This window comes from Carassius auratus, linkage group LG45M, assembly GCF_003368295.1.
Source record: "Carassius auratus strain Wakin linkage group LG45M, ASM336829v1, whole genome shotgun sequence".
NCBI lineage: Eukaryota > Metazoa > Chordata > Actinopteri > Cypriniformes > Cyprinidae > Carassius > Carassius auratus.
The window spans coordinates 416,318-656,317 of NC_039299.1; the positions used below are offsets into that span (position 1 = coordinate 416,318).

General features: G+C 35.0%; 15 protein-coding genes and 1 long non-coding RNA gene across 22 annotated transcripts; 10 read left to right on the forward strand and 6 right to left on the reverse strand.

Moving 5' to 3' along the window:
• Window positions 1-1,304: 1,304 nt before the first annotated feature.
• Window positions 1,305-8,609, forward strand: LOC113068523 (uncharacterized). 3 transcript variants are annotated; one of them, XR_003279567.1, is made up of 2 exons: window positions 1,305-1,651; window positions 2,589-2,806. XR_003279567.1 is itself a non-coding variant. In XM_026241255.1 (2 exons), the coding sequence occupies exons 1-2, from the start codon at window positions 1,400-1,402 to the stop codon at window positions 8,602-8,604; spliced, it is 660 nt and encodes a 219-aa protein (XP_026097040.1). In that variant the 5' UTR covers window positions 1,305-1,399; the 3' UTR covers window positions 8,605-8,609. The 3 variants fall into 3 exon arrangements, 2 of the variants coding, with proteins under 2 accessions (XP_026097040.1, XP_026097041.1); XM_026241255.1 differs by lacking the exon at window positions 2,589-2,806 and adding an exon at window positions 8,197-8,609; XM_026241256.1 differs by having other exon boundaries at window positions 2,554-2,806.
• A 21,874-nt stretch (window positions 8,610-30,483) lies between these two features.
• On the reverse strand, window positions 30,484-44,692 carry LOC113068524 (dual specificity protein phosphatase 10-like). Its single transcript, XM_026241257.1, has 5 exons — window positions 44,541-44,692; window positions 43,241-43,472; window positions 41,269-42,058; window positions 33,652-34,020; window positions 30,484-32,425 (listed from the first exon to the last, which is right to left on the reverse strand). Exons 3-5 carry the CDS (start codon window positions 41,990-41,992, stop codon window positions 32,160-32,162), a joined length of 1,359 nt encoding a protein of 452 aa, XP_026097042.1. The 5' UTR covers window positions 41,993-42,058; window positions 43,241-43,472; window positions 44,541-44,692; the 3' UTR covers window positions 30,484-32,159.
• A 3,091-nt stretch (window positions 44,693-47,783) lies between these two features.
• LOC113068525 (transport and Golgi organization protein 1 homolog) lies at window positions 47,784-77,044 on the forward strand. Its single transcript, XM_026241258.1, has 27 exons — window positions 47,784-47,991; window positions 54,868-55,001; window positions 55,542-55,628; window positions 55,717-58,135; window positions 59,054-59,344; window positions 59,412-59,548; window positions 60,874-60,993; window positions 61,081-61,102; window positions 65,245-65,333; window positions 65,404-65,481; window positions 65,572-65,682; window positions 65,775-65,846; window positions 67,537-67,641; window positions 67,709-67,831; window positions 67,933-68,008; window positions 68,924-68,979; window positions 69,053-69,143; window positions 69,233-69,371; window positions 70,661-70,823; window positions 70,898-70,933; window positions 71,023-71,090; window positions 71,168-71,256; window positions 72,970-73,083; window positions 73,198-73,266; window positions 74,112-74,161; window positions 75,381-75,588; window positions 75,958-77,044. The coding sequence occupies exons 1-27, from the start codon at window positions 47,868-47,870 to the stop codon at window positions 76,194-76,196; spliced, it is 5,310 nt and encodes a 1,769-aa protein (XP_026097043.1). The 5' UTR covers window positions 47,784-47,867; the 3' UTR covers window positions 76,197-77,044.
• Window positions 77,045-79,745: 2,701 nt separating this feature from the next.
• On the reverse strand, window positions 79,746-83,903 carry LOC113068526 (axin interactor, dorsalization-associated protein-like). Of its 2 annotated transcripts, none has more exons than XM_026241260.1 (10): window positions 83,614-83,903; window positions 82,935-83,001; window positions 82,714-82,767; window positions 82,533-82,587; window positions 82,230-82,293; window positions 81,945-82,015; window positions 80,938-81,060; window positions 80,734-80,856; window positions 80,201-80,318; window positions 79,746-80,112 (listed from the first exon to the last, which is right to left on the reverse strand). In XM_026241260.1, the coding sequence occupies exons 1-10, from the start codon at window positions 83,718-83,720 to the stop codon at window positions 80,016-80,018; spliced, it is 879 nt and encodes a 292-aa protein (XP_026097045.1). In that variant the 5' UTR covers window positions 83,721-83,903; the 3' UTR covers window positions 79,746-80,015. The 2 variants fall into 2 exon arrangements, with proteins under 2 accessions (XP_026097045.1, XP_026097044.1); XM_026241259.1 differs by having other exon boundaries at window positions 81,912-82,015; window positions 83,614-83,901.
• A 1,011-nt stretch (window positions 83,904-84,914) lies between these two features.
• LOC113068528 (BRO1 domain-containing protein BROX) lies at window positions 84,915-94,046 on the forward strand. The gene is made up of 13 exons (XM_026241261.1): window positions 84,915-85,044; window positions 86,356-86,462; window positions 87,594-87,700; window positions 87,809-87,905; window positions 89,021-89,116; window positions 89,876-89,948; window positions 90,118-90,223; window positions 90,298-90,387; window positions 91,228-91,313; window positions 91,459-91,540; window positions 92,571-92,721; window positions 92,799-92,958; window positions 93,871-94,046. The coding sequence occupies exons 2-13, from the start codon at window positions 86,362-86,364 to the stop codon at window positions 93,955-93,957; spliced, it is 1,236 nt and encodes a 411-aa protein (XP_026097046.1). The 5' UTR covers window positions 84,915-85,044; window positions 86,356-86,361; the 3' UTR covers window positions 93,958-94,046.
• Window positions 94,047-96,407: 2,361 nt separating this feature from the next.
• LOC113068529 (uncharacterized) lies at window positions 96,408-99,042 on the forward strand. Of its 2 annotated transcripts, none has more exons than XM_026241262.1 (2): window positions 96,408-96,621; window positions 98,345-99,042. In XM_026241262.1, the coding sequence occupies exons 1-2, from the start codon at window positions 96,480-96,482 to the stop codon at window positions 98,875-98,877; spliced, it is 675 nt and encodes a 224-aa protein (XP_026097047.1). In that variant the 5' UTR covers window positions 96,408-96,479; the 3' UTR covers window positions 98,878-99,042. The 2 variants fall into 2 exon arrangements, with proteins under 2 accessions (XP_026097047.1, XP_026097048.1); XM_026241263.1 differs by having other exon boundaries at window positions 96,429-96,621; window positions 98,405-99,036.
• A 4,732-nt stretch (window positions 99,043-103,774) lies between these two features.
• On the forward strand, window positions 103,775-147,246 carry LOC113068530 (protein dispatched homolog 1-like). Of its 2 annotated transcripts, none has more exons than XM_026241265.1 (8): window positions 103,775-104,003; window positions 129,275-129,694; window positions 140,708-140,737; window positions 141,473-141,596; window positions 141,891-142,018; window positions 142,549-142,646; window positions 143,064-143,161; window positions 143,264-147,246. In XM_026241265.1, exons 2-8 carry the CDS (start codon window positions 129,303-129,305, stop codon window positions 146,834-146,836), a joined length of 4,443 nt encoding a protein of 1,480 aa, XP_026097050.1. In that variant the 5' UTR covers window positions 103,775-104,003; window positions 129,275-129,302; the 3' UTR covers window positions 146,837-147,246. The 2 variants fall into 2 exon arrangements, with proteins under 2 accessions (XP_026097050.1, XP_026097049.1); XM_026241264.1 differs by lacking the exon at window positions 103,775-104,003 and adding an exon at window positions 126,490-126,913.
• An 863-nt stretch (window positions 147,247-148,109) lies between these two features.
• Window positions 148,110-151,717, reverse strand: tlr5a (toll-like receptor 5a). Its single transcript, XM_026241266.1, has 2 exons — window positions 151,447-151,717; window positions 148,110-150,945 (listed from the first exon to the last, which is right to left on the reverse strand). The coding sequence occupies exons 1-2, from the start codon at window positions 151,455-151,457 to the stop codon at window positions 148,284-148,286; spliced, it is 2,673 nt and encodes an 890-aa protein (XP_026097051.1). The 5' UTR covers window positions 151,458-151,717; the 3' UTR covers window positions 148,110-148,283.
• A 1,082-nt stretch (window positions 151,718-152,799) lies between these two features.
• Window positions 152,800-155,828, reverse strand: tlr5b (toll-like receptor 5b). Its single transcript, XM_026241267.1, has 2 exons — window positions 155,687-155,828; window positions 152,800-155,475 (listed from the first exon to the last, which is right to left on the reverse strand). Exon 2 carries the CDS (start codon window positions 155,463-155,465, stop codon window positions 152,829-152,831), a length of 2,637 nt encoding a protein of 878 aa, XP_026097052.1. The 5' UTR covers window positions 155,466-155,475; window positions 155,687-155,828; the 3' UTR covers window positions 152,800-152,828.
• Window positions 155,829-156,173: 345 nt separating this feature from the next.
• On the reverse strand, window positions 156,174-158,415 carry LOC113068533 (thrombomodulin-like). Its single transcript, XM_026241268.1, has one exon. It carries the CDS (start codon window positions 158,256-158,258, stop codon window positions 156,717-156,719), a length of 1,542 nt encoding a protein of 513 aa, XP_026097053.1. The 5' UTR covers window positions 158,259-158,415; the 3' UTR covers window positions 156,174-156,716.
• Window positions 158,416-158,468: 53 nt separating this feature from the next.
• Window positions 158,469-166,450, forward strand: LOC113068534 (uncharacterized). The gene is made up of 4 exons (XR_003279568.1): window positions 158,469-158,530; window positions 161,951-162,061; window positions 163,177-163,316; window positions 164,207-166,450. It is a non-coding gene; the product is annotated as an uncharacterized LOC113068534 (long non-coding RNA).
• Window positions 166,451-181,588: 15,138 nt separating this feature from the next.
• Window positions 181,589-185,132, forward strand: LOC113068535 (alpha-1,6-mannosyl-glycoprotein 2-beta-N-acetylglucosaminyltransferase-like). Its single transcript, XM_026241269.1, has one exon. The coding sequence runs from the start codon at window positions 181,927-181,929 to the stop codon at window positions 183,169-183,171; it is 1,245 nt and encodes a 414-aa protein (XP_026097054.1). The 5' UTR covers window positions 181,589-181,926; the 3' UTR covers window positions 183,172-185,132.
• Window positions 185,133-185,691: 559 nt separating this feature from the next.
• Window positions 185,692-193,242, forward strand: LOC113068536 (E3 ubiquitin-protein ligase rnf8-like). 2 transcript variants are annotated; one of them, XM_026241271.1, is made up of 8 exons: window positions 185,692-185,939; window positions 186,211-186,339; window positions 187,920-188,606; window positions 190,250-190,312; window positions 190,389-190,478; window positions 190,776-190,883; window positions 191,686-191,897; window positions 192,850-193,242. In XM_026241271.1, the coding sequence occupies exons 1-8, from the start codon at window positions 185,811-185,813 to the stop codon at window positions 192,890-192,892; spliced, it is 1,461 nt and encodes a 486-aa protein (XP_026097056.1). In that variant the 5' UTR covers window positions 185,692-185,810; the 3' UTR covers window positions 192,893-193,242. The 2 variants fall into 2 exon arrangements, with proteins under 2 accessions (XP_026097056.1, XP_026097055.1); XM_026241270.1 differs by having other exon boundaries at window positions 185,693-185,939; window positions 191,686-191,890.
• Window positions 193,243-200,291: 7,049 nt separating this feature from the next.
• On the reverse strand, window positions 200,292-207,369 carry LOC113068538 (transmembrane protein 151B). The gene is made up of 2 exons (XM_026241272.1): window positions 206,951-207,369; window positions 200,292-202,808 (listed from the first exon to the last, which is right to left on the reverse strand). The coding sequence occupies exons 1-2, from the start codon at window positions 207,026-207,028 to the stop codon at window positions 201,327-201,329; spliced, it is 1,560 nt and encodes a 519-aa protein (XP_026097057.1). The 5' UTR covers window positions 207,029-207,369; the 3' UTR covers window positions 200,292-201,326.
• A 1,152-nt stretch (window positions 207,370-208,521) lies between these two features.
• LOC113068539 (NF-kappa-B inhibitor epsilon-like) lies at window positions 208,522-219,244 on the forward strand. Its single transcript, XM_026241273.1, has 6 exons — window positions 208,522-209,217; window positions 212,714-212,816; window positions 215,126-215,336; window positions 216,061-216,149; window positions 216,235-216,483; window positions 218,808-219,244. Exons 1-6 carry the CDS (start codon window positions 208,907-208,909, stop codon window positions 218,871-218,873), a joined length of 1,029 nt encoding a protein of 342 aa, XP_026097058.1. The 5' UTR covers window positions 208,522-208,906; the 3' UTR covers window positions 218,874-219,244.
• A 1,690-nt stretch (window positions 219,245-220,934) lies between these two features.
• LOC113068540 (adenosine 3'-phospho 5'-phosphosulfate transporter 1-like) lies at window positions 220,935-237,891 on the forward strand. Its single transcript, XM_026241275.1, has 5 exons — window positions 220,935-221,183; window positions 222,770-222,948; window positions 223,784-223,944; window positions 235,390-235,668; window positions 236,757-237,891. Exons 1-5 carry the CDS (start codon window positions 221,164-221,166, stop codon window positions 237,411-237,413), a joined length of 1,296 nt encoding a protein of 431 aa, XP_026097060.1. The 5' UTR covers window positions 220,935-221,163; the 3' UTR covers window positions 237,414-237,891.
• The last annotated feature ends 2,109 nt before the right edge of the window (window positions 237,892-240,000 follow it).

A 240,000-nucleotide genomic window follows, 5' to 3' on the forward strand; every position in this document is an offset into this window, starting at 1 on the left:
TTTCCATAATAACGTGCAGTTATTCTCCTCTTTGTCCATTCAGGTGCTCAAGCTGTGCACGCAGAACATCAGACCCCAGATTTAAGGGTCTTCGGAGAGCTCTTTGGTCCCTGAAGCCACCTGACAGCGAGTCTACAAGGTCACAGAGGAAACCCAGTTTTTCAGAGAGAAAAAACAACAGAAAACATCCGCAGGCCGGCTGCAGTGGTGACATCAATCAGCCGCAGGATCTGCAGAGGAACTGTTGTTAAACACATTACCGTTTCATGACAGCTAAGAGGTAATTGGCAGATTATCATGAACGCTCTCATGGGTGCGCAGATAAGTGGTTGTTATTTATGTGCAGATGCGCTGAAAGTCATCCAACAAAAAACGAAAAATGAAATGTGTTCCCAAAAAAAGACATGATCAGGATTACTAGTATACAGAATTTTACAAAACATATAACATCTAGGGTTAAAATTTAGTGATTGTGTTACAGAATGCACAAACCAACTGAACGCAAATTCATTTTAGATGAAACATCTGCCAAGTGCATATATACATGCAAATGATAAAAACACTTTTAGCAAGCACCTGCAAATCCCCAGCACTATTGATTCTAACAGGGATTTGGCTTTGCAGTGTAGTTTGTGCTCATTTGATGTAATACTGCAGAATAATAGCAATAAAGCCAAGAAATACCATTGATGAGGCAAAAAGATTGTGTGACAAAACTACATTTCCCATCATCCTTTGTGAATGAGATCAGAGTTATTATGTTTAAATAAATCTATAACAAAAAATGTAAAACATATACGTGTATGTATGTATGTATATACATAAAATACATAAACATAAAATAAATGACTATATTACTAGAACTTTAACTAAAAAATAAAAAGTAAAACAAATATATATATATATATATATAGCTATTACTTATTTCTCAGGCAACATTTAGTTTATCTTGATGTACTAAAACTGGAATAGAAATGGATAAAAAATATTCATAAAAAGCAAAAACAAAAATGACAAAAATAATTTATTAAAATTATTAAAACTGAAAAATAAATAAGGGGGGGGGTATAATGGTGTTTCGTGTATTCAGAGTTGTTCACAGTGTTAAAGAGATGGATTCTCATGCTACACATGGCCAAAGTTAAAAAAAATTATAATTTAGAAGAATGACTGAGAATTTCTGTGCCGAAAATCTTACTTCCGGGTTGGTACAAGGAGGTTCAGCTGTTTTTTTTCGATCGTGGATCTAATGACGTAGACGAGCGGAACATAGAGCGGAACTCCTTATATGAGCATTCCTCCAGGAAAAGCGCGCCTGCGCACATACCAGAAGAGCGCGAGACCGCGCACATCAACGCGCTTCAAAATCGTCGGCAGTGCTGCATGGATTTGTTCGAGAATGCCTCCAAATAAGTGCATTTTTGGATTTGAGGGAAAGTTCACTGTGTTCAGCTTCACCAACAACCCAGCGTTACATGAACAGTGGATGCAGTTTGTTGTTACATCAAGCATAGACGGTATCAAGTGCGTTTGTGTGTTCTGGTCATTGAGTGACGGATGTTTTATGAACAAGGCCCAAGTCGATGCTGGATTTGCAAATCGTTTGCTGTTAAAACATGGAGCCGTCCCTGTGATAAAAGAACCCATTCATGTAAGTATAATTGCATCAGATTTCTGTATTTGTTTGGAAATCAGCACATAAGTGAATATATGTTAATGAACACAACACGAAACATCAGTAATATATCTCCGCTCAAGGAGCTCGGCTTTTTCCGGAAAGATTCGGAAAGCTGTATATCTCTTTTACAAATAGGATAAAACGAAAGACTTTTTGGATATATAAAGGATGCAGCACTACTCTATAGGTACTCAAGATAAACATGAGATTAAGTAAGCCGTGTATGTTAAATAAATAATATAATTAAAAAACAAATGCAAACTTATTTAATAAAAAAAAAATTTTTTTTAAAAACTATTAAAATAATAAAAACACCTAAAAATTAAAATGAAAACAGTTAAAAAAAAAAAAAAAAAAAATATATATATATATATATATATATATCTCTTAAATAATTTCCAGGAGGATTTAAAGGCAGTATAATGACTTCAACAAAATATCTAGTTACCTCATTAAGCATCATTAGCAATGAAAATGAAATGTTCATATCAAAATCTTTCCTTTTAAAAAAAAATCATAAAAAAGAAAACCAAGTGCCAGATCCCAGATCAACCCTAAAAAAGTTACAAATGCATCTCTTCTTCAAATGATTCAGTTGTGACATTTACATAATAGTTTATATATCAGCTTTAAACCTGCATGATTTATACGACTGTATTTAATCGCCTTTTTTCCTTAACTAGTTCTTTTTAATGCGTCTGTGGTGTAATAAATGAACTTTGAAGTCTCTCAGTTAATATGAGCTGATATTAAAAGCTGTGTATGTAATAATAAAAAATAAAATGCTGTTTAAAGTAGTTTCAAATGGAGTATGGCATGTCACACTATAACTATCCAGGTCTGCTAATAATCTCTGATGCTCTTTTAACATACAGTCAGGGTTTCATCTGCTGACTTCATCCTTCCACAGACCCAGAAAACAACCTGGAGAGCAAACACATGAAGAAAAGATCACGCCGCAGTGGCTCTGAAATCATAAAAACACATGGAGCATCTCTCTGAAGTGCACAGGGAGCCGTTTGACTTTGACTTTGTTTACATTTATAAGCCGACCTCACCAATAAAATAAAAGGAAACGGTCAGTACATTATATCTATATCCGCTCTCGTCCTTTTCTGAGATTCACAAGAACACAAACACAGAAACAATCAAGGAGTTTCTACCAGGTGTGTTATTATTAAGGTATGCTGATGAACAATCTGACAAAAGTGCAGAGTTTATGAAAGACAACTGCTGCATTGATTCATTTTAGTGCATCTGTTCAGATGCTTCATTTAAAATGAATCCGTAAAAAAAAAACTAATTAAAAAAATAATGCACAAATCATTTTGTAATTTATAATATTTACTAAATTTTATATAAAACTTGTTAAATTATGCTTTTCATTACTATATTTGTAGCATAGAAAAAACTATTATTTAATGTGAAATCGATGCTTTAAAAAGTGGTTTACAGTAAATTTTAATCCTTACTGTGCCAGATAAATATCGCTTATTATCTGACGTTTAATTATTTTAATATTTCTGTTTAGAAACTAATTTAGCAGCTTTTTCACACAGGTTGTTTGGCTATTAAAAACATTTGTAACTACTTTAAATTATGAGTATGTCATCGCTTGACATAGAAGTGCGCAATTTAGGAGAAAATAAAAACAAACTGCTTTTTTTATTTTCTGATGAAAATGTGATTTAAAACAAAATGCTGGTTTGCTGTACTTATTTCTAGTGGCACAATTTGACAAATATTGCGAATATATATTCAATATGGCTGGAAAATTACTATTATTATTCGATTTTAATTAAATATAATATTAATTCTAATTATCCTTATCAATAAATTAAACAAAAATATAAAAAAGAAATGTATAATAATTTATTTTTACATTATAACAACAATTTTAATACTAATGTTTATGGAGTTAAATTCTTTCATATGTTAAACCGTCAGACTTTTATTTTGAAGTAAATAAAAAAAAAGGTTTATAAGACCAAATAAAGAAAATTATGGAATAAATGAAAGTGGACACAAAGAAACTCATCAAAATGAGTTTATGATTAAAATATATCAAATAAAATCTGGCAGTGGGCTTAGAAAATCAACTTAAATCAAACGAAAAACGTATTTATTTTTGTGACCCTACTGACAGATATCTGTGCTTGTTTTAAGCATCAACTCATTTATTTTTGTAAACTTTCTCAGAAAATCAGACTTAATATCTTCAACTTTGACCATGACTTTATGAATTTAAGACTTTCTTTTCCAATTCAAGACCTTTTTAGGACTTAATTCATGGAGGTGCAAATTGTGACTTTTTAACCCTTTCATTTCCTTAGGGATATTTTTGTCTTTATATGTATGCATGTTATATATATATATCATTTTGGCTGTTGTTAGGAAAACAGCTTACATTTTAAAGTGTGGCTTATATGTGTGTACCAAGAAATGGTTGTTTTGTGTGTCTTAAATTCTATATTGCACAAAAAAAAACCTGCTCAACATTTGGAAAATGGAAAATGATTATTAATATTTTAATTTTAAATAAAAAAACAACAGTGGCATGTAAAGAGTTAAAATAGAAATGAAATTGTAGTTATGTTCAGGACTGATGTTGGTAAAAAGATCTCTGTCAGTGAAAGCAGAAAAAATATTAACATATACTTCTTTTATGATCGTTTTTTGACATTTTATCTTTTCAAGTCATCTGTGTAACTTAAAAAAAGATTTATGCACACTTAACATGCAGGCGAATTGCAACTTTTTAACCCTTTTGCTTCCTTACAGACATGTTCTTTTTTGTTTTGTTGTTTGTTTTATCATTTTGTCTGCCTTAATGCAAACAGAATAAACACACTTTCTAACAAATACCAAAAAAATCAATGTGTGAAAGCTCTTCAGCTCAATCTTGAAATGACGTCCTCTCTGAAGCCGCGCAGCAGCACTTCCTCTCCGGACCGCGTCGGAATAAACCATTAAACCGTAGGGAGGAGAGAAAACCGAGAGCACGAAATAAAGCGATGTCAAAGCCATTCAGCTCTTGCGAATATCCTCCGAGGGGCCAAGAACATCACATGAATGTGTTTACATGAATGGGCACTAACAGACTTTTGGAGAGTCTCCTAGAAGGACCCAGCTTCCTATTTCGAGTGGAAACTGTATAAAGTTACCCCCTCCAGTGTTCATATCCTTACTGCTTCAAAAGCAAGGGACCCTTTTACTTGGAAGATGAATGAGCTGACAGTTTGATGTCTCAAGCAAGATTACAAATCTTCAGTCTGTGCATATAATGCATATGTCAGATTTTATCACACAACCTTATAAAATCGAAGGGGAAAGGCCTTGTCATTTTCTCGCCGAGGGCTAAAGTAAATGATTTTGGAGCGGTGTTTCTCCACCGATGTCACATGTTTAAGCAGCAGATGTTTAAGGGATGATGTCAGTGAGTCAGGACAGCCGTAAATCTTTCACAGCACTGAAAATACTGGAGGATTGAGTCGTCATCATTGACAAACCATCTGCATTTGTTTTAACTCACCATTCATAACTGTAATAGTCATGAGTTGCATTGAACAACAGTTCTGTGAATCCCCATAGACGCTGTATAAAAGCAGCTACATATCTTACACTTCACAGGACCTTTTGAGTCACAAATACTGAGAAAAAAAATACTAAAAAACTTGATGCATTGAGATTTTCGGTTGTCTTCAGTAGCACTACTTTGTTTTGCAGTTTGAACTTGTTCGTTCACTAAATGCCTCATTCAGCTAATCAATCAATTTTTCTTGTTCAACAGTTAGAAACACAAACTGATTTATTATATTAGTAGCCACATATGTTGACATGATGGCTTTAAACTACATAAAAGCCCATGTTAGAGCACCAGAATCTCCCAAACACGGTTGTCTAAACAAATCATTATAAATTGAATGATATTTCTGCAATCTTAAAGGGATAGTACACCCAAAAATGAAAACGCTGTCTTCATTTACTCACCCTCATGTCGTTCCAAACCTGTGTGAGTTGATTTCTTATGTTGAACATAAAAGAAGATATTTTGAAGATTGCCTGTAATCAAACGGTTGGTGGTTCCCATTGACTTTCATAGTATTTCTGTCCTAATGTGGAAGTCAATGGGAACCACCAACTGTATGATTATAGGCAATCTTCAAAAACATTTTAAATTAAAGTTTGTTGACTTTTGCTTTTGTTTTGTCGCTATTTCTTGTGTTGTGATGGTAAGAGTTCATATTTTTTGAATACCAGGATCTTTTACATATAAAATAAATCCAAACCCATTTTTAAAGGCCATCTGCACAGAATAGTAGTCTGGAAATATTGGTTTTAGACTTTAGACAAACATTTCAGGAAGGATATATAATGCTGTGAAGCTCAATATGTCAGTTTTGTTTTGTTCTGCTCATTTTGACCCAGAGAGGATCTTCTTTTTTCCAGAAAATGCTAGTTAATGTAATTGCATTGGACAAAAACCTACTGACTTCTGATCATTTTTGTACTTTTTTGGTACTTTTTTCCCCTATTGTTACTCGTATGGTGTTCATGGTCAAAAGTGACCAAACTATAAAAATTGCTTATGTAAGTTTCACAATATGCTTAATTCTTACTACCAAATATTGCATTGGATATTTGTATCAACTTGTTTTTTCTTTTTCAAAGCACAGGTTATTTTCTCTGTTTGTGGTACTGAATGATCGTCTTGAATCAGTGCTCATGCACATCAGTTTTTGAGTGTACGTTGCCAAAATTATCAACCAATCAGTTCCAAAAAGAAATACAAAACTAATGCTAAATGAAAGAAAACAAGTTGACAAAAAGATTAAATCCCACAGAAATGGCAGGTCACTTTATGCAACCTTATGTTGAACCTAGAAAACATTTTTTTGCTCCAAACCCAACCCTAAATCCAAACTCCTCTCTAACTGAACATTAAGCTTCTATTTTTGTCAAAAGTGAACCTATCTGATCTATATAACACACTCGGTTGTAAAATCTTACACATCTGACCTAAAATAAAACGCTAAGTATCATCTGGTGGTGAACTGGATCCTCGTTCAGGGACGAAGGCTGTCCCCTGCACATGTTGCTCTGCTGTGAGCGTAATGATAACTCTCTGCCCGGAGACGAGTCCGAGTCCGAGGCGTAATTAACATTGCAGGCATTGCAGTCTGACGTGTTGAATAATTACATGCCAGCTCCTGCGTTACTGCAGCGCACAGGTGAAACCGTAACCTTACACCGAGCAGCTGCCGCTTCAGGGAGGACGTCACGAACCACTTGACCTAAGAGAGATGCTACTGCAGAAGACTGCAAAAATGAGGCTCAGAAGACGCAAGGGACTTGTTACTTTTCAAATGCAAAAAAAAACATTTTTTTTATGAGCATATTTATGAAAAAAAAACTACATAAAAAATTTTTTTAAACACACATACTTAATGTATATATGAATTATAGAAATTATATTTTCCATAAAGACAATTAAGCCTATTTAAGGACCATTAAGCATTGTGACACTAAAAGACAATGAAGCAAACTGGATCCTCATTACTATAATTTCACATTTTTAAAAAAAAAAATTTAAGAATTAAAATAATTTGAAAATGATACAAATCATTTTTTAATAAATTCACATTTTAATTTATAAAAATTATTTTTTAATTTTGACGAATATTTATGAAAATAAAACAATATAAAATATATATATATATATATATATATATATATATATATATATATATATATATATATATATATATAAATTTTCAAAGATTTAAACAGTTAAAAATATATATTTCGTTTTTAACTTAATTTATTTTTAAAACATTATTTAAAATCATTTAAAGACACTTTAACCTTTTTACATTGACCAACATTTGAAAGTAATTATTACTTTTATTCAGCTAGGATGCATTAAAGTAAAGACATTTATCATTTTACACAAAAAACTAAAAATCGAATAACTTAATCCGAAAAAGAAAAAAAAAAAGTTTCTTTAGCAGCAGATCGTCACATTATTATGATTTCTGAAGATCATGTGACACTGACGAGTGGAGTAATGATGCTGAAAATACAGCTGTGCATCACAGAAATAAATTAAATTCTAAAATATACTCCTATTTAAACCAGCTATTTTAAATCGTAATATTATTTCATAATTTTTACTGTATTTTTGATCAAATAAATACATCCTTTGTGAGCATAAGAAACTTTTGAATGCTAGTGTTATTTATCGAATTCTTCTAATTATTTGTCAAACATTTGCCACAGAAAATACTCGCAAGCTGATGCTTATCACATTTTTTTGGGTAACTTCTCCACAGTGGCCTGCTCTATGTCATTAACATAGCAGCTCTGTTTTCTTTCGGGTGAACTGTGAGAGCATGTATTAATATAGCTCATGTTCTTGTGCCATTATATCTTTAGTGCATGCAAACTGTTAAAGAAGCTGTTCTTTATGGGTCCCGATTGACTCGCTGTGATTCCTTGTGTTTGATCCCATTCAACAGTTTGCCTTGAACTGGGAAAGACGATCGGCTCGGGTTTCCCATCGGAGTGGACTCTCATCTCACACTTCTTTGAAAGTGTCTCCTGACATTCTCATGAAGCTCCCAACGCCGTCCCTCTGGGAGGTTTCCTTCCGAAGCCATCCGGATGGTCAGCGCGGAGTTATTTGCACTGGTTTTGTGGGTAAACTTAATAATTCCCAGAAGAATAAAGTGAACAAACAGGTTGAAATCAAATCAGCTCTGGGCTCACAGGTGCAAAGGCACAGCTTTGTGTTTGTGTTTGCTTTCTGCCAATTAGTGACTTCCGAAGTCAGGAACTTGTGTTTTTCAGGAGATCACTTATCACAAACAACTCTCAACTTACTGCTGGTTATATATGCTCTTTATAATCGTGCATGTGACGAATAAAAAAATAAATAATAATCTTGTTAAAATGAAAGTACAGGTATTTGAAAAAAATAATATTTCCTTATTATAGATTAAAAAAATTAGATATAATTCAGAAGGCTGTCTCAATGTCCAGGTCATTATTATATCACTCAAAAAAAAAAAAAATCATATATATGTAAATGAAATACTTTAAATAAACACTTTACAAATATTTATATTTATTATATTTCGCATAAAAAAAAAAGTTAGTATTTTTTTGCATTGTGACACAATTTAATACAAATTCTCCTTATAATACAAAACAACAATATATTACTAAAATGTGAAGTATTTATTTAAAGTGTTTATAAATGGTGGTATTTATAGTGTTAGAAATATAATTTCCTCAGTTTTTAAATGATTGTATTACAGTAAAAATTGTCTAATTGAAATTCGTAAGAATTACAATGAAATTAAACGGTAAAACAAACCAATGTTTTAAAGTTATATTACAGTATTGAGAATCTAATAAACTTGAGAATTACCAAAAAAAAAAAAAAAACACAATATTACAATAATCATCATTTGAGTGGAGAAATGCCCTTAATCATATTAAATATAATGCAAAAACTAATTTATGAGGAACAAATCAAAAGTAAAAAAAAAAAAAAAAGTCGACAATGAAATACATTATTTTTCCCAAAATAAACAATTTCTTTCTTAAAATAAAGTGTTTAATTGAGTGCACAATCATTGCATTTCTAATTTCGCCTTTTAATTCAAATGATAATATATTACAGTAAAAATTATTGAGAATTACAAAAAGCTCAGAAGTGAAAGTATTTGGTTTTTTACACTATAATTATGATCATTTTCTCTAATGGGAAATATGTTGGTATTAAAAAGTAATGCAAAACATTTTGCTGAAACGAGCGTCATATTTTTGCCCAATTCAGATGCATGGATTTTCAGATCGTAAAACATGCGCGACTCTCACAGTCGACCCGATCTAGTCCATCTCTCGCCCTTCTTCCGATCCGAGCGATATGAACTCTCGCTGTTGTCACTGTTGTCAAATGCATTGAGATCGTCCAGAGGACCTGCCTGTGACCCTCCTTTATGAGCTCTCTGGACTAATGCCACACAATGTCTGTAAGTCAGCCGGTGCGGTTATAAAGCCTGCGGACTGAAAGAGAGCTGTCATTAGGATGTGCTTAAAGACAGTCTGGCCCTGGGACAGGGAGCCGTAAGACGAGCCGGGCCAGAAGGGGATAATTAGAGCGTTTTGTCTGACATTGTTGATATAAATATGACAAAAGCCCCTCCTGTTCCTCACTAACACACACTCTACGAGCGGCCCATAGACATCAGCCTAATCATCATGTTCAACAGGTGCTGGGCAAATGCATGGGGCATGAAACCGATACTGTGTTTCCTGCAAACTGTCAAACGTGCTAATTAATCTTTTTTTTCTTCTCATTGTTTTCCATCTGTTTGTGTGGTGTGAGGTCACGCTGAAAGCAGTTTTCCTGCAGTCGAGGCTGTTAAACCAATCAAAAATAGTGATTCTGTCATTGCTTATTCACCCTCGTGTCGTTTCAGACTCGTACCATTGTATTTTGATTCATGGAGCCCTGAAAAAGCGTCAAATAAGAGGCATGACCTCCAAAGATGCACTGTAATGAATTTATAAGAATAAAATGATTAAGTTTATGACAAAGAACACAGAATAGCGTTTTCCACAAAATGAGCAAATAAATCATTTGTGTACAGTACATACATCATGGTTAGCATTTGTTAGCTTTAAGTTATAATAAATTGAATGGAGAAAAAAATATCACTTTAAATTTTTTAAAGTATTGTATTACTGTGATGAGAATCTAATCAATGTCAACAACAACAAAAAACTCAGGAAAGAAATATACATTGATTTAAAGATATTAAAAAGAGCAGGGAAATGTGCTTAGTTGTTATTAAAAAATTTTTTTTTTTTTAAATGTGCTTAAATCTAATAATAATAATGCAAACCAAAAAAAAAATAAGTTACTGTTCACTATAATCTTCCTCTTGTTTTGAATTGGATATATATGTCATATTAATTAAACTAGCGAATTGTGACATACTTAGTCATGTGACTTGTGCTAACCAATGGCGTTCAACATCACTGGCGTATTTGAATATACCTGATTTGACAGTCTCTCATTTAGTCTTCCACAGAAGATTCATACGTGTTCAGATCAACAGGAGGGTGAGTAAATGATGACAGATTTTTTTAACTATCCCTTTAAGGGAGAGTGTAATGTAAGAAAATCTCCTTCTGAGCATGTCAGTGAAATCATGAAAATGATAGATTGATTTGCCTTTGCAAACCAGCATGGAAATGAAACCCAAAATGTAGCTTTTAACTTCCAACAAATGATATGTGTGGTAACAGAATATGCGTTTGCACGGATTCATCAGCCGTGATGAAGAGGATTTTCCCTTCTTTCTAATTTTATGGAGCTACACGGTGAATGAAGAACATCTCGCAGGGAAAATATATTTTGAGGTTTAATATCTTAACTATTTTTATTTTTCCACGTGTCACATGAAATCTCTTCTCTGTGGTCTGTGTCATAAATTCTGGTAATGGGTTTAACTCGGGGAATTTGGCACCAAAAATAAAACTCCGAACCAGTTTGACTTTAATTCTTCTGTAAAACACAAAAGATGATGTTTGTTAAAACCAAACCGACTCCTTTCCATACAGTGAAAGTGAGCGGAAAGTAAAACTGTTGAGCGGCCATAAAACAATGCATATGACTCGTGGACCATTTTTCAAGTCTTCTCCAATGTTTTTTTAATGATGTGCGATCTGACATTATCGAGTATATCCTGAAAACCATGCAAAAACACACCAGAGAGTGCACGCATTCACAACGATTACACTACATGAACAGTGTATGCTTTGTGTGATTTAGTCTATTAAAATACATTCAGAATTGCCCCAAAATTCAAGATATGGGGGCAAAATATCGTTAAGCGGTATCCCACTCAGTGCCGTTTTTTCAGCACGACTGAAAATGTGATACTATTTTTATTTTAGACACAACAGCTGCTGTTTTTGCGCTATTTTACTAAAAACAAAAACTCCAAACAAAGCCACAGCAGAACTGTGTGTTTTGAGCAACAAACAATTGAATGAATCGTTACTGAATGAATCAACCGTTTGAACGAATCAGTTGAACGAATGACTCAATGACTCGCTCATGCACTGACTTGCTGTCACTACTGGCGAATTTAATTTTATATTTAACGTTTTTTCCTCCCAAATAAACCATTTCAAATATCAGTATTCAATGTTTTGATCTTAAAACCTCAAAACATTAATTAAACATCTTGTGCAACCTCTGCATTGCAAAGACAAATTAAGTTGATTTTATTTTATTGGTAACAGCCATATAGTGTCTTACTATTCAAATGTAATCTATTGAATGAAAGAATTCGACACATAAGATAATGCATACTTTAAATTAGCTAAATTAGGCATTAAAGATTAAAAAATCTACTTACCACATCCCACATAAAAGTTTTTATTTACATTATATATATGTATGTGTACTGTGTATATTTTTTATATTTAAATACACACGTGCATGTATATATTTCAAGAAAATGTTATGTTTATATATTAAATATATTTATTTATAATATAAATTATACGAATATAAATATAGACATGGAAATGCATGTAAATATTTTCTAAATATATACTGTATGTGTGTGTATTTACTGTATATACACATAATAAATATGCACAACACACAAATACAACACACACAAAACTTTTATTTTGAATGCGATTAATCGTTTGACAACACTACTTATATATTTTAGATTTAAATGATGCATTTATTAATTTATGCGTTGCTTTGAATTTTTAAAGGTGGTAAATGATGCAGGAAGTCTATTTTTTTGTCTGAACTACCCTACGAAAAAAGCATAACTTGCATATTCACTGTAAAATAATGGGTCACTGGGGAGCGAGAGAGAGAGCTTGAGACAAGAAACAGAAGAAATATACTACGCTTCCAAGAAACTGCTGGATCGCTCAGAGTATTACGACTCGTTTTTCCATTTTACTCGAATGGCCTGTTGACCAGAATGTGTGATTATCTTGTTTCACGTCAAATGTCCAAGCGGCTGATTCATTGACAGTTTGTCCTCTGGGCTTAAGGAACATGCAATAAAACGTGGACGCGATTCCAGTGGTTTTGTGCAAGGCTGGTGTTTAAGGCGAAGCGGCAGCGCGTGGCCGAGTTGCGTGAGGTATAATCCAGTGAGCCTTCAGGGAAGCGCTGGACGCTTGTGGTTTTCTACAGAGAGCTTTTGTCCACGCTGGCACTGCAGACCAAGGGTGGGTCTCAGGATCTGAGTGATTTATGAAGACGAGTAAAGAGGCAAGCGATCGACAGCACTGTCACATACAGGAGGAGGAAACCACATCAGAAAGACACGCATGGCGTGGGCAAAAGTGCACACCGAGGGCCCCTTCATGACCAGGAAGTGAAATCCGAGGGGATCACGCAGGGATATTTGTGGAATATATGAGATCCCACCAATCACCAGATCACTCCATCCAAAATCCCATCCATAACGTCCCAAAACAACTCACTTAAACTCACTTTGGGATACCGCTTAGAGGTTCGAAATGTTTTTATTCCCAAAAGTAGTCAAAAAAGTTTGCGATTTAGTCAAAATCAAAAATGGACTGTTTTATTTTTTCCTAATGTATGTTCCCATCTTATTTTGTACGATCCATTAGTGCAAAACTTTTTTTTCTGTGGAATAATGTGCAGTGTAATCAAAATGCAATAATACACACAAAGAAAAATGTTGCATAAATAGCATAAATGTAAGATTTATATAGTTAAACTGCATGTAAGATGGACACAAATAAAAAAAATATATATAACATAACATATATATCATTATTAATATTAAACATTTTATATATGTAAAATGACAGTTTGTTAACTATATGCATCTATTTAATTTAATCAGTTTATTGTGAAAACAAATGCTGAATTTTTTATATTATTTTTTTTTTGTATTGGGATAGAAATATATGTTTTAGGTATAGCATGAATTAAAATGTAGTTTAGAGCATTAAGTATAGATTATTTATTTTATATTTTTAGGATGACTGCAGATGTAAAATAGCCTTCTGGTTAATTCTGGTACTTTGTACATTTATGTTTTATTGATGTGCATTGTCCTTGTCAAATAAACCTGAATAATAATAATAATAATAATTTAAAACAAATTCAGTTCCTTAGGACTATTTCAGAAATCTGACCCCTTTTCATTTATAGCATGACTGACAAATGTGCATCCCGATGAGTTTATTAGTTAATGTTAAAACTGCAGTCCAAATGGATGTAAAGGTTATAAGAAACTCAAAAACATCTTAAATTTGGGCCTGAATATTTTAGCACTCAAACAAACTTCCTTTGCCAATTACATCATTAAGCCTCAATGATGATGGTGCACAAGAAATCCCGCCCTAATTGTTTTCTTGTTGCACTTCCTGTTTTACAGAAATGCACCACATGACTGTGGATGCCATCGTTTGTTGACTTTAACAGATGATGCAATATCTGAGAGTGCTGCTCTCACACATAGCACAGGACAGAAGTTGAAATATTCCCACTGCATTCAGTAAAAACATGCCGTGTTTTCCTGTAGCGCTTCCGTGGGTTAAAGCTCTCGGTGGCAGCTGAGGTTCAGGAGCACAGCACATGAAGGAAGCAGCTCTAACATTTGTGTTTTGAAGCATTGAGCTCAAGTGAAGCTCAACAGCTCCCTGGATCACAGCGAGGAAACACTCGGGTCGGACTGACAACAGCAGATCAGGGGGCTTCCTGAGAACCACAATGACCCTACACAAAAAAAAGAAAGAGAGAGAGAGAATGAGTACATTTATGAGGCGTTTTTATGTCACTGGGTTGAATGTATAAAACTGACATGGGTGAAGCAGATGACTTCCTTCTAAAAGAAGTATCTTGAAATGGATTATAAATAAGCTCTATACACACGTGCACATTTATAGTGTTACAGTTTATGTTAATATTCAGAATTGGATTTTATTCTTGCATTTTCAGTTTTATTTTAATTTTAGTTAACGTTTTTGTATTTTTTTTTTTTCAAGTTTTTTTTTATTACCATGCAGTATTTAATTTGCATTTATAGTTTGTTATTTTAGAACTAAATTTCCTTTTTATATTTTTTATTTTATTTTAATATTAGTTAAAGGTTTAGTAATTTTGTTTCAGTTATTTAGCTTTGTGTTTTTGTCTTTTTTTGTGGTTTTTATTAGCGTTTAAAACATATTTAGTACTCATTCATATTTATTTGTTAGTTTTTGATTGTTATTTCAGTACTGTTTATTTTTTTATATTTTCTGTCTTCACTTTTAAGTGTTTTTGTCTTTTTTGTTTATTTATAAATTTTTATTAGTTTTTGTAAATTTTTTATTGTAGCAGTAGATTTTATTTTAAACAGTATTTTCTATTTTCGCTGTAATTTTAGTTGTACATTTTTTATTAATTTTGTTTTTTCTAAATATCTATATATAGTATTTTTATTAGTTTTGCATCTTTTAGTACTATATTTAATTTTTATATTTTGTTTTAATTTATTTTTATTTTCATAAGTTTAATTTTTTTAATATGTATATAGTATTTATTATTTATTAGTTTTAGATTATTTATTAGTTTTAGTTTATTTGTTTATTTATTAATTTAGTGTGAATGAAAATGTTGCTTAGGCATCTAGCAAAAATAAATTTATTAAATAGAATAGAAAATAAAATAAATGTATAAAAAAAATTATTTATGTCAAATATCAAAAATATGTATTTTTTATGGTTTTAGTTTAAGTTAAGGATAATAACCCTGTGCTGATGCGAAACATGTGAAATCAGTAGTACAGTTTTGACCTTCTGTATAAAGTTATCTGAACCCTTTTATGCTCAGTGTATTTTAGGTTTGTCATGCAGACATGCTTTAACTTGGTATTTGTTCATTCACAGATAAGATGTCAAAGATCGGTCCCCAGCGACCAATATGCCAGGAATTCAGTCCCTTTGTTTTGCCAAAAATAACTGTCGGAGTTTACCGTTTCTGCACTCCATCAAAAGGGCCGGAAGTGATTGCTGTTTATTAAAAAAATGGAATGACGTGCACTGACGGTGTGTTATGAGTGGCTGCTCGCTGATGCCCCAGGAAAAGGAAAACAAAGACAGGAAAATCAAATAATGCATTCATCACATTCCCCAGAGCCGAGGGCCAAGTTCATGTCAAATCCATAATACAGAAAGTATCCTCCGCGCAGCTCGTTTCCCCACACGCACGTCACACTCTGCTGGAAATCTACGCAGAGGATGTATTGATATTCCTGGTGCTTCCTTTCTCACAAGCTCAATCCAGGCTCGTCACATCGCAAGTAGCAATAAACTCACAATTATAAACCATCAGGCTGCCAAATCTTAGTCTTTTTGGAGGGGAGGCTATTTTGGAGTGCATAACAGGCCGGTAGTTTGTCTTGCCTGGAAAATAACAAGATTTAAGAGGTAATGAGAGTGTCATAACGTTCACCTTGGAGTTTGAAAATGTTTCTTTTTTGAGACCCCAGGAGCCCAAATTCAGACCCAGAACAATAAAACCCACAGAAGAGATGGGTGTTCAGAGGAGGAATCTTTATATTACCAAACTGCAGGGAGAGGAAGAGTAGATATAAGTCATGATCTGCAAGATTAACCACAATCTGATGTGATCCGACCACCTCAGAGAAAACCAGTGTTGAGCTGCTGCAAGAGCTTTTGAAGCACAGCAGCTGTGGTCAGAGAGTTCTCCTGTGTTCTGATTGGTGGATGATGATGATGATGATGAGTGGATAAAGACTAGAGCTATCAAATAGTGAGAGAGTGATCTGCTCACCTGGTTATGTTCGTGGATGTTTCGACGTGGACAGCAGTTCGTAATGGAAATATTGATATTTTATTTGTTAACAACATACTTTTTGTACCTTAAAATCAGTAAATGTTATGAAATTAGAGAACTAAGCCAATAGTAGCCCTGGCGGTGTCATTTCATTTGAATGTTAACTTCGGATTGTGAATCATTTGAGTCAGTTTGGGAGTTCAGAGCATGATTCATTTGAGTCAGTTTGGGAGTTCAAAGCGGGTTCGCGAATCATTTGAGAGTTCGGAGCGGGATCGCGAATCATATGAGTCAGTTTGGAAGTTCAGAGCGGGATCGCAAATCATTTGAGTCAGTTTGGGGATCGCGAATCATTTGAATCAGTTCGGAAGTTCGGAGCGGGATCGCGAATCATTTGAGTCAGTTCGGGAGTTCGGAGCGGGTTCGCGAATCATTTGAGTCAGTTTGGGGATCGCGAATCATTTGAATCAGTTCGGAAGTTCGGAGCGGGATCGCGAATCATTTGAGTCAATTTGGGAGTTCGTAGCGGGTTCGCAAATCATTTGAGTCAGTTCGGGAGTTCAAAGCAGATTCGCGAATCGTTTGAGTCAGTTTGGGAGTTCGGAGCGGGATCGCGAATAATTTGAGTCAGTTCGGGAGTTCGGAGCGCGTTCGCGAATCATTTGAGTCGGTTTTGGGGATCCCGAATCATTTGAATCAGTTCGGGAGTTCAGAGCGTGAATTAGTAACTATAGACCTATCAGTATTTTGCCTGTTGTATCTAAGGTGATGGAGAAGTGTTGTTTCGGAGAAAATAGTTTTTAATTTGAACAACAGTGACTTTAGCCTGCATCCTATGCAATTTGGTTTTAGAGCTCACCATTCAACAGAGACTGCTACCCTTTTCCTTTTGGAAAATATTAAATCCATGATGGATAAGGGTGGTATTGTGGAAGCAATTTTCTTGGACCTTAAAAAGGCCTTCGATACTGTAAATCATGGAATACTTATTAACAAGTTAGCTTCTTTTAATTTTTCCAGTGATACCATTAGGTGGTTTGATTCATATCTAAAGGGAAGAACAAATTATGTAAAGGTGCAAAATCACAAATCCACTTCTTATACAAATAATACTGGTGTTCCGCAAGGATCTATACTTGGGCCACTGTTGTTCAGTCTTTATGTTAATGATTTGCCTCTGGTTTGTCCTGATGTAGAAATTTTATTATGATGCTGTTATTTATGTACATAGCAGCACAAAACAGCAAGCTGCTTTAAAACTAACCAGTGCAATGAATTATATCACAACATCATGTCTAATGTTAAATGTTGGTAAAACGGTTAGCATGTTCTTTTCAAAGCGACCATGTAGTGTTCCAGATCCTGACATAATGATATCAGGTCAAAATGTGCAAGTTGTGACTGAATTTAGACTAATTTTTGATTTGTTAGGGATTCATTCATCTGAAACTGCTATGATATATATTAATGCCATGATTTTCATGCATTTTACATATAGTTTGACAATCTGGGCACAAGCTAACAAGTCTACAATTTGGTCACTTGATAAACAAACTCTTAAAGTTTCAGTTCAGAAACCTAATAATTTTCACACTTGTCAAATTTTAAATACCCATAGACTTCTGAGCTGGGAAAAGTTTGGGAGTTCGGAGCGCGTTCGCGAATCATTTGAGTCGGTTTGGGAGTTCATAGCGTGAATCATTTGAATACAGTTTTTCCAACTTTCAGCTTGGTAAAGCAGTTCATTTCACATTCAAAATGCACTACAACTACCAAAACACTTTCTTCAGGTCTCAAATCAACTAATTCTTCCAGAACACTAGCAAAGGTTGACAGCCGACAAACACACTTTGTCACCCACAAAACAATGACCTAAAAACACTAACAACATGTAGCATTATACAATGATTTCTTGTGTAAAACAAGGACACATCTCTGTTTATAATTCACTGCAATATATGTTACTGGAATTAATCAGACATGATGCAGAATTCGTCAATATTTTATGTCATTTATTCATTTTTATTTTGAGTAATTACAAAATAGAATAATTTGTATACACACCATCCACTGATACAGATACAATAGTAATGCTAATCTACTAATTGTCCAATTGTTATTATAGTAATTAATTTTAAGATTTAAAATATATTTCATTCAAATATTACTGTAGAAATGTAGCAAACTGCTGTATTATTCAGTTTTGTATTATGTTATTGTTTTTTGAACATAAGTTTAACAGTTTTGAAAACAGTATGTAAGCATGTGCAAATTGAATTGTACATACAAAGAGTTTTGGCAGTTGTGTCTGAGTGAGAAAATAATTCATGAAATTTGAGAGATGTAGTCGTTGAATGCATTTAGAGCAATGATAATTGATCCTCAGTTTAGCCCAAATAGACTTCTGTTGTGCTCACTGTGTGAAGAGTTTTGCAAAAGTGACCTAAGTATTGAGAAATGTGTCCTAGCGTCTGTAAAAAACTGTAAGTTCGGGAGTTCGTAGCGGGTTCGCGAATCATTTGAGTTAGTTTGGGGATTGCGAATCTTTTGAATCAGTTCGGGAGTTCGGATCGTGAATCATTTGAATCAGTTTGGCAGTTCGGAGCGGGATCGTGAATCATTTGAGTCAGTTTGGGAGTTCGGAGCGGGTTCGCAAATCATTTGAGTCAGTTTGGGAGTTCGGAGCGGGATCGTGAATCATTTGAGTCAGTTTGGGAGTTCGGAGCGGGATAGCGAATCATTTGAGTCAGTTTGGGAGTTCGGAGCGGGTTCGCGAATCATTTGAGTCAGTTTGGGGATCGCGAATCATTTGAACCAGTTCGGGAGTTCGTAGGGGGTTCACGAATCCTTTGAGTCAGTTCGGGAGTTCGGAGCGTGAATCATTTGAGTCAGTTTGGGAGTTCGGAGCTGGTTTGCGAATCATAGCTGTATATGGATAAAAAGTGCACGCATCTAGGCTAATGTTTAAGCACATGCATTTATGAATGCATTTGAATGATCACAAAATTCCACTAATTTCAGAGGAGCAAATGAGACACATTTCTGCATCTAGAAATCCTGCAGAATATGTCAAATGTTATTTTTAACCTTACATCATAAAAGTGTTTTTATAATAATCTTCTTTTGATTCGCAGGTTTAAATTATATTTTAAATCCCAGATGTTCATTGTGGTCTCAGACTTTGGGGCCCCACTGAACATAAATACATTGCTATATTTAACCATGAAATATTCTTAGATAATACATTAAATAATCTTCTTGTCTCAGTGTTTCACCAGGCCGCGGGGACAGATAAGGTCAAGAGACTCCAGTATATAGCTTCATGCAGAAGGGAAGCTTTCAGGAGAGTATAATGGTTTAAAGCAGAATCACACACAGTTTGTTTGACTGGCTGTAAATGAAATGCTGGTTTCCTTGTGGATCTCTGTCAGAGAGAGAAACACACTGAAGCTGCTGCAGACAATTAACTGCACGTGTGAACAGCTACAATGATGGCAAAGAAAATCTTATAATCCTTATCTGTCAGATTCTTCAAATAAATCAAGTGGAAAGGGTGTATTTTTCAAACATCTCACTCACATAATGAACTAAATGCTACACATTTTTAATTAGAAAAATGTGCATACAGGTGTTTTTTTTTGGGGGGGGGGTTGTTCATTTAATAAGTTAAAAATGTTGAAGTATATGTTTCAAAAATATATGTTAGAAATATATGATTGCTTAATGGATGTTCATAGAAAGTCTGTGTGTGTGAGTTTGTGTGTGTGTGTATTTGTCTCTGTGTGTGTGTGTGTGTGTGTGTGTGTGCGTGTGTATTTGTCTGTGTGTGTGTGTGTGTGTGTGTGTGAGTGTCATTGTGTATTTGTCTGTGTGTGTGAGTGCGTGTGTGTATTTGTGTGTGTGTGTGTGTGTGTGTGTGTATGTGTATTTGTCTGTGAGTGTGTGTGTGTGTATTTGTCTGTGTGTGTGTGTGTGTGTGTGTGTGCGTGTGTATTTGTCTGTGTCTGTGTGTGTGTGAGTGTCATTGTGTATTTGTCTGTGTGTGTGAGTGCGTGTGTGTGTGTGTGTGTATTTGTGTGGGTGTGTGTGTGTATGTGTATTTGTCTGTGAGTGCGTGTGTGTGTGTGTATTTGTCTCTGTGTGTGTGTGTGTGTGTGTATTTGTCTGTGTGTGTGTGTGTGTGTGTGTGTTTGTGTATTTGTCTGTGTGTGTGTGTGTGTGTGTGTGTGTGTGTTTGTGTATTTGTCAGTGTGAGTGTGTGTGTGTGTGTGTGTGTTTATCTGTGTGTGTGAGTGCGTGTGTGTGTATTTGTCTGTGTGTGTGTGTGTATGTGTGTGTTCGCATGCGTGTGTGTATTGGTCTGTGTGTGTGTGTGTGTGTGTGTGTGTATCTGTCTGTGTGTGTGTGCTAGTGCGTGTGTGTGTATGTGTTCACGTGCGTGTATGTGTGTGCGTGAGTGGGTCTGTGAGTGTGTGTGTGTGTGTGTGTGTGTGTGTTCGCTTGCATGTGCGTGTGTTTGTGTGTGTGTCTGTGTGCGTGAGTGGGTCTGTGTGTGTGTGTGTGTGTGTTCGCGTGTGTGTGTTCGCATGCGTGTGTGTGTGTGTGTTCGCGCGTGTGTGTGTGTGTGTCCACTCTTCGCTAATGGAACTGTGTCAGTGAGTTGTTCACAGTCTTAATGAGCTGTAATAATAACACGCTCGGGTGAGCAGAGCAGAGGGTGTCTCACGCTGCTGTCAGGAAATCCCCCCACAATGCACAAGAGACACCGTTCTCTGATGACATCATTCATGAACACAGAGAACTGAATTACATCACATTCAGGATGAGCAATTAACTCTGCGACCGCGGGTCACTGGATCCTCCTTCAGGAGGACAACAAACCGTTAACAGAGACGTGTGAAGCCAGAGCACACAGACACTGAATATAACCGTACATAACATCCTCAAGACAGCAGTTCCAGAGTCACATGAACGTCATTATTCACTATAGCTTTAAAGAAAAACCACGCTCAGATAAACTCCTGCCAGCTGCTCAAAGAAGTTTTATTCTGGAAAAGAAACTACAGGGAACACAGAAATAACTGTTCGCTTAATTACAGCGGTCATTTCTCTATCCTTGTAACACATTGAGCACATTAATCAGAAGCAAGAAAGTGTGAAAAGTCAACCAATTAGTCTGTATTTAGTGCACGAGTATAATAATAATAAAAAACTTTTAATTTGTATTTTTGGCAGTGTATATGTTTGTGCATTATTATTATTGAATTATTATTATTATTAATTATACTTTTGATTTGATATTTGTACATATAACGTGTGTATGCGTGTTACATTTAAACCAAAATATATAGAAATTAATACTAATTAAATATATATATATATATATAATTATATTTATAGTAAATTAATAATTATAATATAGCATCTTATATATTAGATTTATATAAATACTTTACATATACAAAAATACAATAAAACATTACATTTTATAACAGTAAACAGAAATAATGAAACTCATAATTATTATATAAATGATATTTTATACTTTTTTTTATATAAACTTTTTGAAACTAATCGCAATTAATCCCACCTAATTTTATAGTTTTAAACATACTTTAATATTGCAATAATTTCACATTCAATATTCAGATAAATGTATGACTAAAAATATTAATTATCTTAAATAATCGCCAAACTCTGTATCTTTCATTGCAAAAAGGGATTTGGGTGATATTAGCATATATGCACAAAAAAGCATGCACACTTTTTTATTTGTGTCAAACTAATTATGTGGGAAAAGTGGAAACTGAATCATCACTTTTAGGAGAGAGAAAAAAAACATTTACATTCATGCAAAACTCATTGCTCAGGTTTGATATGCAGCAGTAAATTGCACAAAATTATTCATTTGAGATGAGGGTCTACTAAATCTGTCAGTCTGTTTTTTTTATATAAATAATTAAATGTTTGGTAAGGCCCTATTCCTGATGTTCTCTTACTGTTTTATCACAGCTCACTCTGAGAAATTTAACAGAGGTTACAACCTCAGATCATATCGATCAGTGCTTTAAGTGGGCCGGTACGCACCAGTACTCAGTACCGCCACTTCCAAATATAGCTCTTGAGCGTACCGCCACCTCTCTGTGGCCCAGAACGTGCTTGTAGCGTAGCCGTACGTTCATTTGGACATCTGTTTTAATAGAGGATTTAATCCTTTCCCTGCGCTGCCGCTTTTCAGAACGCCCTTCACAATGGACGCTTCCTAATTCTTCCCAGTTCGGAGCAGGTTCGCGAATCATATGAATCAATTCGAGAGTTCGTAGTAGGTTCGGCAATCATTTGAGTCAGTTCGGGAGTTCGGAGCAGGATCGCGAATCATTTGAATCAGTTTGGGAGTTCGTAGCGGGTTTGCGATTCATTTGAGTCAGTTCGGGAGTTCAAAGCGGGTTCGCGAATCATTTGAGTCAGTTTGGGGATCGCGAATCATTTGAATCAGTTCGGGAGTTCGTAGCGGGTTCGCGAATCATTTGAAACAGTTCGGGAGTTCGTAGCGGGTTCGCGAATCATTTGAGTCAGTTTGGGCATCGTGAATCATTTGAGTCAGTTCGGGAGTTCGTAGCGGGTTCGCGAATCATTTGAGTCAGTTTGGGAGTTCGTAGCGTGATTCATTTGAGTCAGTTTGGAAGTTTGAATGCAGTAATGCAGTAGCTCTTTCTAAGGGTATTTTTTCAAAATCCTTTTGCACATTTTATTTATGTTCAGTAGTTCTATCTAGCTGAAGCAAATCCACAAACTAATAAAAGGATTCATCATTAAGGTCGCCTGTTGACTGCTGTATATAAAAGCCCTTCAATATAGTTGTTGTTACCTCAGGGGATGAGCGGAGTCATCACAAAAAAAAAAAAAAAAAATACAGAAAAGAAAAAAATGGCTATAATAGAGTACCGGCACCTCTTTTGGGCCACTTAAAGCACTGATAGCTTACATTAAGAATATTAACATCAGCACAGATTGTTTTACCTTCTGTCAGTCTAGAGTGCCTTGAGTCAAATGATCATGTCATCAGATAAGCTACTGACAAAATTACAATTAAAATAAAAAATTCAAGGCCAGAATTAACAAAATGAATGGCAATAGTGGACGAGTGTGTTTTGCTCATGTGTGATACCCGTCTTTGCCACCAGAGGGCATCATACACTCACACATTAAAACAACATTCATTACAAGGTGTGTGTGTGTGTGTGTGTGAGACATGCAAAACAGGAATAATCCGAACACAAAAGTAAATAATAAGCGTTTTGCAGGTTTAGGCCAATTAGAGACAATTACTTATCATTCACATTTTTTATTAAATCATTCTTTCATTTCACTAATCAATCAATCCATTTTTATTAATTGTAAAAAAAAATTCGTTAACGATGCTTACATAAAGACATGTGCAAATTCACATCTCCAAGAAGGTTTGGAGAAAATATAAAATAAGTTTAAAGTAATTTTAGATTATAAAGGGTTTTAAAATGACCACTATTACCCCCCTCCAAGCTAAATCCTCCCAGTGAATTTCCACCACTAATTTATAATTTATTAATAAATATCCAAATTAAAAAAAGCCATCAAAAGGCTATTTAAAGTAAAAAATAACTTTATTTTATAAATATTAATCATTTAAAAATGATACATTATAATTATTTTTATTATTTACATATACATAATTATACATTAGAATATATAAAGGCTAAATTATATATATATATATATATATATATATATATATATATATATATATATATATATATATATATATATATATATATATATATACAATCATAAAAGTCAATAACCATTATTATAATTTATTATAATATAAAAATAATATTTTATATATAGTGCACTAAAATGCTATTAAAAACCACTGATTACATTTTACAAGTGTATACTTGTGTCAGGTATTTGCTCACATCAATTACCTTCATTATGAGCAATAATAATTCATAAATCCCTTTCCAAACAGCTTCAAATCTTCCCAATATTTCATCAGCACAAGCCTGAGCTCTACAATAACACTGGATTTTCTGCCAAAATAGAAATCAATTCTAATGCATAATTAAGTTTTCAGTTTGTGAACACACAAACCTATGATTTCATAATAATAAAAATTGTGGACTTCATATATAAAGACTTCCAGTTTTATTTTCAGAATCTCTTATTTGATGTGATTTATCACTTGAGAAAAGCAATATCGAAATGTATATTTTGCATGCAATTTAATCCTCATACTTCCCAAGTATTTTATATTTATAAATGTAAAGTATAAAAAATTAACACAAGCATTTCTCACTTTTAAAAATTATATAAGATTCTATTTTAATACTTTGTACTTTCTCTGTATCAAAAAAGCTATTTATTTATATTTATTTTTATTATTATTATTATTATTTATATATATATATATTTTTTTTTTTTGTCACATATATTATATAACTGTAATAAAATATATTAATATATTTAAGAGCAAGTTGGTTGTCAAGGGAGAAAAACAGTGTAAAAAAATTAAATAATGATAAAATAAGATTTAAAATAACTTCACTAAATTACGTAGATTCAGATAAAACATTTAAAAATGTTTAAAATAAATAAACCACCATTTAACTTAATAGCAAAGTACTATAATAAGTATTTAATAATGTAATTTATTATTTTCCAAATTATATTTTGACATATTTATACATTTTTCCACAGTATAAATGTCTTTATACAAGGATTGACACATGGGTTTTAAATTTTAGGATGTGGTCCCTTGCATCATTTTTGAGGGGTCTTAACATATAAATTTTTTTATCTTTAGATCAACTCCAAGACCAGTTTGGGAAACTGTACTAAAACAACTTCCTCACAATAAAGAAGAAAAACTCAGTTATGACACTAGATGGCAGTAAAGTCCTGCAAAGAGATGAGCATTTTAATCTGATGTATGTGTCTTTTTCACTTCAATTGTTATTCAAGGGAACACATTTACTATATTTAGTATAGTTTCTGGCTCCTACACACTTGTATTTCGGTACTGTATATGATAAATGATAAAAAGTGTGGTCTGTTTTGTTTAAGATAACATAAACAATCAAATGTACAGGTTTTTTCAACAACACTCCGGATCAACTCCTCTTAAAGGTGTACGCACTCATTTTTTTTTTTTTTTTTTTTTTTTTTTTTTTACATATATGTCAATTATTTGTACTTTTTAAAAGATCAGTGAAGACTAAACAAATGGTGTTTACAGTAATGCACAACAGGAGTCTATAAAACAAAGCGGCTGGATTGAACGTATAAAAAATCGACTCAGTAATGTCTCAGTAAGATCAGACTTAAATGATCAGAATAAATAATGCAATGATGATTGAAAGATGAACACCGTGTGCAACAGGTTTAACAGCAAAAGTTTTGATCTTTAAGAGGCAGAACAAGACATGTTAATGTACTGTTGTCATGTCCAGATAGCTTTTATAAATAGCTCTTTATTGTGACCGTTTCATATTTCAGGCTAAAAGTAGACGCTGGAACTAAAGAGGGAAGCATCTAAACGCAGACTGATTTCTCCCAGCTATGCAAGGACAGATTTTCTTTATGGCTCTCGTTACAACGGAGAAACTTCACCTTTTGCTCGATGCATTTCTGTTTAGTGTGAAAATAACAACCGAGACGTGAGACACACTCTGAGACCTCGGTGTCTGTAAATACTGAATGGATTTGCAGCAAGTCATTTGCTTCTAATTTAGTATTAGATGGCAGTAATGTCAGGGCAGAGTATTTTTTTTCAATGCAAAATTTTTAAATCAAATAGAAATGTAATAAAACAAATAAAAATATAAATAGAATAAATGCCTAGTTTTTATAGATGTGTCTCAGAAAAACATTCCTGGTGTGCATCTTGAGACGAAACAATATTTAATATACATATATATATATATATATATATATAATCTACTGTGCATTAAGATAAACTTGACGATTAATATTGAATGGATTTGCAGCTAGTAATTAGCAAAGAAAAATTAGCAGCTATTTGCAGCTTTTAAAAATAAAACAAAGTGAATCAATTAATAATAAAAGAATAAAACATATCAAATATAATTATAAGGATTTGATTCCTGAAGCTGAAGTATAAGCGCTCTATCTTCAAAAAAATAAAATAAAATAAATATAAAATCAACTAATATTGATTCATCTTTTTTTGTTGTTGTCTGCTAAAAATAAATGGTAAAGATTTCTATATCAATGCATCCCTACATAACAAAACATAAAACATTCTTACGTTTAATAATCTTTTTAGGTTTAATAATGCTTTAATAATAATTGCTAATGCAATTTTAATATCACTGATAATAGGCTAGTTTTTATTAATATTTTTATTTAGATTTTTATATATATATTTTTAGTTTACCTTTTAATTTTACTTAAAGTTTTGATAGTCATTTTAAAGCATGCATGTATAGTTTTTATTACTTTTTTATTTTTATTTAATTAAGTTTGCTATCTTAATGTTGCAGCAACTATGCCATTTTTTTTTTTTTTGCAAATTTAAAATCGTTTTTTTCTCCTAGTTTTAGTTTTAGTTAATTATAATAATCCTGCTTCTGAATTTATAACTGTTGCACTAACATACTTCTGTGTGTCTCTGATCAATAGTGTAGATACTACGAGCTACGAGCAATGATCGCCGCTCCCTCTAACACATATTCATATTTCAAGAGCCATTTTTATCTCATGACCTGATTATTTTTGCTCTGACCTTTTGGGATTACGTGTGTTCATTGTTGCATTTTTGGAGTGTGATATATCTGCTTGTTAAAGTCTGCAGCTGTTGTCTGCAGAGACGCCCAGCGAGCTTCATACAGAGCCACTTCTGAGTGAAAGTATCTCATTCCCAACAGGACGGTCTGAAGTGGGGCACAAACACACACAGCAACAGTAACCAGCCCAAACACACTGTCTGTATACATCAGGGTTAAAAGAGGAAAGCAGAGACATTGTTGCAGTCTTAAACATCTTTACAGGTTCTTCGGAGAACTCGAGTGCAAATGCATTGCTTTTTTAAAGATCACAGGAATCAGTTCTCAGTTACGTTTCATTTGAGCATCAGTAGTTTCTGAAGAGTTCATTCTTAACATACAATGAGAAGAGCTTTAAAATTAGACATCTGATCTTGGATGGATTTGATAAGAACATGTTGGGTAGCTTTTCATTCTCTATTATTAACTTGTATTATTTTTTGCATTATACGTTATTTTTACATAACAGTTAAGCACTTTAATCCTAAATTGTGACTGCCATGATGCAACACTAAATATTATAAATAATAATAAGTTTCCATACTTATTTGTTGTGAGGAATGTTTATTAAATTTGTTATTAAAATTAAATACAATTGCTGTGTTACAGTGATGAGAATTTAACTGGGAATCATTAAAAATAATAAGAAAGACAAAAGAAAGTAAAATATCTGGATGCATTACAGTAATGAGAATTTTGGATGAAATGTGTCATGAAAAATAACGTTACGATGCAAAAGAAATAATAAATTAAATTAAAATTAAATTAAAAATTAAAATTAAAATGAAATTAAAATATTAAATTAAAAATTAAAATAAAAAATAAAAAATAAAAAATAAAAAAAAATACAAAAAAAATAAAAAGAAATAAAAAAATACAAATATTAAATAAAAAATGTAAAAAAAAAAAAAAAAAAAAAAAAAAAATATATATATATATATATATATATATATATATATATATATATATATATATATATATATATATATATATATATATATATTTTTTTTTACATTTTTTATAAATTTTAAATTTTAAATTAAATTAAATTAAATTAAATTAAATTAAATTAAATTAAATTAAATTAAATTAAATTAATGCATTCAGCGGACGCTTTTATCCAAAGTGACTTACACTGCATTCAGGCTATCAAAACATGGCTTTCTAATCAAATGATGTAGTTCTAGCGCACTCGCAAAAACACTTTTTCATAACACTTTTCTGTGTGAAAGGGCTTTCCTGAACTTCTTATAGCCTATAAAAAAACACTCAAATTTAATAACTAATGCAAAAGTAATGTAAATCATTACTTTCCATAAAAAGTGACTTTAGTAACGTAATTAGTTGCTTTTTTTAGGGAGTAACACGATATTCGAATGCATTCAAGTAACTTTCCTCACCTGCCCCTGAACCACGTCTGACATCGGCAGAGATGTGTTTATTGGTTTTATAAAAGGTAATGGAAAAACACCCTAAATTAAGATATTTGTAGCGTAAATGTTCCTCTGACAGCTGACCCAGAATCAGACGCCCACAAGAGCGTTATTAAAGCCATATACGCTTCATTTCCCACCACACAAACATCAACATCTCAACTCCTCCTCCTCCTAGAGAACCAGCGTCCCAGATCTCTCCCCCCTGAGAACCCAGCGCAGGCACATCTCACATTTGGGTCACTTTGAGTTTTAGGATATTTAGGAGCTTGATCGAAGTAGAGAAATGAGATGTGAGAGAGTGAAAGCCCCTCGTGTTGTCTACATTTTAATATATATATACATTATATAGATCACAAAATAGATTTGTACACACTCTTTAGAAAATGTAAGTGTCACCTGCTCATGCAAATAAAAAAAATGCATATATTAAAAATTTGCATATGTATATATCCATATTAACTATATAGTATTTATTATTAATATTTTGTATTTGTCTCTTATTTATTTTCATATACTCAGTTTCCATTTTGATTGTAGTTTTATATTTCTTGTTACTTGTTATTAAGTTATATGAAATAAAATATATATTCTTTTTTTATTTCAGGTAATTTATCATTTATATTTCGATTTAATTATAAATCGATTGCATATATATATTTATTTATTTATTTATATATATATTTGTGAAGTTTAGAACTTTTTAACTACACAGACACATATAAATTAAATCAGTTAATATATATACATGTAAATTACTAAAAATGACAAAAACACACAACAAAATTACTAAACGTTTAACTAAACGTAATAAAGATGAACATTTAACCCTTTAACTGTCACCTGTCCGCTCTGTGGGACGCCTACATTTACTTCACTATATTACAATGAAATCTAATCTAATCCTGAAAAACTATATTTCGTTGGAAAGGTCTAAGACTCCCAAATACATATTTTACCCATGTTTTTTGTTTACAATTATGTAGGAAATGTAATAAATTAATTTATGACAAGAGTGCACCCTCAAAAATCTACATTAAAACAGGAGTTTTGACCTTTGTTTTTTAAAAAAATACTTTTTTGTTGCCTTTTTCTCTATCACATTTTAGAAATCATCAGAAGTTATATATCAACTGAAAACTTAAAAATCTCTAAATTCATCCTTTAAAACCCATTTTAAAATCAGACATTGCATTTCCATGAAAATGGTACATCAATATCATGTTACAAAATGTTTTCAGTCATGAATTATAAAAATGTAAGTTTGGAACATGCACTATACTGATTTAGAATAATAATAAAACTAAAATGGTATTATAATGATACTAAAATCATATATATTTATATATATATAGAGAGAGAGAGAGAGATTTGTTTTTTACAATATGAACAACATTAACAGTGATGCTCATAAATGCATCAGTTTTTCTTAAAATGCATGAACATAAGTCATTCTGAACCCTTCTTTTGTTGTTGTTGTTGTTTATTTCCAAACCCCACATTACAAAATAACAGTGTTGTGAACTCTGACATTTACAGAGAGCTCTTGGTTTACAGGAAGACACTTTACTGAAGCAGGTCATGCAGAAACAGTGTGGAAGGCCTCCAGCGTCGTAGCACCTTTGAGGGAAAATCATACGTAAAAAAAATGCTTTTTTTAATTTTTTTTTTTTTTTAAGTCAGTGCAAAAATATAAACAATGCATAGAAATCCATTAGCGAATGTGTCCACCATAAAACCAGCTGAGCGCATGCACCCAGACAGTCTTTGTCCTTGAAATCCTGGATTCAGACGAGCACAGTGTGACAGAAGTGACATGAAACCAGCATTCGAAGATAAAAATACACTTTGCATCAGCTGAACATGAATGAAACACAATCTGTTCCTTTAGCATAGCGCTGTTAATTTACAGGAAAGCTTAACATAGTCAAAATGTGCTTTGCATTTAGTTTTCATCCTCCAACATTTGAATTTAATGATATATCTAATAGGAGCTTGATATGAAGCGTCACTTTTTTCTTGCAATTCTTAGGAAGAAAAGAAGATATTAACTCACGATTATGTTTCTTTGTAATAAAAAAGTTGTTGCGACTTTTTTTGCACAATTCAAACTTTTTTCCCCTCAGAATTGCTAAATGTAAACTCAGATTGCAAGAAAAAAAAGTCGCAAATTTTTGAGTTTACATTTTGCAATTAAATTTTTTCTGCTTTTTTTTCTGTGTGAATGAAATTATTTCTAATAATTTCTAATGGCCTGATCACTAAAGAGTCAGAACAATAAGTGTGCTGCTTGGGTTTTTATGATTTATAATAACAATAAAAATAATAATAAGTCTGCTTTCACTGAGCGTGAGGATCTCTTGTAAATATTTCAAGTCGACTTCTTGCTTTGTCACATTTTCAGTCCTTACATATTTATAGAAATTACAAACATGGCGATACAATTTCACTGAAATTTCACAACTTCTTTTAGTTTAACAAAAGCAGTAATATGCAAGATTTCAAAATCGTACGGCCGAAGTGCAGGAGGTTTTGCGTAAAGCTGAAAAACTCAAATGTATTAATCAGAAAAACATTTAATGGGGATGATTGACAGGCTCCAGGTGAAGGATTATAAACTGTCCTTGTGTACACTTCGAGCCCCGAGTTGTGTTGTTTCACAGCGTTTTAGTTCTGTTATGAGAAAGAAGAACGTACTTTGTCGTAACCGTGATCAGAATCAACCTTTTGACTCTTTACCAGCACATTAAAACACACGCTTCACACACAAGAAAATGAGTTAAGGCACCAATAGAGAGGCACGATTCTTACAAGTGCGCAAAAAGATGAAACTCAAGCATCCTTCTGGCCAGCTTGAGGTCAGGAGAGAGTTAAACATACACGGACACGGATCCCATTCACACAAACACACACTTACAGACGCAGAAAGAGACCGAATGTGCAGCGCTGACCAACCCAACATGAAAACTGTTGATGCAAACCAATAAAACTGACCATTTCAGCTCTATTCGTAATATCCCGATCATGCACTGGGTTATTTTCAGAGGACATTCAAATGAGGTTTGTTCTGATTGTCAGCGGGGATGCTAATGAGATAAAATCGTCCAAACGTGTATAAAGCAAGCATAAATGAACGTATGAAAAACACAGGCTCGTTATATACACATCACACACACGTTATTGCACAGTGAAGCCACTTTAGGCGTATAAAAACAGAGTAAGAACAATGAAACGAGCCTCATGTTTTCAGACAGGTGAACGTTAGCCAGCACCAGCACAGCGTTCGGCTGAACACTGACCGGACATGTCTTCTTCATCCACCAATCAAGGATATCCCGTCTGGATCGGAGACGCTATACGACGGTCTCGAGGCCGGAGAGTTTGGGGGTGAGTATACGCGGAGTGATGCCGTTGTTCAGGTCTTCCTCGAACTCTAAAAGCTGGCCCATGAAGTTAAGGTTGGGCGAGATGATGGGCCGCCGGGACTTGACGAACTTGTATGCGTCCGTCATGGTCATCCAGGTGTGTTTCATCAGGTATGCGATGACGATGGTGGCGGAGCGAGACACGCCGGCCTGACAGTGGATGAGGAGGCCGCGGCCGGCCCGGTGAGCCTCTTCTGAGGAGGGAAGAACACAAGACCTGAGAGGAAGACACTAAACACAACACTACATCCACTTCATCAAACTATGTCCTGTTTCTCAGATATATACTCCTAAAGATTTATTTCCAGCATTGAAGCATTTGTGAAGTCACTAAAGTCCCTGCTCTCAAAAATATCTTTTTTTTTAGTGCCTCAATCGGTACAAAAAAAGAGAGAGATTTTTGTAAGATTATATATATATTATAAATGCTATGAATTATTTTAATAATTACTATTATGAAAATATTAAATAACTGTGATTATAATTTATGCTAATATATAATTATTACAATAACATTTTACATAACATTGCATATATATATATATATATATATATATATATATATATATATATATTAGCATAAATTATAATCACAGTTATTTTATTTTTACATAATTGTAATTATTAAAATAATAATTTATAGCATTTATTATATACATAATCTTACTAAAATTATTGATATTATTAATTATATACACACACACACACAAAAAGATGCGTTATATATTGCATTTGTAATTTATTTTATTATTAATAATAACTATTACAATAAATTTTATATATATATATATATATATAATTATCATAATGTAATTATTAGTTATATTATCTAGTTATATTATAAAAAAGTTCTTATAAATTGTACAAATTGTACTTATTATTATTAATATTATTATATAACACAATGTAAATTATGATCATTTAAGTATTAAAATATGTATAATTTATAATATATATAATTAAACTGATTGTAACTATAATTTATTACTTTATTATCAATAAATATTATTATAATCATTTATATAACAATCATTTATAATTTATTATGCATTAAATGTTTTTTAATTTTAATATTCATTTCTAACTCTAAATTTATGTCTAATTACACAAACATTTCATAACATTTTATTATAATTATTCTATTTTATAAATTATATATATGCAATGAATATATAAAGATGTTTTAGCCCTAAAATAGACTAAATTTACTTTTTTCAGCAGAAATTTGTATTTTAATTGTATTATTTTGATTGCGACCTACAGTGCATTCAGGCTATACATTTTTCTTCTTACTAGAATGTGTGTTGCATGGGAATCAAACCCAGAACCTCTACCACTGAGCCACAGGAACCACTATTTTGGGGTTGAAATATGAGATTTCCCATCATCCTTTGGTCGTATCAGTCATCTGCTGTCATACCTATGAACTCGAAGGCCTCCTCGAAGTACTGCCGCAGGTTCTGTTTGTTGCTGTCGCTGGCAGGTAAGCGCTTGTACTTGAACAGGCCGAGGTCGTAGTGATAGAGCGGCAGGTGCGTGGTGATGTTCAGGATGAAGCCGATGTCCATCCGCTGCATGAGCTCCAGGTCCTGAGCGTCCCGTTCGTTGCCCAGGAAGAGGAAGGGGAGGATGGGCGTCAGCTCTGCGTTCTCGATGTCCGGCGTGGAGGGCAGGGAATGAGGTAGCGCCCCCGACAGACCAACTGAGGTACTGCCGTCCTGTCCTTCCTCCAGATGAAGAGAGTGTTCACACAGATCATCGTGGCTCTGTCGGAAACCAGTGAGGCCTCCTACAAATGTAGACAAATGCAGAAACATTCATTAAAAAGTAGGGAGTTGCACCGATATATCGGCTGCCGATATTTATCGGCCGATTGTTATAACCATTGACATATCGGCTATACAACGAAAAAAGGCTGATATAACATACAGATGGTTTATTAATTAACTTTGTGAAGGCACTGAGCTGTATAATGACTGCTGCATAATCCTAGCACTGCTGTCTGCACTTTAATGCTAATCAAATAACAAAAGATTGCACAATTTTCTTATCTTAATGATGACCAAATCTTAAAAAAAAGTTTATTGCATACTTTTTCACTCCAATAAAATTAAGAAGTGCACATTAAACTCTCTCTCCCTGTTATCATCAACATTCAGAGGAAAACACTTATTAAAACTAGCAGTAAATAAATATATACAGATCTCATGCCTTTTCAGGTGGTGCTTAATAAACTGACAAACTTTAAATCCGAAGAACTGCAATTACTGGAACTTTTATTACCCATATAGTAGCGCTGTAGACTAGAAAACCTTTCAAAATAAGAGTCCCGCCAAAGATCTCATACATATTTGAACATACAAAAAATATTAAAATGTATACAAAAACCAATCAGAAGATTATCGGTAATCATTATCTAAATAAAGAAGGATTAATATGTATTTAATTTATACTGTGTTATTTTTTTTACAATTGTTTACATACCTGAAAACTGTTAAACGTACCTAAAAAGCACTGTTTATTTAATATGCATCTTTGTTCTTCTGTATTTATGTAGGCCTGCTGAATGTTTAATGGATCTAATCCATGTTCATCAGAAATTTTTTTATGATGCAGCAATAAAACTGCTTGTGTTATTTAATGAAGGTGTTTTTGAACTTTGCTAATTTAAAACATGATCAAAATACTATCTATTTTGATGCCGATATTTCAAATAAGAGAAGAGGTGACAAATATCGGTATCGGTATCGGCCCCAAAAATCCTATCGGTGCATCCCTAATTAAGAGCAATAAATAAATTGCTCTTGTGAAACCCACGACCTTTGGGTTACAAGTCTGACTTTCTTACCACTACACCACGACTGCCCCGTGCAATATTTTAGTGTTTTCTGTCCAGAATTAATTTTTCATGTAAAGTAGTTGCGTGCTGATTCATCTAATCATAAGAGACCTAACTTGTTTTTGAGGGCAGGTGACAAACACACTGAAGGATTTGCATGTAATTTGCATTTCAGGCTGAATAAATTCCAGATTGTGTTACAGATCTGTCTCATTTATGAATGCTGAATGATTAATACTATCTTCTGAGATCAGTCAGTGCTTATCACATACATTCAAAATTCACTACATATAAAAAACATGGCAAAAATATGACATTTTATACATTTCTATAATAAGTATACATCATTAATTATTTTAATCAATATAATTAATTATAACATTATTAATCATTATATATTATTACTATACAATATATAATACAATATAACTTATTATTATATTAGGCAATATGAAATATAATTTGTATAATTATGTTTTATATTATAATGTAATCTCCAATAAATTAAGTAAATTCCATAATTAATAAAACATTATATTTATAATATTACTTTATAATGTAAAATCCACCATTAAATATTATATTATATTATAAATTATAATTAGTATATGTTTGTGATATAATATAATATCCATAACTCACACATACATTTAAGCATTTAACAGATTCTTTCATACAAAGCAATAATTAATTAAAACATTATTAAATATGATATCATATTACATTGTATGTTATATTAGGTATAATTATGTCTAACAATATAATCTAAATTTCTATTTTATAATATAATCTCCATAATTAAATACAAATATTAATGAAAATATATAATTATATTAGGTATGAAAAAATAAAATATGTATAATTATCTCTTATAATAATATAATCAAAAGGTACATTTTATAACATAATATCTAAAATTAATTTAAAACACTATTATGATATTACTATATAATATAAAAACATTATATATTATATTAGGCAATTATAATCAGTTTAAAAATGTCTTACAGTATAATAGGCATGATTTGCATTTAAGCATTTAAAATTTAAGCATTTATCGGTTTTATCTAAACCGATAATTAATGAAAACATTATATATATATATATATATATATATATATATATATATATATATATATATATATATATACACACATGTGTATGTGTTAAAAAATAAGAATATTACTATTTCATTTAAAATACAACATTACATATTACTATATTAGGTGTTATAAATTCTATTACTATAAATATATCTTATTTTTTACATATAATATAATCTTGTTTTGAGCTTTTATAGACTGTAGAGAATTGTCTGTTAAACCTCTACAAACACCTGAGGCCTCGAGCAAACAGCTGTAACACAAAAGATACAGAAGAGGCATCAGCAATCAAGCAAACACCCTTATAATAAATGTTTAACTTGTCATACTGGACATCTGCGCTTCCCCCCTGTAACGTTCATCAGAAGAATAAAGGGTGTGAAGTTATAGTCTGTTAAATTTCAGTTAGTCAAATGTGAAACCTGTAGCACCTGTTAACCTGCCTCTCATTCACAACTGCTGCAGAAACACTGACATCATTCAGTGGTGAAAACAGCTCACTGTATTGAGTGAAGGGGATTCTACGGCGTGACACAATCGCTCGTGAATCACACACAGGAAAGCACCTTCAACGCTTGTTCATTTATAGAAACCCACGACATGGTTTCTAAAAGTCTCAAATTGAAAAGAACTCAAATCCAGGTTTCTTTGAAAAGCTATTTCAAAACAGAAATGTAGCATCACATCACGTGCTCACTGCAAGTGAATGGGTGCCGTCAGAATAAGAGTCTAAACAGCTGATAAAAACATCACAATAATACAGTCCATCAGTTAACATCTGGAGAAGACAAAAGCTGAAATAAATCCAGCATCACGATGCTTTTAAAATCAATAATAATAACGCTTCTTCCAGTGAAAAAGTGTTCTGGTCTGAATCAGGAGAGAAATCTGCACAGATCAAGCAATGTGTAAACAGCTCTAAACAAATCTGTCTTCTCCAGATGTTAACTGAAGGACTGGAGTGCTGTGGATTACCGTACTTGTGGATTATTGATGTTTTTATCAGCTGTTTGGACTCTCATTCTGACGGCACCCATTCACTTGCAGTGAGCAAGTGATGCAATGCTACATTTCTCCAAATCTGATAAAGAAATAAACTCATGTACATCTTGGATGGTCTGAAGGTGACTAGATTCTCTGCCAATATTCATTTTTGGTTGAACTTATAGTTACAGTGTTATAGTTTTGCACGATCCACTAGAAATCAACAGTGCCAAATGTGTGCATGGATACAGTAATGTGTTACACAAGCGCCATTTGTTCCTCAGATGTTCTGAAAGTCTGCCGCTCACAAACTGGTGCATTAAGGACTAGAAACAACAAAGAGGTCTTTTCTTTGTTTTTTAAAGATCAAGATCACAAACTTCCCAGATCCTCCTGATTGATGGAGGAATTAATAAATATGTGGCCTTTTCTGCAGAGGGCCATGAGATGTACAGTAGGACAATACTGACTCTCAGGAGATTCAGAAGCACAGAAGGGCTGCAGTTTGAACAGATTTTATCTGCAAGGATTTTGCAAGATTCGTGATACTCTCACTAACATGCACACAGCGCATGAGAATGAAAGAGAAGCCTGATTAGCATCGCATTTACCCTTCCAGGAGAAAGCTATCCCAGAATGCAATGCGCCTAGCTCAGCGAAGCAAGAGAAACATTATTATATTATTATATAAAGTATCATAAATTATAATATAATAGTTTTTTAATCTCCTTTTTTATTATATTATAAAATTGTTGCAATTAATTATGGAGAATATATATATATATATATATTCTCCATAATTAATTGCAACAATTTTAATACAAGCATATGCATTAGGTATTATAAATTATAATTACTATAATTATCTCAGAATTTTCTAATATAATATAATCTCCACTTACATTTCATAATCTATATAATTTCCATAATTAATTATAACATTTTTATTATAATTATAATATAACATGACCTATATTATTGCATGTATAATAACAATTTTATTACATATGTAATATCCATATTTAATTACAGGCTCATTAATAATAACGAGTATAATATAGCTTTTTATAATACGGTATAAAAAACATTATTAATAATAATATAATCATATCATATAAAATACAATATTATATATGATTAAATGTATTATTATTCATTATAATTTTTAAATGAAAAAAATAGAATGTAAATTGTAAAATCATTGCAAAAAATATTTATTACGTGATTAAGATTTTTGTTATTTATTTATTAATTTTTTGAATTTTTTTAAATCAATAGTGAGTTGTGTTTGTGCATATTGTGTGAGGAGTGCTATTTGCATAAAACACACATTTTCATACTTTAGCCTCTATAGAGTGTTCCAAACCATTTATGAGATTCTGTTTCAAACTGCTGTGTTTTGGAACAGAGTCCTAATGTGTGCATACGCTTCCATACCGGCTCCGTTCCAAAACCTAGTGCGCTGCCTTATTGTCCACACTTCTGAAGCAGCAGCCTGACTGTGGGATTATCCTATATGCAACACATATGTACAATTTGGCTAAAACAAGAACACTTAGAGAGCATCGTGTGTAAAAAGAACTCTCTTTTGATGCCTAGGTTTTGGAGCAGATGCATGAAGTGGACGTCAGCTGACAGACGCGCACTGTCCTCGTCCCTCGACTCTCCTCGACAGCCAAACAAGGCAAAAGATGGCAACAGACTCGCGCGCTGCTAGAATAGAGCTCTCTGTTCTCCGTCAGCTGCTGCCAAGGGCCGCAGGAGCTCAGCACGCGGTGGCACATGGCCGTCCGGCGAGAGGTCAGCTGAGCCGAGCTGGACATGCATGCATGCAACGCCCTGGACGCAAATAGTCAACAACCTAAAACCTTTCGACAACGTGAAGTAGACGTAGCTGTACTGTGTGCGGTTAGTTTGTTGATGCACATTTCAGTCCCAGTTCTACTGTTCTAGCCTTAAAGCAATGATCTGACCTTTTGCTGAATCAGTTAAGTCTCTTCTGATAACCAAAGCTTTATTTAAAAAATGCAGTAAAAACTGAAAAATTGCAAAAAAAATATTTCAATTCAAAATATCTGTTTTCTATTGTAATATAATGTAAAATGTCATTTATTTTTCATGTTGTACAGCTGTATTTACTGCATCATTACTCATGATCACATGATCTTCAGAAATCATTCTGATCTGCTGGTTTGCTGCTCAGGAAACATTTCTGATTATTATCAATGTTGAAAACAGTCGTGCTGCACAATATTTCTGTGGAAACTGCGATACATTTTATTTTTTCAGGATTCACAGATGAACAGAAAGTTCAAAAGAACAGCGTTTATTTTGTAACATTTTAAAAAGTCACTTTGTTGCATTCTTGCCGAGTAAAACTTCTTTAAATAATAATAATAATAATAATAAAAGAGAGGCCCAAAACTTTTGAGTGCAATCATGACTTAAGAGAATCTGTGATGAAACCGTGTCAAACGCACATCAAGAAAACCCAGGATTACAGTAAAAGTTTCAGAAAGTGAAACTCCCGTCTGATTACTCAGAAGAAACGGTCCAAAAATCTCCAAGCAGACACACACACGTCTGAGAGGGGGGCTTCGTCTTTCAAAGTACAGACTGATGTTTGAGAAGTAATTCGGATCAAGTTCATATGCCTACGAAACAAAAAGTAGGCGTCCAATAACGACTCATTTCTAGAAATGAATAATTCAGATAGTTCTATTTTTGCAAGACTAAAATGACTGTTGGTGAAATTAAAAATGCAACACAAAGGTTAGTTCACAAAACGGCTATCTTCTTCTTTTTTTCTAATTTAATAGTAAACTTAAGACTGTTTTTACATCTAAATAAGATGTACTTATTGTATAAAATATTTGAGAACATCTTAAGAATTTGTCAAGAACTGCACTCTTAGAAATAAAGGTTCTTTATTGGCATCGATGGTTCCATTAAGGACCTTTAACCTTTAAAAAATGGAACCATTATTTTTTTAGAATGCATTGAACATTCTCACAAACTCCTTACAATTTATCTTAACGATACATTAAGCAACACTCTTTCTTCTTATTTTCATAAGAGTAAAATTAAGATGTTTTAGAGAATACAAAATGTTCATTTTCTCAAGATTCTTCTAAAGCCAAAACCTAAGAAATTTACTTTTCTTTAAAAAACATCAAAAATAAAGTTAGGATAGCCTCCAGTGTGTTTTAAATCTTTTTTTTTAAGTCCAAAAAAGCACTTATTATGTAAAATATTTAACATATATTTAATATTATAGGAAACATCTAAAGATTTTTTTTTAAGTGCATTTACACTAAATATTTTAAACACTCTTTTTAGGATTTCTCAGTGCCACTCTTCTGGATTTTCTGAAATGTAACTTTCATGCCGTGTGTAATGCAGCTGTAAGTGAATGCAAACTGAAAGTGCATCATAAATAAAGTTATTATCTCTCAAAACAAACTCTGAACCTCTGAAACCAGTTGTTTTAAATTCAAACCCCATTCCTGTGAAACTCACATGTAACAAGTTAATACATTTGCATAATGCTCGCCTACGTTCTGCGTGGAAACACTTTGTTTAGAACTGAGTGGAGCTCTATTATTATTATAATAGGATGAATTATTGATAAGCTATATTCCATTACTGGTGATGGGTGTCCGTTTCTGACATGCTCTGTACACAGTAGACCAATCACAACAGACCTGGGTCATCTGACCAATCAGAGCAGAGTAGCATCACGCAAACAATGTGTTTATGTAAGATGAATCTTCGAACGATTCGTTTGAGAGTCATTAAAAAATAACATCAAATTAAATGCATATTATCAGGAAATGAAAATGTTTTTGACCTTGTATGCATGTAAACATGTTGTTGGGGACTCCCACAAAAAGCTCTTTATAGAAAAAAAAAAAATCATTCACACTAAGAAAACAAATGGTTCTTTTAAAATTCGGAGACCACAAAATAAACTCTAAATGTTGTAGAAATGGCATTGGATTGACTCCTTGAAGAACCTTTGACATCCATGAAACTTTAGATTGCATTTGAACTAAGAAAGATTAGAGTGCTCTACATTCTTTTCAGACTGGAAAAAGCAGGCGTACTGTACCTTTAAGAACGATGGGGTCCTTTCCTTCCCTCCGCAGCGACTCCAGAACCACCTGAAGAGGCTGAGACGGCGTCAAGCGGCCCGGGTCCACCGTGCTTTCGTCGTACACCACCAGCTCTTTGGAAAAAATCCCTTTGAAGGAGTCCTTGCTCTGGCGGCAGGAGATGAGGTCCAGGACGGTGATCTTGCCCTGCTGGAGCCGTCGCCGGCTGATCTTGTCCGAGCAGTTGATGTGCACGGCGCCTCGGATGTGGCTCTTGTTGAACTCCATGAAGGGCCGGCAGTCGATGATGACGGGGACCGACCCCACCGGGTGGCCCAAGGGGCAATGCGTCAGCTTCTTGGCCAGCTCGTTGGGGTGGATGACCCGCATGCCGCCCCTGCTCAGGCTGGAGGTGAGGCTGGCCTCCGTCGGGACCCCATAGCCCACTCCGGAGCTCAGGTTTGGGCTGCTTGCGCTGACCTGGCCGTCCTTCTCATAGGTGCTCACCGTGCAACAGCTGGCACTGCTGCATCCACACGTCAGCGAGCGCGTGGAGCCGCTGGACGAGGGCATATACGCCTGGATCTTCACCACGGTGGTGCTGCTGATGACCGTCGACTGACCGACGGTGCCCACGGTGGCTTCCAGGTAGCTGGTGTCCAGGCGGAGTCGGAGTTCCTGAGGTCGTATAGGCCTTGGCAGCGCCACCACAATTCTGTCGTCTAGAGGAGAAGGAGGCATGGAGAGACCACAGAGGGCTGGCACACCACGGAGAACTCAGATGTGCGCTCGGTCGCAAGCTGCTCGCTGAGAAACACACGAGAATCACAGATGAGTTTAAGATTATTGTAGGGGAGGCACACAACACATGCTTAAAATATACAAACAGTATCAATGTTGCATGGTCCTTCACGGTGTCAAAAAAAAATATTATTATTTATCAATGTTGCATGGTTATTTAATAGACTTTAAGAATAAAATACACACAGAAAGAAGATATACTGCATGCAATCAGAAGACGATGAAACTGTTTTAACGAGACTAGACACAAGTGTGAATGCACTGAAGTGACACAGTGTTTAAAAAGTAACAACAACAACAATACTCTTTAAAAATAAAATTAAAAGATTCAATAAAAATGATTTTTTTCTGTCCTTTATTATGACGACAACATTAAAAATAAAGCACAAGCAGAAAGATATCTGAAATATACCGTATTCAGTCAGAAGACAGTTTGGTGAAACTGGTTTAAAGAGCCAGGATGTAAAGTGTGAATGCACTGAAATAAAATTTTTAATAATAAAAAAACTAACTCATGAGCACTTAAAGAACCGGTTTCCACTGTGAAGAGCATTTTGTGGAATGGAAAGATTCCACTAATGTTAAAGGTTCTTCATGGAAGCAGTAAAGAACCTTTATTTTATAAGGACAGACTGTTCTCACTGACTGCAGGGGGTTTGTACATATTTTGGGGGGAACCTGCGAAAATGCTTTCAGCTGAAAGCATTAGAGTCAAATCAGCAAAGGTGCAAGCGACAGGAGACGTGCAGAACTTTCAGAATGACGTGTATTTGGATTTGCATGGAAATCTGATAGATTCCTCTCTCATGGCACGAGACCCTCAATGCGCGAGAGCGAAATGCTGACCCAATTAAATTTCAAAAGAGCACACGGCAGCCCGTTCCCAAACACGGCATGTGGACGTGCAGGGAATAAAATCTGGAAAGGTTCTGCATCCGAGGCTAGACATCATCATTATTTCATGCGGTGACAATGCATGCGATTTACAGATGATGAGTGCTTTGCACAGCACACAGTCTGTCCAGATCACAACTTCAGCCTCACACATGACTGGGCACAGCAATGCAATGAAGTGTGATTTCAGGGCATTAAATTTGTGATTTCCTATAATGAAACTCATCCTATAGATCAATACTGATCTCTAATGCTCAGCAATCCAGTGCAATCAAATATGTTCTTCACACTTACATTGGAGTCGCGTTTATCACGCAGTCCCAGTTATCGATCAGCTGGTCCCGGCGCTCGAGACACGCAACATTTTCCTCCCGTGCTGCTTTGCTCTCTCTTCTCTGATGTAGTTGGAGTTTGTAGCTCTGCACTAGTATCACTTCAGACTGACGTGAGCCTGAACCAATGGAGCTCCGCACTGCTGTTGGTCACGCGGGAACGGAGAGCACCAGCGGAGCGCAGGGTGACGTCACTGAGAGCCAATCAGGAGAGAGTTCGGTGAAACCGGATTAAGAGACGGGACGCGAGTGTGAACGCACTGAAATGCCGAGTGATACGGTGTTCAATCAATAAATAGTGAATATAAAAACGTATCAAAATAATAAATACTTTGTTTAAAAATAATATGATACAATCAAGTAAAAATTATAAATAGGCTTAATAAAAATTTGCCAAATAAAATAAAATCATGTTAACGCCTTACAAGCAAAAATGCAAATATTCATTAAAAATAAAATGGTAACACAAAAATAATATTTTGCATAAATTACACAATCGGAAGATGGTTAAAAGAGACCAGACACATGTGTGAATGTAGTTTAATAATGAAACCATGTTTAAAAATAAGATAAAACATGAAAAAAACCATTATATTAATAAAAAAATAAAATGGTGTAAAATAAATCATGAATGTTGTAGTGCCCTTCCTTATTTCAACACCTTAGCTATTAAAAATAAAATACAAACAGAAAGAGGTGAAACATGTGTAATGTGAAACTTGATACCATCTATAAAAATAAAATATAAAAACGATTAATAAATATATAATGAAAAATAAAAATATATATATATTTTTGGGGGGGGTCATTATGTATGTCAACACCTTAAAAATACATAAAAAATAATAAAAATCAAATAATTAAAATGAAAATGTAAAAAATAAAATGCTGAAAAATAAATTTAAATATAAAAATGTTAAAATATATTTAACTAAACGTTAAAAGATGCAAAATTTTAATGTTGCAGCGTCCTTATGTCAACAACTTAATAGCAAAAAAAATAAAATAGTAATTAAAAATAAAATAGAAAATACAGAAAGAGTATACATTTTCATATATATAAGAATAAACATGGCAACTTCACACAGATACTGTAACATCATTATATAATAACTTGCATTCAAATTTCATGAAACTATGACTTACGTATTAAATCATATTTGAATGACCTTTAGAACACCTAATGATTTAAACATCCAATAACATGAAATGACTTATTAATGAAGGTTATCATAGTGTAACAGGTTCTTGTGCCAAAATACCTGCTGTTGACTGGAGTCCCATACAAAGCCAATGACTGCTGTTCACACTGAAGTTTAGTTGAGAGACCTTGTTCTCACATCAGGGTGAATGTTATATCATGTCTTCATGGCCTAAATGATTCATCTGTGACTAATGAGATCTAATATGAGCAGTGAGTGGCAGTGAATAGTGTAATGTTCACCAAACCTGTTCTAAAAACACAACCCTAATTTGTAAAGTGGGAGTCACTGAGGTGAGCTTTGACATACTTCATGGTGCATAAATTATATTTAGTTGTTAAAATGAGGTAAAGTGTGAGATAAGGTGACTAACTTTACGCTCTGCCCTGAACTTGTTTTATTACCCCTGTAGAAGCATGAAATTATATTTAGATCTGTGTATATGTAAGTGTCTCTCAGTGGAAAAACTGACGTCATGCGGTGTGATATTTAAAGGCCTGAAGAAGAGGAAACGAACAACCACTTCCTCTTTTGCAGAGATGTGTTTTTTCTCAGTCCCTTTTTTCACTAAATTGGTTTCATTTTTCTCAATGGTGATTTCGATTAGACTCTAATTTCTGTAAAACATCATTTAAAACCAGTACAGTACAGGAATTCATTATAGCAATACATATATATATATATATATATATATACATAGCTCTACAGGAATGAGATTTTATGAGCATTTGTCCATGCACATCTTGCTCAGCATAAGTGTTGTTCAGATGGTCGTGAGCAACACACAAACCTGCTACACGTGACAGAGATGCTGTCAACAATCTCAACACAAACCATGCTGTTATTACAGCCATCTGTCTGGTGTCTAAATCTATTTATACAGGCCACCGTGAGAACAACTTACGGTTGATACATTAGACAAGAAAAATGATCAGAAAAGTGTTGGAACGGCAGAAATCATCATCTTTTACAATTAAGAAAAATTCTAAACAAAAACTAGAATTAATCAAATGAAAAATATATGTGTTTGTGTGTTTACATCACCTAGTTGAAACACTTGAATAAGTTAAATCAGTTTTAGTTTTGAAAAAAAATGTCAACTAAATTATTTAAATAAAATTATTTTACATTTTTTAAACCATATTTAGGGCACTGTAAACCAATTTCTTTTGCTAAAATAAAAAACGCAGTGTTCAAGATAAAAAATATATATATATTTTTTCAAATATTTAATTTTATAATAATTATATATATATAATATGTTTTAAAAAATATGTAAATGTGTACATTTATTTTTTTACAATGTGTTTACAAAAAAAATTATGTATATATATATATAGCCTACATATATATGTATATATATATGAGAAAATCCCCTAAAATCTTCATGCAACCTGCTGAAAAATCTTTTTTTATTACAAACATTAATTTAAGGTCACAGCAGGTTCAGCTGTGGTTCCTGGAAAGCAACAGGTTTGAGAAACGCAGCGCTTGCACTCTCTGCTGGACACAGTCAAGAGCAATGCTCAGCTCACTGCATTTCCAATCATTTGATTCACAGTGAAGCTTCAACAGGAGCAGATGAAAGAGTCTCGTCAAGTCAAACATTTTCTGCTAAAAATCTAGAAAATCTAAAACGACACACTTATACTCAAATTTAATTGGACTTCTTAGTCACTGAGAGTCTTCCTTTCCTTTTCCTTCTCCTGATATACAATGCAGTTATCATCAAAATATAATCAATGTGTTTACAATTTGAAGAAGATATAACAATAGTGTAATGTGGGTTTGTGTACTATATGTTCCTTTCTGTTACTACTCTGTAAAAAAAGAGAGATCTGAGTATTTATACTTTGAAAGTGACATTCTAATTTTCTGTATTGTTACAGTATATCTCAAACAATTAAAAAAAAATTATGCATTTTGCCATATTAAAATTTATAATAAAATAAAATTCTATAGGATACACTACCTTTCAAAGGTTTAGGATCAGTAAATAAAATGTATATATATTTATTTATTTATTTAAAAAAACAGCAAGTAAAGTAAAGGAAAGGAAAGGAAACTATTGGTTAACAGTTTGGAAAAACTAAAGATAAAAAAAAGAAGTCTCCATTTATTTGATCAAAAATACTGTGAAAATTGTAAAATATTAATACAATTTAACAAAGCATTTTTATTTTAGAATATCTGTTCAAAAGATTTTTTTCCTGTGACCAAACCTGAATTTTCAGCATCATTACTCCAGTCACTCCTGATTATTATCAATGTTGAAAACAGTTCAGCTGCTTCATATTTTTGTGGCAACTGTGATTTATTACTATTAATAATTTGGGGGCAAGTAAAATATTTGATTTTTTGTAAAAATACAGCTGCACCTCACACAAATTACGTTTTTACATTATATTATAATAGAAAACACATGTTTTAAACTGTACTAATATTTAAAATGTAAAATAAAAAATATTCAAACACTTTTAAAGAAACAGAACATTCATAACTTGTTTAATACTTCATAATTTTCCCTGTATTTTCTGTATTTCCGATCAAATAAATGCAGCCTTGATGAACAGAATAGACATATTTAAAAAAAACATCACAAATCTTAGCAGTGTATTTCTTGGATGACCTGAAGGTGAGCACATTTTCAACAAAATCTCATTTGTGGCTGAATTATTCCTTGGTTTAGCATTTTGTCCTTTCCATATGTCACATTTCTTTCTATGCAAGTGAATTTATTTCATAGAAACTCATAAGCAGATTTGACAAAAGCAAGATGCTTCAAAATATGAATTTTATGAAACCTTTATTTCTATAAAGGAAAATGTAATATTATAATTTAGCAAAAATAATGGGAATATAATTTTTGATGTGTGCTCTGAACGTTTTGATACAAGTAGTTTATTTTTATTTGTAATTTTATTTGAGATAGTTTTTACTTCCATCCAAATTGACACAACTATATATTAAATCTTCAAAAATAGGCATATATTATATATTCCAGCAATGACATAAAATGGCCTTTATAAATTTTTATTTATATGTGAAAATGCTTTCTTATGTGTATGCTTATCTATAGCTTCTTGAGTTATCTTATTAAATAATTATTTTCCCTAACATTATTTATGATCAAGTTATTCAACCTAATGTACCTAATAATAAAACATTAAATAAAAAATAAAGTAAAACGTAACATAAACATCCTAAAGAGTCTTTAATGCGCGTGTTGTTGTTGTTGTTGTTGTGGTGCTGCGGTCTCTTTAAGCACGCTGTAACGTGACTCCGGGTTTTCTCTTCTCCTCCTCACACACACACACACACACACACACACACACACACAGAAGCAGCTCGGCTCTCCTCGGATCTGCTGACGTGTCTGCCAGCATCATGGCTGCACCGTGTCCCTGTTTTTATTCTGTTTTAATGCTCGTTCTCTGCGCGTGTTTTCCTCCGAGCTGTGCAGACCGGCGCTTCTCGGACCTGAAGCGATGCGCTGACGAGGACTGCAGCAGTGAGTATCACTGCAACTTTGTAGCGGGATGCGGCTGACGTCATAAAGGCCGCGCCGCCGCTCCCGCGGGATACTGTAACTTTGTAACAGATGTAAATAGATTGAGTGAGAAGCGGGGTTCCCTATCATAGGTCACTTCGATGCTGCGGTGACGTCACCACGTATGGGAACACCTCTGGTGTGACGAATGTCTGAAGCCCTATACCATCCCGCCAATCCTATTGGCCAAATGGCGCATAGCACCACCCTGCGCATGCGCGAGCATGATATACCTGGGTGCAGCGCGCCATTTCGCTCAGATTTCATTCCTTCAGGAATAGCGAATCATCTGTGCCCTATCGTCTCGCGTTCTCCAGCGATCTCTTCGAGCAGTGTTAACTCCTCTTCGCGGACGCGATGAGCTTTCGAAAATGTAAGGAGCCATGTACCAGGTACATCACGGCGGGGGACACTCATGACAGGTGCGTAGTATGTCTTGGTTTACATCACGCACAGGCGGCGCTTAGCGGCCTTTCTTCCTGTCCCCATTGTGATGGCCTGCGGCTCAGAGTGCTGCGCTCCAGGGTGGAAGTTTTCTCTAATGTCGCCCTCGAGTCTAACCCCCGTCAGGTCACCTCTGCGACTGCCGAGGCACCGCACGAGGCGAGGGCCTGGGGTGACACGTGCGACATGGATTTTGTGGACAGCGCAGCGCTGGAATATTCTCCACATCGCTCGCTCTCCCCTACCCTGCTGCAGAATAAAACTTATACTGAGCCCGTCGTCTTCTCTAATGAGGATTTACTTCCCACACCGGAGGCATGCACCGCCATCTCCTTCGGTTGTGGACGCTATGACGACGATGTTTTATCCACCGCGGCCTCGGGGTCTGAGGACTTCGCGACCGACACTAGCCCTCTTCCTCCTAGCGGACAGGAGAGGCGTGTTTCCCCCTCCTACAGTGAGCTGTTGGATGTGGTTTCTCGTGCGGTGGGAAAATTGGGGCTAGACTGGGAGGTTGACAAGGCCGAGGCCCAACCTTCTTCCAAGCTGGACGACCGTTTTTTAACCAGTCGGACACCTACACAGCCCCGGAGGCCTTTGCCTTTTTTCCCGGACCTCCACCAGGAGGTTTCGAGGTCCTGGAAACAGCCATTTTCGGCGCGGATTACTAACGCCGCGGCCGCGGATTTCGCCACCGTTTCTGATATGGCGAACCATGGCTATACTATGATGCCCCCGGTGGAAGAGACTCTCGCCGAACACCTTGCGCCTAGTTCGGCCGCGGCTTGGAAGTCTCGCCCCCTTCTTCCTTCGAAGGCGTGTCGAGTCACGTCTAGTTTGGTGGGTAAATCCTACATGGCGGCTGGTCAGGCGGCTGCGTCGCTCCACTCTATGGCGGTCCTTCAGGCCTACCAGGCGGAGTTATTGAAGGAATTGGATGAAGGTGAGGGCATCACACCGGAGGCAGTTAAAGAACTGCGTAGAGCTACGGATTTGGCGCTACGCGCTACCAAACATACCGCTCGTGCAGTGGGCCGTACTATGGCCGGTTTGATTTCGGTTGAGCGCCACCTCTGGCTTAATCTCACCGATATTAAGGAGAAGGATAAATCTTTCCTTATGGATGCCCCTGTCTCCAGGGATGGATTGTTCGGTGAGGCTGTCACGTCAGTAGTGGAGAAGTTCAGGGCAGCGAAACAGCAATCAGCCGCTTTCCGCCAGCTGATTCCCCGCAGACCCAGGGAGGTCGAACGCCGGCAAGCGCCCGCGCGTTCTCGCTCAACCTCCTCTCACCGCCAGCGAGCAGCCTCTCGAGAGGAACCCACACCCATGGCGCCTCCTCGTAAGGACTGGGGCCCTAGGGTTTTTCCTCCGGCGCACCAGCGTCAACGTAAGCGTTTGAACCTGACCTCGACGGCTAAAGCCTCTCGTTCTCGGGTGCCGAATAGCAGCTCCTGATCTTTCTGCTGCTTGCCAGGGACTGTGCCCTCCGCTAGAGAGCGCTGTCGGACCGCTTTCGCGCATCCCACACTCTCATTGCAGTCCCCATGCTCAAACATTGATTGTCTCGCCGCTAACAGCGCCTCGAGCAACATTGGATCGAGCTGTAATGACAGACGCTCCCTCAGACACTCTGCGCAATCCTGCTTTCGGAGTTCGAGGGACGACTCAAGGACCCTACACAAACGGCCCGTTTATGACGGCTCATACAGCCGCCGCTTTTTCGCTAGCGGCAGAGCCCGATGTTCCATCTGTTGGCCTAATTCCTGCCGTGGACACGCTTCAGGATTATACTCAACGGAACGCAACGACTCCGGCGCATACGCTTCCCCGGTGCACGAACACCACGGGTTTTTCGTGTCCGGTCGTTTTAACGCGTATGACGGCGTTGCTGGGAGCGGAAGCTTTGAAACCGTTAATATTGTTTCGGGCCGCGTGGGAACGCTTGCCCGGCATTCCTCAATGGGTGTTACGCACGGTTTGTCACGGATACACCATTCAGTTTCGGAAAGGCCCGCCTCCTTTCCGCGGAATTCTTCCCACTACGGTGAAGTCTACGGAAATGGCGGTGCTGCGACAAGAAATGTCAGCTCTGCTGAGCAAAGGGGCTATAGAAGAAGTACACCCCTCTCAGATGGAGACAGGTTTTTACAGCCGTTATTTCGTGGTACCGAAAAAAGACGGCGGGTTACGACCCATTCTGGATTTACGCCGTCTGAATCTTGCACTCAGACCGAGCAAATTCAAGATGTTGACGGTGAAAAATATTCTGTCTCAGATCCGACCAAGCGATTGGTTTATTACGATCGATCTGAAGGATGCGTATTTCCATATTCAGATCGTCAAGAGACACAGGAAGTTCCTCAGATTCGCTTTAGAGGGCAAAGCGTATCAGTACCGCGTTCTTCCCTTTGGCTTGGCTTTAGCGCCCCGTACGTTCTCAAAGTGCATGGACGCAGCTCTGGCCCCGTTGCGGCTCCAGGGCGTTCGTGTGTTGAACTATTTGGACGATTGGCTGGTGATAGCGCAATCGCGGACTCAAGCACACTCTCACCGAGATCTTGTGCTGAATCATTTAAACAGCCTGGGCTTACGAACAAATTTCAAGAAGAGTGTTTTAACTCCCTCTCAACGGATAACTTTTCTTGGAATAGATCTAGACTCTCGCGCGATGACAGCGAAGCTTTCTCTCCCGCGCGCTCAGTCGATTGCGTCATGCGTGCGGCACTTCAAAGCGGGTCGCACGGTGACGGTGAGATTGTGCCTCAGGCTCTTGGGTCTAATGGCAGCAGCATCCCCCGTGATTCGTCTGGGATTGCTTCAAATGCGCCCTTTTCAGTGGTGGACAAAAAGGCGGAATATTTCACCCCGTTGTCTCCCGCATCGCACGATTTCGGTGACACGGCGGTGTGTGATGTCGCTGAAAATTTGGATGTCAACCGAATTTCTCCTGTCAGGAGTTCGATTGGGAATTTATGCTTTCCGAGAGACTGTCACGACGGACGCGTCTTTGACTGGTTGGGGAGCTGTGTGTCGAGGGCGACCAGCCCACGGAGTGTGGACAGCGGCTCAGCGCGGCTGGCATATAAACAGACTGGAATTACTGGCAGTTTTTCTGGCTCTCCAGTATTTCTCGGATCTGCTGATCGGCCGTCATGTGCTACTCAGATCAGACAACACAGCGGTTGTGTCTTATCTGAACCATCAAGGAGGATTGCGCTCTCGCCCCCTGTGCAGGCTGGCGAGGCGTGTTCTTCTGTGGTCTCGGGACAAGTTTCTCTCGATCCGGGCCATTCATGTCCCCGGACGATTGAATTTCGGAGCGGATCTGCTATCCAGACAGGCTCTGGAACAGGGAGAATGGCGATTACACCCCCAGACGGTGGATCTTTTATGGCGGATATTCGGCAAAGCGAAAGTGGATTTATTCGCATCGAGCATGACTACGCATTGCCCGCTATGGTTCTCCCTACGCTCCCCATCGCCCCTGGGCGTGGATGCGTTAGCTCACAGCTGGCCCAAGACCAGTCTGTATGCTTTTCCTCCGATTCGTTTGATCCCAGCGGTATTATGCAGATTACGCCGGGACAGAGTGGAACAGCTGCTGCTGGTGGCTCCGCGATGGCACACGCAGCCGTGGTTTGCGGATCTGATCAGTCTGCTAGCGGGCTCTCCGTGGGAGATTCCCATCAGACAGGATTTATTATCACAAGCACAGGGGCTGATTTGGCACCCGAGGCCAGATCTGTGGAAACTGTGGGCGTGGCCACTGAGCGGAGTGCGTTAGTATGTCCCGGTCTTTCTGCTGAAACTACTGAGACTATATTGAGTTCTAGAGCAGCTTCTACGAGACGCTTATATGCTTTCAAGTGGAGACTGTTTACAGCCTGGTGTGGTAATCATAATGTGGATCCAGTTTACTGCCCAGTGGCTTCAGTGCTGGAGTTCCTCCAGGAGCGTTTCTCGGATGGCGTTACACCAGCCACTTTAAAGGTTTACGTGGCAGCCATTTCAGCTTACCACGAATGCATAGGCGGTGCCTCTGTGGGGCGTCATCCATTAGTTTCTCGTTTCATACAGGGTGCGCGACGGCTGAGGCCTTTCCGCCCTGTGCGAGTTCCTTCATGGGATTTATCCATTGTGTTGTTAGGTTTATCAGGGCATCCGTTTGAGCCCTTGGAGACCGTATCGGATAAAATCCTGACATTGAAGACACTTCTTCTCATGGCTTTATCCTCCCTCAAGAGAGTTGGGGATTTACAGGCTCTTTCTGTTTCACCCTCATGCATGGAATTTGCACCAGGCTCTGTGAAGGTGCTGCTGCGGCCCAGGCCTAACTATGTTCCTAAGGTCGCATCTAACCCTTTTCGCTTTCAGCAAGTGGTTCTGGAAGCTTTTTCGCCTGCCGAGGCCGGGTCAGGAGATCTAAGTCTTTGCCCTGTGAGAGCTTTAAAGACTTATGTGGATCGCACAGCTCCTTGGCGTGGTTCTGACCAGCTGTTTGTCTGCTTTGGACATAAAAGTAAGGGCCATGCAGTTACAAAACAGCGCATGTCCCATTGGCTGGTGGAGGCGATTTCTTTGGCCTATGAGGCGCGCGGACTCGCTTCGCCCTTAGGGGTTAAGGCTCATTCCACTCGAGCTGTAGCTTCTTCTCAAGCTTTTCTCAGTGGCTCTTCTATGGATGATATCTGTGCTGCGGCAGGATGGTCCTCACCGAGCACTTTTATCAAATCCTACAGTCTGGATGTGAGGATGGCCCCTGGCTCCCGGGTTCTCTCCGCTTGAGCAGTTGCTTCCTCGGATCTCAGTTATCAGGTACGTCAGGCGTTTTGGTATATCGTTCCCATACGTGGTGACGTCACCGCAGCATCGAAGTGACCTATGATAGGGAACATCTCGGTTACGTATGTAACCTTGGTTCCCTGAATAGGGAACGAGATGCTGCGGTTCTGGCCGTTCCGTACCTTGATAACTCTTCATCTTCAGTCATGAAATCTGAGCGAAATGGCGCGCTGCACCCAGGTATATCATGCTCGCGCATGCGCAGGGTGGTGCTATGCGCCATTTGGCCAATAGGATTGGCGGGATGGTATAGGGCTTCAGACATTCGTCACACCAGAGGTGTTCCCATACGTGGTGACGTCACCGCAGCATCTCGTTCCCTATTCAGGGAACCAAGGTTACATACGTAACCGAGATGTTTTGTACTGAAGATGTGAAGATCCTGTGTGAAGATCCTGAGCTCAGTTTAGCCAGTCGAGCTAACCACATCTACGCACTGTACACTCAGTCTGGTTCTTTGACCCAGTCCATGCATGTTTCATGCATTTAATATGTTACTATCACACGCTGAAACGCTTAATAACGTTAAATATAAGGCGTGGCTGTATGTCAGCACGTGAAACTGACCGATTGCTTGATTAGGAAGGTTGTTATTTACAAACTCCCTGCGAAACCTGATTCGATTGAGATGAATTATGCTGAGCTGTTGTTGACAAGATAGTTTTACTCGACATTCAGAGTGTAATGAACAAAAACAGATGTATTGTCAATATATGCACAATGCAGATATCTGCTATATTGAATTGCAGTTTCAATCACATTTCATTTTTAATGTACAATTCAGACAAAATACAAGTTGTAAAATGTTGTTGAAAGTTGTGTATATATATTGTTCTTACTAGAACTTTAATTAAAAACTAATATAAAAAAAAAAAAAAAAAAACATCAGATATATTGTCTTTTAAAATATAAAAACTTTATTTTATAATGCAACTTAATTTAGTTAACAATTTATTAGCATTTTAATATATTTTTCCGGTTAAAATGACTAAAATTCTACAGTAAATAATATAATCATTCCCAATCCCTCTTTCTTCAGATTATGTATTTGCAATAAAAAAATTTTTAATTTTTACTTGTAGCAGCACTGTATGTGAATTTATGTTATCATTAAATGGTTAAAAAAATGCATGCTGTACTGTACTGTACACACAATTTTTTTTCATGCAACCTGATTGGGTGAATCTCACAAAACCTGTCCATAAATATCCAGATCATGTTGTGGTTCAAAATAATTAGTAAGAAATTAAATATATTTTGCATAAAACACAAATGCTAATTTAGGACCCTTATGATTTGTTGCATTATCCCTGTAATATGCTTTATATTTAATATAAATTACAATTAATTAATCACAATGTTTTTTTTTTTAATTCCATATTGCATTCGATTAAAGAATTTAAAATCCACATTGTAACAATTTTCATGCAACTTTCATGCAGAACAAGGTTTTGTTAACTTAAAGTGGATGTACAGTACATGGTAAGCTTTCATAATCAAACATGAAGTGAGTAGTTTTCATCCTAAAGTGTTTTTGTGTCTCTTTAGTGCTTCTCTGCCGAGGGAAGGCTGCCAAGGATTTCACAGGGCCGGACTGTCGGTTTCTCTCTTTTAAGAAAGGAGAGACGATATATGTATATTATAAACTCTCAGGGCAGACATCAGACCTGTGGGCTGCTAGTGTAAGTAATGAATGATTGATAATTTGGTCGTTATGGGTGTTACTGATGATGTACTCAGTATTTGATGCATGCATGAATCTTCAACAGCAGAGAAATGTGTTTAAGGAATATTTCACACCTCTGCAGTGAATGGGTGCCGTCAGAATGAGAGACCAAACAGTTTATAAAAACATCACAATAATCCACAGCACTTCACTCCATCAGTTAACATCTTGTGAAGTCAAAAGAAACAAATTCATCATTACAGTCATTTCAAACCATAATATCCATAATCCATAATAACATTTCCTCCAGTGATAAAAGTAATCTGGTCTGAATCAGGAGAGAAATCCACACAGATCAAGCAGCGTCTACAAGACAAAACAGTCCAGAACCGTTTTAAACAGATATGTGGGTGGATTTTGATGTGAAGGACAACAGACAAGGTTTTTTTTTAAACCAGAGAAAGCATCCTATGAACCCATAGTGTGTTAAAAGGTGCTTATACTGTAGCACAAAAAGTAATTTTTTTTTTGTCTCTCTCTTCGTCTGTTTGCATAGGTCGGAAACAACTTTGGTTATTTCCCAAAGGACTATCTTATTATAAATCATATATATTCTGAAAAAGAATTGGAGGTACCCACAGAGGTATGTTGATGTGGTTAATATTAACTTATGCTTGGTTATTTTTTTGAGGAGTCATTTCGTTAACATGAATCTTTCTTTCCCTTTTCAGGAAACAGATTTTGTTTGCTTTGAGACTGGTCTTGATCAGTTTGAAAGCTATGACATAGATGTGTTATTAGGCAGCACATTGTTGCTAGAAAATGAGAATTCAACAGAAGAATCGAAAGAACCAGCTCAGGATGAAGATGCATCTCAAATGACAACAACAGAATCAGTGGAACCTCCTGAATCAAAGTCGGTAGATTCAGAATCAGAATCACTTCTTGATTCTGAGTCAGTAGATTCAGAATCATTTCATGAATTTGAGCCAGAAGATTCTGAATCTACATTGCTTCTAGAATCCCATTCAGTAGATTCAGAACCAACATTGATATTTGACACGGAGTCAGTAGATTCAGAATCATTTCATGAATCAGAGTCAGTAGATTCTGAATCGACATCAATTCCTGAATCGCAGTCAGTAGATTCAGAATCAAAATCACTTCTAGAATCAAATTCAGTAGAATCAGATTCACTTCTAGAATTAAAGTCAGTCGATTCAGAGTCAACATCGCTTCTTGAATCCAAGTCAGTAGATTCAGAATCAACATTGTTTCTCGGATCGAAGTCAGTAGATTCAAAGTTAAAATCACTTAATGAATCAGAGTCAATCGAGCCTGAATCAACATTGCTTTTTGAATCAGATTCAGTAGATTTAGAATCAAAATCACTTCTAGAATCAAATTCAGTAGAATCCGAATCACTTCATGAACCACAGTCAATCGATTCTGAATCAACATCGATACTTGAATCAGAGTCAGTGGATTCAGAATCAAAATCACTTCTAGAATCAAATTCAGTAGATTCAGAATCAGAATCACTCCATGAATCAAAATCAGTCAATTCAGAATCGACATTGCTTCTTGAATCTAAGGCAGATGATTCAGAATCTGTAGAAGCTCCTGAAATTGAGACATTACAAAAATCTACTGAAGATGATTCTGACGGCTTTCAGCCAGAGATCGATGTTTCATCAGAACCAGCGTCTGAATTTAAAGATGCACAAACAGAAGAGACTGAAGGGATTTCAATAAGCCAAGATGCTGAGGTCATTTCAGAGGATGCAAAACCCGATCTGTTAGATCCTGACGCACAAGATATAGATTATTCTGAGCTTTTGCACAACCAAAGTGATTCTGATTTTGAGCCACTTGAAACACAAACAGCAGGTTTAGATGAAGTACATGAAGAAGCTGCTAAAACAGGGCTAAGTGATAAAGACATACCACTACAAACACCAGAGAAAACACTCGAGGATGAGGACAGGTCAGGCTTTAAAGATGCTTTCAAAACAGACCATGAAGGTGTAACACAAGCGAATGAATCGCTTCAGGAACTCACAGAAGAAGTTGAAGAACAAGCTGGTCTTGAGGGCACTCGTGCACAAAGTGATTTTGAAGAACTGGCTGATGCAGATGAAGCCGTTGACGTCAAAATCCCAGAATCTTCTCCAAACGCTAAAACCGCTTCGGATATGAGTCAAGACGTCCCATCTGAACCAGCATTGGAAACGGAGTCTGCCAAGGCATTAAATATAAGTGAAATCACTAAGGAAGACAATCAAGAGGAGTTAGACGTTGTAGACGTTCTTCAGAAGGCCATCTTGAGCCAGAATGAAAATGCAAACGATCCTCAGGATGCAGTTACGAAGAATAGCGAAAAAGTGAGTGAATCTAATGGCAGGGATGAGAAGTTAAAGGAGGAACTTGTTACAGAAAGCTCAGAAACTCTACCTCCAATTGCCCAAATAGATGAACAGATTGATAACGTGAAGAACGAACTCTTGGATCTACTGAAAAACACACTGGAAGATGACTTGAATGAAGAGCTTTTAGAAGACGAAAATGCTCTTCTTTCTTCTAAAGCTCAGCTCACAGAAGACATACATGAACTTGAAGAAAACCAACAACCTGAAGGCGATCAGTGGGTTGAATCCCAACAAAGCGCAAACATTACAAAACAAGATGAAAGCGGAGAAATTCATCTTCCTCCCGAGGAGCCCGAATACAGCGATGACGTGCTGAGGCTCACGATCTTACGGGATCACCTGAAGGACGAGGAGATGGAGCACATGCAGAAGTATTTAGAACTGAAGAACCTGTTCAAAATCGAAGCCATGTTTTCAGATCTAGATCTGGAGATGAAGTCCGCGAGAGAGCTGCAGACGGACACGGAGGAGATCGAGCGAACGCTGGACCAGATCATGGAGGTCTCGGAGAACTCGATACTCGATGCCACAGAGGACATATTCAAGGAAAGAGACCAGGAAAATCAGGAACACGGACAGCAGAAGGAACCGGAAACGTACGATGTTGAAGCTGCCATCTTAGACGCTTTCCAAGAGATCATTTTCTCGTTACGACAGAAATATTCAGCAGCCAGTGACAGCGCACCGTTGGTCGAAGAAGAGCATCTCGCTTCTGAAACAGGTCGGTTTAGCAGCAAGGTGCTTGCATTTCCAAACTAATTATATGCATTTGCCTTTTTCAATGCATCATTTCAGGTTTGACCTAGAATCAGATACTGTTTGCGTTGTTTTAACCCTTTAAAATCTACTGCATCACATTTGATGCATGCATTTCTAAAGCCTCTAAATTAACGTTGCTGTTTAACCAGTTGCACACAATCTCGTTTGATTGATTACTTTAGATTTTGTAGCAAGTAGAAGTTAAGCATAATTGTACAAAAAAAAAAAACTAATATCGTGGAATATTATTACTATTTTAAAATATAATTTATTCCTGTGATGCAAACTGTATTTTCAGCTCGAGCTTCAAGTGTCTTTTTAATGTCAAATCTTTCCTGATTTTATAAGTAAACACTAACTAGACCTGGAGTAAACGCAGCTTTCACTAAATTTTTTTTAGAAAAATAAATGAGTATCAAATATGATCATCAGGCATTTAAGGAACGTTTATTTGTTCTTCTCTCTATCATCATTGGATTGCATTGCATCATATGTTTTTATCATTTGAATTTCATTTTACTAAGACATATTTACTGGAGATACAGACTGATATTTATATCTTCTGTACTGCTATAAAGATCTTACATTACAAACATCGGATTTTAATCACTTTTTGTGATTAAATAAATATCAGCATTTGAACCCAAATGTGTATTTGTGCTCATTTTGGGCTTGTAAATAAAATTGCATTTTTTTTTTTTCGTATAAGAGCCATAAAAGCCTGATGTATGAAATGATACTCAAAAAAAAAAAAAAAAAAGTATACGCACATTTTCTTTTTAATTTATTGTCTAAGGGTTTAATAAACCGTTCCATTTTTTCAAATGTCAGGGTTAATGTTTTCTTACAGATATTTGTTTAATGCGCTTTATCTTCCCAGATGAAACAATGGACTCTGAAGAGGTGAATGGTTTGGACCGTAACCTCAAAATGACCGAACCACATCAGAGTCCCGCGATGCATGAGGAGCCGAACGAATCTGAAGTGATTCTGAATCCTGAATTAAATGTGAACAGAGACCTGTCTCACAGTAAAGACGTGGGTCTCCAGGAGGATGGGGGCCATTTCAACAGAAATCAAGACGTTCAGACGGAGATCCAGAAGGGACCTCGTGCTATTTTAGAGAACCCAGTGGACATGGGCTTTCACTTTGAAGTGGATCCATCCTCAGGTGCGTCAGTGTTTTTGAATAATTCATGTAGCATGTATTGAGCTAAAAGAGTTGTTTCTGTCTCCAGGTTCACTGGAGTCTCCGAGCGTCTCTGATTTCGGCGACACTGAAGCAAGCGGCGTTTCCTCCAGCTCATCGACTGCTGACGAACTTTGGGCTTCAGTGCTCCTCATCAAAGAATATCTGGGAGTTTATGGAGAAATTGTGAGTAAGACCATATTTTTAAGATTCTAGCCACACAGCGTTTGTGTCGTCCAGTTCTCTGCATTGCTGTGTTAGACGCTATGGGAGATAAAACTAGTCTTTATTCCAGATTATCAAACTCTGACTTAAACGGACTTTAAAGAAATGTTGATTTGAGCAAGCGTGTTTGGTGTTTCAGAAGCGAAATGCATGATATTCCTTCCATCATTCAGTCAGCAGATGAGTATTATATCCATGCAGTAGTTGTGTAATAATGACACAATGGCTGTATTTTGAGCTCGTATAGAGTAATTCTGCTAACCTAGTGAGTTAAGTCTATTAAGGATCGTATAAATGATTTAAACGGAGTTGAAAGTGTTTATTCTATGGGCTTCAGGGGACTGGGTTTCATCCTAGGGTTGTGTTTTTGTTGCATGTGGCTGGTGCTGATCAGATTCAGTGCTTAAAAAGCTTTAGATTTGACAATATAAGTCTAAAATTGATCTGAAAGAGTCACAGGTTTGACTTCCAGGGCTTCTATCTAAACCTGACAGACGGTGAAAACATTGTTTCTAAAACAGGATAAAGTAGTAAAGTAATTGTGACTTTCTTTTCTCAGAATTGTGGGGTATAAAGTCAGATTTGTCAAATATAAAGAGATGTAAGGTTAGAATTGTGTGATATAAAGTAACATTAGCCTTTCTTTAAGCTGTGTTGAAAACAAACAGACAAAAAAACAGGATTTTAATATAAAACTCAAATTTTAAAATGTGCATTCCATGGTGAAAAAAAAACAGAATAGAGGAATGAAACTCAGAAATTCTGCGAATTAAAAAAAAAGTGTGTGGAATATAATTGCTAGAATAAAAGTCAGATTGTGAGAGGAAAGGTTGTAATCAACTTTATTTTTTTATCCGTTTTGAAGAAAAAAATATTAATTTTGAAATAAAAAATTTAGTATTTGTGAGAAAAATTCTGAACTCTAAACTTATACCTCGTAATTCAGAGTCTATCGCTCAGAATTGTGGAAAAAGTCAGAATAGTGAGCTATAACTCGCTAAAAGTGGGACCTGTGTGAGAAAAAGTTTAAAATTAAAGACGATTTAAAATTTGTGTTCCATGTTGGAAACAAAATAACAGCGGAACGTAAACTCGGAACTCTGAGAAAAAAAGTGAGAATTCTGAGTTTAAATTGTGAAATCAGAATAATTGTGAATTTAGAATTGCTAGAATAAAAGTCAGATTGGTAGAAAATGTTGCAATGACCTTTTTTGACTTGATGAAAATACGCTTCAGTGGAAATCAAGTATATTTGTAGTAATTTCACGTGTTTCTGTGGGGATCAGCTGATCAGGGCTCTTCCGGAGGAATCCACGGTCCTCGGCGTCCCCTGGGAGCCGCTGGTGGTTACAGCCGTGTGTGGTACCTTTACAGTACTGATGTTCTTCTGGAGGACGCTTCTCGCTGTAAGAATCACCTTGAGATCAATTTTATCATTCTTTTGAGATCGCATCAGTCTAAATCAGTCGTTCAACTCTTCTCTCCTCCTCTAGATCAAAGGCAGAAGCTATCAGTGTAAGTCAACCTCTTTATGATGGAGAGATCAGCTAAATATACATTTGATCTCAAAGATGCACCGTGGCAGATTTATTCATTTAGAAATAAGATGATCTTTGGTTTGTGTGTATCAGATAATCACATGCAGCAGTACTCATAATTTATCGAATATTTAATGCACTGGATTATTAATATAAAAATAGGCATTATTGCATCATATAATATGAAAACAAGTTCCATCCATCCATCCATCATCTTCCGCTTATCCGGGGCCGGGTCGCGGGGGCAACAGTCTAAGCAGAGACGCCCAGACTTCCTTCTCCCTAGCCACTTCCTCCAGCTCTTCCGGGGGGACCCCGAGGCGTTCCCAGGCCAGCCGGGAGACATAGTCCCTCCAGCGTGTCCTAGGTCTTCCCCGGGGCCTCCTCCCGGTGAGACGTGCCTGGAACACCTCCCTGGGAAGGCGTCCAGGAGGCATCCGAAATAGATGCCCGAGCCACCTCAGCTGGCTCCTCTCGATGTGGAGGAGCAACGGCTCTACTCTGAGCTCCTCCCGAGTGACCGAGCTTCTCACCCTATCTCTAAGGGAGCGCCCAGCCACCCGACGGAGAAAGCTCATTTCGGCCACCTGTATCCGGGAACTTGTCCTTTCGGTCATGACCCACAGCTCATGACCATAGGTGAGAGTAGGAACGTAGATTGACCGGTAAATCGAGAGCTTTGCCTTACAGCTCAGCTCCTTCTTCACCACGACAGACCGGTACAGCGACCGCATTACTGCAGAAGCTGCACCGATCCGTCTGTCAATCTCACGTTCCATCCTTCCCTCACTCGTGAACAAGACTCCAAGATACCTGAACTCCTCCACTTGAGGCAGGAACTCTCCACCAACCTGAAGTGGGCAATCCACCCTTTTCCGACTGAGAACCATGGCCTCGGACTTGGAGGTGCTGATTCTCATCCCAGCCGATTCACACTCGGCTGCAAACCGTCCCAATGCACACTGAAGGTCCTGGTCTGAGGATGCCAACACGACAACATCATCCGCAAAAAGCAGCGACGAAATCGTATGGTCCCCAAACCGGACACTCTCCGGCCCTTGGCTGCGCCTAGAAATTCTGTCCATAAAAATTATGAACAGAATCGGTGACAAAGGGCAGCCCTGCCGGAGTCCAACATGCACCGGGAACAGGTCTGACTTACTGCCGGCAATGCGAACCAAGCTCTTGCTCCGGTCGTACAGGGGACCGAACAGCCCTAAGTAGGGAGCCGCCGACCCCATACTCCCGGAGCACCCTCCACAGGATGTCGCGAGGAACACGGTCGAATGCCTTCTCCAAGTCCACAAAACACATGTGGACTGGTTGGGCAAACTCCCATGAACCCTCCAGCACCCTGGAAAGGGTATAGAGCTGGTCCAGTGTTCCACGACCGGGACGAAAACCACACTGTTCCTCCTGGATCCGAGGTTCCACTATCGGCCGAATTCTCCTCTCCAGTACCCTGGCATAGACTTTTCCAGGGAGGCTGAGAAGTGTGATCCCCCTATAGTTGGAACACACTCTCCGGTCCCCCTTCTTGAAAAGAGGGACCACCACCCCGGTCTGCCAGTCCAGAGGTACTGTCCCCAACCGCCATGCGATGTTGCAGAGGCGTGCCAGCCAAGACAGCCCCACAACATCCAGAGACTTGAGGTACTCGGGGCGGATCTCGTCCACCCCCGGTGCCTTGCCACCGAGGAGCTTTTTAACTACCTCGATGACTTCAGCCCGGGTGATGGACGAGTGCCCCTCCGAGTCCCCAGCCACTGCTTCCTCAACGGAACACAAGTCGGTGGGATTGAGAAGATCCTCGAAGTATTCCTTCCACCGCCCGACGATATCCCCAGTTGAGGTCAACAGGTGCCCATCTCTACTGTAAACAGTGTTGGTAGGGCACTGCTTCCCCCTCCTGAGGCGTCGAACAGTTTGCCAGAATCTCTTCGAGGCCAACCGATAGTCCTTCTCCATGGCCTCACCGAACTCCTCCCAGGCCCGAGTTTTTGCCTCCACGACTACCCGGGCTGCAGTCCGCTTGGCCTGCCGGTACCTGTCAGCTGCCTCCGGAGTCCCACAAGCCATCCAGGCCCGATAGAACTCCTTCTTCAGCTTGACAGCATCCCTTACTTCCGGTGTCCACCACCGGGTTCGGGGATTGCCGCCTCGACAGGCACCGGAGACCTTACGGCCACAGCTCCGATCAGCCGCAGCGACAATGGAGGTGGAGAACATGGTCCACTCGGACTCAATATCTCCAGACTCCCTCGGGATCCGGTCGAAGCTCTGCCGGAGGTGGGAGTTGAAGATCTCTCTGACAGGGGGCTCGGCCAAACGTTCCCAACAGACCCTCACAGTACGTTTGGGTCTGCCGAGTCTGTCCAGCTTCCTCCCCCGCCATCGGATCCAACTCACCACCAGGTGGTGATCAGTTGACAGCTCCGCCCCTCTCTTCACCCGAGTGTCCAAGACATATGGCCGAAGGTCTGATGACACGACCACAAAGTCAATCATCGACCTCCGGCCAAGGGTGTCCTGGTGCCACGTGCACTGGTGGACACCCTTATGCTTGAACATGGTGTTCGTTATGGACAAACCGTGGTTAACACAGAAATCCAATAACAGAACACCGCTCGGATTCAGGTCAGGGGGGCCGTTCCTCCCAATCACGCCCCTCCAGGTGTCACTGTCACTGCCCACCTGAGCGTTGAAGTCCCCCAGTAGAACGACGGAGTCTCCAGTCGGAGCACTTTCCAGCACCCCTCCCAGAGACTCCAAGAAGGCCTGGTAGTCCGCACTGCCGTTCGTCCCGTAGGCACAAACGACAGTGAGAGACCTATCCCCGACTCGAAGGCGCAGGGAAGCGACCCTCTCGTTCACCGGGGTAAACTCCAACACATGGCGGCTGAGCTGGGGGGCTATTAGCAAACCCACTCCAGCCCTCCGCCTCTCACCATGGGCAACTCCAGAGTGGTAGAGAGTCCAGCCTCTCTCAAGAAGTGTGGTTCCAGAGCCCAAGCTGTGCGTTGAGGTGAGCCCGACTATCTCTAGTCGGTACCTCTCGACCTCCCGCACAAGCTCAGGCTCCTTCCCCGCCAACGAGGTGACATTCCACGTCCCTAAAGCCAGATTCCGTGTCCAGAGATCGGGTCGTTGGGGGTCTCGCCTTCGACTGTCGCCCGATCCTCTATGCACCGACCCCTTACGCTCCCTCCTGCAGGTGGTGAGCCCACAGGAGGGTGGCCCCACGTCACTCCTTCGGGCTAAGCCCGGCCGGACCCCATGGGGGAAGCCCCGGCCACCAGGCGCTCGCATACGGGCCCCAACCCTGGGCCTGGCTCCAGGGTGGGGCCCCGGCTGCGCCATGCCGGGCGACGTCACGGTCCTTGATTTTAATTTTGCCATAAGGGGTTTTATGAACTGTTCTTAGTCTGGCCCGTCACCAAGGACCTGTTTGCCTTGGGAGACCCTACCAGGAGCATATAGCCCCAGACAACATAGCTCCCAGGATCATTCGGGTACTCAAACCTCTCCACCACGATAAGGTGACAGTTCAAGGAGAGGTGAAAACAAGTTATTTGCAAAATATAATTTACATCATAATAATATTATTTAGTCGTGTCAGCCACACTACCTTTAAAATATTTTTTTATTTGTCTGAGAAAAAATAAAATAATATATATATATATATATATATATATATATATATATATATATATATATATATATATATATAATTTTTCCATCCATTTATTTTTTACTTAAGTATTTTATCAGATTTTTTTTTTTTTTTTTTTTAAATTCTATTTGCTCAAAGAAATACAAAAATTATTATTGTTATTATTTGAAAAAGTTATTTCAGTGTAGTTTAGATTCCTTTCCAAATAATTCAAATAAGTTTAATTTAACACAATTTTTTCAGTAGTTTTTGAATCACTTTTCCAAAAATATTTACATCTTCATCGAATATTGTAATATTAGATATCAATATTAATAACAAAATAAGCTTATAATAATAATATTAAATTATTCTCACTTTAAATATGTAGTTTTTTTCTGTAATTTTTTTGTAGTAATTTAAAGTGTACTTTTTAAATCTATTTCACATCCTCTTTTCTTTTGCAGTAAGTGAAAAGCAGCTCCGAGAGAAGATCCAGCAGCTTCTGAAGGAGAAATCAGAAGCTGTTAACCAGATCTCCGAGCTGAAGGACATGGTAAACTTCACCGACTCGTCTCAGTGTTTTCAGGGAAGTCTGATGAATCTGATCCGGTGTCTCCTTGCAGATAAAAGAGCGTGAAGAACGGCTGAAAAACTCTGAGAAATCACTGAGTTCCAGTCAACATGAAATGAAAGCGCTGAAGGTGAATCAGAGCGGCAGGATTCATGCATCGGTCACGGTTCCCTCTCGATGCACATTGGTTTGACGTGGTTTGTTGTTTGTGTTGTGCTAGAACCGTCACCAAATGCTCCAGAGACAGTGGGAGCAGATGTGTGCCAGCATTTCACCGCTCAACCAGAATATAGCAGACACACAGGAAGAAAACGCTAATCTCAGGGAGAAGGTAAGATCAAGCTTCTTCCATTTGTTTTTTTGCCACTGATTTATCATCTCTCTGATTTTTCAATACCCTTTTTGTTTTTCTCTCAACCAAAGATTGTCAGAATGCACCAGAGAATCGAGAAATACCAGAAAACGCTGAAGAGCTTTGATGAGGAGCGTGCACAGGTCACTTCAGAGATCTCCATGTATTGTTTCTGTGGATATATGCTAATACGGGACAGTCTGTCAGCGGTTGTGGGCGGAGCTTGAGTAGTATGACATCATATTAGGGGATTAAAAAAAATAGTGATTGTAGGGAGCTTGTGTCCATTTAAGTTTTAAGTAAATAAAAAATATTGTGTGTATATATATATATATATATATATATATATATATATATATATATATATATATATATATATATATATATATATATATATATATATATGAGATGGTATAATTGATCACTTTAGCTGTTTTTAAATGATCCACAAAAATGTGAAAAGAAAATAATTTATTTTTTATTAAATTTGTTTCACTTATAGTTTGCTTTCTGAATAATAAAAATACTAAGACCTTTCAAAATAGATTTTAGCATCATTGAATATTAATTCTTAGCTAAATTGATAATTAATTATATAATTTATAAAATGTTTATATCATTGGATTTGTAGTTTTGTTTTCTATAAAAAGACCTAAATTCTTTTGTATTGTTATTTTAGTGTTATTTAAATGCTATAGTTTTTATAAATCAAAAAAAAAAAAAAAATTATGTACTTTCCATTTTAATTTTTGAAGTTATTTTATGTTGGTCAATTTTAGGAGTTTTAGTTTATGTACAGTACAGAGCAAAAGTTTGGAAACATTACTATTTTCAATGTTTTTGAAAGAAGTTTCTTCTGCTCATCAAGCCTGCATTTATTTGATCAAAAATACAGAAAAAACAGTAATATTGTGAAATATTATTACAACTTAAAATAATAGTTTTCTATTTGAATATACATTAAAACAATAATTTATTCCTGTGATGCGCAGCTGAATTTTCAGCATCATTCCTCCAGCTTCAGTGTCACATGTAACATCAGTCGATCACATGATCATTTAGAAATCATTCTAATATTCTGATTTATTATGAGTGTTGGAAACAGTTCTGCTGTCGAATATATTTGATGAAGAAAAGGTTTAAAAGAACTGCATTTATTAAAAATAAAAATAAAAAAATCTAATAATATTTATTCTAATAATATATTTTCTTTACTATCTTTACTTTTTATTAATTTAACACATCCTTGCTGAATAAAAGTATTGATTTTATTAAAAAAAAGAAAGAAAAAAATTACTGACCAGTATTGTATATTGTTATTACAAAATATTTATATTTTAAAAACATAGCTTCTTTTTTTTTTTTTTTTTTTTTTTTTTATTCATCAAAGTATCCTAAAAAAGTATCACGTTCTGAAAAAATATTAAGCAGCAGAACTGTTTTCAGCTTTGCATCACAGAAATAAATGATCATTTAAAGTATAATAAATGTAAAAACAATTATTTTAAATTGTAATAATATATCAAAATATAAAAAAAAAAATCTGTATTTTTGATCAAATAAATGCAGGCTTGATGAGCAGAAGAAACTTCTTTCAAAAACATAAAAAATAGTAATGTTTCCAAACTTTTGCTCTGTACTGTATATATATGTGTGTATATATTTGTATGCGTGTGTATAAAACACCTTAATTTATGAAAAAAAAATATATATATATATATATATCCCTGTTTTGAAAATGTATCTGAACATTTGAATTCATTCCCTCATGTCCTAAAGATAAAGAAAATAAATATTCAGCATCTCTCGGGGTTTGTTTTGCTTTAATAACAGGTCCATGTGCTCATGGATGAAGCCAGACTCAGAGAAGATGCCTTCAAGGCTCAGGTTCTGTCCTTCGAGAAGGAAAACGACGCTTTAAAAGAGAAGAAGAAATCTGTGAGTCCTGCGGTCAGAGCTGTGAATCTCACTCGAGCATCATCTGATGATATTTCTGTTCGGACAGCTCCTGCGTGATGCTGAAGACTGGCAGGAGAAGCACAGGAGACTGAGCGAGGAGATCCGCGTTTACCACACGTCCCAGAAAGAGCTGGAAGACTCTCTGGTGCACAGGGAGAAAGAGATCGACGTGAGTGAAGCTTGTTCCACTGGAGCTTCATTTACATTTCATCACAAATCACAGTGTGTTCTTTAAAATAGCATGACATCCCATGATCCTCTGGTGTCTAGGTTTTGTCCAGCTGTATTGCAGAGCTCAGTCGTCTGGGAGCTTGTGATCCTGCAGAACTACAGAAAGATGATGCTGGTAAGCACTATTTACATTTGTTGTCTGTTTTTGTATTTGCAGAAGCTCTCGTCTAGAGTAATGTGATCTGCCGAGAAAAGCAAAATCAGGAAATATCTGATGTGTGTATGTTTTACTGAGGAAATGTCTTCTGACATTCTCTGACTTTGGAACTAAAGCTAAAAACACTGTTATGTGGAATTATTTTGGATTTCAGTATAGATAATTTATTTTATTCAAAATTTCTTCATGATGCAAGAGGACCAATGTTTATAAAACCGTTGATTGTTTTGTTGCATGGCCTGTTCTATTATAGTTTTTCTTGTCATTTCTGCTGCAATAAAAAAAAAAGCAGTTTGCATGCACAATTTGGCCAGAAATTAGTTATTCATAATTTTAATAATAATAATTATTATTATTATTGTTGTTGTTGTAATTATTAATAAGCATAATTCTTATTTAAACGTTAAACAAAATGGGATATTATTTTATTATTAGTAGTAATAGTAATATTTTAATTAATTAATTTAATGCATTTAATATTTTAAATAATATATATATATTTTTAATAACTTAATTATATTATAAACAATATGATAAAAAGTTATTACTAATTACACAAAATAACATCGATTCTAATATTACAGTAAAATAAGGTATTTACAAAAAAAAAAAATTATTTTATGGTAGAATTGTAAACTTAATATCTTAATTTTCATGTTGAATGGTAGCAGATTTATTTTAGTTTAATATTTAATAAATTGCTCGTGAGTTTGGTTATATTGCGATCATTCGTGGTGCCCTACATGTGTTCAGTGAACATTAGCTCTATCGTTTTATTATTTTGCTACTGTTTTATACAAGCAATAAGCTTCTCGAGGCGTGAAGATGTTAGATTTAACATTCTCTGAACAACAAGCATCTGTTTTCTTTCAGAGAAGACGATGGACGGCATGAGACTGCGAATCAAACAGATGATGGACGTCTCCAGGGTACATGCGTCTGATTGTATTTGGAGGATAATCCAACACTCTTCTCATTTCTAATGCAGTTTCTGTTTGACAGATTAAAGTGACGCTCCGTGTCGTGGAAGACGAGAGGAATCGCTTCGTGGAAAGTCTCCTCGCCGAACAGAAAGCCAGACGGGATCTGGAGGGTATGAAGACTGCGGCTGTTCGCTCGAACACCTTCTGATCGGGTTCCTACCTCTTCATCTACTCATGCATTGTTTATTTTTGAATCTAGAGCGATATCAGAAGGCCATGCATGAACAGATGAATCTGCACAAGGAGAAAGCGCATCTGGAGAACCAGCTGAAGACCCTGCAGCAGAGGCTGGAGATCACCACTGAACTCTACCAGCAGAAAGAGCACGCACTGCAGCAGTGAGAGCTCACACTTCTTTACATCACAAACCCTTTACAAGTGCACGGATCAGATCATTAGTTCAGGGACTGCTGCAATAGAACAATTAGAAGTCCCTATTTTTAGTCGGAGTTTTATGAAATGAAACTGCACAGAAGGCATTCTGCTAAGTGTAGAAATTATTTCAATATAGATGCTTGCTTTTTCTGTAATTTATTCAAAATTTAAATAAGTTTTTTTTTTTGCACCAAGAGGACCAGCTATATATATATATTAGAGCCGGTACTTTAACGCGTTAATTGAGATTAATTAATTACACAAAAAATAACGCGTTAACTAAGATTAATTAATTACAGAAAAAAATTCCCGCATTTTTAATAACGTATTTTTGCACCGCGGAACGTTTCTCACTGGATTTGTTTCGGCGGACCGATTATACTGGAACACCAACTAGCGTTCGCATATCACCGCAGCAGCACATCGAGCCTCAAGTATCACCTCAACGCAAAACATATAGCAGCTAGCGTGGACTTTACACTTTATGTTGAACTATGTATTATTTTGTTGGTGCAACAGTTTATGTTGAACTCTTTAATGTTTTGGCCAAGGTTATTGAGAGTTGGACTTAGTATGTTATGGCCTCTGAAGCAACAGAGAGATGTTTTCTAATAGTCAGTGTTTCCAATGTTCTGAATGTAATTGACAGTATTGTGTTTTACTTAAAAAACACTTTACAGAAGGTTCCAGCACCTATAAGTTTCCTGAATTTCTGAAATGTACTATTTCTAAATTGTTTCTCAATATGCTATTGCTACACTTCATGGCAAAAATTGCACTGGTCTGCTAGACTTGGTTGAACAAAAATAAACAATATTTTGTTGCTTAAGCTTATGTATTCAGTCATTATTTAATGGTATACTATAAATCCATGTGAAAAAAATTACTTCTCACTGTTCTCAGGTCAAATATTTATATGCGATTAAAATGCGATTAATTTCGATTAATTAATTACAAAGCCTCTAATTAATTAGATTAATTTTTTTAATCGAGTCCCGGCCCTAATATATATGCATGGTTATGGAAATTTTCACACATTCTTCATCCTGCAGCCGATATTAAGTAATAGTTTATTTAATAGTTTATCCCCGTAATTAGACGGCTACAGCTAGAAAACAGGAGAAACAAGAAGAAGAAATAGATGATTAAATTCTGATCCGGCTGTCCAGGGTCACACAGATCTCACTGAAGTTGAATTTCAAACCTCAAGTGCAGTGTGTGTGTGTGTGTGTGTGTGTGTGTGTGTGTGTAGGAAGCTGACTCAGGAGGAGCTGGAGAGGCGTGAGAAGGAGACGAAGCTGTCGGAGGTGGACAGTAAAGCTCTTCTCTCAGACGAGGAGCTGAGGGCCTTGAAACAGAAGATGAAGGACATCGAGGAGGAGATGCAGCAGAACGAACGCTCTCTGAAAGCAGAGGTCAGAAACATTTACTGGACACGATCACCATGTTCTCATCTCATTCTCACCTCCACGTCTTTGCTTTCTAACAGGTGTCCATCCAGGAGAAGAAAGCCCATGAGAACTGGGTGAGAGAGCAATCACCATGATTTGTCTGGTGATAATATTGATATATTTACTGATGTATTATTCATAGCTACTTGTGTATGTCTTGTAGTTGAAAGCGCGCGCCTCTGAACGAACTCTGCTGGAGGAACGGAGAGAGTCGGCCGTCCTTCATCAGAAGTGAGTGTACTGTTCAAGTGCTTCGTATCAGTGCTGTTATTGAACGTGATGTTCCTGATGTTTGTGCTTTTGTAAAGGCTTGTGGAGTACAGAGATAAAATATCAGAGCTGGAGCAAAGTCTGTTCAAACTCAGCTCTGGAGCTCCAGAGCGTCACACACGCCGAGGTGAGGAGCTTGTGTCCTCTCGTGCACACACACACACACACACACACACACACATACACACACACACACACACACACACACACGAGCCACTTAACGACTGCAGCTGCTGCTGTCCACAGTTCATTTCACATGCTTTTGTCTTTGCATAATGTGCTGGTGTTGTTAACCAAAACTGTTAAAACATCCTTTTTGTTTTTATTAAAAATAAAAAAAAGTACTGAAATAACTGAAGCAAAAATAAATGAAAAAAACACAAACTTTTTTTTTTTAAATGAATGTAAACTGACAAATGACAATGACAAAATCATATTTTAGACACAGGCATTCATTCTTTGATAAATGCAATGTTATTTTGTTGCTAAAAAAATAATACAATTATTTTCATTAATTGAAATAAAGCACAAACTAAATTAAATATAAATATTAGATATAAAAAAATAGGTGACAAAATAACTCAAATGAAATAATCATTCATGCAAAATAGAAAAACTAACAAATTATGATGACAATTTCATTCAGTTTTGTATAATGCTATGTTGTTATTGTTTACTGAAAACAAAAAATCTTAATTAAAATAAAATGTAAATATTAGATGAAGAAAGTACTAAAATAATTTAAACTTAATAAAAAAAAAAACATTAATGATAAATAGAAAATTGTTATTGTTAACCAAAACTATTAACAATCATTTTCATTAGTTGAAAATATAATTTAAATAAAATATAATTATTAGATAAAAACGTAATAGCTAGATAGAAAAAGAATTTAAAAAATGGACAATGACAAAAGTATATTAAAAAATTACTAAAACTAAAATCAAAATGAAAGCAAATTAAAAAAATAACTACATTAGATGTTGACTAGGTGACTAAAATAACTCAAATGGATATAAAATCATTCATTCAAAATAGAAAAAAACTAACAAATAATGATGACAAATGTATTCAGTCTTGTAAAATCCCATGTTGTTATTGTTAACTAAAACTAAAAAACTTAATTAAAACAAAATGAAAATATTAGATGAAAAAATAACTGTGTGCTAAAATAACTAAAACTTAAAAAATTATTATTGTTTACCAAAACGATTAAAAATCGTTTTTATTAATTGAAAATAGAATTAAAATAAAAGATAAGATAATTATAAGTATAAACCGCATCAGTCCAAAAATACGTCATGACGAGGGAAAAAACATGTCACATTTATTTAGAACCAAGCACCAAGAGAAAACATTACCGTCTCCAGCCACGAGAGGGCGCTCTATGTGTTCAGTGTAGACTACAGGAGAACTGAGCAGCATAGAGCGCCCTCTAGCGGCTGGAGACGGTAATGTTTTCTCTGGATTAATGTCAAATTAATTTTGATAAATAAATTGCACCTGACTATAAGTCGCAGGACCAGCCAAACTATTAAAAGAAGTGAGACTTATAGTCCGGAAAATACGGTATATTTTTTTTCAACTGACAAATACAAAAGCATATTAACAAAAAAACTAAAACTAAAATTAAAATGAAAGTTAATAAAGTAATAATTAAATATGCAGTTTAAAAAAATACTCTTCAACATAAAGTTTTTTTTTTCTTACTTTTTTTCGTTTTGATAATTTTGGGAGGCTTGTCAGACTCGGCGACAGTAACCGAGGGGCGGAGCTCTGATGTGTCCGGTCGTGTCATTGGCTCGTATTGTGTCTGATTGTGCTGGTTTGATCTGAGCAGGTGATTCGTTCGGGCCGTCTCCTGTGAGTGGGGGGGCTCCCTCTCCTCCTCAAATGATAGAGGGTCCCGGACGCCCCCCCTCTGCACCTGCAGGGCGACGGGGCGAACCTTTCGGTGAGACATCAACTTTATCCTCTCCTGATGTGTTTGCTCCTGAGCTCCATCCTCTGATATCAGTATAAAATGACTGATAACAGCTCCTTAATAATCCCTTGTGATGTGTTCCAGGTCCACGACCCCTGTCTGACCCTCACGGACGCTTCTCAGACCTCGGACACCCGCTGTCATCCAGACCAGGTGTTTATGAGACCAGCCGTTATAAAGCAGCAAAGAAGGCTGCGCTATTTGATCAAAACTACAGTGAAAAATTCAAAATATTATTGCAATTTAAAATAACTGTTGTATATTGTATTGTAATTTATTTCTGTGATGCTCCGCTGTATTTTCAGCATCAATACTCCAGTCTTTAGATCTTTAGAAATCATTCTTATATGATGATATGCTTTATTTTTATGATTATTATCAATGTTGAAAACAGGGCTGCTTCATATTTGTGTGGAGACCATGATACATTTTGTCTTTCAGGATTCTTTGAATAGAAAGTTCAAAATAAAAGCATTATTTGAAATAGAAATATTTTGTAACATTATAAATGTCTTTATTGGCACTTTATTGATCAATTTAATGCATTTTTGTAAAATAAATAAATAAATAAATAAATTAATTATATATATATATATATATATAATTAATTTAAATAAAATAAAAAAATGAGATGTTATCGTACCAATTAACTAAAATAAGTACCGAAATAACAAAAACTTAAAAATAAATCAAAGCTAAATAGAAAAAATATACGAAAATATGACAATGGTGATTTTTTTTCATTTTAAATATAGCTGAAATCAAATATAAATGTAATAAAAAGCTTAAATGAAAATTTGAAAAGTGACTTCTAAACTAAAAATAAAGCAATTAAAAACATTAAAAAAAATTATTGTTTGATGAATAGAAAGTACAAAATAATAGAATTTATTTAAAAAATATTTTTTTTTATTTTTTTTTTATGTGGACTTTATCAGATATGGTTTGCATTGCACAGTTTAGGATCTACATCCGCTGTGGTTTTGTCTGTTTTTCAGACATGTTTCCTCCGATGACTTCGTCTCCCTGTGCACATGACGGACCGATGGTGAGGATCACACATGTCATGCTTTTCTCTTGAGATTTGAAGTACATTATGTCCAAATGTGAGCGAGGAGATCTCCAGTAAACGTCTGTCAGAAACAGTCATGCGTATCCAGATGTTGTTCTCCATTAAACAGCGCTGGGTGTGTGAGAGAGTTACAGCAACATGTACTTATACAAGTACATGAATGCCAAATAGTTTCAAGATTGATTGAAAGGAAACACAACAAGACTTAAGTGTAACAAGCACATGTTAAGTGTGTAAAATTGAATTGAGTGTAAAATGTAATTGCACAAATAATGCAGTTTCATCTCTGCATGTCTTGCAACATTTCAACTCATGCTTTTACACATTTTCATAACTTCTGACATTATTGTCTGCACAAGTTTACAGCATTTCAGCCGAATTCTGCCATAATAAAAGCTTGAGGCTTTGAAATGTGAAAAGCGTAAATAGTAAAAAAAAAATATATATATATATATATATTTTAATATATTATAAAAGCTTGAGTATGCATTAATAATGTATTTACCACATGAATATTGTAGTGTAAAATAAAAATATTTTTTACAGTACAGTTTTAATTTACAACGTTTCATTTTCTAATGTTAATTTATTAATTAAGCTTGAATATTCGAAAGTGAAGAACTTAAGACAAATATGTGACTCTGGAGCACAAAATCAGTCACTAAATTATTAGGATATTAAGTAAGGATTGTATTTCATTAATATATTTTTTATTTCTTATGGTAAATATATCAAAACGTAATTTATGATTAATAATATGCATTGCTAAGAACTTCATTTGAACAACTTTAAAGGTGATTTTCTCAATATTTAGATTTTTTTGCATCCTCAGATTCCAGATTTTCAAATAGTTGCATCTCAGACAAATATTGTGTGATCATAACAAACCATACATCGATGGAAAGATGATTTATCAGCTGTTAATACATCTCAATTTTTGGTTGTGAGGTCCAGGGGTCACATTATCAGCATTGCATCTTGTAGTGTAAAATACAACATTTCCATCAATCTTTATTTTATTTTACAAGTGTCAAGAATTATTATAATTATTATTAATAAAGCATGAAGCTTTGAAATTAGTATTGTAACCTTATATATTATCAAATTTTCTGATAATTTTTTAGTTATATTGAGTTATATATCGGTTAACAGGATTTTTTTTCATGAACCTGTAGTTCTGCATCTTCTCCTCCAGCTCTCCAAGTCTCAGAGTCAGGGATCCTTCTTGCCGTCTCCGGTTCCTCCACCAAAGTCGTACGGACCCCCAGTCGTGCCGCTCCCACCCATGATGATCCGACCTCCCAGTGACCTTCTCCCCGAGCCGCGCTTCAGACCTCCACCCTTGGACTCGTACGGCCCTCCTCCTCCCCTCGGCCCGTTTGGACCCGTACCTCCACCGTTTGGTAATCCTCATTACCTTTGAGTCTGCTTCTTGTAAGATTGGGAACATCGTACAGTACCATCGGAGCGCAAGATGATTCTGTGACACTAGATATGACACGGTGTTATTTATTTATATTAATGATTGTTTTAGTGCTGCACGATTATGACATAAAACATAATTGTCGATTATTTCCTAGAAATTGTGTTTATCGCAATTTACATTAAGCATTGTTTGATGCATGTGCTCGAGCTGAAAACACTGTAACTGAAAACCTTTTGATGTTGGCAATGCAATGTGAATTTAACCCTTTTGCACATAATATATGCATGCTTGCTTTATTTGTTTAATCCATATACAAAAAACTTCAATTTCACTGTTTCATCATCAGGACGAGGGCCACTGTTGGGATCGCTCCCCCCTCCTCCTCTCGGACCACGGGACGTCCCTCCAGAATTCTTCCCCCCTCGCCCCTTCCCCCCCGGAGCCGTGATCCCGCCTCTGTACGGTGGGCGTGGCTTCCCGGGACCCCCTCCGCTGACCCCCCAGCGCTCCAGAGACGGCGAGGGGAACGTCACACCAGCCGACGAGCCCCCAACACACACGTCCCATCAGAACGAGGAACCTTGACCCGAGAACCTGATTCTGTTCAGTATCTAACCATCAAGATCAGGTTTGGGTAGAAAAAACTAAAACAACAACACATTTGAGACAGAAATAATGAATGTTTTGATTTTATATCTCAGCAAACCTTTCCTATGGAAATAGTGTGATTTAATATGCATAACTCTTTTTTTTTTTTTGTGGTTAAATTATAATCTCTACTACTCGACCCAGTGCTGATGCATTCTGGGATGTCGAGCCGATATTCAGGCACGTCGTGAAGCCATTTCCTCATTCCTTTAATGTGAGAGGACTCTGAAGAGACTTTTCACTATTTTTGAACAACCATATTACCGTTCTTTTGATTCGTCTGCTAGCCTGTGTTTATTTTTTATTCGCCTCGTCTGTGTTTATTTTAACGTTTGATTCGTCGTGCATCTGCTCTAATGATTTCTTTTTCCTAGCGGAAAGGCACATTTGATGTCATATTGACAGAGTATTTCTACATTTCTTTCATTTCTTTGATTAACGCAAAAATTATTTTACAAGCAAGTGCCACACATTCATTGCAAAAGATTCACTGAATTGCAATAATTTAAAAATAATAATTTCATTCCCAGAAAACCTTCTTATTTTGATGTTCTCTTAAGTTTTTTCATGCAATGCTTTTGGAAACAGAAAATAGAAAAATGCTCCAATACTCAAAATCCATAATCTTATTTTGTTTTTATTTTTTCTTTGCATATATTTTTTTTTTGTTTTTTGAGTAAATTATTTTAGTAAGTGTGTTGAGAGGATGCATCATGTGCACGCAGTAAGAGGGAAGAAACGGTTTTAAAAATATGTGGCATTAAATAAAGCTTATTTTTCCTGTAGTTTTGATGAATGTGTTTTCTGGCAAATCCACCGTCATGCGTCTCAACATCTTTCAACAAGAACTCCCATGAGGAGCCAGCGATTTTGCTCTGGATTAATTAATACAGGACATTTGCTTTAAACAATTAATCATGCCAGTTTTTCCCTTAAAGAGGATTTAGATACTTATCACTTGCTGTGCTGAAAATCCTTTCCTTATGGTTTCCTGGTCAAATAGGATTATTATGCTATATTATCAGCAAGATCATTTGTCAACTTTGTATTATTTTGATTAGAACATTTATTTTTGGAACTGGATGATTGAAGGCCTGGTTGATCTGAGTTTATAGACAGTTTTTGATAGAAAAAAAGCATTACGTGTGCATAATTTTGGCAATGTTCAGTCAGAAACTGAAGAGCATGAGCTCAAATCAATCTATTATCAGTCAGTTCCTAAATGAAATACAAAACCTGTGCTAATTAAAAGAAGACAAGACAATATCTGTTAATATGTGTCCCTGAAGCACAAATCAGTCTTTTTAAACTTTATTTTTGATTCATAATATGCATTGTTAAGAACTCATTTGGACTATTTTAATTGGTGATTTTCTCAGTATTTAGATTTTTTTTTTTTTTTTTTTGCTTCCTCAGATTCAAGATATTTAAATAGTTGAATCTCAGCCAAATATTATCAGATCCTACCAAACAATACATCAATGAAAAGATTAATTATGCTTTCAGATGATTCAATTTTAAGACTGGTTTTGTGTTCCAGGGTCACATATAGTATAACAATACATTTATAAGCCTTTTCTGATGGGTCATTTTTGACCTGGAACACCGCTAGTGTAAAAAGGTACAAAAATTATAATTTTTGTTGGCAAGTTGTGATACCCTGTGTGAGAAAAGTCGATAAGTTGTAGTCTAGTTAATTTTAGTAACATTAACTATAGCATCCCACCAGAATAAGACATGCTTAAAAATATCTGAATGTGGTTTGCTTTAGATACGAAAAACTTTTAGCTCTATTTTTACATTTTAGTATCTATTTTAAAATGTGCATGGTTTAAAATGTTAAAATAAATAGAAGTCGTGTTGCAAATGTTCTAAGAAAACATTTTATCTAATGCAATTAAACGTGCACTTGTTTTAAGTGTTTGCATACTTTAGGAACCTTGCGTCTCATTGTCTTTAAACAGCAATCTGGCTCACATGGGATTTCACTCGGGACTAATGATGCACTTCCTATAAATCCAAGAAATTCCAGCCAATTAATCAAGCAGAGATTGCCTGCGTGTTCTCATTATGTCGTATATGTATTTCAGACTGGAGTGTATTTATAAAATGTTCATGATTCAAGCAGCATCGTCATTTATTAGAAATGAGACATTCAATAAAGCTGTGTATTAATACACACCAATGATAGGTAACGTCCATCAAAACATGATGTATAAAGTCTTCAAAAAAAAAAAAAAATGCAATACTTTTTAACCATTTAGTTGATTCCAAGACTCCAACATTGACATCACATTAAACTAAACAGCTCGATGTGGGAAACATCTCCATTAATGTTTTCCTTTTTTGGTAAATTCCTGGTAAAAGTTATCCTCGCTAGTGACAACCTTGTGAAATCTTTTAGTAAACTTGGTTAACACTGTTTGAGAAACTAATCCAGAAGTAAGTCATTTCCTCAATACTAACTTCATATGATTAAAATCTGTAAATATGAAATTAAATGACCATATATGGTCATATGTTCATATTTACTAGCTTTTCTGATTCATTTGTGAACCTGGAGCACAAAAGCGTATATTTAGCTTCATACATATGAAAGCTGAATAAATTATCTTTCCATTTATGTATTGTTTGTTACAATCGAGCAATATTTAGCCAAGATGCAACTATTTGAAAATCTGAAATCTGAGGATAAAAAAAAAACATCTTTAAAGTTGTTCAAATGAAGTTCTTAGCAATGCATATTACTAATCAAAAATTATTTTTTGATATATTTACAGTAGAAAACTTACAAAATATCTTCATGGAACATGATTTTTACTTAATATCCTAATGATTTTTAGCATAAAAGGAAAATCTATCATTTTGACCCATACAATGTTTATTTTTTTTGGCTATTGCTACAAATATACCCCAGAGACTCCAGACTGCTTTTGTGCTGCAGGGTCACATTTAATTAAACTTCTGAGTGATCTATTAAAGTGTACTGCAAAGTCATTAGGATTAGAGTATTATAGAATAATATTAACATTGCTGTGGAAAAAATAAATGATAGAAATCTCAAAAACCAACTTGGTTTTACATTCGAGATGTTTAGTGTTATTATGTAGGTAGCATTAAAAGCAATAAACATTTATAAAGGTATAGTTCATTCAAATGTTATTAACTCACCCTCATAGGACTCCAAATTTGTAAACCGTTTCCCCCCAGTATGCATAAACAAAATCAAACCAAAGATATAATATGTTCACATTCGATTGATTTTAAGAATTAACAAATCATAATCAAACAAATACTGGAGGTTTCCACTGAATAACAGTTTGATATTAAATCTGCAATGCTTTTTGTATGGCTTGAGTAAAAGTAGAATATAAAATTGATTGTTTTTAGGATGCTTAATGGTGCTTTTGCTTTTTTCAGACTATAAAATGAAATTTCATGAAAAGTAGACTTTCAAAAATAATAACCGCATACAGGTTTGGAAGATGAGGGCGAGCGGTTTCTTTAATGCAATAAAAATAACCAAAGGAGAGCTGTGTTATATCCAACTCATATCCATCCGTTTCCATCAGAACTCCATTTGTACACGATTCAGTTTTTTTCTCGAATGAAGCACCATGGAGAAATCAGGCTGTGTGCTAAACTTCAGACCGGAGATATGAAGAAAAGCATCTGATATTGCAAGGAATGTGTGAGAGGCAATGCACCAAACGTTTCTGAGAAATATAATACAAGAGCTGTCCGACAGATCTTGGTTTAGTCTTTGTGCAAAGTCTGGTTGAGGTGCAGGTAAAGTGGTTTCTTTGTCAGGAGGTTGAGTTTTTTCCTCTTGAAGTCCGTCGGTTTCTTGTACCTAAAATCAGATTAATATGCAATACATAAATACGATGAAAGAATGAATTTAGGAGATGCAAGCATCTCTGAAGAACTCTGCTACTCACAGCTCTATAACAATGGGACCTGGTTTGATTTCATCCATTTCCATGAAGGCAAAACACTTAGTGCTTGTGAATCTTTTCTTGGGTTTATAGTGTTTGAATTCGAAGAAAATAGCTGTGCCTGCAAAAGAGGCAAACGCAAAAATTAACAACTGGAGTATATTTCATACACCATCTCTTGAGTCGTAATGCAAGATTAGGATGAGTTTGTTTTTTCGTCAGATTTGGAGAAATGTAGCATTGCATCTGACTGCGAGTGAATGGGTGCCGTCAGAATGAGATGCCAAACAGCTGATAAAAACATCACAATAATCAACAGTCCATCAAATAACATCTGGAGAAGATGAAAGATTAAACAAATCCAGCATTAAGACGTTTTTAACTTTAAACTTCTGACGGCACCCATTCACTTGCAGTGAGCAAGTGACGCAATGCTACATTTCTTCAAATCTGATGAAGAAACGAACTCATCTAGATCACAGATGGAGCAAATTTTCATTATTGGGTTCAATAATCCATTAAGAGCAAAGTGAGACCTTTTGGTAGTTTTTCTACATGTTTCTGAATTTCCACGTCCACGCTGAAATGAATATACGTGTCCTCCTTCCGCGTGGCCACTGGCGTTTCCTGAACCGGGTTCAAGTCTATACCGTTCACATCTGGAGGGTGAAAAGATTGAAATGTAAGAAAAATGTGAAGACAGATCTGATGTGACGATAAAGAGGGCTACGGAGATCTACCTTTCACACTGACGGTAATGTACGGGTCAATGCACTGTCCTGCGTCCTGCAGACCGATCTTCTCTATCGTCAGCGTAAGCAAAGTCATTCCAGGCTCTGAGGGCAACCGTGGCAAAAGCTTACCTGTCAAAGACGTCAAACTTTCATTAAAACTGTGAAAAAGTAAGAATTTGGTTGCTTACTGATAAAAAGAAATGCATCAGTTTCTCTGAAAGTGGATTTCACTTTTGTAAGTTCATCTACTGTTTACTTATATCACATTTAATATTGCCATTACAGAGCTTGGGTTAGTACTGGTAAACTAAAACCAAAAAAATTATATTTTCTTACTCAGTATTTTTGTCTTGTTTTACAGTGCAAAAATCTATAAACAAACAATTCGTTTTCTGAAAAAAAAAAAAATTGCTTAAAATATAAAGGAAAAATATTGGCATTGGGGTAAAAAAAAAAAATATTTAAAAGAGAAAAAAATATTTTTCTTGCCCCATTGGCAAATATTTTTTCTCATTAAAAAAAAAAAAAATAATAATAAAAATAAATAAAATAAACTTAACGTCCTAAGTCATTTGGCTTCTCATATAAATGTGTTGATTTAAAAATCAGAAAATAATTTTTTTGCAGAGCATTACTTAAATATCACCAGAAACAATGTTATTTCAGCCATTTTCCAAGGCAATATTTCTCATTTTTATTGAAGTCATACAACAAAACAAACAAACATTAAACTATATGTACATATTTAAAAAATAAAAAAATAACAAAAATGAAAACTATAACTAAAATTAAAATGAAGTATATCAATGATACTAAAATAACACTGAACAAAACCTAGACTTTGATCATTTCTGAAGAAAATGAGAGTGTTATTTGCCTGATTTTTATTAATAAAGTTGAAAAATCATATTTAAGGCTGATCATATCCATAACAAGACGTGCATCAAAGTAAGTCCTTCGTGCACTATGTAGTGAATGACCTGGAACCCTTGAAGGGAATGATGGAGTTGAACCTGCACCAGTCCCGGCGTCCAGCTCCTCCTCCAGCTCCAGGTTCTCCTCTTCACCCGGCGCGAGAATCCTCCTAAAACACCCAGAATCAGATCAATCAGCAGCGGAAATAACAAACGTGAAACAACAAGAGGTTCTACTGGAACAAAGTATCTTTAAAAGTGTCAGATGTAACACTGTGCATATAATCATTCATAATAGCGTAATCTTATAAATGGAACGCTGGTCGACCAATCAGCATCCAGGACCGGAACTATCTGTTCTATAAATAAACATCAAAGAAATACCTCAAAGGCACTGGTTGGACATCAAAAGGGAAACCTTTGTTGTAAGTCAGAATGTTCTTAATAACTGTGGAGAAATAGAAGTGATAGATTTTTTTATTGGAACAGTTTACTGAACCTTTGGACTAAATATAAACAAGTTTGAATGTGTGTTTTTGTCTTGTATCATTTGTGATACATCAGGCTTTTATGACTCGTATAGTGAGAATGTTTCAATTCCAAAAAGGGTTATCTTGGCCCTAAATATAACAAACGCAGGCTTTATAGGGTTAAAATCATTCATATCCACATATATGATGTACATACTGGGCTCCAGTTTTTTCAAGTCTTCTAACTTGAACTCCTCTTGAGATTGTGTGCACTGCCGAAGAAAACCAGCAGAATCACAGTTACAGCATTGAGAATTGTTCTCAACAATCATGGAAATAGATTTTAATGTTTTCTGAAGGAGCTGTAAGTGATTAACCTATTTCATAATAATACTAACATGTAAGGACGCACTTCGCATTTCAAGGCATGTTGCAAACTTTCCAAGAGTTTTCTGGAAAATAAATGAAAGAAATAGTGTATATTAATATCGTTAGATAACAGAGGAAGAAAAAGACCAAACATTTAAATAATTAATATCATTTGAAATATTTTAACATCAATTCTGAAAAAAAGAAAAAAAAAGATTGACAGCTGTCATCATCTCTGGGAAACACACACCTTCTGCTCCTCTGTGAAATCATGTGAGTTTGAAGACTGCACTTCTTTCTGAAGTTGCCTCGCGAGTCTGAAGAAACATCACAAAAACTGGTTACAAACCACTGAATGTCTTTTTCATTTCTACAAGGAAATACTAAATATATTGTACATGGATCATGATGAGGCAATAAACCACACCACAAGACTTCAATCTGAAGAATTAAAACAACATAAAAACTTTGTTTACAGACACATTTGCCATCCAGCTAAGAGATGAATTATACTGTAAGTGATTAAGTCAGTGTCTTTATGGACATTACTGCAGTTGTTGACACTTTAAAAGCACAGCAAATCCATGCATGGAATGCAAAAGTAGAGAGTGAAGAACGGAGTTGTGTCTTACTGACCTAGATGGCACGAGTTCAGACTGAGACTGGAGGGTGTGGCGCGCGACGTAATGCAAACAGGCTGTCAACCACTCAACGCTTACTTATTTACTCACCGCATCTTGTGCATCACATTGAACAATGCAAGAACACGCGCATCTGTTTTTAAATTCCAACTTTGTGTAATTGCAATGCATCACTTGTCATTTAAGTTCTATGTGTATTGCTTTTAGAAAAAAAAATGAGCTCCTCGTTTTTTAACCAGCTCTGGTCGCCAAATATCTTTGCTTATTTTGAACACATACATAACTTACATCTGATACTCATCGATGGCTTCCACCAGCTGCCCCCACGAATCAAAGTCAGTGCCCTTTTTAAAATTCGCATGCCATTTCTGGACGGTTTTGGTGACATCTGACATCTTCTCCGGTTAAAGTTACGCGAAAGCTCCGGGATCTGACATCGCTGGGGAAGTTTATTCTTCAGCGCCGCATTGCTGCGCACCGCCGGGAAACGCAGTGGGCTCCGGATGCTCCAGTGGCACCGCCACACACCGACACAGGCCTGACGCGAGTGCAACCGGACTATCTGCGACTGCGCCGGAAGATAAGTTTTCAAAATAAAAGTCCCAATATGCGCTCAAGAATAAAGAAGACGTGAGTAACCTTATAAGAATTCAAGAGAACGCGGAATATAAATAACATTTTCTTGTATCAGTAATAATGTGTGATTATTCACATCCAATGATACTTGTATCACACTGATCATTACTAGCACTTCCAATCCTTTAATGAAACAACTACATAAATAAATCCTGTGGTGTAATTTACATTTTAAAACTATTTATATATAGCTAATTAAGTATAATAATAAGATATTTAATTTCAGCTAGATGTCAAGGCAATATTTCTCTTTTTTATTTTGTTTGAAGTAAATAAACAAAAAAAAAATAAAACTACATGGAAGCATAAAAAAAGAAAAACTAATAAAAACGACAAAATTTTAACTAAATCGAAAAGCTGTTTAATAATAATAAAAAAACATTAAAAATTTACACTTTCTCTAATAATGTATTAATGTATATCTCTACATTAGGTTGCAAGCTCTAATGTAAGTGAATTGGCTGATTTGTGGATATAATGTTTTTTTACTCTCTCTTTTTTCATTCTGGATTATGTAAATCGTATATATATATATATATATATATATATATATATATATATATATATATATATATATATATATATATATATATATATATACACATATATATATATATATATATATATATATACACACACACACACATATATATATATATATATATATACATATATATATATATATATATATATATATATATATATATATATATATATATATATATATATATATATATATATATATATATATATATATATACATATATATATATATATATATATATATATATATATATATATATATATATATATATATTTAGACAAACTGTACTCACGTGCACAAATGATTTTATTGCACATTCAATTATAAACCTTTTTTTTTACATAAATAAACAAAACTGATCTTGCACAAACACCCGTCAAAATGATTACGTACTGCCGTGTGTGTGACGTCACCTTCCGAGATACGTCATACAGGAAGAGCGTTCATTGTTTTGGCCTTTCCTGGTCCACATCCTCGGAGTCTCGCCGATCAAAACAACAAACATCTGACAGTCGACACACTTCTGGTGCGAAGACGAGGTCTGTTTCGTTTGAAAAGCGTGTTAAGAGTCTGTTGTGAGATTTTAGCGCGTGGCTGCTGTGTTTACTGCGAGGTTTTAACCATTGTATGTATAACATGAAGCTCGCAGATAAGTGTGTTTACATCAGTAGACGAAAAATCACCAACATTAGATAGTTTGTAACCAGTGTAGAAATCTGTTTACCGAGATGTTACAAATCAAATGACTCACTGAAGATCATCTGATCCCTATACTGTTAAATGTTTCTTCTTAATATGAAATATAATATATAATAGATGTGAGATATGCTCGGTTATTTAGTTGCTTGCGTCACAAGCACCGAAAATAGTCCAGATACCATCTGCATAGACTCTCATTGATATAGAAAATCACATAATCTAGACTACTAAAAAAAACAGCTACACTTGTTATTACTTGCACATTACTTGCACTACTGTCTGTTCATCCAGAAACACTGAGTAATCCATTTGCACACTGAAATATTTTCTATGCACTTTACTGTCCATTACACTAGTGCAAATTTTGTTTATTTTTTCATAGTTTCTGCTTATAGTGTACATACACTTATGCATAATCCATCTGTATAGTATAGTATAGTATCTGTATATCATGCTGATAGTATTTAAAATCTGTAAATTATGTCCATAATACTGCCTTATCTGTATAGTTATTGTACATATTGTAGACCTTGTATATTCTGTACTTAATGCTTATTGCACTTCCGGTTAGATGATAACTGCATTTAACTTAAATGTGCAATGACAATAAAATTGAATCTAATCTAATCTAAAGAGTTATTTTAGACGAATGGATATGTTTTTGTTAGGGATGCACGATATTGGATTTTGGCCGATATTCGATATGCCGATATTTTCAAAATAATTTTGGCCGATGCCGATACCGATATCGATATATATACAAATATATACTGATATATTTAAACTTTAATTTTACTGAAGAGAAATCCATGTATCTCTTCTGTACTGATTCTACCATAAATTTATTATTTTACAAATGTAGACAGACATTCACATCTGAAAAACAGGTCAATTATTTCACTTGGAGAATATCGGTTTGGCTCATCGGCAGAAATATTCATATCGGCCGATACCGATAATGGTCATTTTAAGCTTTTATCGGCCGATACCGATATTGTGCCGATATTATCGTGCATCCCTAGTTTTTGTGTTTCTATAATAATGCTTAGGATCCAGATTCACATCTGATGTTTGGGTTGAAAATAAAATGCCTTTAAAATCAATTATATCAAAGTAAACTGAAATAAATAAGTCTGTTTCTTCCCGTTCAGGTGACCATGACTCACTGGTTCCATCGAAACCCTCTGAAAGCCACGGCTCCGGTATCGTTCAATCTGTACGGCGTGGCGTCCAGTCCCGCTGCCAACAAGATCTGCAAGTGAGGATTTCATTTGTGCTGTTATATTATATCGTACACGACCAGTTAAAAGTTTGTAAGATCTTTCATGTTTTTTAAAGAAGTCTCTTCTGCTCAGATGCCTGCATTTATTTGATCAGAAATACAGCAAAAGCAGTTATACTGTAAAATATTCTTACTATTTAAAAAAACAGTTTTCTGTTTGAATATATTTTAAAATGTAATTTATTCCTGTGATTTTACTCCAGTCTTCATACACTAATAGGCTGATGTACTGTAAAAAAAATAAAAATAATAATTATGTTGAAAAGGGGAGCCAAATTTTTTTTTAGCTTTCTTTGATGAATAGAAATGAAAACAACAAGTATTTTGGAGCATTATACACTATATCATTCAAAAGCTTGGAGTCAGTGTGTGTGTATATATAGAATATATATAGAAATCAATACTTTTATTTAGCAAGGATGCTTTGAACTGTTCTAAAGTTATTATAAAGAGATAAATGCTGCTCTTCTATTCATCAAAGAAACCTGAAAAAATTCTGCTCAACATAATAATAATAATAATTGTTTCTCAAGCATCAAATCATCATATTATTCTGATTTCTGAAGATCATGTGACACTGAAGACTGGAGGAATGATGATGAAAATACAGCGGAGCATCACAGAAATAAATTACAGTTTGTTATATATTCAAATAGAAAGCACTTATTTTAAATAGTAAATATATTTTACAGTATTTCTGCTTTCTGCTGTATTTCTGATCAAATAAATGCAGGCTTGCTGAGCAGAAGAGACTTCTTTAAAAAACATAAAAATTGTTACTATTTGAAAACTTTTGACTGGTCGTGTCTGTTAGGAGTAAAATGTCCAGGTCTTGGCTTTGTTTTCATGTCCTTTCATTATTGCTGATGGGAACTAGTTTGGCCAATAGCGTGCAGGCATTGTGGATAATCGACCAATTGTGACGTGCAAGAAGGCGGGATCTACTGAGAACGGTCAAAACAATTCAAAAACATGTCCATGTCATGTGTGAGGACTGTAGAGAGCACGTCAAACACATGGATGTTTTAGCCAGTCCAGAAATCCCGTCTGGGAAAAATAGTATGATTCTGCATGATTCTTCTAATATTAATATTCAATCTGTCTCAGTGACCTGAGGACGGCGCGAGCCCGACTGCTGGACATGTTCACAGATGCCACATGCACCCCAGAGATCATGAAGAGATCCAGTGATGAATACTTTGCTCTTATACAGGGTTTGTGCACTATTAGCCTTCACTATTAGAGCTGCTCAGACTGCTTTGCATGCAGTTGCATTGATCCTGCTCAGAGAAATGATGATGATGATGATGATGTTGTTCTAGGATTCATTTTGCCGCTGGATGGAACCACACAAGAGAGCAAGCTCCGATTCATCCAGAACTTCAAATGGACTGACACTTTACAGGGAAATATGGCAAGGTAACTCAGAAAGAAACTACTGTATTTTTCAGACTATAAGTCGCACCTGAGTATAAGTTGCATCAGTCCAAAAATACGTCATGATGAGGAAAAAAACATATATAAGTCGCATTTATTTAGAACCAAGAGAAAACATTACCGTCTCCAGCCACGAGAGGGCATTTTAATGCATTTTAGTGCATTAATTGTAATGCACCTTATAATGCATTTTTTATTGAATAACCAAAGTTACAATACTTTATAATAATTATTTATTCATTGTTAACAGCTGTTACAACTATAATAGATTAAACACAAGGTAATCTAAAAATATTAGATTGCATTTCAACTTTGGTGTCAATTTATGAAAAGATCAGATTAACTTTGAACCTTTTTTTACGCAGAAAAAGGCGTTACAAAGAAACCGCAAGTGACTTTTTTTATAAAATGTGTAAATTTTAAAGAAAAAAGACTGAAATTGTATTTTGATGTAAAATGTACTTTACTAAGCTTTGTTTTATTTAAATAATTTTTTTTGTCAGTGTGAAGTGTTACCCAAAATAAGAAAAACACTGAAATGCATTATTTATTGTGTTTACAAAGTTAATTATTAATAACACAAACACGTCCAAAGTGTTCGTCTTTGGTGTTTTCTTATTTTTTGTCAACTTGTGTAATTTAGTTAAACTGAAGGCATGTTCTGCTACACGTCCATATTGACAATGATCTGATTTGATGAGCTTTTATGAAAATGGCGGTCGAGTTTAAATGGTTTGATTGGAATATATACTGTATTTTCCGGACTATAAGTCACACTTTTTTTCATAGTTTGGCTGGTCCTGCGACTTATAGTCAGGTGCGACTTATTTATCAAATTTAATTTGACATGAACCAAGAGAAAACATTACCATCTCCAGCCGCCAGAGGGCGCTCTATGCTGCTCAGTTCTCCTGTAGTCTACACTGAAGACATAGAGCGCCCTCTCGTGGCTGGAGACGGTAATGTTTTCTCTTGGTTCTAAATAAATGCGACTTATGTTTTTTTCCTCATCATGACGTATTTTTGGACTGATGCGACTTATACTCAGGTGCGACTTATAGTCTGAAAAATACGGTAATCTGATTTATGTTTTGCAGTGCCCAGCAGGATGCTGTTTTTGAGCTGGTGTCTATGGCGTTTAATGTGGCCATCTGGTACTCCAAGTTTGCCTCACGTCTGTCCGGAAAGGAGAAGTAAGTTATGTGTGTAATGATTGGATTCTGTCATTTAAAACATTATATGCTGTGCTTTAGCTTTTAGGCAGTTTGTCCTCTCTCAGAGAAGTTACCTCTGCAGTGATTCGAGCAGAAAACATGCATCTGATGCTGTACACTTATAAAACCAGCCAACCACTTTCCTGCAGAGTTGTGCTAGTTTCAAGTCTTGTTTAAACTATAAATAATGCTGCAATGGATATCAGCTTTATTTCTTATATTTTAAAAAGTTAAAAATGTTGCTTTGGGGATTTAATGTTACTAAATTACTAAAACTAAACTAAAAATAAAAGCAAATAAATAAATATATAAATAAATGATAAAAGCATAGAAAAGTGACTAACTTAAACTAGAAATTATAAAAAAAAATCTTAAAATAATAATTAAATTAAAAACGGAAAAATTTACCAATAACCAATTTAAATTATAAATAAATTCTATCAATTTATTTAAATAATACTAAAACAACAGTATTTCACAACACTCCGCTTTTTCTTCCCACGTAATAAAATTATTTAAATTTCAGAATCTAGATATTTATTTATTTATTTTGGTGAGTAGGTGTGAAATAAAAGAGTTGATGCATATTCTATACAGTCAGCTAATTCTATAAATTAAGTGTAGTAATAGTAAAAGTAATACTACATTATATTTATGTGTGTAATAAATTATAGCAGAATATGATCATTAGATATGTGTAGTTTCTTTAAAGACGGGTTGTTTTTATTTTAATTGTAGCATCACAGAGGACGAGGCCAAAGATGTTCACAAGAGCTTGAAAATCGCCGCTGGAATATTTAAAACCCTGAAGGTAAAATGTGCAGATTATGTGAAAAATGATAGCAAAAAGTGATTGGAGTGCATGCATATCACTGATTTCAGCACATCGTGTGTCTAAAACCTCTTAAACGTGATAATGCATGCTCGTGATTTATGGTAATATTGGACTCTGTTCGTTCATGTGGTGTGTTTCCTGTCAGGACACTCATATTCCTCGACTCATCACTCCAGCAGAGAAGGGTCGCGACCTGGAGCCGCGGGTCATCGACACCTACATCGTGCAGAGTCAGGCGGAGGCTCAGGAGGGTAAAACACACTGCTGAACAGTCGTGTGTGTGTGTGTGTGTGAGTGTGTGAGGGTTCATGAGTCTCTGTTTTAGTCACCATTGCCAGAGCCATCGAGCTGAAGCACAACGCCTCCCTCATCGCAGCGCTGTCCTTCGAGACCGCTAACTTCTACCAGAAGGCCGGTACGTTGCTCTCCATCTAATTCTGCATTAACAATTCCCCAATTTATGAAGTTTTGTGATGCATTATCACTTAAATGTTTCTAAGCAATCGAAATAATATATTTAATATTTTATAAATATATTTGCATGTGTTTCTGTGTGTATATATATTACTTAATTATATTATTATATTTCAAATTGCCATTCAATATTTTTTTTAAGTACTTTTAAATTAAAATGTAAAACTAAATTTAAAATTAAAATTAAAATTTTAAATTTTAATTTAAAGTTTAACATTTTAATTTAAAATTTTAATTTAATTTAAATACTTTTATTAATCAAGGATGCATTAAATCGATCAGAAGTGGGAGTAAAGACATTTATACTGTTAGAAAATATTTCTCTTTCAAAGAAGTTCTGTGCTTTTGGTTTTTATTCATCAAAGAATCCTAAAAAAAAAAACATTTCACAACGATATGAAGCAACACAAATGTTTTTAGCTTTAATAATAATCAGATATATATAAATGTGTGTGTGTGTAGACATATATATACATCTATAATTAGTTTCTTATCATTAAGTATCTTTATTATTAAAATATCTTTTATGTATTTGAACCTTTTTTATTTTCATGTTAGCTAATGCCTTAATATTAATAAATGAGACCTTGTAATGACTTACCATGTAATCTTATAAGATCATATATAAAACATATTTATAGAATATGTATATGTAAAGAGTGTTGCTTACCCGAATGGACCTGGATATAAATCATGAAATAAATAAATGCATCGAGTATTTGAGAGTGCTGCATAATAAAGTGATATATTATTGAGAAGATATTGTTTGGTGTTTGCTCAGATCACACTCTGAACACTTTGGATCCAGAATGCAGCAGTAAATGGAAGAAATACCTGCAGCTGAAGCAGCACTTCTACATGGCTTATGTGAGTCGGTCTGAAGCCGAACACACATGGAGTAATTCAGCGTGCAATATTTGGCAGGAGTTTCTGTTTGCATGAACAATGGCAGACATCTGTTCTCACTGATGCAGTAATCTCTTGCTGTAAGGTGTGTTTGTGTTGTGTGCAGGCGCACTGTTATCATGGACAGACTCTTCTGGCGGCTGATAAATGTGGAGAGGCCATCAGATCCCTGCAGGAAGCCGAGAAATGTACGAACAAATGAACAGATGTTTATTCATATTGTACTGTAGAGTATATGCCTTACTATTACTACTGGTATAATTATTATTACAAATTATTATGCTAATTTTCTTCCATATTTGTTTGTTTAATATTCATTTGATTAAAAGATAAATTAATGTTTTAAATAAATGTAAAGATATGCCATCATTTGATTACCAGAACAATTAGAGGACATATCACAGAAGTTTTGAAGAAGGAGAAAAAAAAAAGAAGCTAAAATAAACGGAAAACAGAATTTGGTTAAAAATAAAACGATAAATAAATATTTCATATGTCCCGAAAAAATTGCTTCTTGCGAATGCTTTTTGATTAATAAAATTTACCATTAAAACAATGGATATATATATGTTTTATAACAATAAAACATATATAACAATATATATATATATATATATATATATATATATATATATATTTATGTTTTATTCATTTCTATGTTCCATTGTTTTTTTTGTTTTATATATATATATATATAATATATATAATTTTTTTTTTTTTTTTTTTTTATAGGGCCCAAAAAAGTAGCTTTTTTTAACATGCTTTTGCATTAATAACATTTTATTTTACCATTTAATACATAGTCTGGAAAAAAAATGTAATCCAGAAGAATTGGAAAGGGATAAAAATTTAATTTTCAAAAAAAAAAACATAGGGCCATAGGTATTTATTCAGATATATTTAGTTAGTTCACATTCATATTTAATATAGGAAAAGTTGAAAGTTTTTTTTATTAATCTCCATTAGGAAATTCATCTTAATGAGCTCTTTATGCCTTGAAAAAAATGTTTTTCACTCAGAAATTGGGAAAGTAGGAAAAATTTAAATATTGCAATTGTTTTTGTAAAACTTCAAAAAATAACTTATTACTGTGTCTGTAAAAAAAAAAAAAAAAGCTGTATGTCTCTTTGCAACACGATAGAGTACTGTTTTTTTTTCTTATCTTGAGCTCTGAGTGTTTTATTTCTGGGTGATGTCTGTGCTGAATCTGTGTTTCAGTTTATTCCCGCGCTGAAGCCTTGTGTAAAGAGTACCGTCAGATGAAGGGTCCGGGCAGCACGGCCAAACCCTCGGAGCAGCTCTTCTTTAAGAAGCTGGGCACGTTCATCAAGAACACCCTGGAGAAGTGCCAGAGAGAGAACAGCTTCATGTGAGTCAAACACCAGTGACACGCGATGGAACGGTTCCTAGAGGACCCGGGGTTTTATGGCTGGCTTTCTGTGTCAGTTACTTCCACAAGGTTCCCGCAGAAGCTCCGGCGCTGGAACTGAAGGCCAGTTATGGTTTGGCTGAACCGACTCCGTTCGAGCTCCCGCCTCTCAGCGCTCAGTGCACGCCTGAAGTCTACGCGACCTTTGACCTTACCAAGGGACCCAAAGACGACAAGGTGAGGAGAGCTTTCCTTTCCCACAGATTGGATATACATTTGTGACCCTGGAGCACTAAACCTTACGTCTTAAGTCTCTGGGGTATATTTGTAGAAATAGCCAACAATAGCATTGCATGGGTCAAAATTATAGTTTTTCCTTTTACCTTAAAAATCATTAGGATATTAAGTATCATGAAAATATTTTGTACATTTTCTATAGTGAATATATCAAAACCTCATGTTTGTTTAGTAATATGCATGGCTAAGAATTCATCTGAACAACTTTAAAGATGATTTTCTCAATATTTAGATTTTTTTGCACCCTCAGATTCCAGATTTTCTAATAGTTGTGTCTCAGACAAATATTGTGTGATCCTAATAAACCATGCATGCAACTTTTTGAGTTTGAAGATAAGGGTAAATATACTAATGTCGTCTTCTGGGAAACACATAAGTAACTTCTGAAGGGCAGTACTAAAAATGAAAAAGAGAGATGTACATAGTGTTCAAAAGTTTTCACCCCCAGGCTCTGACATGTTAAAATAGATTTCCAGTTTAACAGATTTAAGGGAAAACGAAACAAACACACTTGTTTTGACCTGTACTGAACTGTAAAAATAAATCAAATTTAATTTTGGTTATATTTTAAATGATAATTAAAAGCTGACAAATGCAGTTACACCTAGTGGTTTGAAGGATAGTGGCAAATACTGAAAAGAGCTGCACTGTGATCCTTACATAGTCTTTTAATGTTTTTAATGATTCTCGGTCTAAATATGCATGACAGCATATTAACTTTTGTTACATCGAATGACATTTTAGGGGGGTGTCTTCTGTAAATCATGGACAAAATGTATGATAGGCATTATTTTTCATACAAATCAGCATAAATGAAACAGGACACATTGTAATGCACGATCCCTCCTCCAGGCAAAAGCCAAGCACGATGAGGAGATCAAGCCGGTGAAGGAGCCGGATCTGAAGCCGCAGAAGGACACGGGCTGCGTCGTCTCTTAAACTCCTGCTGAAGCATCAGCATGAAGTCGATGTCTGTAATAATCTTCTCGTGTAACTCAAATATTTCCCAATATAACATAGTGATTTAACAGTGGCATCTGTCTCATGCTCCGATTCTGATGAAGGTGTTTCTTCTACAAGCGACAGGTGTTCAGATGAACGGTTGTGTGGCTAACTGACTGAATCTGAATTATACGACCATTTGATCTGCACTTGATTGTCTCTCTGTAAAACAATATAGATTATTTCAGTCCGACTTTTAAGGTTTATTGGGTCCATTGATTAGAGAATAACTTCTATAGGTCACTAAATTCACTTTTTTTTTTTAATAATGTTTAGAATTTAACTCTTCATGGTGATGCTGGAAATTGATTTAATGCAATTGTTAAACAGTCCTTAAGCTATATGAATTTCGGAACAATTAAAATAAGATATGAAAAATTATGCTTTGCATAACGAAAATAAAACCATTTTAAATACATTAAGATTTATTGCATTATTGCATTATAATTCATGACAATTGAGCACATTTTCTTCCAAGTTTCTAAATACTGCAATGAAGAAATTAATGTGTATATATATATATATATATATATATATATATATATATATATATATATATATATATATATATATATATATATATGCATATGCTATTAATTCTAAATAATTTTATTTGGCATTAAATGTGATTGATTTTCTTTAATATAATATATATTGTATTATATAATGATAAATTGTCATGCATATAATGTTAGAATGCAATAAATGGGTGTTTGAAAAAAAGTCTTCATGCAAAATAAAATTTCATTAGTCAACATTACATTTAAGATTTTAAAAAAATATATGACTTATTACTCATGTATTGCACTAAATATCTGCTGTATGATTCATATTTCTTAGTGGGAGGAAGTGAAAAGCACATTGTATTTGGGTTGTTGTAGGAAAAGAACAGAATGAATCCCAGTCTTAGCTGATTTGCTTGAACTGGGAATAAAATTAAACAGGGTGATGATGTGAAGTGCCACGAGCTTTGCTCTGATTATAATTTTTACTGGACTTACTTTCCATGTGTATATATTTACAGTCATTTAAGCAAAAATACGATTCGCTTCTGAATTGAAACCTGTCAGAATAATCTGAACTTGCATTGCTATGCTGTACGTGTGATGGGAAACTCAGTTTCCCAGTTGTTTACTGGTTTGATTTGATGGGTTGGCTGTTTTACTGTAAGCTCAAGAAGAACATCCACCTTCTTTGATCTTTGGTGCTGTGTTTTGAGGGTCACGGTCGTAAAAACTTCAACAAAACTACATGCACTTTCACTTCAGCTCCAGGTTCAGAAATGATCACTAAATGTTTGACACTTGTTATTTTAACCCCTGCTTTAATCAGCATACTGAAAACAAAGAGCTTGTGTTCTTATTAAGGCTAAATGATTAGCAGATATTTTGCTGTACATTTATTTAACACAAATCTGCAGAGAACAAGATTTTCTCTGGCATTGTAAGATGACACTCCGCGATCACTTTTAGTTTTTGCAATTATTCGTTGTGCCGTCTATGCAGTTGTATGGATATGTATGCATCATCATATATACTCACAGATTACTATCAACCTGTAACTCAAAGTCATGCATTTAATGTTTTTTTCCCATTAAAATGTGTGTCAGCTATTTGTTTTGTGCAGTGTTTGTTCTCCAGACATGAATGATTCCTCAACTTCTTGATTTTTGTAATACTGGCAATACAAGTATAGAAAGATCATCACGTCTACTTCGTCAAATATGTAATTCATCTGTCCTTGCCATCAAAATAATCATATGTATTCCTAATACACAAATACAAAATATTGGTTCCAAAATAATTATGTAGATTTAAAGCAGAGCAGCGCTCAATTTTAGGCCACTTACACGTACTACATTTCCCGGCTTGCATCTCGGTGACTGAAAGGTACGCATGCGCAGATACATTTTTCTAATAAGAAATAGATCAAGAGCGGAAAAGTGAAATGTTTAAGTAATACGGGCGGGGTCTGTTATTTCTGACTTGTCAAGGTACGATGTTTCTAAATCGTATTTCTAATCTATTAAATAACTTTTACATTCAATATAAATTAAAGCGTGTCAACGTCCGTTGTTAAAATGTAATTTAAACTCATAACCGTGTCCGTGACGCGTGCGTGAGGTATTATCACGTGGCACGTGTTACTTTTCTCAGCGGTGATCAGAATGAACCAATCATAGTCGTTTTAGATTACTAGAGATGAATAATTAAGATAAACAAATACAGCGAATTCAAAGCAGATTTCTAATTTTAAAGCCTATAGTAATTGTTATTAATAATACATTAAAAAGATTATACGTTGTTTTGAAAAAATACCTTTACAAAACAGACAACAGTGTGCTGAAGTCTAAATACAACTCAATGAGAATTAGGAGTTTTGGGTCAACAGGCGCCCCATACCGGAATAAACGCTCTGTCCCATACCACACAGTTATTAGATAGAAACATCTCCGCCCAATGCTAACAACAATGGAGGAGAGGTTAATAGCAGCGGTGTCCGACTATCCCGAGTTATACAATTCTACAATAAATTCATACAAAGACGTTGCGAGAAAAGCCAAAGCATGGAGAGCCGTGAGTCTGCAAGTGGAAATTCCTGGTAAGTTAAGAGTCGCGGTTTCTCGAGATGTTTGTTGCTTACTAAACAGCTAGCTGTGTGCTGTTAGCTTGTTTCAGAGTACGCTAACAGGAATCCAGGTTTAAAGAATGGATTTATATCCCACGAATGCTGTTTGCATTTCATGGTAGACCTAGCTGAACGTGTATTAGAGTTGTAAAGGCATTGCATGGGTCAATCGGGTAGAAATGACACTTAACTGTCCGCGAACTTGACTTGTTTTGAGTTTGGTCATTTGTAACGTTACAGTAAGTGGGGTTTGATTTCATCCAAAGTTTATTGAGTTTGTATTAAAGCTGAATTCTGTTTTGATGCACAAAGCGTTCATTTTTAACTAGAGCTGCACCAGTCTGATTCGGCTTTGTATAGTAAAAATTATGAAAAATATTTTTTTTGCAAAGTATAGTGTACCCATGCATAACTTTTTGGATGCTGCATGCATAAATTAATTCATGCCTATATATATGCATAGAGCATGCTGGGAAAGTTTTAAATATTCACTATTAGTTTTCGTAAATTATGATCTAAACTGTTCCCAGACTTAAACACTTTTTTCCATGTAAAAAAAAATGTATATTACTGCTCACATTTTAACTTTATGTGAATTAAATTAAATGGTCAATTGACTATTCATGTTATTAATTAAATATGCTTAAATCACAAACACTATGTATTGGTTATTGGAACATTTATTGTTAATAAATTCATGAATTAAGTATACAGATGCTTGAATTAATAATTGTACGATTTATCGTTAATCATATGATAAATAAAATGTTAAAATCACTGTTTTTTTTATTATTGTAATATTCTCTGTTAATTATTACTTATACACATGCTTAATTAAAAAAATGTAAAAAAAATTGCTTATTGTGAAATATTGAATTATATTATTCATGATATAGACATGCTTCAATCACTATTGATTGATTATTCAACATAAATTTTTTGATTCTATTATCATGTGTATACATATATTTAAATCCAGCATATTTATTATCTCAACATTTATTGTTTATTATATTAATATTTAATCATGCATGTCTCTTTTTATTGATTACTGTACAATTTATTGTTTACTATTTTATTTGTATTCTTAAATGATTATTTATTGACTATTGTAAAAATTAAGTTATACTTATGTGCATATGATAAAATCACTGTTTATTTTTGTTGTTACATTTATTGTTGATTGCATTAAGCATGCATATGCTTAAAAACATTAAATTTGCACACACACAAAAAGTTACTCTTTATATTTCATATATTTTATATATCATGCATGTCTTCAGCGGTGTTATTTATTGACTATTGAAAAATTATATTAAGTTCTAAATATGTGCATATGCTAAAATCAAGGTTAATTTTTGTTATTAAATTTATTGTAGATTGCTTAAAAGTGTGCATATGTTTAAAAACAGTAACAAGGAATAATAAAAAGGAATAATACAATGATGAAAAAAGTCACCCTTTATATTTCATGACTGTTTTGCAGCGTGTCATATCATGCAAGTCTTCAATAGTGTTATTTATTGACTATTGTACAATTATATTAAGTTATAAATATGTGCATATGCTAAAATCACTGTTTATTTTTGTTTTAAAATTAATTGTTGATTGCATTTAGCATGCATATGCTTAAAAACATTAAATTTGCACACACACACACAAAAGTCACCCTCTATATTTCATGACTGTTTTGCAGCAGTTGCGTGTGCATCACATCATGCATGTCTTCAGCAGTGTTTGTTGTGTCTGTGTGCAGAAGAGGACTGTCGCAGGAGATGGAAGAGTCTGCGGGACATGTTCATCAAAGACAAGCGTGCAGAGCAGCGCCGACGAGCCTCGGGAACGTCCCACCGCAGCTGGAAGTACAGCTGGCAGATGTCATTCCTGACGCCCTTCATCCAGTCCCGATCGCTGGCCAGCGACGAGCCCGAGGAGGACCGAGACGAAGAGGACAAGGAGGACGAGAGCCCGGCGGACGGGAACTCTGCGTTCGGCGTACAAGACTTTGAGGGCGATCACGGGATGCTGGACACATCCTCACACTACTCCGCGTCGGGATCGCAGGGTTCGGGACGCAAGAGGAAGTGGCAGATGGAGGCCAACGAGGACTTGGAGGACGAGATGTTCTTGTTTAGTTTACTGCCTTATCTCAGACGGCTTCCTTACGCCAAGAAGAGCGCCGTCAAATTAAAAATTCACCAGCTGTTGTATGAGGCCGAGTTTAAGTGATGTTCTATAGTTTCTTAATATTTTTCTATCGTTTATTGAAAATCTATCCAGTGCATTTTTTTAACATTCATAACATATTGTGTCGATGCCGGTAGATGTTTGTTTCATCTGAGATCAGTGATTAAACAGACATGTGCACTATGAGAGTGATGTTTGTGTCTGGAGATATACTGAGTGTTCTTCAATGAAGCTACGTTTCAAAAGGAGGAACGCTAAAATGTATAGTTCAGTTCACGTGTAATCTTTCACTAGCTGTGTTATTTTAAAATATAATTGAGATACTATTATTATTATTTTGAATATTTACATTAAATATTTTTGTTAGTTTAGCAAATTTTTATTTTTAATTTTTAGTTTGATTTTAATGTCTTCATTGTTTATATATATATATATATATTTTTCTATTTTCATTTCATTTTCAGTAACTAATTTTAGTAGTATTATTATTATTATTATTATTTTTATTATTATTATTATCTTCGTTAACTATAACAACCCCAGTCTATAGTGAGCCAACAAGGTAAAAAAAACTAAATACAGAGTCAATTATACAAACTTAAATTATTAAAAAACTTAAAATATTTTCATAGCAATTTTAACTCCAATTCAATATTTTATGCATACTGATACCTCAGTTAAATATTATATATATATATATATATATATATATATATATATATATATATATATAAAATTTGGTGATCTGAGGATAAAGTTGATAATTCTGGACATTGAATATTATATTTTTTTATATTTAATAAGTAATCGTCTTAACTTTCAAGTATTATCATCTTTTAACAATTTCATAACATAATCAAATTGTTTTACAACATTCAAATTATATCGCACAACCCCTATTAAGAAATATTGCATTAATAAATACATAATTTTTTTTCTCCTAAAAATGTATTTGATAACAGGTCATTCAGTCACACATTCAGTTTCATACTAAGCAACACAAATATAATCTAAAAAAAAATACAATCATCGTCACTATCTAAAATATGTAATATACTTAAATATTATTAATATATTTAAAGATTGTAGTGTTTATAATAGTATTGGTTGTGTTGCCTTTTATAAAGTAAAAATTATTTTAAAATGCAATTTGATAGTGTTCTCTTTTTAAACTTGCTATTTAAAAATAGTATGTAGTATACAGTATATGCTGCACACTATTCAGTAAACAAGTACATCAAACAAGGCCTTTGTAAGATGTAGTACAGAAAATGCATTTTAAATCCTACGCATACTGTGCATTGTATATTCCATTTTTTTAAAGGGCACGTGTAGTAGTCACCTTTATTTATATAGTGCTTTAAACAAAATACATTGCGCCAAAGCACTGAACAACATTCATTTGGAAAACAGTGTCTCAATAATGCAAAATGATAGTTAAAGGCAGTTCATCATTGAATTCATTGATGTCATCTCTGTTCAGTTGAAATAGTGTCTGTTTTAATTTGCAATCAAGTCAACGATATCGCTGTAGATGAAGTGACCCCAACTAAGCAAGCCAGAGGCGACAGCGGCAAGGAACCGAAACTCCATCGGTGACAGAATGGAGAAAAAAAACCTTGGGAGAAACCAGGCTCAGTTGGGGTCAGTTCTCCTCTGACCAGACGAAACCAGTAGTTCAATTCCAGACTGCAGCAAAGTCAGATTGTGCAGAAGAATCATCTGTTTCCTGTGGTCTTGTCCTGGTGGTCCTCTGAGACAAGGTATTTACAGGGGATCTGTATCTGGGGCTCTAGTTGTCCTGGTCTCCGCTGTCTCGCAGGGCTGTAGAGGTCCTTTCTAGGTGCTGATCCACCATCTGGTCTGGATACGTACTGGATCCGGGTGACTGCAGTGACCCTCTGATCTGGACACAGACTGGATCTGGTGGCCACGGTGACCTCGGAACAAGAGAGAAACAGACAAATATTAGCGTAGATGCCATTCTTCTAATGATGTAGCAAGTACATCGGGTGTTATGGGAAGTGTTCCGGTTCCAGTTTACCTAATTAATGCAGCCTAAAAATCCTTTAACGGATTTGGATATTAAAAGCATATTAGTATGTTATGTGTATGCCAGGTTAAAGAGATGGGTCTTTAATCTAGATTTAAACTGCAAGAGTGTGTCTGCCTCCCGAACAATGTTAGGTAGGTTATTCCAGAGTTTAGGCGCCAAATAGGAAAAGGATCTGCCGCCCGCAGTTGATTTTGATATTCTAGGTATTATCAAATTGCCTGAGTTTTGAGAACGTAGCGGACGTAGAGGAGTATAATGTAAAAGGAGCTCATTCAAATACTGAGGTGCTAAACCATTCAGGGCTTTATAAGTAATAAGCAATATTTTAAAATCTATAGGATGTTTGATAGGGAGCCAGTGCAGTGTGGACAGGACCGGGCTAATATGGTCATACTTCCTGGTTCTAGTAAGAACTCTTGCTGCTGCATTTTGGACTAGCTGTAGTTTGTTTACCAAGCGTGCAGAACAACCACCCAATAAAGCATTACAGTAGTCTAACCTTGAAGTCATAAATGCATGGATTAACATTTCTGCATTTGACATTGAGAGCATAGGCCGTAATTTAGATATATTTTTGAGATGGAAAAATGCAGTTTTACAAATGCTAGAAACGTGGCTTTCTAAGGAAAGATTGCGATCAAGTAGCACACCTAGGTTCCTAACTGATGACGAAGAATTGACAGAGCAACCATCAAGTCTTAGACAGTGTTCTAGGTTATTACAAGTAGAGTTTTTAGGCCCTATGATTAACACCTCTGTTTTTTCTGAATTTAGCAGTAAGAAATTACTCGTCATCCAATTTTTTATATCGACTATGCATTCCATTAGTTTTTCAAATTGGTGTGTTTCACCGGGCTGCGAGGAAATATAGAGCTGCGTATCATCAGCATAACAGTGAAAGCTAACACCATGTTTCCTGATGATATCTCCCACTAGTAGTGTAGTGTGTGATTTGAGACACGGCCCACCACCCACCACACATGCAGTCATCACCTGTTTTCTTTCCCCCGCTAATCTGTTTTACACTCCAGTACTGTAGGTGGCAGCAATGCTCCTTTAAGTTGGATGCAAGCTGCACTGGCCGTGGCCGCCAAGTAAGAAGAATAATAAGTAGAAGAGTAGGAAGAAAAAATGAACAGCAAAGACGTTGACATTAGATAGAAGAAGCATAGAAACAAACAAACAATATGCATAACGCGGCCGTGGGTAAAAAACGGAAATAAAAGGGTCGGGGTGAGAAGGCGAGAGAAAAAAAAAAGTGGAAATTAGATACCAAAGCCGCAGAGAAAGACACCCACTCCAGCTCAACATCTAGTCAACATCAGGGCTATTGCTATCATTTGGATGGTATGGTATCATGACAGGGTTTATGCGGGGTTGTAAAAAGTAGTAAATTAAATTATGCCAAATTAAGGCCAGTAAAATGTAGTAAACGTTATCTGATGAGGTAGTAAATTTTCGAAGCCCCATCTATCTGGGTCTATATCATGGGTGTCCAAACTACGGCCCACGGGCCAACTGCGTCCCGCGGTCCAGTTTTTATTGGCCCGCAGCCAGGGTCCGAAATTAACAAGCGCCAAGTGCGTTTAGATTTTCCGTTTGGCGAGTAAATCTCAAAAGGCTATCCATCACACTGGCAGGTGAATGTTCATCATACCAAAATAGTAATAAAAAAATATTACAATTGCCTTTTGTAATGTTATGATGCCTGGAAATTAGTTCAAATCTCCTGCGAATCTAGAGCGAGAGAGCAAAAGCGCGCATGCAAACCGTGTAGCGAGTGTACGGCAGAGACGGAGAGACCTTGCGTGTGTGTGCGTTTCTCTCTCTCTCTCATGCAGTGGTGACGCGTTCATATAAACGGCACCTAAACACTGTAAAAAAATATTATGACATTTTAATTGTTTATTAATTATCAAGTGTTTCTGTGTCAGCTGCAAAGATGAAGTTGACACTGACTCGCGATCTTCGCAGTAGTGAACGCACCGGAGAAAAATGCATTTCTTACGGATTAGCCTATAGCCTACTTTTATTTACCGTTTTTTTTTTCGGACTATAAGTCGCACCTGAGTATAAGTCGGATCAGTCCAAAAATATGTCATGATGAGGAAAAAAACATATATAAGTCGCACTGGACTATAAGTCGCATTTATTTAGAACCAAAAGAAAACATTACCGTCTCCAGCCACGAGAGGGCGCTCTATGTTTTCAGTGTAGACTACAGGAGAACTGAGCAGCATAGAGCGCCCTCTAGCGGCTGAAGACGGTAATGATTTCTCTTGGTTCATTTCTATCGGTTCATGTCAAATAAATTTTGGTAAATAAGTCGCACCTGACTATAAGTCGCAGGACCAGCCAAACTATGAAAAAAAGTGCGATTTACAGTCCGGAAAATACGGTAGTTTTGAATGGTTCTGTTTAAAAGTAGAAATTTCAACCTTTCTGTAGATAATAGATATAGGATATTTCTAATTTGTTTAGGTCTGTGAGGTGAGTAGCCTAGGCTACCTATACACTGAGTTTCGGTTCATGTCTGAACGTGTTGTGATTTATACAAACTAATGAAACATGGATTAAAATGAAGATAAAATTAATAGGAACGAAATCCTTTTCAAAGAGAGGCTTTGTGTTTTCTGTTTGATGTTTTCTCTCTCTCTCTCTCTCTCTCTCTGTCACTTTACTTAACACTTAACACTGCTACAGTTGAAGTTTAAAGCTGTGTTGGTAGTAAAAATATTGTGATGGTAGTAAAATAGGTGGTAAATTTAAGAATCCCTGTATAAACCCTGCATGAGCCACAATTAAAGTCTTGTGACACTCATGCCAGGCGTTATTGTTGTTTTTGTCGAGTTTACGAGCGCCGATTGCTTTGGGACGGCCCTAGTCAAAGTCCGCGACTGGGAATAAAAAACGGCCCTGGCCCGAGTGTAGTGTAGTGTCCGGCTGATCTGATTCTGCGCAGGTCTCGAGTGAATGTTCTCGGGATCTGCCCCTCACTAGTCACTTCCTGTAGTTCCTTCCCATCTTCCCGACCAACCATCCTGCCCCGTCTCGCATGATCCGCGAGCTCAGACGCTGAACGGCTGCCGGACGCGCTCGAGCTCGCACTGAGGTACGATACATTTGGCGCGCCGCCGCTGTTACTTTGTATCTTTGATCCATTATGACGTGCCGTCTGTGTCCATTATGACGCAGGCGCGTCTGGAAATCAGTGCGAGCGCCGCGTTTCTCTCTCTGTGCTGTGTTGTGTTCAGCTTGTTGAGTGCGGAAAACGTGCTGCGACTGTTTAGGACACCACTTTTCAGCTCTGTTGGTGTGTTTCAGGTGCTTTGATGTTGTGTGACTGCAGCTGGATGTGTGTTAGTGATGTGAATGAATGCATGAGATGCTTGTGTTGAGCAGGGATGCGGTGCTCTGTATTGTCATGCAGGACTTTGTGTGTGTGTGTGTGTGTGTGTGTGTGTGTGTTTACTTTTCCCACAAGTAAAAAAAAAAAAAAAATCCTGTTACCCCCCCCCCCACACACACACACACACATATACATACTTTAACACACACATGTCCCAGCATTCAGCTAACATTATAAAGTTTGTTGTCAAAAAGTGAAAAACCTGTCCAAAACATGTGTAGATCATATTCAGATTCATGTTCATGAGCCGAGCACCCCAAAGTCTAAAGAAGAAACTGTATTTAGCAGCAAGTCATGGACATTTTTATAGTGTCTCTATCGTTTTAGAGTTATGATCAGCTCTAAAATATTTAATCGTGTAGTCGTTTCGTATTTAATCATATTTCAGCCAAACCCAAGAGTATGTACTCAAAAACTATATTTTGCATTATTACAGTATAAAATGATATGAAGTATGAAAATTAAAAACACATTAAGATTTTATAACGTTGTCATGACAATAAACCAAATTCATAAAACTGTACCAAACTATAGTGTAAAAAATAATACATATTTAAATACAGAGAGATAAAAAAAGATGATCTAAAAAATGTGTAAATTAAAATATTTTTTACGTAATTTTATCATTTATTAGACTTTTTAGTTTGCTTTATGATAAATATTATTTTGATGAATGTATGTTGTCAAACAGTGAAAAACATATAGAACATATTTTACCCCAAACTCAATATTTTGCACTATGAAAATAAATAAAGAATAGTTTTAAAACTCTTAAGATTTGCATTTTTATGACATTATTTACGTGACAATTAAGCACATTTCCTACCAAATTTATATTATTGTAAAGCAAAATAAATCCAGAAAGATTTAACACTGTAATGTCACTTTTAATAAACGCATCTGCCAAATGCATCAATGCAAACTCTTTAAAACTATTCGAAAAAATAGCTCTAATTTTGAATGGCCAGAAAAATGATGAAAAAATCCTGAAGATGTATGAGATGTGGGAATGTTTTCATCAGTACTGTGTGTAAATGCACGGAGTGGTTTTGTGTTGCCGTCTTCTCCTCATCTGTCCTCTGTTTGACTAGCTGCTGACCAAGATTGTAAATGTTTGACTGAGATGCCCTCGTCTCTTCCCTTGATGTTGAAGGGTCCTCTCCTGTCTGGGAATGACTTCAGTTCAGCTCATCTCTGTGCACCTGTCTTACTGATTCATTTCTCCCGTTGTTTGCTGAAATACTTCATCTGCCATTCTCGGACGGAGAAAAATGTGAATGTGAACGTTCAGCCATGTTTCCCAGGGCTTTTCCACTGAAAACATGGAAATGTTTATCTCCCTGTACATGCCATAGACCGTCAGGCTCTCGCAGAGACAAATGCAGTGACATGGGAATTTAACTGAAGTTGACAAACTGATTTTGTTCCCTCAAGCCTAAGAGCAGCCAAAACCGAAAGCGAGAGTGACAGAAATAGAGAATTTTTCTTTTCTTTTTTTATACTGTGGCCTTTTCTTTTTTTTTATAGAAAACACTTTTTGGTCACAGGACAAGCCCATTTAAGAATAAATCATAGACCGTAATGATACAGAGCACTGATTTTTTTCTTCTTCTCTTAAACATTGCAAGCATTGAAAGAGTCTTATTTCTCATAACCCAAAAAACATTAAGAAATTGTGTTTAATGACTAAGTAAGTAAGTCATTACAATATTGACATGACAATTAAGCACATTTATCCCCCAATTCTTGCTTTTTCTAATTAAATAATGATGTTCTATTAATAAATTAGAAAATGTTATTTATCTTTATATAAGCAAAAATAGCAGCACAAACAATATTAACATAATTAAATTAAAAATATATAATAATATATAAATATACATCTATCTATCTATCTATCTATATACACACATACATATATATATATATATATATATATATATATATATATATATATATATATAGTACTGCTGGCTGTAAAATATTAAATCAAATAAAAAATGGCAGAACACATATGTAAGCATTTAGGGGAAAATCATTTTTAATTAATGACAGTATTGCAGTAAAAAAACACCTAATGGTTCTACAAAAGGATCTTTGAAAAAGTATTAAATATAATAATTATATTTTTTTTATGCATTGCTCACACATGAGCTCCTCCACAAGGGGGTGCTGGTTTACTAACATGTCCATTACGAGTCATTTACTGTCCTGAAGTGAAGTGTACAGTTGGTCACCATTGAGTCTGGATGTGAAATATTTTCGTCTGATTATATGAGCCTCAAATGTGAAGAGAGCTTGAAATCTAATATCCAGATTCAGCGATGGTGATCTGTCACCCGTGTCCCTTTTCGTTGGCCGGAGCGCTGATTCTGGCGATGACTCGCTGGATTTCTCCTTCCGCTTGCACAGTATGTGCTCCAAAAGAAATGAAAATCAATAAGAAAAACAGATGTTGTCCTGTTAACTCTGGGCTTTCATGATAAGAGGCTGTAAAAGCGATCTGGACAGAAATAAATCCAAACATACTTCTGTTCGTTGCACATTTTCTGAAAATGCTATGGTTAACAGTTTAATTTAACTCTTCGCAAGTGCCTCTTTTCATTTTCACCCTCATATACTTTAAAGATGGTTGCAAAGAGTTTCGTTCATGATTTTGTTCATATACTTTCTGAAGAAAGACATCGTGATAAATAGTGTTGAAGGCCAAAATGTTTAATGCAATGAATGGAAACTTAGAAGAGGGTCAAAATTCCCATCACCTGAGATTTGGAGCCAAATTACAGGACGAAAGATGCCAGCATCACTATTTTATCTCTACTCCGAGATCTGTCTTTTAGTAAAATCTGTTGACTTCAGCAATCTTTGTTGCATTATGAGCCGATGGTGAAAAGCACTTTTTGTGATGCTTTCCTGAGGTTTGCGTTCCTGTAACTCAAGATACATTAAAGACAGCTTAATAATCTTTTAGATTCTGGTTCTTAACAAACATTTCTTTTGATATACCAATTCTTAGGACCCTGTGCGGTTCAGTTCCAGAGATATGGGGATCTCAATGTGGCTTTATGAGTTAATTGTGCACATGTATTATAAACTTTATTATATGCACATTTGGACAATGATTGACAGAAGTTATTGAATCGACCACAAGATATATATATATGTCTCTCTTCTGAATGTGTGATCCTAGTAATCTCTGAGCTGAATTCGGGCCAGACTCGGGTCACTGGAAGCAGGTTTGACCCCAGCTGATGTCACTTTGACCTTTGCTTGTAGAAGCGGCTCGTAGCAGCAGATTGAGTTACAAACACAACCCAAACTCTGGCAATGAAATGTTACGAGAACGAGAGGAAATGAGTCATTAGCCAGTTTTCTTTTGGAGGCCGTGAGTGAGGGTTTGATTTCATGGTGAGATACGATATCCCAATTAACGACCCTGCAGAAGTCCACTCTGATTTAGTGAAATTATTGAATTATACCTCAGACGGGTCATAATATTCATATTAGGACCGACAAAGTCAATTTAAGCACTACGAATATCACAATGATTTGAATCTGTTGTAATATGTTTTCTGTTAACATTCATAATATTTATGTAAAATTATATTTATATATATATATATATAAAAAACAAAGAAGCCACTTCTACTCACCAAGGCTGCATGTATTTTCATATTAATATAATACATTATGCATGCATTTGAGTCTTAAACACTTCTTTATTTTACTATTTCCAGTTTTCTTTTTCTTTTAAATTGATAATTAATTATTTATAAATAAATAAAAATTTTCTTATAGAAAAATATAGCCTATTTTTGGACCTTTAGTAATTAAAATAAATACATACATACATAAATACATATATATATATATATATATATATATATATATATATATATATATATATATATATATATATATATATATATATATATATATATATAAATACATTTCACTTATAGAAAAGTAAGCCTATTTTATTATATACGTAAATGCCCTGAAAAGAATTTATTGGATGAATGACATTTTTCTCTTTATATTTAATATATGGAGAGAGAGGGAGAGAGAGGGATTTTTATTATGTATTTATTTATGTATTTATGTATTTATTATTTTTATTATTATTATTTTTATTTATTTTTTTATTCAGTTTTAATTTTTGTTTGTAGTGCTTCAGCTTTTTTTTTTTTTTTCATTAAGTTTAAGTTTTTTAATATAATATTAAGAAATCTTTGCTGATGAAAATTTTGAATGGTAGTGTAAATAATATATTAAGTCCTAATCTATAAAGGTAGACGATCGGGTCAGTTGATGGTGTTTAGGTCTGATTTCCTTCATCATATCCTCGTTTGGATATATATATGTAAATCATGTCATCAGTGTCGCAGACTTTACGGTTAAGGTAAAAGGAACCAGATCTTCCTCTGATGGGAGAAATGGATAGCGTAGAGAAGTCATATGTGAAATATGACAGATGAAGCGCTGGTGTTGGTCTGTGTGCTGTTTGAGCGGTCAGACTGTGCTCCGTCCGTCCGTCCGTCCGTCTCACAGCTGTCACTGCGCTGGAGCACAAACAGCTGTTGTGTATTAGTTCCACTCATTTCTTCCCCTCCTCCAGAAAGTCAGCCGGCTGGATTGAGTTGTCAGACTGCATTATTGTGAAATACGTCTGGAGGTTTATGTTTGACTATTGCTACAAAACAATTTCTTTCCCTCAGGGAAGAAAAATGTCATCCAGGTGTACTGAGCTCAGAAATGAGAGCTGAGCGAGACGAAGGCTGGGAATCGCTGAAGGATTTCTGCTGGTTAAACTCACTTAGTTAGTGACTAGTGACTAGTTACTGAAGTAAAACGGGTAGCTAATGCCATTTGTTTCAAAAAATTCAAATCGTTGTTATTATTTGTTAGTTAACATGAAATAAATAGTACTGAAATACTTCTGAAGATTATAACTTTTATTAATCTTCTGAATTAGCTTTTATTTTACTATTTTATGTCTTCTTTGGAGTTTTTAAGTAATTCAGAATTTTAAATAAAAACATTTTCTTAAATACTTTTTTAAATGAGGCCTATGTTAGGACATTTAATAATTGTAAATATATAAATAGTTGTTTTTTTTAATAGAAAACAAGGTATATTTTAGGCCCTTTAAAAAGTTGAATTAATTAATAAATTAATTAATAAATAATAACGTTTCTCATAGAAAATGAAGCCTATTTTAGGACCATTAATAAAAAGTAAATAAATAAATCTCAATTTATAGTTTTAGTATATAGTTAGTATATATATTTAGTATTTTACATTACTTCTAGAAACTTTAGTTCTTAGTTTAGTTTTTCACCAAATAATTTTTTTTTTCAGTTATTTGTTTAGATATTTTTAGATTTTTTTTAAATATTTGTTTATATATTTTCCATTTTCATTTCAATTTTAGTAATTTTGTTGTGTGTTTCTGTCATTATTAATATGTTATATAGTTTTTAGTTCAGTTTTAAGTACTTTAGAACATCAAGTTATAAAATAAAAAGTTAAAATTGTATTGTTTGGTTTTATTTATTTTACTATAAGTTACACATTTTTTGTTTTGTTTTAGTGACTGATATTAACTTTGTTTCAATGACCAAATAATGTTCTAAATAGTTTTCTTAATAGTTACCAGAATATTTTTAAAAGCATAAAAATTAGAAATAAATATTCTGCTTTTGTTGATCATTATTTGATATATTCAAAGGCCTTTTGAAGTTCATTTAATTGGTCAAAATTAAAACATTTTTTGCATGTGATGCGAATGCAGAAGCATGAAATCAGAGCCAGTTCTTCAGAACTAAAGTCTGGCTCAGGATCTCTTCAGGATGCTTTGGAAACAGACCGCTGTGACCTTTCATTGCACAACCTGTTCACATTTATCATGTTTTCAGCTGATGCCTTGAAGACGGATGGCTTTACTCAAGGTCCCGCTGCAGTGTCCAAAAGTCTGCGTCCTTAATTCAATGAGATAAATTGAAAAAATGTGCAAATGCAAGTCATATTTGCTCGCCAGCGTGAGGAGTGCATTTCGTACCCCACTAAATCTGGCCAGAGTTTTGTGCTTGGAGAGATCATTAGCCTGACACTGAGCAGAAGAAAGATCTGGAAAGATCTCGGACCGAACGTCTCGCTCCTGAAGAACAGACTCATTAATGATTCCAGCCAGGTTTGTCTGTCTGTAATGAAACTAGCTGTGTTTGCAGAGGCAAGCATCATTGCTTCAGAAACACACTCTTAAAAATAAAAGTGATGCCACAGAAGAGCCATTGTTCGCAAATCATTTGAGTCAGTTTGGGGATCGCGAATCATTTGAATCAGTTCGGGAGTTCGGAGCGGGATCTCGAATCATTTGAGTCAGTTCGGGAGTTCAAAGCAGGTTTGCGAATCATTTGAGTCAGTTCGTGAGTTCAAAGCGGGTTCGCGAATCATTTGAATCAGTTCGGGAGTTCAAAGCAGGTTCGCGAATCATTTGAGTTAGTTTGGGTATCGCGAATCATTTGAGTCAGTTCGGGAGTTCAAAGCAGGTTCGCGAATCATTTGAGTCAGTTCGGGAGTTCAAAGCAGGTTCGCGAATCATTTGAGTCAGTTCGGGAGTTCAAAACAGGTTCGCAAATAATTTGAGTTAGTTTGGGGATCACGAATCATTTGAATCAGTTCGGGAGTTCGGAGCGGGATCGCGAATCATTTGAGTCAGTTCGGGAGTTCAAAGCAGGTTCGCGAATCATTTGAGTCAGTTCGGGAGTTCAAAACAGGTTCGCGAATCATTTGAATCAGTTCGGGAGTTTGGAGTGGGATCGCGAATCATTTGAGTCAGTTCGGGAGTTCAAAACAGGTTCGCGAATCATTTGAGTCAGTTCGGGAGTTCAAAACAGGTTCGCGAATCATTTGAGTTAGTTTGGGGATCGCGAATCATTTGAATCAGTTCGGGAGTTTGGAGTGGGATCGCGAATCATTTGAGTCAGTTCGGGAGTTCAAAACAGGTTCGCGAATCATTTGAATCAGTTCGGGAGTTCGGAGCGGGATCGCGAATCATTTTAGTCAGTCAAACGTTCTTTAAAGAAGCATCTCTTTCTTACCTTGTTATAATAAAGGGTCTTTATGGAACCACTTAGACAAAAAGGTTATTCTATTGCATCGTTAATCACCTTGATTTTTAAGAGTGTATACGTTTATATGCATGGATGCAGAGTCTGATGAATGCTTGCAAGTGCACCATCAATAGATTAATATGTAAATAATAAAATATGTAAATTAATTGTCCTTGTTAAGTGTATGTGTATGTATTTTTAAGGATTAATGATCCTGCAAGAAAAATACATCTATATATAGCTATATAATAGAAAAATATATAATATTTTTTATAATTATTAGCGGTCATAAAATATGCTTCATTGTCTATTGAAAAAACATGTAACTTATGTTTTTTTTTTCAAAGCAACATAAAAAGATCAACAAAACCAATACGTCAAAGAGAAAACAGCCACCTAGCAACATGCCAACATGCACTTAGCAACACCTAGCAAATGCATAGCAACACTGTTAACCCCTCGGAGTTGTGCACGGGCAAACAGCACTTGTTCTTGTGAAGATGCATGTAAACATCTTATTAAAGACAGTGTCGGTGTTGTCTGTTCAGTGGTTCATGTGTGGTTCTCAGTGGGATCGTTCTCTCTGCTTTTCTTCTGATTTCAGAAAAAGTTGACAAATATGCTTTTTAATGAATGTGCTTCTGGATGCAAGCGTGAGTTAAGAGCCGTTTTGGAGCTTTACCTGAAGAAATGTTTTAGTATAGATTAATGCATTATTCTGTGGAAGTTAACCGGTCTGGTTTGTTTCATTTCTGAATCACATCTTTGAGCTTTTTTTGTTCTTCTTCGTTTTTCCAGACTTTAGTACTTCTAAGTACTTTTCCTGGCACACTCTCTTGATTAGAAGCTATCACTCAATTTTTTGGCAAGAAAATATACTTTATGGTCATACGGCAGTGCAGACGAGAGAAAACAGACAGAAGAAGATGATGTTCACTGTAGCGCCTCTAGAGGCAGTGCTGAGAATGTCCTATAGTTCTTATTTATTTATTTCTTTATTTATGTCAAATGAATAATGGTGAAAAAAACATGCTTCTTTTTCAAAAATAATTTTTTGTATGTTTATTTGTTTTATTTATTCTTAATACTTAATGTTCTGTAAGAAATATTTATTTATTTAAAATTAATAAGAATCTTTTTTTGAGCATTTTTTTTTTGTTTGTTTGTTTATTTATTTATTATGATTAATGCCCCTTAAAATAGGCTTCATGTTCTGTAAGAAATTCTTTCTTTCTTTCTTTCTTTCTTTCGTAATTGTTAATGGTCCTAAAAAAGGCTGTTTTTCTTTTGAGAAATATTTGATTATTATAATTTAAAAAAAATAATGAATAGTTTTAAACTAAAGATGAAAAACTTTATACAAAAATTATTTATATTAAATTATTAATGCTCCTTGCCTAAATCCTTTGTAAGAACCGTGAACAAAATTTTATTGTGTTTATTTTAATTATTAATTATCATAAAATAGGCTTAATTTTATACAATTAATCTTTGTTTTAAATGAGTAATGGTCCTAAAATAGGCTTCATCTTCTATAAGAAACAAACAAAAAAATAATTAGTCTGTTAGCTATTTATGCTATTTATATTTAATGATTAAAGGTCCGAAATATTCTCCTAATTTTCAACATGATTTTTTAAATTTTTTTATTATTATGAATGGTCCTAAAATAGGTGTAATTTTCTATTAGAAAAATCTATTTATTTATTTGCTTAATTATGTCAAATGCAACTAATACCTTGGATGTACTAAATATTCCATCTTAAATTTTCCAAATGTATAAAATGTTTATTTCTCCAAAAGACACATGACAGCGTTTCCTTCCGTGTCTTCAGAGACCTCTTTGAGTTCAGCGAGCTCTTTACGTATTCAGCAAACACTCAGATGTGCTCATGTTTGGCAGCAGAGACGGCACTGAGCTCACTTTCTCTGGACACTTGTTAATCGTCTCGTGATAGCGGAGCAAATGCTGAATCACTCTGTGCAATATATACGCTTCTCCTGCATACTAACAGATCTCAGCTTCAATTCAATCCAGATTAAACGATTAGAGGGCAAAGGTCAGGATCGATCCAAGTGTGGGATGTGGGAAAGAAAAACATCTTTTATTCAGATTTTGTTGCATTCACAAAATGCATTTTCCTAAGAGCTGGACTTTAAGTGAAACAATATGAGAGTCTGTTTTATGCATGAGCCGCTTCTGTGATATCAATCGTTTTTAGATGAGTGATACACAGTCCGCTCTTTTGTTTTTAGGTAAAGGAATAGTTCACCCACACATGAACATTTGCTGAAAGTGTACTCACACTATATTTCATCAGATTTGGAGAAATGTAGCATTGCATCACTTTGCTCACTGCAAGTGAATGGGTGCCGTCAGCTGATGAAAAAGTTTCTCCTTGAATTCTAGAAAGAGATTCAGACAAGGAAACCAAATTAAGACTTTTTTCTTGTTTTATTTAAAGCGTTAACCACTTCCTTTTCCTCTTCCCCTAAAAAGCCAATTAGCCGAGCGACTGTTCCTAACGAAGTGAATTTATGAAGTGAATCAGCTCTGATGTGAATAAAGGCTGTTTGTTCTCTCATATCCAGGTGTTTCACCTCCATTTTTACACTCTTTTATCCATATTGTCCTCTGTAGTTTGATGCAATACAGCATTCTTCTGCAGAAATACAGTGGTGTCTTTTCTCAATAATAAAAAAATAATAATAATGTGCACAAAACCGTCAGTGTTTGTTATTTCAGCACTGATTATCCATGTCATAATATTTCTTTCTCTGTAAATGATGATAAACTAAACTTATGTATCATTATTTTTGGTGATGGAAAATGTTTGTTTGTTTATTTATTTGCATTTATTAACGGCCCTAAAATAAGCTGAGAAAATTAATTAATTCATTTATTCCTAAAATAAGCTACATTATCTGTAAGGAAAATATATTTTTTTAATTTGTGATCCTAAAACAGGCTTCATTTCTTATTAGAAAAATATCTATTATGTGTTTAATGATTTGTGTATTTATTTACATAAAATTAGTAATGTTCCTTCATTTGGCTTTATTTTCTATAGGAAAGCATATGTTTTTATTTATTTAAAATTATTATGAACTATCTTCTGTAAGAAAATTCCTTAATTTATTTATTCCTAAAATTTTATTTCATTTTTTTTATTTTAATAAATTTAAAATAGCCTTCATTATATATAAGAAAATGATTTAATTATGATCATAAAACAGGTTTTATTTTCTGTAAGAAAAATATTTATGTATTAAATTTTTTATATATTTATTTACATAGAAGATGTTCTATAAGAAAACATATGTCTTTATTTATTTAAAATTACAAAACTATTTTCGGTAAGCACATTTTATTAATTTTTTTTAAGATTGAGAGATGCACTTATATCATGTATTTAATAATATTTTCACTAATTTCACTTGTCTCTGTTTTTGTTGCCTGGACGACAAAATAGTAATGTGGTTTTGATCTGACAAGGTGTGTGTGTGTGTGTGTGTGTGTGTGTGTGTGTGTGTTTCTCAGAGCTCAGAGTCCGAGGAATGTCTCTGTTTACCAGGCAAACGTTCCTGTCAATCCAGAGAGACGGATTCTCTCAGGAATGGGAGCAATGCAGACATCAATCACTGGCCCTTTGCTGAAGGCTGGGTCACATAATATTAAGCTGCATTGTAAAAGCCATAATTATTTAACTGTGTTTTCTATGTGGCCATTAAGTTTCCAAGTGTGAGAGAATTAAGACAGACTTGTTTCAGCAGCGTCAAGCTGAATTTGCGGCATCATTTCTCCAGTCGATAATAATCAGAAATGTTTCTTGAGCAGCGAAGAATGATTTCTGAAGATCACGTGACACTGGAGACTGGAGGAATGATGCTGAAAATACAGCGGAGCATCACAGAAATAAATTATATTTTAACACCGATTCAAACAGAAAACAGCTGTTTTAAATTGTAAAAATATGTCACAATTTTTCAGTTTTTACTGTATTTTTAATCAAATAAATGCAGCTTTTGTGAGAAGAAAGAGACCTCTTTCAAAAACATTTTTAAAAATCTTACTGACTGTAAAATTCTGACTGTTATATATAAAGTTTTTTTTTTTTTTTTGGACATATATTAACGGCTCTAGTGTAAACCGTGTGTTATATGTGTTTGGTTTTCCTCGTCTAAACATGTGGAAACGTCTGCTGATGATCAGTGCGTCAGACTTCATCGCAGTAATTGGTCTCTGCAAGGGACACGAGTTTGAAATATCTTCTCAGCGGGATATACGTGATTTAGACTGCCAGATCTTATTAAACGTCAAAAAAAGAAACAAGTTCTTCGAGGAAGTTACGTTTGTTAGCTGAGATCCACTTCTCTCAGCAGATTTGACAGCTGGTGTTTAACATCTAGGACCAAAAACATAAGAAATGTGGACTAAACTCTCATGATTTTATGGAAGACTCATATTTTTTGTGTTATGTGCTTGGTATTGTTTTTTTCTCTTCCGTGTAAAATGCTAATGATGTGACTTGGCTCTGTAATGTGGAGCACATGCTTCATGCCGTAAACATCTGAAGTTGAATCTTGGATGCAGTAGTAAAGAAGAAAGTAGGAACCTATGTAGGAAAAAATGCATTAATGTAGTTTGGACCGGATGAGAAAATGTGCTTAGTGTTAGTCAGGCATCACTGTGTTTGTGCTACTTGTTGAGAATCACGTGTTGCATTACTTAAAGGAACAGGAATAGTTCACCCCAAAATGAAAAAATGTGCTGAAAATGTGCTCACCCTTAGTCCATTCAAGATTAGGATGAGTTTGTTTCTTCATCAGATTTGGAGAAATGTAGCATTGCATCACTTGCTGACTGCGAGTCAATGGGTGCCGTCAGAATGAGAGTCCAAACAGCTGATAAAAACATCACAGTAATCCACAGTCCATCAGGTAACATCTAGAGAAGACAAAAGATGAAACAAATCCAGCATTAAGACGCTTTTAACTTCAAACTGATGCTTCCTGCTAAAATAACAAGTCCATAATCCATAATAATAGTGAAAAAGTGCATCTCCTGTTGTCTCTCACATCAAAATCCAGACACAGAGCTGTTTGAACACTTCTTGATCTGTGCAGATTTCTCTCCTGATTCAGACCAGAACACGTTTTCATTGGAAGAAGCGTTATTATTTTGGATTATAGACTCGTATTTTAGTTAAAAACGTCTCAATGCTGCATTCGTTTCATCTTTTGTCTTCTCCAGATGTTCATTGATGAAAATGTTAACTTTTCTTTTGAACTTTCTGTTCATCTGTGAATCCTGATAATAATCAGAAATGTCTTTTGAGCAGCGAAACATCATGTGACACTGAAGACTTGACGAATGATGCTGAAAATACAGCTGCGCATCACTGGAATAAATTACATTTTAAAATATTTTCAAATAGAAAATAGCTATTTTAAATTATAAAAATATTTCTAAATTTAACTGTATTTTTGAGAAAATAAATGCATTTACTTAAAATCATAAGAATAGCTATTGCTTATACTTGGGGTCAGTAATTTTTATGAACTGCGAAGTAATTCAAGCACAGTAGAATGAAACCTCGTACACTGAAGACATACTTTTCCTGTTGGTCAGTGATTTGTGGTTAACTCCAGCAGTGTTGAGTTCAGGATGGAAATTTAGGCTTTGTTCAGATCCTTTCCATCATCCATGTGCCTGGTTTTCCATGGATGTAAGCTCGATGACCGATAATGCTCGTATGACCTTTTCCCAGTTTACTTTATATAAAGAAAGAGTTGATTTAAAAACTACTTTTAAGGTTTGTTTTTCTAAGTTGACCTTTTTTAATTTGCCCACGTAAAACTTTTGACAAATGCGTGCTTTTGAATGGCACCAAACCAGGCATATTTCATCCTGAAAGAAAGAACAAAGTAAGGAAGAAATGAGAAAATTAACCCTATTTTACTGCAATGCAGAAACATTTCATTCACGTTATAGTAATATTGTTAGGATATTTTATTGAAATTGAAAATTACTTTTATATGAATAAAAAAAATAAAAATCATCCCGGACGAGCCCCCTATTTATTACATCGTGTTGACTTAATAAAACAAATAAATCTTAAGGGAATGAGAATCTAGTAAAAATCACAATTTATAATAATAGGAATTGCATTGATAATTTAAAAAAATGTTTTCAATGTCATCACACTTATTTCAAAACAGTTTGTTGTTTATGCCGATATTAATAACTCGGGTGGCTTAAAGTTTGCAGCTAGTATGAATGGTTTAGTTGAGATGTATTGCATGAATGTTTCAATTTAAGAGATTTTGATCAAACAGCCAAAGATGCATTTTTCCCCCCATACTGGTATTTACTAAATGAGCATGAGGAAGAATTATAACTATTTTAATTAATATGCAATAATATAACAATAAGTACGTACACTACTGTTCAAAAGTTTGGGGTTGGTAAGATAAAAGAAGTCTCTTTTGCTCACCAAGGCTGTATTTCTTTAAACAAAAATATATATAAAAATTTGAAATATTATTAAAATAAGAAATTGCTGTTTCCATATGAATATATATTAAAGTGTAATTTATTTCTGTGATGCTCCGCTGTATTTTCAGCATCATTCCTCCAGTCTTCAGTGTCACATGATCTTCAGAAATCATAATAATATGATGATTTACTGCTCAGCAGACATTTTTGATTATTATCAGTGTTAGAAATTATGGAATTTCTGCCAAGTAATAAAAAATTTAATTGTGACTTTTCACATTTTAAATTTTTTTCCTCTAAAAATGTTAATTTATTTATGTATTTATTTTTGAAATTGTGCTCAAGAAATGTATTATTATTATGATTATTAGACATCATTATTATTATTATTATTATTATATAATATTATGAAAACATAAATGCACATAAATGCAAAATGTGAGTATTTTGGAGCAAAGGATGTTGTGTTTAGTTTCTATCCAGCGAATCCCTCGCAGTCTTGCTGGACTCTGATAGATGTGGCAGACTCTTTCAAAGAGTTTCTTCCTGAAAGCAGTCAAAGCTTTCCACTAACTGAAAGAGTGTAAGTGATGGTTGAAGATGCCGAGATCTCCGCTTCGGTCTCTGACCTCTCGCTATACATCCTAAGCTGGGAAGAGCAAATATTTAGCAGCTTCTCAACAATGACAGACTGGGACAAATGGATCGCTAAGTGTGTTTCATTCCTCAAGACCTCTAAGCTCTTCAGAATGGGCTGAAAAAATACAAAAAAACAAGTGCTAAGAGTAATTATGCTGGATCTGCTCTAATATCCAGAGCATTATGGTGCAAAAGTGTGTTAGCGTTCCTCCTATAAATCACTGAGGTGGATATTCGCTCAGTGCTGTTTGGGAAACTACTTAAAGGCCATTATGCCACAATATATTCACCGTTTCCTTCTCTGTCTCGGACGTTAACACTGACTTTATTGTCTGACACACTGCTGTTACCATTTTTATAGCTCTGGTTCTGCTTCGAAAAGGCTCTTTTTACATCATCCACCGGTCTTATGCCACATTAATTGCCTGTTCTGTACAAATATACAATTGTGCATCAAAATAATGGTCGTTTTACAGCAAGAGGAAGTCTATAGAATGAGCGAAGTGAGTTCTTCACAGGTGCGACAGGATGGTTTGATCAGTAAAATATTTTAATGTTTATAAAAGCCTCCTCTGCTCAACGGGAGGTTGCATGTATTTGATCAAAAATAATAGAGTGAAATATTAGTGCAATTTAAAATAACTGTTTTCTATTATAATTTATTTGAAAGTGCATTAAAGCTGTATTTTCAGCATCATTCCTCCAGTCTCCAGCGTCACATGATCTTCAGAAATCATAATAATATGATTTGATGCTCAAGAAACATTTCTGATTATTATCAAAACTGTTGTGCTGCACAATATTTTTTTGGAAACTATGATATATTTTATTTTTCACGATTCTTCGAAGAACAGAAAGTTCAAAAGAACAGCTTTTATTTGAAATCTTTTAAAACATAAGTGCATTTAATGTCACTTTTGATCAAATGAATGCATCCTCGCTGAATAAAAGATCTTACTGACCTTTTATGGTTTTATTAACTTGTTGCAATGCATTTTGTGAATAAACCTAAAACTAAAACATAAAAAAAGTTATTTAAACTTTCGCTGAAATAAAATATGCATTATTTTTTTTTTTAGTTGCAAAGGCAACATTTTGGATTTAGTTTAGTGCTTCAATAGCTACAACTAAATTAAGGGAACCTTATAAATAAAAATAATTTTATAAAGATATTTTATTATTTGTGTGTGTGTGTGTGTGTGTGTGTGTGTGTGTGTGTACATATACACATAAAAAAAAACTAAAAGCTAACCAATAAAAATGACAAAAACAACTACATTTCTGACACTAAAATGAAAGTGAAACCTGAAAATAACATCTAGTTCAAAATTGTTTCTTGATTTTGGGGTATCAGAAATTAATATTTGGCTGCCAAAAGCGCTTCTTATACCCTTATTTATTGTAAAATTTTGTGCTTTTGGATTCAATCCAAGTTTTGGAACGACCCTCATCTGTTCATTTAAAGAAAGAAATAAAGAAAGTGTTTTTTACTTCATGCACATAGATTTGTTAGAGAAATATACACTGTCAGTAAGTTTTTTCAAAGTTTCAAACTTTCTCTTTTTTTTGTGTGATGTGTTGTATTTTTGTAATGCATTTAAGCAAAGCATCACGATCCTGACACCCGATCTGTTCTTTTAAAATACTCAGGGTAAAGCATACAAAAAACGCCCGGATTTCTCCTTTCCGAGTCACTATTGCTGTCATTCTCCTGCCACAGTATCACTTTCCTGACATTATTCGTCGTTCAAAAGTGTAGTTCAAGTGTCATCCATGAGACCAGAGCATCAAGTTATGCACAGACTCGCCTCCAAATCAGAAAACATTAAAACACTGACACACTCTCTGCTTTCCAGTCCTAGAAACATTTGTTAGTGTGGAGCACAAGATCACACACATGTTTGTATTTATAGGACACATTTGTCAAAGCACACATCCATCATTCGACCCGTCTGCTGGTACCCATACGCTAATGTTTCAGATGGAAATTCTTAACAAAAATGTGTCTGTTTTGCACACTTGACATTTGTCGAGATTGCCTTTCAGTTTAACACCACTAATGGAAAATGCCGTGTTAATTACCTAGGATAGTTTAGATAGTTTCTTCATCAGATTTGGAGAAATTGGAGCAAGTGAATGGGTGCCGTCAGAATAAGGCCATATTTGAGACTCACAGATTCTAATAAAAAAAAGACTCTTGGATAAATAAGTAAAGCAAAGCAGCTTTAAGTGTACATCTGGAAATATTAAAGTTATCCCTATGTTTACTTTATAAAAATCAGATTTCACAGCAAAAAGTAGGCTTTAAATAATTGCTAACATAATCCTATTGTGTCATATTTGTCCAGATTCAGTGAAAAAGACAGAAAACGGCTCTTTGGGGGCCACTTTTATTTTAAAGAAAGCTTAAAAGCATTACTGGTTTGCATCCAGAGTCGTAGTGCAACTCTGAATGCAGTGTGCGCACGTGTGTGTGTGTTTGTATGTGTGTGTTCATAAAGCCAAAACCAAAATATAGGTTAAAACAGGATAAGCTTCAATACAACTAGCTATTTAGGAGGTGAATGCATGCAACTCCGAGTATATAATGCATGAACGCACACATTTCTAATGCAATATGTACAGACTGTTTTGTGTTGTTGTGTTATTTGCACATTTTTAATGTGGCCAGCAGCTGTTGGTTCACGGCGCTCATTGGAAACATGACACAGGCGGGATGCCAGAAGTCTTTCCCCAGCAGAGCGCTGTTAGTACGGGTCTGTTCATTAAAATCAGACCCAACACACACACACACACACACACACACACGTCTGTCTTTCCTGGGGCTGTTGAGTGAAATCATGCAGGGTGAGGTGATTTGGTTTGTGTTGGCATGAAAGCGGAACGAGACGCAGACCAGGATGCCGTGTTGCGGGTGGAACCGCGTGGAAACAGCTGAAATTTATTATGCACTTATGATATTTTTGTGTTTTTTGTGGCCGTTTTTCACAAATGTACTCGTAACATTTTTTTTGTGGTTGGCTTGCACAAATGTTTGTGTTAAATTTTCATCAGTTAAGGATTTATGATTTAATTCTGCTGTGTGGAATCCGCTTTACGCAAACGGTCTGATGTTGTTGGTGATGAGTTTCTAGATGCGTTACAGTAAAGTGTAAGACTGGACCTGGATGGGAAGGTTCAGTGAGGTTTGTTGTTTAGCTTCTTGCTCAAATTTGTCCTTTTAGGAACTATGTGTTATTGTACACTACTGTTCAAATGTTTGGGATCAGGAAAGTTTTTTTTAGAGAAATTTATACTTTTATTCAGCAAGGATGCATTTAATTGGACAAAAGTGAAAGTAAAGACATTTATGTTCAAAAACTGAACTTTCTGTTAATCAAAGAATCTTGAAGAATAAAACACATCACATTTTCCTCTAAAATATTCAGCGGCACAACTGTTTTCAACATTGATAATAATAATAAATCAAATCATCATATTTTCATGATTTCTGAAGATCATGTGACACTGGAGACTGTAGTAATGATGCTGAAAATACAGCGGAGCATCACAGAAGTAAATTACAGTTTGCACATATATTAACATAGAAAAATTTATTTTAAATTGTATAACTGTTTCGCAGTTTTACTCTTTTTGCTGTTCAAATAAACAGTTAACCTGTTAACGGTCACTCACGTTTTTGAAGATAGACATGAATGTGAATGATACAAACCTAATTTTTTATAATTCATGACTGAAAACATTTTGCAATATGATTTTGATGTACCATTTACATGGTAATGCAATGTCTGATTTTAAAATGGGTTTTGAAGGATGAATTTTGAGATTTTGTGTTTTCAAGTGATATATAGCTTCTGATGATTTCTAAAATGTGATAGTCTTTTTTTTAAACAAAGGTCAAAGCTCCTTTTGAAATTTAGATTTCTGAGGGTGCACTCTTGGCATAAATTTATCTATTACTTTTCCTACATAATTTTTAACAAAAAATATTGGTAAAATATATATTTGGAAGTCTTAGACCTTTCCAACGATATATAGTTTGTCAAGATTAGATTAGATTTGATTGTAATATAGTATAGTCAACGTAGGCGTCCCGTATACGAGACGGGGTGACATTTAACAGGTTAAACAGTTATAAATGCAAATTTGGTGAGCAGAATAGACTTAAATATAAAATTTAAATTAAACATAATTCCATAATTAATATTGATAGAACCTGGTTTGAAAGCCATAACATTCTTTTAAATGCAAATAAAAATTAATTATATATTTAGATGCATGTAAATGCATAGTAAATTGATTCGTTTTAGCCATTTTAGCCCGTTTCAGTTTGCCCCCCTAAAAGTAAATGTTGAAACTTTTTGGCTTATTCATGCTATAATACCGTCAGTCTGCTGTTTCTTCTCATTTTGGCCTTGAGACATCATGTCAGAATTCCTCTGGCCCCGAAACTCCCTGTCTTTGGAATCTGAGGCCCCTAGAGAAGTTTGACATCCACACTCCATAAAAGTGTGTGGAAGTCCAGAAGACTGTGTCTGACTGTGTCTTCCAGAGATTGACTCGTTCTGCTGAAACAGACAGCTACTCTGATTTTTCATCTTTTTACCAGCTCTATCTGTCTATGCATAAACTTCTGTATGAACAGTATCCAGGATATAGACTCTTAAAAAATAAAGGTTCCAAAAGGATAACCATATTTGGATTCCCAAAGAACCAGAACCAGAATATTTCAAAAATCTGCAGTGCAATTGACTTTTTATTTCATTTTAATAACGTTAAAGGAATATTTCACCCAAAAAGGAAAATTTGCTGAAAATGTGGTCACCCTCAGGCCATCCAAGATTAGGATGAGTTTGTTTCTTCATCAGATTTGGAGAAATGTAGCATTGCATCACTAGCTCATTGCAAGTGAATGGGTGCCGTCAGAATGAGAGTCCAAACAGCTGATAAAAACATCACAATAATCCACAGTCCATCAGGTAACATCTAGAGAAGACAAAAGCTGAAACAAATCCAGCATTAAGACGTCTTTAACTTCAAACTATTGCTTCATCTAAAATAGTCCATAATCCATAATAAAACTTCCTCTCTCACATCAAAATCCAGACACAGATTTGTTGAGAGCTGTTCAAACACTGCTTGATCCGTGCGGATTTCTCTCCTGATTCAGACCAGACCACTTTTTCACGGGAGGAAGCGTTATTCTGGATTACGTTATTCTTGTATTTTGACCAAAAGTGACAACTTGAGGGTAAAACGTCTTAATGCTGAATTTGTTTCAGCTTTTGTCTTCTCCAGATGATAACTGATGGACTGGAGTGCTGTGGATTATTATTTATTGTGGTTATGATGTTTTTATCAGCTGTTTGGACTCTCATTCTGACGGCACCCATTCACTTGCAGTGAGCAAGTGATGCAATGCTACATTTCTTCAGACATGATGAAGAAACAAACACAGCTGATGTTTTCTCACCATTTGCTCTCAACCAATCAGGCTTCAGATCAAATGACAAGCCAGGCGTATATAACAAACCTACCTGAACAAAAAGTAAACTGAATGATGGTTTGTGGCATACGGTATGGGGTTTGTGCTCTCGCTCGCACCTGAGAGCACTTCTATGAGGAATGTAAATCATGAACGCACTCCCATATTTCATTTCCAGCCAAACATCCCATCCCTCCCTACTTTTATGGATCAACATTTTTGTAGCATCGAATAAAAGGCTGCATATGAATGTGTTTTACAGCACTGGAGAAAGATCAAAACAAACTAGACAAAGTTTACAACAAAGCGAAAGAGTTGAGAACTCCTGGGAACTCAGCTCAATGTTTAGATGTCTAATAAGAAAAGTATATTGACAGTAGATTTGAAGTTACTTAGTCGATAATTTAACAACACATTTGCTCGTTCACTTAGTAGGTGGCATTAGCTAACTCTCAATATAAATAGATTGGAAACCTTTACCTTGTTGCATTTTGGAATAGACAACATCCTAACCCACCCTTCCTCTGTGACCCTCATCCTTCTGTGATGTGCTTTTTCTTTTCTCTTCCCTTCTTTCTTCCTTCTCTCCCGCTGTGTTGTTGGCTGACCTTGTCAGCTTTGATGAAGTGCTGGCGATCGATCGAGGGTTTGCCAGGAGCGTTTTGATTACAGCTCCATCCAGTGCCCTCTCTCCCTCTCTCTCTCTCTCTCTCTCTCTCTCTCTCTCTCTCTCTCTTCTCTTTGAAGTTCATCTGCCTGTTGTTATTTCAGACGGGCATCTGCAGCTGAGCTTGAACATGTGGAGTTGGGATGGAGCTGTCTGTCTGTCTGTGTATCAGTCTTTCCATCCATCCTTCCATTCTTCCGTCTATCTATACATAAATCTGTCTATTAGTTTTTCATTCCATCCATCCATCCATCCATATTTTGTTTCGTCCATTCATCCATAAATCTGTCTTTTGATCCATCAATCCATGCTTTTTCTTTGTATTGTTGTTTATTGTGTTGTTGTTGTTGTTCTGTTTTAATTATGTATTTTATAATTGTGAGGTGTTCTTGAGTGTCTTGAAAGGCACCCAGAAATAAAATGAATTATAATAATAATAATTATTATTATTATTATTATATATCCCTCCGTCTTTCTATCATCCATCAATCCGTCTTTCATTCCATCCATCCATTCATCCGTCTATCTATCTTTCGTTCCATCCATCCGTCTATCTGTCTTTTGTTCCATGCATCCTTCTTTTAATTCCATCCATCCGTCTATCTGTCTTTCGTTCCATCCATCCATCCCTCTATCTGTCTTTTGTTCCATCCATCCATCCATTCGTCTATCTGTCTTTCGTTCTATCCATCTGTCTTTCATTCCATCCATCTATTCATCAGTCTTATCTGTCTTTTGTTCCATCCATCCATCCATCCGTATATTTGTCTTTCATTCCATCCATCCATCCATTCATCTGTGTATCTGTCTTTCATTCCATCCATCCATCCATCCATCCATTCATCTGTGTATCTGTCTTTCATTCCATCCATCCATCCATCCATCCATCCATCTGTGTATCTGTCTTTCATTCCATCCATCCATCCATCCATCCATCCATCCATCCATCTGTGTATCTGTCTTTCATTCCATCCATCCATCCATCCATCCATCCATCTGTGTATCTGTCTTTCATTCCATCCATCCATCTGTGTATCTGTCTTTCATTCCATCCATCCATTCATCTGTGTATCTGTCTTTTGTTCCATCCAATTATCCGCCTTTGATCCATGCATCTTTTGTTCCATCCATCCTTTCATCCATAATTTTATTCATCCACCCATCCATTTATCCATCCATCCGTCATTGGTTGCTTCCATCCATCCATTCATTAATCCCTCTGTCTTTTATTCATTCAATTCATCCATCCGTCCCTCCATCGTCTTTTGTTCCATTCATCCTTTCATCCATCATAAATGAAATGTGAAATATATATATATAATGATCCTGATATGATCATAATCAGATTCATTATTATCATTAATAATCTTATTGGAAACATTAGGGTACGATATTTATATAGACGATATTTATTAGAAAATATAACTATAGAAATCACACTTCTAGTCTTATCACAAACTCTATATCCTGAATTTCTACCTTCTGCATTTCTCAAGCCAAGTCTTGAACAAATCCAAATTATTTATCATAATGTGAAATAATTTGTAAGCTGCGGTATGACTTGCTATTAGTATGACTATGATCTTCCACACATCACAGTATTATCTCTTAAACCAAACGCAAAGGTTTGAATAGAGACGTGTATAGCAAATCTGCTCGATTTTGCTTCACAAGTCTACATTATACGCTTCAATTCAATGCAGCTCTATGTATTATAATGAGAGCGCTCTGATTGGCTGGCGGCCGCTGACGTCAGGGATCCCGTCGCTCGCGGTGTCGCATGCGCTTGGCTTTATGGAAGCGCTGGAGCGTTTGTTGCGTCGCGTCAACAGAGAGTCTGAATGCGCTCCGTTGTTCTCAACAAATGCGCGACATAGCTCGCTCCTTTCGAAAGGATTACAGCGTTGTATTGTGATCTTGGAATGTTATTCTATCTCCTGCTACGAAACTGCGCTTTAAAAGCAGATTTAAAGTTAGTTCACGGAGTTTCAGACGCGTTTGTTTGGATGTTTGTGAGCAAAAGTTTGTCGAGTGCAGAAGAAGTAAATAACGCGGTTTGCAGAGACGAGCTGAGCTCAGACTGATGAAGACCTCTGAACATACTGTATGATTGCATCTGAACCAAAAACCTCGTTTAACTCAGTCCTGTGTCTTGGGCTCATGTAATGTTTCTGTAAAGAATGGAAATCTGCATCTGACCTACATTCAGTAAGTTTGTCTTTTGTTTATGATTTACATCGACAGGATTTTATTTGTATTTTTTGTATCTATCTATCTATCTATCTATCTATCTATCTATCTATCTATCTATCTATCTATCTGTAATGCTGTATTTATCCTTTTAGATATTAATTTCTTTTAGGATGTTCCATGAATCATAGTAGTAATTTAGTTGAATATATATATATATATATATATATATATATATATATATATATATATATATATATATATATATATATATATATAAATATATATATATATATATATATATAAATATATATAAATATTATATAAAATATTATATGTATATATATTATATAAAATATTATACTTTTATATATATATATATATATATATATATGTATGTATGTGTGTATGTATATATATATATATTATTATTATTATTATTATTATTTTTTTTTTTTAAGATTAATGCTTGTCCTACGGTCATAATTTTTAATTATGTTAAAGAGAAAATTACATACATTGGCTTGTTGGCAGTATTACTTTTATACTCATTATTAAAAAAATAAATAAAACAAATTATATATATGGGTTGAAATAATAAAATAATGCATCACGTGTAGAAAAAGAATAATCAGCATTCTTTTCTAAGCCCAATGCTTTACTTTCTCCATATGCCCAGCAGAATGTGTATGTATCTCTGAAGGCTTGGTTTAATCATGGTGACTTCTGTTGATCATCTTCCTCCAGCGCACAGCGTTCAGAAGAGATGCACACTGAGCATTCATAAAGCTCTTCAGAAAGCTCTCTCTATCTGCCTGCTTTTTAAATGGATGCGGTTCCACTGCAAACACGAGCGGACGCTGTGTTTACAGGACAGTCACCTCAGTATCAAAAGAGATCTTTCATGAGCTCTTATTTTGGATGCTGGAGACGATTTTGGGTTTCTAATGGAGTTGTGCAGGTCTCCATCTGTCACGTAAGGACATCGGTGATTTACTTCACGGGAAGCACTGACCATGGCGTCAGTGTGTGTGTGTGTGTTTCTGGGGCAAACTTCCAGTATCACAAGTGTGTGTTTTACCTGAGTAATACGCTTGGATCTTATTTTACCGTGATATGCATGGCGTGCACTTTTTAAAACATCCAATGAAACATTTAATATCGCAGAGGCGGCTCATGTCATTCCTCAGCAACAATTTCCTGGCCATGGGGGTTGAAATTCAAGCGTACCATGAAACGTGGACGACTCTGCTGTGTTTGAACCTGTTCTTTTCAATCAGACAGAGGCTTTGAAATTCACTTTGTTCACAAAGCCATTCTTCCTGAAATTAAACTGGGGTTGGTAATGGAGAACCGGTTCTCAGTCTGAAGTGGTTTGTTTTTTGTACAGTTGTGATTTTTCTTGGAGTTTGTTGGTTTGGTTTGTGGCTTGAAACTTTTGAATTAAACATTCCCATCCTCTATGAAGAAAACTAATGAGAATGAAGGCTGTCAGAAAGATTTGTGTACAAATGACTCTCTTGTGAGTCGGTTCTTATCAACGAATCGTTCTCTAACTCATGAGTCATTGGTTTGAATCAATCTAACGATTCACTTATTAACTGAATCAGTAAGAAATTGAATTATTTAATAACACAATCTCTTTTAAATGGAATCAGAACCTGATTTTTTTTTTTCAACAGGTTTATTATATTTAACTTAAACTAAGATTATAAAAATGGCTTTAACTGAAATAAAATATTCAAAAACATTTTATTTCAGCTAGTTGCAGCTAGTCTTTTAATTAAATTGTGTGTATATATATATATATATATATATATATATAAAGGGATTGAATTGCTTCAGATTTTTTAAGTCAGCATTTATGTGATAAAAGTTGAGTCGATAACGTCATTTAATTAACAAATTAATATATGAAAAAAATAAATGTATTTTATTTCAGCTAGTTGCCAAGTCACATTTCGCTTTCATTTGGTTTAACTGGATGTCCTAAAATAACTAAACCTCAAACTGAACTAAAAATGACTTAAATGATTATATATATATATATATATATATATACACACACACAAAAAAAATATATATATATATATATATATATATATATATAATAAAAATGGCAAAAGCACAAAAAAATTACTAAAACTTAACCAAAATGAATACTGAAACTAAAATGAAAACAAAAATAGAAATAGACACATTCAAAATATTCTTTAAAATTATAACAGTATCTTAATTTTATCAAAATAAAACTGGTTTCCATACACATGCAATCACTTCAGCTTCATCTCAAGAGTCAGTATACCTTTAACATTTGTCATAAATGGTTTATTGCGGATGTCTGTGCACGAGTGACCGTGTCTGTGTGTTTAATCGCAGATTAAGTCGTGATCAGCGAGCGAGGATCATGGCCCTGAGCGAGGCCTTCATCACCAGCAGCGCTGGATCCTCAGCAGACACCGGTTACCCTGCTGCAGACGCCACTGAAGAGCCGGAGGACGAGCAGACGGGTCAGAACGGTGCCGTGTGTCCGTCTCCTCCAGGCTCCGCCTCCTCGTCACGTGTCACAGACTCTCAGAGGCGGGCTGTGCTGCTGCCAGCGCCCTGCTGTGTTTACTGCTCGCCCCGTCAGCCCGTCTGCTGCAGCGGGAACCAGCAGGATTGTGCTCTCTTCCAGAGCGGCGTGTCGTCCGCAGCGCTTCACATGTCCTCGTCCTGCGTTCAGGGCGTGCGCTGTTTCTGCATGCAGCATCACTGGCCTGAGCATCTCCAGAAGCAGCCCAACATGACCACACTGAGGTGAGCTCGGGGTTCAGAAAACTTGATTATTCTGTGCATGGTGTATTGTTTGATAGTATTCATGTTCTCAGACAAGTATGTGTTTCTATGGCAACAGGCATAACAAATGATGTAAACATTTACTCGAAAGTTTAACGAATTCAAATGTTGAGGTTGGCGAGATTTTATAGTGTTATTACAAAGTCTCACGGGTGTATTTATTTGATTAAAAATAAGGTAAAAAATGTGAAAAAATATTACAATTTAAAATAGCTGTTTACTGTTGTAATATATATTGCAATATAATTTATTCCTGTGATCAAAGCTTTATTTTCAGCTTCATTCCTCCAGTCTTCAGTGTCACATGATCTTCAGAAATCAGAATAATATGTTGATTTGCTGCTCAAGAAACATTTCTGATTATTATAAATGTTGAAAACAGTACATTTTCATTTTATTTATATCATTGATTCACAGATGAATAGCGAGTTATTTGAAATAGACATCTTTAATAACATTATAAATGTCTTGACTGTTATTTTTCATCATTTGAATGCATTCTTGTTGAATAAAAGTATTAATTTATTTATTTTTAATTACCTTGCAATCTAACTAAACTAGAATAAGCTCTAAAATAAGTAAAACTGAAATCAAATTAAATCAAAGTTGAATTCAAAAGTTATATTATAAATTTAATAATAATGACAAATGACTGAAGCACATTTAGTTTGACAGGCGTTCATACTTGTGGAGTAATTGTTAATTAATATCATTAAAAAGAGAATTGAAATAAAGCTTAAAATATAAGAATTAGATTAAAAAGTTGACTAGAGTAGTACTAAAATAAATAACACAAATAAATTAAAGCAAAATAAAAAGAAAAACATTCCATTTGATGTATAAAACGTTCAGAAGAACAGCATTTACTTGAAAAAAGCTAACTTTTGTAACATTATAAATCTCTTGATTATCAATTTAATGCATCCTTGCTCAATAAAATGATTCATTTCTTTGTATAAACCCCAAACGTTTCGACAGGAGTGGGATTTAGGACAAAAAGCGAAGTGCTTATTCACAGCTGCCTTGGTCTGGACTGTAATTGAAGAGGCAGGTTGCTTTAGATCACGTCAGAGATTCTGCTCTGTGAATCAACATCAGCATCTCACACAGAAGCATATCTTCTGGTGATTTGGAGAGTAGCCATGCAGTCATAAGTTGAAGCTTTACTAGTGATAGACACATTTATATCATACAGACAAATTAATAATCACTATGTGAGATGTGAATCTTTGATTGACAGCCAATCAAATTGATTTAGTTCACGGCTTCAGAGATGACTTCAGAACCATTTGATCTGGTTCACAATTCAGTTTAAATTAATGATTCGATTGTGCATTTTATAAGTGCATCTATAGGATTATGTAATATGGCGAAAAAAGAAAAGAAAAGGGAAACTACTTATTGCACACATTAAATATGTACATACAGGCTATTTATGGAATGTAACTGAGTGTGATGTGCCGACCTAGAAAACCATTCCATGATTCATTTTTAAAGTTATTTTTGTATTTCCACAGGTTTTAATATTTCCTTTTTTTATTTTATTTTTTTAGTTTTCCATAACCATATGTCAGTTGAATTAATCCTAAAATTTAAACTCCTAATGATGATTATGATTATTATTATTAAGCAAATTTATTATTATATAATATAATTTTAATTTGTTACATTTTTTTATGGCACTTCGGTAAATCATGTTTTATTTTTTTTTTAATTTTATAAAATATTATTTGAAGTTCTCAAATGCGAATATAAAGAAAAAATTATTTTAAAATGTGGAAAAATAAAATCAAAATGCTATTAATTAGATTTTTTAGCATTTTAAATCCAAGTCTCAAGATGCTGCATATGCATCGCCAGGATTTATAATCTATGCATCGAGACAACAAATGAATTAAAATATGTATTATCACTATCTCTTGCTGTTAAATCAGCGGTAACCAGTATGGTTGCCGATATTATGGTCTTTTTCTTACCTAAAGACACATTAGAAGAAGCGTTCATATATGAATGCATTTAATAGAATCATTAATCTCATTGTGAGTCATGAATCAATTCACCTAAAGATTCACATCCCTACAAAAATGTATTGCTTAGCTCCTACCACTGACGGAGTGCATGATGAAACTATAAAACTGTTTTCAGAGAGCTAATGGTCTTTAAGTACCTGAGGATTTTCCAGGAAATTATGCAGTTGAGCCGATCTTCCACCTGAGGAATGATGAATGGCTTTCGTTGACTGAAAAAGAGAGAGCTGACATGTAGCCTTCAGGGGTCATGTCACATGTTGAACCTGACACGCTTCATTTATCTGACTAGAACGTTTCTACCCAGGTGCAGCACGCTAAAGCAGATTTCGGATGTGCATAATGTTGGTCATTTTAGTTTCTGTGCCTCTCAGCTGTTAATTGAACATGCATTCTGAGTTTGAAGTGATTCACTTTCACTTCGGACGGGAACGATGCTTGTCTTGTCGTGCCTGTGTAAGTCAACAGATGCTTCGTTCAGCTCCTTCAGTTCCTTTTCAGGAAGATGTTTGATCAACGTCAAACAGAAACTTTGATAAATCTGTCCCGGTGTTTAAAGAATCACAAGAAGCTTCCAGTTCTTTGTTGCAGGACAGAGCTGGAAGATGTTTACGAAACGTACAGAGCTTTGTGTGTGTGTGTGTGTGTGTGTGTGTGACAGCTGCAAGCCCCAACCAGCCGACTAGCCTGAAAATGATCTTTGTGTTCTCAATTTCAGGCTGTCATTTTGAGAAACCTTCATGCGTTATCAGAAACAACAACTGTTTAGCTCGTGTCTCTCAGTCTGACATCTCCATTTTACTCCAAGTATTCAGTAAAAGCAGATGCTCAACAACAATTAACACTTTATGTAATGTTGTTATTATAAATGTTATTTATCTAAATAATACCTAAAGTAGCTAAGTTTTATATATACTCTTATTAACTATTTAACTAAATAAATAGCTAAATAAACACCACTCAATAAATATTTAGCATTTTTAAAGCCATATCTTTAGTGCATTAAGTGATGGTTCAAATATTTTTATTTATAAATATACTATTATTTATAGTATATAATATATTTATAACAAATGTTAAAATATATAATTATTTTATATAATATTGGTTCATTATATTTATACTATTGTTACTTATAATAATAATAATAATATTATTATTATTATTATATTTAATAATATTACTTATATTATTATATTTCTTCAGAAGAAATAATATTAGAAAAGAGTAATTAGCAAGTAAATAATAATTGCATTATATATATATATAAATTTATATATATATATATATATATATATATATATATATATATATATATATATATATATATACATTTATTATTATTATTATTATTATTATTATATAGCCTATATAGATTTTTTTTTTTGGGACATTTCTGAGTGATCTGAAAAAGTAATAAGCAAGTAAATAATAATTAAATATATAATATAAAAATGTGTGTGTGTGTATATATATATATATATATATATATATATATATATATATATATATATATATATATATATATATATGATACATACATTGTTTATAACAATTATATTTATATATATCTTTGAAAAATGTTGAGTTATCAGACAAAAGTCATTAACTTAATAATTGTAATAATTGTAATAAATGTATTAACTGTTTATATAATGTTATTTATTTATATAATGTTTTTTTTTTTTAGGGTTGGTTTTTTTAATACTGTTTTTATGCTTTCCTTTGTAATACTTGGAAAAACTTGATTTTTGACTTCTAGGACAAAAGAGTCATTAAAATTTTTAACACATCTGTCTTAATTCTCTCATACTCACAAGACAGTTATGTCTATATACAGTAATAATTTTTTTTGAAAGTGAAAAGTGAAAGTGTTGCAAAATCATAATGCTCCAACCCAAGGCCACACATTTCCTCTTGGTGTTTTTAGAAGTTGGCATTCGTTTAAATGCGTAATAAATGCTGTCATTTGTTTTCTGAATGTGTCTGAGCCCTGGAAAGATTGATACACAAACACTACAAGCGTTTAATCCCTGACCGCCTCGCTTCAGCTCCAAACAGAAACACAAAAACACATACTTCTGGCAGCACAGTGGCATTTTAGCACCGGCCAAAGGATGTTTTTTTAACTAAACGGTGCCATGAGCTGTTTTATTCTGTGCATGCATTAATCAAAGTTTTGCATCTGCTTTTGGAGGCAGTCAAAAGCTATTAAGTTTTAAGAGCTCCTGTCAGATTCTGTACAATGTTAAAGGGATAGTTCACCCGAAAAATAATGAATGTGATCACCCTCAAGCCATCCAAGATGTAGGTGACTTTTTTTCTTCAGTAGAAGAGTAAAGAATATTTTTAGCTGAGACCGAATCATCATTTGTGATTCATATAATGAAAGTCAATGGCTACAGTCACTTTGAAGGTAAAAAAAAAGTATATCCTCGTGATATACTGAGGTCTTATGAAGCAAAACATTTAGCCTGTGCAAGAAACTGAACATTGTTTACAACAAGCGAGATCCAGTTCACAAGTGAATCATTCCAGTGAACTGATTCTTTTTAGTGAACTAGTTCACTAGATCTGACTGAATCACCTGCAAAAGTCCGCGGCTCAAAAAGCACAAATCTACAAGTTATACTCGATCAAAATTCACTTTCAGAAGCCTGACAGTAACTCCGACACCAAAATGAGTCAAAATAGCAGTGTATTTGATTCAATGATGAATGAACCGATTCATCCAAACAGTTTGACTCGGACTGATGAGTCACTGATGTGCGCATTTATGAACCGAACACTTGAATATAATGAACGTTTCATGGTTTATGTAAAACATCCACATTTCTAATCATTACTAATTATGTAATTGCATATCCGCTGCATCGTTGCATGATGACACAAATGAACTAGTTCATTGAATCGAACTGTCTGAAAGAACCAGTTAGTGTAAAAGAATCAAAAGGATTACAGGGAATAATGTGAATAATGTTTCTTGCACAGACTGATTGTTTCGCTTCATAATACACCGGTATTTTGTGTTTCTTGATATGCTTTAAATCAACAGCAAAGTTTCATTCACTGTCCCTTTAAGAGTTCTGTCGATTTTGAGATCTTTGAATGGCATTTTAAATGTAATGCTGGTTTGCTGTTGATGCATCCCGAGGATCTCCGTCTGTATCCTGGTCCAGGGTTCGTGAGGAACCCGGTGAAGATGCCCAGAGAAGATCAAAGCCCATCTGATCCCATAAAACACCATCAAAGACACCGAGCAAGCAGGACCCAGTCACAACCTCAAATTAGGCTGATGTGTAGCTTGCTTATTCCCGTTTGCTAAACAGATTGAAGCCTGTAGAAGGGCGAGGGAACAGCTGGAACGTATTAAGTCTATCTGGGAGCGTCCTGTTTTTGATGCTAGCTCTGCAGGTGCACTTATTATTCTCCCCATCAAAGAGAGGATCCTTGCAACAGTTGAGCTTGAAGGTTTTTAGTCCGCTTCTAATAAATCGTGGCTTTATTTAAAAATGTTTCTTCAGGACTGGGGTAAAGCATTTGTTGTTTGGCGCTCTGTCACGTCACACGAGGTTAAGACGCTGAGTTTGAGGGTTTTTCAGAAGCGTTTTCTTTAAGAAAATATTAAAATTGATTTTGTTTTCTCTTAGGAACAATAGTGAGGCTGCACGATTCATGAGACAAGTATTATTGCATGGCTTTTATTGTTGTTTTCTTACTGTAATAAATTGCAATTTCTCTAATATATATATATATATATATATATATATATATAAATATATATATATATATATATATATATATATATATATATATATATATATATATATAAAACAACACAAGTTTTCACTGTTAAATAAATAAGAAAAATATACGACTATTAGTACTACTACTAATAATTCATAATGTATATTTTTATTAGTATTATTTTATTTATTATTTTATTACTTTAGTATTAAACATCACTGTAAAATATTTGTAATGATTAATAATAATAATAATAACAATGTATTATTAGTAGAATTACTACTTAATGTAAATATTAAACTACATAAAAATTTTATATGCATGAAATAGCATTTCACCCCCCCTTTAATATTTTGCTGTAAAATAACAAATATATATATATATATATATATATATACATATTATTATAATAATATATTAAAATGTATTATTATGGTGGTTGTTATTATACTGAATTACTACGACTACTTCTACTAAATACAAATATAAGCTACAAGATATTTTACTATTGTAATATTACACTGTAAAATAAAGCAAAAATCCTTTTATTTTACAGTGCAAAAGTAATATTTATAGCTGTCCTAATTTTCAGTCGTTCAGAGTTTTTATTTTGGCGTAAGACCACAGTGAGCTCTTAAAACTTCTCTTTTGTTGACAGCAGATCTCTGAGCGCTTCTCAACACAAGTTTGGGAAGATAGTTGGCACATGTTGCATGTTATAAATGATCCAAACTCTGAGCAGATCAGTTTGTGTGTAAATGAACACAGTGCCACACTTCACCCTCAAACACATCTCTCAAAGCCTCGGCTCTTACGTGTTTCTGCTCATTTCCAGCCTTCTCCTTTCATTCCTCTCTTCCTGGTTGTGTTTTCCAGTCTCAGTCACACTCATAACTTTCTTTCGATCCCCACCTCTCTAATCGCACACCCTCCTCTGAAGTCAGAGCTCGTGACGTGGTTTTCTTTCAGCGCTGTGTTGCTGGGAAATACTGTCTGGGGTCATGAACTAATCCTTTCGCTCTTGTGGCATAAAAAAGAATCAGAATTGATTGATTTGATTCTCAGTCAAGCTTTGGTCAAAGTGATATTTCGCAGGATTGCATGGACCTCAGTGCATCTGGATGTGATACACAAACAGAGAGCTCTTGCTGAATGAGTTCGGCCCGTGTCTAGACATGCTTGATATCAAAGCCGAGCCTCTGTTGCTGTTCACACACTCTTGAGACGAATGAAATGAATCTTCAGTGGTAATGTGCCGGTGATTTCTGCTGGCAATTTGACTCATGCACATAAACTGACTAGTGGAATGAACTCCTAAAATACACTATTAAATATTTATTTTATTGTATCTGTCTGGATCTCTAGAGTGCAATACGTTTTTGAAGGCCGTTTTCTCACAATTAGGTTTTATTTAGCTAACTATGGTTTTATTTCGATCCATGTTGTGTAGATTTTTAATGAAGGGTGTATATACAGTATATAAATACGTTAGGTAAAATTGTTAGCCTTAATGCACTGCGAGTTGCTTTGGACAAAAGTGTCTGCTAAATGCATAAATTAAATGTTTTAATTTAATATAAAAAAAAAAAAAATTATGTTAAGCATGATTTTTTAACTTCTGGCTAACAACCCAATTTTTTCTAAATTTATGGAGTGATTAAAAAATACATTTTTGACAATTTTGAACCTGTATTTATCTAGTTTTCAGATTTCTGTTTTGGAAAGTTATGCAAATTTAATGCATATTTAATTAGATTATGCCCCATTTGTATTTTTAAACAACACTAGAAAAAGAAAATCAATTCTTAATGTAATCAGTTAATAATGGAAGTATGATGAAATATATAAATATAAAAGGAATGTATATTTTTATTACCCTGTTCATCTAAGGGGGGTTTTGCCTTTCATTTTACAAACTTTTATAATTAATCTTATTTTTTAGAACATTTAGAACAATTCTTTTTTTTTTTGTGCATGATGCACTTTTTTTCTAGAGTTTAAAAATGTTAACTTTTTTAGAGTTTAATTTCCCGACAGATTTGCTTTTCAGTTTCTCTTTTATTTAATACAGAAAGCCACATTTTTGTTGCATTTATTTAATACACAAAGCCATTTTTAATGCATTTTTTTTTTACATTTATACATTTGGTAGATACTTTTATCCAAAATTACATGCATTGCATTCAAGGCATACATTTTTATTATTAATATTATTAGTATTGCTATTGATTCATATAGTACATTCCCAAGGAGTCTACCTCGTGATCTTTGCAATTGGATAACATTTCAGAATTTGGAAGCCATTAATAAGAATCAAAAGTGGATCAATAAATTCATAATGATTTATATTTATATATTCTTATTTGAATGCACAAGAACTACTGCTCTGCGGCAATGAAAATTGTGAGTGTAATTATGCTTCAAACAGTTCAAATGATTCTTGCAACAGTTACATTAACATTATAGTTAACCTATAAGCTTTAATAACAAAATATACTTTTGCATTAGCACTTAACACTTTAAATTTGTGCGTTTATTTGTTCATTTATTCCACTTGAAGTTAAATATAAGTGCTGAAAATCATGTGAAAGACACAGTGTCACATTATTTAAGCGTGTTGTGTTCGCCTTTCCAGAGTTTGTAGCTTAAGCTGTCAAATTCTTGCAGTAGGAGGCCAATAGATAATGAAGATGTTTCTTGGACAGCTTGTAACTGTTGGCCACAGTGTTCCTGTCTGGAGTCCATATATCCACATGTCAAAGCAAAGAATGCAGAGATATCAGGAGTCGACCTCCAGACCTCTCCGTTTCTTCACTCGAGCAGATGCATGTGTGCACGTCATTCACACGCTCTGCTGTTACTGTGATTAAAATCGCAGGAATGAAAAACCAAATGTTTGAAACATTTTCCATTTCAGTCTGAAGATTCTGCACCGTGCTACTTTTGTTAAATGTTTATATACTTAATTAGGAACACTCTGTTTATGAAAGGCTCTGTTTATTTGATCAGTGAAATTGTGAAATATTTTTATAATTTAAATTAGCTGTTTTCCATGTGGATGTATATTAAAATGCAATTTATTTTTACGAATCAATGCTGAATTTTCAGTGCCTTCAGTGTCACACGATCCTTCAGAAAACATTCTAATTGATGGAAACCGTGATGCATTTATTTTTTCCTGCTCCCTTCTTTGACCTCTGACCTCACCCCCCCCCCCCACCGTGCTGTTGTTTGACCTCACTTCCCCTATTTTCTTTATTAATTAACCCCTTGATCCAGTAACATTTGCAAAATGAGAACTGCAGAATACCCTGCTGTCATGATTGTGATGTTTTAAAATTGTCTTTTTTTTTTTTGGAAGCATTATTCCTAAGATATTGAACCGAATCCGATATGCTCGTAGAATAAAATGCATTACTGCAACTTCTGATCAAATAGTTCTGACTTTTTTCTCACAATTTAGACTTTATATATTAGAATTCCGAGTTGTTTGTTTTTCTCAGAATTGTAAGATTTTCTCGCAGTTCTGACTTTATTCCCGAGTTTTTGTAATCAAACAATTCTGACGTTTTTCCTGAGAATTCTGAGTTTAAACCTCCTAAAAATTTTTTTATAATTTAATGTTTAGTTTATGTATCACAAATCCGATTTATTTTTCTGCAGGAGTATGTCTTGCAATTCTCAGTTTATTTCTCATATTTCTGACTTGAATTCTGAGTTTGCATCTCAAAATACTGTTTATATAAAATAAAATAAAAAGTAATGCAATTTTTTAACTCATGGGAAATAGACTCAATTCTGAGAAAAAAAGAATTTTGAGAAAAAGTAGCTTTTTATTTATTTTTTTATTCTGTGGTGGAAACGGCTTCTGTAGTTTTTGCAGTAATGCAACGAATAACCCATGTTTGCTTCCCCAAATAACTATTTTTTCTTAGTGTGAAGAACATTTTAATATTCTAAAGAACTTCTTTTCCTCACTATATAGAGCCTTTCATACAATGGAAATGATCCATGAATGTTAATGTCTATTCATAGAACCACTGATGCCAGTAAGAAACATTTACAATAATGCATACAAAAAACGATTAGAATACCAATTGTATTCTTCTCAGCCTAACCAGAGAACAAAAGTTGCACACATCTAAATATGAAATAATAAGCTCCAGGGGAAACTCCCAAATCGCGTTGAAGAACTGTTGCACTCCAGTGGAATAATCCATCCCGATATCTCATCAATGTTATTCCATTTTGGACCATTTCTCTTTCACGCCCCTGAATTCCAGAATCTGTGGCCCAAATATGGAGAGTTCGCTTTATAAATCATTTCATTGTTTCCCCCCGAACCGTCCTTGCAACGCTTGCACAGGAAGTGGAGGAAATCTGCTCCTCGTTATTTACTTTTGGTTTTATTTTTTGATTAACGGCTGTCTGCGTGTACTTCTCTCTGATTGCTCGGAGAAGGATGTGCACCTCTCTGTTTTTAAAGCCTAATGGGACTCACCTTGAGCCGAATATGCAGATGCTGTAAAGCCTGCGCTTGCAACATCTGGTTGTTGTATTAACGTGTCCGTCGAACTTTCAAAGGGATTTACAGCCTCTCTAGAAGTCGCCCTGTGGTGAAAATGCTCTTGCCAATGGCTTTTGTTCATCTGTGCTTTCCAGTGCCATAACAACCACTAATTATAGCATTCCATGGATTCCCTTTTAAGACGACGAGGAAGAAAATTACAGCCACCTCTTGGCCCTGTGACCTTACTGCTCCCGTCACTGTGTAATCTTCCTAGAAGAGCGCAGTGTTGGTTGTCGTTGTGGTTCTTCAAGGATGCCTGATACTGCTGCTCATATTTAGAGTATTGAGGATCCTGCACCATTTCTCTCATTGCACCTGCATGCACGGATCTTTAATGCATCTGTATATTGCATGAATGCATGAAGGGGGTTGATTGAGAACAGCTGTGCATTGGATGCATGGTGATGCCGTTTTGCTCTGTTAAAGCAGAGCCTCTAATATGAACATCCATGATGGTTTTAATTTGGAAAAGCAGGAAGACGAAACATGATTTCCCCACAGGAATGTGTGCTTGAATGGAGAGATCTAGACCACATGTGGTTAAAAATATGCGCTTCGTGTCTCTCCACACTGGTAGTTTTAATCCACTGTTTGGCTATTTAATTTAGGCTCTTTACTTCTGTCTTTCAGCCCTCCAAGGCCTTTCCGGTTTCCCAAAAGGTAAGCATACTCCTCTTTTTATTTTTTGTTTAGATCATTTTTGTTGTCATTTAAAATAATTACATTTAAAAAAAATATTTTTGTATGTTTTATTACTTGACTTATCTATTACAATACATTACATTACAATTTCAGTTAATGGAAAATGATAAATTAATAAAATTAAGACTAAAGTATTTTTACAAAATGTAAATTTTAAATGCCAATAAAAGTATTATACAATAAAAAAAAAATTATATATATATATATATATATATATATATATATATATATATATATATATATATATATATATATATACACATACACACACACACATTTAAAAAATTATATTACTTTTTTAGTGTATAAAAATGCTTACAATATTATTTACAATTATTTACTTATGCAATATTACATTATATATTACATTACATTTTTAATTAATGGAAAATTATATATATATATATATATTTATATATAATTCTATTTCATATTTAATTTTATAATAACATTTTTTTGTTGTATAAAAATGCTTGCATTAGAATTTTGAATTATTCACCTTTTAATTATATTGCAATATTACAATATATTACATTTTCAAGTAAACAAATTTGGGTCAATTAAAATGTGTAAAATATATGTAGAGTGTTGTTTTCATGATCTGTGCTCGTACAGTGAAGAAGCTGGACAGTATGTAGTATACAGTGATATACTTATTTATGTATGTGATGTATAAATCTCCCTCAATTGCAGTTATGCGGAGCTCATTGCTGATTGGCCGGTGGTGGTTTTAGGGGTGTGTACCGTTCTCATCGTGGTTTGTGCCCTAGTCGGTATCCTCGTGCCCGACCTGCCTGATTTCTCAAATCCACTGCAAGTAAGCATGAGCAGCTGTTTCAGTCTACTTTTTAATATATTGACCTTTTTTTTTTTTACTTATGATGCATCAAGTTGCATTGCCACGATACATAATAATTACTACATTCTGAACTTTTTTTGTTAGTAAATATATAAGCTAACCCAAATTCTGTAATTTGTTACATTCCTGGACTTACAAAATAAAATCTTAGATGGATCAGATCCTAATGGAAAAATCTATGACACTTTATGATGTTTCATGTTGATTTCATGGGCAGCTTGAGTGAGGATTTGTTGTAATTTCTCTTATTAGGGATTCGAACCGAGGGGCACTGCAATAGGCCAGAGACTTGTAACATGGAACAACATGGTGAAGAACACGGGCTACAAAGCAACGCTGGCCAACTACCCCTTCAAATACGCAGACGAGCAGGCCAAAAGGTAACAGAGTCCACTTCTTATCTGATAACCACATTTTCCTGTTCGTATTCATCCAGAACAGCACTAGATGAGTGACGTGAGCCAAGCGAGGATTGGGACTCATGCCAAAATGGCTGCGTCTATGGGATTTTGTTTGGTTTTGCAATAGGGAATATGACCTGTTTGTATTTTATTTGCAAATGTGTATCTTTTAAATGCACATCAGAAATGAGACTTTTTTGCTTTCAAATGTGTCCAAACAGCATAGACACTTTATGGTTGAATGCACTGACAATCAGATCAATGCAGATGCTTTTGGGGCCACTTTATGTGCATTTTTTTGTTGCTGAATAGTAGTGCATGGTAATGCAATCTGTGGTGGCTGACTCAGCTTTATCTGGATAACTATCAACATTTGAGCAATTTTATAAAGACCATAGTCAGAGTAAATTGCATATTTTATTTGATACAAATATAAGTTTTTTGAATGATTTAGCTCTTCATGCACAACTGATTTAAATTTGAAACACTCTCCTTATCCTGCTTTTCAGTCACCAAGTCGACAGGTGGTCCAAGGACAATTATGATCGAAAGAAAAGACAAGCGGAGTGGGATTTCAGTAAAGACAGTTTCTTCTGTGATGTACCAAGTGAGTTCTGGATTTACAAAATTACTGTAAAAACAGTGACTGTTTTATTTTAGCATGTAATTTACACCTGTGATGGCAAAGCTGTGCTCTCATTTTTGATCTATTGGATGTGTCCTTTGTTTTAAAGTAAATACAAACATAGTATTAAAGTTTAACATGTTGACATTAATCAAATCTGCCACCTAGTGGTTCATGAAGAAAGGCTGATGGCTTTTGTTCACACTCAGAAAAAAAGTAGTAAACGCTGTCACCAGGGCAGTACTCCACATGTGTACAGTACCTTATTTATATTGCATAGTAGGTATATTTTAGTACCTAAATTGAACAAATTAGAGCCTTATTTGTACCTTTTGTGCAAGTGACGGCTTTAGTACATTATTTCTAAGTGTTTAACCACCAATCATTGTCTCTCTACAGGTGACCGCTATTCCCGAATCGTATTTGCCTCTGCAGAGGAAAAGAACTTGTGGAATGTACAGGCAATAAAATCCATGTGCAATTTTGACAATACACGGGTATGTAGCATTGCATTGCATATATTGATTATAGTTCTTGCATATAAATAATGGGATGATTGAAATGAGTTTTACTGGTGTTTTTCATGTTTGGTCCTGCAGGTTCGTTCCCATCCCCAATACTTGGATCTGTGTCAGCGCACCACTGCTGCCTCATGTTGTCCCAGCTGGACACTTGGGAACTACATAGCGGTTCTTACTAACAAGTCCTCCTGCCAAAAGATCACAGAGCGAGATGTTTCCCACACCCTGAAGATCCTACGCTCCTGTGCAAAGTATTACCACAATGGCACTCTCGGACCCGAGTGCTGGGACATGACGACCCGTAAGAAGGACCTCAAGTGTGGCAACGTGCCACGGAAGTGTACAAAATACAACGCCGTGTATCAGATGTTTCACTTTTTGGTGGACAAAGACTTTCTGAATCCAAAGAACACGGACTACCTCACGCCTAACCTCAAGTACAGCATGCTCTTCTCCCCGACGGAGAAAGGCGAAACGATGATGAACATTTACTTGGACAACTTTGAGAACTGGAACTCGTCGGACGGGATCACGACCATCACAGGAATAGAATTTGGCATTAAACACGACTTATTTCAGGACTACCTTCTGACAGATACCATGTATCCCGCAATAGCAATTGTGATCGTGTTGGTAGTCATGTGCATCTACACGAGATCAATGTTCATCACCCTTATGACCATGTTTGCTATCATCAGTTCGCTCATCGTCTCGTACTTCCTGTACCGTGTGGTCTTCAACTTTGATTTCTTCCCCTTCATGAACCTCACCGCACTCATCATACTGGTTGGAATTGGCGCAGACGATGCATTTGTCCTCTGCGATGTCTGGAACTACACAAAGCTTGACAAACCCAATTCTGAACTGTCTGAGACAGTCAGCGTCACGCTTCACCATGCAGCACTTTCTATGTTTGTCACCAGCTTCACCACGGCTGCCGCCTTCTATGCCAACTACGTGAGCAACATCACTGCCATCCGATGCTTTGGTGTGTACGCTGGTACTGCTATCCTGGTTAACTACATACTGATGGTCACCTGGTTGCCAGCTGTGGTGGTCCTACATGAAAGGTACCTGGTCAACCTCTTTACATGTTCCCGGTCACAACACCACCAGACGGAGGGTGCTACGACGTTTTGGACAAGCCTGTACCAGATAGTCAACAAGTGTCTTTTTAGCATCTCAGAGGCCTCCCGGATTTTCTTTGAGAAAGTTTTGCCTTGCATTGTGATCAAGTTGCGCTACTTGTGGCTCTTGTGGTTCTTGGCGATGATGGCGGGTGGTGCCTACGTTGTCTGCGTCAATCCCAAGATGAAACTTCCTTCTCTGGAGCTGTCGGAGTTTCAGGTTTTCCGCTCTTCCCATCCTTTTGAACGCTACGATGCGGAGTACAAAAAACTCTTTATGTTTGAACGGGTCAACCATGGGGAAGACCTCCACATGCCAATCACCATCATTTGGGGAGTTACTCCAGTCGACAATGGAGATCCGCTTAGCCCCAAAAATAAGGGTAAACTGACACTTGACACAACCTTCAACATTGCGAGTCCTGCGAGTCAGATATGGATTCTCAACTTCTGCCAGAAGCTTAGAAACCAGAGCTTCGTGTTCCAGTCCGAGGAGCAAGACTTCACGAGCTGCTTCATGGAGACTTTCAAGCAATGGATGGAAAACCAAGACTGTGAAGAAGCTTCCGTCTATCCCTGTTGTAGTCAATCCATATTCCCTTACCGACAAGACGTCTTTGAGTTGTGCATCAAACGGGCAATTATGGAGCTTGACCGAAGCACTATCTACCACCTTGACAGCAAGACTCCAGGGCCAAGGTTTGACATCAATGACACAATTCGAGCAATTGTGCTCGAGTTTCGAAGTACATACCATTTCACTCTGGCGTACGAGAAGATGCATCAGTTTTACAGAGAAGTCGATGCTTGGATTCAGAAGGAGCTGACGGATGCTCCTGAAGGACTGAGCTATGGATGGTTTGTAAGCAACCTGGAGTTCTACGACCTACAGGACAGTCTATCGGATGGGACTCTTATCGCTATGGCACTGTCGGTAATAGTGGCCTTCAGTGTTATGCTCTTGACCACCTGGAATATCATCATCAGCCTCTATGCCATCATATCAATCGCCGGAACCATATTTGTCACAGTTGGGTCGCTGGTGCTCTTGGGTTGGGAACTAAATGTGCTTGAATCAGTGACTATCTCAGTTGCTGTAGGCCTCTCTGTGGACTTTGCTGTCCATTATGGAGTGGCGTACCGCCTTGCACCACAACCAGACAGGGAAGGAAAAGTGGTATTCTCCTTGAGCAGAATGGGCTCGGCTATAGCGATGGCAGCACTCACAACCTTTGTAGCCGGTGCGATGATGATGCCATCCACCGTTTTGGCGTACACTCAACTGGGCACGTTTTTGATGCTAATCATGTGCATTAGTTGGGCATTTGCTACGTTTTTCTTCCAATGCATGTGTCGCTGTTTGGGACCCCAGGGCACCTGTGGACAGATTCCTTTGCCAAAGAAACTCCAGTGCTATTCCTTTTCAGAGCACACATCTGAAAACCAATCTAATCCGAACCAAGGTAAACTCGGTGGTTGCCACACAGCCAAGTACCAGATAGATAACGCCAGAAGTGAGGGTCAACCCGAACACTATGAGCTTGAGCCCTTGGCGTTGAATGTCAGGAATGAAGAGAAGTCCTCTGATGAGGAACAGGAAGCATGTACACAGTTGCACAATGGCATCACCTCTCAACACTCAACCCTGAGAAGCTGCACCGACCCAGAAGGACCAAGTCCTGAGATTGAAAATGGCTTATCAGGCACAGAACTTGCACATCTTCATCAATATGCATACAGTACGAGGTGCACCTGTGAGAACGCCATGCATCAGTATATGAGGGAGCGACAAAGGACTCCCTACCATCCTTGCTGCCAATCTCGAGAAAGCCCATGCCTTGTTAAACAGACCAATCACTTACCTGTGGGTCAAAACCTTCAATCCTCACGGGATACGATGCACAGTTCAGCTGACTGCTTTGTAAAATCTGGCAACTTCCAACATTGCTCACAGAGCCAAACATCAAGGCCAGTCCCCCACAGATGTTTCCCCGGGGGCTACAGCATGCACGCAGTGCAACTTTTGCATCAGGCACTGTCGTCCGATAATGCAGTGCATGACAGGTCCCAAATCAACGTGCGTGGCCCCAGTTCACCTCTACCAGAGAGCCAGAACTTTCCAGCTCACATTCAGTTTCCAGATGTTCAGCGCTGTGCTTTACCTGACACAACTCGGGTCTGTACTGTTAATTATGATACACAGAAGACAGGAGACCTAGCATTGAATTCCCAGACCTCTCAAAAAATACCATGGAACCATATAAAAACAAATGGCACTTGTGTGTTGCTGCAGGACAGTCTTGAGATTCGCGAAGCGATTCCAGTGATACCGGAAGAAAGTGTCAAATGCAATCTGAGTAACAAAGACAATAATGAAAGGGCAGAGCCGTTATCTCGCAAAAAAATTAACTGTTTTAAAAAGACTGTAAAAGCAAAGTGCAATTCTGTAGAGTTTCACAAACCAAAAACCACTGTGCCTGCTATTACCATTAATTCAAAAGCCTCATCTGAGAGTTTATGCTAACATTTAGAATGAGAGCGTTAGATTGAGATTCAGAACATATTGCCATATTAAGATTTAGCACAGAAAAGCAACTGGTTGCTTCCTGACAGGAAAGAGTTTCTTGACATTATGTGCATGGGAATCCTGACATGACGTCAAGGCAAACTTTTTGTCTGATTTAAGAGAACACTATTTTTACCCACTTGCTAGTATTTGTGTGACATCTGTTTTAGATCATTTTTTAATGTCTGGCCACAGGCCATAACTTTTTCATGGGAACAGAAAACATAATCAGAATTATTTTCCTGCACAATTTATATGAACTTGTATATATTTATGTGTGTGTTGTGTATGTATTTGAGTCATGCACTTTTTTGTTGATGCTGATTTGAATGTTTCGCCTATAAAGTTTTTAATAATTCACAAGCAAACTTCAGTAGTTTCTATGATGGTGAATTGAAGGACTCATTGTGCTTCGTTTCAAAGTCATCTGCTTTTTTTCCAGTGCCACTTCCTGCAGTGCGCAAACATTTACATTAGCCTCAGGACTTCAGGGAAATTGAGTCAGTTTATGTGACTTTACATAAAAGAAAATTGTAAAAAAAAAAAAAAAAAAAAAGATTTTTTTCAGATATACTACATGGAAAACTAAATATTATATTAAGTGTCACATTCTTGACTGTGTATCTCATACCTGAACATTATTTATTAACTAAATCATTTTTTTTTTAGAATCGGTTGTGTTCTTTTTTTTATATATAGAATAATAAATATCATTTTTTTTAATGTTTGTATTTGTTAGTATTGGATGTACCATTAAAGTGTGTAATAATATTATTAATCATAATAATTTAAATATAAAACATCAAATTTGGTAAATGTAAAATAATTTGTAGTTTATAAAAATATGTGTGTGTGTGGTGTATCCAACATTTGTCATTTTTAGCAGTAGTAACCATTTGGTATTTGCCAAGGTCCATTCAAATAACTGAATGCAAAATAGAATTATATAAAAAAGTATAATTTTACAAAGTAGTACATTATTTTTAAGTCATGTTTTATTTAAAAAATATAACATGTAGTTTAGTGTCCCACAGCTATTTGAACATGTGACTTGTAACACACAGTCTTGATTTATTAAACTTTGTGCCAAATCCAGAATTATTTTTTAAAAGGTGTGCCATTTACATAAAACATTAAAGCAATTACCATGTTAATGCAGGTATCATATCTGTAATGTCACAGATCCATTGAACTTAACACCAACTGAGAAAGAAGATCATGCTACTGCACATTTTGGATGATAAAAATAAACTTTTATAATTACACAGTTCAGTATGGTGACAAGCATAATACACTTCATTTTTGTAGACGTCGACGTCTTAAAGAAAGTGGGTCAAACACGGTAGTATGAATGAGAACCTCACCACAGGCAAAGAAAGGTATGTCCAAACTAGGTCCTTCATATTTACACTGCCGTGTCTGCATACACATTTGCTGCTTCCGGATTATTTTTTACCTCTTTGTCTTTTTCTTTAGCATCTATTTGTGTAACCTTGGTGTTGTTTCTTATTTTATGCAGAAGTTGGTCATAAAACCACTCCAAATCCTGGCTGTCGTCGGGCCACTGAAGGTATCTCCTGGTCTCAATGTAGGATCTCAGTTGTTCGTACTTCAGTAGCTTGTACTGCGGTATGTTCCCTACAACAAGCACCACCAAAATGTCTTTAAGTTCCACTAGCATTCTGCACTGAGCCAGGTTGAAGGTTTCCAAGCACCAACCATCCTTCAGGAAATGTTCAGACACCACACAAATGGTTTTTAGACTATTTTGGATAGCATTTCGCATGTTGGTAAGATGGTCCTCTCCGGGTATGAAGTCTCGCTCCTCAAAGCAGCAGCGGAGTGTATTCTGCTCTGAGAACTGAGAGTCAAACTTCTTCAACAGCGCTCTTTCCACCCACTTAATATCACTGGAACTGAAACAAAGATACACGTCGTACAAGAATCGATCAGGATCGAGCTCCGGTTGCTTTCCATCCACAAGTTTAGCAATGATTTTTTTGTAAAGCTTGAAGATGTAGCCACGTCGACAGACATAAATGATGGCGCTGGCAGTGAATAATATGATCAGTGTGGAACAGAAAATGAAAAGCACAAGCCTCAGGTTTTCAACGCTCCTCTCATCCTCTTCATCCTCACATTGTATGCTGGATCTCACAACCGAGACCATGTACTGATCCTCAGGACTGGCACACGTCACATCCTCAATGGGGTGAAGAAACGTTATGTTAGTTTGATTTAACCACGTTTGGAAATCTCTTAGGTTGCAGTCACAATTAAAATCATTTCCCAGCAGGCTGAGGTAGCTGAGGGTGCTGAAGAGGTTTGGATCCACTGCATAAACGGAGTTGAATTCAAGATTAAGATATTGTAGACTTTTAGGGAATATACCATTAGGGAGGTACTTCAAAGAATTGGAGGACAAATCCAGAAAGATCAAAGAGGTGAGGTCTTTGAAAACGTCTTTGGGAAGCGACTGAAGTCTGTTGGAGTTAAGAAAAAGCGCTTCTAACTGGTGAAGCTCGTCGAATATGTTTAGACATGTTCCTTCCAACCAGAGAACTTCCAATCCTGCATTTGCAAGATCAAGGATTTTAATTTTTTGTGAAAGCACTTTATGTTCGTGATCAGGGCAATAAACAAGTTCGTTACCTCGAAAAACAATTTCCTCGATTTGAGGAAAATTTTCTAGTATCGCGTAGAACTCTGACGTGGAAGATATTTTGTTAAATTGCAAGTAAAGGGTTTTGAGGTTAGTACCAATGTTGAGTAAACTGAACGCATGTGTAAATTTGTTGACACCCAAGTAGAGCTTCTCCAGGTTTGGTAGGGTTGCAAATGTATGTGCACTTTTGATCGAATTACCTGTTAAATTTAAGATGAGTAGATTTGGAAGTCCTTGAAATGACTGATATCCAAGCCTCCATATATGATTGTATGACAAATCAAGCACCTCAAGTTTCTCTAAATTCTGAAACGTTCCAGAATCAATAATACCCAGGAGATTTCTGGACAGGTTTAGCTGTAGTAAATTTCTCATTCCCAAAAATGCATTTTTTTCGATCTTGTTGATCTGACTGTGTGCCAGTGTGATTTGTTCTAGATCTGGCAGAAAACTAAATACTGAATATGACAGCGAAAAAATATTTGAACTGGACAGATCGAACGTCTTAATACCACTCGCCTCAAGACCATTGAATGTGAATCTGTCTGGATCTTGTGAATTATTACCAGAAGATCTGCCCAGGCTGCAAATATTACTGAAAATTAAACTTTGGATTTTGGTAGCCCTGATTGCATTAAAAAATCGCTTTGCAATGTTAACATTAAAGCCATTTCCAGATAAGTCCAATTCAGTTACAGACATGTTCTTAAATGGGTTTCCACACTTGTCCCATCCTAACCAGTTCTCATTCATATCTTGCAGTGTCACGGAGGACAGTTGCAGAAGCGTGAAATGTTTACCCTGAAAGCTGACGAGGTCTTCTTCACAGATGCTCTTCACTTTATTGTGAGAGAGATCCAGCACTTGCAAACTCCTCATATTCAAAAAGAACGATGCCGGCTGGATTCGGTGAATGTTGTTATTTCTTAAGTCAAGCATCTCAAGAGACACCAGAGGTTTGAGGACATCACCGGACAAAACGGAGGCATCTAAACTGCAATGAGTGAGAGAGAGGTTTTTAAGGTTGGATAATCCATTAAACGCTCCTGTATCCATTTGCAACAGGTGGTTGTAGTCTAGCTGAAGTGAAGTTAAATTAGAAAGTCTTCTGAATGTATTGTTTCTGATCACAAGTCTTGGTGTTTGGTGCATCATTATGAGGACTCGTAAATCTTCAATATGAGAAAAGGATGTTTCATGGAGCTCAGCAATGCTGTTGTTACTCAGATCTACGTAATGTGCATGTGTAGGCAGCTTTGGCACCTCTTGAAGGCCTCTATGTGTGCAGAGGACAACCGAGCCGTCGACTGAACACACCGAAGTGCATTTCACAATGTGAGAGCTGATGCATAACCCAAGGAAGATCAGAGATAATGTGTCACTTGTTGCCATTCTGAGATCACTATAACAAAAAAACAAACAAAAAAACAAAAGGTTAAAATGGTTCACACCAAAAATGACAATTCTGTTATGTTACTACAATATTTTTCCTTTTATTCTCCATTGCAGTGAAATAAACACAAAGGTGAGTAGCTATATGATGGCAAAATGTACTTTCTCAGGTATAGTATTCACCTATATGTGCATTTTATGTTTGCAATTGTGGACACCAAAAAGCTAAGAAATGCAATCAAAGCATAATTCAGTTAAGACTAAAACCACACAACTTGAAAATAAGACATCAAATAGCACAGCCTACAGCTACTAACAAGTTTATTTTACGAATTGTTTGCTTATAGTACAATGTCCAGTGAATGTAGACGGGGTAAAAAGACAAGTTTTAATTTGAAATTCATTCTATTCTTAAGAGATTTTCCTATCAATGATCTGATACACGTGAGCTTTACTGTATAGTTCATGAATACTAGGCTACTAACAACCGGTTAATAGATTCGCGTCTTACCTTTTCGCCATTAAAACATCGTGTTAACCTGTTTAGTAGTTTCTAAAGTTATTTGAATGTCAATTTTCAAGAGTTTCGTGAGGCGATATTGTGGAGTTCCTCCTCTCTTTTCTCCTCCTCCTTCGTTTCATGTGTGTTTCTCAACATTTCTGAAATAGGAAATCACTTTCTGTCCTAGTGACTCATTTTCCGGTAAGGGATTCTTCAAGTGTAAGTACAGAACGAAACGTTCTGCTGGTACAAAATTTTAAGATGAACATTGTTAATCCAAAAATAAAGTTGACATGATTAGGCTATCTGCTGAATCGTGCTGGTAGCCTACCTACAAAAAAAAAAAAAAAAAAAAAAAAAAACCGCGGGAGCGTTTATAATTCAAATATTAACGGTACTACTTTGGAGGACTCGTTATTCACCTAACGGTTTCTTTACTAAATCGCATATGGAGTTTTAAATATTAAAAACTATTAATCTGGAAAGAAAAGGTAGGAACCAGAGAACTTATAGATTCAAAAAGAACAATACGTTTTGCTATGTATTAATATGAATACAATGTGACCCTCTTAAAATATTAGCTGAACCCCAAATCAGGTCTAATGTATACAATAGCAGATTCCTCTATTTCTGACCTTAGCGCTCAGCTTCAAAATGGTTTAATCCTGCTGTCTTTAAAAAGAACATTTGGTCAGCTATGTTTGCGGAAGGTATCACTGAATCATTGCTTTCTGTACATAAATCAAAATGTTAATATTAGCTTTGCGATGATGATGATGTCATTCGTTGTATTTTATTTGATTTACAGTGGCCTTATTAAAATGAACGGACTATAGCAGGAAATTATGCCAGATGGCATTGTGGGGTCAACCAAAGAAATATTATGATCAGTTCTTCAATGAAGTTTGCTGAAACACGTGATTGCTACAATTTCCGAACTGTTCAAGGTACAACGAGCAACACTTGAATTGCACAATTTGTCCATTTTGAGGTTTCTTTATAAATGTAATAAACAATGTGCAAACCGTTATTACCCAAAAGCATAAGGTCAGATTGTGTCATCTTTTTGTCTTTTCACTGCAGTGGCTTCCTTGTTTTTGTCCTTTTGCTTGTGTTCAGGAAACAAGTTGAATATCAGAGTGCCCCCCCCCCCCCCCCCCCCCAAGTGAACATTTTCAGGTTGTGACATTTTATTGCCAAATCCATTTTTCTGAATTTACTGAAAGTAGCAGCATGTTAACAGACAGTATTTTTATTTATTTATTATAAATCATATATTTAGAAAAAAAATATATCATGTGATAATCATACCTAATCAAGATCTCCATTATGCATTATTTGATCATGTAAAATTATATAAAAAAAAAAATATATATATATATATACCATAATTATACTTCTGTGTTTGCATGGACATTTGTTGCATCAGTCTTTGTTTGTTCAGTTGGTTGATTTGCTTGCTTAACCTTGGTGTCTTTTTTAATTTTATACAAAAGTTGGTCATAAAACCACTCTAAATCCTGACTGTCATCAGGCCACATAAGGTATCTCCTGGTCTCAATGTAGGATCTCACTTGCTTGTACTTCAGTAGCTTGTACTGCGGTATGTTCCCTACAACAAGCACCACCAAAATATCTTCGAGGTCCACTTGCATCCTTTTTTGTGCCAAGCTGAAGGTTTCCAAGCACCAACCATCCTTCAGGAAAGATTCAGACACCACACAAAGGGTTTTTTGACTATTTTGGATAGCATTTCGCATGTTGGTAAGCTGGTCCTCTCCGGGTATGAAGTCTCGCTCCTCAAAGCAGCAGTGGAGTGTATTCTGCTCTGAGAACTGAGAGTCGAGCTTCTTCAACAGCGCTCTTTCTACCCACTTAATATCACTGGAACTGAAACAAAGATACACGTCGTACAAGAATCGATCAGGATCGAGCTCCGGTTGCTTTCCATCCACAAGTTTAGCAAAAAGTTTTTTGTAAAGCTTGAAGATGTAGCCACGTCGACGGACATAAATGATGGCGCTGGCAGTGAATAATATGATCAGTGTGGAACAGAAAATGAAAAGCACAAGTCTCAGGTTTTCAACGCTCCTCTCATCCTCTTCATCCTCACATTGTATGCTGGATTTCACAACCGAGACCATGTACTGATCCTCAGGACTGGCACACGTCACATCCTCAATGGGGTGAAAAAAGGTTACGTTGGTTTGATTTAGCCATGTTTGGAAATCCCTTAGGTTGCAGTCACAACGAAACTGGTTTTTCAGCAGGCTGAGGTAGCTGAGGGTGCTGAAGAGGTTTGGATCCACTGAATAAATAGAGTTGTATTCAAGGTTCAGTATCTGAAGACTTTTAGGGAATATACCATTAGGGAGGTACTTCAAAGAGTTGAAGGACAAATCCAAAAAGAACAAAGAAGTTAGATCTTTGAAAATGTCTTTGGGAAGCGACTGGAGTCCGTTGGAAGCCAGAGAAAGCTGTTCCAACTGGTGAAGACCGTTAAACACATTAAAACATTTTCCTTCTGACCAGATCAGTTGCATTGTTGAAAGCTCGAGATTAAGAAGCTGTAGTTTGTCTGAAACCACTATTTGATTCTGATTATAACAACTCGAAAACATGTTACCTCGAAGAAAGATATTTTCTATTTGAGGAAATTCCCGAAATATAGTATACAAATCTGAAAGGTCCTTTAATCTGTTGAATTCCAGGTCAAGCGTCGTGAGATTTTTAGCAATGTTGGGTAAACTAGATAAAGATGAAATACTGTTATCTCCCAAGTAGAGTTTCTTCAGGTTTGGTAGGGTTGCAAATTCATTAACTGACTCCAGAGCATTTTCTGTTAGATTTAAGTTGATTAAACTCGTGAGTCCCTGAAACGATTGATCTCCGAGAACCCTTATATGGTTGTAAGACAAATCAAGCACCTCAAGTTTCTCTAGATTATGAAATGTTTTCGAATCGATGCTACCCAGGAAGTTGTTGGACAGGTTTAGCTTTTGTAGATTATTCAAACCCCAAAATGCATTGTTTTCAATGATGTTGATCTCATTCTGTGCCAACGTAATTTGCTCTAGATCTGGAAAATGACTAAACACGGAATCTGACAAAGCAAAAATATGTGATTGGGATAAATCGAAAACCTTAACGCCACTAACCTCGAGACCCTTGAATGTGAATTTGTCTGGGTCTGGGAAATTGTTATGACCAAAAGAACTGCCCATGTTGTAGCTCTTACTGAGAATGAGACCAAGGATTTTTGTACTGGTGAATGCATCAAAAAAACGCTTTGCCATGGGAACATTAAAGCCGTTTCCAGATAGGTCTAATACATTTACAGACATGTTCTTAAACGGGTTTCCACACTTGTCCCATCCTAACCAGTTCTCATTCATATCTTGCAGTGTCACGGAGGACAGTTGCAGAAGCGTGAAATGTTTACCCTGAAAGCTGACGAGGTCTTCTTCACAGATGCTCTTCACTTTATTGTGAGAGAGATCCAGCACATGGAATCTCCTCATATTCAAAAAGAACGATGCCGGCTGGATTCTGTGAATGTTGTTATCACGTAACACAAGCATCTCAAGAGACACCAGAGGTTTGAGGACGTCACCGGACAAAACAGAGGCATCTAAACTGCAATGAGTGAGAGAGAGAAACTCAAGGTTGTATAATCCGTTAAAAGCCCCTGTTTCTATTTGCAGAAAGAGGTTGTAGTCGAGTTTAAGTAATATTAGATTGGAGAGTCTTCTAAACGTGTTGTTTCTGATCACAAGTCCTGTTGTCTGTTGCTCCACTTTAAGGACTTGGAGAGCTTCAAGACGAGAAAATGAAGTTTCGTTGAGTTCAGCAATGCTGTTTAAACTCAGATCCATTAGATTTACATGCGTAGGCACCTCTGGGACATGATGTAGACCTCTATTTATGCAATATGCAGCGTAGCCATAAACTGAACACACTGATGTGCATTTCACTACTTCGGTGTTGATGCACAATCCAAAAAGGATCAGTATAAATATATATTCCATTCTGAGAGAACTGTGGAAAAAACACATGCATTTTAGTGTTAAAAATATATATTTGTTAATTTTAAGTCAAGTTTATCTAACTCATTGCTTGTTTAGTTCAAGCTTCACTGACTTAAAAGCATTTACAACACAGACGGTTTTCGCGGGAAAAAAATACACTCTGATACATTCAGCGATTTGAAAGTTCTAATACGCAGTCATGACTAATAACAGCGTCTTACCGTGTTTGATCACCAGTCCATACAGCGTTCTGGCAAAGTTTCAATAACGCAATGTTAACAAATAAACAGCTATCGTCCTCTCGCTCGAGTTAATAGCGGCGATAGCGAGTTCTTCCCCCGTTCTCCTCTCTCTTCATTTCATTTGGGTTTCCCAACATTTCTGAAAGAGGAAATAACCTTATGACACAATGATTCGTTTTCCGGAAAGGAGTTCGAGTGTGAGCTCTGTAACTCTGGAAAACTGCAATCATTTCAGCTTCTTTAATAAGGTCGTGATTTTCCATCGGCAGCGATATTTTAAAAGTAATAATTTATTGAACTTTGTTATTCAGAACGTCGTTTGAAGACCAGAATCTGAGTTTATTTATTTATAATGAAATAAACAACGTAGAAACTGAATACAATTGTGCAATACAGGAATGATCAAGAACTAGTCGACTGCAACTGCAATGATAGGACATTAACCCTTTCCACTCTTGAAGAAATACACGAGTGATCCACGATTATGAAAGAACCTAAGTGCACTTGAACTAGTTCCTTACTACCCACTAGAGGGGGTCCTTTACCAACATTACATTTAGCCTTTTTTTTTTTTTTTACACTTAGCCATTAAGCAGACGCTTTCATCCAAATCGACTCGACAAATGAGGACAATCAAAACAGCAATGATATACAAGTGCTATAACAAGTCTCAGCTGGCTTACATTACTCAGAAGACCAGCAGAAACTTCTATAGGAAGGCAATAATATAAATAAATAAAATGTTTAGAAATAGTGTTAATTAATGCTGCAATGTGCATTCATATTCTCCAGTCTATCTTCACATCTGGACACAGATTGTAGAAAGACAGAGTAGGTTATATTAAAATATAGCATTTATTCTCTTCAAGCAGCAACATTCAGCAATACTGACATTCAAACTTGTGCAAAGGGAAGTTGCACTAATCCCAATATATCTTTGTTTACATACAAAATCAGATATGTTTACTATTGTGTACTATTTACATTTCAGTTTGCATGACGTCCAACGTTAAATGTCTCTTTTTAGATATCTATTTGGGAACGTCTGTTGTACGCAGTGTTTGTTAATGATCACCTCTTGAAAATTTAAGATTTCATGGTGGCCTTCGTCCATATCATAATGGTGCATTTTACTAAGACGTCTCATTATAGAGCGAGCGAGGCAGGCCAGTAAAAGAATACAAAGAAAAATGCAAACCATTATTCCTAAAAGACTGGCAGCTGAGATGGACACTGTCATGTCTGTTGGGGATCTGCTCGTAGGGATAAAATCCTCAAAAGTCGTTGAGCTGCCTGAACCCTCAAAGTTTTCTCTAATGCATTTGGTTCCGTCTTTAATCACGAATCCTTCTTTGCAAGAACATTGAAATCCTCCAACTGTATTTTCACATTTATGGTCACAGAAATCACTGTCGCATTCATCTATGTCAATGCAAAATTGCTCTTCAAGTAGGAAACCACGAGGACAGTCACACTGTGGGCCGTTGCTGTTGGAATCACATTTAGCTGGGCAGGGAAATTCTGTACAGTGCATATTACATTTGTGCATGTTCTCCACAGACTTGATGTGTCCCTTAAAGCACTCACAGTGATAGCTACCTTCAGTGTTGATGCATTCGTGCTCACATGGTGCAGATTCACATTCGTTAACATCCACGCAAACGCCACCTTCCATGTGAAAGCCAGGGTTGCAGCTTTTGCAAGACTTCCCATCTGCACCCAGATATAACCCCGGGGGACACTTGCACTCGAATGTTTCGCCACGTCTTGTGCACGTGTGCTCACATCCCGCGTGCGTGCAAGGGTCATCATCCTGCTTGTTGCATGTGACTCTGTTGTTGATGTCGATTGTAAATCCGGGAGGACAGATGCAGGTGTTGATTTGCCCTTCCTGAATGCACTTATATTCACATCCACCACCAAGAGCTTCACAACTCCAGGGTGCTTGATACCATGCACCTTCGACACACATGTGCCTCGTTCTCAGCGGCTGCAGTGTTGCATTGCTGAACTTTGGAATCTCTTTGAGATCTTCTTGTGCTGAGAATCCGAAATGAGTTTGATATGAGACTGATGCATTGATGCTAAGCGGCGGGCAGTAACCAGGGTTATCGTATTCACACAAATAACCCTGGATTCTGTCATTGCATGCTCTTTCGGACCATTTGAGAACTTTATGTGACACCGAAGCACACCGAGGAGAACAAACCGATAAGTGGGTTTTCCAGTTGATGAAGTCGGTTGTGTTGTCTCCATTAACCCATTTGTATCCCTTTAACCCATCGTTTGAGTCTGAACACTGATGTTTCAACCCAATCCAAAAGTCTCCAGAAGTGCCGTTCAACAACCCACCGAGTACACTGGCTGTTTTCTCTGTGCGCACGGTCATCAGATGTCCTCCTTTCTCTTGACACACGCTCTGGGCATCGTCAAAACTTGCTCTGTGTTCATGGACGACGAAGCATTTTCCATCCACACAATAGCCGTCACTGATGTTTTCCCCACAAACTCTCAGAGCAACGAGCGCCAGCATGACTGTGATGTGTTTCATCTCTGATGACCTGTTATTTAGCTGTCTTCTTGAGGTTATAGTGAATGAGTTAGAGGTGTGCTGCGCAGCATTTATAGTGACGTTTACTTAGGAGAGGAAAGGAAAGGAAAGGAAGTTCGTGTTATCCGGCAGAGAAGCAGCAGAGTCTCCCTCTCTCTCTCTCTCCCTCCCTCTCTCTCTCTCTCTCTCTTTCCATCTCGTTTCCGCTTACGCGTGCACGTGCGTGGGTCAGTGACCGAGAGGTGAGTGAGCGCTGAAGGGTTTTTTTCTCTGTAAGTTTTCCCTTTCATCTCTTTTTTTCTTGCGGGTCTGTTAAGGATTTAAGGGCGATTTTTTTCTTAACTCTGTGTGTTAAGGGCTGCCGAAATGGGGACACATTCTGATGGTCTTTTATTGTTAACTGCCCGGCATGGATGTAAATGCATGCCGGATGAATCAATCACAGTTGAAGATGTTTTAAATGCGATTGGAGTTGATTTAGGTGCGAGTAATATCTTATCAGCATCTAGAATGAATAAAGCCATCGTTGTTTTTCTAATAGAAGAGTCGATGGTAGATGATTTGGTTGAGCGTGGTTTAACTGTGGGGAATGTTTTGGTGTCAGTTTTACCGCTATCTAATCTGGCAGAGAAAGTGATGTTGTCTAATGTACCCCCGTTTATTTCTAACGACTCATTAGAACGCTTACTTGTTCGCTACGGCAAATTAGTGGGACCAATAAAGATGATTCCTCTTGGCCTAAAAAACCCTGATTTGAAACATATAATGTCTTTTAGACGCCAAACACATATGGTGTTGAATGCGGATTGTCAGTCTTTAAATGTTTCTGCAAAGATTACTGTGCAAGGCAAGGGTTACACAATATTTATTAGTACAGAATCGATGAAATGTTTCAATTGCGCCATATATGGGCATATAAAGCCCTTTACTTGTTGAGGCTGTGAGTGAGGTTGAAAATGGGGATGAACCTGCTAACACACAGCAAGTAACCCCTGCTACAGAAAACCATAGTGTGGGTGAGAGCGTCAATGAAAATATTGAAGATGTAGAACAAGTTGCAATGATGACTCTGTCTGGTGATAGAGATGATCAAATTGAATCTGAATCACTGAGTAATGTGAGTGCAAATGAACAGTCTGTTGTAAATGATTCTGTGACTGCAGGAGAAAATGAATTGGGTATTCCTGATGGACAAATAAAAGTTGCCGGAGAGACTCAAATGTTGCCCGAAAATCTATCTCAGAATATAATAGACACAAAACTACTGGAGCCAGAGCTAGGAGAATCCCAACCGGTCGATGATGATAGTACTGATAGTGCCACATCAGATGAAACAGGTGTGACTGAAATGAATTCTCAAGGAAATACTCTGTTTTTAAACTAAAGTCTTATTATTCTGTCCAGCAGATAAATAATTTCCTTGATGCCACATTTAATCAGCGAAGACCCAAAATAGAGGGTTTTTTTCCTGATTTACAACTTTTTGTTGAATCTTTTGCTGTGGCGATGAGAAAATCTACACTTGAGGAAATTGACCAGCCTAAACGATACAGACTTAAGAAATACATGAGTACTGTTAGGCAAAAGTTGAAAATGTGTCAAAAAAAAATTAGACAATATACTTGGTTGAAGAGAAATTCAAATAGATTGTCTGGAGCCAGATTGGATCGTTTCTATGTTAAAAAAACACATAGAGATAGGTTCTTTAATAGTTGTATTTCTCCTTCTTTTCTCTCTGATCACCATTTTTGTTCAATATCTGTTTCTGTTGTATCTTCCAAAATCTATAAATCACAGTGGCGTTTCAATAATAGACTTTTACAAGATCACAATTTCCTTCAATCTTTCAATCTTTTCTGGGAGTCTTGGAGAGAAAAGAGAGACAGTTTTCAATCATTAAGTCAACGGTGGGATATTGGCAAAGTCCATATAAAGATCTTTTGCCAACAATACAATGCAGAAAGTATCGGAAGCTTGAAAGATGAAATGAAGATTCTTGAACAGAGCATCCTTGAACAAAGCACCGAAAATGCTTCTGATGATTTAACTTCTGTTGATCACATCACAGAGAATAAGCTTCTGTTGAAAAATCTGTTGGAGGAAAGAGGAAAATTAGCTTTTTTAAGAACTAGATTTTCCCAACTTAAAATGAAATGGACATTCCCACAACATTTTTTTTGGACTTGAAAAAAAGCAAAAAGAGCAAAAACAATTTCATCAATTGAATTTGAATTTTTAAAATCCTTTTGGAGTCTAATGGGCCAGGATTTATATGATGTTTTTGTTGGATGCATTAATGGAGGGACTCTACCTTTAAGTTCCCGGAGAGCAATGTTAACATTGATCCCCAAAAAAGGAGACCTTGGATGCCTAAAAAACTGGAGACCGGTTTCACTGTTATGTGTTGATTTTAAAATCTTTAAAATCTTTTAAAATCAAATGCTTTTCAGAGCCACTGTCTTGTACATAGACAGAAATATGGATGTTTTATTTAACCTTAATAATGCTAATGATGTTTTGGTAACACTTTAGAATAATGGTCCATTAGTTAATGTTAGTTAATTCATTAACATGAACAATGCATTTATTACTGTATTTATGTTAGTTAATGAAAATTATGTTATTAATTGTTAGTTCATGCTAATTCACAGTGCGTTAACTAATGCTAACAGCCACAACTTTTGATTTTAATAATGCATTAGTAAAAATATTAATAAATGCTGTAGAAGGATTGCTCTTGGTTAGATCATGTTAACTAACATCAGACCGTTATTCTAAAGTGTTACCCACTTTTTCACTTTCTAAAGCACAATTTGAATTACTTGCATATTTGGTAAGATAAGAGTCGTCATTAAAGTTGTGTAATCTGGGGCTTGTGTTGAGCGTGGAATGTCACAGTGAAGAAAACTCCAGCATGATGAATTCAATAAATCTACACTCGCAGAAAAAAAGGTACAAATGCTGTCACTTGGGCAGCACCTTTGCAAAACGTACACTTTTAGTTACTTCTATGTTCTTTTACTTCACTAATATGGACTGTTTAGGTACAAAGGTGTGCCTTTTGAAAAGGTACTGCACCAGTGACAACTCTTGTACCTTTTTTTCTGAGTGTATGTATAGATTTAGACTCTTTTGTACCTTTTTCCAGGTGGGCACAGTGAGTAAGGACTTGTAAAGGGTGCGGACCAGCCTCTTAATTTATCAGTATCCCACAGAACTGTTCAATTGTTCTCCAATGTCATTGTTTCCATGACTTCAATGAGCAATGGGTGGATAGTTTGTTTGGTTTTTGATACTTTTGAAGGTTTGTAGGTGGTGTGGGTGGGGACTGAGAGTATTAACCTCTTCGGTGTTATTCAAAGAATAAACGCACCCCACCCTGAACTTTTCTCTTTGTTCCTGTCATTATCTGCCACACTTCAGGAAGTTTAATCATTTAGGAAGTTTTCATAAATGTAAGTCTACAATTTCCCCTCCGGAGCAGACCATGAAAGGAAATCATAAGAAGACTAAGACTGTTTTATTAGTGACAAAGAATGAAAACACACATAAATCAGGCGCAAAATAGGCGTTATGGCAAAAATAAACAATGCCTTGTTATTAAATTCCTGTGCAATCACTAATCATATGATTTTGATTAACAGCACGACTGCACTATAAGTGACTGTTAACCATTTGTTTTCCCAATTCAGTGATTTTCACATGCTCCTGTTCTTATTTCGGCGACCTTCTCAAGACGGGAAATTAGAGAGAGACACCAGCGACAGTCATTCAGGCGGTCAACCCTTTTCCATTTTTAATCGGTGAGTTATGCACATTAAAACACCACTCACATCATCAGAATGTAATCAGTCTAATTTAGAAATAGTTCCCAAAAGTGTATTAGTTAGTAATATGAATCCTCAAGTAGGGTGCAGTCAAATCCTTCCTGCTCAGGTATTGTCTTTTCAGTCATATCCTCAGAAAGAAAGGACGGATGTTCCTCTTTTATTTTTTTTACACAGTGGTGTAACCTTTTGCACCTAAAGACGCAGTCAAAGGGAATATATTATAGATAAAACAGTATGAGAATTACTGGATGTTGTCTTTTGCTCCACAGGTAGAAGTTACTGGATTTGTCAGAAAAAGATTTCTTTATACGAAAAAAATAAATAAATCGCTTTAACTGTCTATGAATTGACTGATTTCACAGTTTTTGTCAAATAATTACAATTATCTAATTAAAATGATTTAGATTTAAAGCATTTAACCCAATATTAAATTGTTTAAATCTTAAAAAGGGGGCCTAAAATGGGACTTGATGAACTTTTGCTAAAAAATTTTTTTTTTTTTATTATATAATATGAAAAAAAATTATATAAATTTAATTTTTTATTATATTTAAATGTTGAATTTCAAATTTAAATATTTTCTAAATTTAATACAGTAAAGGAATATTGTAAAACCATCTAATATCATCATCCTTGAGAAGATTTTAATTTTTTCTTAAACAAAAGGATGGAGGAAAAATAAAATAAAATGTGCTTTATTGTCATTAAAATGCTACTGTAAAAAGACACTTCATTTATTTCAAGAATTGTTTTTTCTTCTTCTTCTTATGGCTTTGGCTCAAATACGACTTGGACGTGTTTTTGGATCATTGACTTAACTCCAGTCTCTCTTGGGTGACTCTTCAGTACTTTACAAAAAGCTTCTGCTAAATCACAATCAAAGACCCGTCTTCACCAGTTAACTTAACACTGTGTTCTTTTTAACCTAATAGCCAATTTGCACATTCTTGTACATTTTTTTTTGGTGATATGAACCATATGGGGAAAAAATACCAGCAATTTGGTGACTGAAGCCAATTTATCCAATAAAAGCAGATGCTTTCATTCAAAGCAAGGACTGAGTATTTCCCTCTGTCTCTCTCCTGCAGATACAGCAGTAAAACACATCCTCCCCTGCCTTTCCTCATCTTGTTTTTGGAACCTGTTGACGTCTGACATGTGTTTTATTGCTTTGCCGTTCACAGATGAGAATCTAACGCTCGGTTTCAAAACCTAGCGTACTGTCTACGTAAGCAACACTTTAAGACGTTTGTTTTATTGATCATCTCTTGATTATGTGCCAGTTTCAAGCTCAGTGTTTCATAATTAATATGCCGTCACTTTTTCTTACATTCTGAGTATTGCAGTGATTGCTAAATTTGATTTATAATGTGATTTAATCAGAAGTCAGTGAGACGAAAATTTTCTGAAGAAAGTGTTTTCCTTTTCTTTCACTCTCAGAAATAAAAGGTACAAAAGTTGACACTGAGATGGCACCTTTTCAAAAGGTACTAAAATGTACTACTTAGCTACTACTATGTATTTTTATGGTACTAATATGCCTTCTTTAGAGGTAAATAAGGTAAAAAAAAAAAATAAAAAAAAAATTTACCGTCTCAGTAAAAAAAAAAAAAATTCTGAAAGTTGGTGTTTTTATCGGATGCTTAAATAAAGGTTCTTTATTGGCATCGATGGTTCCATGAAGAAACTTTAACATCCATGTTATCTCTCCATTCCACAAAAGGCTCTTTATAGTGGAAAAGCGTTCTTTAGATTTTAAAATATTCTTCACACTAAGTAAAAATGGTTCTTCCAAAAACTGTTCACTGAAAGGTTCTTTAGAGAACCAAAAATAGTTGTTCTATGACATCACTGTGAAAACCCAGTTTCGGAACTTTTTATTTTTAAAAGTCTATTATTTTCTGGCCTCTAGACACTCAACCAGACTCATGATTTGAGGAATCATTCACAAACACTGCAGGGTGATGCACAATGCAGTAACACTTATTGTTAGATGTTTGTTTAGATCACTAACAGAAACAGTGAGCAATAGTATAATGATTGCATTTAAAGTATAAAGGATGTACAACTGTTGGCGATCTAACACTGTAACTGGCCACATTTTTTGACTGTTCCCAGGATAATGGAAGAACTGCATGAGCCGGTGAACAAGGGAGGATTTGGAGGACATCCAGTCTGTGCCTGCTGAACTGATTCGACTGGAGCTCTGCAAAACATCCCGGCCTGAGCTGTCCACCTTATTCACGTTGTGATTCAGCTGAATGGCATTCGGGAGCAGATGGCAGTAATTAAGCATTTGTCAGTTTGATCCATGATATACTCATGCATGAGTGCTTTACATTGGCAGAAAAATACTCATCCTCAGGCCAGCCGAGATGTAGAATACAGATTGTGTCAAGAAGCAGCTTTACAGTGTTATACAGGAAAATAGTTTGACAATAATGGAAGAAGACATTAACAAACAGTCAAATTTTCAGCTAAAGTCAATTCATTGATAAATCAGTGATGTCATCATCCAGTTCAGTTCTCTTCCAATAGAAGAATGAAACCGACTAATGTTAGCGTAGATGCCATTCTTTTTATGATGAGGTATCTAGTACATTGGATGTTATGGGAAGTTGTCCTAATTAATGCAGCCTAACAATCCTTTAATGGATTTGAATTATAGAAATGTGTTAGTGTGTTTTATGAATGCCAGGTTAAAGAGGTTAAAAAATTGGGTCTTTAATCTTTTTTTTTTTTTTTTTGCTAAATGAGATAAATCCTTGCATAATTTAAAACCCCTAAATCTTATCAAGTATTGTCCTCTACTACGAGAACTTTAGGAAAATGAAAATTTTAATTTGACGAGTTAAATAGCAATGAAACTGTGAGTTTACTATAATCTAAATTGCTTTGGAAAGTTACCCTCACTTGAATATATCTTACACATGAAAACACATGTTTGAAAAATATCAATATCAAAAATGGTAAGAACTTGTTGTTGAAGTTTATGAAATAAAGAAGCAGATGGAGTATATCTGTTTGATTGGGTTACAATCCTAACAAAACAAAACAATTTTGAAGAGTAGAAGGAAAAGTACTCGCCCAAACAATATTACAAAATGAAAGATATGGATAAATTAAACTATAATAAAGCGTAAGAATACACTCTGTAGTGATGCTTAACGCTCCTTATTATACCAGTAGATTTATGTATTTTCTGCTCATGAATTCAGCTTGTTCTTTGATAGTAGACACTTGAGGCACCTCAATATACTTCGTAATAATTTTGTATAAATCCTTAGGGTATTTTTTTCCACTAAAGATGATAAAATGTTTTTTTTATATATAAAGATAATTTGTTTCAATTAAACCAATTTGCATAAGTAATTAAATCCATCATTTGTATTATTAATCAATTAATTAAAACTTAGGTGAGAGAGAACTAAGGTTGTGTCATCAGCAAACATTACTAGAGTAAGAATATCTGAAACATTCGACAGGTCATTTATATAAATAAGAAATAGCAGTGGTCCAAGTATCGACCCCTGAGGAACCCCAAAGAGTAGATTGGATTTGCTGGAATAGCAACCCTTAAAACAAATAGTTTTTTTTTATTTAGTAATATATTATGAAATATAATTGTATTTTCAGCATCATTTCTCCAGTCTTCAGTGTCACATGATTTTCAGAAATCATTGAAAAACATGTGGACCTCAGTAAAGCGGGGAAATCCAATCTGGAAATTGTCCAGTCCTTTGTGTTCATACTCAATAAATCAAACAGAACTGATTTCCAACCTCATGTGACCTTCTTAAACCAATAGTTCACTCAGTGGTGATAATGTCTTCATTTACTCACCCTCGTGTTATTTCAGTATGACTTTCCTTCTTCCTTGGAGCTCAAAAGGAGACTTTTTGAAATATCTTCATGTCTGTTTTTGAAGCATAAAGGACATAAACCTCATTAGTCATTATAATATGATATGGAAATGCATCAGACAGTGAACAAGTGTGTGTAAGTGAATTCGTCTGCAGTCTGTGACTTCACTGCTGACGTGCTTCTGGTGACAAAACCACACGAGAGCTGGTTTCGTTACAAATCATATGAACATTTAATAGTTTTAATTGTCTGTTCAAGAGAGTCTGTGTGCAGCTCATAACCATCCAACGCCTTAAGTCTCACAATTTCTCCAGAATTATTTGCTGAAAGTTAATCTATAAATAACTGTTCTCTGGTAATCAACAGTATGTCACAGACAGTGCTATTTTAATATCATCCACATTGCTGGGATTAGTTAACACATAATTAAAATTCAACATTAGAATAAGTAATAATGTGTAAACTTGAAATGATAAAAAAAAATAGTTTAGTTAACTTTATTTTAAGTTGGATATTTAAGTTATCTCAAATGTAAAATTATAATTTGAGAGTGTATGATAATATTTTTTTTTAATTTCCTGTATGATTTATTTTTTTATTTCCTGTTTCAATAATTTCAGTTCAACATGTTAATTTTTGTGGTTTAAGATTTTCATCAGATATTAATATTTTATTTTATTTAAGCTTTTATTATTGTTTTATTTTTTTTTTCTAAAATACATTTGTAATAAAATATATACAACTTTTTGTAATGGCTATTAATAATAGTTTTTAATTATACATTGATTATAATTAATAGTTATTGCAAGTTTTTTAATTAGATTTAGTTATAACAATAACAACCCTGATTAAAGGTCATACAATATTAAACTTTACTTTAAATTCAATGTTGTCACTGTTTTTTATCCATGTAGCCTACAAACATTTAATTTGTAAAAATGTACCTATAGATGAATATATTTTGATTTGCAAATTCATAAATATTTATCAGAAAAAAAAATTTGGCTCCTAAAATGGAGAACAAAAATAGATAATGCACCATTTTTGAAAATAAAAAGAGGAATTCATATAAATTAGTCAAGTTCCCATAACTCATTCCAAGTCTGAACCTTTAAGCTTTTCTACCCTTTTTTGCAACTTGACATAATTTACTATGACTGGTCAAAGGATATAATGTATCGCTTAATAGAAAATACATCTAGGTTTATTCTGGAAGCAAAAAAAAGACCAAAAAAAAAAAAATGTGTGTATGTTCTCCAATATGGTGCACAATAGTATTTTTGTTTGAGCAACCCAAGTTCAAATCCGGTTCTGGTAATCTCTGATCCCACATCTCTGTACTTTTCCTGTCGTTGATTTACTATTCAATAAGGAACCCAAATAAAATTCAAAATATAGTTCCTGTTTTTCTCAATTCACCAGATGTGAGTAAAAAAAAAATAAATAAAAAAAAAAATAAATAATATTTTAGACCCTGCTTAAAATGAATAGTTCTCCCAAAAAATTAAACTTGAGAATTGTAGGCATCACTTGCTCACCTGTGGTTGCTCTGCAGTGAATGGGTGCCGTCAGAATAAGAGTCCAAACAGCTGATGAAAACATCACAATAATCCACAACTTAAAAATGTTTTAATGATGGATTTAGATTACAATAATGGAAGACATTAACTGATGGACAGGAGTGCTGTGGATTATTGTGATGTTTTTATCTGCTGTTTAGACTCTCATTCTGACGGCACCCATTCACTTGCACAGGATCCATTGGTGAACAAGTGATGCAGTGCTACATTTCTCCAAATCGGATGAAGAAACAATCTCTTCTACATCTTGGATGTGTGAATTTTCAATAAAATTTACATTTTTGGGTGAACCATTCCTTTAATGATCATTGGTTCGGTTTAATTTGATGCAGTTAGCACACACTTTCATATACCGTAACTTACAATGATTGCACATTCATGTGCGTTCTCTGCTAATCAAACCATTGACCTTGACTCTACCATCTGAACACAATGCTTTTCCCTATAGACATATTTATTTTACTGGACAAGTGTGTATATTTAGAACTATACATTCTCAATACAAGCAGGGTTTCCTGTTTCTTGTTTGGCGCTCTTGCTGCCGTTGGAAAGTTGATGCACTAAAGCTGAAACATATTTTTAGTCACCTAGTCTTGACCTTATGAGCAATCGTTAATTGTTAAAGCTCTTGAAAAGTGACAATAGTCCTCCTGGCTCTTTAGCTGTTGTACTTGGGCTCAGGAAGTACCCTTTTCCTAAGGAAGACGACTTTTTCTGATCTAATGATGATTTAAGAGCTAGGTTTTAAATAACTGTACAGCATCTGCATGCTCCGTTCGGCCAAGCTATTGTTTCTAATGATGTATCCTCTGAGAAACAGCACTGAAAATCATTTCGTATTAAACATCATTTCACAATGTGTCCCTCAAGTTCATGGATGTATTCATGGAAGCTGGTGACAGGGTGTTGATGTGAGCTAAACACAATGTTAACAATGTGTATTTAAAAATAGATTTTGATAGAACTGCACAAAATAATTTCTTCAACTTTGATGTACTTATTAAAAATGGCTTCTAGGAGAGATATTAAATGAAAAAAATATTATTGCATGTCTTGATTAAGCAATCAGATTTAATTTCACAAATTTAATTGGTATATTTTAAGTATTTCACTTAATCTGCTAATCAATCTGGAAAGTGGAAAGCAAAATAAATAAATAATAATAATAATAATAAAATCCTGAACATTAAAAACAGATGGGGTTGTGTTTGTTGACTCTTTTTAATGCTGTAATCTGAAATAAAAACTCAACATTTAAGAATCTAATTCATCCAATTAAATGAAAACAACATCTCAAGACTTTAAAATAGTTACAAAATATAAAAGTATCTTATAAACCTTAAATAGCCTGCTTGTGTACGTGCAACAATTTGGAGACGCAAAACAATGAAACACATTTTTTAATGGGAGATGCACACGTGAATTTGCATATCTAAATGTTTTAATATATAGTTGAAGTTTCACAAATAACATCTTTTCTATTCTATTCTATAAAGCCAAGTCCTAATCCCATAAAAACATCTCTGGTGTGACTTTAAATGCAGACCTTGAGCCAAAAACTGGACAAAAGTATTGGGACACCCCTTCTTTAGAAAACGTCCAAAACTGTAGCAACAAAGATGGAAACATTGCTGTCCATTGCTGTGGACGCTGATACAGTTATCGGTAGCTTCTTCTTCTTTCTTTTCTGTTTGGTTGTGCTAATGGATCAGAATTACACAGTCACCATTAAATCAGACAAACTCAAACACAGCGTCATCTCATGATCACTTTTCTGGATCTGTGTAATGGGATCTGCTCTGAGACAGGAGGGCTTTAACAAGAAAAAATAAAAAAAAAGTGATTAGTTTATTGAAGATACCATCTGTTAGTCTTTCTATGGAACTGAAGATAGTTTGTCCAGGATTTATGTGGATTTGTTGTTATTTTTACTGTAAAAAAAAAAAAAAAATCATGGGTTAGTTCCAGGGGGAACATCAATTTATTAATTTATGAAATGTATACCTTTGGGCTCAATATTGCTGCAGGAATTAACTGACCAGAAATTCAGTAAAACCGTAATATCGTGAAATATTATTATAATTCAAAATAAGAGTTTTCTATTGTGATCATGTAAAATGTAATTATTTCTGTGATGCACAGCTGTATTTTCAGCATCATTCCTCCAGTCTTCAGTGTCACATGATCTTCAGAAATCATGAAAATATGATGATTTACTGCTCTAGAAAAATTTATGATTATTATCAATGTTGGAAACAGTTGTGCTCTTTCATATTTTTGTGAAAAAACTGCGATACATTTTATTTTTCATGATTCTTTTTTAATATAAAGTTCAAAAGAACAGCGTTTATTGTCTTTTAATGTCATTTTTGATCAATTTAATGCATCCTTGATGATCATTATTTCCAAATAATAATAATTTTAATAATCTTACTAACACCAAACTTTAAAACTGTAAGGATTACTTTAAAGAAGAAAGTTTCTGACAGCAGCGACACATAAATCTTTGTAAACGCTGAAATGATCGTAATGTGAAATATGATTCATGGCTCAGTCCTTCCTTTACAGATATGCTTTATGCACACTCCAAAAACAAAAAAAAAGTATTTATGTTTGTAGCACAAGATTGCTGGTTATGTGCCAAATGTTAATACTTAGAGTTAAGGACAGAAGTTACAGAAATTTAAAAATGACAATCACATTAAAGAATTAAATGGTGCAGTCAGTATAACATGTTTGTAATTTTTTACAGGCCATGTGCGTGATATGAAGACCATTCTCCAGTCAGTTTCAATCCGTCAGAGACACAGCTGCATCGCTTTTGACTCAAGCCAAGTTGATGATCACATAATGTTTTTATGGGCTGAGAGAGTGAAGGAGATGCCTGTGATTCTTCCCGGACAACTCATTAATTTGAACATAGGCTATATCAACAGATTGTTTTTTTTCTTGCACATGCAATTCTTTAGAGTAGTTGTGCTTTATCTCAATCTGGCTCAGTTGCACAGTCTTGATTTATCTTCCAGATCAAAACTTTCTTGAAAAGAGGAAGCACTTTGCAATAAGGATTCATTAATTGACATTAATTAACTAGGGCCTATATTAGTTGACGAAGGAAGTACAATCTCAGCTGTGCCTTTTCTAAAATAAGGCTATTTTAATATTTCAGACTCAGGCCTAGTGTTAACCAAAACACTGAGTTGATATTTTTTTGTGTTTGCTCATTAAAAACCCATAATCCAAATAATTATAATAATCTGAGTTAATAACGGTGTAAATGTTCAGCTGTTTTTAATGCTTTAAAAATCGACCTTGGGATTTTATAAACCTTATAACATTCAATGGAATAAAAGTGCTCCGCTGTTTTCTCCATGAAATGCATTTCAGAGCTTTTTGTTTTGGTATGACATTATGTCATTAAATGATTTCACTGCATGGTGCAATCACTAATGGATGATGTAATTTCGTAAAATGTGATTACATCGACATCATATCTTTGTTTTGTTATTGTGGTAACCAAGTGTGATCTCCACCCAAACACTGACGCTTTCGCAGCATGCTGTCATTATTCTGGCTTCGAGTGTGTCATCAGACATCTGTCACTCATGCTTCATCACGTTATGTCACAACACCGGGAATACATGCTGGTTTAACCTTTTGTTTTCTCAACGCACAGTTCTCCTCACTGATGCATGCCAATATGAGCTGTGATTGAGAACAGATGCCTCTCGTGGAAAAACAGAGATTATTGGGCTCCAAGAAAACCCCTACAAACACTGCTATTGCAAATATTGCACCTGATTATTAATGCACATGCGCTGTATGTCACACCACATGAGCCGAATATCTCATTTTAAGTCCATACGTGTCCTCAAAGCATGCATCAAGGTTGCATAATTATTATTTTTTCATTATTGCTTCTGTTTTTGATGATTAGTAGCAACACATCACTCTAAAACCACGAGACTAATGCCAGTGTTGTCATTAAATCCTCCTGGCTTCTCAAAACAGGATACAATTGCAATAAATCATATGAATGACTAATATTTCCCTCTTTTATTCATTTCCTTTTTGGAAACATATTTTCTGCATTTGAATGAGAAACGGGAAATTCTTAGGAAAGTATGTTGGAAATGCATTAAAGAGCACTAAAAGAGCAATACTGGATTTCAAAACTATGAAGAATTTTTTTTTTAATTGAAAAGAGGGAAATTAATTCTTTGTAGTATTTGTATAGTGAGGTTTTTAATCAAGTCTGTGATTGTGAACAATACTCTCCTGACTGACATGAAAATGTCCAGTAAAATGTTGTTTGCATGAATTCTTAGATGTGCATTTAATAACATCTTTCAGAATTTTATGGCAGCAGCGATGTGATGAAATTTTGAGCAAATGGTTCACTTAAAAATTAAAATGTGCTTAAAATGTACTCAACTTCATTTAATGTGCCTGTAATCTGACCCAGACTGAAGCTTGGGCAGAAACGGCGTGTAAAAGACCCTCCAAAGGGTCTGTTTTGGAGAAAATTTATGTTTTCATCTGGTGTCAGGAAACAGTAAAATGTAAAGACCATTGTGTCAGATTCCTGTAAGCAGAATGGTAATCGTTACGAAAATATTGAACTAACTGATGTGAGTCTGAAAGAGAAAAACATAAAAAAGGTGAGAACTGAGAAGATAAGATAGCACTCGGTTTGAGAAAAACAAATAATTTGGGTTACTCACCACGTAGCAGTTTGAGAGCATCATTGTGGGAGGCATATTAGTTTTGGCATTATGATAAATTAAACAGTTTCCGGTGAATAATATCAGGGTGTCTCTCAACTTTGAAGCATATTCAGTGTAAAATGAGTCTTTTTAACCTGTCACAATGTAATAGAGGCTTTGAAAATAACGATGAGGCAGTGTAAGCTATATTAACTATATAAAACAGATAATAGAGAGAGTGGCAAGTGGTCATGAAAAACTAAATTACGCAAGAATCCCTTATATTATAAGTTGACATGAGTGAGAAAATACAATTATAAATATAACAATTTGTAAATGAAAGTATGTGGCACCATTAAAGGGATATTTTGCCATCATTTACTCTCTCTGATGATAATGTTTTTCTTCTGCAGAACACAAAATAAGATATTGTTAAGAATATGATTAAAATCACTGGGGTCCAGAACAACTTGATAAAAAAAAGAAAATAAATATTCTCACAGGATTATAGAAATGCAAGTATTGAAGTGGCACTTTATTTTTAGCAAACCACAAAGGATGCCATATTTTTGATGGACTCCTGGTGAAATTATCTGTTTATTTACTTTACTGAACCTGCAACAAATTAAAATAAAAAATTCTTCAACATTAATCAAAGGTTATCTTTTTTTAAATTAGATTTTAAGCAGTCTTGAGATTGATCCAGGTGGAATATCAACATGTGAGCTAAACATGTGGTCACCTGACCATCAATCCTAATTGAGCATCCCATTAAAAAAGTTGCTTTGTAATAACAATAAAATGCATAAATATGAGAAAAAGTCACTAAGTTCTTCCATACATCCCATTAAATAATTACAATATTTTATAATAATTAGTAAAGAATATTTAGTAGAATAGTGTAGAATAGTAGTTAACTCATATTATCTGTGGTGTTGCTGGAATCTCAGTCTTTAGGTTTTCTTTTAATCTTATAAATGTAACTTATTCCTTCATTTTTGGGAATATTTATGCTTTCATAGTCTTAGTTAGTATACTATTGAAAAAATACAAGATCCAGAATAAGTGATCATTAAATATACAGTGATTCCTTGATGATTGACAGTTTGTGTGTACGTGCATATATATACCTATATATACACACAATGCATGATCATCATTTAATTCAGATTTTAAATGCAATTTTGTTGACATTTTTATTAAAACTTTGCGTCTTTTTTTCAAAACTTTTCACACAAATCCAAGAATTGCACACACAAAATGTAAAATGCCTCACATCCCTGGCAAAATGAAGCACCACATTCAAAATTTAACAAACACGTCTCAAAAGAAAACATTTGAAAATACCTTTGCCATGATGTTAATTACTGTTACATTTGTGTGCCTTGCATTGACAATTGTGTTGTGTTTTGGAAAAAAAAAGTGTTTTATGAAATTATGAAAACTGAGTCGAAGGCTGATGAATAAGTCCATGGTTTTGCAGATTTGGTGTGTAATTCTGTTTGAGTGACAGCTTTCAGAATCTGTAATCTGTAAGTAAAGATTTAATGTGTAAGCATTTAATAAAAACTGTAACATCCCTGAATCACTTCACATGTATTATTATAAATTGTAGCTTTATTTTAAATCTGAAACGTAAATCTATATAAACCTACAGGAATTAATCTAGTCATTAATCTAGTCTACAGTCATATTATCTCTGCTGGTTTATTCAAATTGAGTCCACAAGCGAAGGCCAGCGTTTATGAATGAAAAATAACCAAATCTTTTAAAGGTGGGAAGTCAAAATGAAGCAATAGCAGTCTGGTCAAAGATTTCTTAAAAGAGAATCAGACATAATTTAAAATTGGAAATAAACCGAAGTTGGATGAAACTAAACGCTGTTGTTTAAAACGAGTAAGAAAAGTAATTAAAACATCTACTTTGATATCACAGTAGAGTTCAGTTTCTTTACAGACATTTAAACACTGGCACATATGCGGGTTTCGCAAATCATTTGAGTCAGTTCGGGTGTTCGGAGCAGGATCGCGAATCATTTGAATAAGTTTGGGAGTCGCGAATCATTTGAATCAGTTCGGGAGTTCGTAGCGGGTCCGCGAATCATTTGAGTCAGTTCGGGAGTTCAAAGCGGGTTCGCGAATCATTTGAGTCAGTTCGCGGATCGCGGATCATTTGAATCAGTTCGGGAGGTCGTAGCGGGTTCGCGAATCATTTGAGTCAGTTTGTGAGTTCGTAGCGGGTCCGCGAATCATTTGAGTCAGTTCGGGAGTTCAAAGCGGGTTCGCGAATCATTTGAGTCAGTTCGCGGATCGCGGATCATTTGAATCAGTTCGGGAGGTCGTAGCGGGTTCGCGAATCATTTGAGTCATTTGGGTAGTTCAAAGCGGGTTCGCGAATCATTTGAGTCAGTTTGGGGTTCGGGAATCATAGCTTTGAGTCAGGATAGGCATTTTTAACTAATTTAGTAGCTAGTCCTAATTACGTTTTCCCAGCGGGTTTAGGTGTGATATGTGAACTTGTATTTTTGGTTTTAATTATGTGCCTTTTAACAGTATCAAGTATATTCAAAAACTAAGCAAATTGTGCCTAAAATGTGCACGCATCTAGGCTAATGTAAAAGTACATGATGAAGTCATACTAGTGCGCGTGTGCATTTTGATTGCGTTCTTTCACTGCATTATTCGGTGTATTCAAATGCATTTATGAATGCATCTGAATGATCACAAAATTCAAGATATGGGGTTAGAATTAATCAATATCACACGAAGAGTGCCATTTCAGTTTTCCTCCAAAAATCTGGGTTCTTTCTTGTCATTATAGAACCTTTTTAGCATAAAAGGTTCTTTGGAGTTGAGTAAAGAACCCTATGGTTCTATATAGAACCCCAATGAACCCTTTTCCTCACAAGAAAGAACACTTTTGGCACAAAAGTTCTTTAGGCTATTATTCATTCATATATTACATTATACTGCAACATTGGAGGAAAACTGAAATGGCACTCTTCGTGTGATATTGATCAACTACATAAAATGATATAAATATAAACATTCTCTAACCCCCATATCTTGAATTTTGTGATCATTCACATGCATTCATAAATGCATTTGAATACACCGAATAATGCAGTGAAAGAACGCACCCAAAATGCACACGTGCACTATAGTATGACTTCATCATGTAACTTTATATTAGTCTAGATGCGTGCACTTTTTAGGCACAATTTGTTTGGGTTTTGAATATACTTGATACTGTTAAAAGGCACATCATTAAAACAAAAAATACGAGGCGCACAAGATGTGCGCACAGGAGGGCGCCGTTGACCTTGAGCGATGCGAGTGTGTGCATACTTATTTCCAGTCCTGCATTTACTATAAGGGAAACTTACATACGAAACTTGGCTAGATGGATATAATTAATGTTTTTCAAATTTAACAGCGAATAGTGGTATATCATAGACACAAGGAAACATCCTCCCTAAATTTTTGCGTACCTCTGTGTGGAAATTAATCAAGATACAACGTGGAGATTGCTTTATTCTTCTGTTGATTATGTGGATCAGCGTCAGCGTCAGGTTAATCAGTCCACAGGGATTTCTTCTTTCAAACACAAACCACTCAAATATGCAATACTTTACATTTTCGGAGAGCTGATTTTGTTCTGACTGTTAAATATTAGATCATAAGGTTTCTGACTGTCAAAAAAGACAGATATTTCTGATAAAGTATGTATGTTTTATTAACTTTATTTGATAACAGTTTATAACTGTATACAATTAAACATAATGCTATTAGTTGCATTGATTAAAAGATCGCTGTTTGCATTCATGTGTGTCTTTATCAATGTTTATCTGTTTTGTAAAATATCTGCAGCATAAATTATTCTGTCAGCGCATGTATTTTGTTATGAATTCTTCAGATAAAACAAATATTAAAATTAGTCATGTGTTAGTTGTATTATTTTACAGCCCGTTTTTATTTTTTTTTTCAAAATGTTTGATGCAAAGTTGACTGTCAAATAATAAAATATGTTGTGAAAATGATGATGAAACAAACTAATGTATGTGCACAATTGAGAAATGTGAAGATAAATCACAGCCCATGTCTCACAAGGTGAACATTTCATTGAACAAAAAAAGAATAATAAATGTAATACAAATATTTACGAGAAATAAGTAATTTTTACATTTACATAATTGGTAAGGTAAAAACAAATGATGTATCTGTTGATGTATCTAATTTTCATTTCGTGAAGAGTATGGAACATTAGTGTATTTAATTCATTCACCGGACCCAAACATACACAGTTTCAAATGCACTGGCTGAGTTAACATTTATAGAATAGTAATAATATCAGTGTCCGTAAATCTTATTTGCATTTGAGGTGATATTATAAATCATGTAAACATGTAGGCTACAGAAGGTAATATTTGGATTTCTCCAGTTCTCTGCATTGGCATTTAGCACAACCGGAAATATCTACGCACACACTCGCAAGACCGGAAATCCAAGATGGCGAAGATATGCATCTAGCCCATTAGAACCAAGGGGCAAGGAAGTCGACCGGAAGTTGAAGTCGGGTGGGGGCTGCCATCTTTTAGCAGAACTTCACTTGCGTTAGCATTCCCATTGACTCCCATTCATTTTGGCGTCACTTTGACAGCGAATAACTTTACATCTGAGGCGTTTAAAGACTCTGTTTGTCCATTATTTATTTCTAAAGATACACAACAATGTATAAAGGGCTCCATTACCTTCTATGTTACATTATGGCCCATAGTTCGCGCTACGAACTCCCGAACTGACTCAAATGATTCGCGATCCCGCTACGAATTCCCGAACTGTCTCAATTGATTCGCGATCCCGCTCCGAACTCCCGAATTGACTCAAATGATTCGCGATCGCGCTACGAACTCCCGAATTGACTCAAATGATTCGCGATCGCGCTACGAACTCCCGAACTGACTCAAATGATTCGCGATCCCGCTACGAACTCCCGAACTAACTCAATTGATTCGCGATCCCGCTACGAACACCCAACTGATTCAAATGATTCACGCTCCCAATTAATAATTAATTAAATATTTATTAAAATAATTCACTTTTGTCACCTGTCAAGTTCTGAGCTGAATTAGTAGGCTATTTGAGATTTAAAGGTTGAATGTGGTAAGGGGAAAATTTAAAGGATGTACGGCTGTAAAATATGAAGATAGCCTATCGAACAAAAATATTTATTTTTAGGTGTAAAGATTTCACTCCACCCTCTCCATTTAACACAGAATAGCTTCTGGTTCTTTTATATGAGTACAGATGAAACACACTGCATCAAAATGTTGCCACAACTGCATCTGACATCCCAATTAGTAACTGAATAAGAGTAAATTCATTAATACTGAGGATGTAAATTAGTAATTTACTAATGTAACAACTAAGCAAATTGTGTTCTAACTTTACTCAGTCTAGTCTTTACAGTACATATTATAAGGTTCATAAAAAAAAAACTGAAATAGATTCTAATATGAGCCTTTTACCACAACAAATGTAAATAAAATAACTGCCAAATAACCAGTGGATCATTATAGAACCTTTAAGTTCAACTTTGAACCTTTTTGATATCTAGAAGTTCATTTATTGCACTTAAAGGTTCTTTAAATGTTCAATCTCTTCTAAGAGTGGTCACATTCCTGTAAACAGAACGGTAATCATTACGAAAATATTGAACTAACTGTAATGCGAGTCTGAAAGAGAAAAACACTGAGGAGATTAGATAGCTCTCAGTTTTAGAAAAACAAATCATTTTTGGGGTGACTTGCCAAGCTGCAGTTTGAGAGTAGTTTAATTCCCATCAGCATGCCATGTGATAATAAAAATGATCTTTGGCAGAACATGCATTTGGATATTAGCCTCACACACAATCCAATCAACATCAATCCATCTTTTTAAATTACAGTGGCTATGTTGATTTCAGCACTCAACAGTGATCAAATAAAATCCACATTTGCACCACTTTCCAGCACTTACACACAGATTTTACTAGTTTTAGCAATAGATGCATAATATTTAGTCACAGATAGTAAAACATTGTTATGAAATGTGCATGTGGCTTTATTGCACAACATGCTTTACAATGATTTATCCTGCATTGTTCCCTAAAAAAGCAAGCCAGCACAATTTTTGTACAGAATTTTGTAAAAGAAATGTCCTCTTTTGTCCAACTCTGAATGGGTTTAATGTCATTCTGACCCTTTGTAAACTCTTTAAAAGAAGAACTACTGAAGTCACCGCAAAAGATCACATCACACAACGTTACCTTAAAAAAAAAATATCTAATTTGCTTTCACTTTTGGTAAAAGCAAGCATGCATTCCTGTCTCAGAGAGAGATCACTGTTGACCTGCGCTTAACCCTCGCAAGCAAATTAAACTGAGGCCTGCTACACAATAACAGCATGACCTTTGTTTTAAAGCCATGGAATCCTGGGTTATTAAGTTAAATTGATAATAATTATTTTAAGAACCGCAGTTCCAACCAATACTTAAAAAACGTCAGTAAGACCTCAGTTTATTGGTTTAATGGGCGAAACCAGTTCACACGAATTATCCTATTAGTTATACTGTACAGAACTCTGAGCAGAGCATTGCAAAATTAAGTTCCTTATGCAATGCATTTGAACAGATTGTCCTTATCCAAAATATGCATTAATGGTGAAGTGTGTGGATCCTGCATTAATAGTAGCACCAAACAGATTTGCAAATGTAACTAAAATAAGGAAAAGTTAGAATTTTGGATTAACAAAGACATTTAAAGTATGAAGGATTTTTTATTTTATTTTTTACTGTAGACTTTGTAGTTTGAGTACTTTGGAAGTTCTAAGTGGCCATGCATTATAATTTTTTCCCTTCTTGTTTTCTCCTTATAACCATAGACATCATGATGTCTATGGTTATAACGACTTAATTTTCTCTAAGAAGTTACAAGACGGCGCCAGCAGGTGGCACTATAGACCTGAATATAACTGATGGGGTGTTGTACACTGTCCACTTTACTGTACGCGGACCTTCCTCGTGATCGCTATAATTGGTGCAGTCTTGTTCATTACTGACATTTAATTAATTCATAAATGTTAAATGCTTGATTATTTTGTGTACTTGCTATGCATGAGTTTCACCAACGCGTTCTGCGTCATAAAATAACTGCTTATCAAAACCAAGGTTGACGTCACTGTATTCTGTTTGCACTTATATCTTTATTTGTGCTTCTTTTAGGCACATGATTGTTAGTTAATGAGAGAATATGTTCTGTTTATCTACAGTGGAGATGTAGACTATTTGTAATGTGCTTCTTTTCCTTACTATTAATCTTTATTGTTCACCATATTAATGAGAAATGTGATGTATATGTAAAGTGCATAGCCTAATTTAATTCAGTTTTGTTCTATAATGTTGTAATCGTTTTTTTCTACACACAAATACACTACACAACGCTCTTTTCAAACAGAAACTTGTAAGCACATGATATCTTTCACAGCATATAATGACTAATAAAAATGACAAATTATATATAATTTTAATTCAAATTTGCAACTCAAAGTTGAGTTCGTTACTATAGCAACAGTAAAAACTGTCATGTCGTTATAACGAGAAAAAAAGATCGTTATGTCGAGATAACGAGAAAACAAAAAGGGAAAAAATTCTAATGCATGGCCGCTTAGAACTTCCGTATTTTGCCAGTAGGGGGAGCCAGATAGAATGTTCAATGGAAGTCTATAGTATTTTAATCTAACATTTTGTGTCTCTAGTAGCAGTGAAATACAGTCGATTAAAAAATCATTTAAATGCCCTGAATAATTAACTCTTATCACTATGAATGCTATTCTTCTGACTGGTGTCGAACAGACCTGTTGGCTTCTTGTTAGGTGACAACATGATTAAATAACATCCCCATAGTCACTTAAGTCGAGTAAAGCTATTGGGTTACAAGGAGTTTTGTTGAGGTTTTAATGAAAGATAAATGATGCAAGCAGTGGGTTTAACACATCATTTGATGCTCTTCTTTTGCCATCTAGTGGTCATCTGAATAATCAACAAAAGAGCTGCAAAGCTGGTTTCACAATTTAACGTGAGTCTTTTCGTAACTGCTAAACTAAACAGGTTTCTCGGTTGTTTATCTCTTCTTTTTTTTTTACCTTTTTTAAAGGTTGCAGAACACCCCACAGAGTCCTATACACAAATATATCACATGTATTCATTGTTCGAAATACTTTTTCTGGATTTTCTGTTATGTTTTATGAATTGAATTTTAATATGAAACCACACTTAATATGAAAATTCAAGAGAAAGGAGACTCTACTTGGATATGACGATGAAGATTATGACACAATGAAATGAAATGTTTATTTATATTTATATTCTATTAATTTAATTATTTAATTGTCTTGCACTGTAAGCTACACATTTCTAAAATTTACTATGGGTTTTGTATATTTCATATATTGTATAAACTTATAGCCTAAAGTTATAATTTCAATTATATATTTGTGTATATTGTTTGCTTAATATTCCAAATACATTTATAAAAATACAAAATCCACATTTAAAATGTAATGCAGAAAATACCTAAAGCCAAGTAAAAAAGAATTAAATGCAGTATATATATATATATATATATATATATATATATATATATATATATATATATATATATATATATATATATATATTAATGACATGATTAATAATGACAAATATTCAATGATATTTTATTATATTCATTGAATATACATCTATTATTTTTATGTGTAATGTTCAAATTTTAGTAAAACATGAATTATTAATTATTATCATAATTTATTATGCATGTACTCACATATATAGTGAAATATTCCTAATACATTTTATATAAATAGTAAATATAAATATAAATATAATCTAAATATATATATAATCATAAGATTAATAATTTAATATATTAAATTATATATTACTATATTAATTAAATATACATGCATTATTTTTAGAAGTATTGTTTACATGCAAGTAAAAAGAATAATTATGTGAATTAATTATATATATATATATATATATATATATATATATATATATATATATATATTCACATAATTCAAATATAGGCTAAACAATGTTGCGTTGTGTGCGTAATATAAATAAAACAATAAATATAATATAAAGCATCTTTTCATAATATAATTTTTTTTTAAATAATAATAGTATAATAATTAAAATGATATATTTATTTATGACTGCGTAATATATTAATAGATATTAAATAATAATAAAAATAATCGTGGGGAGGAGCGATCGTGTGTTGCTGTTACTGTAAGAACACGTCAGCAGAAGAAACCTCCTCTTTCTCACAGCGCTTTCTCTTCCTGCTTTAACTTTGTTGCATGCACATGACACTTTATGAGGGTGAGTAGCTCGCGCTTCACAAACAACCAGACTTTCGATAGAATATCATCATCATCATCATCATCATCGTTTCCCGCTTCGCTTTATGAGTCGCGAGTTTATTCCGCGCTTTTAGATGAACAGAACTCGCTCGTGAACTTCTCGTGACAGCGATGTCCGTGTTTCACCTGAACGCGCTCTCGCTGTGAAAATACCCGGATCATATCCATAACAGACCTGTAACAGCAGCATATGAGCCACAGCTTTCCATTTCCAGGCTGTGAAAATGAGATTCCGGTTGTTGAAAAAGAACTTTATTGCATTCTTCCTCATTTTAATTGTATTTGTAGTGTTGTTTTACACCATGCGACAGACTAAGACTGAAGCAAGCGTGGTGGAGGTGATTGAAAAAGAGACCTCTCAGACTGCTATAATGGTTACATTTGACTTCGGGACCATTGAGAACATGAAGAAGTCGGTCTATGACAGCAACTACCGGCAGTTCATTCAGAACGGAGACAAGTTTCAATCAGATCTTGATGTGGTCATCGTCGTGCAAGTCCACAATCGTCCGGCGTACCTCAAAATGCTCATTCAGTCCTTAGAAAAAGTCACTGGTATACAAAACACGCTTGTGATATTCAGCCACGACTACTTCTCACCAGAAATTTCTGATATAGTCAAAGGAATCACTTTTTGCAGGGTCCTCCAGATCTATTTCGCCTACAGCATCCAGCTGTATCCCAACGAATTCCCAGGACAGGATCCCAAAGATTGTCCGAGAGACATATCGAAGGAGGACGCCGTGAAAAAGAGCTGTTTGAACGCGGAGCACCCGGATTCGTACGGACACTACCGAGAAGCATCCATCACCCAAACCAAACACCATTGGTGGTGGAAGCTGCATTTCGTGTTCGAGCGAGTGCGGGTGCTTCGGGGATACAACGGATTTGTCGCCTTCATCGAGGAAGACAACTACCTTCTCCCAGATTTCCACGAATACTTCAAATCCATGATCGAGCTCAGGAAAACCAAATGCGGGGATTGCGACATCCTCGCTGTAGGCAACCATGACAGTTTATCGGGCTTCCGCGAGCTTTCCAGCCAAACGGAGACGGCGGGATGGCTGTCCACCAAGCATAACATAGGCATGGGCATCTCCAGAGAGCTCTACTACAAACTGATGGGATGCAATCATGCATTCTGCACCTATGATGATTATAACTGGGACTGGACCTTGCAGAACTTGTCTGGGACATGCATCTCCAAAGCTCTCAAGGTTCTGGTTGCTCGTGGAAGCCGGGTTCTTCACACTGGAGATTGCGGCATGCATCAGAAGGAGGATTGCCGACCGGAAAAGGCTCAGGAGAGGGTGGATGCAATGCTTAAAGAGGCTCAATCTGCGCTTTTCCCACCGGTTTTGACTTTGACGGACCACGGGCCGGTGCAGCATCAGCCTCACATGAAGAACGGAGGATGGGGGGACGTCCGCGACCACAAGCTGTGCATCAACTACGCAGCTCGACTCTGAGCTGGACGCTTTCACTTATTACCCAATTAAGTGCCATTCAGAATATCAGGGTTAAATGATGCAGGTTAAAGGTTTTGCTCTCACCAAAAAGAGGAAAATGTGAGCAAAATATTGTGCTGAATGTGGATTAATCTCATAAAAAAACTGGTTGAATTTTCACAACAAAATCAAAAGACCAAAAATTCTCATTACTGTAGAATGTTTTACTCTAATTTTTTGTAATTCTTATACTAAATATATCACTTTTAACACCAAAATTTCACGTTTAATTAGACGTGCAGTTTCTTTGTAATTAATAGTGAAATTGATAACAATTTCTGAGTTAAAAAACAAGTTTCTACACAAGTTTCTACAACAATTTTTTTGAGTGTACAACAAATGAATGCATTGCCATTTAAATAATGCATCAGCCACTTTATGAGAATTTGTAGTTGGAAATGTGCTTAATTGTGTTGAAAATCTCGCAACACTAAACATTTTAATAATATGTGAATCATAATAATTGAGAAAACTGGCATATAGCACAAAAATATGTTTTTAAAAAATTGGTTGTGAAATGTGGCCTGAATATGTTTCCTGAGATTCACAAGGCCATGCCTTTATCAGATTTGCATCATTTAAATATGACTGACACTGTTGTTCAATTCGCAGAACCTTGCATGCATTTTAATAATTTATTTTTCTGGTAAAAGAAGAATATGGAAGATTATTTTAAATGACGATAGTTTGAATGAAACATTCCTTCAGTCTTCCGTTACTGACGTTTCTTCAAAATAGAAGTTCTTTCATATTTTTTAACATTGGGACATGCTTTGGTGGTGTATGTGAATATGTGCCTTATAAACATTATTCTTACATTTGCATATGTTTATTTCCATTTGTGCCTTCCATCATTTCTAATAATCATAATTTCGCTTTTTGACTTGTTGTCTTACACTGTGTTTAATATCTCGTGCAAATGCATGTGGAAGACAGAAATGACTGCACACTATTTTGTATGCAACTTGTACATTATTATTTTCATCAGTTAAACTGATTTGGCTCCTGACGTTTACTCATAATAACTGTGAGTTGCATGCAACTTTCCAACTTTCCCAACTGAGACACTCAGAGGAAGTCAAGGTCACAGCAGTATAAACTTGCCAAGGTTGGAAAAATTATATAAGTTGTGAAATGTTACATTTACAGCCTTGACATGATGCCAAAGAAACTCACCTTTGTGCTTTGATTGGAGAGTTTTTAAGGCACAAATGTGCACCTTGTGTTTTTTTCAGTTGACCTTCTCTGTGCGTTTCCTTTCTGTGATTTCCGTTATAGCTTTATGGAGGAAGAGCTGACATGCTCAAATGTTTTTGTGAAATGCATTCTTTTATTATGTTTTGACTGGAGTGCATGCTGTATGTGTAAGTGCATATGAAAGCGAGATTGCATCCGAGAGTGAAACATATGTCTGTTTTACAAAATTAAATCATAATGCTATCTCTAAAAGCCATATTCATATGTTCTTTAAGCTTTGACCCAAAGATGCATTGATTATGTCAGCATGCTCAGGAGTGTATATACTGAATCACATCTGTGTAATTCTGTTGCTCTATTTTCTTAATTTTAATGAATATATGAATAAGAGGTACTACTTTTAATGATTTTTTATTGTTTTCAAATGTTTGGCATTTTAAAAACATATCATATTCTGTATTTGTGTCTCTTGAATGAAGTATAGACATCTTCAGTTGTGTCTGATTTCTGTTAAGACACTGGCAGAGCAGGAAAATAATTCATATCAGTTGCATCAGTATTTTCAAATGATGATGTATTGAGAAAGGAATTTGTAAATATAGCTTATAATCGCCTGGCGTCTTTCTATTCTTTACATTGAATTATATCCATAACCATGACATGATTCTTTTACACTTAGATGGCACCAGTGTTACTTTAGTATTGTTTATTTACTATTAAAATATTTATTGATATTTTGAATGAGCTCCGTGTGTTATTTTCAGTTTTCTTTTTAATTTTTAGTTTTAGTAATTGTAAAAGTAACATATTGAATATAGACTACAATATAAAAAATGAGAATATACAGTAAAAAAAAAATATCTAAGTAAAAATTATTTTCAAGAATGCGCGCACGACGTTATCACGTGATACATGTTACTTTTCTCAGCGTTTTTCAGGATGACACAATCACAGGCGTTTGTGCTTAATCGATAAGGGGTTTAAAAATGAAATGTAATCTTATTGAAATTGCTGCCCTTTTTTCCACTTCTAAGGCAGGTAGTAACCTGTAAAATTTATGACTTTTAAAACATACTACTTTCAGTTTGCAAATGTTTTTATTAAGGCAAAAAACCGTTTGTGAATTGATATGTTGCTCAATGAAGGACTCGGCTCTGTGAGCCTTGAACCGCCCTCTAGCGGCACCAACGGTCAAAGTCAAAACCCTTTGCGGCTCAGCCAATTATCTTCAAGCTCCAACATCCCACAGCCAATCAGAAGTTACGCTGGGAGTCACGTGACGCGCGTAGAGTGGACGCGTTGTGTTCTTGTGAAAAATAAACTCTTTTGCAGTTTCATGGCGGTATGTAGCGGACAGCAAACAATAACAACAATATAATTTCATAAAAATTAATGGCGCAGAAATGATGGAGAAGAGTGAAGAGCCTCCTTCTATAAACACCGAGGAAGAAGGTTCTGGAAAAGACAAAATCTGGTGTTTGCAGCGTGTGGGGAGAGACCATGACTGGCTGCATCTGTTCGAGGACTCTGAGGTAACGTTACGTTTTTAGAGAATAAACCGCATGTATTTTTATTATTTTCAGAGACTGAATTTGATATACAGCTTTCAGAAGTCAAATTAAGCGTCATGTGGGGTTGTTTAACTGCAGGTTGAGAGAGATATATTCCTAATCTAAACTACATTGACCTGCATGAATGTTGTATGCTCATTTTCAGACACCCATAATTATTATCCAACCGTTGGATTGAGTTCATGAGCTAAATATATGATTGCCTATGGCTCTTCTGTCTCTTTTTAACCAGGTCTCTGTTGGTCGTGGTCTGAACGTGACCCATCAGATCCTGTCGAGCAGCTGTCCACTGATGATATCCAGAATACACTGTGTGTTTAAGAGAAACGATGACGGACAGTGGACAGTGACGGACAATAAGGTGTAGAGTCTCTCTGTCTATTTCTGACCATCTGTCTGTCTGATAGCCTATGAAACAGCTGAAATAAAAATACATTAAAGCTAAAAGTTATAAATAATAAAATATAGTAAATATTGAAGGGTTAGTTCAGCCAAAAAAGAAAATTTGGTCATTAATAATTCACCCTCATGTTGTTCCAAACCCATAAGACCTCCGTTCATCTTCAGAACACAGTTTAAGATATTTTAGATTTAGTCTGAGAGCTTTCTGTCCCTCCATTGAAAGTGTGTGTACCGTCTACTGTCCATGTCCAGACATCATCAAAGTAGTCATGTGACATCAGAGGGTCAGTTAGAATTTCTTAAAGCATCCAAAATACATTTTGGTCCAAAAATATAAAAAACTACGACTTTATTCAGCATTGTCTTCTCTTCTGGATCTGTTGTGAGTGTGTTCACAACACTGCAGTGGCGTAGTTTTTGCTATTTTTCGACCAAAATGTATTTTCGATGCTTCAAGAAATTCTGACTGACCCTCTGATGTCACATGGAGGTCTTTCGGGTTTGGAACAACATGAGGTCATGACTCATTAATGACATTATTTTAATACTAATATACTCCCTTTAATACTAAAAACACTGGTGCAATATAAATGAATAGAAATAAAATTTAATTAAAAGTAAATAGGAGCATTAAAAGCTAATGAAAATGACTAAAACAAAACTTATAAAGAAAACTGAAATATAAAAATGAAAATGAAATATTAACAGCTATATCAAAATATTAATAAATAGCGAAAAGGTGTATATTTATAATACTGAAATAACACTGGTGCCATTTAAATTTAAAAACAAAATATTTTAAACAAAGCTAAAACATATGAAACAAGAACATAACTAAAATTATAAATGCAAATTTAAAACATGAGCGTAAGGGCTTATGTTTATGAATACTATAATAGTAGATAAATACTACTAAAATAACATTGGTGTGATCTAAACAAAATTAAAGTTAAATAGTCATATTTAAAAAAAACAACAACAAAGCTAAAAAAAATGGCTAAAACACAACTTAATTATTATAAATTAGATTAAAATTAAATTGAAAACTGAAAAAAAAATTTAAAAAGCTAATTAAATAATAGATATTATAGTTGTATATAAATAACACCAGTACAATTTAAATGTAAAATGGAAATAATAAATTAAATCTATAGAAGCGTTTAAAAAAAATAATAATAAAAATGACAAAGCACATAAAATGACTTAAACTATTAAAATTAAAAAGAAAATTTTAAATAACACATGAAGCTCATTCAAAATATCTATAAATATTATAATAGTAAATAAACAATACTAAAGGAACACTGGTGCCGTCTTAGTGTAAAAGAGAAATTATAAATAGAAATATATATACAAAAAAAAGAAGACTGACAAAATCCATAAAAAATGACTAAGAGTAAAACATAAAATTGTTTTTAAAATAATAAATTATATTGTTTAATAAATTGTTAATATTAATAAAAATTAAGAAACAAATAGAACTAAAATAACTGGCTTTTTCTATTTAAATGTCTATCTTTCCCTTGTATTTATACCCAGAGTCTGAATGGTGTGTGGGTGAACGGGAGCCGAATACCGCCTGGAAACCCCTGTTTACTGAAGCGGGGTGACTCTGTGCGACTCGGCGTCCCTCTCGACGGAAACCCCGTGGAGTTTGACTACATCCTGGTCCAGAGGAACTTCAGTGACGTCAAATCCTTCTTATCTGGGAATCCAAGCAGAGAATCTGGCGCTGCATCCTTCGGCCAAAAACTGAAAAACTCAAAGCGTAAGTTCGATGGAGACGAGGCGGAGCCGTGTCCCGCGCAGATCCCCAAATCCAAGCTGTACCGCAGCTCCGGCCCGGATAAGTCACGTGCACAGCCGTGTCCGTCCGGGGAACGCCGGGAACCAGAGAAGGTTTCCTCTAAATCCGTGCAGGAGGACAGATGCGGTGGTGATAAAGCGGGGAGCAGCTCGGGCGGCTGCAGTGACCTCAGTCAGCAGCTGGACACTGTGCACCGCTACAACAGGAACCTGGTGGTCCTGAAGGGCCGTGTGGGTCACACACAGAAGCTCGCTGCGGAGCTGGAGCTGCAACAGACGCCGGAGCGAGAGCGGGAGATGCAGGATCTGCAGACACAGCTGGAGCAGCTCCGGGGTCAGCTGAGGTCACAGCAGGAGCAGGCGCTCAAACGCATGGAGACCCTGGAGAAATCCTTCTGTGAGGAGGAACGACGCCTGGAGGTGAAGTGCTGTTTGTATAGTAAAGTGTCCATCATATGCACACTTCAACTCTCATCTGAAATAGTATGTTATCTGGGGGTTTTTTTTGACTAGGACACACAATACTACTACTGTTTTTCACCTACTGTATAGTATGCAAGTATTCAACTTCGGCTGCAGTCAAAGTGTAGTGAAGACCAGTGTTCTTCATTTTCATCAAAAGTCCTTATTTTTTTTATTTATCCAAAATTAAGCTAAAATAAAATATTACATGAAAAATGTATTTGGGTGCATATTAGAGAAGTGTAAATTAGAAATGAATCCAAAATTAAAATTTGAAGTTTGAATTAAAAAAATAAAAAATTATTAAACTACGAATAAAGTAATAAGTGATATCGAATCTAAATACCATAGTAGGTGAGGTTTGGTTGAGGATATTTACTATTTATTTATTTAGCTCTTTTGCCATTTGCAGTCCATAATCATCAAAAAATATTTTTGTTATTTGGAATAAAGTAAAAAAAAAAAAAAAAAAAAAAAAAAAAATATATATATATATATATATATATATATATATATATATATATATATATATATAAACTTATCAACATTTCTAAAACTGAATAAAATAAAATAATATTTTATATTATTATTTGAAATAAAGCTAAAATAAAATATTAGATGAAGAACTAAAATTACCAAAACTACAATAAAAAATAAATTAAAGAAAAAAATTTAATAGAATTAGATTTTTACAGTATTTTTGTATTATTATATAAAATACAAAAAAATTAATAGGACTTTTTTTTCTTACATTTATTTATTTATTTATTTATTTATCGAATATATATATATATATATATATATATATATATATATATAAGTTAACATTTTATAACTAATATATATAATATAATATATATAAAAGGAATGTTGCCTTGGCAACTAGCTGAAATAAGTTTAAATTGAAGTACTCAAATAAATTAAACTGTAAAATAAATGATAAATGGTAATTTTACAAATGATAAACAGTTTCTATAACTAAAAAAAAAAAAACTGTATATAAAAAATAAAAGCTAATTCAAAATATTAATAAATAAAATAAAATAAAATTAATTAAATAAATTTACATTTATGCATTTAGCAGACGCTTTTATCCAAAGTGACTTACAGTGCATTCAGGCAATACATTTCTAAATATCATGTGTTCCCGGGGAATCAAACCCACAACCTTGCAGTGCTCTACCGATTGAGAATTAATAAATATGATAATAATCTAAAACCACATGAATAGATCTGCATATTCACCATATTAATATTTAGATTTTTTTTAGAATATATCTAGTTCACATTGCTCTTTCCCATTAGGATCATCTCATCTTTCATTTAGATGAATTAATAAAGCATAAACTGTAGCTAAAATGCATTGCTTATCAAAGTTATATTATCTGCTGCAAACTTTGCTTAATTTTCTAAAAGATGACACACTTCTGCCTCATAAATACATTACTTTTGGTGGTAGCCGTGATCTAAAAGATGATGCTCATATTTACGAAGCAGGTTTCAATCAATCTTATGTCAGTTATAACGAGAGACTGTGGGTCATCATATAAAGCTATGAGAATACTGTCTGTGTTTTTACACAAATATGTTGTTTCCCCAAGACTGAAAAAGCACAACATACCGAGGAGGGCTTGAAGAAACAACTTGTGGAGGCATTGAAAGAGGTAAGAAACATAAACTGCACATCTTCTGTGTTTTAAGAGCTTGAGTGTTACGTAATGTTTTCCTTTGCTCTTCCAGCAGCGGAAAGTTATCGAGGAGCTCAAACACGCTCGGGAAGGATTCAAGGAAGTTCTTCAAGCCAAAGATAAGGAGCTGGAAGTTACAAAGGTAGTTATGGGAAAGTTTAACTTGAGGACAAACATCTACGGTAAAATAAATCCAGATAGAGAAGGAAATTTATATTTTTGATATTGTTTTACTGTAAAACTCAAACGGTGAATTTCTGATGAATTCCCTCGCTGTACTTTCCAGCATCATGAAAGTGAAATTATAAAGTCAATCTTAAATAAGTGTGCATCAAAATCTTCACACGAGTGTTTTGTGGAAGTGTAATGACAATGCCTAAAAAAGAAATAAATACAAAATAACCCGCTCCATGCAATAATTTGTAACCTTCTCTCACAGGAAGAGAAAGAAAAGGCCAAAGCTCAGAAAGAAGAAGTGGTCACACAGATGACTGAAGTGTTGGAGAGTGAACTGCAGTGCAGCATTTGTTCTGAGCTCTTCATCGAGGTACAAAAATACATTAAAAACCTGATCTGAAAGGTCACGAGAGCATATTAGGGATGACGGGAAGAACACGGACTTCTCAAAAGATCAAAATGTTCCTTTCTATAATAGTTGGCTAGTCTCGTAAACAGAGCGTAGGTTGATGTAGTGTTTTGTGCAAAAACTCCAGTGGAAGTATACAAAGTGTACACTTAAATCATAATTAATTTCATTGCACTTGATTTAAAATATCAAACAAAGCGTTAATGCAAGCATCTAACATTTTCCACAAACTCTAGAAGAGTCCAAGATGTTTAGTTTATATATTTGGAGCAATCCTAAAAACCTAAAAAGCTTCACGTTTTGAATTGATTTGATTGGAAAATGTCCTTATGCTCACTTTCTTTCAAATACATGCCACATGTTTTTATATATAATGCAATTAAATACAATTTTAACTCGAGGCTTAAATGTCAAGAAATGCTTTGTTTATGAAAGGCTCATTAAAGCTGCATTTATTTGAATAAGGAAACCATAATGTTGTGAAATTATTACGGTTTAAAATAAATGTTTTCTATTGTAATATATTGTAAAGTGTAATTTATTTAAGTGAATTTTCAGCAGCATTACTCCAATCTTCCATTGTGATGGACTTAATGTGACGTAAAGTCAGTTTGTTTTGCTTTTACACACCATTTCATTTGTCTGAAATCATGGCACAAAAACAGGTTTTGCAATCCTTTTCCAGTTTTGCGTGCAGTGTGCATCAAGTGTACCGGATATATCTGCTTACTCCTCTCAACCTTTGACCTCTGTGACCTCTCAGGCCGTGACGCTGAACTGTGCTCACAGCTTCTGTCAGCACTGTATCCGAGAGTGGCGTAAACGCAAGGACAAGTGTCCCATGTGCTGGCAGAACATCACGTCTCAGACGCGCTCGCTGGTCCTGGACAACTGCATCGACCGCATGGTGGAGAACCTGAGCGCCGACATGAGAGAGAGACGCCTGGCGCTGATCAACGAGCGGAAAGGTGAGAGGTGCGTGACATCACTGTGTCCACCGTCCGAGAAATAATCGTTTCACAGCAGTAAAGGAATAGTTCACCCAGAAATGAATGATTAGAATGTGTTTGTTTCTTCGTCAGATTTGGAGAAATGTAGCATTGCATCACTTGCTCACTGGAAGTGAATGGGTGCCATCAGAATGAGAGTCCAAACAGCTGATAAAAACGTCACAATAATCCACAGTCCATCAGTTAACATCTGGAGAAGACAAATTGTGATGTTTTTACCAGCTGTTTGTACTCTCATTCTGACGGCACCCATTCACTTGCAGTGAACGAGTGACGCAATGCTACATTTCTCCAAATCTGACGAAGAAAAACACTCATGTATATCTCAAAAATGTAGAAAAATCACTCCATAAATCAGAAAATACTACACTATTTTAGGAATAAATGCTGTATGAAGTCAGTCAGTGAAAAAAAAAAACATTATACAACAATATAACCAACAGCCGTGCTGCTTTAACCTGTTAAGATCAGGTACTGTATTTTTCGGACTATAAGTCGCACCTGAGTTTAAGTCGCATCAGTCCAAAAATATGTCATGATGGGGAAAAAAAACATGTAAGTCGCACTGGACTATAAATTACATACATTTAGAACCAAGCACCAAGAGAAAACATTACCGTCTCCAGCCACGAGAGGGCGCTCTATGTCTTCAGTGTAGACTACAGGAGAACTGAGCAGCATAGAGCGCCCTCTGGCAGCTGGAGACGGTAATGTTTTCTCTTGGTTCTTTTCTCTTGGTTCATGTCAAATTAATTTTGATAAGTGGCACCTGACTATAAGTCGCAGGAGCAGCCAAACTATGAAAAAAAGTGCGACTTATAGTCCGGAAAATAAGGTATGTTCTCATAAAAACAAGACCTCTATGCACAACTGGTGCTTTAGAAGTTATAAAGTCCTGTCTGAAACTGTGTCCTCAGGTCAGAAAGCAAGCGTCCCTCCAGCAGTCGTGGTAATAAATGACGACAGCGACAGCAGCAGCGACGAGTTCTTTCAGAGCGACAGCTCCGTGTTTCTGGACTCGTCCGAGTCTAACGACTCCCTGCTCCATTATGCCAGCGATGACGACTCGTCCTGCTCTGAAGAGGACGATTATCTCTGAGAAACACTCAGACATGCACTTGTGAAGAACACAGGCACAGCTCATTTCTTTTGTTTCATTTAGCCGTGCTGTTTTTTTTTTTCTTTGTTTTTTTTATGTTTGTAGCTCCATATCATTTGTGTGGGCTTTCATTGATCAAATAAACTTTATAATTATATTGCACTTTGCCATTTGGATGTTGTTTTAATTCATTAAAAGACTTTCTGTGCAATATTGTAGATCCTTTGTATATGCTTTCATCTGCCAGTAAGAATGCAGATCATTTTATCTCAATTAAATCCCACAGAATTACTCCTAAATCAGCTCAGGAGATTTGAAAAGGCTTAACTTGAAACATACAGGAAATGATGTGACAGATTGATGTCACTTCCGTTATAATCAGTGAGGCTGTGTTGATTGGTGCTTGTAATTGGCACAGTTGGTCGTTTCCAGTTTCTGACACAAGAGGGCAGCAGTGTGCTGTGCTTGTTATATGTTGATTAGAATGGGCCTGTGTATTTCCTTGTTGAATGCTTTTGGCCTTTCTTAGCTGATTGCATTTAATCTCCAGATTGTTTCAGTACTTCTCTGCATGCTCTAAGGTAAGACACACGTGAATGGACTATAAAATAACCTATAATCAGTGTTGGGGGGGAAAAAAGTTACTTTTCTTGCATTACTCCTTAAAAAAGTAACTAATTGGCATTACTTATTTAATCTGAGCAGAAAGTCAATAAATGTGAAAACAGAGTAACTGGTGTTACTTTTTGTAAAAGTAACACTGAAATTTTTGTTGCAAATTAAAGTTACTTAACATAATTGGCTTGTAATGCTTTACCCTCAACACAATCCCAAAATGATTAATCCTAGTACATTAATACCGTTGTTTAAACGCACTCATTTGCATATATTTCTAGCCAGGTTTCATTTTGAGTTTGATTTTCCTTTATATCACTTTATAAAGAAAAGTGATATAAAAGATAATACTGTCCACATAATAGTATATGAATATAAGAATAATATATATAAACAAACCTCTCTAAAAACCTTCAGATTATAGAAAAAATAAAATTAAGATGTGGTGCATGTACTGCTGAAACAGAGCGGGGAAAAAATAAAGATATGTATGCATTGAGTGTAGGAAACCGAGCACTCAAATATGTTTTTAGCTAGTGTGAAAGTTGAACATTAACTCGAAATTAAACATTGCATGAAAAAAAAAAAAAAAAAGCTGAGTTAGTACTTGACTGCTAGTGGTGTTTAAGTCAAGCATCACTATTACTGTTGCTAATACTTAAAAGTCAGTGATTTTAATAAACCGTTATGGTGAAAATAGGTAAATTTCGTTAAAAGATTGACTGTTTTATGCCATTTTGCAACACTTTGTCACTGTGTCATTGACGTTTCCATCAGCAAACGCCCACAAATCTTCAACGAAGAGGATCTGGTGTGGTGTACTTCCATCTTAACCGGTGTTTCCTTCACCTGAAAGGTCGCACAAGAGTCTGGTGATCTGTGAGTCTGAAGCAGCTGTTGGAGAGCACACTTCACTGCCGGCCGTCTGCTGCTCTTCTGTTAGTGCTGTGCTGCAGGGAGAGCGTGTCTTGTCAGCTGGGATTACTCTGACACGACGGTGACGTCTGCACGCAGGCCTCGGCGTAAAGAAGCGTGCAGCTCGCTCTTTCTCTCTCGCTCTTGTCATGTTGCATTGGTTATTGTAGCAATATGAGGGACTTGATCTCTCTCTAGGAAGATTGAGATGAAATGATGATAAGCGAGGTTGTAATGTTGAGGTCGTGACCTCTGTGAAGTATGGAAGCCACAGGATAAAAAAAAAAAAAAAGTTATTTGCGACTTTCAAAATGTCAAAATTGCGAGATATAATATCTCCAAATAACCAGTGCTTTAAGTGGCCCAAAAGAGGTGCCGGTACTCTATTATAGCCTTTTTTTGTTGTTGTTGTGATGACTCCGCTCATCCCCTGAGGTAACAACAACTATATTGAAGGGCTTTTGTATACAGCAGTAAACAGGCAACCTTAATAATAAATCCTTTTATTAGTTTGTGGATTTGCTTGAGCTAGAAAGAACTACTGAACATAAATAAAATGTGCAAAATGATTTTGAAAAAATACCCTTAGAAAGAGCTACTGCATTACTGCATTCAAACTTCCAAACTGACTCAAATGATTCGCGAACCCGCTACGAACTCCCGAACTGATTCAAATGATTCGCGAACCCGTTTTGAACTCCCGAACTGACTCAAATGATTCGTGATCACCTAACTGACTCAAATGATTCGCGAACCCGCTTTGAACTCCCGAACTGACTCAAATGATTCTCAAACCCGCTACGAACTCTCGAATTGATTCATATGATTCGCGAACCCGCTCTGAACTGGGAAGAATAAGGAAGCATGCATTGTGAAGGGCGCTCTGAAAAGCGGCAGCGCAGGGAAAGGATTAAATCCTCTATTAAAGCAGATGTCTAAATGAACATACCAGTATGCTAAAAGCACGTTCTGGGCGGCCAGAGAGGTGGTGGTACGCTCAAGAGCTATATTTGGAAGTGGTGGTACTGAGTACTGGTGCGTACTGGCCCACTTAAAGCACTGCAAATAACAATAAAAAAATAGTTATAAGACATTCCGAGAACGTTGTGACATCACTTTTATGCCAGTTTATGCCACATTTTTCCTCCAGTTCTCATAACTGTAATCTCATTCATAAATATTGACTTAATATTAAACTTTTTTTTTTTTTTGGCCAAGGCAACATTTCTCATTTTCATTTAGAATAACTTGGACTAAAATATTTTATTATTATTATTATTACAGAATATTAAGAAGCGTGCCCCGGACATGTCAAGAGATTCACTACATTAGGCAATTTTGTAGCAATAATTGCATTGTATACAAAATGTACTGCCAGATTCTGTTTTGTATCTAGTGATATTCATCCATCGATGTCAATCCAACAATTTAATTCCTCTCTGTTTTCACTTTCATAAGATCTGCACTGATAGGATGTTTTTTTTTCCCATGCTGCCTGTGTCCTCGTGTGCAGATATCACCGGCCTCATGAATGTGCTATGAAATGAATGCAATGCACTCTTAAGAAAGTCTTTATATATGTATATATATATGTGTGTGTGTGTGTGTTATGCAATTGTGCCTTTCAACTGTTTACAGTCACTCTGATCATATTAATGGAATGCATATATATTTTTAGACTAATAAATATATTTTGATTTGCATGACCTGTCCCAGATAGCCCATGCATTAAGGGAAATCCTCAATTGGGTCTGAGGTGATGATTTGCCTGTGTTTGAAGATAATGCATGGGATTTGTGGACTGCAAAACACACAAAATATTGTTTAGTGTTAGAGGTGGGGCAGAAATGAATTATCTTGCATATACATATACATATTTCAAGTCAAAATACCAGACTTTTTTTTAATATTTAATGGTAGATAAGTAAAAATAGCAGACTTTGACTGTAGTTTTTGTAGTTTCTTCATGTTTTCTTTTGTGCATTTAAACATAGTGTGAATCACGGTTTATTTTAGTCACGGGTGAGGCTTTATCACACATTCAACTTACAGTATAGGCGCGTGATCATCCTGTTTGGTTTATGCATATGCTTTAGTTTTTTACTATTAACTGTTTTTGTCTGCAAGGCATGTGTTTCATGCATGCAAAGATTTGTTTTATCACTCCATAAAAAAAATCAAGCAAATGATATTTGAACAAACCCCTCTATAAAAACCTTCAGAATAGGAATAAATCTGTAGAATTTGGTGCATGTAAGTGCTGCTGAAGTGAAGGAGAAAATGCATTTTGAGAAAACATCAGTTAAAAGTGCAAAAGCAGGCAAATGAAAAAACCCTTCAGTGCATAGGAAGTAATAAATCTGTCAAATGTGGTGCATGTAAGTGCTGCTGAAGTGGCCTTTAAAATACACTGAAATCTACAGAAGCAGACAGATGAAGTGGAATAAAATACACATGCTTTCTTTCCATTAGTCTGAAACACTTCATGAAAAGCCAAATAGCATGAAATGTCAACAACAACAACAAAAAAACTTGAGGTTTACTATTAAGTACATATTAATGCTTTATTCTGCATGTCCATATTTATCATGCAATACCTAAACTTAACAGCTATAGCTTACTAACTATTAATAAGCAGCAAATCAGGATTTTGTTCAATGAAAATTCATAGTTAACAAGGAATATGTGTTTTCCTCTTGAATTAATTTGCCATTAATTAAATTAATTAATCTTTGCATAAACTTTCACTTAATTTAGATTTCATTTCTGCAAACATCTGAGTTACAAAATTACAAGATGCTAGTCTTTTCTGAAAAAAAAAAGTTATATAAAGATATATATATATATATATATATATATATATATATCTCTCAAGATTAAGTAAAGTTTATGCTAAAATTTTAAAATGTTTCTTCCGATGGTGAAGGAAAAATAAACATGTCTTCCCTTTGCATTAATTATTTTTTTCTTTTTTCTTGCATAACCCTTTCTTATTTGATTTATTTGTTTACAGAAAACAAGACTATTTTGCATCTACAGTAAATGAATCTTGATTTAAGATTGTTTGTGTTTTTGTCCTGAGTAAAAAATAACTTTTGCAGTGATAATTTAAGAAAACCTGTAATTTTCACCTCCCACATAGTGATAAAAGCACATTGATAACATTCATGCAACACTTCAGTATCATACTGTACAATTTACTTACTCTATTTTTACCATTCCTGTTTAACATGCTTTTGATGAGAAACAAAGGACTTAAAAAAGCATTTAATTGTCTGTAGAGAGATGCAGCCCTGGTTCACGATGAATTATTCATGTCAGTGTGGGATGGGGATTACCTCTCTCCTGGGACGGATGCATTGCATTTATCCGCTCCTCCCATTTCCGTTCATATTCATATAATCATATTTGAAACAATCTCCTCTTCTTCAGGAAAGAGCTGTGGCGCTTCACCAGAAACATTAGTCTGCGTCCTCCGAGTGAAAGCATCTCCGCTGTTCTGCAAAATGTGATCTGCTTTGTCATCAGAGTACTTCCACCTTGAAATGTATAAAGAACATAACCTGAATGAGAGCTAAAGCAATGCTTAAATACATTTTTAATAGTCCGCACAGCCTCAGACATTATCTGAAGAGGAAACTGATTTTCGAGTGAAGTGTGCAAGCAATTACATTTCTTGATAAAAGATAATGTGCACTGATGAATATATTATTCACTGAGACCAGCGGTGTGTGTATTATAGGATCATTTGGATATCACCTGACCTTAATGTAATCCTGATTCATATTAAAACACATAGCCACGACAATTTGATTGAGTTTTATTGAACTTGGACACACAACCTGAGAAATGCCACACACTGAATAGGCAACATAGTGTTTACAGACTCTGTGTGATGTGACATTGATTATTGTGTAAGCACGCTTTCCACTCAAATGGCCTTTAGCAGCATACAAACATCGTGCATGGCATCAAAACGGCACGGAAATACAATAACCATCCATGCTTACAAAGTATCGTTTGGGAAATTGTATCTGTGGGATATTGTATGAATGACAGACTGTCCACTTAATGTCCAGAAACTTTCACTTTTTGTCATTTGGACTGTTTCACTGTGCATCACACTGGATGTGATTATTGACACTCACACAATGTTATTCAACACAATAACATTACCATCAGAGATCATACTGATGTTTACTGTATATGCACATGTAATGGTCAATTAAACAATTGCAAACATTTTTTTAAATATTTTTTTTTTATGCAAAATGTTTTGTATTACATTTTATCGAGACATAAAACAGATTTTCTTTTCAAAGTTACAAGATGTTGGTCAAAATCCAACTTTTTTTTATTTTTTAATGGATTAATCTTTAAAAAATTGTCTGGGTAATATTTCACTCTAAAATTAAAATAATAAATTATTTATATTTATTGAGCATAAAATTAATACAAGCATTTAATATTTTTTTTGTATTGTATTTTTTTATATTTCATAATAATAATAATTATTATTATTGTTATTTCACATTATAGTGATTATAATTTGAAAGGGGAATGTCCTTAACTGTCATGAAATAATGTCAATGCAAAAAAAAAAAAAAAAAAAAAACCCTAATGGTTGAATTTTACATATGCAAAATATAATTTCCTTTTGTGTGTGTGTGTGTGTGTGTGTGTTTGTATGTGTGACAAATGTGACCCAGATGTGATAGAATATCATGATTGAAAATCTAAAAGGGTTAAATCCATAGTAATAGAAAAGTATTACAAATAAAAAAAAAGAAAATATTATTATTACTTCATATTTTAGTAATTTAATATTTAAATGGGAAATGTGTTTCATATTCATGAAAATAATGCCACATTTATTTTTTAATTTTGGTGAAATATAACCCAGACATAATTTAATTGTGTACCAAATTAAATCCCTAATAAAAGGAAATTGTTAAAAAAATTACGTTTTAATAAAATTCTAAATGAGAAACAAATGGTAAATCTTGTGATTTTAATGATTTTATGAAATGATCATATGTATTCTGGAGTGTTTTAAAGGATGAAAGACTTTGGAAATGTAAAGATTATTCAAATTAAAGATATATCAATATACTGCAGCCAATATTTTCCCTTGGCTTGGTAGATTATAATATTAGTTTCCGGTTTTGATGAAACAGGAACATCTTTATTTATGAGACTAATTTTGCAAATTCATTTTGAACATCACTTTTTATTTTCAGTCCTGCTTTTTTCTGTTTTTGGTGAAAACTGATCTTAATGCGCAATGATTTTTCTTTTCACAGCAACACATAAATGCGATGTCAACACCAAAGCTTTTAAATAATTAAACACGAACACTAAAATAACAGTCTGAGGCACTTACACTCCTGTAAAAATAAGAGGTAGTTGCAGGAAATAAAATAAAAAAAACATATAAAAACAACTGGAATGCTTTAGTTTGATCCTACCTAAATATTATCTTACATAGAGAAGATAATGTTTATTTAATATGAAGCAGGATTTTCAAAGATTATGTATTTTGTTTGAGGTTCTCATGTCCTTTCGGCTACATGTATTAAATATTTCATAGCACTGACACCGTTGCCATAAATAGATCAGAAGAAAATGTGTATATGAATAGTTTTTTACTGAATCGTTTCTGTTTTGCTATCAAGCAATATTGATTTTATCAATTTCAAATTTGCAAAGTTAATAACAAAATTAATAATGTGAATGATTTGTCAATGCACGTTACATGATATGCATGACATGTTTTTTAAGCCTAAATCTCCAACCACCTTTCCTGACCTAATCAAGTTTTACATTTTTACCAGGTAAATATTACTTTTTTTTCTATATTAAAAAAATAACGATTATTGCATTTAGCACAGAAACTAACTTTCCTGAATTATCAAGGAGAAAGATAAATAAGGACTTTCTGTGTGTTAGTGAATGAACTTGTCGGTGCATGTTACTGCAAAGAAAAACGTTAGATGAAATGTTCTTTTCTTGCTGATGATTTGGATTTCATTTATTTTTCAACCCTTAAAGGAGTAGTTCACTACCAGAATAAAAATGTTCTGATAATTTACTCAACCCGTGTTATTATGTCTTTAAGTTGCAAAGAAATGAAGATTTTTGAGCAAAATAATCCAGGATTTTTCTCCATGTAATGGACTTCAATGGGGACCAACGGATTGAAGGTTAAAATTGCAATTTCAAAGGAGCTCTACACGACCCCAGCCGAGAAATAAGGGACTCATCTAACAAAACCATCGCTCATTTTCTAATTTTACTTTTTAACCCCAAATGCTTGTTTTGAGCATCCTGGATGGGGGTGAGTAAATGATCAAGATTTGTTTTTATTCCGGAAGTGAACTAATCCTTTGACATCAAACCATTTTTCATGATTTTAGCCAATTCTCCATGCGTAAAATTTTACATGCATTTAATGTATTCTCTTAGAATATGATGTTTTACGTGAAAATGTTGAAATGATGCCATTTCATGATGATTACAAATGCAAAGTAAGAAGCAGTTTGGCAGATGTTGTCCTTGTTGAAGAAGCTGATTATGGTGCATCACGTGTGTGTACATACAACGACAAAAGTCTGAATGCATTTGTGATTATAAATGCAATCATGTGCCATTCAGAGTTACGTGCTATTGCACATTAACAGAGATTCTTACAAACATTTCTGTACCAGTCTCTTCATTTTGCAAATACTTGAAAACCAGGTTTGTGTTATCGTCCTTATGCTAATGCTATAACGAAGTCTCCACGCAGGATGCGTTACGGTGCAGCGAATGGTGATCGTGACCGACGCAACCCTCGTTGCGGTGAATAATCAGTACGGGAAAATACAGCGCGTCCTGATAGGCCGGCGGCGAAGGTGGGCTCTCCTCATTGGCCGACTGATCAGCCAGGCATCGCGTGCTTTCCGTCGGACATCTGGGATCGTTCAAGCTACTACTGTGACTTCTCCAAAGACAGCTGCGGCGCGAGCCGTACAAACGGCCTAGAGACAAACGGCTGCCGCTGAAAGGCAAACGCGGCAAACGCGGACTGCTGCTGTTGCAGATGCTCAACGCGCTGCGCGAGAAGATCGACGAGCTGCTTATAGACCGATGGCAGCGTTCGCAGTTCTGTAGGTATCCACCGAAGCCGTTTCCGCCGGCCGCACCGATGCCACGCGGCGAAAACGTGTTGCAACTGGACTGCTGCGCCAGATCCATAAGAACAGCTTCGGAGTAACTGGGAACCAGCTGTTGGTTGGAGCGAATGTGCCACTCGAGCTCCGTGCTGTCGATGGTGTTGACCCTCGGGATGTGACGACAAAACGGACGCTCATCCACAGGCGTAACAGCGACATAGTCGAACCCGAAAAGCTTCTCCACGTGGTAGTGAACATACGCCGTGCGGTACTCCATCAAAACCCGCAACGGCCAGGATAAAGTCAACACCGCCGCTAACCAGAAGCTACACTGCGACGCATACCAAGGCAAGCCATCCGGATCAGCGAAGGCAAGCATGTATTCCTTAAACTCCACGTTTTTTAGATGCATCCCTTCACGCGCTTCCATATAATCGTCCAATCCTTCATTCTCGGTGAAGAACTGCGCTCTTTGCGTCAAATAGGAGTTCTCGGATTCGACATTAGCGAAACTGAAGCACTTGGTGAAGCGCAGCTTAGTCACCGGAAAGCCTTCGAGTCCTGTGAGGCGTCTCGAGATGTCTTTAACCCCACAGTTCCCGTAATCGAACTCGGCCTCCGCGACGTGCGTGTTGACGCGCTCGTGGTAAACCTGCGTGGTCGTGTAGGCGTCGCCGTTGCGATACCGTGTTACTTGTCTCGTCCGGCGTATGTAATGGTAGCTTATAGCCTTCCACCAGATGCACGGCGTGGCTTGTTGCATGCGTTGCACGCGCTCGGCGACGCTCTCCAGATCTACTTTAAACTGGAGTTTGTTGCGCGAGAAGCAGTGCCAACACTCCACCATATAAACCATATAGAGCATGATGAGGAAAGCTACCGGGATGTAGATGTAGCCGTTAGAACAGGGACTGTCGTGGTACAACATGGACTTTCCCTTGAAAGCGCTGTCGAAGGTGAGGCGCGTGATCTTCGTGAACTGACACCAGGTCATCGCGATCACGCAGCAGTACATCAGCAGTGACAGAAGGAGGCATTTCCAGTGTGAGTCGCGACACAGGGACTTGCTCAAAGACTGCTTCACTGGACGCTGCTGTAAAGAGAGAAAAGAGAGAGAGAAAGAGGTGAAAAAACGAAAAAGAAGTGTCTTTAGATGTTCTTCACACTAAGTTGATTGGGCAACCAAAAATGGTGGTTGTATACTCTTAAAAATAAAGGATCTTTATTGGCATTAATGATTAAAAGAAGAACCAGACATGGAAGCTTTCAATCTAAAAAAGGTTCTTTGCAGTGGACGATAATTGTTTAGATCATTAAAATGTACTTTACACTAAGAAACAAATAGTTTTTCGAGAAATGATCAATGAGAAGGGCTTCTATGGCACACACACACTTACACACACACACACACACACACACACAAATATATTAAAAACTTTTGAAACCATTATGTTTAAGAGTGTACTGAACATTCTTACAAACTTCTTTGAATTTATCTTACAAATTAAATTTCTAAACTTCTTTCTTAAGAAAGAAACTTAAGAAATGATTTTCTTTTTTTTATCTCAAGATTGTTCTACAGACAAAACTCTAAATTCAACTTCTTCCTAAAAAGATTGTAAATAGCGCCTTTTTGAGATTTGTGAATGTCCTAATGATTTTTTTTAAGAACTGCACACACACACACACACACAAATTAACATTACATTATTTTTCTGAAAAGAATAAAGGTTCTTTATTTGCTTTGAAGGTTCAATGAACATCCATGAATCATTTCTATTCCAAAAGATTTTTAGAATTTTAAAATATTCTTCACACTTAGAAAAAAATAGAATTCTTTTGGAAGCTGTTCACTGAGAGGGACTTTGGGGAACAAAAAAAGTTCTTCTTCTTTGGTATTTACATAATTTACATTAATTCATTTAGCAGACAGTTTTATCCAATGGTGCCCAAAATGTGATACAAAGGGTAAAAAATAAACATAATTGAGGGCCGTGGTCCAAAAGTTGCATTATAAACAACAACAACAAAAAAAAAATAAACAAATGAAATGTGTGTATATATATATATATATATATATATATATATATATATATATATATATATATATATATATATATATTTACCAAATTCACTTATTTTTACATTTCAGTAAAAAAATAAAAAAATAAATTATATATATATATATATATATATATGGCCAAAGGTCCAAGGTCATCACATCACACAGGATTTACTTTACTATTTCCACATTGCTAGTAAATTTCATCAATAATTACAAAGAAATAGCAATTAAGTAACAAGTAAATCAAACATGAATTTTTTTTTTTTATAAAAAAAAAAAAATAATAATAATCTTTGTTTTATTTAGAACTTCGAAAAATATGGTTCTTGGAAAGCCTTAGTTTGAGATCAAGAATGGACAATATACAAAAGATCATGTAATCATATTCATGCTGAACAAACTCCTCTGGGTGTTATTTAGCTGTTTCTGGAGTATGTGATTGCGTAGCTGTCTTATGCCTTTAACATGGCAGCTGGCATTAAATAATTGATGAAGTTCTTCCATAATTATCCGCTCTACCTTTTACCCTCACGACTGGAGCTCTCAGCGAGTACCACAGCACTTATCAAGTATTTCTCAGCCATTAATATACAATGCATAATACTCTCATTTGTGTTTTGTATTCAAGTCTCTTTGCTTTCTGTCATTTGAGGGAATTCCTAAAAAATCAGTGCCAAAATATTATACGTCCTGTGGCTCAAAAGTCTTCTATGGGAAAAAGACTGAATAAGAGATGCATTAGAAAAAAATTACAACTTTTTTTCAAAAACAAAATTGGTCTCTCAGGTTTTGCCCAAAAATCGTAGAAGTTAAAAAAAAAAAAATTGTTGTATGCGGACATTCTGCAGGGAAAGGTTGGTTCATGAAACAAAAAGTGTACTTAAAAGTTTAAACAGACCATTAAAGCAAGATTTTCTTAAAAATAATAATGAACTTAAATTATTTTACATGGAGGAAAAAAACAAAATACATCCCAAATGGGTTATAATTGTGTTAAATAAAACTAAAACCATGAAAAAACATCTCAGATATTGAGATACTATTATAGTTTTTATTAATATTTTGAATTAGATTTTGTATTTAAATTTTCTGTTTAACTAGTTAATTCTATTTATTTATTTTGTTGTAATTTTGTGATGTTTTTTTCCTATTTATTTACTTAAAACGTATATATAGTTTTATTTTTATTATTGTTTTAACCGAAATGAAAATAAGTGTTGACTGAAATAAATACATTTAAATTTGTAAATAAATGAATTTGTGTATTTCAGAAAATTTATTTTATTTAAAATAACAAAAGATTATTTTATGGTTTTATTTTTAGTTTAACTATAATAACCTAATATATTAAAACGAATAACTAACATTGTAAAACTATATGTGAATATATTTAAAAAATGAATTAAATATTAAAAAATCTACAATATTAATCTAAATTTTAATTCTAAAACTACTATAAAATAAATTGATATAAAATATAAAAATATAATCTCATTCAAAAGATTAATAACACAGACCCTAACCACAACTAGGTTAATTTATAATGTGTGATATTGTCGGATTAATGCAAAAAATTTGTTTTAACTAGTTACTAGTGACATCAGCTAACTAATTTTCTCTGAATGATCTTCATAAATTAAGCTAATTTGGTCTTTGAATATATTAATTAGATGCTGTTTAAATTTATAAACATATTATAGTTATACAAATCACTTTTCTTTGCGCTGAAAGTGTTCATGCACATAATTTATTCTAGGCACTAATTAGTGAATAACAAGCTTTCAGTGACACAGAGGGGCAGTTTACACTTAAGCACTTCTGAGAAAATAATGATCAAACCAGTTAATCACCAGATGAAGTGTAGAGCATGAGATGAACCAATCCCAACAGAGAAAACACATCTCCTTCCAGTCTTACTGTGTTAGTTAATGCTACAGAAACAAAGCCTCTGTGTTGTGCTGAAGGCCGAGGCCCGAGGCTCTGTCAGACGCTGCACTGAAAACACATGCTCCGAGTCTCTGCTGCTGTCACACTGGATATTTTGGGAGGTGTGAGCGAGGCGTCCCACTTTCATTCGGACTATTTTAGTCCTCTGGAGTTTTATTAAGGTGACATAGCTGCCAATTCATGAGGTTTAGCTCATCAGGGAGACCCTGGCTGTTGATGACATGTCAGTGAGAACAAAGTTTCATGAATTCTCAGTCTAAAATATATTGAAAAAAAATATTACATATAACAACTTAAATGTGACTAGGTGATTCTCACAAAATTCAGGTCACATATTACATATTAATTAACATATTAATTAACATATTACATTAATGAGGATCAAGCATATTCTAGTATTCAGAATATACTACAAATTATATAATTATAATAATACAATTATATATAATTTATGTAAACAAATTAAACAATAATTCAAATATAATTTAATAATTTGAGGACTGTTTTAATTAAAGATTCTAAAATATTTTTTATGTTATTTTCAGAACAAATCACTCAATTAGTAAACAATACTAATTACATTTAAATTGTGCTATAAATTATAGTAAACACATTGTTTTAATTACAAAAAAAATATTTTATAATAATGCTAAATATATTGAATATCACTATTTTAACAAAATAAATTATAAAATAATTATATATATATATATATATATATATATATATATATAACATGATTTTCAAGGATACTATATAAAATAACAGAAATGTGAATAATATTTGTATTGGGGTGCTTAAAAATATTTCCGGCAAAAAAAAAAAGTGTGTTTCTCTTTCTTTCTTTCTCTTTATTTGGATTTGGTGATGAAATATGACCATGACATATGAAGTTTCCTGAAATCCACTCTATTACTGTCTGCCACTGCATTGACCGTGTAATTGGTTTATACAGTCTATTACTACAGTAGTCTACAGTAGACAGAGATAGATATGGATATTTGTGTGTGTCTCCTTTCACTGCACACACACACACACACACACACACACACACACACACACACACACAATCCTCCCCATGTTCGAGTCAATTAAACATAAACCGCATTGCATTAATTAGCTTTCGGTGAAACATACAGAATAAAGCGTCTATCCGTTCTCTTCCGTTGCGGGTTTGTAACAAAGGTTTTCAAGATGAACGCGCGCGCCGCGGCTGAACTCACCGATTCCCGCGGCGCGTCCGTCTGCTCGTGGAGGACATCAACAGCACTGCTGTCCGTCACCGGAGCTGCTGGAGACATGATGAAGAAGAAGACGATCCTGGAGCATCACAGCCATGTGTCCAGATCCTCAGCGAGGCAGCATCCTCCCACACCGCGCGCGCGGCGCGTCCGCGTCCTCAGGAACCGAGACTTGAGGGATTGTAGGGTGTCCGGGCACCCTCAGTCATCTCCCTCGGGACTGCTGTTTTGCAAATAAAAGATCGAATCTGAGTCACGTCGAAATGCAGAAATCGAATCGAAATGCGAAGCGCGTCCACATGCACACGAGCACGTGAACGCGGAGTGAATGACAATAAGGCGCGAGATGCATCCACACGGATGCGCAGCTCAGATCCAGGTAACGACAGAGAGAGAGAGAGAGAGAGAGAGAGAGAGAGAGAGAGAGAGAGAGAGAGAGAGAGAGAGACGTGACCTTGACTCTATGCATATCATTTCTTATCAGCCATTGTGAATCTTAGCCTTTTAACACCAATAGCCAATTTGCATGTTCCCATTCATCAGGGTCACGGGTTGCATGGAATTAGTTTTTCTTTTAATAGATTTGTTCTATTAATAATAGTCAGTTTGCATTTTCTGTTTCACCACAACTTAATGAGTCACGCAGAATAAAAAACAAACAAACAAAAACATTTAAATTCTATGTAACCCATTATGAAAAACATGAACAGCATGCTTTTCAGTTTTAAGCAGTTAAGTTGTTCTATATCATTATTCCCCTATTTTTTTAAAACATTGATTTGATCTTTCTGAAATCACAATTAAGGGCCTGACGTCATAATCAACTATACCCACATGGACACAAAACTCTCGAAGTCTTTGTTGTTCAACACAAACACCGACTCTGATCACCGAATGTCATATGACCTTCTCATTTTAGAAGAAATAACCCTGAAATGAAAAGTCAATGTGAGACTTTTATTTAACCTTTAAAATGTGAAAAGATCAAGTAGCCTACACTTCAACCTTCTGTGCAGTACCAGTTTGTAAAGCTATATTATATACATTTTTTTGTCTATATTCAACCAACCAATCACAGAGTTCAGAATTTCAACACAGACTACAGCGCCACATTGTGGTCATTGTTGGCACTGTCCATTCCAGTCAATCAACAAATAACAACAGCATTGAAGATAAAAATAAAAAACAAGATTTGCAAAATACTAAACATGAGTAGATTTACGTGCATGTGTGAAATCATTTATAGCGACTCTTATCTTAAAGCGCATCATTTCTACAGAAATTTCTCAGGATGGTTATGTAGTCAAATATATCAGGCTTCAATATAAATAGGGTAATATTCAATGCACATTTATACATTTAAATTTGCTGACTATTTTCTCATGTGATTCTAACCAACACGTGCACTCTTGGGAAACCCATAAATGTCCAGATCAAAAGCTGTGTTGCAACTAGAGGTTGAAATAAAGGGCTCCATAAAGCCAGTTGATTCGTTTTAGGAAGTTGTCGGGTGTCCAAAAAAGAGAACAGGTCGGTAGTTTTGGTCTTCTAGGAGATTCCGTGGGGTTGTCAGGTTGTGTTTGGACTGGAGTTGAAATGGTATGGGTTTGCCACTCCCTGAAGGGAATTCCCACTTTAGACGGATTGAAAGCCGCGTTAACTCCGCCTACAGTGCCGCTTCCCCATGAGCTTCACTTTACTGCTTGCACACTCACAGCGGTTTCATTAACTTACAGAGTCTGGATGGCACACTTGAACTCAACCTGAAACCACAGACTTGACGTTAAAAAGCCATTGTGAAGTTTGGACAGCGGAGTCATCGGCGGTGGGATGAGAAACAAAAGCGAATGTCTCTGGTGTCATAATGTCACGGTGATTTTACGTTTTTACATCGCTACGTTTATATTCGGACTGTAGCCTAAGCATCAAAGCTTCCAAATGGCGCAAAGCGGCGGCGAGAAACAAGGCAAACTCGACTTCGACGAGAGTCGGATTGACTCCGGAATCGACTCGTACAAATCGATTTCCAGGGAACAGGACGCGAGCTCGGACAGATCTCAGGAAAAGGAAAAAGCCTGCGTTACAGACGAGCGACTGGACTCTGCTTACGTCTCTTCATCGCTAAATGTGGACAGTTTGGGGGATATAATCGAGCAATGCCGCATTTCTGAATGTGAAAGCGCGACGGACTGTGAATACACCGAAGAGGAAGTGAATTTCCTAACAACTGTTACAGAGGATGGAGACACGTACGTTTATAAAACTCCCCTTTCATTGATAAGTTCCCATGCATCACCTGAGTGCAGATCAAGTGTGTTTTGATGTCTAAATAGTGCGGTTTTGTCATTTTAATTAACGTGGTTTAGGAAGCGAGGTCGCGCGCTGCGCGCCGCGGAGTAATATTATATTCAACTTACTACACTTTCTGTATGCATCATTGTTTTTAGAAAAGGTTTCTACATGATAAAAGATGAAAATGCATTTTTATATATATTAGAGACACGTTAACTCAAAAAAGTTTTGAAATGCAATTTTTAAGTGCCATCTGTCCCTGTCTTATTAATAGTTTGGGCGCTGCACAGTGATTCGGGGAACAACTGTTTTGTTAATTAGAGCTGAAATCGTTATTACGTGAAAAAGTTAAGTGAAATCCATGTTGTTCATTTTACTGTAGCCCCCATTTGATCAATATTTTAATTGCATTGCAACGCTCCCTTAAGACAGGGACTATATCTTCTAGCGGAGTAATGGAAATGAATGAACTTTTAACTGAAAATAGTGTACTCTAATGTTTTTATTAAAGCAGATAATCACTTTAGGTCGTGTATTGGAAATATAGTAAATCCCAACTGGGCTGCACATATATTTGTACTTTGTTGCTTTAATTTTAATCCAAAATATTGCAATGATTTAGGTGCCAAGGTCAAGAGGTGTAAATTAAGCAGGTCTGCACCCTAAACATTTTTTAAATTAAATGTTTAAGTCATAACAAGTCAACAGATGTTTCAGTTAACAGCTGCTTTTAGTGTTATTTAAGGCCAACTACACTCCTTGCATGCATTATTGACCAAAAAAAAAAATATATATATATATATTTTTTGCATCTTAAAATGCAAAGGCAATGGTTCGGTGGAACAGAGACTAATGCAGTTTGTTCAACTCTTTGTTTTGCAAGGCATTAAATGTTTATGTAGTCAAACAGCGAGCACAGGACGTCATTGGGAATCCAGCCATCGGTGTAAAAAGTTAAACTCTATTGGTAGACAAAAATACAACACAAAAATTCAAAGGTGATTCATTTAACAGTCTGTTTAGTTTGCCGAGTCACACATTCTAGTGTAAGCGATGAAGTTTTGATTACAGTAGCAGACTGTTTTCTGTTTTAACACTACAGTCAGTTAACAGACATCTAGAAACTGGATCTGCCGTTTATGGCGCATGAGAAGAAGAAAGCAGAAGTATGCAGACATCAGTGGAATTCCCCCTCGTTGGGTCAGAAAGCACATTCTGATACCAGCTTTTTGGAGAGTGCAAAGCTTTTGTTATAAACACGCATTCATGTGCTTTTAATTCCCATTTAGCCCAGAAGCACGTCACAAACCTGTTTATGCAAGTGTTGACCTTTACACCAGATCGTGGTTTAACCTGTAACGTGTATATATGTTCAAAAACACCGCACAAGTGGACACGTACACACAGTTTTCATTTCTGCATCGGTTTTCACACTGACAAACCAGGATGAAATACGGCTGTGATTTTAAAAAACGTCTTGTTTTTTGATTCTTCTTGAATCAAAGCGACCTGATAAAGTTTACCTCTGGTCTGCCTTTGTTGCAAGAAAAAAAACCTCCTTTGTCTTTCCCTGAATGTCATCAGAGTAAAGAACTTGCTTATGAAGAAATTCCATTGGCTAAATGAAATCCCCGGACAGTCTGGAAGAGCGAGTAGTATCCCATTGTACAGGTTTAATATCAGTTTTATAATTACAGACAGTCATATACAACAATGAAAATATACTGAGGAATTTTTTGAGGAGTAGTTTTTGAATAATCCAAAATGACGACACCCAAATATGAATCATTTTTAATAAATTCCAGGTTTTTGTACTGCATAGTGCATGCTTTAATAGTGAAGCCTAATAAATGAGGCCGATATAAATGAAATTAAAAATAATATCTGAATTAAGGTCTTCATTTCTGCTAGATAGATTAATTATGAATTGTAGCCAAATGTAGTCTGATTACTTGTAACCTAACCTGTTTATCGCATAGACTTGAATGGGATTATTGTGTACCATATTGTTGTTTTAAGAAGAAAAAAAATAGATAGATTCATTTTTGGTTATCGATATCATAAAATGCATTAAAAATCACATTCTAATAGTTTCGCAAACTGTAGGGTGGTTATGAAAAGCTAATAATGAAATCATAAAAATGCCAAAGCCTTGGGAATCCTTACATTGCACCAACAAACATTATAAAACACCTTGAAATGTTTTTTTCTTCCAATGTTAATAATTAGTGAAGGTCATTGGATATGATGAAGGCGTAGTGTTACACAGCTATGCATTGGCAGTGTATCTATTAACCTAATAATATAAGTCCTCTTTAGGCTAAATAAGTGGTAGATTAATTTAGAAAGCTAAATTTTGGCTAGCCATTAGAAGACTTTCAAAATATTGTGCATAAGTCATATGGACTTTATTTGTCATATGCATTGTACAGTACAGCCCCAGTCCCCATCCACTTTCATTATATGGGAAAAGAGCAGCATTAACGCTCTTCAAAATCTCTCCTTTGGTGTTTTCCGAAACCAGGTCACAAGGTGGAATAAATGTTGACCGAATGCTCCTTTTTAGGTGAACTGAACCTGTTGATTTCATATGCGGCGAAGCAAATATGAATCACGATGGATTTACCACAATAAGATGTGATGACACTGAAGTTGCTCTCACATTATTTACATGCTGAAACCACTCGCTTCTACCTGCTTCCTTCTGGCTTACTGTAAAAGTGAAGTCTAGGTTATCGCATGTGGGGAAAGTAGCCGAGAAGTCACACACCTGCGAGGAAACACGGCAGCAGGAGGACGGGGAAAAAAAGATAATGAGCGTGCATTAATTTATGTTCCTGCATGCATCATTTACTGGTTGTGTTTGTGACTCAGAAACATCTGAGAGCTGAGAAACCAATGGATTTGTTTCGTGCAACTAGCAACTAAAACATGCCTAGGTCTTATGTTAGCCAAAAAGGATATTTTGCATAAAGAAAATAAAGTGTTGATTATGTGTTATGCATAATGCAATCTCTCTTTTTTTGTTGTTGTTGCTGTTTGGATTGGTTTTCTTGAGATTCACTCAACTACAAATCCCTCACTTCGTTCGTCTTCGCATCTCATCTGCGTTGAAATCAGCAGCGTTATCATTTTTGTAGGGTTTTAGTATCCAAAGCAGCTCCATCCGACGGGTTTTATCATTTGAATAGCAATGCTTTTATAATGCACAAAAGTTCCAGTGTTGCGCAATGGCTGAATGCGTCTGTCATTGACATGCACTTTTCATGTGGCGTGTTTCTCAGTATCATTCGCCCTATTTTTCCATCACACATTGTGAAATGTGCTGCTTTTAGACTGCGGTTTGCTTGATAGTTCCTTCCCTTTACCGTTGACTCTTGCTTCAGCTTTTAACCCGCGTTTAACTGGCATTTACTCAACAACTTCTTTTGTTTTTTGTGTCTGTGTTTCTAGGATTCTCCATCTGGCCGTCATCCACGAAGAGGAATGCTTTGCACGTCAGTTGATAGACCTGTTTTCTCCAGAGCTGATGGATATTCAGAACAACTTATATCAGGTATCTCTTTAAGAATGTCAGATTTGTCGCATTCAGTGGAGGTTTCTGCTCGTGTTTCATGAATAAGAGCCTGAAGGAACAGAAAAAGGGTTGAAGGGAAATCTAGTATGGATGAGTTTGGTTATTTTTGTTTCCCCTTTGAGGGGAACTCCCTGAGCTCGTATCACAGAATGAGGGGAGGGGGGGATATTACACTCATTTGACAGCTTCTGTTTCAATTGTTATTTTGAAATTCGGGGTTTATCTGGTGACCGCAGACGAGGGGCTTTCTGAGGAAATGCCCTACGCAGTCTAGAAGTATGATTGCTATAGTTAGAGCAAAGAGCAGAATGAACCCTTTATTGACTTTTTCTTGGCATTTTGGTAGAAGGAAGTGCTTCACAGTCATGGAAACCAATATCAATGAATAAAGCTGTTTTAACCATTTCAGGTGTGATGTAACATTATTGTGATTACTCACAGATTCACTGTGGAAAGTGGTGATGCACCGCTGGAATGACTATTGCTGGACTGATGGGCTAATGTGTTGCTTTCACATCACAATGCACCATTTTTGGGGAAAGAACATGTTTCCTTTTACTGTAAAGCAAGAATAGAATCATTAAAGGGTTTTCCTTATTAAAAAATGCATGCATCAAAGGGTTAAAATTGTGATTTCCAGCCTTGGAAATGCCATTGAAATGATCCAAATCTCATTTGAATGGGAAAATACTGTAAGTGTTTTGGAGTTTGGCTCTGCTTTAAAATATTTAAATCACGAATGGTATTAATGCATTGGGTGGGATCTCGATTGATGCATTGATTCATTCGTCTAGTTTTAGATTACAGTCAATTGCTGATTGTATTTCTAGATCAAATGTAATCACTTGCTCTTCTTTTCTGAAAAGGAAAAGCCCTGCATCCAATAAAAATCACATGGTTTTTCTCCACATTTACTGATATATCCTGTTTCAGCCCAAAACCCAAAATTGGGTTGCAAACACCATTTCATGTATGGTTTTTTGATATGAGAGGACGTCAGGTGGTCTTAAAGGCCTGAAGGAAACACAGCAGCACTAATCTGACACTCAGCATTTAAAGCTGTGAGTAATACTGATGCTGCTGCACTTTACCAAAAACCACGTCATCAACTAAAGCCAGGCCATCGGACATATTACTCGCATGTTTCCTTTTGACACGGTTAGTGTTTAACTCCCAGATTGAGTAAACCTGTGCATGGTCCCTCTTCTTAGGAATAAATGAACCTCAGTTCTTACTGTCCTTGATGTCATTCGGTCAAAAGGGTTGGAGGATGAATGCCATTCTTCAGCGCTCTTGCTAACTGTCAGATCGAGCATGATGGCCTGGAGCATTGGGGTTGTAATCTTTGCATTTTGAGACATGGGGACCGTCCCCATGCTACACATAAGCCGACATATCCGGTTGCTAAAAAAAAACAAAAAAAACATTTTGGTTCACATGTACCCTCTGACAGATTTAATAATAAATAAAGGTAAAATTTACATATCTAAAATGTTATACTTATATTATTTTAATGATCATAAAATATTGTGATTTTATTTAAAAAAAATAAAAAATTAATATTTAATGTATTTTTTATTTATAAATCACACTTTATGATCAACAAAATAATAAATATATTAAGTTGTATGTGTATTAAAATAATTATATAATAGAATTATCACAATTTAAAATATATTATTGTTATTTTATATAATTTATTCATTATTTAAATCATCATAAAATTGTGTACATATAAATATTTGTAAAACAAACAAAAAAAAAAAAAAATATATATATATATATATATATATATATATATATATATATATATACACACACACACACACTCACACACCTGTAACTATGTAATATACATTTAAATATTTAAAAAAAATATGTAAAAAAGAAACAAATCCCTTGCACTATGCAAAAAATGTCAAAACAAAACAAATAACACATAAAAAATATTATTTTTTTATTTATTGACTATGTTTGGATTGCATGACCTTCATCAGGATTTTTTTTAAACCTGTCAATAAATAAACATTTTGATATTTTTTGCATAGATAGATTAGTTTTTTGCTTGTTAGTTTTTGACCTGGTTGGTCTTTGTCTCCAACGCACCTATCTATTGCCATCAGATGTGCGTGGTTTAATTAATCAATCTCAAAATATCTATAAAACATTAGATGTAATGGCTGTTACTATTTTTTCATTACTTAAAGGAACCCTGTAATGTCCAGCATCAGCTCAATCTGTTGTAGTTTCATGTACTTCATGTGCTTCTTTAACTCTGCTGTCTACAGACGCCGTTGCATCTGGCCACGTATCTGAACCTGCCCTCCGTAGTGAAGGGTCTTGTAAAAAAGAGGGTCTCGCTGGAGCTCCAGGACCAGGATGGAAACACCCCTCTCCATGTGGCGTGTGAGCAGGGATTCTGGGATTGTGCCAATGAGATGATCCACAACGCCTCGCCCAGCAAACTCTCCTGCGTGCTGGAAGCACAGAACTGGAGAGGTGAGAGAGAGAGAAAGTGATCATGCATTATAGCCCAACAGCTATTTTCATGTTTGTCTGTTGTGTATATGTGAAAGAATCGTACTGAGAAGTGCGGTCACACTTCTGTGATGCTGGTTCCTTCACTTGCGTTGGTTCTGACTGGATCATGAGGTTTTTTTAGTGAACAGAAACAGTTGTGTCAGAACAAGGAAGTTGGCAGCAAAAAAAGTGCCCTGGAGTTTTTCCATTTTGTCATGAGCTTCCAGTATCGGCGTTTCATAACATCACCATCGTTCAGCTTTCTCTTTGTGTCAGCATGACAGCGAGTGGCTAGATTACTCACAAACTGTAGTCCGTTACTGATTACAGATTACATCATCAACACTGTAGTTAATAAGGTAATCTATGTTACTCGTTTTAGGTCATGCATTTGATTTTTTTTAGTTTACTTTTATAGCATTGAACTTACCATGTGGATATAAAAAAGCAAAGAGAAGAAAAATTATTGCATTTTTTTTTTCAGCTAAAAAGCTTGCTACCGTTGTCCCTTCTTCACAAAATCTAGCATTCAGTGCTATTTTATCATGCAAAATATTTAAATGCAACAAAATCAGATAAAGAGTCAAAAGGAGAGTCCAAACAGGGTTCCCATTCAAAAGCGATTTCAGTATTTGAGAGTTGATATTGTGATGTTGTATATGATTTGAGGGATTAAATATTGCGTCTGATCTTCACTGTGCAGGGCTCACGTGTCTCCATGTGGCCACGCTGCGCAAGCATCATCGTCTGATGCGTCTGCTGTTGAAGAACGGGGTGGATCTGAACCTCCAGGTGAGCTCCTCGTGGTGGATTCTGATGTGTGAAAGTCAAAGCCTTCAGTCTTGTGACCTAACCTCCGTCTGATTTCCTCATTCAGGAGGGGACGAGCGGGAAGACGGCGTTACACGTGGCAGTGGAGCTGCACGACGCGCCGGCGGTGAACATGCTGCTCAATAAAGGAGCCAATGTAGACGCGGCTATGTTTAACGGATGCACCGCGCTGCATCTGGCCGTGGGCCGACAGGACGCCACCATCGCTAACCTCCTGTGTCAGGCCGGAGCCGACAAGATGATCAGAAACATGGAGGACGAGACGGCTCTGGATCTGGCCGACGGCAACGATGATGTAAGGACATCGACATCACTGTGCCTCTTTCAGTCTCCGCCAACTCTGTACCGTTAATTGGAAAACTATTAAAACATTATTTTAATGATCATAAAATACTGTGATTTAATCAAAAATAATAATGGAATAATATAAAATATTTTTTAATGTAATTATTAGAGTTGTTCCGATTCCGATACTAGTATCGGAAATATCTCCGATACCACAACAAATTCTGGCATCGGCATCGGCGAGTACATGAACCCATATACCGATCCGATACCATTTTCTTAAAAAAGACCTAGTTATGACCGCAAGCTTTGCCTAACCGCTGCACGGTTCTTCTTCGCTGCTCAAAATGCATTGAAAACACAGGAAGTTGTGCTGTGTTGCCACAAGCAACCCCTGTTTAGAGCAGCGAAGAAGAAATGAAAACGCGTTAGCAGCCCTGATCTATATATGACTGAACATTCTAAACTGCCAAAAGACAGTGAAGCCGCTACTATATTATAGATCAGTGGTTAGCAGTATGTCTCTGTAGTACCGGTAGTTACAGACTCTCGAGTATATTCAGTACCGGCAACTGCGTTCAGTCGCTTCCGTGTAAGTCAAAGCGCAGGGCTCCAGACAGTAGCCGAATATATACTAGTGTCTGTGAATATTAAACTGCAAAATACTATTTAAATATTACTCCCGCAAAATCTACATCTCTGTGGGTGACTGGCACAGATGCGCGAGAGCTCGCTGTTTTGTAGTCTCTGCTGTGTGTCATGAGGACACGAACGCATAAACCGTCACTTCATGAGAATTTACCGTTTCATTTGAGAATACTGTCATATCATAAACACAGACACTCAAAGATCTTCATGGCAGCCCATTAAAATAAATGTTTGGTTTACATGAGTAAATTGACAATATATAAAGCTACTGTTGTTGCCTACAGTAATAATAATACATCTCTATAATAATAATAATTATGCCTAGATGGTTGCTTGTTTTTTACTTGTTTTTTACTTGTTAGAGATTATCTGATTAATAGATCTTTTTTTATATTCCTAGACTTATTTGTTGCAGTTTTTTTATACAGTTATATTGTAAAACTTAAATACCTTTTTTAGTTTGCGGTGTTAGATTTTTGGCTGCATTTGAAGTTCTTTTTTGCATAAGAAAATAAATAATACTGTCAAATTCATGTTAGATAATAAAAATACTGTAATAAATACAGTAGTTCACCATGTATTTGTTCATGTTTTATTGAGGGATCTGTCTGAAGCACACCATAAAAAGAATTCTAGCAATTTACACAGGGCTAGTAGTATATACAGCTGTATATACAGATACACACCCAGGTATCGGATCAGTACTCGGTATCGGCCGATACCCTGAGCCCAGGTATCGGAATCGGTATCGGGAAGAGAAAAAGGGTATCGGAACATCTCTAGTAATTATATATATAATTTATATGTAATTATTACAATATTATAATAAAAAATATATATTATTTCTTTTAAAATATATATATTTAAATGTATTTTTAAAACCAATTTTATTTATATTTTCTTTAATCATTTTTATGATAACTTTATGATCATTTAATAAATTAATAATCAATATATTAAGTTATATGTGTATTAAAATAATTATATAATAAAATACATAATTTTAAATATTACATGTATAATTTAATATAATATTAATATTAAAAATATGAAATACAAAAATATGTATATAAATATTTGTAAATAGTGTGTGTATATATATATATATATATATATATATATATATATATATATATATATTACAGCAATATATTGTAACCCCAATTTTATTTTATTATTTTTATAAATCACACTTTTCATGATCATTTTATAATCATTATAATTAAAATAAATATTAAATCAATTTTAAATATATTACGATGTATAATTTAATATATTGATTACTTGAATAATCATAAAATGATATGATTAAAAATATGAAATAACATATTTTTTAATTTCTTAATAAATTAAAATGGAAAAAAATATATACAAATAAGCTATTAAAAAATAGTAATATTAAATACTATAATAGTATATAAATAATACTAATGCTGTTAATAATGTTTTTGATTATTAGTGATAGTTAACCTTTGTTTATTAGTATGCATTATTGCGCAACCAATACCTTTCAACAGGGTTTTTTATTTATTTAATTGAAACATGCTTTTATTGATTGTTTTATTGTATTGTGTGTGTGCCGTGTTGACGGTAAAGCAGCATACAGTAAATGCATATGCTCTGTACAGTAATCGTTGCATTAGAAATGGGATGATGTGGTCACAGTTTCTCCTTTTGCTTTTGCAGATTTTGGCCTTGTTCCCCTTCGATGACATTCAGATCATGGGCAGGACTGTCATGAGCTTCTCCTGAACACGCCAGCGCCACGTTCTTCGTTCGTTTTAAAAACTGATCTGAACTTGCAGGACTTTGGTCATAGCGAAGCACCGCTTTTGGAAACGTCTGCCCGTAACCTCAACTATTTATGTCCAGCACAGATTTGTGCAGCAGTGACGGCTTCGTGCAGAATTATGTGCTGCTACGTGGACGTGCGGACCTTTCTTGTATTGTTTGTAGTTTGTATTGAACACCCTTCATGTTAAACAACACAAATGCATGCTGATCTATGATTCGCAATATTGATGTTTTGTAGCAATACAGTGCTGCTGTAAACAACATGAGCAAATAAAACACTGCTTTGCAAACCTGTTTCATAGTGCCAATAAAACTTGTTTTAATATGTACGTGCAGTTTTTTGTTTCTACTGAAAATGCAAGCTTTTTTTTACTTGTATGTGTAGCATGAACCTCTTCCAGCAGCTGTGTCATTTATATTTTGTACATTTCAATGTTAAACGCAAACTAAACAGACGCTGGAGACAGATTCATGCTTTTTTTAAAGAGGAAAAATGTGCTGCAGTTCTCATAAGTATTGACAACAACAGGCAGAACATACAGGAAAAGCCACAAAAACAAGTTTCTGGTAGATTAGTTAAAAGAAAAGCATGTAGTGAAACCGTGTGTCTGTTTCCATCATGTGCCACATCTCTCTTCCTCATAACTTACCAAAAATGAGTCCCATTCATGTGAACTCGGACAGGTTAAAACATGCATCCGTTTCATGTGAGACAATATATTTCCTTGTAAATTAATATTAATTTGCTTTTCTTTCCTGTACAGCATAATATTGGCATTGTATTTGATACATATATATATAAATATAGAAAATAAAGAATTCGTAGAAAATTATAGCTAAATTATAGCTAAGAGTTAATTTACAATCTTTTAATGTTCAAGGTTTTATTTTTAAGTGTACTAAATATTATAAACATTATCAATAAGTATTAATTTATTTTAATTAATAAATTATAATAAATATTCATTTTGATGTTCGTATATATTTTATAATAATTAGTAATAATATTGTTTTTAAAAACAAATCTCAAGTAGCTACAATTATAATATATGTATCTATTTTGTTTTATATTTTATGACTATACTGATTACAATTTTGCTTTTAGAATAAAAACAATTAAGGAATATTATTTTTAGCAAAATTGTATAAATAAATTTTATATTACAGGATTTGATACTTCTAAATTGTTGTTACATTAATGTATTAATAATATTATTGAGATAATGGCTTACAAATAATAAAACAAAAAGCAAAAGTTAAAACTAATGTGTATCCTAGTAAATTTATAATGTTTTAATATATTTATTTTAATATGCATTTATGCATACAAAATACATTGTGCAATTTTTCCACATTTGCTAAAATTTCTTATAAATATATTTTAATTCTAAATAATAATAATAATATAGAAACAAATAGATGCTACATCTAAACATGCATCCTAGTAAATTTACAATCGTTTGATGTTTAGTTTTTTTATATTTAATAACAAAAAAAAAAAAAAAATACTGTCCATTAAAATGTAGAAGCAGCTGTAATTGTAATATATGTGTCTCTTATTTCTTTTATTTATTTATTTTTTTTTTTACGTGTGTCTTATTTTTTTTTTTATTTAAAACTTTTTTACATTTTTATTAATTATTTTTTTATTTTTTTATTTTACGTGTCTCTTTTTAATTATTATTATTATATTCAAATATAGGACATACATCGGGAAAACAACATCTGTACATCAATAAAGTCTCTAATTTGTTGTATTTTTCTTTCGTAAAGTTTTTTATTATATTCATACTGTACGTGTCGCCTGACGTCAGAGGAGCGCCACACATTGAAGCGCATTTAGAGTCTGGGCCGAAAAAGAATTCAAAGTAAAAGTCTCTCACAAAGAATAACGAACCCCTCCCACAACCCCAAGGACATTTAACTCTCTCAACTGTGTCAACACGACTAAACATCGAAATATTTACCGAAGCCTTGCGACACTAAATCCAAGAGAAAACTATACGGATATGTGAAGGAGGGACTTCTTTCGCAACCGGAAGTACCGTGAACAACTCAGTACGGATGCACTCATGAATGAAGCAGGCCGAGAAGTTTCGGGTCAGAAACATTTGGGATTTGACCGGATCCTGGACGGTGATCGTTTAATCTCTGTCTGAAGGCTTCATCGATTCATGCCCGGCGCTGGAGCTCGTTTGGAGAAGTCTCCCAGCGGCTGTTTTAGGGAGTTTTGAGGCGGTGCTGGAAAATGCCTGTGTTTCTATGGAGGTAACGTTACTCAAACATCAGAAAGACATTTAAATCTAACATTTCTGACGTCATTATACTGCTATCGATGCAACATTATTTTTTACGTGTAATTAGTTACATACTGCTTTTAATTACATGCTGTGCATTTCAGCTATTCATCAAAGAATCTCGAAAAAAATAACTTTTGAACCAGTAATAATTAATTATATTTTTACAGCAAATATTAGAATGATTTCTGAAGATCATGTGACACTGAGGCTGGAGAAATGATGCTAAAAATACAGCTGCACATCAGAGGAATAAATTATATTTTACAGTATATACACACAGAAAATACTTATTATAAATTGTAAAAACTATTTCAAATTTTTTCATGCAGCCTTGGTGAGCAGAAGAGACTCCTTTTTAAAAAAAAAAAAACATAAAAAAATTAATATCCTTTCTCTGTTTTATATATGATGTTCAGCACATTATAATTTTCCCACCCCAATATATATTTATTTAAATATTTTACACCATATTTACTATGTTTTTTTACCCCTTTATACACCGCTGTTTAAAAGTTTTGGATCAGTAAGATTTTTAATGTTTTTAAAGAAGTCTCTTCTGTTCATCAAGGCTGTTTATTTGATCAAAAATACAGAAAACAACACTAATATTGTGAAATATATTTTTATATATTTTATAATAGAATGTGCAATTTTGAAACATTTGATACAACTTTCTAAATATATTTTAACAATATTAAAATGTGTTTATATTAAATTAATGCATAAACGTGAAAACATTTTGTTGCTTAATATATATTTTTGGAGCCTGTGGTACTTTTTTTTCATTCTCCGATGAATAAAACCGAAAAAGAACAGTGTTTATTTCAAATATAAATGTTTTCTATCACTTTTGTTTATGAATTTAACATCAAAGGTATTAAATTATTTTTAAATAATAATTACTGATCCCAAACGTTTGAATGCTACTGTATATATATTGTTAGAAAAAAAAATCTATTTTAAATAAACGCTGTTCCTTTTAACTTTTCATTCATCATAGAATCCTCACAGTTTCCCCCCCAAAAAAATGAAGCAGCAACATTGCTAATAACTATATTATTCTGATTTCTGAAGATCATGTGACACTGAAGACTGGAGAAATGATGCTGAAAATACAGCTGTGCATCACAGAAATAAATTATTAAAAAATATATATTTAAAATAGAAAACCGTTATTTTAAATTACAATAATATTTCACAGTATTAATTTTTTTTTTCTCTATTTCTGACTAAATAAACACAGCCTTGTTGAGCAGAAGATACTTCTTTCAGAAACACTACACATCTTACTGATCCCAAACTTTATAGAATTTATGAGTAGATTAATTCCAGAAGGGTAGAGTTTATAATGATGTGCTCCTTCTTCATCAGTGTTCAGTTAGTGGTCTAATGACAGGTAACCGGTGGGGCGGGGGTAAGTTGTGCCGCCCTGAGCTCGGAACACAAAGCCCTTCTGTTGGAATGGGATCAGACCTGCTGGAGCTCACACGAAACACAGGAAGCTGATTTCTCTTCTCTGATTCCAAGAGTGATGCATGATGTTTTTCTCTGTAGCTTGTGTTGGTGTGTTCTTCCGTCTGTGCTGGCGGACGCTGACGACGCTTCGCTGCTCGGAGGATGGCAGGACGTGTGGCTCTTCCGCTTGTTCCTCAATGTTTTGGGCTACGCCACCATCATCATCCCTGGATATTTTCTCATCAGCTACTTCAAGCGAAATAACTATCTAGAAACAGGTTTGTTGAAGCAACCCAATCTGAGCTCACTGACTTCTGTTGGTTCCCAGCTCGAATGAAGTGAAGTCATAGAATGCATTTCAGTAAAAAAAAAAAAAAAAAAAAAAAATATATATATATATATATATAAAATTATTAATACAAATTTTATTAAAGTTTATTTTTCCTCTCTTATGTCAATTACGGTATGTGTTTTTTCTCTCTCATATTTTCCTTCTATTTCCACTATAATTTTTTCCAGTTTAATAAAAAATAAAATGTATGTTTTTGTTCCTTAAGTTGACAGTAAGTTTTATTTTTACCACATAATGTTTCCAACTTATAACCACTATATTTTTTATTTTTCTGCCACAGAATTTAATTAAAATTCTTCTGCCTTCAACTTATTTGTTTTATTTTTAATAATTTTTTTTTTTCTACTACCATTTATTTTTTCTGCTTCAATTATGATTTTTATTAATAAATATTTAATTAATTTAAATGTAAGATTTTTAATACTTTACAATTTCATACATATTTATTTGCATTTCAGTAATGATTTTTATTTATTTTCTATTATTATTATTTTTATTTTTATGCCACATAGTGTCTTCAACTTATTTGTTTTTGTTTTAAATTTAAATTTCTTTATTTTTCTACCACTTTTCCCCAATGTATGACCACTATATTAAAAAAAATTCTTTTTTACATTTTTTTACTACTTAAGCTTATTATATTATCAGTTTTATTTGTTGATTTTCATTACCATTTTCTCTCTGTATTTGGAGCTGAGCGTGAGTCAGATTAAAGTAGTGGTCAAGCGTGATTCCTGACGTCCTGCTGATGTTGTCTGCAGGTCGAGGGCTCTGTTTTCCTCTCATAAAGACGTGTGTGTTTGGGAATGAAGCGAAGAGTGCACTGCTGGATGATGTTTCACCGGCGGTCAGAAACGAGTCTGAATCCAGTTCATCTGCTCGACAGGCCGTCAAACTCCTCTTCTGCGCTACTGGACTCCAGGTTAGACATCTATAGTTAAACGCCTCCACAATAACATCTGCACATATCAGTATTTATGTGTCTTTTACTATATGCACAAGTTAATATTCGCCATTTGTTCACCATGAAGGCAGTACAATATTCTGATTTTATATTAAAAAAAAAAAAAAAAAGTTAGATTCTCAATAGTGTAATTACAGTGTATATATACTGTAATATATATTTATTTATACAGTAATATATATTTATGTATACAGTATATATATTTATTTAAACTATATATATATATATATATATATATATATATATATATATATATATATATATATATATATATATATATATATTTAAAAAAACTTTTTTTTTTAAATAAATGTTTAATTTAAATGTAAGATTTTTAATACTTTATAATTCCATAGATATTTCTTTGCATTTCAGAATTTTTTTATTTTATTATTATTATTATTTTTTTTTTACAGTATGCATTACTTTATTTATTAGGGCTCAAGCCTGGAGGGCGAGAGCCCTATTGTTTTCCTTAGGATTATTTGTTATTAGGGCTCAAGCCTGGAGGGCGAGAGCCCTATTGTTTTCCTTAGGATTATTTTTTATTATTATTATTATTTTTTTCCAACGTTACGGGGGCTTTTGGGGTCCTTAACATGCTCGAAAACTCTTGAAATTTGGCACACACCTTGGAACCTGCGGCCATTAGGGCTGGGCAGAGACAGATATACGGGCGTGGCACAGGGGCTCTACAGCGCCCCCTGGAATACTGAGGGCCATATATCATACATACTTGCACGTAGACACACGAAACTCGGTACACATGTAGATCTCATCAAACCAAACAACTTTCGTACTGCATGTCATAGGCTCCGCCCAACAGGAAGTTGGTTATTTAGGGTTTAGTATTCATATTTTTCGTCAAAGTTGTGGGGGCTTTTGGGGTCCTTAACATACTCAAAAACTCTTGAAAATTTGCGCACACTTTGGAATCTGTGGCCTTTAGGAGCCTGCAGAGGCTGGGACCCAGGCGTGGCACAAGGGCTCTACGGCGCCCCCTGGATCACAGTCAGAAATGTTGATGTATAGCTCACACATACTCACACATATGCATATGAAACTCAGTACACATATAGATCTCATCGTGCCGAACAACTTTCCTATTGCATGTCATAGGCTCCGCCCAACAGGAAGTCAGCTATTTAGAGTTATGTAAAAAGCGCATGCTCTGGAATTTGAAATACTTGTCATAGGTTTTTTTGCAGATTGCCACCAAATTCGGTCAACATGATCTCAAGACATTGGGGATGAAAAATTGCCAGGGGATTTTTGATATCTCTAACGGTTTGCTCGTGGCGAGGTGTTGAAATTATGGCGAGAAATGAGAAACAGGAAGTGTCTAATACCATCCACATACATTTCCTGATTTTAATCAAACTTCATCAGATTATTCTTTGTATGATGTCGATCGCATATATGTGACTATTAGGAGTCAAAGTTATAGCGCCACCAACTGGCAGCAGGAAGTGTGTCATTTTCAAAATGCTTTGAATTCAGCATCTTATTATTACTCAATTTGCTTCAAACTTCATCAGAATAATGTTAAAACACAGCCTATATAAATCTGCTGGGGGGATATTGATATCTAAAAATATTGTTGCCGTGGCAACATGTTAAACTGGAATACTTCTCAGGTGATTTTGAGGCATATAACATGCTTAGAATTTCATCAAACTCAGAACACATATCAGTATTTATGATAACTAGACACTGGCAAAAGTTCATAAGAGGGCGTGGAAGAGGCACTCTATAGCGCCACCTTTTGTCAAAAGTGGGGGGGGGTTAGTTTTAGCTACAGACACCAAACTCGGTACAAAAATTGTTCTCATCAAGACGGACAACTTTCTAATTCACAGTCATCAGCTACGATCAACAGGAAGTCAGCTATTTTGATTTGAATGTGGATTTTTTTTTACATTTAGCTGTGAATTAATGCATACTGCTCAGAGGAGAGTAACACTATACACACCAAATTTTGTCTACATGATGCCAAAACATTTTAAACAACTTAAATTGCCAATAGATTTTGGATAGCTTGAACGGTTTTGTCTCTGTGATTTTTTTTAAATGACATTAAAAATGGAATTATTAATTTTCCTGCATTTTTTAATTCCAAACACTTCAAAACCTTTTTTCATACAGACAAAAAGTCATTCTGAGTAAATATGGATAGTTTCACGACTTTACAACACTGTATGGGTAACAGAAAATTAAAAAACTGTCAGACATCTCATCTCACTTCTGTCCCTCTGTTTGAGTGTGTGTGCTTAGACTTCCATTGTCTGAGAGAAATTGCGCCCCTACAGGTGCAATTACCGGAGTTTTAGTTTCTCTTTTAAATCGGTTAAAATACAAATAAATACTTAGATTTAATTCACACTGACAAGCTAAACCAACATATATGATTATTACCGGGTCAGGGCTCATTAATAATTGATGTGTGGTCAGTGATACGTGAGAAACAGGAGAGATTAATCACCGCTCTGAGCAGGAGTGTGGAATGACGAGCTCAGAAAAAACGAGTTTATTCTTGTTTCATAGCTATTAAGAATAAAGTATTGCAGCGATATCACACAATTCACAAATTAGAACACACCAAGAGCTAAATTAAGATGTTTTTGAACTGTTTGTGTGAAAATTAAATATTTGTGGCTGCCTATCTGAAATCACCGCTCCGATCAGCGCGCACTGTGCCACAAGTTCAAAACTAACAAATTTATTCTTGTTTAAGAGCTTTTTAAAATAAAATATTGCCATAAATGCACACAATACACACATTATAACACAACAAGAGCTAAATACAGGTGTTTGTGACCCGTTTAAGTGTGCAAGACTATTTGAAAGCGCGACTGGCACAATAACATATCTCTCTCGAGCTGCAGGATTCTGCCTTTCGTCGTACGAACGAACACATCACGGACAAGATTATTTCAAAATACATAATAGCTTGGCGAATATAAACGAAAACAGCCACGTGAACATAAACTGTTGAGAAATAAATCTGAAGTGGATCTACTGGATTTGAATATTAAGTGACCGCATATACCAGCTGCTTCTGTCTTCAATTTTAATCTATATATATAAAAAAGGAGACTCATTTGTCTTGGCTGCTTTTTTAATGTAGCGTATTTATTTATTTACTATTTATACATTTTGTATAATTTCATAGTTTATGTATTACAATTATAAAAACAAAAAAATAAATTTAGCCACTCACATAGAAATATCTTAGGCCTTATCCTTTTCTGACAGTTTTAGGGATTTTAAAAAATCCTAAAAAACCTTATTTGTGCTGCAAATAATAATTTCAAACTCATTTGATACTGACCTATGACATCCTCTGACATGCTATTTATTTGAATTTACATAATGTCATGGATGTAACAGTAAATCTGTTCAGCTCACAGATGAAGACTAAGCTGTAATGCAAGCAGAACACTTATAAATCATTTAAGGATTTGATAACACTGTAAAATAATGTCTTATTTGCTAACATTAGTAAATGCATTGGTAACACTTTATAATAACTGCACTCATTAGTAAATAGTCAGTTCGTGCTTTATAAAGTCTTGTCCCAACATTAATAGTCATTAGTAAGCAGCTTATAAATACAGCTATAAATAACTTTTTCTTGGTTTATAAGGACATATTTTAAAAAGGAGAGTAAAAGGTCAATTATCTTCCTAAGAAAAATAAAAATAAACAAACACAACACAGATTGATACAGAAATATTTATTTCAATATGCAATAAAAGGAAACTGTACACTTGAATTATATATATATATATATATATATATATATATATATATATATATGTGTGTGTTGGTATGTGGGAAGCACAGTTTTTGAGTGCACTGTAGACTTGCTCTCCAGGTGGATTCTGGTTGTATGCAGTCCATAAGGTATGGCTTTGTGTGTACATGTGAACAAGGAGAGGACACAAGACGTTTGAGATCATTTTTAATGGAGTTCAAGTAATAAAGAAAGACATTTGTTATGCATCTACATCCGTCTGCATGGACTCTGTACGTGTTTTAAACTTGCTAACCCCTATTATCAACGGCATTGGAAAGCCAATACACACACACAGACACATGTATATATATATATATATATATATATATATATATATATATATATATACTTGATAAAAAAAAAAAAAAAAAAAAAATATATATATATATATATATATATATATATATATATATATATATATATATATATATATATATATATATACTTGATAATATATATATATATATATATATATATATATATATATATATATATATATATATATATATATATATATATATATATATATATATATATATATTTTTTTTTTTTTTATTTATTTTTTTTTTTTTTTATCAAGTGTACAGCTGTACAGTTTCTTTTTATCCATCTTGAAAAAATATTTCTGTGTTCTGTATCCCTCTGTGTTGTGTTTGACTTTTTAGTTTGGTAGATGAATGTTCCTTTAAATCTCATTTGTGAATGATTTAAATGTATAAATAGTCTTTGCTTTAGATGAGCTCACAAAGGACTGTCACCATTAGGACTCCCTATGCATAGGGCCCGGGATCTTGTGCAGCGCCCCTGCTGACAACTAGAATAATGTTATAATACTTAAAGTATGAAAATACAATGATTGAACTTTATAGCTTAAGAACAAAACATTTATAGCTGTATTTATGAACTGTTTAATAATGCCTATTAAAGGAGTGCTATTATTATTTTTCAAATTTAGTTATACTGTAATGTTGTTGTTTCAGCATAAAAAAAAGTTCTGCAAAGTTACTAAGCTGAAAGTCCAATTCAAAAGGAGATATTTTATTTAACAAAAAACACTTTTTAAAAACTATAATGAACAAATTGTTTGGACTACAACAAATATTGTCCGGGATTTGTGATTTCACAAATATGGACGAATGGGATGAGAATTGGTTGAGCTGCACTATAGAAAGCAACGAGTGTGATACATATGTAGTTGACCATGAAGCCTGGAAGAGAAAAACAAAACTCCTTATATTCAGGTGTGAAGAATTATTAGGCATTTTTTCCTTTACTGATAAAATAAGCCCAAAAAAAGGTTTAACTCAGATTGAAAAATGTGTTTCTAAAGTTATATATATTGTTCTGTGAATGTGATTTCAAAGTCTAGATGATTCGGATTAACCCTTTAATTGCCGTATCCCTTAAAACCTGACTGCCAGAGTGCTATTGTGAATGCATGTGCCCGCTTGGCACAGTTTACCTGATGCCACAGGGGTGGTGTTGCACTGATGGCTTGAGCCCGCCATCGCTGCTTGCAGCTATATTTATTATTATTTTTCTTCAAGGTTTCGGGGGCTTTTGGGGCCCTTAACATGCTTAAAAAGTCTTGAAAATTGGCACACAGATTGGAACCTGCGGCCATTAGGGCCGGGCAGAGACTGATACACGGGCGTGGCACAGGGGCTCTACAGCGCCCCCTGGAATACTGAGGGCCATATATCATACATACTTGCACGTAGACACATGAAACTCGGTACACATGTAGATCTCATCAAACCAAACAACTTTTGTACTGCATGTCATAGGCTCCGCCCAACAGGAAGTTGGATATTTAGGGTTTAGTATTCATATTTTTCGTCAAAGTTGTGGGGGCTTTTGGGGTCCTTAACATACTCAAAAACTCTTGAAAATTTGCGCACACTTTGGAATCTGTGGCCTTTAGGAGCCTGCAGAGGCTGGGACCCGGGCGTGGCACAGGGGCTCTATGGCGCCCCCTGGAACACAGTCATAAATGTTGATGTATAGCTCACACATACTTGCTCGTATTAATATGAAACTCAGTACACATATAGATCTCATCGTGCTGAACAACTTTCGTACTGCATGTCATTCGGCTCCGCCCAACAGGAAGTCAGCTATTTAGAGTTATGTAAAAAGCGCATGCTCTGGAATTTGAAATACTTGTCATAGGTTTTTTTGCCGATTGCCACCAAATTCGGTCAACATGATCTCAAGACATTGGGGATGAAAAATTGCCAGGGGATTTTTGATATCTCGAACGGTTTGCTCGTGGCGAGGTGTTGAAATTATGGCGAGAAATGAGAAACAGGAAGTGTCTAATACCATCCACATACATTTCCTGATTTTAATCAAACTGCATCAGATTATTCGTTGTATGATGTCGATCGCATATATGTGACTATTAGGAGTCAAAGTTATAGCGCCACCAACTGGCAGCAGGAAGTGTGTCATTTTCAAAATGATTTGAATTCAGCATCTTATTTTTACTCGATTTGCTTCAAACTTCATCAGAATAATGTTAAAACACAGCCGATATAAATCTTCTGGGGGATATTGATATCTAAAAATATTGTTAAATGTTAAACTGTTAAACATGTTAAACTGGAATACTTCTCAGGTGATTTTGAGGCATATAACATGCTTAGAATTTCATCAAACTCAGAACACATATCAGTATTTATGATAACTAGACACTGGCAAAAGTTCATAAGAGGGCGTGGAAGAGGCACTCTATAGCGCCACCTTTTGTCAAAAGTGGCGGGGTTAGTTTTAGCTACAGACACCAAACTCGGTACAAAAATTTTTCTTATCAAGACGGACAACTTTCTAATTCACAGTCATCAGCTACGATCAACAGGAAGTCAGCTATTTTGATTTGAATGTGGATTTTTTTTTACATTTAGCTGTGAATTAATGCATACTGCTCAGAGGAGAGTAACACTATACACACCAAACTTTGTCTACATGATGCCAAAACATTTTAAACAACTTAAATTGCCAATGGATTTTGGATAGCTTAAACGGTTTTGTCGTGGTGATTTTTTTAAATGACAGTAAAAATTTAATTATTAATTTTCCTGCATTTTTAAATTCCAAACACTTCAAAACCTTTTTTCGTACAGAAAAAAAGTCATTCTGAGTAAATATGGATAGTTTCACGACTTTACAACACTGTATGGATAACAGAAAATTAAAAAACTGTCAGACATCTCATCTCACTCTGTCCCTCTGTTTGAGTATATGTGCTTCAGACTTCCATTGTCTGAGAGAAATAGCGCCCCTACAGGTTCAATTCCCGGACTTTTACTTTCACTTTTAAATCGGTTAAAAATACAAATAAATACTTAGATTTAATTCACACTGACAAGCTAAACCAACATATCTGATTATTACCGGTTCAGGGCTCATGGATAAATTATTTCTGGCCAGAGATACGTGAGAAATAGGAGAGATGAATCACCGCTGTGATCACGAGCGTCTGGAGTAAAGAGCTCAGAAAAAACGAATTTATTCCTGTTTTAAAGCTTTTAAAAATAAATTATTACAGCGATATCACACAATCAACCAATTAGAACACACCAAGAGCTAAATTCAGATGTTTTTGAACTGTTTGTGTGAAAATGAAATATTTGTGGCTGCCTATCTGAAATCACGCCTCCGATCAGCGCGTACAGTGTCGAGCTCAAAACAAACGAATTTATTCTTGTTTAAGAGCTTTTTTAAATAAAATATTACCACAAATGCACACAATAAACCCATTGTAACACTACAAGAGCTAAATGCAGGTGTTTGTGACCCGTTTAAGTGTGCAAGACTATTTGAAAGCGCCACTGGCAGAATAACATATATCTCTCGAGCTGCAGGATTCTGCCTTTCGTCGTACGAACGAACACATCACAGACAAGATTATTTCAAAATACATAATAGCTTGGCGACTATAAACGAAAACAGCCACGTGAACATAAACTGTTGAGAAATAAATCTGAAACGGATCTACTGGATTTTAATATTAAGTGACCGCATATACCAGCTGCTTCTGTCTTCAATTTTGATCCATATAAAAAATGAAACTCATTCATCTTGGCTGCTTTTTTTAATGTGTGTACGTATTTATTCATTTATTTATTTATTTATTTATTTATTTATTTATTTATTTATTTATTTATTTATTTATTTATTTTTTATTTATTTATTTATTTATTTATTTATTTATTATTTTGCTCTAACAAGAATTAATCTATATTTAATTAAATCAATTACATTTTATTTTACATTTGATTTGTCCATTTCTGCATCTAAACGCCTAAAAACCTAAAACATGCTCTATTATACTATTGTTAGCAATTTCTTTATCGTCCAATTTATCTGGTGTACACTTTTATTTTCATAATAAACTTGTTTGTTAGATTATACACAGTTACAGTGGTCTATAATAAATATTGACAGGTTTTATTCAAGCTGTTTAGAATGATTGCAGCAGGCAAATGTTTTGAAATGTAAATAAAATAAAAAAATTTTAAATAAATAAATAAATAAAAAACATTGGAAAAGAATAACTGTTGTACATTTTTATACATTTTGTATAATTTCATAGTTTATGCATTATAGTTATAAAAACAAATAAATTTAGCCACTCACATAAAATCTTATAGGCCTTATCCTTTTCTGACAGTTTTAGGGATTTTTAAAAATCCTAAAAAACCTTATTTGTGCTGCAAATAATAATTTCAAACTCAAACAGTAAATATTCAGTTCATGCTTTATAAAGCCTTGTCCCAATATTAATAGTCAGTAGTAAGCAGTTTATAAATACAGCTATAAAAAGCTTGTTCTTGGGTTATAAGCACATTTATTAAAAAGGAGAGTAAAGGGTCAGTTATCTTCCTATGAAAAATAAAAAAACAAAAAAAAAAAAACAAACAACAACACAGATTGATACAGAACTCAGAAATTTTATTGTGGATTTATGATAAAATCAGCCTGTAAATGAATTCATACTCCTCCAAGAAGACACAAGTTCACAGCAAACTTTTTTAACATGAAGCTAATATACTGAAGATGTTAAATTGCGAATGGGTTTAGGATAGCTTAAATGGTGTGGCCATAGCGATTTATTAAAGTAACATAAAAAAATACAATCGTTATTTTACTATATCTTTAAAATTTTTCATTCCAACTCTTCATAATTTTTTATATACGTAGAAGTCATCATTTGAAGGAAGCACAGTAAGTTTCATAGCTTTATCATTTTCAAGAGCCAGCATAAAATTAAAACTATCATAACTTATAAATCAAGCTTGCAATTCTTAGTTCCAATAATGACCACCAGATGGAGCTATAGGATTACTTTTAAATAATTATTGTAAAACAAGTATGATTTAAATCATTTATAGAAATCTTTCAAAGAAAAATAATATGTATTTTATGTATTTTACTGATAAAATGACCCTCACTTAATTAGAATAACAAGCTGAAGTATTGTGAACTGTATATTAAGAATAATTCTTTATAAGCTTTATGGACAGATACGTTTTGAGTGACTCTTGAAGGTTCAGCACCACATCCTCTTTTACCACTGTTTAAAGAATTTATCTTACAGAACAGGTGTGAATGAATTTTGGATAGCTTGAATGATTTTGCGTGGTGATTTTTTGAAATAACAGTAAAAAAGTAACCAGTAAATGTCTTTTATTTTTTTAAAGTGCAGCTTCTAAACACTTCAAAAAAATGTACACATAGCAGACAAGTCATTCTGAGGAAATATGCATAGTTCCATGACTATACAACATTATATGGATGATAGAAAATTAAAAAACTATCATACATCTGATGTCACTCTGTCCCTCTGTCACTGTGGTTAATGTGTGTGTGTGTGTGTGTGTGTGTTTGTGTGTGTGTTAAGTGAATTAGGTGTGAAACTATCAGGGAGCATTTAGTCTCCAGCGCCAACATTTTACAGAACTGCCACTTTCCTGGAGTCTCAGAATTACAATGTGCCAGGTTCTGAGAGATCTAAGATTCCAAAAAATTATTTAATTAGAATACTATGAAGTATTGTGAAATACTATATATTAAGACTTTATATATAGGCTTAATTAACAGATTAGAGTGACTCGTGAAGGACCAGCACCACCTCCTCTTGTCCGATGGTTTGAGGAATATATCTTCCAGAATCCGGGATTAAGATTTAGGAGCTCATTTTTATTCCACCTCCTTTCCTGAAAGTCTGTCTTGCAGAATTGACTAAAAATTAATCTTCACATTAATTCCTAATTATTTTGCAATTCTTTTTGTCAGTTCTTCTTGACCTGTTTTTCTCTTCCAGCTTTCCTGGACTATTGTATAGCACTCATAAATGATTAAATAAAAAATAATGGTAGTTATTAAGATTGATATGGTTTGGAATTGGTAAAATGTGCTTGGAAAAAAATCACAATAAAACAATGTTTTAATGTTTAATTTGGAATATTAACTGACATGAATGAATGCTATATAAATATTGTTCATGTTAACATAATGTTTATAAATGAAATCTTATTGTAAAGTGTTACTAAAGTTATATAAATATATATATTGTTCTGTGAATGTGATTTTAAAGTCTAGATGATTCGGATTAACCCTTTAACTGCCATATCATTTAAAACCTCACTGCCAGAGGGATATTGTGAATGCATGTGCCCGCTGGGCACAGTTTACCTGATGCCACCGGGGTGGCGATGGCATTGGTGGCTTGAGCCCGCCATCGCTGCTTGCAGCTATATTTTGTAGTTGTTTTTGTAATCCCCATGATTCTCACTAGTTTAATTACAGTATTTATTATTTAAATAGTATTATTTGGTTTAAGAAGTTATTTTATTATTATTAATGTCTGCACAAGTTTATAGTTTTCATGTGTTAACAAGAATGTCTACTATATATATATATATATATATATATATAATTTTTATTTTAACCATTTACGTGTGTTCACAATATCTGCAATATATATTTTTTTATTATTTATTGTTTAATTAAAATTACCATGAAATACCAATTTATTTATATTTTATGTCCATTTTTTAAATTATTTTATTATTTAATGAACATCACCATAAAAGCAGCGTAACATATATATTTATATAAAAAAAAATATATATATATATATATATATATTATTATTAATCATTTATTTATTTTATATATTTATTTAATTTAATTTCCTTTATTTTCAGTAGTAATACTCAATAATTCTTTAATAATTTTTTTTTAAATGGTTTTATTTTTTATATATGATTTGATTGAGTTCAATCAATCACCTTTATTTATATAGTGCTTTAAACAAAATACATTGCCTCAAAGCACTGAACAACATTCATTTGGAAAACAGTGTCTCAATAATGCAAAATGATAGTTAAAGGCAGTTCATCATTGATTTCAGTGATGTCATCTCTGTTCAGTTGAAATAGTGTCTGTTTTTATTTGCAATCAAGTCAATGATAATGTATCGCTGAGTTGTTTGATTATTACTGTGTGCACAAGAGTTTTTCGCTGAACTCTTAGTAATGAGTGACTAGTGTTGATGTGCTCTCAGTAACGTCTCTGTGTGTTGTTCTGTGGTGCAGGCGTCGTACCTGACGTGGGGTGTTCTTCAGGAGCGGGTGATGACGCGCTCGTACGGCGCCGGCGAGGCGGAGGGCAGCGGCGAGCGCTTCAGAGACTCTCAGTTTCTGGTGTTCATGAACCGGATCCTGGCGCTGACGGTGTCCGGTCTGTGGTGCGTCCTTCTCAAACAGCCCCGCCACGGTGCACCCATGTACAAATACTCCTTCGCTTCTCTCTCCAACATCCTCAGCAGCTGGTGCCAGTATGAAGCGCTCAAATACATCAGCTTTCCCACACAGGTACAGCAATGCATTCTGGGTAAACCAGCTGCATGAGTTAAATAACACGTTTCATACACAAAGGTAATTCAAAGTTCTTTACATTAAAAGGATTTCAAGCAGATATTTAAGAAATAAATTTAACAGTAAAAAAAAAGAAAGAAGTAAAAACTAAAGATAGATTTGGCCATCTTTGAGTAGAGCATGAGGTTGTTTTTAAGTTTTTGTCGATATTTTCCTCACATTAACCCAAATTCAAAGTTCCATCATTTATTTATGCATTTGCATTTTTAGGGGGTTTGCTTAAAAAAAAAAAAAAAAAAAGTAAAATATTAAATAAAATAATATTAAATAATATAAATAATATAAAATAATATTAAATATTAAATAAAATAAAATATAAAATGTAAAATACAACATAAAATATAAAATAAAATAAAATGTAAAATATAAAATAAAATAATATAATATAAAATCTAAAATAAAATAAAATATAAAATGTAAAATACAACATAAAATATAAAATAAAATATAAAATAAAATAAAAAATATAATGTAATTAATATAATTAATTCCCATTATTTTCAGTTGTAATAGATTGATTCTCAACAGTGTAAATTATAGTGTTTCCTCTTTATATATATATATATATATATATATATATATATATATATATATATATAAGGATTTTTTATACATAGAATTATACAAAATATTTAATACAAGAATTTATATTAAAATGTAAGAATTTAGTTTTGAATTAAAGTTTTTAAATCACTGTGAAGGCAGTACAGCAAATATTAATTATGATTTACCAATTTTACCAATACTTTTAAAGTAATATAATTTCAGTGAACACAAATTTGTTTGTTTTTTTGGTGGCGAGATTAGGTTTTTATTCTAATGTTTTGATTCCAGGTTTGACATTGTATTTCGTGCACAAACTGATTTAAACGAAAAACATGAAAATAATCAAATCGGTATAGGTCTGTAATGTCCATCATGATGTTTCTGATCCCCTGCGTCCTACACATGGGTTGTGTTTCTTCTCAAATGTCAGATGTTCTCTGTGAGGTCAGTGTTCAGCTCGTGCTGTGTCTCCGTCGCAGGTTCTGGCCAAGGCCTCTAAGGTGATCCCCGTGATGCTGATGGGTAAGATCGTGTCACACAAGAGCTACGAGTACTGGGAGTACTTCACCGCCGTCCTGATCTCGCTGGGCGTCAGTATGTTCCTGCTCTCCAGCTCCATGGACAAACACCCGTCCACCGTCACCACCTTCTCCGGCGTGGTCATCCTCGGAGGATACATCGTCTTCGACAGCTTCACCTCCAACTGGCAGGACAACCTGTTTAAGTACAAGATGTCGTCGGTGCAGATGATGTTCGGCGTCAATCTGTTCTCGTGTCTGTTGACGGTGGGCTCTCTGCTGGAACAGGGCGCCCTCTTCGACTCGCTGGGCTTCATGACGCGTCACTCGGAGTTTGCGATGCACGCCGTGCTGCTGTCGGTGTGCTCCGCCTGCGGGCAGCTCTTCATCTTCTACACCATCTCTCAGTTCGGCGCGGCCGTCTTCACCATCATCATGACCCTGCGGCAGGCCATCGCCATCCTCCTGTCCTGCTTCCTGTACGGTCACGCCGTCACCCTGGTGGGCGGCTTCGGTGTGGGTGTGGTGTTCCTCGCCCTCTTCCTGCGCATCTACGCCCGCAGCCGCGTGAAGAAGAGCAGCAAGCGTCCCGTGCAGACACCCGTTCAGAAGGTTTAACCGAACGCTCGTTCGGATGTGTACAGAAGCCACATTTTCGTGGTTCATTCGTCTTTTTTTTGTTTGGTGTTGAACTGTTGGTTTGTGTTTTGGTACAGAAAGGGAAGGGATTTCGCCTGCGTGTGTGTGTGTGTGTGTGTGTGAAATGACTTGACGAGCCATCGAGTGAACACAGACTCTGATATCTGTGTACTTTGGTACTTAATACGTTCAGTTTTTCTATTTAAAGTTTGCTTTGAGAGGAAAATGAAGTGTTGTTGATGAGTGTTTGTTCACCCTTCGTTCATGTCTGGGTCATATTTCACAAAAAAAGTCCAAAGGAAAATATAAAGTTAATTAATAATTGTTTAAAATAAAACACACACACAATAAGAAATAGAAAAGACCATGTGGCCCTTTTTTTAGGAACCATTAAATTTTATGGCATAATGACATTATTTTTATCAAAACTGGATACGTTTTTCACTCACATGTGTGTAACTTCAGTGCAATGATACAATATCAAATTAGAAAGAAAATATTTAATTATGTAATAAGAAAAAAAAATATAAAAAAAACTTTCATGAAAATTAAGCATGTTTTCTGCCCAAAATTAACTTTATTACTATAAAATAATAAAATATTAAATAATAGTAAAATGTTAAAAGAAATAAGACACGATTTAGGCTTTTTAAGAACCGTTACATTACACCTTCTACATAATGACAATGTTTAAAAGAAATTTAAGCAAATGTTTTGCACAAATAATAACAATAATACTTATACTAATATTTTAATATTTTATATCATTATTTCCATACAGTAATAAAATACTAAATCAATAATGAAATATAATAAGAAATAAGACAATTTAAGCTTTTAAAACATTTGATTTTCATTCAAATTACATTTTATGATACATAATAGTACAATAGTGAAATATTAATAAAAAAACATGAGATGATAAAAGCTTTTTTTTATTTTTATTTAATTTTTATTTGCATAATGACATTGTTTTCCTTAAAATGAAGCCAATTCTGAGTCTCTTATTTTTATTATTATTATTTTCTTTTTATTATATATATATATATATATATATATATATATATATATATATATATATATATATATATATATAATTTTTTTTTTTTTTTTTTTTTTTTTTTTGCAATACAATAATACAGCTTTATTTGTTGTAGTTCCATAAATAGAAATACTATATTTTATGTGAATTATGAGCTAGACTTGACATGGTTTTGTGAGATTCACGGGTCACAAAAGCAGTTTTCCAAGTGAACTATTTTTCCTTTTAACCTTGGACTGAAACACGAGCTGTTTTGGACCAGTTTTGTGAGATTCTCTCTGTAATTTATCTCTAAGTCTCAGAAGGAAGAGGGTGTCAGGTGTGTTTATCACGCATTTTCATAACTCATAACCATAACTATAGCATTATAATCAGGCATGTTAAAGGCCAATTAACAAAGGTCCTTATTTAGTCTCCCCCATGTCATTCCAAACCTGCATTACTTTCTTAAAAAGAGAGCAGAATATTAATACGGCTCTATTCCATAATGCTGTTTTCTTTCTCATTACATGCTTTTATTGTATTGAAATAAAGCATGCATATTTTGATCTAATCCTGCCTTGTATTTTCTTGATTCAACAGAAGAAGTATCTCAAGTTTGGAATGACTCCAGTGTGAATGATGACGGGGATATTTTGGTGCGCTGTCGCTTTAAGAGTCTAAGGTCAGATGAGCGAGCCACTGAAAAATGTCACAGGTTTTGTGAAGAGCCTGGGGGAAGTATTTTTCATAAATGATCTACCATTAAAACACGTGCAGAAGTAATAAGAGAAGCCAATGAATCAATTTTACAGTGTGACTCAGTCCACATGTGTCTAGTGTTCGTTAGAACAGGATTTATTTCATTATATTGAAGAACCTGTTTGTTGCTGATAATAACTTTAAGTCTTTGTCAAGACTTTGATTTGCTCGTGCAGTAGCGATCTGCCTTCTCTTGCAGTTGTGAGAACTGAGTTTCTGTGGTGTTAAAAGTGTCAGGATGGATTCAGCACAAATAAACCGTCTGAGCGTGAGACAGGACGCCTGAATATTAGTTTTACTGTTCGAGCTCTTTGAGGAAGACGTGCTTGTTTACCAGAATATTAAGGTGAAATCTCTTTCGTCCTGCATCTTAATCCTTTTGCATGCTGCAGAATTATTTTTAAACTCTAATGAGGACTTAAATGTATTTCTTTCACTACTGGCTGTTATTATTAGCAATACAAATCTTCAATTATTAATTTATATGATTATTTAAGCATTACCAGGTGAATCCCATGAAGACTGTTACCATTCAGTGGCATTCAAATTATATTTTGCATAAATAAAATTATGCTTATTTTAGGACTTGAATTTGTTTTTGTTTTTTTTGCATTGTCATTTTAATGGCAATTACATCAGCAAAAATTAAACCTTTATTTTATATTTTTATTTTTTTGCATTGACATTTTCATGGCAATTATATCAGCACAAAAATAAATCAATATTTTAATTTTATTAAAAAATTTTTTTTTTTGCATTGACATTTTAATGGCAATTACATCA

Coding starts and splice junctions, on each gene's coding strand:
- LOC113068523 (XM_026241255.1), top strand. CDS start 1,400: ATGCCTCCAAATAAGTGCATTTTTGGATTTGAGGGAAAGTTCACTGTG. Junction 1,652..8,196: donor TGATAAAAGAACCCATTCAT/GTAAGTATAATT, acceptor CCCATTCAACAG/TTTGCCTTGAACTGGGAAAG.
- LOC113068524 (XM_026241257.1), bottom strand. CDS start 41,992: ATGCCTCCTTCTCCTCTAGACGACAGAATTGTGGTGGCGCTGCCAAGG. Junction 34,021..41,268: donor GGACCCCATCGTTCTTAAAG/GTACAGTACGCC, acceptor CTACATTTGTAG/GAGGCCTCACTGGTTTCCGA. Junction 32,426..33,651: donor GGAGGCCTTCGAGTTCATAG/GTATGACAGCAG, acceptor TTCCCTCCTCAG/AAGAGGCTCACCGGGCCGGC.
- LOC113068525 (XM_026241258.1), top strand. CDS start 47,868: ATGGCTGCACCGTGTCCCTGTTTTTATTCTGTTTTAATGCTCGTTCTC. Junction 69,372..70,660: donor AAAGAGCACGCACTGCAGCA/GTGAGAGCTCAC, acceptor GTGTGTGTGTAG/GAAGCTGACTCAGGAGGAGC. Junction 71,257..72,969: donor AGAGCGTCACACACGCCGAG/GTGAGGAGCTTG, acceptor TGATCTGAGCAG/GTGATTCGTTCGGGCCGTCT.
- LOC113068526 (XM_026241259.1), bottom strand. CDS start 83,720: ATGTCAGATGTCACCAAAACCGTCCAGAAATGGCATGCGAATTTTAAA. Junction 82,294..82,532: donor CTTGAAAAAACTGGAGCCCA/GTATGTACATCA, acceptor ATTTCTCCACAG/TTATTAAGAACATTCTGACT. Junction 82,016..82,229: donor GTCCAACCAGTGCCTTTGAG/GTATTTCTTTGA, acceptor TGGGTGTTTTAG/GAGGATTCTCGCGCCGGGTG.
- LOC113068528 (XM_026241261.1), top strand. CDS start 86,362: ATGACTCACTGGTTCCATCGAAACCCTCTGAAAGCCACGGCTCCGGTA. Junction 87,701..87,808: donor ATACTTTGCTCTTATACAGG/GTTTGTGCACTA, acceptor ATGTTGTTCTAG/GATTCATTTTGCCGCTGGAT. Junction 90,224..90,297: donor TCAGGCGGAGGCTCAGGAGG/GTAAAACACACT, acceptor TCTCTGTTTTAG/TCACCATTGCCAGAGCCATC.
- LOC113068529 (XM_026241262.1), top strand. CDS start 96,480: ATGCTAACAACAATGGAGGAGAGGTTAATAGCAGCGGTGTCCGACTAT. Junction 96,622..98,344: donor TCTGCAAGTGGAAATTCCTG/GTAAGTTAAGAG, acceptor ACTGTTTTGCAG/CAGTTGCGTGTGCATCACAT.
- LOC113068530 (XM_026241265.1), top strand. CDS start 129,303: ATGGCCCTGAGCGAGGCCTTCATCACCAGCAGCGCTGGATCCTCAGCA. Junction 142,019..142,548: donor GCAGACGAGCAGGCCAAAAG/GTAACAGAGTCC, acceptor CCTGCTTTTCAG/TCACCAAGTCGACAGGTGGT. Junction 143,162..143,263: donor GCAATTTTGACAATACACGG/GTATGTAGCATT, acceptor TTGGTCCTGCAG/GTTCGTTCCCATCCCCAATA.
- tlr5b (XM_026241267.1), bottom strand. CDS start 155,465: ATGGAATATATATTTATACTGATCCTTTTTGGATTGTGCATCAACACC.
- LOC113068533 (XM_026241268.1), bottom strand. CDS start 158,258: ATGAAACACATCACAGTCATGCTGGCGCTCGTTGCTCTGAGAGTTTGT.
- LOC113068535 (XM_026241269.1), top strand. CDS start 181,927: ATGAGATTCCGGTTGTTGAAAAAGAACTTTATTGCATTCTTCCTCATT.
- LOC113068536 (XM_026241270.1), top strand. CDS start 185,811: ATGATGGAGAAGAGTGAAGAGCCTCCTTCTATAAACACCGAGGAAGAA. Junction 190,313..190,388: donor TTGTGGAGGCATTGAAAGAG/GTAAGAAACATA, acceptor TTGCTCTTCCAG/CAGCGGAAAGTTATCGAGGA. Junction 190,884..191,685: donor GTTCTGAGCTCTTCATCGAG/GTACAAAAATAC, acceptor GTGACCTCTCAG/GCCGTGACGCTGAACTGTGC.
- LOC113068538 (XM_026241272.1), bottom strand. CDS start 207,028: ATGTCTCCAGCAGCTCCGGTGACGGACAGCAGTGCTGTTGATGTCCTC. Junction 202,809..206,950: donor CGGACGCGCCGCGGGAATCG/GTGAGTTCAGCC, acceptor CTCTCTTTACAG/CAGCGTCCAGTGAAGCAGTC.
- LOC113068539 (XM_026241273.1), top strand. CDS start 208,907: ATGGCGCAAAGCGGCGGCGAGAAACAAGGCAAACTCGACTTCGACGAG. Junction 215,337..216,060: donor GGAAGCACAGAACTGGAGAG/GTGAGAGAGAGA, acceptor TTCACTGTGCAG/GGCTCACGTGTCTCCATGTG. Junction 216,150..216,234: donor GGGTGGATCTGAACCTCCAG/GTGAGCTCCTCG, acceptor TTCCTCATTCAG/GAGGGGACGAGCGGGAAGAC.
- LOC113068540 (XM_026241275.1), top strand. CDS start 221,164: ATGCCTGTGTTTCTATGGAG. Junction 222,949..223,783: donor AAATAACTATCTAGAAACAG/GTTTGTTGAAGC, acceptor TGTTGTCTGCAG/GTCGAGGGCTCTGTTTTCCT. Junction 223,945..235,389: donor TCTGCGCTACTGGACTCCAG/GTTAGACATCTA, acceptor TCTGTGGTGCAG/GCGTCGTACCTGACGTGGGG.